This window comes from Embiotoca jacksoni, unplaced genomic scaffold, assembly GCF_022577435.1.
Source record: "Embiotoca jacksoni isolate LCO1_2020_lvr unplaced genomic scaffold, fEmbJac1.0.p SCAF_23, whole genome shotgun sequence".
Classification (NCBI taxonomy): Eukaryota; Metazoa; Chordata; class Actinopteri; family Embiotocidae; genus Embiotoca; species Embiotoca jacksoni.
Window position 1 is genome coordinate 2,893,617 of NW_027185374.1, and position 217,911 is coordinate 3,111,527.

The 217,911-nt window shown below is 41.0% G+C and overlaps 9 protein-coding genes across 19 annotated transcripts; 5 read left to right on the top strand and 4 right to left on the bottom strand.

Annotated features, from left to right (window-relative positions):
- Nucleotides 1-937: 937 nt before the first annotated feature.
- alkal2a (ALK and LTK ligand 2a) lies at nt 938-3,874 on the top strand. The gene is made up of 5 exons (XM_069158717.1): nt 938-1,235; nt 1,709-1,756; nt 1,945-2,025; nt 2,139-2,213; nt 3,501-3,874. The coding sequence occupies exons 1-4, from the start codon at nt 938-940 to the stop codon at nt 2,201-2,203; spliced, it is 492 nt and encodes a 163-aa protein (XP_069014818.1). The 3' UTR covers nt 2,204-2,213; nt 3,501-3,874.
- A 3,807-nt stretch (nt 3,875-7,681) lies between these two features.
- acp1 (acid phosphatase 1) lies at nt 7,682-19,065 on the bottom strand. 3 transcript variants are annotated; one of them, XM_069158241.1, is made up of 7 exons: nt 19,006-19,065; nt 17,961-18,034; nt 17,156-17,269; nt 16,971-17,084; nt 12,456-12,517; nt 11,518-11,623; nt 7,682-8,010 (listed from the first exon to the last, which is right to left on the bottom strand). In XM_069158241.1, the coding sequence occupies exons 1-7, from the start codon at nt 19,046-19,048 to the stop codon at nt 7,933-7,935; spliced, it is 591 nt and encodes a 196-aa protein (XP_069014342.1). In that variant the 5' UTR covers nt 19,049-19,065; the 3' UTR covers nt 7,682-7,932. The 3 variants fall into 3 exon arrangements, with proteins under 3 accessions (XP_069014342.1, XP_069014344.1, XP_069014343.1); XM_069158243.1 differs by lacking the exon at nt 17,156-17,269; XM_069158242.1 differs by lacking the exon at nt 16,971-17,084.
- A 9,135-nt stretch (nt 19,066-28,200) lies between these two features.
- On the top strand, nt 28,201-30,194 carry fam110c (family with sequence similarity 110 member C). Its single transcript, XM_069158718.1, has one exon. It carries the CDS (start codon nt 28,311-28,313, stop codon nt 29,340-29,342), a length of 1,032 nt encoding a protein of 343 aa, XP_069014819.1. The 5' UTR covers nt 28,201-28,310; the 3' UTR covers nt 29,343-30,194.
- Nucleotides 30,195-33,010: 2,816 nt separating this feature from the next.
- On the top strand, nt 33,011-46,105 carry fbxo25 (F-box protein 25). Of its 2 annotated transcripts, XM_069158244.1 has the most exons (11): nt 33,011-33,100; nt 34,471-34,648; nt 40,521-40,624; nt 40,998-41,047; nt 41,161-41,253; nt 41,358-41,451; nt 41,844-42,028; nt 42,386-42,568; nt 43,094-43,237; nt 44,097-44,123; nt 45,178-46,105. In XM_069158244.1, the coding sequence occupies exons 2-11, from the start codon at nt 34,521-34,523 to the stop codon at nt 45,265-45,267; spliced, it is 1,098 nt and encodes a 365-aa protein (XP_069014345.1). In that variant the 5' UTR covers nt 33,011-33,100; nt 34,471-34,520; the 3' UTR covers nt 45,268-46,105. The 2 variants fall into 2 exon arrangements, with proteins under 2 accessions (XP_069014345.1, XP_069014346.1); XM_069158245.1 differs by lacking the exon at nt 44,097-44,123.
- Nucleotides 46,106-46,478: 373 nt separating this feature from the next.
- LOC138203416 (testis development-related protein) lies at nt 46,479-61,342 on the bottom strand. Its single transcript, XM_069158246.1, has 4 exons — nt 61,050-61,342; nt 54,672-54,728; nt 49,536-49,651; nt 46,479-48,639 (listed from the first exon to the last, which is right to left on the bottom strand). Exons 1-4 carry the CDS (start codon nt 61,134-61,136, stop codon nt 48,201-48,203), a joined length of 699 nt encoding a protein of 232 aa, XP_069014347.1. The 5' UTR covers nt 61,137-61,342; the 3' UTR covers nt 46,479-48,200.
- A 13,461-nt stretch (nt 61,343-74,803) lies between these two features.
- On the top strand, nt 74,804-84,708 carry cmtr1 (cap methyltransferase 1). Its single transcript, XM_069158247.1, has 24 exons — nt 74,804-75,245; nt 75,708-75,812; nt 76,096-76,259; nt 76,417-76,575; nt 76,723-76,815; nt 76,921-76,992; nt 77,217-77,311; nt 77,719-77,791; nt 77,917-78,115; nt 78,221-78,339; nt 78,493-78,589; nt 78,786-78,918; nt 79,566-79,745; nt 79,833-79,889; nt 80,013-80,070; nt 80,183-80,251; nt 80,551-80,682; nt 81,434-81,559; nt 81,840-81,931; nt 82,513-82,581; nt 82,761-82,808; nt 82,992-83,104; nt 83,269-83,377; nt 83,548-84,708. Exons 2-24 carry the CDS (start codon nt 75,713-75,715, stop codon nt 83,681-83,683), a joined length of 2,493 nt encoding a protein of 830 aa, XP_069014348.1. The 5' UTR covers nt 74,804-75,245; nt 75,708-75,712; the 3' UTR covers nt 83,684-84,708.
- Nucleotides 84,709-85,880: 1,172 nt separating this feature from the next.
- On the top strand, nt 85,881-90,573 carry hebp2 (heme binding protein 2). Its single transcript, XM_069158248.1, has 5 exons — nt 85,881-86,583; nt 86,680-86,819; nt 87,585-87,723; nt 88,463-88,643; nt 88,806-90,573. Exons 1-5 carry the CDS (start codon nt 86,490-86,492, stop codon nt 88,984-88,986), a joined length of 735 nt encoding a protein of 244 aa, XP_069014349.1. The 5' UTR covers nt 85,881-86,489; the 3' UTR covers nt 88,987-90,573.
- A 1,753-nt stretch (nt 90,574-92,326) lies between these two features.
- nhsl1b (NHS-like 1b) lies at nt 92,327-196,049 on the bottom strand. 7 transcript variants are annotated; one of them, XM_069158249.1, is made up of 8 exons: nt 195,527-196,049; nt 114,410-114,562; nt 109,828-109,955; nt 107,208-107,412; nt 104,963-105,094; nt 99,883-103,206; nt 98,662-98,794; nt 92,327-95,671 (listed from the first exon to the last, which is right to left on the bottom strand). In XM_069158249.1, exons 1-8 carry the CDS (start codon nt 195,843-195,845, stop codon nt 94,999-95,001), a joined length of 5,067 nt encoding a protein of 1,688 aa, XP_069014350.1. In that variant the 5' UTR covers nt 195,846-196,049; the 3' UTR covers nt 92,327-94,998. The 7 variants fall into 7 exon arrangements, with proteins under 7 accessions (XP_069014350.1, XP_069014352.1, XP_069014351.1 ...); XM_069158251.1 differs by lacking the exon at nt 195,527-196,049 and adding an exon at nt 137,029-137,333; XM_069158250.1 differs by lacking the exon at nt 195,527-196,049 and adding an exon at nt 153,555-153,835 and having other exon boundaries at nt 92,328-95,671.
- Nucleotides 196,050-198,129: 2,080 nt separating this feature from the next.
- Nucleotides 198,130-206,904, bottom strand: acbd3 (acyl-Coenzyme A binding domain containing 3). Of its 2 annotated transcripts, none has more exons than XM_069158258.1 (8): nt 206,584-206,904; nt 205,406-205,547; nt 204,867-205,007; nt 204,442-204,600; nt 203,954-204,128; nt 202,553-202,802; nt 201,699-201,983; nt 198,130-200,749 (listed from the first exon to the last, which is right to left on the bottom strand). In XM_069158258.1, exons 1-8 carry the CDS (start codon nt 206,870-206,872, stop codon nt 200,535-200,537), a joined length of 1,656 nt encoding a protein of 551 aa, XP_069014359.1. In that variant the 5' UTR covers nt 206,873-206,904; the 3' UTR covers nt 198,130-200,534. The 2 variants fall into 2 exon arrangements, with proteins under 2 accessions (XP_069014359.1, XP_069014358.1); XM_069158257.1 differs by having other exon boundaries at nt 201,699-201,986.
- Between the last annotated feature and the right edge of the window lie 11,007 nt (nt 206,905-217,911).

Below are 217,911 nucleotides of genomic sequence, written 5' to 3' on the forward strand. Positions count from 1 at the left end.
ACAGGTCACCCCGTCGGCGAAACAGAATAAAGAGCGGGCTTCACTTCGGCGGCGACTGATCTGCTACTTCAGCGAGGACGCACACGGGACTTGGAGCGCCGGATCATTTGAGCTGTTTGTCGACTCTCCCAGCAGTCTGCTGGTATTCAAAGGATGACCACAGATACTCAGCTTTTAGTCTTGACTTCGGAAGCTTAATTTTTTTCACACGTAAGAGCAGACTTTAAGGGGACATAGCCCTCGATATTTCGGACCGGACAGAATCAGGAGCAACAAACTAAAGTTGCGGACAGTTTCATGACTGCTGGACGCGCAGGACCTAATCGCACAGTATAGGCTACTTGAAGACTTTAACAAGGTAAATTTCACTTTTATTTACTATGAAGAGACGAAGCATTTGCTCTTACAGGTGCAAGCTGTTTTTATGAGACTGAGTTGAGAAACTAACCTCAGCTCCATACTAGCAAAGGAGACTTTAATATAAATGAGGAAAAAAAAAAACTCCACTACAGAACCGAAGTTGCAATAGTGTCTTCAAGGTATAACCCGTTGGCCATATTTAAGTGACTAAGATGTAACATTACAATTTGGAAATGTGTTTTACCATGAATAATGTGGGGGTGTTTGACTTGTGAAAGAAAGAACATCTTCAAAGATGTTAGACCAATTGCGCAAATTCCATCAAATGTGACCCCATTTGATGGAAATGCACTTGCCAAATGGTCCGACTGGGTGGGCTTACTGGCCCTCAGTCAATGTCTGATTTTGTTTATTATGGTTTTACTTGCTTCAGCCAACACTTAAGAGTGTTCAAGGAAGGATTCTGGGTCATCTGAAGAAAAACTATGATCAATACTGATTATAAGTCCTTGATCTCTCCTGCAGGTGTCCGGAGAAAGACTTCACTATTTCCCCCCCTCCTCACTCCACGGGAGCTATGAGCGGACTGCGCAATCACCTCATTATGGGACTGGTGCTACTGATGTGGGCGCTGACGGACCACTGCAGCGAGAGCGCGCCCTCCACGGCCCCGGCGGTGGCGGCAGCTGCCGGCGGGGACGCGCAGCAAGACTTGAGGCGGATGGTAGAGATCGTGAAACACGTGGAGGGGAACCGGGGACGCCACGGTCACAGTGCGAAATCTGAAGCCCCTTCAACGTCACGCGCGAGGACCTCTCCGAAGGAGAAGAAGGATTTTCGCAACTTGAAAACAGACAGAGGCAATCAGGTTGTCGGTGAGTGGCGGCGTTCGCTTTGGGCGGAACCCTTCTGTTGGATCTTTAGAAGATGCTGTAAAGGATGTAGCCTGCAGGGACGTATTTGAAATTCACAATGAAAAGTCACGGTAGACTGACGGAAGTTACACAGGACATAAGGATTATTGCACTCAAATTACCCAAACATTTTACTTGAAGTTGCATCTGGCCGTGCAGATGTGTTGAGGCTTAAATCCACAAAAGAATGGGAAGATTTCTCAGCCAATTTCAGTGAACTGACCTTTTAATAATATCTGTCGGGTTTAATTTGTGTTCTTTTGTGGTTGCCACTCACTGAGATGTTAAGATTGATCCTGGTTATAATTTACAAGAACATCCCTGCCCATTGTGTTGTGGTGGACACCCACTGTGAAAATGAAAAAGCAGGCACCTCTGCTGAAAACGTGCAGTTTTATGACTGAAAATGTTTCCCTTCTTCTCTCTCTGTACAGATGTCTTTCCAAGAGATGTAAAGGGGAAATTTTTAATATATTTAACAGGTAAGAAATCATTGCAAATAACATATGTGTTGTGTCAAGTGTGTGAAAGTCAGAGAGGCATTTTATAAAGGGTCTGAATTTTATATAAGTGAATTAAAGCCTTAGATAATGGCTGTAAAACACATGTTAGTGCAGGTGGCTGCAGAGCTGGAAACGTTCCTAAAGCATGCTCTCTTTTCTTCTTTCAGGTCCACTCTACTTCAGCCCCAAGTGCAGGAAGAATGCTTACAGAGTCTATCACCACACTAGAGACTGCACGATACCTGCATGTAAGCTGCAACTGCACTGGCCCTCTTACACCATGAAAAATTACTCTTGTCAGTCTAAAGTCAACAGGAAAAGCAATCACTCATTGTCTTCCTATTTCATGATCTCTTTTCAGATTTCAAAAGATGTGCGCGACTTCTCACACGGCTAGCCGGCAGCCCACAGTGCACAGAGGGATAGCACACACAAGGTACTGAAATGCATTCACCTCTAACTCAAACATAAGTGTTTTATGAAGAAATATGTATATAGGAAAGATCCTCAAGGGGCTTTTCTGTTGTGTTGAACATTGAAAGCACAGTTTAGGCCGGAACACATGCCATTGTGTTTGAGTACTAGTTATTTATGAGACAAGGAGGCTGTAGTTTAAAAGCTCATCACATTAGTTGCTCAAGTAAAATTTTACTTTTGAATTACTGATGCATTAATATGTTGGTAGTATCTTGCTGTTATGGCCGGTGGTTCATTTTAACTACACGAGCAGGTAGTTTAATCCATACAACTGCATCATAGTATCAACATGTGATTTTTTTTTTTGAAGCACGATCTTAATTTGTAAAGTAGTTTGAGTAACAAGCAGGTATAAATACCAAAACATTTCACTCTGAAATGGTGTAGAGTAGAAATTGAAATAAGAAATACTCAAATAAACTAATTCAAATTAGCAGTACAAATTTGAAGTACAAAGCTTGAATAAATGTAGTTACTTCCCACGACTGCAAGTACAGCACAGCTAATTTTTACTACCATATATGATGCATCAGACTGGTGATGTTATATAACATTGACTAACACTGTACTTTGTGTTATTTATAATTTACTTGAGTATTTGTTTTATTTAATGTAATATTTTTGCACTTTTTACCATTATATTTCAATTAATTGAACTGCTATGGTTAGTAGTTACTTTGCAGACAAAGATTTTACATATCAAACGCAGCCATTTCATAAAATATTGTGATTTAGTTCTGCAGTGTACAAATAACTGGTGCAGCTGCAACATTAAGGGAGATCCAAGCATTATTTACACATTATCTATCATAATAATAATGATCGAATTCTAGTAAAATATATGATAGTTTAACACTTGTTTTTTTTTTTAATAATCCATGCTGGAATTCATCTTGAAGCGTAACAGTTTTACATTGTGTCATTGAGTAAAAGATTTTAAAAACATTTCCCACGCCGGCTTCAGCCAACTATAAGGAATGAATGATATTTCAAGATTCAGAAACCTCCTAAAGCAAGGGCTTCAGTTTACTGTGTAAATATCACATTGATGTGGAGACACTGACATTTGTTCTCAGTAGTGATATGCGTGCTGTGTTGATACACACAAGCCCTAGCAGTGGCACAGCGAGAGCAGCAGATCTGCTGCAAAACCAGAGTTTTGATGGATGTTTTGTGATTCTTTCTGGAAAGGAAAGGAGTTGTCAAGTTGGAGACGGTGCTGAATATCACTTCCTATTCATTGCAGGTTGAAGCCAAACATAAGTACTCCGGAAGAAAAAAAGACTTGGGGTAAAAAAAAAAGTGCCTTGGACAGTAAGAGGGAACCCTAAATCTAAATATCAGGCACTGTATTGTCCTTCACTGAGGTCTCTTCTGCTAAGGCGTGGATTGTTGCCACCCACCACCCCGGCTGGGCTTCGATGGTTAGCTGTCACCCCGAGAGAGCAACCAGACAACAATACCAGACCAGAATAAAGACGAAGAAACTGAAGAGTGGAGACGAAAACAAAGGAAGTGGCAGAGAACGAACAAACCCGGGGCCATTTTCCTGCTGGAATCCAAAAAGATGTTGCTAAAACAAAAAAACAAAAAAAAAGGGATTCCATATTTTTATTTTGTTCATTTCTAGAAAGAAAAGAGCAAAATCCAAATATTTTTTTCAAATGACTTGCCTTCTGCGATTATTTTGCTCTGTGTGAGTGTTTCAGGTTGAGCCCATCCCTTCAACTGCACTACCTTTTACGCAGACAAAAAAAAAAGTTCTCAGACCCCCAGCTGGCAGTCACAGCATCGATTCACCCACTTGTGCTCACACTGAGAAATAACTGTGATTAAATTATTAATTGCATGAACATTTCTCTGCATTTTTGTGAAACATGACAAAAAAAACACAAAAAAAACCAAGTGGTGCTTGTAAGTCAAAGCCCTCCTGTGGATCTTGGCAGAGCGTGGTACAGTCTACATGTATGTATTTGAGTTGTTACAAGGTTCCACTGCGCATAATGTAGGCCATGACTATTTAAAGCAGGAGTAACATGTACATACTGTAAAGCAACACATAGCAGAAGCCACTTATCTACCATAAATGAACGTTACTGGCATTTACCAAATGGGTGTTAAATATATATATTTAAAAATGAAATATATTTAAATAAATTATGAGATTGGTACAAATACGAGTTGACTTTGTTGTCTTGTGCAGTGTTTCCCTTTGCATTCCCATCTTGAAATGAGGAATGCTCCCCCGAATGACCACATGACTGCACTGAGTCCTGGGACTACAGATCTGTTGAACTTCCCACTGCTGTTTTAGACAGGCTGTTAAAAAAGGTCAACCTAGAGGGAGTCTAGTGTTTTTTTGTTCGATATGGTTGTTATTGCAAAATCATTTTTATGTGATCATTTTCCAGACTGAGTCAGCATATTTCAGCCCTTTTTTTTTTTTTTTGGATGACACACGCAAATAAAGTTCTTTCTACAGGCCCGAGTGCCTCAGTTTACAAAACAACATTTAGCTGTACTGGTGTCTATCCGTGCAGATGTTTTTTGTTGTATTGGGCAACTAAAATTCAACCTATCTGCACACCTACATATCACAAAGTATTTATTGGGGGGTTAACTGACCCTTTAAATAAGTAAATCAGATAAATCACTCAGACGTCGTGTACGAAACCTGAGCCCTAAATACATGCAGCTGCTATGGCATCAATATTTCTGGAAGAAACTATTTGTTTGAAAATGAATTTCCCAGGCCTGACAGGAAAACATTTATACTATTTGGAGGACTGAACTTCTTTGCGATGTTACAATTGTGCTGTCCTGTTCAAGTGTCAAAGGAGACATAAGTAACAGTATGCAAGATACCAGAAATAATAATTTAATAATAACTTTGATGGAGTATGAATAAGTGGGAGTAACTCATTTACTCTGTATGGTTTGCTGCAACAAATTGGACCACAACATGTCCAAATGACAAAAAAGTATTTCCCAAGAAAAAAAGTCGATCAAAACATCCCAACTACAAACAAGGACAAACTATATTTCTCCATTTGGGTGTTAATATACTTACTTTTAACCACACGTTTGTTTGGCTGTGTCATGGACGTAATTGTTCACACAATTGTACTACGCCCGTTACTGGAGGACTCCACCAGAGTGCACAACATAAGGATGTGATTAGAACTTCTGGATTTGCCATTATCACTATCCCCTCTTAAACTTGTTTCCATACATTTTTGCGGGATTCAAAATGGTACCAATCTCACGGTAGCTATTTTGACTGGCATATTTTTAACCGTAAAGTTGCAATGACACGTTGTACAGATGCGGGTAATTGCGGACCAGGTCTTATTCATTTGTCTTCAAAACTCTTCGCCATCACCGTCGCTGCTTTTGTAGCTCACGTCCTCACATTGTGCCTCTGGTTCATGTGACGCATCTTTTGGAGTTCGTTTCTGAGGACGCGCACAACCAAGAATCCAAACGGACTCAAAGATACACAAGGCAACCGTCATGCCCATGCAAAACGCACAGTTAAAAGCAAGTATAGCTGTGGACTTAACCCTAAATAAATCTAAACACGTAGGTAAAGTAAGTTTTAATTAAATTAAACCCAAATTTTGAGATACCTATCTCATGATTTCTTCTGTAGATGGAATATAGATGCAAAGCTTTTGGTGCGCAACAGTTCCTTTTTACAGAAACTGTAAACATAACATGCTGTCAACACTTTCAGTGGAAAACATTTAAAGAAAATAAACACTTCTTGTGAAACCCAGTGAAAACATTAAGCAGTAAACAGAGAATGATGGCGACACTAGGGCCGAGTTAGAAAATGTGTTTTGTAATCGGACTCTTTACAGCGCCGTGCTTTTCTTTCCTTTTTTTTGTTTTGTTGCCTTTTTGTGATAGTAAAGGCAGACATAACGCAATAAGGAGAAAGAAAAGGGATGACATGCAATAAAAGTCCCTGAGCTGGATCTGAACCGCGAATGGACTGACCACATGGTCGGCATCCCAAACCAACCAGGATGCCGTAATTGCCCCCTTTTTGTCTTGTAAGAGATGATTGCTGTTGAATGTATTATGCCATTGTTGAAGCTGCAAGTGCCACAAATTAAATTCTATCCATCGTTGTTGTATTGAAGGGGTCAGAAATCTCTCCAAATGAATAGTCAGAGAGGTGGTTACTTCCTCAAGAACAACATTTTTCTAGGTTAAGTAACTGCACTGCCCGGAGAACTTTAAAGCAACAGTTTGACATTTTGAGTAGGTTCATGAAAAGATTGATACCAGTGTTTTTTGTATGATAAAAAAAAAAAGAAGCTGGCGGTAGTTAGCATAGCATAGAACAAATAGCCACTTGTAAACAGGGAAAAGGTAGTATGGCTCTGTCCAGAAATAACAAGACCTTTCTACAATTACCGATTTAAAATGTCTGTTTTGTTAAATTGCACAAAAATATGATATGGATTACAAAACCCATACAAATTATTTAGCTTTAAAAGGTGCTTCTAGGCAACTTTGGTCAACTTCAGACAGAAGCAGGCCTGCTGCTTGCCCTGAGTTTTCAGTTGTTAAACTAAGCCAGCTGACCAGCTTGTGAGTGTAGATTTGTTTTTACGTACAGATATCACTGTGGTGTAAATATTCTCATTTACATCCAAGATAGTTACTTTCTTGCCGCCATTTGTTTATGTTCGAGTGGATGACTACAAGTTGTTTGGCTTGAAAACGAATACCTGGCAGTGCTTCTGTTACATTAAAAGACAGATTAGGCCACACTGTCTACAAAGGACTAAAAATAATTTTCTAACTCATTAAGTCATGAAATAGATATATCCCTCATTTTTTTTTTTTTTTTAACTTAACCCAAAGGCTCTCACACCTTCACAAATACAGAAACAACTGCAACCTGCCTAAAAAGAAATTCAACAACTGGAAACTTCCCATTTGGTACATCCTTTGCTGGGCTCCACCCTCGTTTAATGGTTTACAGACGTTTTTCCAACTCGTATCTCCTACTGTGGTGATATCACAACTCGACCATGTGAAGTTGGACTGAACTGAGTGGTCATTTGTATCAGTGGTTAAGAGACCAGTCATATGGGAGTAGCAAGAGTTAAACGGTGTTTGGCAGAGCAGAATAACCTTTGTCTGTAAAACGGTGAGAAATAAGTGAGAACAGATTTCATCTTATTTCCATCTTTCAAAAACATCTGATATACTTAATACAAAATATTTGTAGGAATATATTTGTGACTAGGTCAGATATAAGTGTAAAAATCCAAAAACAGTGACTAGCATTAACTTTGACCCTGAGGTCAGACTTTGACCTTATGCGATCATTCATATCAATACTCAAGCATAATCCCAAAGGCAAATAGGAATGAATTGTGTCACAAAATAAATCTCAAACAGCCATACTCACTTTATATATTTTTAATAATCACCTGAATCTTACAGTCTACAAACTTGCCCACGCAACAATGTCCTAAATGTAAAATGTGCGGTTTGTATAACATTTACAATACGGAAAGTGAAGTATTATGGTGGTCTTTCAGTGACATTAACAAGAGAGTTATACTGATAAGTACTTGTGTGACACAGCCAAAACATGTTTGGTTGATAATTCCCGTTGAACCATCAGAGGAAAGGTGTTTTAAGGTTGGCTGTTGTTAGGAGTTCATCTCCAGAAAAGCTTTGCAGCATCGTAGACACTGTTCATAAACCTTTTCAAAGTCTTCATCGCTTCCCTAAGAGACAAAACGTTGGAAAAAGACACATTTAAGCCAAGCATTTATATAGCTAAATCACAGCTTACATTTGTGGTTGACGGTAAAGGAAGGTATTAAACAGTTGTCTGAATGTCATAAAAGTACAGCCTGATGTGTTTCTTACTCCTTCTCATTCAGAATACCAAATTCTGTCGTCAGATGCCAAATGACTTATTGAGTGCTAAATTCCACACCTTAAATTTGCGTTTGTTTTTTTTTTGTACGGGGGTAAAAAGAACAAAGAGTACTTTTGGCCGTGACCTTGTTAGATTTTTATTGAAAAACATTTTGAAACATTGAAAACCATTATATTAAATTTAATGGTTCAATGAATAAGCAACTGTAGTTATAACGCATCTCAATAAACTGTTTTACAAGCGGTGAGGTCTTTAAGAGACTTATTGAAAGAAATGTTTCCAAGACTTTAATCCCATAGCCACTTAAAAGCACCACAACTATAGCAGCAGGCAGTGATTATTTCCATTTTCCATGAATCTCAATTATTTCTTTCAATGGATCCATAAATGTTAAGCCTATAAAATGTTGGAAAACCTGAAAATTGACTGTAACAGTGAGACAAACAGATGGAGCACGTCATCACATGAGAGCGCTGGGTGCTGGAGATATTGTGGGATTATTGCTTTAAAAAAGTGATTATTGGAAAAGTTGCCAAATAATCTGTTGATCGACTACAAGTTAGCAAAAACAATGCGAACATGCTGATGTTTTGTGTTTACGGTGATGTTTACCTTGTTCACCATCTTTAGCATGTCAGCATGCTAACACAAACTGCCTCTGAGGTTGATGGCAATAAGATGTTTTTTAAGTACTTGGACATAAAGCAAGCGATCGGTCAGTGACATTTGAAGAAAGGTCAGGTCACGTTGACAGAAATGTCATCCTCAAGGGTGCTATGAATGTTTGTACACAATTTCACTGTAATTCACTGCAGTTTTTCGGATGAATCAATGACAACCAAAAGTGTCAACTTCATGGCGGTCACCAGAATCATTAGAATACGATGGATGGGAATCGTGAATGTAAAATCCAAATTTAGTGCCAATCTATCAGGTAAATCTACAAACTTTTTTACTAAATAAACAACGATTTTGAACCCCTAAGACATTGAAATTCACCCACTGGGAATTTTTAATATATGCAGTAAATGATAAGACAATCCATCCAAGAGTTGGACCAAGGTGGCAAGGATGACAACACACCTGATGGTGATATCGATTCAGAGAAAACAGTCGGCACAATCAGAAAGTACATAGTTCATTTAACTAACATCCATAATATGTGATCTTATTGCGAAATTAGTTTTTCTGTTTTATGGGTAATATAAAATTGGTAATCAGTCTGTCAGTTTTGATGATAAAGAAAAATCCCAAGGATAGAAAAAGTGCTTCAAATAGGCCTCATTATTATATCCACGCTAAACAGATAAGACACTTATGTCTCCATTTATCCTGACACACTGACAGTGATTGTCTGGCTGCTCAGTTTCCCGTTATGCCATGTGGTTGCTGGCGAGGGACCACAATCTGTCCATAATGCTTACATGACTCCAAAAGCACACCGACACTGACACTTTCATGCTGATTGCCACACAAAGAAACATTTTGTCCAAAGCCTAGATCTGAGAACCTAATACAAGTGACTGAAGTCACGTCATCTCGAATCATTTTTACCTGTGTTTTATTCGAGATCCAAGTTCCAAGATGCATAGCACAGCAAGTAAGAATGATTTGTCCAACAGCACTCTAGCTGCACATGAAAATGATTCCTTTTTATGAGAAGCTTTACTGTTTATTCAAATCAAATATAAAAAATAAAATATATAAAAAGTTCAAGCTGCCCTAGGATACAATTTCTAAAATGTATATTGACAAGTTATCATCACTACTCCCAACTTTCCCTCAATTTTTCTCCCTACACTTTTCCAACTTTTTTTTTCAAGCATAACCCTCAAGATAAAAGCAGCCAAGAAACCCTATCCAGATCATCTGGCTGGCCTTTCAACAGCAGAATGCGAGCATGTAAAGAACTAAATGAGTGAGTGAGCCATGGAGCATGAAAATCCCAAACAATCTGAAACCAGAAAATATTTCTTAATATCATGTCCAAGTCATTAAATAACAGCTGTTATTCAGACTGTCAAGCTATTTATTGTGGTGTGTGGTGGTCAGGAAAGGGGGGTTCAACCTACAGTGCGTTTTGTTTTGTCGCTGTTTATTGCCCGAAACGTGTCTCGAAATGATCTCAGTTCTGGACTGCATTCTCTCGAGAACTACCACATGTACCTCAAGATTGACGTAGTCTCTTTAAAACCATAAATACACTTGGGAATGACTGCACTGTGGAACTTGTTTTGATCTGTGTCTTGTCAATAAAACTCTTCTCATGACACGTCGTATTTTGAAAGAGGAGAACAGCCATTAAATGAGGTGTTGAGAAAAGTATTTTGATGTTGTTATATTCATATTTCACAATTAAACAGTTTTCAGATTAGCCTTAAAAGACCATGAAAACCATTTTCCTGAGTTTCTTACTAGGAGTAATGGGAGTGAGCATGAACACACTTTTCTGCCTACTTTCCTGTGTAATACTTTGGTTGACTTAGATAAGAGATTTTCTGCATTTTCTTGTATTGTCTGTGCCCTTCTTACTGGTCTGTAAAGAGCAGAACGCACTGAAAACAAGACAAGGTCAAAACCTGGTGGATGGCAGGGCCGTGTGTGAAATGCCAGAGGGCTTTTAATTTGAAACGAGGGCTTTAAATTTGAGAAGCATACAGGAACTTGCGGCATTCGGCCAACTGATTTGATTTAGGAAAATAATTAACAGACAGGTGTGGCAGTGACTGTAATAAAAACTATGGTAACTGACATAAACTGTGGCCACAGCGCTGCGCTGAGAGGTTTTAGGGCTTTTAACACATTCTCTGTAACCCTGTAATAATATATTAGGCATCCAAGCCAAAGTAAAAATAATGCAATGAAAATCATAGTAATTATACTTTATCATTTATATAAATTGATTATGTTTTGCATTCATGATGCATTTAATGTTACACAGAGGTGAAATTGTTGTTTCTGCTATAGTTCGGATAATCTGACGGGCACCAGAATAACAGTTTTACACCTGCAGGCTGAGCACTCATCCTCTTCAAAAGAATACCACTAGGTAATGATATAACACGCTGACTGCTCAATATCTACGCAAAGGACTTGTCTTTTCACCTTCTATCGTGAGTACACATCCTCAAATATTGAATGTTGTAGTTGTTTCATTGACTTCGGAGTGATTGTAGTGATTATAGGGAACACCTTCAGATAGGTTTGTTTACTCTCATTTTGGCCTGTCATGCTGCCACAACAACATTAAATATATCTTCTCAACACGTGGATTATCATGATCAAACAGAAGGAATTATCTTTATTATGCTGGGAAATAGTGAACATAAGAATTGTCCTGAATACTTACATAATACGGGTCTTTGATGATGAGCTGCTTCTGCGGGTCATATGAACCCAGAAGCTCAATCTTTGCTTGGGAGGTTTTCGCCAACTTTGCCCTTCTATTCAACTCACTGTGAAGACAAGAGAAAACAAGTAACTCCAGAAGAGCTGGGCAGGAAACAAGGAGAGCACTTCAGGCTTTTTTCATGTGACTTCTGGATCACAATAAAAACCCTTCTAGACTGAATATAGGTAGTGTTATGGTATGTTTTTGTCTGGTATTTAGGTAAAAGATGGGATATCTATCTTGTCTTATATGCAGAACTGTCATCCCCATATTAATTATATCCATGGAATTAATTTAGTCTCAAATTACAAACAAACTATTCTAGAAAATATATCGGGCAACATTTTAAAACTTTTAAGAAACTGAAAAATATCCCCTGAACCTGTTTACATCCATCTAATTAAGTCCATTTAATTAATAAACTCTTTCAGTCTGGTCAGCTTAACATTTGTAAAGGGGAAAAAAATATGTAGGAGAGAAAGTGGGGGAAAAAACGGCCTAAAGAGCAAAGACTAGGCATCCAAAGAACTCAGTAAGCAGCTTACAGATCAGATCTGCCATAGGCATGTGATCTCAAAATGATCCCTAAACGTTCAAAGTAGCAAAAAATATCCCTCCCCCTGACCTTTGGAAAGAGCTTAAGAAAGGATATTGCTCATTAAAGGGAGGCATTCACCGACAAGGTAGTTATAGCTCAATGTTACCACCGTTTTTACGTCTATGTGAAGGAATAGCGCAGATCGCTGTAAACATAGTTCGCCAGATAACCCAATTTGACACCTTTGGGAGGTAAATCTTTTTGGGACGCTTAACACGTGACACCGGTGTTTTCAGTATCAGTGAGATCCACATACAGGAAAAATAAACACTGCTGCTGTGGGCTGAAATAACTGTACCTCAGATTGCTCTCATCCATGCAAAGAATGTATTCAAAGCTCATGAAGTCTTCCTTGGTCACCTGGAAGTGGGATAGAAACGCAGAACAGAAACAAATATTACTTTTGGCTCTGTGTGGACACACTATACGGCCAGCAGAGCCTCCCTCTGGTCCGTCACAGAGGGTTGAATCTTATGATGTAAAAATCAGTCATTACTTAACGAAGAGTGTCGTTTCACTGAAATACACATATTAAATTCAAATTTTAAAGACAGGAAAAATGAGAAAAAAGGGAGTCCATCAAATTATGCATTTATGGTCAGCATTTTCAGCAACAGCCCCTTAATGTATTTATATTTTCTCTGCACAGAAGTTTCATTGTTAACGTTTCTGTGCTGTTCTCCAAACGCCTTCACATTCATAAGGGATTAACAGAAAATGATGTATGCATGTAATCCAGTGTTACAGCATTTAATTGTATTTCACTGACTCCAGCCCTAAACTGGTATTATACTTTACAGGTCTGAAAGTAAGCACGGCTTAGTGTGGCGTAAAGTTTGTCATCAAAGGGTGTACATGTAGCTTCTGTGCGGACATCTATGTACCTTCAATGTGCAGTGAGGTTTTTTTTCCCCATCCTTCTTCCTTTCCTAAAACTACTTTGCCTCTGATTGGCTCTAACCCTCATATTCTTACCCCAACTTCTCACCCCCCAGCCTAAATCAAAAAACCTATTTCCTAAAGCAAGCAACTACCAGCCAATCAGAGGCAAAGTAGGGTGGGTCTTAAAGGAATATAAGTGGAGAAGAAAATAATGCAGCGTGTACTGCATAATCGCTGCGTATCAGAGCGGTATAAACACGCTCCAAATGCAAAACAGATATTTCCCACTGCTGAGCAGTTAATTGCTTTTAATGTGAAGCAAGCAACAAGCAAACAACAAAGCTGTTTTTATGATGAAGTCGTCACAGGAAGCTCTATGTATTTCTCACTAAAATGACATCAACAAAACAAAGTAAGGAGTCATTTTTCAAATTTTTCCTATTAGCATGTGAATTTAAATTTAAAAAAAGAAGAAGCACTTGTTATATTACAGATTTACAGGCAACAGGCTGTACACCTCCAACTCCTGTTGTGTTGAAAACTATTTGTGTTGCATGGTGTATGAAATTAATTTGCATTTACAACTTATTGGCTGAAGTATAACAATTTGAATGACTCTTGTCATACACAAAAACCGAGTTATGAAAGGGGTCTATGCTGCACATCTGTAAGCATGTGGAGGAGTGAGCAGAGTGCAGTGTGGTCCCTGATTTACTGGAACAAGCAGTAATAAAAACCCAAATAAAAAAATAAAATCAGGCAGCACCCCAAATAGTTTTGAAGTGTTTTGAGAGTCAATTTATAGGACTGCCAAGGAGAAGCGGGGGCAGCGAGAAACAAATGAAGGAACAGCACAACAAATGAAATGCATTAAACTCCTGCATTCCTCCAGATGTTGCCACATGAACACATTCAATCACAGAGACAGCTACAGTCATTCGCATAACAGCAGAGGAGTAAACATATGTTTGGTATCACTGTTTGTTTATATTCCCAGTTACAGGTTGAAGCCACTAGAGTCTGAACACAGTATTTTCCATTTCTCACACCCTCAGATCCGTTCTCTCGTAATAATCTGCAATGATTATAATCACAGTGGCTGTTGATCTCTCTGCTCCTGCCAACCTGTTGCTCTCACAGTCTTTATGAGCGGTAATCCTCGATAAAAAAAAAGAAGCTTTGTGCCAGTCCTCCTCACAAGGCAGACAGAGACCTTGGTGGGGAGAGGTTATTCTTTGTTGTTTTTGTTTTAAATTGCAATTGAGGAATGAGCAGGGAGATACACATAGCAAAGTTCAGATAAAACCCAGAAGATAAAACCCTAAGGAAGCCATAAAGGGATGATACTGTAAGAATGTAAAAATGAAGCAATGGTCCTTTTTACAAGTTTAAATAAAATGTTGCCGTTTCAGTATCAGTCCTGGTTTCGTGCATGCTGGTTTACCGTCACCGTCACACTTGACCAGAAAAAAGCCAAATTGATGTTATAAATGATACCTGTGATTTTCCTACAACGACAATTAAAAATGTCTGCAGTGAAAAAGTCCAATAAGTAAAACAATTTAAAACCTATTGGTCATATAAATATTTGATAACACTATATTTAGCACTTATAAACAGTATATACAAATCTAAAAATATTTAAAATACACTGTAATGTAGCTGTAAAGGGATCTGTGTTCACCAAAGCATTTGTGAACTGTAACTATTTTTGTGGGCACCAATAAGTGGAGGCTTCTGTATAAACATAATGGACGGCAGTGTATATCGTATATGACACATTGATAGAGGGCTGGCAGGGTACACCCCCGCCACATCCTCGGAGAGGCAAAGAATAAGTTGTTATAATACTCGAACGCTTCTTTCCCTTGTAGTCATGCTGTCATTTTAGGGGAGGAGCTCAGCGATCGAGTTGCCTGATTCCTGTCTGGTTCAAAATTGCCCAATGAAATATAGCAGACAAGCAAAGGGGGGGCGATATTTGAGCGAAAGAGGAAGAAACAAACGACAAATTATGAAATTTTTAAAAAAGGCGAATAACTCTGTAAAATGGGAAAGACAAACAATAACACAAAGGAAACTGAAAAAGAAACAAACCACAAAGGCAAAAAAAAAAAAGAAAGAATTTATCTGTCAATATGATCTGTGTTAAGTCAAAACAATGAAACTGACACTTGCAGCAGTTCAGTGGAAACAGATGATTATAAATGCTCGTGTGTTGAACCGAGCGAGAAAGGAAGAAAGAAAAACAAACAAATGAAAGAGTTGTTGCATAATTTCAAAATATGAATTATAAATACATTTTCTGACTTCTATATAGATATACTAACATCCTCCATAAGCATTTTACAGCACCTTTTTTTTTAACCTATTATTATACTACAACTACAACATATACATTTGTCCTCTGTTTATACACCAGCTTCCACTTGTGGGTGCTGGGAGAAGTTATAATTGTTAACGAATTTGTTCATAAATGCTCATACCAAGTGTATGAATAAGGCATGTTTACAGATAATTTACTAAGCAAGAGTAATATGTAACTGATATCTTTATGTGTTGCATTGGTACATCTTTTAGTAATGGTGGTTGTGGGAAAGAACAAAAACTCTGATTGAAAAAGTGATCTGCTCAGCATCATAACTGCAATGATGACAGGTGAAATGAATGTGGTTACAGCAGGATGATGGTATTTTGGCCAAAAGTGATGTTTATCTCTTAAATGTTGATCAGCGATAACATATTGTGTATTAAATCAAACTTTCGGCTTTCCTAAATCAAATCCAGTTGGCCATGTTTTTAAAAGACACCAACTCTACGTTAATTGTTATGGATTGCTTTGGAGCGTGTTGTTTTACTACACAAACACGGTTGTTTGTTTGGAGATACAGAGATTACCAAATGATGTCCCTCTTAGCCAGTCTACTTGGATCCCGCCACTCCAGAAGTTGACCAAAGTGGGAGGGTGGGAGCAAAAGCCAGTGACAGAAATGAGAAAGGTGATAAAGAAAAAGAGGAAAAAGTAAAAGCTTGTCAAAGCTCATTGTGTGGATTTGGCTGGGTTTAAGCCAAGGGTTGAGCCTCCCCATCCGTCTTTGAGAAGATTAGATGAGGGTCTGGCGGAACAGGTTTGCAGTGAGACAAACCAAGGAGACGGCAGATCTCAAGCACGGGGTGAAACCCCAGGCCTTTCTCAAGAGTGTTTTAAGAGCACTGGGGAGTAGGAGGTTCTCTGAGGATAAGCCAGCAAAACATAAGAGCTGAAGGCCATACATGGACAAACATATTGGCGTAATTTCAGGGTTGTTTCAGGATTTGAAACATGTGTGATTTGATGATTTCTGCACTGCTTTCATCAATATTTCATCTGCACTGCCAAGGTACTGTCATTTTGCAGAGCAGTGTAGACACAGGCCTCAACAGCAGGCTCTTTATCACTTCCACAGACAATCAAACACAACTACATATTTATTTTAAGAGAATAAGTTCAGAAAACCTGGTTAAAACCTTATTTCAACTAAAGAATGTTCACAACATGATGAATCACCATGTGGTACACATTTAGAAAAAGGCTCTTGCAAAGGTTAAATATATTTAAAACATAAAAATAGAGGTATAAAAGCATGTTCCAGCAGCTTAGGTAACACAACATAAATTAACATATGATTGCACAGACTGAAACAAAACACAAACAAATAACATGTGAATGTATTGATAGACCAAGGCTCATCAATTTGAGTGATTATTGATGTTGTATATTAATTTCTGTTATATGTATAATCTGATGCCAGGGGCAACTTGTTCTACAAATACATTTATTTTAAAGTGAAATTAATTCATTGATATCATTTTAACATGAAAGTGACTGGGCACCATCACTCTTATACACACATTAGTGAGGCGAGAGGAGCCACGGGACGTCTGATTGTACCTGTCGGGCCCTGTGGCTCGTCTCAATGCCATGATTCCTGAGGCAGGCCAGACCGCGGGCGTCCGGTGAGCTGCCTATATTCCAGTCGGATGTGGCGCCACTGTCTATGACCCACTGCAACAACAGAGAACAAAAAGGCGGGTGCTAGCCACTGCTACGAGAGGTGTGGAGGTGGGTGGTCGTACCTGTCTGGCCACATGCCTCATGGGCACGTCATGCTTCTCCATGCAGGCTTGACCGCGGTGGTCTGGAGGGTTGCCTATCTCATAGGTGGAGGTGGCAGCACTGTCTATCCTCCACTAGGCAGAGCGGAGCACGGGGGAACAACGACACAGCACAAATGGTTCATATTCTCACACGTAAGGAGACTCTAAAGGTGGTTCGGCATTTGCTGCACAATAGTGGACTCTTGAGGTCGGAATTATAGGAGTTAGTCAACAGGTCACATTAAGGGCAAATGTTTAAAAATATATAATCTTGAAAAATAAAATGAAGGTGATTATTGTATATTTCTAGGCCCTTTTTACAATGAACTGTTTCAATCTAGTTATTTTACTCCAGGTCAAGCATCTTTTAATCAATATATTGTTTTGACATTTACCAAGTATAGTGGCAATTAAAATTTCTTTCAAAGGATCATATCACCTCCTGGACGTCCTGCATGAAAGCCAAGTAAATATGATCAATAACCAGGTGTTGAAACAAAATACTGTATGAACACGATTTCTTTGCTCTACCACCAAAAACTGTAATTATAATAAGTGGAAGAAATTTTTTTCAAATGAAATGAAGCATTACTTACTTAATTACAGGCATTTGTAAAACATGTAAATCTGGTTGCGACATCGAGGTGTTTCCATGTGCTCGATACCGTTTCAGCTGCTACTTTAACAGTTCTACCAAATCCCGCAGTTAAAACTGAATAAAAAACACGGTGTGTAAATGACCTGTATTATATGACGCAATAATTAAGTAATATAACGATTTTACCTTGTCAACAACGACAGCATCTGTTGCCATCTTCCTGAAGACCGCTTCAGCGATGGGTGATCTGCAAATGTTCCCTGTTTAAAACACCAAAACAAACATTAACGTGACGTTTCAAAACACACCGCAACCTGTAACACTTCACCCTTTTGGTAAAAGTCATATAACATGGCTTTTTTTTTTTTTTCATTTTCAGTAGTTATAAATACAATGCAAAGACAAACTATGACAACAACATAGCAGGAAAAGATTATCAAAGCAGAAAAGAAAGAAGTTTCACTTTACTTGTGAATGTCCACTGACACCATAATAACGTATTAAAAATGTACTGACTTCGTATTTCCCGAGAGATGTTGAAGCTTTTTAATTTTACCCTTAGTTAAGTGTTGACTGTGTATGTTTTACTGTGCGATATTATCTCATTCACAGCTGGTACTATTAAACTATTTTTTTTATTTTATATTTTCTAAAATGTGCTGTGTCACCGAGCACACCGACATTGTGGGAAGAGGATGTGTATTTTTTTTTGCAAACCTGCTGCAATAAAGTTGAAAAGGATAAAAAAAAAAAAAAAAAAGATTTGGAGATAAATAAAAAAAATAAAAAATATTTAGGGATCCAACTCAAACCCTGTCACGTGGAAAATGCTTTTCATTACCTGCGTTAACCGACGTCATTTCCGGTTAAAAAAAAAAATTTAAAAAAAAAAAAAACAAACTCCCGTCTGGAACCACCCAATAAAACATTATTAATTTCTGTTTTTCGTCCAAACCGGCTGGAGCAATAAGTGGGCGGTAGCGGCACATTAAAAAAGAAAAAGAAAAAAGGGGCTTAAATAAAAAGTTTGCGTGATAATTCATCGCCGCGTTCGTTGAGCTCGCTGTTAACTAGCTCTGACGTCACCCTAACAGCGCCTATAACGATGTGCTCACGTACGCACAAAGTAAAAAAATGATGTCTGTTTTAAACTCCATGTCTGCGGACGAGGCTGATAGCGGGTTGGAAAAAAAACAAACAACAACAACAACAAAAAAAAAACGCATCTTACCCAAACAGACGAACAAAACCGACTTTGGACCAGCAGCCGCCATGATGTTCTGAGAAGGGTCCTGTGTGACGTGATGAAGGGCGGCCAACTAGTGCCTGAACAAAACTCAATCCTAGACAGATGTTATGGTGAAAACATTGCTGGTATGATAATCGTAGTGCAATTTTTTTTTTTTCAGTTCGTAAAAAAGAATGTTGTACGGTTTGAAGGTACTTAACCTATTTTATGCTTTTGCTAAACTTATTTCACAGGTATGGTGAGTAATTGCCTTGTAGCCTAAATGGTAAAAAAATATATAAAACCAATGGTAATTTTTCAATAAAAAAAAATTACCATTGGTAATTGGTAAATAAATAATACATGAATGTATAGCCAGAAAGTAAAAAATGATGACAAGCAGGAACATTCACAAATCTGTCACAATAGCCTTTAACACTCACTGTCAGTTTATTGGTAGGTTGATAGGTTATAAACTCCTGCTTTAAAGCGTTGGTACCAAATGAAGTGAGAAAACTAACCCTCTATCACCTTATAAAATAAGTTCTCATACTACTCCTCATAACCTGGCTTGTTGAGTCAATGAGTCTTGAATCCACTGCCTTGCTTAATGAAATCCACACTTTTTATGATGAAATAGTACAAAATTGGAGTCACAACACATAAGAACACCATTGGCTTACAAAGGCAAACCGTATCCTTGATTCCAGATGTATTCCCAAAGGCTATTCTGAGTAATACTTTACTGAATCATGGTGTGAGGTTCTAGTCAAGAGAAAGTCCAGACCAAAACAGCAATAGACATTTCTAATGGTTGCTGTGCAACATTCTTCACATAATATGACTTGAGCTTTTTTTCTGAAGAGGCTCAGTGATTCTTGTCATGCTTAAGTTTAATGTGCCTACAAAGTCAGGTGTGTCAGTGGATGGGCATGGGGTGGCTGTGGCTCAGTCGGTAGGGTGGGCTGCACACTAATCAGAAGGTTGGTGATTTGATCCCCAGCTCCTCCTGTCCACGTGCCTAAGTGTCCTTGAGCAAGACATTGAACCCTAAATTGCTCCCAATGGTGTACCATCGATGTGTTGTAAGTCGCTTTGGGTAAAAGCGCCAGCTAAATGAAATGTAATAATTGCCACTCTGCTTTAGTGTGCACTACCCTTATGTGCTGTTAACGCTGTCTCACTTTACAAGACTGTTCACTTGAGTGTACCTAGCAGATGATTGCATCAGCACTTAAAGAAGTAGAGATTTCTCTAAGTAACCTAATCAACTTCCATGCAGTAAATGGAACTGCATCATCCATGTATTGCTCATCTCTGAATATGCGGGTCAAGCAACAGACAAAACCTTAAATTAGAAAGGAAGCCAAAATACCGACATTTTGGGAGCAATTTTGTAAGAATTGTATTGGCCAAGAACAAGGTAACGCAGTGAAATACAAAAAGATATCCTTAATTCTGGCCCTAAATCCTTAAACAAAAGCATGCAGTGTTGGCAGAGAGAATGAAGAAAACACACTTTGAAAGCCGACACCAAAGAAAGAAAACTCCTAATTTGAAGAAAAGAAAACATGGCACGAAATCTCAGCAGTGTCATTACCGCATAAGCAGCTGTACCTGTTTCTTAGTCTCGCTGTTGACTTTGTGTAAATAATTACCGAATTATCACTGGTGTATTTAACCTGGGACCTCTGCTTAACCAATGATAAGGACTGCTGCTAATTAAAACCAATAAAGAAAAGATGACACGCAGTCTGGAGTGGACACAAATTGTAAGAAGATGATCAAAAAACAGATATAGTCACAGATGATTTAAGGGTGATGATGCATTTTGTGCACAAAGTGCTCCCTAAGAGCTTAAGAAAATATTAAAGCAGAAAATGTATTTACTATTTGGGCAATCATGTTGCTTTTTAAAATTATCTCCAGCGTTTCATTTAAGGAGGTTTATGCCTCTGTCATGTCTGAGCAATGTCTGAGGATATTTGTTTCTCTGTAATTTCTGCATGACTGGAAAGGACATTAAAATGTTTCACATTCAACAACAAGATGCAGATGCAGAAAAATTAACTGAATCCAGCTCTGGACCTTCCCTAAGGCCTCCACTTCCATGCCAACCTTATTCATGAATGTCAATGAAAATGAGGTTATCATATTTTCATTTTGCTCAGTTTAAACTTGTAGAAACAGTTTCTGGATGAGAAATTCCACCACTTGTATACTCACCAAATATATAAACGCAACCATTTTCTCTTCGTTCCCATTTTTCATACGTTGAAGACTTTTATGCATACAAGGTCAATTTTTTAACAAATACTGTTCACAATTTTTTTACAATCCGTGTTTGTGATAACTTCTCCATAGCCAGGATCATCCATCCACCAGACAGTTGTGACACATCAAGATGCCGATGAAACACCATGATCGTTGCACAGATGTGCCTCGGACCAGTCACATTAAAAGACAAGTCTAAAATGTGTGGTTTTATCTTGAAAAACTGTTTTTACAGTACAAAAAAACTTCCCTCAGTCCAAAGGATCAACTGGTTACAGTCAAGATTACAGTGACCTCATTTCGTCCTGTTCTTGTGAATGGGATCTCCAAATAACACATCGAGGGATTGAATTCAAATTTGGCAAAAACTTGAAGCATTGTCTGCTGTCATACCGACAACGCTGTCTTCTATCAGAATCAGCTTCATTGGCCAAATGTGAACACATTAGAATTCCTTACACATAAGTCGTCACTATATATTTTGAGTCTGGACAAACATAGATGTCAACTTCAGTTTGACTGGTTGGCATATACAAGATGTGTGGATTTTTCATTTGGAGTTTTAGAGGATGAGAGCTTTAAAGAAACTGCAGAAAATCATGCAAGGCTGCAAGTCTGTTTCCTGGTCTAAACTCTGCATTGTCCTGTTTTAGGGTTTCCAATAAACTCAGAAATAATCTAGGTATGAGAGACACACTATCCAAAGGATGCCAACTCTTCCAAACAAACCAGATTTTCCACAGGAAGTTCTCCAATTGTCCACAAAGCCCACATTGTCTGATGGGCGATTGAGATGCACAATGGAACCAGTGTGCCCAAGGAAAAAAGGTATGTAAGCTTTTTGAAAACTACTATGTTATTTAGTTTGATTGCCTATTACATTAAACATGCGTGTCATATCATGAGAAAAATGTAATTAATTATAACTTGTATCATGTTAACGTCTTGAAATAACAATGTTTTTTTTCGTGGTTCAGTCTAAACAAGATTAACCTAAATCCCACTGAACTAGAATATGGCACATTAAGTGTGTAAATACAGCTGGTATTTGTTACCATCACAAAATAAATTTGCCTAATTATCCATTAGAAAGAATGGTTTCAATGTTTTTAACCACTGTCTTCAGTGTTCTAAGAATAATAACTTCATGTTGGAAAATGTTTTCCAAATTAACCAAAGAAAACCAGTAAATGGTGGCTTTTCATAATTGGTCGTAACAGACTTTTATTACTAAGTTCACTGTCTCATAACCTTTTATGCAGCTGGCTCAACAGTTCTTTGTGGGCCAAACTCTGAACTAAACTAAATGGATATCAGTAAACACAATGTTGAGAGACAGCGAGGCAGACCATTATTCTCTCTAACTTTATAGTGGATGTCATGTACACTAAAAAACATCTGCATGCTCTTAACTTTATTCTCATATCCGAGTGAATAAATTAGAATCTGTTTAAATTCATATGTGCAGATGTGAATGAAAGAGAAAGCAGGGAATGAGCAAAAACCCTACTTTTTCTGCAAGGCAATGATAAAAAAAAATTCTATATATACAGTTGGCAGTCATGAAATCCAGGCTGAGGTTTTGTGAAGCTGATATTATTGCTGATTTTAGTTCAAGTTGTTATTAACTTTATGATTTCTAAAGAACTTGTTTTGCTTTTTTTGTGTGCATATGTGTGTGTGTATACTACAATGTCTGATGTTTACATTAAACTTAGCCAAAGTTTCAAATAATATGATAAATCAGCAAATTTGCAAGAGCGAAATCCAGACTTTTGGATTCTAACACTGTTTCTGGAGTTGTTTGACTGCTCTGCTTGGCTTCTGAATGTTGGCAAAGAAAGTGGGCTTTGAGGGAAGTGACATAAAGATTTTTTAGAGGAGTCTTAGAATATCCCCTTTATGAACTAAAGATGCAAGAAAAAAACATTTGTTGCATGTGTGGCAGTCATTACAGTCAAAGTGTGGTTTTACGATCGTTATGTCACTGGTTTATGACCTTTATGTGTTGCATTTTTTTTTCACAGTGAAAGAGTTTAATTACTTCATCATGAATATGGCAAAAAGACAAGGGAATATATTTCCAAGAGAATTTCCACTTATTTTACGATCATTATTGTGCAAAATGGATGTATCAACTGAAGAGGGATTATTGCTTCAAGATATAAAATCTGTCTGGGCCTGTTCTAAGTAGAACAAGATGATCTAGTGCTGACCACACCAGACTGTCTGACTACATTCAAATGCAGTGGATGTCACTTGTCTTGTCTTCATTAGAGACCTTTGATTTGGATATTTTAAAGTTTTTTGCTCGCCATCAATGTTTTTTTTTAACAGTAATTTTAAAGTACTCCTAAGTGTGCCAGTCATGTGGCAACCCGCCGTGACGTCACCAACTAGTTTGTAAACAGCTGTTTTTAAGCTGTGATTCTGGTGTTGGTTGACACCATCTTGGCCAGAATGACCATATTTGAGCTGGGGAGGAGCAACTGACTGAGAAACACAGGACACTATGTCCGCTTACCTACACCAGGAACCTGACTGCACCCCAGACCTGTCAATCAAACCACTACCCCAAACACCCTTCCCTTTGAGGCCTATTATCTAATCAATTATATAACTATTTTCAGAGGGACCAACATAACACTGATCAGAAAGAGTGAGTTTAACGCATGACTCCTTAATATTTTTTTACTTTGTCTTTCAGAGGAAGTTGATGATTTTTGATTTGGAGTCTATAGAGCTAGGGGGTCCTTAGAGTCATCGCCTAGCTGCCCTCAGTGGTATTGCGCTTTAAGGCACTTCCGCATTGACTTGTCAGACCCGGACACTGCATTCATTTTTATATACAGCCTATGGTGCCAGTACACCCTGACATCACTGATTTATGTGTTTATAGGTGCAACAGATCACTCTTCTGATGCCACCCACCAGTCTTTTGCATTTAAGTGCCTTAAAGAAACAGTTAGCTTTTTCCAGTTGATTTTAGCTGTAACCAAACCAATGGTCATGTAGCTACTGTAAATGCATAGTCAGGTTACAAAGCTGCATAGCAAAAGATTGTCGACAGCAACAGCGGAGCAGGTGGATTACGGAAGAAAAATCAGGAGAGATTCAAAATACACCTGTCCAAAGTCCACCTGAAACTGGAACTAACAAAAAAGAATCCTATAAAACTCTAAAAGGGTTTGTTTATTGATAAACTGATATGTATTTAATTACTTTATATTGAAAATTCAGATCCTATAGTGCTGTTAGGGTCAGTCTGCTCAATAAGAGAAAACCCTTTCGTCCATTTGCAGTACTGTTATTATAAAAGCATTGGTTAGAGCAACTTTATTTCAACAACTTTTGATATCTGTTTTTTGTATTTGTGAATAAAAATTATTCTGTCTGTGGAACTGATTTCTGGCTGAAGAAAAACTTTCAAGTATAAATGCACGGAAAAGTTCAAATCTTTAACGGAAATGAAAAATCATCGCATCAATACTCCTCCAAACACAGTTGTTTTCTGAAATACAGTAGGATGAGTCTGTGATAAATAGACGCTGACTAATTGAGTGGGAGATGACCTTATATTGTTGCTAATTAACGCTGCATTCATAATTAACCATTATCACTTACTTTAAATTACACTCAAGCAATAACTGCAAGCAAAAGATATGCAGCAATTATATCTGATAATTTGCAAGCCATTTTTAATTGAGTCAGCTCGTTTCATTCACGTCTCAGGGATGGGTGATAATTACTGTGAATGACTCAAGAAAAACACAATTAGCGGATAATACAGTGTCACATTAAAGTGGAGAATGTTTTTCAACCAGCAGCATAAGTTTAGAATTGAATCACAGTGAAAGAGCTCAGGGGAAAAGTGACTAATGGTGTCAGTGATCATGTTTACTCAGCTTCCTTCCGTTTTCCCAATTAATCCGAAACAGATTTAGATTTCGCCAATCATTCAGACAACATGCTAAGTAATTGTAAACATGGCTGATGCACTTGGTTTCAACTTTAATATTTATTTGAAGAGATGTGACATAGAAGTTGTTGAAGTCACTTGCATCCTTCAGCCAAAATGACAGAAGGGTGTGTGTGTGTGTGTGTGTGTGTGTGTGTGTGTGTGTGTGTGTGTGTGTGCGTGCGTGTGCGTGCGTGCGTGTGTGTGTGTGTGCGTGCGCGCGCAGTTGTACATCTGTCTTTGTGACGCATCTTGGCCTGTACTAACTTTGGGTGCAAAGGACAGTTTTAAGCATTAAGTTTAATGAATTTATGTCTTGCCTTTATTACACAGTAGAGACAGATGACAGGGAATGAGAAATGGAGAATGACATGCAACAAAGGCTCCTGGTTGGCACCTCCAATTTGAAAGCCACCAAGGTGTCCTCAAACTGTTGTTTGAGGTTATGACTTGGTTATAGTGTTAAAATTTGAAGTTGTTTTGTGTTTGTTTAGTTTAGGATATGTTTTTGGTCAGAAATCAAGTAATGCTCGGGGTTAAATCTGCAATTACTGATTTATTTTATCAGTTGAAGGTTTTTAATCTCATAAAACTGCTGGCTTCTATCCAGCAGATACATTTGGAGTCTGGTGTTTTGGCCAATTGATGAATGTAAATCCAATATTTACTCTAAGTTTAGTTCTGTTTTTATCTTTATCAACTTTGGTATGAAATATGTATCTTTTCAAGCATCACTAAAAGTGACCCCTTTCAGATAAAAGTTGTCAAGTGACCAATTGTTGATATAAAAATATATTTATTGAAGCTTTTATATGGTTATCAGCTCAGAAACGCATGTCAATAATGGTGCTGTTATAAAACATAAAGCATACAAAACGAAAGAGCTATTTCCTGAAATGTTATTTGTTGGCACATTTTGAACAGCATGGATGTGAGCCTTATATTCATTTAAATTACAGCCTTTCAACTTTATCATCTATGTGAGGACTTATTAATCATAGTGACACATTCTGCATATTTTTGGACCAGATCAAAATCTGTGAATTTATCTCAGGGAGCTCATGATTAATTTGCGATGGAGGTCAAGAAAGGAAAAAGTATAAGTAAATATCATTGAATTCCCAAGTGAACTGTTGAGTTTGATTTTAGGAATGCCAATAAAAAGGAATCATGCAGCTGAATAAACATAATCAATGTGAGAAACAGATGTGGTATGATGATTATGTGCAAACATTGAACAATATCAGTCGGATCTTTGGTTTATTTCACTTAATCTAATCAGCAGAACGATATCAACTGCTTTTTTTTTTTTATCCTAAAGTATGTAGTAAGAGATGCAGAATGTGGGTTTTTTTCTGTTAAGAGAAAGCAGTGAGGATTTCAATCAGATACAGGCTGTATGAAGTGTGGTTGAGCCAACGACATGGAGGGCTTTATGTTAATGACTTCCACACTATCCATTCCAGTGCTCTGCCTTTTGAACTAGTAAACCTGGTGCTCTGGTATCTCTCTGGCTCAGTTGGTAAACATATGTTTCATATTCTGCTTCAATGAATGTTTCTCATTGTGCAAGGAAGGAAAAAACAGGGAGTCACTTGTTACCCATCCTAATTTATGTAATGGAATTTAGAAGGTTTTTTTCTGTAATTGTCTTCCAATGCATTTGAACCTTGTCCTTGCAGCAACTACAAGCCAAGAGAGTTTCAACACACTTACTGAGACCTGTTGGTTCAATGTTTCACATGGGTTTTGAAGTGAATATAAAAAGAAAACCAACAACAACAAAAACCCAAACGTACCTATACATTTAGCTCAATGCAGTGTGACTTTGGTTCAGTTTGGTTTCAGGAGCAGCATTGTTTGCAACTATGTAGGATTCTTTGCCACAGAAAAACCTCTGGCTGTACTTGTCCAAAAATTGACACATGGAATCAGTCACTCATCAGAAACTCTTGGCGGGAGGCGCAGGAAAATACTGTGTTGAGCAGATCAGTGGAGACGTGAAGCAGTGGGTGTTCACTGCTACTTCAACAAATGTTTCCAGAGTTCTTCCTCAAAGTTCTCTGATTCACTACTGATGAAAAATGTATTTAATTGACAGTGACATTTTTTTTTTATTATTAGTTGTGTTGCATATGCTTGCTCAACAATTTTTTTGTTTTTATTGACATTTCGTGATTTCTTTGGCTCCTTCATCACAGGATGGAAGGGGTTAATAAGTAGGTGGGAATGTTGTAATATGTCAGAGTGTTGAATTATAACTGCTTGCCTTGGTCCCATTTATACTGGCATTGCTTGGTCACCTTAAAAAAGCACATTGACAGAATCACTGTCAATGTTTTAGACAAGATACGGGGACTGATTTAAAATGTATACAATCACCCCATACAGACCTTAAACAAGTTTTCAGGAGTGGTGGTTTCATCCAGACAAAGGAGCAAATAAAAAAATAAAAAAAACCATAAAACGTACCCCCTTTGATAATGGTTTAGTAGATAATCACGATACTCTACCTGCGTTGAGCAATCCCAGTGTGACACATCATACACGCTGTGTATAATTCAAGAATGAGTAATTAGTAAACAGTTATTGCGCAACATTTCCACTATAATGTCCACCCAGCCTTTTTTACAGTATGTGTCAGTTTTTCTGGTAAATTCCTCGGTTAAAGTTAGCAGCAGGTACTTAGTTAAGCTGGAAACCCATTTTCTTAGTAGGAGATAATGTGATTTGTTTCCTGTATTGAGCAACAAGGTTAAAGACCTACATTTCCACCAGAAAAAGAGGGGGGTGGGGGGGGAATGTGATGCAGTGTCAGCTTTCAATGTTCTTACTTGTGATAGGATCAGGTGTACTTTGAACAGGCTTGTGTTTGGTTAAAACTATCCCTGCACAGAATGGGTGGGGTAATGTGATGTGTGTTTGAACAGACAAGGTGTATTCTCCTGTTGTGATACATGCTCAGGCAAAGAACAGGCTTGAATGGAATCTTTTACCTCTAACCCTGGAGAGACCATACACCAAGGGATTACCCACTCTTTGGAAATAACGGATCTGATTGTTCATTAAAACCACCATGGAGACAACTAGTGATACCACAAAAATCCTTGAGAAGGGTCCGGAATACCTTCGAAAGCAAATGGAACTGGAGAGTGAGACAAAAGGAGGCATGAGTGCTGTGGAGAGACTTGCTGCAAGCAAACCGAAATACATCAAAAGCCAACAGGTGGCCAACGCAACGCAGGAGCCGGTGATTAGTCTTGGTTCTGCTTCTGTGATTAGCACTGGGTCGTCTAACCGAAGCTCGAACCGTGGAGGGAGTCTCGTCACAGTGGTTGACCCAACAGATCACACAAGTGCTAAACAGAACTGCTCTCCAGGGCAGGTACGTCGCTCCTGCTTCAAAAAACGGCCAGACTCTCTTCTTTTTTACAGACAGAAATGCGAGTTGCTGAGAGGGTCAGCAAATGACCGCAAACACCATATAAATCGTAAGTTGCTGCTTAACTCTATGAATAAAAATAACCCATTACCTGAGACCGAAGGTAAGGAAAAAATCCCCATACTTGGGGGCACAGCAAAGGAATGCAGCTCACGTGTAGATACCTCTCAATCAGAGACAAGGTGGAATGGGGTGGCAAAACAATGCAGCACCAGAAGTATTGATTCTGGGACAAAGCTTCAGGCTGGTGTTGTGAATGCATCTAGTGGTCTCCTTACAGTTCCTGAGTTTGAAAGAAGGTCTGGCAAAGGGGTCAGTCGTTCTCACTCTGACATCAGCTCCAGGTACTCCAAAAACTTTGCAGACTTTGATGTTTTTTTCAAGTACTGCGGACTCGACGTTGAGGTCATCGACTCCTTGGGGAAGGACAACTTTTCGGCACGCTCTGATGAAATCGCAATAAACATTCAGAGTGCCATCGTGTCCACGTCAGATGATGACTTCTGCAGAAACAGTGGCGACAGCGATGGGCTGCTGGAGGACGAGTTACATGAAAAGACACGTCAGGGCACGTCGGTTATTGAACGCAATGCTCGGATTATCAAATGGCTGTACAGCTGCAAAAATGCTAAAGAGACTGGAAAAAAGTTACGAGACCTTGAGTGACACTTCTTTTTCTACAGATGCTATATGGTTACCCAATACTGCCGGATACAACATACATTTTAAGCAAAACATGGACTTTTGACCACACATCTCTACAGTATTGCGTGTGTTCTATACTGTAACGATCATGTGTGCATTAGAGGCTACATGTGCATGCCTAAATGTTTGATTTGATCTTGTGTGACCATTTCAGCTGACATCTCAGAGTACAAGAAAAAAATGTAGTGTTTTCTTCAGTTCAGACTTAAATAGAACCACCTGTCTCTGTTGTTGAGTTCTCTGTCCCATTACAACCAAATGAAATTCACAAATACATTTTCACAAAACACACACAAACAAACATGTTATTTTCCTAACATTAGTTATCTTGAAAATGGACATATTTGAAGTTTTATTCTATCCTTCAGTTACATCCTACAATATTCAAGCAGGAACGTCAAAATGGAGTCATTTGTTAGATCTGGTCAAATCTGCATACTTGACATTGTGTGTCATGGTGTTAGTAGAAGCTATGAGTAAGAATCAGGTGTTTACCCTTCTCTTTTTGCTAATAATTGCTGTTCACATTTTGTTAATCCATTAATAAATGCTTACATAGGAATAATATGGTGATTTCCGTCAAGAACCTTTGCAAGGTAAATGTAACCTTTTATTTTAAGCCATGCACAAACATTTAAAAAAAAATATTTATAACATGCTATATTGTAGTTGTATACAGTTGTATTTTAAAATATTAATTGATGGCAGGTATTTGGCAACACGACATAATGGTAGACATCTTCTAAAAACAACATTGTAGCTTGTCATGACTTAAATGCTTATATACCGATGATAAATAATGGAGGGACAGTAAAGCACCAGTAAATTGTATAATTTTTGATCAGTGAAAGATTAGTATTTCATTTAGTATCCATTGAAATGCTATTACTTTACACTTTCATATATTTATACAATGTTATGATCAAAAGTGGGACCATTAAGTCTAGATAAAAGGCTTATGATTCTTGGCAGAAATAGTTTAGGGTGTCTCGTGTTCATAAATTCTGCTCCAGAGCCGACCCTTCAGACCACAACAAGCATGAAAGCGCCCTTAAATCACAATTTATGTAACTTGCTTTTTAAGTTTGTATTTCTCTCCAGGTGAAAGCTACACATCACACACACATAAACCACAGTTACCGATAGTCTGCCAGTAAGAGAGATTTGCTCTTTGTGGTCTGCTGAAAGTAATTAAACCAGTAAAGTAATTTTATTTAAATGCAAACTAAAAACCTTGAGGCTTGAGGTTATTTCCCAGCTAAACAGTTGGTCCCTGAGTTGAGTGAGGAATGTGCCTAATAATCTAATAGGCTTATGTGCAGTGACCCATTGTAACTGTATCTCCACTTCCCTCCCAATCTGCGTCTGCTTTGTCTCCTCACCACTTTCTCTGTCGGCCTCCCTGCCAAGTTTCTTTGTTACTTCTTTAAACCTAAGAGGTTGTAACATGAGTGGCGAAACAAGCAGCTGAAAAACCATTGCTGACTTCATTTGTTAAACCGTATTAGCACCAACTTCGCTTCTCTCTCCCAGACGCAAAAACAAACAGTATTTGTGTACAGTATATGTGAGTAGACACAAATTATTCATCTGTTGTGGACCCGCCTTTCACTTCTCCAAATGCCTGACTAACTGCTTAACATCAAGGCAAGTCACGTCTTGCCCTCTCCCCGTTTGTTATCGAAACTCAAAGTTACTTCTGAAAACAAAGTTGATGATTCAGTGGCATTACAATATTTGGTTCAACCTACATAAATTGCGTAAACTGTAGAATATACTGACTGAGAAAATGTACATGCTTGTATTTTATTTTATTTCAGATTTGTTTTTATGTAAAACAGTTACGTTGTACTATGCTCTCAGATAATTTTACCATAAATTGTTCAAACTGGAGTCAATCCAGTTTAGGAGTGGAAAAAAAGTACAGTATACTGCTTGAATTTACCCTACTGAGCCTAAGGGGGGCAGTATCCAACAGAAAGACTGTTTCCAAATAGTGTATCTGTGTTCAGATGTAAGCAGCAGCACTTTTATAGATCAATCGGGCCTGAGAAACTTCTCATAATTCAGTCTGAATGCTCTTTTCAGGTCATTTGAGCGTGACAAAGTAACAGGTCTGTGCTTTTATTTGCTCATAAAAGGAGATATTTAGACCTTGTCCATCCTGTAACTTAGTGATGTACATGAATATAAGAGAATACCAAAATTTACATGGACGTTTTGACAGAAATACCATAATCCACTTACCAGGAGAACAAACATGACAGCAAGAAGATATCATAACAATGGCACAGTCACTTAGATAAAATGGCAATAATTGTCATTTTTAAACCTGAGGTTGTTGCTTCTTGCATTTTGTTTGTGCTTACAAAGCTTGATAATAAGTATGAAAAGCGATTCAGACCTTGTTAGAAGTATGGAGCAAAAAGTGAGACTTGAATGTATGAGTCAGCATACATAATGCTTTGAGGAAAATGTGGTATCTTTTATGTTTTGACCACAAAAATGTCCTAACCGGTACACTAACAGACAGCTGAAAAATTATGTATTCATTCACTTTAAGCCTTTAAACATTTTAGAAATGTTTCACAGACCCTGTTTCCATTTGGCTATTTCAATCCGGACATATGCGATCTGACCACAAGTGGCCAGCAAAAGTACAGGTGGAAACACACCCAAGAAGCATTGAGGTCTGATCTGTTCAGGTCACATAAGGAGGTGGTGGCCTGGCACAAATGTGTCCACATTCGTTTAGTAGTGGAAACACAATGTTATTTCCGACACACATCATCCACAGCAGTGGGAGAGACGCGCTGTGGATCAATAATTCATTAATAATGAATTAATCTAAGGAGCCGAACGTTTCAGGCTGTGAATTAAATTTACAAACTCCAGTGTTCAGACATTTACAAACGTGAAATACGTCAAAGCGTTATATTTGTAACACACGGCGCCTTAATAAGCCTACCTGTAGTTTAAACTCTTCCCATGCACCTGTTTGTCTTGTAGTTTATCTCCTGTAATTTCCGACAAGTCAGACCACAGCTGAGAGGCCCCGCCCACCTTTAATCCACAGCAGCTGAGACACCCTGGAACAATTAATTAATCTGACCCGAATCATTGGGCTTCTGATGTTCAGGTTCCTGTTCTTGTGCTTATTTACTTGTATATTTTCGTGACGTAGCCTGCGTGTTCATTTGTATAAACAGCGGGGGAAGTGAGATCTGACCTCATGTGGTCACCCAGGACGCATGTGGAGACACTCTGCCCAAACTGGCCACATGTGGTCCGATCACGGCCAGGAAGCATATGTCCGCATTGAAATAGCTAAATGGACACAGGGCCTAAGCCACATCAGTCACTCAGCTGTCCTGTGATCCAGCTCCCATCCCTCCTCCTCCTCCTCCTCTCAAAATCAAAACAGAAGTACATGTGCGCAGTCCTCCGTCACGTGTAGAAGAAAGCCCCAACAAAACAGAAGGGATTAAAAAAAAAAATTGTGAACGACAGCCCCGCTCAGCCAATCAGTGACGAGACTCTTGGTAGCAACAAGATAAATACAGCCATTTCGTCCAATCAGAGAGGAGCAGGGGGCGTGGATGAGTTATTGGGTGCACAGTGTATTTACTTCCGTCAATATTTCCAGCACGGCAGGCAGGGGGAACGGGAAGCGGAGGCACAGACAGACGATACAACAAAGGAGTCGCTTGCCTATCAAGGTTTGTTTAACATTTCGTAGTAATGTCCAGCTGGATTATAGCGTTGTTTAGATTCAGCATTTTCTTAATGTCGTGTTTGCATGCGTTGAGCCGACTGACAGCTTTGTATTTTCTTCATTTTTTTTTTTTTTTTTTTAACCGTGGGCAGCATTTGCTAACGCTGTTATTGTCCAAATGCTCAAGGTAGATAAATGCGTCACAGTCGTTGCCAGTTGTGTCATTAGAGCAGTTTGGCTCAGTATGCCATCTTACATCTCTGCGTTCATTCTGTAACAGCTCAACAGCAGCCTTAGTATTGAAAAGGTTTATTAATCTAATGCCCCTCTTGTTTACTTGGTATGCCGTTGAAGTACAGTTGCAGGCTGCAGAGAGAGTCTGAAATCCAAGTAAGGCCATAGTAATTATTTCTCCCTTTAATTACCCCACTACTGAACACCTCCAGGAAAAACGTAAATACCACTGGATTTGTAGTGTGGGTGTGCTTTACTTTGAAAACCCTCTATTTGAAACGATGTCGGCTACTTTGATTTAGGGATACCAGTAAAATGATTATTTTCTCAATTATTTGTTTAGATTTTTGGTCCTTTTAAAATTATATTAAATGCCAACAAGTGGCTTTCAAAGTTAAAGGTGCAGCCTAAAATGTCTTGTCATGTTTTGTCGCGACCAACAGTTAACAATCAAAAGATGTTCAGTTTATTATCACAGAGGACCACAGAAACTAGAACATATTCATATTTAAGAAGCTGGACTTAGAGAAGTTTAGTATTTTTATTATTCTATTAAAATTAAAGTAAAATTTAAATAAAATAATTACTTTATTTATTAAAGCAATTAATCGCTTATTAAAATGGTTGGCCATTAATTTTCTGTCAATCAATTAATTGACTCTTCATTGCAGCTCTACTTTGAAGTCTTTTTCAGAGTCTCTTTCCAGAAGCTCATTTTTAAGTGCTGTCATTTAAAGAACTTGTTCACATGTTCAGAAACAAGTGTCTCTGGTTTCCAGGTTGGATCATCTCTTACTTGGACTAAATGATTGATTGTTTGAATCTTTCATCTTGATTTTGGTGTCCTGTTTTCACTCATCCAGTTTTAAAGACCATTTTGACCTAAATATATTAATTTAAATGCATTTTAACAACTTGGATATATTGTTTAGAATACTGAATTTATACTTCTATTTGAATTTTAAATGCTGAATTAATGGGTCCTTTTAATGGCAATATTTAATAGAGAACAGTTTTCTGTGGCAATACTTAATGTTTAGTACCTAATCTATACGATTAAAATGTTTTTAGCTTTTCTTGGCCTTCATAGAATCCAGAAAATATAAACCTTTTTCTAACAGCAAATGGTTGACACTGCAGGTGTTTGGAGTGGCAGCGGCTCTCTGTGCTCAGTCCCGCCCCCAGCTAAAATGCCTTTCTTGGGCAAGGACTGGAGGTCACCAGGATGGAGCTGGACAAAGACGGAGCACGGCTGGAAGAGGATTGTCTTCTTTGGACATGACTTGGAGGACAACAATAGAGAGATAGACTTGAAAGAGTAAGATCATAACTTCTTCACCTTTGTCACCTGTCTGCCTTTAATGACCCTGTTAAACCAGTGCCGTCTATGTCAATTACATGTTTCATCTGTTAGTGATTTACCAGATCAGATTAAACTTCACTGAAATCATGCAAGATTTTAAAATACATTTGGTTCTTTGCACACAAATGTTACATGCATTTAAGTATAAAACTACTACTTTCCGTTGTCATCAGTCTCCTGCTCTCTCTTTGATGAAGCTCTTAGATTATTTTTTCCATTTAATCTGTCTCTCTGTTTAACAGTGAGGACTGCTTTAACCTTTAGGTTTATTGACTACTTTATGGACCACTGTAAAAAGAACAGAGTAAGCAATAAATCTAAACATGGCAGGTTGCTTTTGTCGCACTTTAAAAAAATGTAAACTACATTTGGCCTTTTTAGACTCATTGCTTTTGATAGTCATAACGACATGTAACATTACAGCAATGTTTTCCTCTCGGGGAATTTGTGCTTATTCTTTGGTAGTATTACAATTTGACAACTACAATATTTAAGTTGATTAAAATAATACTGTTTATTTTGTATTGTTCTGTCTTACTAAACCAATGTAGCCACAAGTAGCTTAGATCTTATTAGCCCTTCAACTCTGTTTAAAAGTGGACTGACTGCGAGGGCTAAATGTTGACTTGAACGTCAGACACTGGCGAGCTTGCGCAAAAAACCCTCAAAAATATTTTAAGAGAATTTTTCCCATTCTTAAACAGAAGACACTGGAGAGTTGGCAGGAAATTATGGGCTAGAGATGGGGTAGGACAAAGTAACAAAGGCATTATGTTTTGATTACACAGTCATTATTTCAAACCCCTGGGCCAACAGTATGCTCCATCTGTTATGTTTTGACTGCAGATCATCTGATATTGCAGGTCATGGATTGCAGTTGTTTACTGTTATTGATGTATTTGTCTGAGCCATAGCATGTGTCAATGACTGGCTGCGAATCAAATGTCCTTCAGGATAATAATGATGATTAACAAATGTAAGTGTTTCCAATGAACTGTGGGGAAAAGAGTCAGTATATGATAACAGTGGTTCTCAGCCAAATTTCAACACGACAATTACAATTACAAAAAGGCCAGCTGTCACTGTCAGAGAAAATCATTGAGCCAACTCTTATCAGGGCCATAGCAGAAAGTCTCCGATGAGGTGATTTGCACAGTTTCAGCCTGTTGTTGCCAGAGGGGAATCATGGCAACAGGCAGAGTTGAGTGCATCGAGGGTTGGGTTGAGACACTTGAGGGTCATTTTACATGAGAACAAAATTGTCTCCTCCGCACCCTGTTAGAGCAAAGATTCAAATGAATTGACATGAGTGGACACGAGTATCTGAGCTATGATTGTTTTTTTGCTTGCGTGAGCATCATATCCCGATTTCAGAAACCCGGATAACCTCTAGATAAGGGTATTTGGGTCGGGTGTTTTTTATATGTTTGATCTGAGTTACATTTGTTCTGAAGCTTTTACCTCAAAGTAATGCACACGTATACAAACTGGTAACTTGGTAAAACTGACTTGACCTGTAAATGCCTGTGTGATGATTGAAAGCTAAGATTCCCAAATATCGGCTGTATGATTCACTGACAAACCCTGTGGTGTTACATTAGAATAGAATGAGTAAAATACTGTGTACAAAGTTAGGTTTTTGTACTAATAAAGCATCAGAAAAAAGGTTAATACTTGATGTCCTTACTAAATACAATTTCCAAAGACGATAGAGGGTACAACCTCGCAATCTACGCATGCTGGGACACTAGAGAGTAAGCCTTTAGATAAGTAAAACTTGCAACAGGGTTAGTGTACAAAGATCAGCACACAGCGTAACTTCATGTATCCGTTTCCTTGAGTTACTTTTGAATATTTCCAAGTGGTGCGACACATTAATTCTATCTCGGAAGTGTTCGCTTTAAGTTGTGTGATGACTATTTTAACATACCAGTTATTCTGACAGAAGTGCTCTAAAAATAACTTCCAAGTTCAAACAATGCCTCGAGGGGTTTTAAAATACAATGCGTCACAAAGGCGTTTAGTGTGTTGAAATGACAACTATTTGTTGTGAGCAGCGGAACCAAAAACAAAAATTGCCAAGCTATTTCAATCTTCCTGGTCTGTATTACATGCTGTGCCTGTGGGCAGACTGTGTTGCCTCCCAGCAGGAGAGTTCGTCTTGTTATCTGCAGGAAGCATGTACTGTTTTGACGCATGCCAACTGGCTGAGTGGTTGCATGAATGGAAAAACAGGAGGGGGGGGTTCTTTTTCTTCATCCATACTTTCTCTTCTATTTGGCTGCTCCTGTTTCAAACACTGTGTTTTGGTGTGTGTGTGTTGCAGTGAGCCTTAGGGTTTGCATCATTTGCACTGTAAAGCGCTTAGCAGTCTTAACTCGGCATGTCTTTTGGCTTTTTGTATTTTTATGACTCTCACTCTCTTTTAAAATTCAAATGCATTGCACATTTTATTTTTCAGAGATTTTTAAAAATGTAGAAATATGTGGTGTGAATAGTTGTATTCAAAATTTACAATTTATTTAGTTTGGGACTACATACATGCAGACTTTAGGTTTGCCAAGAAATGGTCTTTTACAAAAGACATATTATAAGTGGCAAAATTTGATAAATACAACAAACATTTAGTCAAAGAGGCTTTTTAATAAAACATTTTTCTCAAGTCTCTAAAATCAAAATCTAGAATAATTTAAAAAGCATAACCAACAAATATCAAAACTATTCAGTAACAGCCTCTTTCCTCATTAAGGAGAAATAGACACATTATGGCTTATTTGTCTCGTAAGAGCTGTTGATATGCAGGGCATTATTTTTATAAGGAAGCCTCACAGTTTGACTGGTGTCTTGCTGGCACTGACAGGGTTATGGGTGGAACCTCAGCAGCAGTTGGTGACATCTCCCTCAGGTCACAGTGTGGCCTATTCTGTTGATCAGCCCACTAACACTACCTCACAGTACCACATTAGCATGTCAGCAGTGTTTTCAACAAAAAGGCGAAGGACACGGCATCGGACAATAACTAATGACATCACCTCCTCAAATTGGCTGCTCTCCAAATGCAATCTCGATCAGAAAGACCAGTGACTTCATGCAAGAGAGGTATGTTTGCCAGACCAACAGATCTAGGCCAGAAAGAAACTGCTGACATGGTACAAAGTGTTACAGAAGTAATTTAGATCGTGGAAGTCTGGATGTAAACAAACCTCTGTCACTTGTTATCTGCAAACACTCAAGTGTGGGTTGGGAAGTTGCGTGTCAACTAAGTGTTTAACGTCTGTTCTGTGACAGATAATGCAGATTATTCAGTAATCCTGTACTTATTAAAGCTTTTAATGAATGTATCTACCAACTCTGAAAGAAGTAAAACAGCTAAATGTCAGCCTCATTCTGTTGTCTACTCTGTTTTTTCCTCAAAGGTCACCTATTTCAGGATTTCGTTTTAATGTCCACAAATCCTTTTGAACTGTGTCGCTGCTGTGTGATGTCATTTCCTGGCCCTGTGGAGGCTGATGCGCCGCATGCAACCTGTGTGAAAACAGCTACGCTATTGCATTCCTCACTTGTAAATCACTGTGACAGATTACTGTACTTGCATGTGTGGTTGTGTGTATGCCAGTATAAATGGATAGAGACAAGGGTATTACTGTACAGCTCATTCACCCTGGTCAGTTGACTTCACAGTCAAACAAACAAAGACATGTCTTCACTTACGCTGGAGAAAAAGTGAATTAGTTTCTTTGTCCAGTAGCAAACGTGTGAAATTGCACATTGTGACTGATAATTTGGGTGAAGTAAATATCTCCTCCAGCTTCTGAATGTGTATGTTACATTTGAATAAATAGCCTGTTGCATGTACAGTTTGTTGTAGCGCTTAAAAGACAGTTTGCAGTTTTTTTGCTACTGTCGTCTCAGTTATTCTCTGAAACAGCAAAGCCTTAGCGATTCTTCAGCCAATTGAAAGTAGAACTTTGTTATGGTGCAGGTTCCAGATATTCCTTTTCTTTGGAGCAAACTCCTGAAGGTCTCTTAGAACCACTTCTGAAATCAAACTTAGTGCTATAGTCAATCTGAATGGCCTCATGAAGTGAAAAGTCCCCGGTCATACAGAGAGGGATAGTTGTGATATTGTTGACAGACAGGGATAACAGCATAGGATCCAGTCCTTGTTTCTGCACGAGCCTCGTGGTTGGTTGTGACTGCACCTAACAATTATTTATACATCAATGTTTGTCTAGAATAATTGAAAAGAGGGAAATGTACCCACTATCCACTGAGTCTTCTTAGCCCTAGGATGCACACTCAAATTAGTTGTCTGTCCAAACAACACTGAAAACCTAAAGATGTTCCGTTTGTCGCCAAATAGACAAAGAACATAACAAAACCTCCACATCGGAGGAGGTGGACGCAGCTGGTGTTCGATATGTTTCTGGAAAGAAGGAACAGAAAAGTTTTAAACAATACCAAAATGGTTGTTGATTATTTTTTTTGTTGACTAGATGCATTTTCTTAGGGTATATTTGCCAATCAGCGAACCAAAATATTCTCCTAGTTGATAGAGTTGCAGTCAGGTGCTCAGTTTTAGCCTATGGATTATTAATGCATGGAGAATCAATTATTAGCCCAGTTCAGTAGAGAATATGTAATAATAGAGGAATAGATCACAGTTCCAGTTTCATTTCAATTTTCGTCATTTGATTGATTGCCTTTCTGACTGTGCAAGTGGTCTGGAAAAGGACTCAACTTTCCTCGCTCATTAAACACTTTTATTTTCATTTCTGTTTAGGCAGGGTAAATGTAAGGTATCACAAATAAGACAGTTTATTGGCTTTGTAGATGTTACCTCATACAAAGAGAGCAAACAGACTGCTAATATAGTCATTGTTTGCAGGTCACCAACCAATTTAGTTTGTCAGAGGATGTGTTAACTACAATTTAGACATATAAAAGGGGAAATGCAATTATTTTTTAAATTAGAAGTTTTATTTTGTTGGAGTAGATGCAAAGAGTTGAGAATATATATTCTCAACTCTTTGCATCTATCTAAGAACTACACAAAGAAAACAAGTTCTTTTCACAACATTTAATCTGATTTTGAAGGCATTTTTATGCAATATAAATATTAAGAAATGTCCACATATCTTCACAAACACAAACCCATTTGTATTTCTGTTGGAGTTGAGCCTTTTCAAGCAATCACTGCCAGCATATGTCAAGCTGCTGTCAGTGGCCAGAACGTTAAGATCTATGTTATCAGAAATAACAAAACCACAGATCCAAAAATCTGCCAGAAATAACAGAGATTCGATAGACTTCTTAATGTTTTGAGATCTCTATCTGACAACATTTTTCAACTGCTGTCTGAGAAAAGACTGAGGATTCTGTCTCCTGGACTCTTGATATGTGTCTGCCATCTGCAGTGTTTCCTTTACCATGGCAGACAGTATGAATCATTATAATTTCACATCTTGGTTATTCTGGCTCCCTTTACATCTGTTTTAAACTGCATACGTATAATCAGTCAATAATGCCAAAAGTGTTTTGATCACAAGAAAGAAATTTGCATTTACTTTCTATTTAGTTTCTACTCTTTGGTTATATGTTCCACCTAACTCAAATTTACTGTCCATGTTAACCACACAATCATCATGCCATGTAACACGGAGACATACAGGAAAGTAAATAGTCAACAGTAAATAAGTAGTAAACGGTGAGTTTCTTCAGGGCGCCACAGCACAGACTCTTTACGGTGGTTTGTAACTACATGACTGGTCAAAGTTGTATGCAGTGTTATTAGTACATAACAAACATGCTTCCTCTGTCTGAACAGGCTCTGCAGTGACAACAATGCTAATCTGTTTGTTGGAGATGTGTGCGAGCTCGCCACGACAAAGAGGAAAAAGGACTTCTACAACAATAACACCAAATCGCAGTGTGAGTGTCAGCAACACATAATACCTGTTTTGGCTTGTTGAAGACTTTGCAGTATGAAAATTACAAAGATCTGTGAGAGATTATGAGACAGGAGGAAAACTCAGGGTTTTAGGAAAGGTTGTGTTGCAAATGTGGCCTTTAAAATTGATTTAAGTGTTCTGCATCTGCAAAATTTGTCAAGTAAATAAGTTAATTTCCCCCTCTTGTATATTTGTGTAGGATTTGAAGAGATTTACCTCACTTTATCTGAATACTAAGAACACTATAATCCACTGTAAAAATATAACAAACTAAAAACTTAAACATTTACACTTCTAATACACAGCTGTAACAAAATTGAACTTCACAAATGTACATTTTTTCCCTTTTTCAGTTGTTTTCAGGGATAAATGGATTTACGTGCAGAAAGGAAGCACAAAAGAAGTGAGTGCTGAAACTTTTATTATAATTTTAATATTGCTGTTGATGAAAAATAGCAGTGTATTTGTAGCAGTGTATAAACAACTGTTTGTGTGTATTTTCTCGTGTACCTACAGCGACATGGATACTGCACGCTTGGTGAAGCTCTCAACCGTCTAGACTTTTCCAGTGCCATTCAGGACTTGAGAAGATTCAACTATGTTGCAAAGGTGAGCAACGATGATCACACATGATGTTGAAGAGACCTTTTTTTCATATGTACAAGTCCAAGTGACTCTGCTTCTTACTCTCGTACTCGTTCTGTCACCCTCAGCTTTTTCAGCTCATAGCCAGGTCGCAGCTGACGTCTTTGAGTGGAGCTGCCCAGAAAAACTATTTCAACATTCTGGAGAAGATTGTACGAAAGGGTAAGGAGACCGGGCACGCAGACAAAGGACTTGTTAAGTGTTCCCTCATTATAGGGTGTGTTGTAAAGGACACATCCAGATTGAATTTTTTAGTAAAATAGTGCCTTTAAAATAATTTTTTTGTATAATTAGGCCTCCTGTATATCTTACAAACAAATATTGTTTTAATTACCATTAGTTTTCTATATGTATTTTTCATACACATAGTAATAGGTGTTAACGGTGGTTTAATGGAGGAGCTTGATCTAGTGGCAACATGGAAAAAGAGATTTGTTGTTACCTCTAAATAAGACACTGACTTTTTTAAACGTTTGCTGTCCTGTAGCTTCAAATGTTAAGTTATTTATTTTTGTGTTTCCATTTTCTTTATTTCTTTATCATTTGGACTGTAGTACTTGAGGACCACTACAATCCACGCCTTGTCAAGGAGCTTCTGCAGGACTTGAGCTCCACACTGCACAGTCTGACGATCCACGTTGGCAGGTGTGTTCTGGTGGGCAACGTCAACATCTGGTTGTACCGTCTGGAGACCATTGTTAAATGGCAGCAGGAGCTCAACAACCTGCAGATCCCCAAGGTAGAAACCAGATTGGTGTTTTTGGATGTCTATCTCAAAACTTTCTTCAATATTCTTTGAGCCTCCGGGTTCAGTTTGAGCTGCCTGCTTGTCCGTGTGACATTTTAAAAGGCTAAAAAATCGGACAGATTTTATGGTCACAAGTGCAGTTGTTACTGGATGTATCTACTGACTTCTGGAAGGAATATGGAAGGAGAAGTATTAACAAATAATCTGGAACTGCTTATTCAGTGCTCCAGCGAACATGAATTGTAAAGAATAATGTAAAAAAATATATATTTTTTTTGCATTATGTTCCTTTTCCTGCACAGTCCTGCTCTAACAAAAAATTTTTGTGTGTGATTATTGTTTCTTCAGCAAATGTGCACTGGTATGTCATTCAATGAATTGCCACTACACATGCAGAGCAAGATCCTCTATAAGTTATCGGATGCCTGTGACATCATTAACCTGGGACAGGCCACGCCTACATTGTACTGCCTCAGTGAGAACAAGACACTGTGGAAGAAACTCTGCCACTTTCACTTCTCTGACAAACCGGTGAGACAGCAACATATTTCATCTGCAGAGCTGAATCTGTGATTTAAATGATTAGTCATTTTAATTAACAAGAATATATATACTTAAAAATTACAAGTAGTCGATGGTTAAGTGTTCAAACAGATGGCTGCCGAAAAACAAGAAAGATGATCCTCTAATAACCACTAGAGGGCAGCGTTAGCACAGTTTTCTCACAGCTCACTATGATCTACCTCATACTCTCTCTTACACACAAACATACACACACACACACACACACACACACACACACACACACACACACACACACACACACTATCTCCCATATATCATAAAAACACCCACTCTGGATTGGTGTTAACGAGGAATTGTCCTTGATTATAACTAATTACACTTGGTTACAGTTTTAATTATATCCACGTGCCCTGTGTTTTCAATGGTTGTTAAATGTTTCTTCTCATCTGTGTGTGTGTGTGTGTGTGTGTGTGTGTGTGTGTGTGTGTGTGTGTGTGTGTGTGTGTTTCTGTGTCCAATACATATATGCAGTTCTGTAGGAATTTGGTCTTAACCAAGAGTGACAACGTGGACTGGAAGCTGATGTACTTCACGCTGCAGAAACACTACCCCGTAAAGGAGCAGTACGGTGACACGTTACACTTCTGCAGACACTGTAGCATCCTCTTCTGGAAGGTAAACAAGACAATCCAACACACCCACAGCTACGTTTACACATGTCATTTACACAACACCACCTGATGAACGGGTACTGTGAGTCAGACTGCACCTAGATTACCAGTTTGCATACAACAAAATATGTAGCAGTAATTTAAGTAGTTGGTTTAGGTTCTGCTTTTATTTCCTGCCCTGAAAAACTAAAGTCGGCTGCAACTTAGTGTGTGAAGTAAATTAAACCTGTGCTTTTTAAAGATGTTTCTCACAAACCTGATGTCTATTAAAATGTTTACATTTTTTACCACGGAGGGAAGAGAAAAGTCTCAGAGACACTTTGATCCAATTACACAGCCTTTATTAAAAGGACTGTTGGTCTGTGAAGTGTTAAATTGTCATTAAACAGTCATCCTTATATTTCTAATCTTTGGCTTTCCAGAGTAAAACAAAAGCCATGGTGTTCCTTTTCTACTGAAAAATTCACACAGAAGCACACATGAGCACTGCTGGTGATGTTAATCCCTGTGGTGCACCAGTACAATGGATTTTATGAACTCATGACTTGTTTTCATTCAGTCTCTCCTGAGACGTGAACTTTAACCACGTGAAGGACAAAGATCATGCTTTTCAGAGTTTGAGTTCATAACTTCTGGGGTCGACTGTATGCACAGAAACTAACAGTGTTTTGAGTATAAACTGTTTCTGTAGTTCTGTAGTTCCCTCCCTTTGTGCCCTTATTTACTCCCCACAAACTCATTATTATCCTCCTTGCCTGGGTCCCTGTATTGGTTAACCCCTGCCTTCTCTGCATCTCTTTCCCTGCTTGGCTCCCGTCCGTCCTGCCTCTCCTCCTGGTTCCCCTTCTCCCTGATTCCTTAAGGATCGCCATCTGGCTTTGTTATTCAAGGTACTTTCTGGCCCATGATGCCTTTCTTTTTCTTCATTTGCCTGCTTGTATCGTTTCCCTAAATTTATCATCAACTTCCATGAGTTGAGCTTTGTCTTGTGCTGTTTTCTGTTTCATTTGATGTCATGGTGTTTACTAAGCAGTGGCGTTCTTTCTGCTGACTCACAAATATTTTAACAAATGTCTCTCTCTGTATGCCGATGTCCAGGACTGGTTTGAACCAGCTGTTTGTAAACCCCTCACTAAATTTGTGTGAAATCATTAGCTAATTAAAAAAAACAAAAAAAACAAACTTGTACTTAGCTGACGGTTGTTGTTTTTTTACTTTATAAATGTAGTCCAACCTTTTTAGCTTAAATTTCTGCAAGCTGTTATTTTGGTATATCCAGATCAAATCTGTGATGATGTTAGTTGATTCAGGTTAGTTTAGACACTTAATGTCAATGTTTAATAGTGGAGACTTTATGCTTTTACATCATTTGCACCATTACAGTTTACGTCATTTATAATCTATATTTCAACTGTCAGATCAGATATAGTGACTATATTGCGTATTACCTGCTGCACCCACTCTAAACGGGCCGTACATTAATACCAGGTGTAAAAGTTGTGGTTCATCAACTGATGTACATGTTAAAGCAGATAAAACCAATACTGTTTTATTAACAAATTATGACATTGTCTGCAAAAGGTCACAAAACAATTTTCCATCCGACACTGCAGTTCCCCTCAGCTCTCCAAAGGTTGTCTCGCAGTCTCACTGCTCACATGCATGTTGTTCTCAGTCACAGCTGGCAAAGTTGTTTTTTTTAGATAAAGAAAGCTGTAGCTGTATAGAAAGCCATACGAGCCAACCCTATGCAACCGACTGAGGCCCAAAAAGCCCGAGTTAAAGTTAGCAACTAGGTGGTAAACACAGTCATCCCGATGTAATCAGTTTAAATTCAGTAATGTTTAAATGCTTGCATCATAACTACACTAGGTTCTCTTTGCCAAGTCGTAGGTTTCCTGGTCTCCCATCTTTCTAATAACTTGGCTGCTGACTCTCTTCCAGGATTTTGGCCACCCGTGCACTGCCAACGATCCAGACAGCTGCCTGATGCCCATCTCTCCGCAGCACTTTATCGACCTCTTCAAGTTCTAACCCCCCACCGCCCCCCCCACCCCGTCGTTCTTCAACCGACGCGTCTGTTTACCCTCGTTCTCACAACGGGAGCGTGTGCGAGACCTCGATGTCGTTTACCCAAATACAAAGGGCTTCAACTGAAAGAAACGTTTTTTATGTCTTTACTTCCTTGCGCACAAATAATTCCATAAGACATCGGTGAGACGAAGTGTATATGTTTGTTGATTTAAAGAATGTTGGGTGGGTGACAGTAAACGCCTACTCCTGACAGAGGGAACAAAAAATATGATGTAAATCCAATATGAATATTTTGAAAAGACTAATATGTAAAACAAGTTTTAGCATGTTTATGGTTTGTAAGTGATGGTAGGTAATATGTAATGCGTTTTTAAAGAAAATGGTAAAAGGGTGAATATTTACAGCGAGGCGGGAAAAGACGACTTGTGTGAATTATTTATTTAATGGGGTCAAACTGCTTTTTGCTCTGTTTCGTTTTGGTAGCATTTTTCTGCAATAACTGCATGATATGTTTGAGTCTCTGTTTACAATACTGTATGTTGTCCTTTGTGAATTCCTGATGTGCTCTGTGTACATTGGAAGTGTTGACACGAAAAGAAAAAAAAAAATGATGAAAAGCTCCATTAGCTGTACAAGTTTTTTTTACTTTTGTCAGAACTGTCAAGTGACAGAGAGAGGAAATGCAAAACATTATTTATGGGGGAAAAAAAACAACTTTTGTATTCTTCTTCCAACTTTTGTATTTTCCCTTTACCATTCCAATACTCTTGATGGTACTATTATGACTTTTATGGGGCAGGAACTAGCTATACAATGATTAAATATTTCTAAAAACCTGTTTCTATTCATTATTTCTCCCTTTGTTTCCTGTATAAATGCCCTTTTTTTTTTTAGACTTGATCTAAACATAGGTTCAACACCTTGTATTTGATACTAATGTGTTTACACCAAAAACAGCAAGGAAAAGTTGTTTGTCACACACAGGACAAAATTTCATAATCTTTTCTAAAGGATTTGCAATGGGAGCTTAGAGTAACGCAAGGAAATTTCATACAGTAACAAAAAATGGATCATCACAACCTTGTAGAAATGTACTATAGATTAGGATAGAGAGGCAAGCTATTATTTACAGACATATATTTCTGTTGTATTCTATTTTTAAAAAGGTTTGTTTTAGAAGTGGGCTGTCAGTTTCACATGCCTGCTGGTGAAACACTCAAGTCGACCATTTCTGTTCGAGACACTGGTTCAGTGAAATCCTCACGGGTGTTTAAAGCACAGTCAAATTAATCAAGTCGTATATTTACATCAAAGCACAAAGTGTTGAAAGAATTAGAGCCAAACCGTCAGACAAGATATTTATTCTTTTTGAGAAAATGTGACCCAGCCTTTTAGTGAATAAATACAGGATAAAGACATCCGCCACAGACGTGCCTTATCTGTACCCACCTCTGGCTGAAAGGAAGCAAACTTCCGTATCAAATTCAACAGATTAAAAAGAAAGCAAAGAAAAGAGGTTTGAAAATTTAAAAAATGTCTTACTCACTTAAAAGAGAAACAAATAATTGTAGAAAAATATTACTCCACATTGACTCAGTCCTATCATATATAGAGATATGTACACACAGCATTTAACAGTTGACCTGCTTCATATAAAACACTCTTGCTCCTCCTGGTGAAGCCAACGTCATCCTGAGACACTGGTTTGTACCTGGAAACCAGGAAATGTCCTCAGGCTGATGCAGTACAGGTGCATGCTGGGTTGACCGACCTACCTGCACCTACACGAACGTTGTAACGAGCTCAGCAAGTTTGTGCTCAGGATGATTTGATCAAATTAACAGCAACCGATGCAATTTTACGAAAACAAGGCATTTCATAGGTGCATGAATAAGGACACTACTTTTCTACTTTTCATTCAGCATCAGATTTAAACTTACTAATATGTGGGAATTGCATTTGTTATGCCACATTGAAGTCATACGGGATAGAAGATAGAGATGGAAGAAATTCCCATGAAAACGACTTCACAAATATTCACATCATCAAGATGTTAATTTGATTAAAGAGTTGTTCATTTGAGGATTAAAATACTGTGCAATGATAACATATCAATTAAGGTGTTACATTACTTCAAACAACTATCATTCGCTCAATGTGAATCATTCATTGACTTCTGTAGAGTTTTTCAGCAGTTATGATTCGAATGTGGACGTGAATGCTGTTTGCAAGTGGAAATCCTACAAAATAACTGAGCGCACCATCAAAACTCCCAGCAACAGCAAAACTTCAGATCTTTTCTGCAATGCCAGCTCTGATACACCTCAATAGCTACACTTGCATGACCACAAAGTCACTCTCCCTTAACTTTGCACACAGACATTGGTATTCCAGATCCCAAAAGGTAATTCACAAGCTGTTTCATGATTGCACAGCTCCTTATTGATGTATAAGCTAAGGCTCCAGACATTCTGCACTCAGATGATGTAACTGCATAGACAGGAAGGAGGTAAAAACCAACAAAAGCAGTCTTCAGTAGTAGGTTTGCATATTCTTCATCGATTCTCTACAAATGATACCCACAGAATTTATATAAAAATCACTCTTCTCATTTCTTTTTGGCAATATCAAAAATCTAAATGCCAGGCCAGTGGATATCACAGTGAAATGGTACAGTAGATTAAGACTTTCATTCGTTGAGATTTATAGTTTATGTCACTGACAGTCTTGTCAAAAGATTAAAAAAAAAAAAAATCCAAAAAAAAAAAAAAAATCCAAAAACTTCATGTGTTATATTTACTACAGCATATCAACACAGTGTTGACATAAACACTGGTTTCGTCCAGAGCTAGAATTACTACAGTAATTTGGTTCAGATTGTCATCCTCTTCATTTATGTTACGTGCATGAGGAGGGAAGGGAGTCAAATGCAATTACTTAAACCCCTCCCATGCACTCTCTGACACAATCCCTCTGCTCATCCTGCTGATGCCAGCCAGCTTGACTTTGGCACGGGTCGTCCACGTGACAGCAGCTGTTGAATCATTGGAGTTCGACAGGTTAGCGTAGCGGGAGGAGTCCTCCTCCAAACCCCGGCCCCCCCACGAGGCCAGTTCCAACGGGACGCTTAGGGAGTTGGGAAAGGGCCCTGCTAAATCCCCTTTCTGGCTCTTCTCCATTATGGATTCATCAGTCACAGTGTCAGTTAAGTTCTCTAAATGTGGCGGCTCCCAGCCCTCCATCTTCTCCAGTTTTTTGGTAGGGGAGATTTGCCTCATCGTCATGGTAACACTGTCCCAGAAACAGTGGCCCTTCTCCGGTTTGTCCCTCTTCTCTTTTTCCTTGTCATCGTCTTTGATTTTTTTATGAGACCTTTGAAGAAACAAAAAGAGTGAGAGAGAAGTATAAACCAGTTACTACACCGTGACTGCACCAGTCATATATCAGCCAAAAATAGGACCGACTGGGTGGGGAACTATCAGACATCCTAACACCGGAGACTGGAACTTTCCCCAAACAGTGAGCATACAGGAATTACCGGCTGTCTGTTACACTACCGTGGTTAATGACGATTTTCCTCTTCATACATGTTCCACTTCCAAAAGGAGGTCTGACTGCTGGCAAATTAATTTAATGCTTACATACTGCATAAACAAATACAAGTGGTTGGACATGACTGCAATACTTCTAGACAAGAGTGTAAATGTTTTTGCTTCACACACTTGGCTCATAATGAGAACTGAGTGCTTCTCTGTTAACAGAAAAAGAAATGATCTGGGTGCTAAGGGCACCAACATGTCTCGTTAGAGCTGCTGAAAAATAATCAATAACTTAAAACTCATAGTAACCGATTTTAGGCTGCTCATTAAATGGTAATAAAGTACATTTTGATACTAACATAGTTTTCTGCACTGACACCCTGGAAATCAGCGAGGCTGAAGTACTATCTATTAACACAGAGTCCCTCATAACATTGCAGTTAAACTCTGACGTGTCACCCAGTTTGTTACGATATTTAACATCTAAAAATACTGGAGTGTATTTGTGACAAATTACAAATTCCAGGCACCTCAAACTTATGTGATGTTTCTTATGTACTTGAGTAAACCTACTCGGGGATCGTCCACGTTTAGTTGCTATACAATTATCATTTCTTTTTGCAACATGTTTTTTATATTTCTCTTGTTGTTCACTACAGTTAACGCCGAAGTAGATGTGTTTGTAGAAGATGATTTGTGATGATAAAGCTGTTCAGCGTGTCACCTCACCCTCTGCGGTCAGCCAGCTTCACTCCGGTCAACAAGAAGTGTTCATCATCTTTAGAGGAGAACATCTTCCTCTCCCTCCTCTCTTTCTTGGACATGATCTTCTTCACCTTGGCTTCCTGACAGAAACCCAGCAGACAAGCAAGCGTTTGATTTTGGATTGCAGAGCCAAAATGATTAACCTCATCTGTTGCATGTTAGCTTGTTATCTCTGATGCCTATTTGTGAGTGATGTATGCTCCCTGATGGCTTTTTTTCATTAAGTCATCTTAGTAGGATTTTAGAAAAGCAGCCATATGTTCAGACTGATGACTGTGCATTTTTGGAAATTCTGTTAAGGCCTTCATTGCATTGCCTCTGAAGAAATTAAAAACGCTCTCCCTCAAATTTAAGTCATATACCCAACCATATGTATGCATCCATATGCATTTTAAAATGTATTTTTTTCCTAGTTTCATATTTACCATCCAGATAAGACGATGCAACTACAGAACCGAAACAGCTGACACTGTTCAAAAACAGTCCACCCACTAGCCCCATGAAAGCTCCCTTTATTGGCATAATATATCCCAGCTGGGTAATCCCCAATAAAAAACTGCTATGTTATGAAATGGCTTTTTACTTCTTGGCAAGCAGTTATTCTGTTCGTCAAACAGATTCTGTTACCCTTGGATGAAGGTAGACTATTTCCATTTTTTATGCTAAGCTAACAGGCTGCTTGCGATAGCTTCATCTTTACAATGCAGACGTGGTATCGATCTATAACTCCTGGAAAGAAAGCATAGTAGGGCTGCAACTATTATTGTCATTATTGATTGATCTGTTGACTATTTCCTCCAATCAATTAACTTTTTGGTCTTTAAAATGTCAGAAAATGCTGAAAAATGTCAACCAGTGTTTCCCAAAACCCAAGGTGCAGCATAAAATGTCTTGTTTAGCTGCAACCAACAGCCCACAACAAAAAAATGTGACTTTATTAACATGGAGGACTAAAGTAACCGTAATCCAGCTGTAGTTTTTGCTCTGTCTGTGTCATTATGGTTAATTTTCTGTCATCCAACAAACCGATTAATTGACAAATTGTTGCAGCTTTAATGCTCAACTATTCTTTTAAGGTTAATTTAATGCTTCAACTGTCAGTAGATGAGGTAACTGTCCTATCGCTGTTTGACAAAAACCTTGAGTGGCACTGCCTTGACGGCAGTTTGGCACATTTTAGGAGGAGAACCTCCACTCCCCCATCGCAGCAGAATTCCTCCCTGCCCTTGCAGCGTTCCACTGGACACAGATACGGCCTTTCTCAGTGATTATGGAACTAAGTTGTGGCTTCGTTTCTCGCCTGGGAAGAATTCCCAATGTCAACTGCCAAGGTCATAACGTTTACTCCCACTCACATCCGTGCCTGCCTCTACTGCCTTTACTGTACATTTGTAGTATATACAACAGTTGATTAATGGGTTAAACCCCAGCAACCCCTTCAGTCTGCTTCTTTTGTTTCTATATTTTACCTATCGAGGAGGAGCTCAGTTCAAAGGTCTGTGTGCAGTACAGGATGGAGATCCGTCCTCAATGTTCAAAACCAGAGGATGCCACAGCAGCTTCAACAAACAAACAAGGAGCTGCATATGAAAGTAGTGGAACAGGATCACATACAATAAGATCTGTCACCAGATCCAGAATGTCACAGTTTAGAGAAAAGAAACGGGTTTTCCCGCCAGTATACAGGCTATATACGCTCTCCATTTATCTCAAATACATAGTGTGAATACTCATTATCCAACTCATATTCATGCAATAGATTTGTAAAAACCTAAACAGTCTGACTTTGGTATCATAGAAAGAGACTTTGCTGATAAATGAAAAAAACAAGTATCTTCCTCATATTTCATCATGGTGAACATGCCTGCGGGCAAACCTGCTGCCAGTTCCTTGGAAGTTTATTATCATCAAAACAATATTTATAAAATTCAGTCTCAGCTATTTCAACACCCTAACTCTCACTCTCCTCACTTCAGCTCTCGTTTTCTGTGCGCCGTCAAGTGTGAACTGGATCAGATTTGCAGTAGCTTTGCAGAAACCAGCGATGTCAAAACAGATGGAGTCTCTCTTTGTGTGTACGTGTGAGTGTGTGTGTGCATGTAACTAAATTCCAGCTGTGTATGTGCATGCATGCATGCATGCACATACAGAGGCCTCCCTGTTCACCATTCTCCTCAGCATTAACCTGCCGCCCTCTAGATCCAAAGCAGCTCAATGACCAGTAATCTCTCCAGCCAAAAAGATAAACCGAGCAGCTTTATACCTACAGCTCCACGCTTGGCAGAACAATAGAGCTCTTACTGGACTAAATTCTTCTATCTTAAATCTGCCAGACACGCCAGATAGGCTAGCTGTCTGGCAGATAACATGGCTCCGTCTTCTTTCTGACCTTACAGCTTAAACATAACATATTTATAAAAATGTCTGAAAAGTTATTTTGCATTAGTCATCAGAAATGTTTTTCAGTGAATCTGCTGTTTAAATAATTGGCTGATCATATAAGTGACTCTTTGTTTCAGCACTACACAGCAGAAACACCATTAAATTGGTTATTATATGATTTGATTCCAAAAGGAGACATCCACCATTCAACAAATGTCAAAGTAATAAGGCCCTTTAAAACATTTGCCCATGACATATATGACTTTTGAATACTGCATCATTAATTTCTTGCAAGAACTGCTTAATATGTATATAAAAATCAATACACCACACTTTGGAATGAAACTCCTATTCGAGTTACATTTGGCTTTTCCAGCTAAATTCAACTTTGTGTGTCCTAATATGAGCATAAAACAACAGAGGGTGGAAGAAATGTAGCCCTCAACAGTGTCCAAAGCAGTACGAGACTATTTTCAGCCTTGTTTTTCTTCCACCGTGATTGTTCCAATCCAAAAAGCAGCTCCTCGAAAGAATGTTGCGTTTCCTTCCCTTGTCCATCTCACCCCCCACCCCACCCCCCCTCTCCCCTCACCGTGCTCACAAACAGGACAGCCGTGAAATATGTCCTGTGAACGAGGTCGCATACAGTAGCGATACATAAAGCAGGCGACCAGACACAGTTCAAGGACAATAAATCGCCTGTGAGAGCTTTGTACTCAAGCTTTACACACTAAGGAGAGTTCAGACACGGCCACACTTTTGGAGTAAAAACTTGCTGTCAACACAAGATTATGAGATGATAGATATCTCTCGTGAACACAGTGATGAGACAAAATCCTCTGGACAGACAAAGACATGCCCTCAAATTCTTATTAGAAAACTTTTATTTACAGATACAAAGTTTACAGGGATGATGGCAAAGCTGATCTAGTTGATTATCTACTATACGAGTTTCTCCACCAGACTCACTTTGGGCGTATAAGACCTAATTTACTCCTTCAATTCAAAAACTTTTTCAACCACATTTTTACAAAACCTTAAAGATATGAGTTACATTTTGAACTCCTCTGTGTTGAGTTTCAAACCCTCAATCAGCTATGGGTTGGTTGGGGGATTCAGGATTGGGCAGCACCAGATTTCTGATAATCCATCACTATGTTTGGGTGTAAAGTCCTTCCTAAGTTAGCCAAGTTGCTAAATCAGGTTGCACAATTAAAAAAAAAAAAAATCAAAAGTCATGACTTAGCTTGCAAATACTTAAGCAAATTGGCTGTTCTAGCCTAACGTGTAAATAAGAGTTCTGTGCTTGAAGTCCCTGCAGAATCTCAAACTGTTACGTTCAGTAAATGAAAAAGATAAGTTTCTTTGTTTTATTTCTATGTGGATAAATACAGTTGGCTTTGTGTGTGTCTCTGTTAGAATAGTCAGGCAGTTTCGGGTGAGTAAATATCAAGCATGAAGCCAACTGATTTGATTAGGATAATGCTTTGTGATTTCAGGTATACCGTCTTGTTTTAGTGAAATGTAATTCATATACTGTATTTCTGTGTCAGGTCCCGTTAGCTCAGAGCTATTCGAACACCTAATGTGCTATAACCCTTTTTAAAAATGTTTTTACCTTACATCAAGGTTCACTTTGAACTTACGAATAGCTGCTGCAACCAGCTTTAGGGCAGTTTATAACAAAACCAGAAAACCCATACTCTAATTTAAAACATAGATCTTGTTTGTTATAACTTGTGTCTCGGTTCCCTTGTTTTGGCCATAACTTCAAATGGTTATGATTTTTCTGTACTCAGCGAAGTAATTAATGGGATCAGGGGACTTACTGCACATCATTGCTACAAAAAAGTCAAACATGAGCATTCAGACAGGTTGTAAGCAACCCAACAGTTCAGCCAAATTATCTAAAACACTTCAGGTAAAAGCTTTGTATTTAAAATTGTGGTTAATGATCCCTTATTACACAGGAAACCAGCAGACACACAATTACACCAAGGTTAAAATAAACCAGGAAATCTCTGTGCAAACTGTGATGGATGTTTACAACAGTCTGGTAATACTTTTTACTGTTTGCTTTTATTTCTTTTTTTTTTTTCTTCCCAGGATGTTTGACCAACTTGGGGGTTTGTTTAAAATGTGTATGATCATCCAACTGCTTGTAACTTTGAAGACTGAATTTAACAATTTTCATAAGAGACCTAACAAAAGGAAAACTGTGACCAAAACCACAGTAATTATTATTAAAAAGACCAAAGGTCCACCAACCCTAACCCTAAGACTAAAATGACCTCATTCTACAGTTGCGACGTATCTTATGATACGGACAATAGTACAAACACAGACACATGCTCCACAACAACAAACCAGACAGTTTTCCAGTGATAAGTTTAAGGATAAAGCAGGAGATGATAGCTGAGGGCCGGTGCGTTTACATATAAACACTGCAGCCTCAGCAGTCCTCCGACCCTCCTGCTTTGTGAAACTCTTTGTGGTCAAGAAGAAACTGTCTGAGAGAGCACGAGTCTGAGTGTGAATCGGAGGCACTGAGGTCATTTAAGGAAATGTATGTTTCTGGTGACATAAAGCTGAGTTCTTTAAGAGCAATGTTATGAGTGTGTGCACACGTGTGTGAGAGAGGAAAATAAGAGTGTGTTGGTTGAGTGTAACAGTGTGTTTGTGTCTGTGTTATGTCCAAATAGTTGTGAAGTTGTTTACCTTGGATACTGCAGTGACAGCTTCTTCGTCCTCTTCCTCTCCTTCTATGTCTTTGTCCTGAGACACACACACACACACACACACACACACACACACACGCAGTGCGTTAACACAAATAACAACAGAAACGCTCAAACCATCCACACTTTACTGCATAGATGGTGTGTGTGTGTGTGTGTGTGTGTGTGTGTGTGTGTGTGTGTGTGTGTGTGTGTGTGTGTGTGTGTGTGGCTTCTGTTCATGTTTTCCTGTAAAGAGGAGGCAAAGGTTTTAGAGCTGCATAAACACACCGTGTTTGTAGGGCAGGATGGATAGATAGATGGAGGGATGGATGGAGGAAGGACTTGTGAAAACGAGGGGAACCCACTGAGCTGTGAGGGCACAGTTAAACAAAAGAAAGAGCAAACAAACCCTTGACCTACTGCCTTCACAGCATGTGATCTGTTTAACAGAGCTATTTTGGTTCCATTGTGTTTCTGTGGTTAACCTTTTGCGTCAATTTGAACATATCTTTTGTATAATTCGTATGATACTGTTCTTGTTCATTTATTTGAGGTGCTTTAGATGAGTGCTACAGATCTAATAATAAGGATAATGATGAACATGATGAATTTAAAATCTAAAGCTAGCTGTACATCTGAGTCTTTGGACATGTGTCAACTTAAACTGCCATGGGACTTCTAAACAGTGTAAAGAACAGCGCACATTAAAATGACCCTGCCTCTAATAATTTTGCACATTATATAATTCATGGTTGTTTATAATACTTTTTTTTTTCATTTTTTTGAATGATAAATTCCAGAGTCCTTTTTTAATGGTCAGAATTCATACACAAAGGATTTTTTTTTTTTACTTTTCTTTATTCCACAATTACTCTACAAAGAGAGGAGGCATAGTAGCATAGAATGAATATAGACAAAAAACAAAGTGAACATTAACATGTTGGCTAATAATTGGCAAATTCTATGAAATGAAGGAAAATATAAAGAAAAAGGATGAACATCAATTAGTAGCTAAATGTACAAACGACAAAACAATTGCACTCCTGCTAAAAAAAAAAAAAAAAAATTAAAAAGTGCTGAACTGATGTGTGATTATCTGCGACCCGTGTTCTAACCTGCTCACCTTGCAACTTTAGGACTTGTTTGCTTGTTCGAACTGCCTCCTTCCCCCTGTTCCCAAACTGTAAGTCCATTTTTCTCCCTCATTTTCCTTCAAGTCCCCTAACTTGAGTCAGCCTGCCTAAAAAATAAAATCTTTACCAACCTAAAGTGAGAGGTATCATAACTTAATAATTCCAGTCCTGGACATTTTACGTGCATTGCAAATGTTGAATACGTTTGACTGATTTTTACCATTGTCAGTGCCTTGCCGTAGGAAATGTATGACTTGACCTGCCAATGAAGACTTAAAAGCATTGAAACCATAAGAAGAGGGAAGCTAAAAGTCATCAGTCGTGTAGCCGAGCCTAAAACTCCAGGAGTGGAGCCACAAGTCCTGCAAAATCATCAGAGCTGTAAGAACTTCTGACAAATAACAACTCCACGGGAGAGAGGAGGAGAAACTGTGGTTGAACATGCCTGAGCAAAGTCTGCTGGGTGTCTGCCACCTGAGCTGATCAAAGACACTCTCACAGACTGATTGCTGACTACTGTTAGTGTGAAAGCATTAGCAACTTTAGAACAGAGGGAGAGTGAGGGGGGAGGACAGCCCGGGGGAGAGGGAGTAGTGTTTTGGAAAAAAAAAAAAAAAGCCCTCCTAACAACAGAAAACAAGATGTTTTTACTTCACAATCCAATCTTTTTCTGTCTTTCCTTCTTGGTGTTTGCATTTAGGTGTACATTTTAGCACAGTGTTTCAACACCAAACAATAAAGATACTGTGTGAATTCCAATACCAAAGAGCCAGTATTTGCACAAAGCCCTCATATACCAACAATACTCCACATTCTTGAAACACAGGGACAAGATGTTATGGTGTTCACCGTAAAACCACACCACACTAAAATATGTTTCAAGAAAGACATCCAACATTTTGGGAAATTCGCTTAATTGCAAACTCGCCAAGGGTCAGACGATAAAATCGATTCACCTCGTTTCAAAGTGGACATGCGAGACTGCTGTCAGCTATTGGGGATCTGACGGTTACAATCTCCCGTTCTCTTCCTGTGTTGTGCCGTTGAGTAATGGCCATAAACGTGTTCTTGCAGAGCATCATGATGTCACAGTGAAGTTGACCTTTGATCTTTTTGATACAAAATGTCATAACTTCAACTTCATAATTTTATCATTTTAGACAAGTTGTGTGAAATTAAGTAGTAATTTGCATACAATTCTTAAGTTATAGCCACGAACATGTTTAGTGAGGTCACAGTGAACTTTGACCACCAGAATCTAACCATTACATCCCTCGGTCCAAGTGAACGTTTGTGCCAAATATTAAGAACTTCTCTTAAGATATTCTCGAGATAACGCACTCACGAAAATGGGACGGACGGATGGGAGGAACATGAGGTTACAGCGAGTTTGACATTGAGGCTTTGACCCCCAAAATCTGAGTGCCACACTGGGACAACAAGAACGTTTTTGACTAGTTTGAAAAAATTCCCTCAATATGTTCTTGAGATATTGCCTCCATGAGAATGAGATGTACCGACATAAAAACAGTGTAATTAGCTGAATAGTTTGTATTTTTTATTTTACTGTTATTCCTTTTACAGTGATGGCTTTTTGGCCCGTTTTCTAACAGTTTGTTGACACTGTCTCTGTCCACTAAACAAGCAGGTTCTCCCGTTTGCCTGTTTCGACAATGTACCTTCAACACAGCATCTGACCATATCTTGTCATTTCAAAATTACATGTTTTAGTTGCACGGGACAATATATTTTGAAACTTTCTTGGGTCTACTGTAGGGATTTCTGGCAGACTTTAGACTGAGTCCACCTGCTTCCTGCTTTTCAGCTAAGCTAAGCTTTCTGTTCAATTGACAGACATGAGAGTGGCATAACACTCAGCATGAAAAAAAATAAAATAAGCCCCTTTCCCATAACTAAAAAGGACTCAAATCCTTGATTTGACATCATGTCTTGTGGTGATTTGATTTTAACTCGTGAGACAAAGCAAATGTTTGATCTCCACAAACTTAACCCTCTCCCCTTCAACAGAGGATCACAGCCTCTTATCCTCTTCATGACTTGATGATTTAGATGTGAGGCTGTCTGAAGCTATGCTCAGGCCTGATGTTTACTCTCATGATCCCACTTCACAAAGAGGGTGGAATTAGAGCAGTGTTATTAAAGTATTAGGGTGCGTTACTGCTGTAAGCCACAGAAAAACAGCCACGCGCACCTTCAGCGAGCTCACAGCTACTTACAGCCTCTTGAACTTCAATAGAGAGTGAGTGGTGAGAGAGCAAGCAGGCACAGGGTTTATCTTCGCCCCAGAGCGTTGTGGAGGGAGGAAGGGAATCATATTGACTTCAGGTTCTGCATTTTCTCTCCTCTCTTCCCCCTTTGTTCTCCCTCCCTCCTTCCCTCTGTCTGTGGGTGTATTATCCCTTTATACTCATCTGTCTGTACCCGCCTGCCTGCTGATCTCTTATGTACAGTTTAGACTCACAACATTTAAATGATCTGTTTTGCCATTAAACCCAAGGGAGTAAATAAAATGTAAAAGAAAGACATCTTGTTACTGTTACAGAAACAAGGTTAGGTCAGCGGATTGGTTCCTGGACCACCTGAATGAATGTGGGTGGAGAAAGTAAAATAACTGGATTTGAGGTTCCCCCTGAGCAAGAAACTTGACCGCTAACCGCTCCAGTGCAGCTGCACAGTAGTCAACAGATCAGACTGGGTTCGTTTCCAGCAATGTTCTCTCTTACAGGAAAGCCCCTCATACCTCCCTGGATAAATAAAGGTAAAAAAACAACTTTCAACAACACCACAAAGTACAGCAGAGTTGAATCAACAGATCTCTGACACAGTGTCCATGAAATGTTACATTCTCTACAAAGGTAGAAATTTTAATAATTTTATCCAGCATTAAAAAGTCAGGTGTTCCTGCTATTTTGGCCACATTTAGTTCTTATCCTGTATATGTGGTATGTTTTCTCTACTCTTAATACTTTGTCCATATTAATGTACCTAACTTTGACCCTAAGGACACTAATGAAATGATAACGATGGCCATGTTGTAAATGTAAATTATGTAAATCAATTAATCTATAGATATTTTTGATGATTAATTAGTAATTTAAGTTTTTTTTCAAGCAGAAATGATAGAGAAGTAATGGTTCCAGATGCTCAAATGTGAGGATCTGCTGCTTGTCTTTGAGTCTTCTCTTCATGTAGTTTAATAGTTGATTAATCATGGTTGAGTCCGACATGTTTAAACTTTGGAAAATTCATGATCTCCAAAGAAATTTAACCAGAGACTAAACAGGTACTCCTGAAATGTGATCATGATGGAAAAATCCTTTTGCTCCCTTGTCCATTCTCTCTGTGTCAGTCAGTGCAGCTACTGTGCCTCAGTTTGAATAAGGGGAAGGAAAACCCAGCATTTCCAGACATAACTTTTACCCTGGCTTCATCCTGTATCACTGCCGAGTTTTGGCTCTGCTTCTCTGCTGTGTTTATGACATTTTATGATCCAACCCCTGACCCCTGGACGTATTTTGCTGCCATGGTGACTCAAAGAGACCTCCCTGGTGACTTTCCCAGGACATCCGAGGACGAGTTGCTGCTCTGATCTCAGATCTTTTTTCTTCTTATCAACCAAGTAATTCTGGTGACCACTGGAAACAAGAAACACAAACTGAACTTTGAGCAGCCCAGAAGATTCAAGGGCCACATGCGTTGGTTCCCAGGATGAAAGTTAAGTGGGACCAATAAAACCCAGCAAAAGGTCAAAGATCTAAACATTATCACAACAATAGATGAAAAATGTTGGAAAGTGGTATTGGTTGATCTTCTCATTTGATGACTGTATGACATTGCAGCTGCAGGCAGTGAATGAAATCTGGCATGACCCCAGTTTATCACAGTGTTTGAGCTTTTTCTTAGTTTTGCCAATTCTTGTACTGTAACAAAGGTCTATTTAAGTGTTAGATGTTAATGTTAAAAGCTTTAATATGAGTCTTACTCTATCCAAACAGCAAAACTCTTCTAACAAAAGTCTCTCCATGAACTTTGATTAATTTTACGGTTTAAAGAAGCTGATTAGATACCACAAGCATGCCAATAGCACATTGTTTTCACTCCACTCTGACTCCAACCCCCATGAGGAAAAAATACCCTGTAAGTTCTAACGGCTTTAACCATCCCATGATTTGGTAACTGGAGTTGCCCAATGTCTTTTTCTCCTTTTACTAGAATCCGAGTTTCGCAGGTTAAAAAAAAAGCACGAGGAGAGTCTCAGCAGATAAATGTGTCACCTTCCTATTTCTTACTGCTGGATGCCTTTCTTTGAGTGTGAGTGTGTGTGTGTGTGTGTGTGTGTGTGAGGTCTAAAGAGTCTCTTTATCAGCACTTGCAAGCAGCTGGGCTCTTTCATGATGCTGGGGGGAATGGAGGAGGGCACACACACACACACACACACACACACACACACACACACACACACACACACACACACACACACACACTGCTGTTGCTCACCTGAGGAATGGGGTATAAACACAGCAAAGAGAAATGTATGAACTCTACAGTCTTTAGTGCTGTCTGCCAATCAAAACTTTGACCTTTACAGTTTGAAAAATGTAAATTCAAAGTTCACAAATTTGAGTCCAAAACTCCTCCCAAGATGTTCTTGTAAACAATATTTTATTTTTTTAGATGTGTTCTAGCCTACATGTTGTATCCCATGGAGAACTCAGGCAATGGTCTGTTTTTTTCAGTCCTATTTAAATACTAAATGGGTTAAATTGGTATGGTTTCTTTTTTCTTAGCAGACAGTAACTGCCCTTGGACCTCTCAGCATTTGCTGACACTCTCCTCCTCAGCTGATCTGACATGAGTTTACTTGTCCACCTCCTCCATCTGCTTTTTACTGGTCTCAAGCAGACTGTAATGGATCTACTTGTTCATTTTTAACAAAGGACCAATAAGACATTTGTAGCTGAAAATCGTTTTGGTTCATAACTTTGAGTTTGACACTTTTTTTCCCCGATGGATTTATTGTTCATTAGGCTGCTTTATACTCATGCGTTTTTCCACAAAAAATCAAACTCAAACTTTGGCTTGACAAATTGACAGATGCATTTTTAGCAAAGTTACACATCACTAGGCTGTTCTTCCAGCGCGTTTCCAAGCTCTCCACCGAGCATATCAGGCTCTCGTTGTTAACAGTGAATACCGTTGTTTCCTCTCCCGTGTCACATTACCTTGTAAGAGTGATGATAGTGCCATGACATGTCGTCCTCTTCTGACGCATAATCCACCAGCACTTTACTCTTGGTCTTCCTGAACATATCTCCACGTGTTGCTGAAAGAGCCCGTCTCGGTCCTTTGAAAAAGAAAAGTTGTGTAGTTTGTCTAAAAATTCCGGTTTCCGCCGCGACGCACCACCGAAGCACCTTCACCTCTTTTGGTTATTTCTCCAGCAGCAAATCCAAACGGCTTTCTCTGCAAACAGCTCGTTCATAGAGCGGTGCCAGGAGCTGGATGACGCTTACGGTTCGTTTCGTAAGTATCTGGCGTGTGTTTTGGTGCTTTTTAACGCAAGCCGGACCACCTGGACCTCAAACAGTCGCTCCTCCCATATCCCCCTGCTCCGGCTCCTTGAAGTTGCCATGGCAGGAGGAGGAAAGGGGTCATACGTCTCATCTCTGGCCAATGCAAGCATTGAGCTACGCATTCATGCAAAAATAATGGAGCTTATCTTTTTCACATTCAAATGAAGTGTAGCCTGGAAGACGGGTTTTTGAAGGTTGTTGTCTGACACAAACTGGGACACACTATTCGGTTACTAGGAAGTCATTTATAACTACATAAAAATGTGTTTTGTATTTGAAATACATGCCGTCAACAGTGTAAACACATCTGTTTAGTAAAAGAAGTAATCTGATCCTTTACTTACATAAAGGTAGGAATAAAACAATGTGCATTTTTTTGTATATCATTTTGTGTTTGAATAAAGTGGGAGTATAAATATTTTACAACTTCAATATGTAATGGAGAAGAAACAGGTTGAAGTAAAGTAACAGAAAATGGAAATCGTCACAGAATAGATCAGAATTGTACCTCAGCACAATGTTAGAGTTGCTTTCTGCCACTGGATCTACACTGACACATGTTTTATCATATTTTCTAATATAGCGTTATTGATGGCCAATTGTTTTTCCATATAATGGAGGGCAAGAATCCACTACTCTATGGGTCCTTAAAAATCGGACAAAGAAATTAGATATTTGTTGTTGATGTGTTGTTTTGTGTTTTATCACAAGCACAGAAAGGCATCACAAAAAATAAACAATCTCTGTCTAGATTCTGTTTTATTGATTATTTTATTTTGCCATTGTTCACAGTGTGTTTGAGATGAGTGGTTTTGGACAAAGGTTTTTTTTCTTGACTTTTATCTCCCAAGTTTGAAAATAAATAAAATACTCTGATATAGATCCAAGAGGCAAAATCAATTCTTCATTCAGTACTTGTCAAATCTGGGCTTGATCAGAAAGTAATCTTATATTTACTACAGATTGATATTTTTATATGAAGTATAAACAACTGTATTGACGTGTATTCGTCTCTCACTCTCTCTCGCTCTAAGACCTCTGACGCCAGAGGAAACAAATAACACATTATGCTGCTGGGCTGACCTCTTAAAATAGCCACAGTTTAGCTCCAGTTAAGACCACTCACCTGATTCAAAGATCCTTGAATTCCTGTTTCAATGTCCACATTATATTAAGTAGGTTGTTGGACGTGTCAGAATTTACAGGAAAAACAGATGAAACATCAAGAATGTTTTGAGAGTCTTATCTTTTCTGGAAAAGTACATGTTTTTGGACTGAGGTGTTTTTAATCTCACGAGGTGTTATGCAATGTTGCACTCAGTGTGTGTTTAATCTGAGTTTAATGATGTATTAATTGTATTGCTCTAGCTGCAATCACGTCCAAAACAGAAGCAAGTCTGACCAATATTGAAAATGGCTTTATAGGTCAGATATATATCCCAAACTAATCCATTTTAAATTGTTTTTAATCAATCGCTTACATGGAGTTTGGTGTTGGCTGTTTTTTTAGCACCAGCTGACACAGGCCACGACTGGCTGTTAGGATGTGTCATCACCTGTCAACAGGCAGGTCAGTGACCTTTGACACTGATGGCCATCATTGGGTCAACTGTTCATTTGAGACCATTTTTTACATATGCATTCCCACAGTATCTCTACAGAGGCCCCTGTGACCAACAAGTGTGTCCCTAATCAATCCTTATCTTTAGACATACTATCAGCAGTTTTTTCAAAATAGAAATCCTTTCTTATTATTGGAATCTATAGAAGTTGGAGCCCAGGCTGATTTGTTGCTCTTCAAACTGTACAGGGATGATCAATTATCTACTCAGATAGATATCACATCTACAATCCTTTTCAGAAGCACATTTGGGATTTACTAAGATATACATATTTTTGTATTAACTGCAGTTATGAAGACAAAATGCTTTACCCATTAACACTGTAATAAAGAATGAGAAATGCACTTGGAAAAGTATCATAATATTATTTTTTGTACTACAGTTATTCTTGCTCTCAATCATTTAAATATTCATCATCATTTTGACTGATTAAGTGAAGGAAAATGGAATTGTTTCATATTCAGATTTGTTCAGTACTGTAAGCACCATGCACTGCATCACAATATATACTGGATTTATATACATTATTACCTGATCCCATTTTGTATTAGGGCCAAAGTTAAAATGCAGTTATTTTTTCAGTAGTACAGTATATATTATAAACCAGCCTCCACTGATTGGTGACTGTAGGAGACAGTTGATGGTAAATACACTGTTTAATTGAGCTGCACACAATCCATTTATCAAATATCTTTATACTGGTTATAAATGCTAAATAGAAGTGGCCAAAGTAAAGTGTCACTGTTACCACAAACAAATTACTCATCAGTAACTAAAGAGTCAATCGAGGACAACATCTTACTTTTGCCCTGACCCCTCTTAAAGGAAAATCAGATATCCTGATCAATTGCAGCATGTCACTGTGCACTATATGTGTGTCAGCGTGTACTAATTGTGTATTGTTGAGGCAAGTCACTCTGACATCAGTCGTTCTGATCACTGGGACAGGAGGTCAGGTCTAACGGGGTCAAACAGTCATGGCAGAACACAGCTGGGATTATCCAACCTGCTTTTAATGTCTCACACGGACACAGATGTACCGCACATCTTAAACAGCAGATCTGAGGCCTGAAGTATGTCTGGGACACTGTGTGTTTTGCTTGTGAAGTGTGCTTAACTTAACTGTTTAATTGTGCCTCAACAAGACGACAAACAGTTGAAATGTTATTTGTTCTGTAGTTCACAGCTTCATCTTATTATTTTAATCTTTTATAAAAAAAATAATAATAATTTAAACTAGAATGCGCATTTCCTGAAGAAAATGCAGTGTCAATGCTGCAAGAGATAGTCAGGAATGGACAGCATGATATTTTTATATTATTAAAGTTTTGTAACTTGCCACGAGGTGGTGCTGTTGTGTCTATGTGAAGCACCATTGCCCAGCTCTGCCAAGTTTCACGTCTACCAAATCAGAATTCCTTTATTTTCATTGCACATATTACAACGAAATTGAAAAACGATCCAACATGGTGTAACACAAGAAGAATGGAAAGATAAAGTAATAAATATATATAAATGGGATAAAGTTTGTGGTAGTTTAGACAAAAATTTAAGAAATTGGTAAATACCAATGGAAATTTGAATAATTTACAAGCATAAAACAAGTTAAATCTGTTCAAAATTTAAATTAAAAATAAAGCTAATTTTGCTAGAAACCCATCTGTCAAGTATCTAAAAAACAATTCCCTTAATTGGCAGACTTGTACCGCTGACCTTTTGCACCCCAGACAAGAGCCTACTGCACAACAGTGAATGAGTTACAATAAATGAAACCTGTCTGATAAAGCAGAAGAAACAAACTGACTTGATGAAGCTCTGAAGCTGCTGCTCCCTCCTTCAACAGCTGATCCTGGGTCAGTTGCTGTAAAATTGAAGCGTAAATAAGTCTTCAGATCACATCACATCACAATGTTTCTCCATAACTGCTGGATGTGTATGTGTGTCCTCATTGTTAGCAGTTTTTACGTTATATACCAAAACTAAATTATAAATTATATACCAAAAAAAAAAAACAAGTATTCATTAATTTAGGAGTAAAAAAAAATCAAATGTTTTGTCGGGTCACATAATTATGTGTTCTATGCTGGTATTTTACAAACATTCAATCAATATTTTCATTTATTATCAAAAGGGAAGGAAAACAGCTGTTTTTTTTTTTTTGAACATGTAACTACCCAAGATCTTGTCATTTCACACTACATTCATTCCTGTCATGGTCACACAGCAAACAGAAGGAGCCAGCTGAGATTAACTGTGACTCAGCAATTATCTGATGAGATTCACAGGTCAACAGCACATAAGAACTGGTTTGCCAGTTTGAGATTAAAGCTTTAATTATGTTCTCAGGCCAACTCAAAGATGTTCCTCAGGATCTCTGAGCTGTGCTTTTACGAACATTTGGTATCTAAAGGGTGACTTAAAAATGTTACTTTAGGAACATTTGAATGTCAACATTTCATGAAAAACTGTATAATTTTAATTTTAAATTGTCTTAAATTCTAAATCAAGAAAATACACATTAAGATCAGGCCAGAAAGGTCAGAGTAACTAAGACATAATCCAAAAAAGTATAAAGCAAAACATCAGACAAAAAAAGGAGACAGTTTACACAATTACATTTAGCTTTTATATCTTTAAACAGCACTGCATAGTAAATTTAGAGAAATATTAAAGGCTGGGGTACCTAACTGAACAATACAACAATCATTTAATGAGTTCAACAGATACTTCCTGTTCAAAACGATACTTTTAACTTTAACTGATGTAGTTTACTCTCTGTTTTGCTTACTCTGTTCTCTGTTGGAAAGGTGGACAGAAGAGCACCGAATGAGAGACTGAACGTCTTTGCCAGAAAAATGACAAAAGGCCAGAGACACAGAGTGTGGAGGAGAGACAGTGGAGCTGTACAACATGTGTGTGTGTGTGTGTGTGTGTGTGTGTGTGGGGGGGGGGGGGGGGGGGGGGGGGGGGGGGGGGGGTCTTGAAGTTATGGAAAATGTAGTTTTAATTTTGAAGTGCTGAATAATTAGTGCAGCTTCAACACAACAACTTGGAAACTACGTGTTCCTTCACTCATGCAGTTGGACTTTAAAGTAAATATAACTCATTTTTCCATTGGTCACTGAGATAATTGTGCATATTGCTCTGTCCAGTCTGTCTTTTATGCATCTCTCCCAGATGCAGAGGCAGCTTTAGTTTATGTCTGACTGTGGACATTTTACAAAAGCATTATTAAAGAATTGTAATTGGCTGGTTGAACACAATAACAGGCACCATTCACCACAAGATGATTTCCTGTCACACCTCATCAGCTTTGCACAGGCGACCTAAAATAGGCTGGATGTGTCTTGGCATATACACCTCCTCCTTAGTGTTTGGGAACAAGCTGCCAGGTAACATCACGCATCCGCACAGCTACGATTTCCCCTGTCAGTCTATAAATAAGGCCGGGACACAACGGACTAACAGTTACATTCACACATGTGCAAAGGGATTCGATTTCTAGTGCCTTTAAATACAGTCTATTATGTGCTGACATGGGATTACATGTCTTTGCATGGAAGCGCACTGGAAAAGATACTTAACACCTGTTTCACGACAGTGTTTTAATGAGCTCAAGGTAGAGAGCACATTTAAAACAAGGCTAAACTGTTCTAATGTTGATGAAGAGCCATTTACAGGGCGGAAGAATGTGCTGCTTCACTAAGGAGGTATACACGCACATGTACACAAACCAACAGACAAATTCACCGGCCTAAAAAAGTAATTCTGCTTCATTATACCAGAACAAAGCTTTGCAAGTGTGTTTATGTGCATGTTTGCGTTTGTACATGAGAATCAATGTCAATGTTTCCAACTTAAATTTGTTTTCTTGGCAGACTTAAAAATAAAAACCACTTCTTAAAATATGTTAAGTAAAATGTAATGTTCTGCCAAGAAAACCAGATTAATGACAAACCAGGCAGCATAGATACGATCATGTACATAATCAAAACATTTAAGGACACACGAATGAAAGCAATGTTTTATCAACATTTTAACAAGAGTAATGACACAAATTAAGATTACTCAAGTATATTAATCTTAATGTGATTAATCTTAATCTTAATTTGTAAGTTTATTTGTAGTTTCAAAATAACAGTCTTTATGACCTCTATGAACAGTAATTTGTTACATGTGGTCACACACTGAAGCATACTGACTGTTAATATTTAAGTATGAATACAGTGCTGCCCAATTTTTCTTCATTAGAAACTTTTCACACAGATTATTTTGTGAGGTAAATGTGATTCAGGGCAAATTAAAATATTGTGTTTCCGAGATGAATACTGTAGCACATAAGAATTAAATTTGACATGGAATGATTTATGATGATGTCAGGAAATTAATGAAACTTTAGCTGTAAACTTTTAATCGTCAAAAGGGATTGGCCCCCAGGAGAATGTCTCTATCTCTAGAAATGTTCTCTAGGAGGTTAAGGGGCAAGATAGGCAGCAGAAGTGCTGCCCTGGTGCTGATAGAGGTTCAATGTCTTGCTCAGGGACACCTCGCCTTCACTAATAGATGCTCGACAACATTGGAGCTCGAACCTGCAGGACTCTGAAGAGAGTGACACATGAGCCGAATGCTCGTGGTGGCCTGCGGCTGGTCTAAAGTTCTTTGACTTTTTGTCCTATTTATTCTCCAGCTACATATAATGAACCTATTGCCATTTTTTTTTTTCCCTTGTAAAGACTTTAAACAACCTGAGGCTGTCTATTGATGATGATGTAAGGGGCTGAAATGCAAGGCTTCTACTGTTTTGTTTATTCTCTGTCAAATATACATGTTGTTTCACTTGTGGTTTCCTGTCATGTAACTCCTACCATTTTAATTTAATTGTGGCATGATTCATCAGACTTGATTCACCCACGGCAACTGTTAGAGCCCAACACAAGTGCAGCTGTATACCATATACAGTACATATATCAAGCTACTCTCAGTGTTTGCGATCATTTGATACATATATGGATCTGTAATGTAAAATAAAGGTGACATAACGTTGATGGTACTCTCAGGGCACATGTATTGCATGAGAAAACACAAGCATGCACTACACACACACACACACACACACACACACACACACCAGCAGTATCAAGTTAAAAAAATGTTTTGTGGATATGCCTCTCACTTCTTCTCAATCATCTCTGTGGTAGAGAAGACATTCCACTCTTTGTTGTTGGCTGCTGGGGACGTAACAAGAGACTCCTGAGGAGACGGCACTGAAACAGACACACAAAGGACCTCTGTGTGTGTGTGTGTGTGTGTGTGTGTGTGTGTGTGTGTGTGTGTGTGTGTGTGTGTGTGTGTGTGTGTGTGTATTTGTGAACTTTGAGAGAGTGAGACAGAGTAAAAAAAAATGTGTCTACCTGCTCCTCACTACTCTTTTTCCTACTTAGGCTGGGAACCTGATTTTGTTTCTTTAAAAAAAAAAAGCCCAAAGGAACAGGTATGTTTACCTGCACAAAAAGGTCTCTGGCAGCCGCGCTGGTGTAAATATTTGTGTCTGCAGGTATTATAACATTGGTCAAAACCAGTGTTAAGAACGATAGGTGTTGCGAGCTCCCAGTATATTCCCACACATTTTCTCTGTGAAGTTCAACTCTAATCTGTAAGTGTCATAACTGTAACGCCGACTGGCTCCTGCTGGGACAGATTTGGACTTGTTCCCAAAGCAGCTTACATCTCTAACTGGGTCAGAACTGGGTGTCGTAGACTTCAGATGCTAGCAGCTAACTACAAACACTGGAGGTGACTGTCTGATGAGTAGATCAACTTGACTGAGCTCAGCCAGGATGAATCAGCAAGAAACTGTTGTTAGGAAACAATATCTCAGGATTTCCAAGTGGAGAGTGACAAACCACAAGTGAGACACATAAATGAACGGATTTAGAAATCTATTTCTGCTTACCAGAAACCAGATGTGACTTGAGCACCTATTCAGAAGAATATTTGCCCTTTGATTGTAGTTGGGACTGCAGAGGAGATTTATGAAATAACTATTTTTCTTCTTCAAATATTTGTTCTGCTGATAATAATAATATAAGGTATGGGTCATTTCCTTCACCAAACATATTGTCCAGCATGTAAATTTGCATAACCTAATGATTAATGTAAGAGTAAAACTCATTCACTTGTTGTCTCAGTATGAGAAAATGGCTGAAAATCTATGCTGACATCTAGTGCAGGAAGAAAGTATTTCTTTCTTCTCATTTTATTCTTCACAGCATTGTTCAGAAAGTCACAGGAGACACAAACCAAACCTGGTCTGAAGTTTTACTGATTTAATAAGTCATGCAGAGTCATTAAATCATGTAAAATAATGTAGGTTCAAAAGTTATTTGTGGTGCATTTAGACTGCTGCAGTTCACTGAGGCAAACCTAAAAAAATAATATCACCACAACTATAACGCTTACAAACTATACATATATTACAACATAAATTATTTCAACTCTATAAAAGCACCTACATGTCATTTAGATGATGAAACTTATCTGTAAATTAATCACAGAACAAACAAATTCCTGAAAACCTTGCAAGTTGTAAGTTTTTGCATACAATTAGAGTAAATATACACAATTCGCATTACAAACTCAGATGATCTGCAGATATCAAGACATTTTATGTTTTTATTCCACACAGAGTTCAAACTTTAAACAAACATCAATCTGACAAACAAGCTAAGCAACTGCAGCAACAATGAACGATAACAACCACGACAAAATAATTTACAATCATCCTGACATTATCAATATCCTGCATCCATTTGAAATTCCTTGTTTGATGAGAATCCCTGTCACAGGGCTAAATACATAAAGAACCAAGGTTCCTGAACCAAGGTTCCTGATATGCATCCGAAGAGGATCTTTGAGAAATCACTGTATCAGTGTTCCCTCCTTGTCACCTGCCTACATGCTAATATTTCTGATTTAAACTGTTGTCATAACCACCGATTGCTTAAACCAGGAGGTTACGACACCATCATCTTTACAATAACAGTTTAACTGCTCGTTTTCATTCTTTGTCGGTGATACATTCATATGCTGTCAAAGTTACTTCTTTCCATTGAAAAGCATTGTGCACAACACCACAACAGCAACAAAAGTCAGCATATGTTAAGAGACCTTAGTGGTCATTCATCTACATTCATCTTTTCTGACAGTGGGGTGCAACTGGGGGAGATCCAGGTGGATTGACATGTTGGGCCAGGTGGTATCCAGGGTGGCTGTCCTGGTCCCTCTGCCTGACAACAACTCAGAAGTGCTTTGTGTCAATCCAGCTAGATGTCGCCCAGTCCAGCTCACAACACAGGCTAGTAGCGCTCCATGTCATCTTCTACGAATCTCATTCAGCAGCCTAGTAATATATACATGCATCCAAGTAATATGTACATGCATATATACAAGTTATGTACACAAAAAGTGCAAAATTGCTTAGTTCACATGTCAAATGTTACAAATTTCTTATGTTTATGTTTGAAGAATGTTTTTCTTTGTGCATTTCAGAGTAGTTGAGGGCAGCCAAACAGATTGTACTTGATTCTCTGGTATTTCGTAACAACAGAGACAGATGTTAGAAACTCATACTGTCAACTCCAGAATCAAGAGTGAAATCTGACTTTAGTTACATTGATTCTCTGATTGCTTCTGATGTTATCTCTCTCTCTCTCTCTCTCTCTCTCTCTCTCTCTCTCTCTCTCTCTCTCTCTCTCTCTCTCTCTCTGTGTTTTTCTGTCAAAGAAATCCCCCAAAAAGCAAAAAAGTCCAGACACTTCAAAACTGGCTGTCATGGGATCTCTGTTTTACATCACAGAGAGCCAAAATATCAGAGAGGAAGTAAGAATGAGGATTTGGGAGATTTCTTCAGCTGTGTTTAGTGTCTTTAAAGACCATTGATCTATTTGAAGAAAAATATGTTTACTCTGTGAATAAATTTTGAGGGCCAGATCTAACTGAATGCTCCCATGATAAAGCATGGGACACGGGGAGGGACTGTGGTCCCAGTGCAACATCAACCACGTTCAGGAGAAACACCATAAGCTGCCTTTCTGTGTCACTGCACACCAATCACATTTAATACAAAAACCGCACTGTGCTCAGAGGTAGGTTTTAGAAGGGAGGTTTTTTTTATACTCTTTACTGAACTGCTGAAGCCTTAAGGTAACAATCGTGTCAACTCAAACACAACAAAGTCATAATAAATTAAGAACATGGACGAGATTATACTTGAACCACGTGGAGGGGATTATTAGGGATGCACAAAGAAAAACAACTAAACAGAAACATAGAATCTGGTAGCATCACTTCAATCAGTAGTTGTTGTTTATTTCCATGTTGCTGTTCAAAAAGTTGTTTGATGTTTTGGGAAATATTCTTATTTACTTCCTGGTGAAAATTTAGAGGCTGATGCCAATTTAAAATTCAAATAAGGTAAGTTTTCAAAATTGTTAAATCATCAATTTGCAGTTTTGTGATGGAAAATGTCTTAACTTCCATGAGTCTCCACTACTGGAAGCAAAGAAACAGCAGTCAGAATAAGTTGATTTCCCAAAACAACTTTTACTTTGAGTAAAACGGAGTGTTAGTGTCCTCCATCCATCTCATCTAAAGAGGTGACTCGATGGCTTGTAGTTCAGTGTGAGTTGACGGGTGCTGTAGCTGGACATGCTGATACCCATGAGACCCAGCAGGAAGGCCATTCGTGGCATGGCGGGGTTCTCCCGGCTCTGCAGCACAGTCTGGGCTGACTGAGTCTGAAAGAGAGAGCAGGGGTCACCACCAGCCATGCAGCCAATGACAACCACCAGCGGGCACCGCCATCACCAAGAGACGATGATGACCAAGGCACGGGGTCAACAACGTTCCTCCTGGCTCTGGCCGCGGTAGAGTCCGTAAAGATTTTGACCGTGGTCACACAACTGCCTCATCCCCGCAATGGTCTGACCATAGGGGAAGAGACGCACTAGACCCTCCCTTTTTGTCAAGTTTGGATTTATGTTCAACCAACCCACACAGTTACTGCCTGTGTTTCAGTCCTCTGTGGGTTTGAAGTCGTCTCAGACTTTTCAGCCAATCCAAGACATGTCCTAAAGCCAGATATAAATTCAGTTATTTCCTAAGTATATTGCTGTTATGTTAATGATTTTACAGATAAATTAAGGGTTCTCTTAAAAATGCATTTAACAGTTCATTAGATTTTCTGAAAATTAAGCTAAAAATAGGACTATTTTCATTAGCTCATGAAGAGTTGATATTTTGGAGATGCATGTTTCTCACTGGACACACAAATCTTATTGGTCATAAAAATGTATGAAATGTTTGAGTTTTGTTTACAAAAATGACACGACAGTCATTGTGTAATCCTGTTTTATCACTCTTGAACATGAACTAGGACAAGCTGAGACACAGATAATGAGCTTCCCATTTTAAAAACATACTGTAGGTTTCGAAATACAGCAGCAGGTGTCTGAAATACCCACTTCTGTGACTGTGAACATAGATCTCATGCTATTCCCTCGGAGATCCAATTAGAGGGCATTCACCTGACCCTGAGGAGCTAAGGCAATCTGATTCAAATCCATTCAAAGACTGGCTGCTGTAATCCTCTATCCTAAATCCTGCCATGACACACACAGAAACGGCCCTTTGTGCACCGTGATGAGTCAGCGGTATCGTTTAAAATGAGCTCTCAGGCCAGTGAAGTGATACAATTCAACATGAATCTAATGCCATTCATGTTGAATCTTTTAGTTTCACTCAAACAGTTAATCTATTTTATACAAAAACCCAACATCAAAATAAATCTGGAGTTTGTTAAGTTTAAAATCTACATACAAAGGACCTGTTTGCTACAATGCAACCCCTACTTTTTACTATAACAGAGGGAAATGTGCAGGGCCTTGAATCTACAGCTCAGCAGTTGTTTCTTATTAAAGGGTCTAATAGAATTTCCTCCGCTGTTGCGCCACTGCAGATGTCCCTAGATGTCCAAAACTAATAAGCAATATAAAGAACAAAATCACCCTAAAGCATCTTACGCACCTGGAGGTATCTAATATATCCAGGGGTCAGTCGGGGGATGCGAAAAAACATTGTTGTTGTTCTTTCCAGTGCTTCACAGCTGAGACCACAAAACGACTCTGCAACCGTCCCTTTAGGAGTTTCTGCTAGGCAACTTTATCACCAGTATTCCCTTTGCTTCTTTGCCTTGTGGGTCTCTTTGGCCTCGGTCTTCTCCACCAGGGAGAAGGTGGCACCAGCAGCGGCAGCTCTCCCCTGTGTCCAGACACACACACCTACACTGTGATGATCTCTCCTGAGACCGTCCGGTGTCTACAGGTAGCATATAAAGCCTTGGCTTCGTTGCATAAGCTGGTCACATGGGTTTGGACTGTGTTTGTGTGTGTCTTTGTGTGTATGTGCATTTGTGTCAGTGATGGATTAGCAGAGCCACTGGAGCCGTGTGGATTAATGTTGTGAGAGATGTCCTGCGTGCATTGGCAACCAATTATGTAGGGAACAAAGACATAACCCCATCAACAGATAACAAAGCAACGCTGTATTGACGTCTGCAGGGGTCAGTGCGGCGTCGCTCTAACAATTAAGTACGATTAAAAAGTTATCCCCATTGAGAAAATGGCAAAGAGGATCTGGCACCGGTGTCTGGAGCAAAAACAGGCATGTCTATATAATGGACACCTGACTTTTAAAACATCTCAGCCATTATCAAGAAATGTATTGTTTATATTTATTCCTCTTCGGGGTCCTGGGTGACGAGCTGCTGCCTTTCCCAGCCTGCATAATGGTTAAAAATCACAAGCTGTAAGTATATCCTTCAAATCTAGGCAATAAACAGTCTCAGTCATATAAATATTTAAAAATATTAGTTCTTTTAACTCACTTGACCTTGGTGTTTTACTGAATTATTCATTTTTGCACAACCATATGACCTTCACTGAGACATTCATTTTTTTTTTTTTAAAGAAGCCAAAATCAAATTGTGTCTTTTCAGAACACAATTACTGTCAGGAAGTAAGGCCTTGCTGCTTCCTCTGGTCATCTGTTTGGTGTCACGAACACAAGGATTTGACCGTTTCTTCTGAGAAGGATTTCACAGACTCATCAGTGAATGCATGCGATGTACTGACACATTTGGTTCAAGGTGCCTTTTGCAAAAGGAATAACATTTAGTTCAAACATTATAACCGAAAGCCTTTCCTTCTTACAGGAACGAATATGAATATAGCCTATGTTTTTATAAACCATTTCAAAGTACTACTGGAGACAGCCTATAATTGTTTTGACTGATAGATCAGAATCCCTCGACTCATACGCCAGGAACAGATTAGCCCAATCTTACAGACATGCGAGACTGATGAGGAAATTCTAATCACTTAATCACTCAAAGAACAATGCAATTAAAGTTTTATGCAAATTTGGCTCAGCTAATGTTATTCTTAGACACAGGAAAATACATTGAATAAGTACATTGAGTGTAACTTCAAGCTGCCTGTGTTTACACTCATGCCATGCTCATTAGATTTGTTTGAAACTTTAAGTTGAAAAGTTCAGATATCGGCATCCCGTATCCGTATGAAAATGATTCAGTTATAATCCAATAAAAACTGAAAAACGAGTACAACAAATAAATGAAACCTAGGGGAACCATTTTTTAAAAAGGCACTTATCTGGACAGACGCCACGTCAGTTGCGTCACTGCTGCGCGCCGTCAGGTGAAGAAGGACCCCCTGAACGCTCTAAACACAAAACGCGCGCTAACGTAAACTTCACAAACAGTGTATTTACCCCAAAATTTACCTTGAAAATAAAAACATAACTGGACAAATTGGAAACACATGGGGAATTAACGTTCTGTCGATGCTGTGTCACCGCAGAAGAGTGAAGTTGTCCTTCCGAGCTGGTAAAAAAAAAACATAGCTGGCTAACGGAAGCTAACAGCTAACGCCGCTACAGCTGCGCAGTTTCGTTTCACTGAAAACAAAAACACCGACACAGAAGTCCGATGGTCGTTTTTTCTGCAAAACTAAATCTCGGAGACTGACGCGGGCCAGTTTTTCAAGATGTATACAACATAACCATATTTGCGGCAGTTTTTTTTTTCCCCCCAGAATTGGAGATTTATGGTTTTATTTGCAGTTTCTGTCAAGTGTGGACTGAAAAGGTATTTGCCTGCGTGATATTGTTACGTTAAGTAGGCAACAGTTTTACGCCTCTTATGAATGTAATGTTAACGCATTAAAAAAATAAAAATAAAATAAGGATGCCCAAGTAAACCAAATGTTTACACTGTTTGCAGCTTTTCTCTACATCTGATGTCATTTTGCAGAAAGTAACACAGTCACATAAACTCCTTTATAACATCAAATAAACAAGGTTTCACGTTTGTTAAAGCTGTGATTAGTTCCAGTTTGATTTTTTTTTTAGCCCATCTGTGAGTCAGTTTGTTGGTTGATTGTGGTTTTGAGTGTGGAAACATCTGCAAACTTATAACTTATATATATATATATATATTTTTTTTTTAATTGCCTTAAAACATGGTGGATACCTGTCACAGTCCTTGCTTTTCTCTTCTGTCCTCACACTTCATCCCTCTGACAAAATAATTTATTTATTTTGTTTTCAGCCACCATGAAGAGAAGAAGTGACGCAGCTCTGGCACCCCTGCAGGGGGCAAAGAGGCTTCGTGATGACAGCAGCTCAGACGAAGAGTCACGATTATCCAGACAAGGTGGATCAATTCGCATCGCCCCTCTTTAACCCTCCTATAGTTAATGTTGAAAGTTACTCAACAGAGATGTGATTTGCCATTTCACGGAACAATTAAGTAAAATGGGATCCCGGTTTCTCCAAATTTGAGAACTTAGTTCAGTGCAAGATCGTAACGCGGCAAAAAGAGTGATTAGATTAGATTAACGATGATTAAGGTTGTTCAGTCGGATAGTTCGCCTGTCTGTTCGTGTTTCTAAACGGCCTGGTTTGTCCATGTTTGTCTGTGGTTTTGTCCCGTCCAGACTCCAGCCAAAATGACTCCCTCAGTGACCAGGAGGATCACAGACCGGGCTTCTCCATGCCATCCATATCATCATCATCATCCTTTGATGCCCAAGACACTGATGCCTCCACACAGGCCTCCTCTAATTTCTCCATGTACAACAGTGTGTCACAGAAGCTCATGGTAATGTGTTGGATACCTCAATAAGCTTAGATGTTTCACTGTCTTGGAGTCTTTATTGCAGTACTTTAAACTGTAGGCATTATGTGATTTAAAGAGTTTGTTTATTTTTGCAAAGTATTCAGAAGAAATAAACAAGATTGTTCCCTGACAACATCAGGCCAAGATGGGCTTCCGAGAAGGCGAAGGTCTGGGAAAGTTTGGCCAGGGACGCAAGGAGATCATTGAGACTTCTACCCAGCGAGGGAGGAGGGGTCTCGGCCTCACTCTGCAGGGTTTTCAGGGAGAGCTCAATGTTGACTGGCGTGATGAACCGCAGGTAGGCATTGTTGAAAATCACCATTTCTTGTTTTCAGAAGTTTTTCCAGTCCGTTTTCACGTTTAAAATACCACTTTGGAATCAAGCCACTGTCACTTACACATATCACTTCGTTTTATCTTTTTTTTTTTCTGTTTGTCTGCACAGCCCAGCGCTGTGGAGAAAGTCGACTGGTTCCCTGAATCCACTACAGAGACCCCAGATGCAGATGAGCTGAGGGACTGGATGATTCTGGGACGGGTAAATGCAAAAACACAACACAGACTTAGAGATAAGCACCATGTAATATCCAAGCCTCCTCTTTGCTTTATGAATATTTAATTCTTGCTTTTGATTCCATTACAGAGAAAACTTAAGATTGAAGATGAGACAGAGTTTTGCACAGAAGATCTCCTGCACACTCTTCTACGGTGCAAGGTGGGTTGTAACATACAACATCGGTTCACTTCTGTTTCATTTGATTCCTTCGAGGAAGTTAAACTGTGACAGATGCGAAACTGATGATGGACCGTTCACACGTTAGACATAAAGATCGAACCTGTGTCTTACTTAGACTGCATGTTAAACCGTCTCTGTGCATTTAAACGTGTATACCTGTGGTGTCTAATAATAAAAGCTTACTTTGTTTGCATGATGTTTAGACAGTATTTGATAACCTGGAGGGCGAGGAGATGAGGAGAGCACGGACTCGCTCCAACCCTTATGAGACGATAAGAGGAGGTATCTTCCTCAACAGGTCAGTTTTAAGTTAGCGACAGTTTGGATCAGTCATCAGTGTGGATAATATTTAGGTTTTCTACTATTTTGAGAAGTTGAAATTTATTTTTCAGATACAAGAAAAGGCTGCGTTAAAGTGAGATTTTGACATTTTATTTACTGTTTTACATTTGAATGGACATCAAATGTCTTTCTGTCTGTCAAAAGGGCTAAAACTTGTTGCTATTATTAGTCATTTATTTATGATAAATTGCGTGAAAGTAAATTATGTGACAATCGAGTTAATAACTGTTAATAGTATTAATTCCTGAAAGAAGTCCTTTAGTTACTGCGAGATTAATAGTTTACAGCTGTTTTTCTTTTTACGTGGCTTAAAGAGAATTTATTATTACTTGCCAGTGACAAATTGTGTTTTCCTGTATTTAGAGCAGCTATGAAAATAGGCAACATCGACCACTGCTTCGACAATATGTTCACCAACCCAAAGGATTCTCAAGGGGTGAGTGGGTCGGAGTAACTGATGATGAGCGCTGTACTGAACCTTTGTTGGATCACAACACGCAGCCCAACATGAACAGATGGTGTGATTAAAAAAAAACAACCCAAAAAACTCTCATTATGTAGAAATATTTGACGAGAGACCGCGAGGGCGAGCTTCTGTACTTTGGCGACGTTTGTGCCGGACCTGGAGGCTTTTCAGAGTACATCTTGTGGAAGCGACGCTGGCACGCGAAGGGCTTTGGCATGACGCTGAAGGGACCCTGTGACTTCAAACTGGAGGATTTCTACGCAGCGCCGAGTGAGCTGTTCGAGCCTTATTACGGTACGTTAATAAAAATCTGCACATCACATCCCAGGGGAGAAGAGACATGGGTTACGTTTCAGGTGGTGAATGATTCAGTGAAAGCTTGACCTCCATATGTCCCAGGTGAGGGGGGGGTGGATGGGGACGGCGACATTACTCGGCCGGAAAACGTGACTGCCTTCCGAAACTTTGTCATGGAGAGCACAGAGAGAAGAGGGCTGCACACCCTCATGGCAGACGGGGTAAGACTTCTTCTGCAGAGTACATCGGTGGCTGTTGATTCAAATGATCCCCAAAAAATGTACACGTTAGACAGAGAAGGTCTCCGATTCTCACTGTCGGCGGATTGAACTTAATATTAAGATCAGTTTTGGTGTGATCTCTGTCTCTTGTAGGGTTTCTCTGTGGAAGGCCAAGAGAACATCCAGGAGATCCTGAGCAAACAGCTGACGCTCTGTCAGTTCCTCACGGCGCTCTCCACACTCAGGACAGGTATGTGCGAGTCACCTAGTCAGTCTGCATACCTATCAATGGCTCTTCTTTGGCAAAGTGCACACCTCCTAGTGTTTCTGAATTCCGTCTTCAGTCATGCCGACACCCTCCATATTTTTATGAGCCGTACGTTTGCAGTGTGCGGTACGTTTCCATCGCCACACTAAGTTATTGTGTCTTTCTTTGTTGTCTCCAGGTGGCCACTTTGTCTGTAAGACCTTTGACCTCTTCACTCCCTTCAGCGTGGGTTTGGTCTACCTGCTCTACCTCTGCTTCGACAGGATCTCCCTCTTCAAACCTGTCACCAGCCGGCCTGCCAACTCTGAGAGGTAGGCCGGCGCCAGTGTGCCTGAATGTGTGCATATGGTCACTGTGCAAGAGGATGTTTACATTTTGTTATTCTTCATAAACCGATATCAAGACTACAACCCCCATAAATTAATTCATCTTCATCTGAGTATCTGCTGGACCAAAGAGTGTGAAGTAATTAATCAGGGCTGTTGAATGTGATTTGTTGACATTTAAGTAGACAAAAAAGTGGATTGTATACAGCAGAAGACCAAGAACACAACCAGAGTGGTTTTTTTTAATTGGATATTTCAATGCCAAGTGGAAAAAAAAAAAAATGGCAGGAACAAACAGTCGTAGACTTATTTGACTGGTTCATTTAGCCTCAGTGGTCTGTTTCTAACATATAATTTGCCAGTGCCGGTAATAAATGTAACAAATAAAGAAAAAACTGGAAAAATGTCTGAAGGCAGATATTTTTAATTTGGATTTGTCTTTGTTGTTGAATGGACAGTATTTTTACACCAGTAAACACACTCAATATGTGGTGTGTCTCAACAGGAGGGCGTGAAACGGTCTTTTCTGCTACAGATCCAATCAGAGATTTAGATTATGACGAGAGAGTTGTTGAATCAAATTCTCTCCTGAGCGAAATGAAACGACTCTTTTCTGACATCGTCACCCACAGATACATCGTGTGCCGTGGTCTGAAACCTGGTTCAGAAGCCGTCAGGGAATACATGTTCAAAGTCAACCTGAAACTGAACCAACTCAGGAATACGGACACAGATGTTACAGATGTGGTTCCGCTGAGTATCATCAAAGAAGACACGGACTTCTACCAGTTCATGGTCAACTCCAATGAGAGGTACAAACACACAGTGTTAACTAAGGCTGTAATCACTGCAATTTAAACAGATTGATTTACAGAGATTGAATTTATTTGTCCCTGCAGCCTCTGTGTAGTCCAGATCAAGGCGTTAGCTAAGATCCACGCCTTTGTTGTAGACCCGTGAGTAACTACTGTCGTACCCATCTGTTTATGTCCATTTGTCTTCTCTTTGATATAACCATGTATGTGAGATGGTGTTTATGTCTGAAACTGACTCTTGTCACACTGCCGCAAAACCCCTAGGACACTTTCAGAGCCAAGGCAAGCCGACATCAGGAAGGAGTGTCTGAAGCTCTGGGGGGTGAGGAGAGAAACTTATAGGCGTGCTAAACTGAAGGACTGTAATGTAACGAATAGAATTATAGTGCAATGTTGTAGATTCAAGTTATTTAAACATTTATGTCCATTTACAGGTTCCAGACAAGGCCAGAGTCACTCCTGCTCCTTCAGACCCAAAGTCCAAGTTTTACGAACTGGTCAAGGTCAGTTGATAAATTTGGGATTAGAGGAAGTCCTGCAGGGTGTAATTCTCCTGGTGCTGAATCTGTTTTGAGATTGGTGATAAAGAAAGTCAAAATGGAAGCACTTCAGGCAGACTTTTTCTTCAATATACACTTTTTATATTGACTTCAATACCGATAAATATATACTTAAAATATTTTTAGGTCGATTTCTCTGATCAAATCTAATAATAAGAAACAGTGTTGTAGGTTGTCTCATCAAAAATGTTGAATTGATCTGCTCTCCATCCCTAATTCTCCCTCTATTTGTCACACCTCAGAATTCAGAAATGGAGTCGTTCCAGTGTAAACTCACTGCCCTCAACGCCAGCACGCTTGATAAGCTGCGTCACATCCTGGACCACAGGTGCATTGTGGGAGGTGGAGAGCAGATATTTCTTCTAGCACTGGGGGTGAGTATTATGAGACAGTGAAAGTTGTGAACTTTTGTTTTGTGTCACACCAAAAAGAAACATAATGAACACTCAGAGATAGCATATGACATCATTATTAATGTCTGGGACATACTGTACATTAAGTGAGCAGTTGATTCTCATTGTCAACATTTTGGACATGGGATAAATGGGCAGTCTAGTCTTCCCTCAGTATGGCAGTTTAGTCCGATTTTGTGTATTCTTGTAATGGATTGTTTACCTACCAGTCTAAAAGAAACGTCGCATGTTCAGCATCACATTTCATTCATTTACTATCCAAGCTTTGCCACAGGGTGGTGCAATCAACATATTGCACCTTTAAAGGATCTGCCAAATACAACCTTCAGAAGTTTTGTACAGTCGCTGCCTCGGGCAGGTTTGAGCTGTTTGGATGGAAAATAACCAAAAGCATATAAGACGGAGGTGGTCATAATGTTTGGCTCATCGGTGTGTTATTCACAGCTCGCCTTTTTCATGATTTCCTTATTTGGCGTTAGATAGCATCTTTCTGCTTTACTTCTATCAGTACAACAGTACATACAGTAATGGGACAACCAGGCCAGTTCAATGTGTGAGATCGTTTCCATTTCTTCTGTAAAATATTCAAATCCAAAGCTGACAAACCGATCCATTCAATCTTAGAGGCGTTACTGTTTGTATGCAGTGTGACTTGTGATTGAACCTATTTTCATCTCCTTATCTGCTGTTTATTTTCTCCTGGCTTTTACAGAAGTCTCAGATATACACGTGGGACGGGAAGATGCCGGTGCGCTGGAAGAAAATGGAGAATTTCAAGCTGGAGCTGCCAAGAGATACACTTCTAAGTGTGGAAATTGTCCAAGAGCTGAAGGGCGAGGTGAGAGGGAGGACAGTAAAGAACAGAGGGAGTGGGGAAGCCAGTTTTTCAAAATCTTTATGTTTGGCTACATTTTTTATCATCTTTTTAGTTTTTTTGCTGTACGTTATACTGCTTATAGCATTTTAAACTACAGCAGGGTTCAGGCCCTTTGGGGTCCTCCGTATTCTTCACAATTATAATCAAAAAGCGTGACTTGCATTTTGCTTCAGATACACTTGAATGATACAGTTTTTAAGCTCCGGCTTTGTGTTTGTTACACTGTCCGTTTGGTCCTCAGGGCAAAGCTCAACGTAGAATCAACGCAGTTCACGTAATGGACGCACTAATACTGAACGGCACTGATGTAAGAGATCAACACTTCAACCAACGGTAGGACATTGTCACTTTTATCCTCTAAATTCAGGTTTTCATTTCTTTCTTTTTTTGATTGTAAAGCAGGCCAAGGTGCAGTATAAGTATTACATTACATTAAGTAGTGTGAAAGTGTCGCAAGGCTCGGTCCACAGATAAATGCACACAGCACGTGTTCAGCAGCTCTGCTGTTTTGATGAGAAATTTGGACGCCCGCTATGTCGCATGTCCGCCCTCAGCGCTGCCCTCTGTCCAACCTTTTATCTAGAAGAAAAAAACCAAGCAGTCATTCCGTTGCAGAGCTGGACATGCGCCAAGTCAGCCAATAAGAAGAGAGCGCCATTGATATCATTACTCCTTAAAGACGCAGACACAAAACCGCCTGTTCTTGGTAGAGCTCCATAGAGAGGAGATGTAAAACTCTATGGAGATTGTTTTTGGTAGTAAACTATAGGAAACAATTATGGTGTCATAGAGTGCAGCGACTACCGCCTCCAGCATTCAGAGAGAGTCGCTCCTCTAGATAGAGTTGCAGTCTTGATATCCACAAGAGAATATTCTTTGTGGTTATAACTAAATGATGCTTGTTGTATGTCTAGGATCCAGATGGCTGAGAAGTTTGTGAAGGCAGTGGCTAAACCCAGCAGACCTGACATGAACCCGATCAGGTACTAACTTAAATTTGGAATCCAAACAACACATTTTCTGATTATGGAAATCTCACATTAATCAGTTTGGTCAAATCAGAGCAAAAATGTAATGAAACTATTTTTTTTGGAGGTCTTTGGAATTGTAAAGATTTTCCATAATACTGACAGTGAATCCATCATCTGTGTCTCTAAAACAGAGTGAAGGAGGTTTACAGGCTGGAGGAAATGGAGAAAATCTTCGTCAGGTACGACAGGACAGCTTTCCCATTTGTCACCATGTACTGTGAAGTATATAACGTTGCGGTACCTATAATTGTTCTTACGACGAAATGTTTAGGATTCCACTTATAATTCAACATCAAGGGTACTTTTGTTTCTCGTAAGAAAAGATTGTCCAGAAACATCCCGTTTCATCTTTCCCCACGCAGACTGGAGATGAAGGTAACAAAGAGTTCAGGAGGCGCCCCTCGACTCTCCTACACCGGCAGAGACGACCGACACTTCCTTCCCACGGGCCTCTACATCATCAAGACTGCCAATGGTTCGTATGCGTGTGGTGTTTTAACTGTAAGCCTCAACAATCCTGTGAGCAAAATAGTTTGTGAGTGAGTGTGTAAAGATTGAGGGATGTGGGTTATTTTGTATTTTTCTAATGAAAGCGTGCAGAATTTCTGAGACGAATCCTTTCTCTCCTCCACGCTGCAGCGCCGTGGACGATGGCGTACAGTAAAAACTCCAAAATGAAGTTCTTCTTTAATAAACTAACCAATGAGTCCACCTACACAATGCCATCAAATGCCGCTGCTCCCTTCCAGTATGTACTGTCCTTACTCTGTAAATCTCTTTATAAACTATCTCCTTACTTTATCCATAATGTGTCTGAGGTGTCGTTGCAGTGATTTAATATTTGTGACCGGTGGTGATCCGAGTGTGTTGGTTGCTATTATGATATTTGAGTTGCATTTTCTTTGTCTTCTTCGTCAGCGTTTGCCACTCTGAGCGGCTCTTCTGGGCCTGGGTGGAAGGGGTCATAGTTCACGATTCTCAAACCCGGGTGGACCCGGAGAAATTGTCCAAAAACGATGTGCTGTCCTTCATCCACCAGAACTACCAACCCTGAAAGTCCCAGAGCTTCATCAGCTCCAACCTGGACACAGAGTGCACTATGTTACTGAGCATTTGGAGCCTTGAAAAGGGACATAATGCAGTTCATTGATCAATGTCCAATTTGACAGTGAAAGAAATGATTTTTAAAAACACTACAGCTGATTTTTTTTTTTTTATGAATCCACTCTTTTTATTGTCCATTTAGATATCAGTTAATAAACTGCTTTATGGCCCTTATCAAGGTGCTCCATATATCGTTCAGAGAAACTATTATCAGGTTGTAGCTGGAGCTCTGCAGCTGACGAGATAAATCTTTTGCTGCTGTTTCTTGCAGTCACATCCGGACTCCTCGTAAGAAACAGACATTTGACAAACCGGCCTGTCTTTCCGCCTTTTCCACTGCCGTTGGCTCTCTGAATGGTAATGAATAGGACTTGCCTCATCGGACAATATGGAGACAAAAAGGTGCTGCTGGTGTCTCTGCATTGAATTGCATGCCACTATAGATCCAATTTTTCTAGTTCCTCGTCCGTGCTATGCTCGTGTGTGTTTGCATACATCACATTAGCAACGATAGGTAAGGTTACAAATGTTAAACTATGCATCCATATCTCTAAACACAGTCTTGCTTGCGTGCTATACACCTGCTTTAAAGCCTGACTGTTCCTCCTCAGAAGACATGAGGGTCTGGTTGTTCAGAGTGTAATACAACAAACATGTCAGTCATCTTCTGTCTTATCCTCGCCATCAGTTCAACACGCATATCAGTTTCAGATGTAGCAGCTTTCTCTTTTCCGTACCTCATCTTTCACTGTATGTGTGTATGTGAGTTGAACATTTGGAAGGTGTCCTGTTTGTTTTTAGGGTGTTTCTACCCCCAACACCTCTTTATTATTGTACCTCATATTGCCTGACTCTGTTTTTTTTTCCCGTTTTTTTTCTTGAATACTGCAAAAGAATGAATTTTTCTCTTGTAAAGTTAGCTGACGATCCTTCTGATGTAAATATTAATAAAGTAAATAAATAAATGGGATGCTGCTCCCAGAACTCTCTTTGTCTGGTGACATCAGATGTCGACTAGTGACAACCACGGCTGTATTCAGCTGATTGAAGGCCACTGAAGTTCCCACCAGCTCACAGCACGTTATAGATCCATTACACTGGATGGTGTTTGTTTTTTTTGTTTTTTTTACAAATATCTAGAAACCATGGTGTACAGCCTGTCCCCAGCTTTTCAGTTGTCAGCTTGTAGTAATTCAGTAAAAAGTGAGTTTCATAGGTTTGATATAGGCGGACAGAGGAGCTGGATCTTAGGTGCAAAAAGTAGCATTTCCCTAATTGTGCCACTATTCTTTTTATCAGTCACTTTTTAAGTCTGAATTACGTTGCTGAAATATTTTTTGAATTAATTACAAGTAACTCATTATTTTTGCATTGAGATAATCCCTCTTAAATGGATATTAGTTTGGTTTTATTTATGTTGTAGGAGCTGCTATCGGCAAACACACTCAAACTACTTTAAATGGAGGCTGAAGTTGAACTTTTCTCCGGTTTTATTTATTCAGCAGCCGGGACTCTGAGGCTGTTCCCATTTGGCTCCTTCAATCCAGACATGTGGCCGGAAATTACAGGAGATAAACTACAAGACAAACAGGTGCATGAGAAGAGTTTAAACTGCAGGTAGGCTTATTAACGCGCTGCACTGAGCAGAATCACACAGGACATTAAATACAAAGAAAAGATGAGCAGGCACACATCAGATCAGGTGAAAGAGTGAATGGAAGTTAAATTTAAAAAAAAAAAAAAAAAATCCCAAACTAACGAACCTGCTGTAACGTGACGGTACCGTGACGGTACCACCGGGTCAGATACGAACACAGGAAAGTGGAGCTGCCTTTATTTGTATTGATATTCAGAGGATGTCAGCTGAGTAGCGTCCTCGGGATGGACTGTGTTTCCACCTGTACTTTTGGTGGCCACTGTTGGTCACATCACATGTCTGGGTTATGAAATAGCCAAATGGAAACATGGCCATTGGCCTCTCTTATTTTGAAGTGTCACTGACTCAACCAATCAGATTTCAGATTTTTAGACGTCTGTAACAGGAAGCGATGTTACGAAAACAAACGCTCTGCACGCACAGTGATAGGAGGGAGTAAACGCGTGAATTTCCAGGTAACCAGCTCTTTTTTTCCCAATTTTTATTCAGTAATTTAAAATGTTAAAATGTTAAGTTTGTTTTAACAACAAATATCACTTTACCGAAATTGAATAACTGAAGATGATGCGTTGATCATGTCGTGGAAATGATGTATTTCGTTGTGAGAAATGAACAAATAACAACGATGCAACAAATTGTACCACGGTTTGTTGTGTGAGCTTTGTCTTCACTAGAGCAAGCTGCTCATACACTGATAGAAGTGCTTGAAGTCAGCTGGAAAGTTATAGAGAAGTGCTGGAAGAAACGAATAACAATGATCATTGTTATTTGTTCATTTCTCACAAGGAAATGCATCATTTCCACGACATCATCAACGCAGCTGTACAACTCTGCAAAAATATCTTCAGTTTTTAAATTCGGGAAAAGTAACATTCAAAGTTAAGTATCATTAAGAATGATTCTTATGATGATCACCAAGAATTACTAAGTATTAATGAGATTTATCAAAGAGTCACTCTATTTTCAGCTGAAAAGGACAGGCGCATGCACACAGAGCGTGCATGGAGAGTCTGACAAAACTTATAGATACAGTCACACATTTACAGGAAAAGATGTAGTCAAAACATAGCACACGGACATCGTCCACCCTGAGACTGTCATGTGTCCCTCTTCACTAGACAAAGCTAAGCAAGCTCCTCATGCACCGATAGAAGTGCTTGAAGTCAGCTGGAAAGCTACAGAGAATAATAATGGTAGGCAAGTTATTACACATATAAGGTAATGATTCATTTTGCCTATATTATATTGCCTATATTATGTTGCCTACCTCTACACACGATACGTTCCAGTGGTTGGAGAACAAACTATATTTCTCACTTGGAAGAAGCGTGTTGGACCAGCTGCTGCATCAGTCATGTTGAAAGCTGTGGGACAAGCTTTGTTCTCAACCAGCCTGCAGAATCCAAAATTCACAGCAGAGGAGAAAAAGGTAAATGTTTCCTCCCTTGTAAAAAAAAAGAAAGAAGAAACTTTAGACCTTTGACCAGATGTTAACAGCTCTGTCATGGGATTTAAGACCTGAGTGGTGTGAGTCGAGTTAGTTTTTAAATGTTTAGTCGACAGTTTAGAGAAGTCCACCACAGTAACTTTGATAGTCGGTGAGTCATTTGATTAGACTGACCCCAGTTTAAAAAAAAAAAAAAAGAAAATGAAAAGATCTGCTGTGTTTCTCCTTTTTACATAATTGTAAATGTTTCATCTTGTGGTGCTTGGTGGATTTTCTTACCATTTTCTGTAGTGCTGAAACAAATATTAGTCAATTAGTCCATCAACAGGTAGATACTCAACCCTAACCCAAATTTCTCTCATTCTGAAAAAAAATATTAGTTGTTTTGAACAGTAAGAAGCAAAACAATGAAAAAAATACACAAAAAAAACCCCGTTCAAATGCATCAAACATTTGTGTTTGATGCATTCGGGTTTGATTTTTGTACCAAACATCCCTCCTGTGACAAAAGTCGTGACATATCTTAATATAATGAGGTGACAACTTGCGGGAGCAGACATCTAAATGTTTGACTCGCTGTATGTAAAAAAACAATGACAACACGTGGCATAACTATGTACTGTGGAGTCATAATTTCTGTGTGACATGCGAAATAAACATTTGCAGTGTCAGTGTAGGAAAAATGTCCTCAGATCACATGGCCTCAAATATAAAATAGCCTCAGTGAGTGTGTTCGTTTGTGTTTAGGAGGGACAAGACTATGAGGTCCGCACATACCACGCCACTAATTGGGTGAGCACCTCTCTGAGCGGCACGCAGTGGGATGCTGCCTCCAACGCCGGCTTCCGCAAACTCTTCAGCTACATTCAAGGCAACAATCACAACAGTGAGTCTTCGTCAAAGTTAAAACCCGGTGACCTCGACAGCAAAGGGGCGAAATGAAAACATCGCTAACTTCATTCAACATTTGTGCAGCGAACAATATTCTCTATTTTGTTGAGACTGTGCCAGAAAGGTGTACATTTATTTTGGGGGGCTTTTATTTTGTGGTGTTGTGCGCAAACTGGTCCAAATAAAATGTCACTTAACTAGAAGCAGAAATGTTGCTGAATAAATTTACAGATACGTTTAGTTCAAGACAAACGAGTTAATGAATAAATGCAGCAGAAAGTGCACTTTAGTTCCTGCTCAGCAGTTTTGCAGCAGCACCCCTCCGCCTTTGTCTTACTCAGCACTTTCCAGCACCATTATTTACGAGAGTAGATATTGTTTGTGTTGTTGTCTACTGAGGTCTGCAGCGTAAGGACAGTGTGATGTATAAACATGGTGTCTAATCCTCTTCATCTGCCACACATTGTGGTTACCTGCCAAATATCTGTTCAGGTATCATTATGCACCAAAGTTTTGATCCACCAGCCGGCAGCTGATTGTATGTTTAGAAAATTTGATCCGTGTACATCTTACACTCACTGCTCACGTATCAGGCTTGTCAATATCAATATTCTTATATTTCTAACAACAATTAGGATGCATTTATGTTTGATCGCCGCATCTTAGAAAAGGACTGCTGGCGTCTTCCTGTTTTTTTTTTTTTGCTGAGAGTGCTTTTGTTGCTGGTTCCTCAGAGGTCAAAGTGGAGATGACGGCGCCGGTGTCGTGCCGCGTGGAACCTGCAGCCGGCCCTGCATGTGAATCTCAGTTCACCGTGTCCTTTTACATCCCAGAGGAGCATCAGGCTAGTCCCCCGGAGCCGAGCGACCCGCAGGTGTTTCTGGAGCACAGGAAGGAGTTCACAGCGTATGTCAGGTAGAGTACAACCTCGGCACCAGCTTAAACTGTCGCGTGTTAATTCAAGCTGACAGTGTGTGAAAGTGTCCAAAACAAAGCGCATTTATTTATGCTTTTTGCAGACGTCAAAACCAAAAAGTGCACTGACACGCAGAACTTTTATCTGATCCCCTCTTCCAGGACATTCGGCGGTTTCGCCAATGAGAACACGAAGCGCGAAGAGCTCCTGAAACTTCTGGAAAGCCTGAAGCGAGACGGCGTCCCATTCATCGACAAGCCGTTCTACTCAGCCGGGTATGACAGCCCCTTCAAACTGACCAACCGCAGGAACGAGGTCTGGGTTCTCAAGACGGAAGCTTAGCGGCAGAGAGTCGAAAGATCAAATCGTATCCTTCTGACTGCAGCTCAGCAATACTTATTAGAGATGAAGATATAAATGTGATTATTTCACAGTTTGACAGAACTTAGGAATTTATAATAGGGAAAAGAAAATCAGTTGCTACTTTCACTCAAAGTTAATGAATTAGACTCGTTATAATTTTTGATAACAAGAACAAACACACTACAACATTTAACAGATTAACGTGGAGGAAAAAGTAGTCACAATGAGGCAATGTTTCCAGCAGGTGGAGCCAAGCAGTCAGAAAACGTTTCTCTCAATTGCCGCATCTTAAAACCACAAGTGCCTCTCAATTCTTTTTAAATGACTTGCTGAAAATACATCAATTTTAAGATTTTTTTTTTTTTTGTTTTGTTTTTTTTTTGCACACATTGCTAACTGCTATTCATCCATTGATTCTTAATGGTCATTTGAAAAAAATGGGAAAACAATAAATGTTTGTTTACAAACAAATCTTAATAGAAAAAGACTCAGCAGGATGAAGAAAGAAAGGAAAGGTTCACTTTTTTTTTTTTTTTTCTCAAGTCAGTCTTGAAGTCACCACCAGTCTGTCTGTACGTACATTAAAACACGGGTCGCCGCATTTGTTCCATCAGTCCATACTGGCTGTGAACTGATGAAGAGATGGTGGACAAAATCCACTTTTCTTTGTGTGAAATTTGCAGTCTGAAGTTAAGCTGACAATTAGTCTCACACTAAATTCCCTGTTTGCGTTCCCACTGCTCAACAAGGACTCACGGTCCATGAAATTACAACCGAATTTTCCACCAAAAATGTATATTTTGCTTAAATAGACATCGAGCTCAAGCTATGAGTGCAGACGTTTTACATCAGGTGCACTTTGGGATATTGTCCGTGTGAAAGTGTGTCTCCCATCTCTTACAATAAACCATGTTTTAAAGGGATCCCGTTTACATCCGGTACGACCACAAGGATCAATTACAGGGACATTTACTGTACATACGGGCATGCGAGCATTGTTTCAACATTTTAAAGAAAAGTGAACTTATCCTTTTACGTAGATGCAGGTTGTTTTTTTTTTCCCCCTCGTGTCAGTCGGCGTAGGTCTGAGGAAGGTGACTCTCCCACAAACTCTGTGCAGTCTCACAAACGCTGGTAAATCTGTTTATCTGATGTCGGACGCCCTCACTGACTGCCACTGCTATCACATCCATTATGATAAATGACTGAGTCGATCTGCACCAGTCGCATCACTGACGTCTCGTCATCCATCATTTTTGAATGCAACAAATGATGAATTAATGAGTGTGTAGTTACTGTGTGCCGTGGCTCAGATCTACTCACATTTTCAGCGCGCGGTCGGTCTAAGATACCAACTTACAGAAACATTAAGCCTTTTTTGAAAATAATTTATATGTTAAATCGCATTAATTGTGTGTTTTTTTATGAGTACTACATAGTACTTTATAAGGGAATAATGGCACTACACGGATATACGGCTCTTGGAAAATATTACTTACCTCTAAATGATGTTAACGAATGTAAAATTTATTATGCCATTAATAATAAATGGAACTCATCTTCAAATGATAGAATTTTCTGATCATTTACGACCTCCGTCTCCAGTGTGTGATTACGTTTTTGTCATCCCGATTTCATGATGGGATTTCTGAATCCTAAAACCTCATAAAACTTTACCCTTAGTTGATTATCCGATCTGTAGCGGATAAAGGTCCTGTTGACCCCCCCCCCCTCCTCTCGATGGTTATGACTTTTTATCAGCCGGATGAAATCCTTGCCAGTTTTCACTTCGCCCTTTGTCCTTTCTTGCCCTCTTCCTCCTCCTCGTCAGGTTGATGTCTGCTGAGCCATTCATTTTATTTGTGGCAGGATTGTTCCCAATATCATATTCAGATACTCAGCAGAAATTACATCTTTTTATATCCTCTGCACGCACGCACGCGCACACAAACTCTCCATCTTTGTCAGATTGATCTCATTGGCTGTGCTCAGTGAGGCGAAACATTGCTGCGGAGAGTAAATGTATAATGAGGCTCTGTTTTAATCTCAGCAACACGGTTGTGTATTTTAATTTAATCTAACTCTCCTCCAGCCTGATGGAGACTTAAGCTGATATGTAGGTCAGGGTGTGGAAAAATACTTTTCTGGTGACAGAGATGAACTGCAGACAATGATTGTACAGTACGCAGCGGCACATTGTGAAGTTTTTACAGGCCGTGTGACTGATAAGTATTATTTATTTGATTAGTTTACCCACGCGTCACGTCGTAAATAGGCACAACTGGAGACTCTAACTGCCAGAAATGTCGGTGGGTGTCGTGGTCCTCTCTGCATGTGTGTTAAAATGACATTGTTGGCAACTGTTTTTTGTAGAAACTTTTTAGATTCAGTTTGTTCCTCCTAGACTGCTGTTGGTTTCTATTGATTTTGTCTGTATAGCTGGTCAATTGTGCCGTGAAGACGGAGTAAATGTTGGAAATTTCAGATCAAGTGGGAGAAAGAGGTTTCCAAAGCTATCCAACCATCTTCCAAGCATGCGAGTTTATCTACATGGACAAGAAGAACAAAATACATTTTCGACCATTTGAAAACAGCTTTTCTAAAAATGATGTATTTTTGTATTACACGAATCTAATATTTGTTTTAGCTCTGGGATGGACTGTTGACTTCTACCCAGCCTCTCGCCCAGCGTCATCTGGAATAGGCTCCACCCCTTTGTGACCATGTACATGGTAAAGTGGGTGTAGCGAAAGAATGGATGGTCTTTTGTCTTTGTGTTGTAATACTGTAAACAGTTTTATGTTTTAGACTTCTAAAACCAAATGAAAATGGTATTAGAGGGGAAAGTCTCTCAAATGCAACCTGTGATGTGGGGCCAAAAAAATGGTGGAAGTGACACTTTTATCTGATCTTAAAAGTTGGAGCTTTTTTTAAATCCATCAACGAGGCTAAATCTTAAAACCAAAGTGTCATGCAGAGATAACAGTTCAGACAATGTGAAGGTGACTAAATGCTTCTTATAGAATCTGCAATATGTAAACTCTGTGAGCTGATTTTCATTGCAGGCCTACGTTACCCGGAAGAAAATTGATATTTAAGAAATTGGTAAATAACTGTTTAAATAACTGATTATTAGTTAGTGGGTTAAAACATGCAACACCATAGATTCAGTTTGTTTTAAGCAAAAAAACAAAACAAAAAACACTTATTGCATTTACTATTGTGCCATAATCACTTGCAAAAACGTAATAACTGTACTTTATTTTTTTTTAAGTATTTTAAGTAATCGCAGCGGCTACACTTGACCAGGCTAAACACAGGTGGTGACTGTGTTCAGGTCAGTTGTTGATCAGTTATATATGACACATTTTGTAGGGACGCTGAATGGAGGGCTTTTGAATATAGCAGGACAGGGGAAGGCAGTGATGTGTCAATAGTGCGATTATAGCTGGGAGGGAGTTTGTATTGATTCTCGTCTGACTGCCAGATGGACAGTGGTGTCTGTGCAGCGTCAGAAGGTAGGTGACCGCTGAGTTGCAGGTGGGACTTCATTGAAAATACTAAGAAGCGGTCTGTGTTTCTGTTCCCTCGAGAGCACGCGATAGGCCGGTGGTATTTATAGGTCCTTCCCCTCAGGTCGTTGCTGACGTTCTGTGGGGAATGTTGAGAGGTTGCGGTGCCTGAAGACGAGGGCCACGTGCTGCATGTCAGAGTCGGGATGGTTCAGTGCTGTGTGGAAGTCAGTGGAAAGGTCTATTGTGGGCAGAGCCTGTAATTCAGTGTGTGTCCTAATGGGATGTCCAGTAGGAGACATAACTGATGACCCTGGGCGAGGGGAGAGGGAGGTAAAAGGATGGCCTCTGGAGTTTTCCAGATGACGGACGAGTGCGGGTGCCATGGCGACAGCACTAATGAGGCTGTGATTTGGGGTGTTCGGCTGGCAGATGGCCGTGAATCACACGCAGAGAGAAATGACAGAGAGACCCGCTCTTTAAATATCACCTTGTTTTTTTTGTTTTTTTTTTATTACACAGACATACACAAGAGCGTTAACAGCCTGCCTTCAGCTCCACTCCCACTACTTCTTCTGTCCTCCCATCTTTTTCACAAGCTCTCTGGGAATTGAGACGTTTCCTGTCGCGAGACAAGTCTGGATCCAAGTGCTCAGTCGTGGCCAGGCGGAAGCTGGGAGACACACTTTGGCCACAGGTGATTAAACCACGGGGTGTTATGGCTGTTAGGAGGTTATGAAGTCGCACGCCTGTCACCTCAGTTTATGACTCTAAAGAGACCACATTTACTCAGCTTTGAGCACCAGCGTGGGATTTGCATGACTCAAGATTCAGGGCAGTTGAAGGCTTAAGCATAAATATTGACATTATTGCATTTCTGAAGCACCTTTAAAAAGAAAAATGTCCCGGTGAGGTCAGCCTGGTAAATGTGGCCCCTTTGATTTCTCTACTTAACCTCCACCCTCTCTGTCCTGTGCCTCCATCGCCTCGCTGGTTGCCCAGTTTACCATATTGACGCCCTGCTATGTGAAAATAAATAATCTACAAAAAGGAAACCACTCCCTTTCCAGCAAACACAGGGGCTCTAAAAAAAAAATGTACAAAGTTTTGAAAATAAGTCAAATGTTACTTAAAACTCCTTTCTCTATGTATTTACATACAGAACCATATAAAATTGCAAAAGGATAAACTTAGCAGAAAGTCAACAGCATTATAGAAATCATTGAAGCCTTAAAAAGAGTAGATCCTCTCAGCAAACTTAACAAAGGGCGGACTAAATGCATGGGGTGTCAGACAAGCAGTCACACGCTTGGATTGTGTACACGTCCAGATTAACAGCCAGCTCTGTTTAATTTTCAAGCTCTTTGGTAACCCACACGATCACTAATAGACCCAAACAATAAAATAAGCTTTTCATCTAATGTCCTTCCTGGCTTTACATTTATAAGTTCATACCGAACTCCCAAACACAAGTCGTGACTCGTTCGTTGAAAACAATCTATAAAACAAACTTTTTAAGTCACAAACAAAACAAGAACTGTGCACAGTGCAAAATCTACAGCCTAAAAATCAAGTTAATCGAGCTTTAATGGACCTCTTTTTATAGAGTAAATTAGCTGTTTTGATTGAGCCTTTGTATCCCCCCCCAACTATTGTCCACTCCATTCCCATCACTAGGTGGCAGCACCGAGCCCTCCGCACTTCCTATGGCCCACTGAACACACCAGCTCTGCAAACTAAACCACTGACCTAAGAGCAGAAAGCAAAAAACCTGCCGATAACCGCAGCTGAAGAGGCACAGTGGAGCCGTGTCGCTATGCCACGTCCTCGCGATCGTTCCCCAACATAACGTGCTGTTTGAAGCTGCCACTTGCAAACCGTGGGGCTCATCAGCACTTTCCAGAGCCAACAGGCGAAAAGCAGAAACTGAGAAAGAGTCACAGGGCAAGTATCCGGCACACCTTTACATTCCACTCTTTTCCAACTACCTGGCTACGTTGCACCACAGCAGCAAGGATAAACGAACAGTTTGTGACTTTTCAGTTCCTTCAAAATTCACCTTAGTTTGCCATCTTAACTTTGTCCTTCAAAGAAACGAAAGGGCTCCTGCAGGATAGAATTTAAAAAGAAAAACAGCAAACAAATTGGAAACAAACTAAGAACACCAGGCGTAGAAAAAAACACTATTCCTTTAACAATGAGGGTGAATCATCAAACGAGGGAGAGAATGAGAATCATGAGAGTCTTGACAAGCTGGAGCAGTCCTCCACTTCAGACTGTGGTCCGCCCGGTCTGTGAAGGAGCGACCACTGGCCTCTCATCAGTACCCGACATGTCCACTTCCTCAGAGGCAGCGCCAAGGGGGTGGGGCTCAGGAAGGTGTCTCTAGAGGGCCTTCTATTGGCTCCTCTTCCAGCCCCTACCTTGTTACAACGAATAAGATTAGCTCCCCCGAATCTAAGGGGTGGCTCTTGCTCTTTTAACTTCTGCCTTCTTCAGATAAACTGCCATTGAAGTCTTTGAGCACAGGGAGAGTCTGGGCTGACGGTCCAGACAGACTTTCTGCTGTATCTCCGTACTCGCTCTCGGCCAGTTCCCCTTCACGCTCGCAGATTACCGTCATTGGGCTGCTGAGGATTCGGCTACGTGCGTTGTACTTGCTGCTGGCAGCAGAGGGCGGCGTGCGAGATCGCCCGTACTTTAACCCGCTCATTGAAAAGGGCGACGAAGTAGGCGAGGACAGGGCCAAGGCCTCGTAACGGCTCCACTCATCTGTCGCCCTCTTTCCGCGGCCGGGGGAACCGGCGGGGCTGTGTGGTGCCGTCGGCGAGGAGGGCGAAGCATCGGGGTCCAACGCGGACTCAGAATATGTCCTCTGGAAGCGTGGGTCCGTGGAGCGAAGCATCTCAGTGGCAGACATCCTGAAACTGGTCTCGGTGCGGCTTCCCTTTTTCAGGAGAAGGGCCTTGAAGGTGTCGCTGCTGGTGGAGGACTTGCGGAGGTTGCGCTGGATGGAGCTCGTCTGGCGGGGCAATGATGACACCGTCCCCGGAGACATGCCTGTGGGGGTGACGGGCGGAGACTGTGGTTGGCTCCCAGCCCGGGACTTGTCCTCCTCTGACTCCTTGCGACCCAGGACCTTGCGCTTCGACCTGTGGACGGAAAGATGTGGACAATCAGCTTAATCACATGCTTGTAGCACATACGCGGAGTGAGTGAGTAAAGCAGGGTTAATTCGATTAAACTGTAAAAAGTTGAATTATTAACAGCCGTTTGGATGTTGTCGAAGAAAATCAATTTGAAGAAAAGAATGCAACAGTTGGGGGCAGTTTAGTCAGGAAACGAGGACATCCGATTCAATTATTCAACAGAAAATTTGACTGCAGTACATGGGATTGCATACATGTGAACAGGAAGCCCATTCTTGTTCATGTTTGTGTTGCAGCTTAAAAAGATTAAATTTAAAACTCTGTGGCCCACGCGCCTCAAATCTTTGTCCCAAATTTGCCATATGTCAGCACTGCCCCCAGCAATCACGCGTCACAGCACAAATCTTAAGTAAGTCAGACAATAAGTAGCGTTGAGTGGCGCTGATGCTGAAAAAAAAAAAGAAGAAAAAGAAAGACGGGGCAAAGAGATAAAGAGTTACACATTTTGTTTAAAGAAATCCAGTGAGATTTTACAACAGAAGCTGCAGACACTGCAACTCTGCACGAAAGCTCAGACGCGGCACAATGAAATGAATCAGAAACACAAACTGGGAAAAGTGCCCAAAGCAGTTTTAATCACACAGGACAAATCAGCCTCCTCTCAGCGGGGGGTATCGGAGTAGTTGACTGCACCACCCGCCAGCCTGCATTGTCTGTATCTCCTTCACAAAGCATGGCAATAAAGCTGTCAGAATACGTGGCATTAGGGCTGGCAGGGAAACATCTTTAATAATCTGTGATACAGTGGGTTGCACGGAGGGATTACCGCTGCTAGTCCCAAGGTAGCATCACTGTGGTGGCGGAAACAAGGCTTGCTAATTAAAAGTAAATGGGCTACTTGCCACGTCGCACCTCTCTAGAAAAGTTGCACCCACCCTCTGCATTCCCCCTCTGCACAGTGGAGAAGAGAAGTATGATAAAAAAAATTAAAAAAAAAAAAGGCATTCTGTGATAGAGAGAGCAAACGGATGCTGAAGGTAGAGAGATGAGTGAAGGACAAAATCTTTAATCCTCAGATTAGATCCACAGAAAGAAATTCCTCCATAAAGGACAAATAACCTGTAAGATACGCAGCTCGCTGAAGGTCAAAACCAGCGGGAGGACTGAGGGGTGTGAATGTTTAGTGTGAGAATCTAAAGTCCGCACTCTGATTTAGAAACACTGCAAAATATGTCTGTGCCCTAAATTCAACCTCCATCTAGCGTCGTCCCCTGTGAGCTCCCTCGCCACATTAGCATTACATAAGACTTTTTCTCACACACATTTACACGTGCATAAACTCATACACCTCATTCAGTCCACCGCAACGGCTCCATACTGAACCCTCAGTGACAAACACACAGCAGAAATACCAATCTGAGTTATAGAGGTAAACAAAGCCGCAACATAAGACACAGCTCAGAGTGCTCGATCGATTTCTTTCTCTGGGCTGTATTACATTTGGTTTGCAGGATCTCCCGCAAGACAAGTTGTATTTTCTGCTGCAGCTGTGAAGGCATTTCATTTCATTCAAGGTTTTCATCAGTCTCTGTTTTCCCAGAGAGAGAAAGTGTATGGAAGTGAAATGACAAAGTAAAAAAGAAAGAGAAAGGTGTGCAGGTGAGGAAGAGAGAGGACGTGTCAGGGAGGTGACAAATGAGGAGAATACCAAGCAGTAAAGTAGATGGCACCGGTGCTAAAAATGATACTTGAAAATCACTAGAAATGTTATCACTAAATAAAAAGTAGATTTGAATTTAATGATCCAATTTTAGATCCCCATTTTTTGCAGATTAACTCTTAATTTGTTCTTTTTGATTATGCGAGTTAATTCCTTTCTGTCTTTGCGGGTGTAGATTCGTCTCACGTCATCAACATCGCCAGGAATCCGTCATCACTTCCCAAATCTGTGAAATGACTCTACATGTTCTATACTGGCGAGGCGTGAGGGAGGAGGAGCGCAGAAAACAAACACCAATTGAGGATTGTGTAAGCGCGTGTGCGGCGCGCTTACACAATCCTCGCGTCTAATTAAAATAACACAATGAATCGTACTTGTGCACGTGATGCTCGGCACCATAAATACATCGACAATCTGTTCTGAGGGCAGAAATATAATCCCGTGAAATGAAATCCCGTGATGCTCAAGAGAACTCCGACTGCCGCGGCACGTGACCGTGAAACACAAACTGGCGGGCTGCATGAGAAATTTATGTGTGCGCTCGCTTCAAAGCGTGCGAGCACGTATGCAATATGTCAGCGAGCGTAGAGCAGCGTCTGCAGGAGGGACAGAAAGATGGAGAAAGAGGAATCTCTCCAGTGGCCTCTAACCTAGATTAGGACCGGAGGGTGTTGAGTAGTTAAATAATGCATGAAGCAACAGCCTTTTTTTTTTTTTGCCCTCCTGCTGGGAATGAGCAATGCTAATGCGACTACATCAAAACACATTCCTCGATAAAACACTTGACTAGCGACTCATGTTGCGTCCTGAATTGTCACCCGTACAGTACGCCGCACGTCCCTTCACCAAGCAGAGACAGAAAAAAGCTGCTCTGTCCCGGGCCGGGAGACTCCGGCGATCAGCTGCTTGACAGATGTGTTCGCTTCCGTATGGGACAGCAAAGTTATGACTGAGAGGTGGAGGACAGGGAGAGGAGGAAGGGGATGGAGATGGAAAAAGAGAAATCATGGGTCAAAGGGTGACGGGGAGAACGAGCCTGGACTTCAGGGTGACATGTTGTGGTTTATGAGATAAGGGGAATGAGAAAGAGGAGGGGTAGGTGGAGAGAAAACCAAGTAAATAACAAATAAAGAAAACAGAATGACAGAGTGGGACCAGCTCCGAGGGATGAATTATAGATCGGGAGTGGAAGTGGGTGAAGAGAAAAGAAGTTGCTGTAGTACTGAACAAATGAGTGACATGAGGCGTAAGATAGAGGAACGCATCATGGTACCTGTGTATGGCGGCAAAGAGGTCCTCGGTGGTTCGGGGTCGTGTTGGAGTCGGGGTCACCATGTTCTTCCCGGACGCCCCGTTGGCCGACGGGGCCGGAGAAGATTCAGCCGTACTGGATTCGAAAACGTCACCTGAGAGAGATACACCCACAGAGTTAGAAGAGAGTAAAGATAACACACACACACACACACACACACATTAATTTATCCATCCTGTCGCATTAACCTGGCTCCCTATGAAATCTGAAGTGGGACGGAGGAGGTGCCGAACTGTCTTCTTACATTCTCTCTAGATTTCCTCTCCTTTCTTCTCCAGTTTAGCCTCTTTTCTCCTCCTCCTCCTCCTCTTCCTCCTCCTCCTCCTCGCAACCTCCGCGCTCACGTCTGAGCTTCGACTGCCTGAGCCTCTGCATGCAGTCTCACTTTACGACCCTCCCCCTTCTTCCCCCCCCCTCATCCTCTTACCAGAGCCGTTCCCCTCTCGTCCCCTCCCCTCCGATACGACGGAGCCCCTCCCCCCTCTCCCTCAAACCACAAAAAGCATCTCCCCTGGGACTCTTGCCCCCTCCCTTACCTCAGAGAGAGAAGCAGGGATGAAGAGGAAACGGGACAGAAGGAAGGAGAGTGAATAGTAGTGAAAGACCGAGGATGAGAGATAAAAAAAAAAAAAAAAAGAAAGCAAAAATGGATGTATGGAGGGATGGATGGATGGATGGATGGATGGATGGATGGATGGAGGGGAGGAGTAGAATAGATAGTGGAGGCTGAGGTGTGTGGGGAGGCAGAGAAAAAAGAGCAATGCGGGTGGAGAAAAAAACAAAAACAAGGGACAGTCGCCACAAGAGATCTCTGCATAGAAAATATAGAAGGATGAGTAGAAGAGAGAGTACGAGAGGACGACTGTCCCGGTGATAAGCAGTCTCTCCCGCTCTGTTTTCACAGTTTCCAAACCATTAAAAAGCTTGTGGCTTCAAGTTTTGGCTCCTCTGCTTTGGAGGGCAAAATTAATTTCACAGCTGCTCAAGGATCTGGCCGCACAGCTCGCAGGCAGCAGCATCACTACTAACCGTACAGGACTGTGGTAATGGGATTAACTAATGACTAAATGAAGGTTTGACTGGCACCATTTAAAACTCTCTCTTTAAGTCAGCATATTTCTACATCTGAGTTTTGTAAAAAAAAAAAAAAAAAAAGCACAATCAGCTATCAGTAAAACTCACTGTCGTCCTCCTTGGAGCTGATGGACCCGGTGGTGCTGCTCGTTCCATCTCCCTCCTCTTCTTCCTCCTCTTCATTAGCCTCTGCATTGGTACAAAGTTCAAGGTCAAGACTCGTCTCCTGGATCGCAGAGAAAGAGGCACAGGACTCGTCCTGGATTTCCGTGGATGCTTCACTGCTCTCTGCTAATGGCTCGGCGCTCTCTGTAGTATCCTCCTTCTCCTGTTGCTCACTCTTCTCTTTCACCCCTTCCTTTGTCAGTCTTTGCAGTGCATCAACTTGGTCTTCTGTTCGGGACAGGCTGGCTGTATCCTCGTACTGAGGTAGGACCTGTTCATTGATTGGCTGGGGGATAAATGGTGGTAAAAGGGAAAGTTTGGGTTTCTTGGAGACTGCTGGGGGCTTCTGTTTGATAGGAGAGCGCTCGCTGCTCGGCGGAGGACTGGGTAATGCTTGTCCGTTCTCTTTTTCTTTTCCATTCACAAGGAAGCAACTCTCCACTTTTCCATTTATAACAGCACTATCTGGTGTGTCATCTGTGATATTGCAGTCTAGTGACAACTCTTCCAAGAGCTGCGACACAGGCGATGGTGGGGAATGACGGCGGTCCTCTTCTAGAGAGGTGTTCAGCACAGGTAACACAGTGAGATGCTCTTGAGAGTGAGATGTATCCAGGCTCAGGGGCCTTAGACCTTGAAGGAGGTCCATCCCCGTTTCCTGAGCTTTGATGTGGTCCGATTTGCCATTCATCCCCTTCTCTGGCAGCTTGACTGAACGGAGCTGAACACTCTGCAGTGCAAATGGAGTGATCAGGGGCTTAGGTGACTTTGTAGGGCTGTTGGATAGACCTGGTTTAGGAGCATCCTTCACTGCCTTCACAACAGATTGGGAGGACAAAGCTGGGACAAAAGCTGGCAGTGGAGGAGGTGGAGGGGGCCCCATGAAGGGGACGGGAGGGGGTGGTGGAGGGGGAGGACTAAAGCTCCTGTTAAAGGATGAACTGGGGTTGATCAGCATTTCAGGGGATGGAGGAGGAGGGAATTCTGGGGAGGTGGAGTAAGCAGGGAGTGGGCTCAGAGAAGTGCCCTGAGGAGCAGTTGGTAACAGGGGAGCTGGAGGAGGATTGGGGGAAGCTGTGCTAGAAGTTGGTGGTGGAGGAGGAGGGAAGGGTGGAGGTGGGCTGAGAGGGGTGCTGGGAGCAGAGGAGGGGGAGAGCGGTAGAGGTGGTGGGGGAGGACCGGAGCTCTTAAGCGAGTCTGAAGTGTTGGAGGAAAGGGAGGTAGAAGAGGAGGACATGGAAACAGAGGAGATGAGAGATGACTTCCTCTCGGGCACTTTGGGCTTGGGCCGGCTACCAGAGGGAGACATGGACCTGATGAATGCAGGCACTGGGGTTCCAGCTGTGGGGGTGTTGGACTGGCTGGAGTAGCCACTAGACGGGGAAGTGAGTCTGTGCACCCTGTCTGGTGAGGAGGAGGAGGTTTTGGGCTTCACCGACGTTCCTCCCTCCTGGCCTGGAGCCCCTGGAGCCTGACTGTTGTTGTGAATCTCTCCTCCATTCTGCAAGACACACGGGTGAACCCCAGCTGACATGTTATCTGTGGGGTGGGCCGGAGGGGTCTGCACCCTCTGCTCTACGTGGTTACGAGGGTAGTCCATGTAGTAGCCCCAGGAATCAGCGTAGTCAGAACGCAAGCTGCTGGTGTCACTGTGTGCGGGTGTCACGTGGCACAACGAGTACACATTGGACACGCCACCGCAGTTTGTGTTTGCTGCTAGCGATGCTGCAGAGCTACCTGCGCTGATGCTACTCTGACTGCGCGGCCGCAGCACCCAGGGGTCATCGTAGTCGCTGCTCGGGCTGTGAGAGGGTGAAGATGGTGAAGCGCCCTTTCCCTTCCCTCCTCTCAGCCCCATCTGTAGGCTCTGCTGCAAGCTGGCGATTAGAGTTTCATTGAGCCTGGCGCCATTTGGCTCATTAGCACCACTGATGGCGCTGACGCCTCCGAGGGGCTTTTTGGCACCAGGCTTGCGTCTGAGAGAATCTGTGCGAGCTGGGGGCAGCGGAGGCTTCTTAGATTTGCGAAGGGAGATGTTGCGAGACAGAGATCGGTCACTGTACAGGCTTCCAGAGTCTTCCTGACTGGCCATCTCGCGGCACTCGTACATGCTGTGTCTGGTGGCCCGTCCAGCTGCTGCCCCATGCCCGCTGCCATGACTGCGGGAGCGCAGGCCTGAGTCCAGGTGCATGGAGGTGTAGTATCCATCGTTGTCCTGGGAGTGGAGGGAGCTGGAGTCAGTAGTGGTCCTGGAGGAGATGTCCAGGCTGCTATACAGCTGGTTGATCGGAGTGGAGCAGCTGGAGGTCAGAGTGCGGTTTGGAACCATCACATTTTCTGGCATGTCGTAGACCCACTGCTCTTCTGGCAGACAAGACGGTGGAGTGGGGGCCAAGGTGCTGTGGCTGTGGACGCTGCTGTCCGAGTGACCCGACTCACTAGCAGGTGCTGCGACTAAAAGACCACCATCCTGTGGTGTGTGAGTAGGTGTAGAAGTGGCCAAGGCTGGGCAGGTGGAGCTGTGGATAAAGGCCGCTGGACTGGAGATCGGGGAGTCGGTGTGTGTGGAAGAAGCCAGACTGAGTGGTCGAGCTGTGGGGTAACCAGACACTGGAGAGTGGGGGAGCTGACTGGAGGTGTTGAGGGCGATGACCTCAGAGGAACTAGACAGCGTGGCATTGGGGATGAATGAGGTGGAATAGGCGGCATGAGGGGAGACCACACACGCTGGACCACCACCCCACTCGGTGGACTGCGTCTTCCTCACCTCCTGGGACTTGGGCCTGGGCAAGGTGCCTGTCCTCGGGACGTTTCTCATGTGTACCACCGTATCGTCAACCTGAAGCTTTCCAATCTGCCTCTGAGGTTGATCCTCCGACTTGATGGGCGTGCTGCTGTAGATGGGATCCGCACTGAGGGACACCCTGGCGCCCGGTCGGGGCAGACTGTGAAAACGGGTAGGGTCTCCGATAAAGTGATGCGGTAGCATCACTATTCCAGAGCTGTCGCTGCTGGAGATGGATATACTTCCTGTCGAGGAGGAAGCAGAAATGCCAGCCATCTGAGCAGCTATTCCCTGTCCTCTCTGTGCCCGGATTCTTCTCATGGATGGGGGTACGATCTTCACTTCTTCTGTCTGGCAGCTCGAGTCTCTGGTGTCTGAACGTCGGAGTGTTGAGTTGACGATTCCAACTCGGCCTAAAGTGGAGTACTGTCCTGGGATGAACATGGAATGCGGCCGAAGCTCTCCGCCACGTCCTTTCGCTGCTGTTAAAGAAAGAGAGAAAATAAGATGAACATGTGATATTGAAATATCTCCTTTTCTCTTCCTGCCCCACAACCCTTCTTTTTCCTCTCTACAGACACACAGCATTCCCTTATTCCAGCTGGGCTGGCAGATAAACTATGGTCACGGGGAAGCTAATTAATTAGATTTGGTGTAAACCTGTATCGTGGGTTAATAACTTGTTCTTCTTCATTAAGAAGGGAAAGGATATGAGGGGCGACAGAGAGAAGGGAAACGAGACTCCCTACTATGCGTCCCCTCCTACTCTGGCTCTGTCTGATAAAAAAAAATAAAATAGTCTCCTGGGGTGCAGGACAAGCAGCTGCTGAGGCATGAGGCAGCCAAAAAAAACAACACAGGCATTCACAAAGACACATGTGCGTGCATATCACAGTGTTGACATGGCCATGCACGGTCACATAGGACAGAACGTACAATATAATGCAGATACAAGGACACACAGAAATGCAGATGTCACACACACTGAACATACCGGCTAGTAAACAAACAATCTGAAGAATGATAGAGGATGTCTGATGTGTCTCCCATCTGTGGTGGCTCTCCTGTTGATGCCCGTGTTCCTAAACATACACACTCTTGCGTCCCGTCTCCTCTCTCTCGTCCCCCTCGCTATCTCTAAACGACACAGACACACGCTCTCCCTCCTTTGCTAAAAGCTGGACTGACAGCTTGGCTGCTGCTGCCGCTGCGATAGATTAAGCTGCAGGTCTACTTCGCAGGCAGCTCTAGTGCAAGGAGAGGGAGGGATGAGGCACTGGGACAATTACCCCGGCCCAGTAATCATGACATTCAGAGGATGTCGTCAGCTGGGCACTAACCAGACTTTAAATCTCTTTTCCCATCGGCCTTGGTGATCTTATCGCACAGAGAAATGACATTCCCCTGAAATGCTGCAGCCATCCTACAGCTGGGTGACGTGTAAATAAACATTAGCCATGCGGTGCTGTCAGCGGAGCACAGTGTCAGCTTAGAGAGCTTAGTGTTTGCTTAACACCCGCCACAGTTGAGTAACTAAGGTTAGGGGACCTCTGAACCTTCATATTTGTCATGCAGTCCTCATCTGTTCAGACGGTTTGAAGATCATGTGTTTAGAGAAAAAAAAAAAGGCTGCAAAAGAAGATGCTGCCTTTTTAGCTGTCGATGATCAGGAGCCATTGTCTCATGTTCCCTACATATTGACATACATGGATAGGATTATCATTATGGTCCCAGGGATTAAGGCACACATACACACAAATACAAACACAGTTTACAGAAAAAGGACCACAGAAAGTTGACCTCGAAGGATTATGGCACAATTCAAATGGCAAACCCTGCACTTAATTTATCCTACATGACAGGATTTTCCAACTCGCAAAATCGAAAATGAGAAACAAGAGTTTCTCGAGGAGCAAAAAGGGCAGAATTATAACAACAAAAAAAACTACTTGAGAGGATTTCATGACTGGTTCTTGGCTGTGGATACAGTTCAGCGGGGTGGAGAAGAGCGAATGAGGACACATGAAGAACTGAAACAGTAAAAGACTGCTCAGCTGCAGGGCCTCGATCCAACACCTGCATGAGTAAATTCTGTCCCTCTCAATATGACGAAGTTATGGTGGATAAAAGAATAAATCTACAGAGAGCAAGGTTATGAGAAGTAATGAAAAAAGGATGGATATTGGTAGAGGTCTGTGGACAGTAGAGGGCAACATGTAGCCCCACAGAGATCCATACCTAGCTCATGGTTGATGTTGTCAGGCAGCCCTGATATAGTCTTTCTGCGTTTGACCTTCTTGGGCCGGCGGGACACGGTGTCAGTGTTAATGAGGGAGCGCCGGATGCTCGCCTGTCGGTCAAACACTGCCCCTGGTAGCCGGGAGGGCGAGAGCAAGGCAGGCGGACACACAGGCAAACAGCAGTCGGTTAGTCGGAAGGAACAAAGTCAACAACATGCAGAGGGTTTTTAATTTTGAAGTTGAACATGCAGCACGAACAGGGCAGGAAATATTAGGGTCAGTTCAACTAAATTACAAGAAAACATGTTCTCTTCTCCCTGTTGTGGTATCTAACCATGCAGATAGTTTGAGTTTTATTTGTTCAGGTTTTAAGATCTCTTACCATAACACATGATGTAAATCATGATCTCTACTAAAAACTGCTGACAATGAAAAAAAACAAACTTTTGTTCACCTCCAGTTTATAGGAACGGGAGTAGCATTGCTTAATAACTCTATAGGTCAGTGAGAATGTTTTCTGTCATTTGGGTGAACTGAACCTATAACTTTTTCATCCACCAGCCAAAGTGCCTCAAGTTGACAAGAACAAAAGTCACTACATTTTGAGCTGGTGGCTAATGTTAATTTCCAACTTTAAATACAAGTTGCTGAGGTGTAAATATACATGTAATATAATGTGAAATGCGAAGTGCATGCTCTTATCACAAAAACACACATGCACAGGGCAGATATGAGGAAAAATATGCACACACACACGCAAACACACACAGTCTTTCATGCTTCTCATTATCCTTCTCGCTCTCTGTCCAGCTTCCCTGAAGGAGAAGTGATATCTCACTATATAAACTGCTCTTTTCTCTGCTATCTGGCTGGCTGGTGACAGCCTGCAGGCATCAGGGAAATAGAAATTGATATGAGGGCAGATAGTGTCTGTCACGGTCCCCCTCGAAGTGACAGAAAACAGTTCCTGATCTCGCTGTGTGTTTTACTCTCTCTTTTACAGTAATTTGAAGTGACAGCAGATGAAATCAACACTGATTCGTGTGGAGTGGGACCACATTAAGCACTCATTAAATGACAGCAGGATCACCGTTTTATTGGCTATGACTGCAGCAAAATTCTAATGTTTATGCTAAACTGGGATTTTTGGAGTCTTTAAGACAATATAATTTCATGATTGATATGACAAAGCTGACATTTAACATCTTAAACCGGACACCTTGCAGAATGAGATGTTGAGTGTGTGTGTGTGTGTGTGTGTGTGTGTGTGTGTGTGTGTGTGTGTGTGTGTGTGTGTGTGTGTGAGACTCATGACCAGCAGATAGCGCTGAAAAAATGTGGCGCACTAACAGGGGAATTGTGTCGACACGTTTTGCTGTGTATGAGCGTTCATCTGTCAAACGGCTGGCGAGCCGACATGAAGTTGACGAGAAGCTTTGACCCCTTGATAAGCTGTCAAACGATTTTCACACACAAGCGCTCGCTCACACATGCAGAAAGGAAGGTGAAGGCCAGTCTCCAACAGGCATGATGGAAGGGGAGAGGGCTGACATCCATGACTGACACATGCAGTTTTTTTTCCATCTGTGGATGACTGGATACAGTCATTGATTAGTCTACATCCACTCAGCCACAGAGAGTTGATTAAAGGAAAAGTCTGACATTTCATTGGCTCTGCTTATTCCTGTTTACGCTGACTAACAGAGTTAGAGGAGGCTATCAATATAATGAAGACACATGTTCAGATAGAAAGGTTTCAAATCATGTTTTACTTTTGTTGGAACCAACTGTTCCCCACTGTTCCCAGTGTTTTTGTTCAACTGGGCTCAACATGTCATGTCTTGATATTAAAGAAGAGGTTTATCACACACTGACATTTTTATGTGCCTAACAACCTCTCCTTCTTCTCTGTTTGGCTGTTTTCCACTGTTGGGTTCACACATTCTCAACCTTCATTGAACGTTATCATCATATAACTCTTGGTAACCCATCAAATTTTTAAAAAAAAATGTCAGAAACTTCCTTTAAGACAAACAAAACAAAATGTGTGATGGTTGGTGGGAGGTTAATGTAAAAGAGTAGACACCAGGGGTGAATGAGGCAGATCGAACTCCTTCTTCAGCACTACTAAATGGAACTAGAGAACCTGGACATTTGATCTCAGATGCTGATTAGGACTGGTCGCTACTCGCTAGATGGACTGAATGATTGGACGAGTGCAGCTGTCAAGAGGAGTGACATACCTGTGACGTTGATGGCCACTATGTCTGTTGGCACGGCCTGAGCCGCCTGCCTCATCTTCTCCTCCGGGGTGGGGAGGGGCGGGGCCTTGTTCCATATCACCTGCCCATCAACTTCTGACACCACCCCGACTTCATCCACTCCCTGCAGCGTCTGGGACCTCATGGAGAGCTGGGATTTGTCGTCTTCCACCGACGAAGCTGTGGACTAGTTGAGGGAAGGAGAACGGGTTAATGGGGAGTAATACACGAAGAGCAGGAAACGAGAGAAGAAATCTGAATACAGGAGGAGGGGAAAGCAGACAGGGCAGAGAGCAGAGAGAGAGATAATAGAGACAAGGAATGACAACAACAAAAAAAGTGAGAGGCGAATTCAGAGAGGGAAAAAATAGACTCTAGAAGTGAGATAGAGGAATGAGTGTAGAAAAAATTTAAAGATAACATAAGGAAAGATAAGTGGAAATAGAATGTGACACAACCTAATTGTCCAAAGCCGTAACTGACAGGATGTTTAGGTTATACAGGCACAGGCTCCAATATATTACATTGATGTGACCTTTAGAAGCTTGTTGTGCTATAAACATGTTTCACGATCAATCAGATCCAAATGGAAACAGTCAAACACAACACACACACACACACACACACACACACACACACGCACACGCACACGCACACACACTCACACACTACAGTGAACTGACAGAGCAGTCGGAGATGGCCGGATAAAAGCTACAGAGCAACAGCGTGGATAAAAGAAAGAAAGAATCACTCATGCGTTAAACTGAGTTGAGTCCTCCGTGGTGAAGTCGAATTTACTGCAGGCAGCAACAGACAGCAATGTTTTACTGCAGCATCCAGGCTTGAAATTGAGCCATTAGTCAACAGCAAACCAGCGATTTAGAATTTGCTGAATGTTTTGAGTCGATGTTAGTGTCCTTTGTTTTCAATCAGAGTACAACGGTTTTTTTCGAATCCAGAGTGAAGACCAATAATCCTAAATTGTTTTAATTAATGATGAATTCCAGGAGAGAGACCATCTGATCATCCACACTTTTATTGCATCACTCAAACAAACAAAAATTCGACAGGTAGATAAACTGCAAAGGGATTTTGGTTGTGAAAAATATAATTAGTGAAGCAGATTTGTCCAGAATCTCTGAAAAATAACCACAAATCAGTCCTCTAAGCAGTCCCTCAGTCCACTACTGTTTGTCCTGACGATTCCAAACCTCAGAATGACTGAAAAACATGATATCAGGGCTTTCATACAAACTACACATGGATGGATGGATGGATGGGTAAACACAGGGGCAGCAGCAGAGGGAGGATGAAGTGGGGGGGATGCAAACAAAGAATCTCAGCAATAGTTTGGTGGCGAGCACGGCTTGTTATTTAGCATCACTGTGGCTCAACCAGGAGCTCTGTCTCTCCTTTTGAAGCTACTGTCAAGCAAAGTTAGGCTCAATGGCCTCAGGACAACAGGAAGTGACGAGGAAGAGAGGAGATGGGGCACAAACAGAAGACCAGCGGAGGAGCGGGTAAGGAAGGCAGAGCAGAGGGGGAGTTGAAGGGATGGAGGGAGTGTGCAGAAAGTAGAAAGATGAATGACAAGAGACGGAACAACAGTATGTTTTGAAGGTCAGAGGTCAAAGCAGGCATGAAACGAGTGCCTGGCATCGAGGTGCTCCGGGGGGACAAAGGAGACCCTGATAATGACAGTGAGACCCGCTGACCCTCTCAAGACCCCTCACTTCAAGTTTGTGTGAAAAAACAAATGAGAGGAGAGGAGAGGAGAGGAGAGGAGAGGAGACATATCTAGCTGTCAGATTCTTTACACTTGACTTCACACTAATGGTCCGGCAGGTTTTTGTCTCCGATTCTTTATTTGTGCCTCTATTTCCTGCTCCTTCTCTATTTCCCTCCATCTATCACCCTCCAATGAAATTACAACTATGTAACAGCAGACAAACAATTGCCTGCCCCCCATCCCCACCCTCCACCCCCAATTCAAGTGTTTTTCTCCCTCTGAATATTAGGATCTGCCTGAAAAAGGATACCAAGTGAGAGACAGAAACAAAAGTATAAACAATTTTTTTTTTTAAATAAATCATGTTACTGATGAGCACATTACCAATAAGAGTGATAGATGTATTGACAAACTGTGGTTGAATAAACAACAGGTAATTGATTGATCTATTACTACAAATGAGGTGAGTTCCAAAGTATTTTCAAGTATCCGGCTGCATTATTGCATACATTGGAAAGTAAAAATAGAAGATGAAACAGGTAAAACAGAAAAGGAGTTGTGATGAGATAAAGATTCCAGTAAAATGTGCTATTTCCATCTCCAACCACTAGAGGACAGACTGGCACTGTTTAATACACTGCAACTACCATGCTGCTGAATAAGCACTAACTATGCAGCAGCCCTATGCACACATAACACAATTAGTTAATGGCCCAGATGGGGCTGACCTACGTAGCTACTGTATGCACGTATGTTCTGTATGTACTCAAAACATAGAGACTGCTATACCTGCAGTTGTATACATATATTGTGTGTTTGTGTGTATCTATTTCTGTTTATGTTTGTGTTCATACTGCGTGTGTGTATATATACCTTCTTGTCATTTTCATCATCCTCGTCATCGTGCAGGCTGCTGGTGGACTGTGTGGGGTCAGAAAAGATGGGACCCTGAGAGTAGTACTGGGAGCTCCGGAAACCATCTTTCCTCAACTTGTCACATTCTGGGGAACAAAGACAGAGACGTGTCACAAACAGCAGAGAGATTTGGATTTTATCTTCTTCTTGAACAGGATTTCTTTGAGTTTTTTGATGTTAGGAAATCACAAGCTCATCAAAGTCTCTTTTGATGATATTTCATGGAGAGAAAGCAGCTTTGTTTTGTTAATGTTGACAGGACACCTCCTGCAGCTGAAAGACAGTGAAAAGCTTGTCTAATTTCTCACTTAGATATTCTTTTGTTTTTGCTCGTGTAACATGAATGTTATTATGTTTGTTTTTTTGTCTCAGAGGTATTAATTCATCTGCATGATCATTGTGGAGGGTGTAGTTGTACTGTATTGTGTTATACATTGAGGAGTTTCTGTCATTTAGCCAACCATCATTGATATAAAAGGGATGGACAAAATATTAATCGAGCTCACTACAAACTGCTGACTTTATAATGACCGTATCATTGAATTTAAGACCTCAAACAGGTTCGACAAAAACTGAACGAAGGATTGTCCTGTTAGACTGCATTAGTTTAAATAGACTCAATACAAACAGTACAGACTCAGATTGCCAGCCAATTACACTACAGTAAGAGGAATGTATGAAATATTTATAGTGCACAAACACTCACACACATAGCTGTTTATTACTTATCAACTGTGCATAGAAGAATATACAATTGGTTGTGTGGGTGTGTGTTTTCCATCAGTCATGTGAGTGCAGTCCCTGTTGGACGCTGCCAAGTGCTACTCGCACATCTTCTCCTCACCACCTGCTGTGATGAGGCTGTGATGTGTGTGTGTGTGTGTGTGTGTGTGTGTGTGTGTGTGTGTGTGTGTGTGTGTGTGTGTGTGTATGCCAAAGTGCGATAAGAAGATACATTTCTGTGTGTGTGTGTGTGTGTGTGTGTGTGTGTGTGTGTGTGTGTGTATGTGTGTGTGTGTGTGTGTGTGTGTGTGTGTGTGTGTGTGTGTGTGTGTGTGTGTGTGTGTGTGCAGCCAGAAGAGGGGGGTATCAGTTTCAGTCTGTCACACACAGATGGCAGAAGCATCCCTCTCTTCTCTCTCCTCCATCCCCCTCTTTTCTCTCAGGGGGCATTTAGCACATCTTCTCTCAATCTCTCTGCAAATATCGACTCCTGTATCCTTTGTTTTGTCTTTTAAAAAGCAATTATATTCACAAAGTGCTTCTTATACATCCTGAGCTAAAAACGGAGATTAGAGTGTGCTTTTGCTGATTTTGGTACTTAATAGGTTGAAGAAATCTACCAAACTGTGAGAGAGGAAAAAAAAAAAGTTAAAAACTTTCACCCATCTTGCTTAAATTGATGGCACACTGATGGATACACGTCTTTTTATATGCAGCTCTCTGTAGCAGTCCTGATCAATTCAAATGTAAAAGCCCTCTTGGCCACTTTTTTTTAATCTTGCATCTTGGATGTATTCAGTGTGTCACGCAATCAAAATCCCTTTTAGTGATTATACACGTGTACCAACCAGTGCACACGCATGTCGCTATTAGCATGGCACCTCAAAGATGCTGCTTTTTATCCTTTTCATGAGCCATTTATTTCCACAGCTAATTACAGCCCATCTCTAAGGAGAGACACACTGACGCATGTGTAATACTGTGAGTTAATGGATCCTGATGGGGCTGGCGTACGTACCTACTGTAACAACAAGCTGATGTGGTAGCGGTGTGGAAGACAGGCTTTAGAAAGCATGAGGATAATGAGGATGATGACGGCAAGTGGAGCTGTTAAGATGATTGGTGTTGCATGACTGGGGACGGTTGATAAAATAAATAAGCCCTGATGAGAGGAGCGCTGCTTGTTGCCAGGCAAAACTGAAGGGAGTAAATGATATCGTAAAGGACAAGAGGAAGAAATGAGGGACGCTGCGGAAAAACACGAGTGTGTGGATAAATGTATATTTTACAGTATAATGTGAATAATATTTGCAAATACCAATTGATCTTTAGCAGTCTAGTGTCTATTTGGGACTCGAGATAGTCACAGAGGTGGAAGCATGTGGAAAACTACACCTATCTGGACCCAATTAAATCTGTGATACAGAATAAAAACATCAACTTTTCTTTTAGTGTCAAACCAACATAAAAATATTTTCCAACAAAATAACCCCTTTAGTTATCCCTCCATGACTGGACTAATAGATCATTCTTGGGGATATTATTGACAATACGCAAACCCATGTTACGTAACTTCCGTGTTGCATTTCGACCTGTTGGCACATTTGCCGTGACACCCGGGCCGCCTGCAAAGACCTCACCAGTCATCACGAGCGGAAAACCCATGTGAGTGTTTAAAAAGAACAAAGAGAGGACGCACATTGCCACGGCACTGACGATTGTGACTGGTTACGTGTGCATGAAACTGTGGTCGACTGGTTTAACCTGGTGATGTAACCTCCAAACTGCTGTAGCTGTAACCTAACACATAATGTACTTTTGCATTTTTGAGCAAGATGCTGATCTGAGTTCTTTAATATTTCCAAGTCTGATCCGATACTTTAATTTACCTAAATATAATAGAAAAACACACATTACAGACCCTAATTCTTATTTCTGCATGCAAAGATTTAACTAAAATAGGAGCTGCAGTTTCAAAGGAATAACAACAATAATTGTGTAACAGTCACATTATAAACCTGGATGACATCACTGTGCGGAGATATACTGTATGTCCAGGATTAACTTTGTGCAGCAATACTGATGGACTGAGGTGGACAACACAGGAGACTACTGTAGCCCGTACCGATCTAAGAATTACATTTGTCTATCATACATGTGAAGTGTGGAAGTTTAATTGCCACTAAAACAGCTTTAACATTGCACTTGGAGATAACACTAAAAGACTGTCATTGATAATGAAACACGACATCTATTTCTACAAGTATAAGCTGTAGCTGTCTGTGCGACCTCCCCTCTCCCACACTCCCTGGGAGTGGACAAAACACATCAAGGCTCTAACAGACAGGACAGGTGCTCTCACTGGACACCTGTCGTCTTTCAGTTAGGACCCCCGGGTCTGGGTGGTGATGACAGGGTGGTGGCGTGGTGACAGGATGGGGTGGTGGCTGAATTAATCCCACCTCCCAGGTGGTGTTTGTGTTCTTGTGTACCTAGCAACATCAATATTGCAGGAAGTAAGATGCAACAGCAACAGTGCAATGAGAAAGACAAAGGGAGCCTTCGTTGTGTGTGCATACGAGCGCGCGTGCGTGCGTGTGTGTGTGTGTGTGTGTGTGTGTGTGTGTGTGTGTGTGTGTGTGTGTGTGTGTGTGTGTGTGTGTGTGTGTGCGTGCGTGCGTGCGTTAGAGCAGGCGAATCACAAACAAACCGCAAACATCAGGTTACAACCTCCCTCTCCCACTTTATCTCTCGTTCTCCTTTTATCTCAGATTCTTTTTATCTGCTGACACACAAGGCCAGCCTACAGTGTGAACAACACTCTTTTACTGTAGCACTTTAGCCATATATGGACACACACACACACACAGTCCACAGAGAAGTGGGCGGAAATCACACCTTCCCCAGGAAATCTCTGTGAAACCAGTGTCAGCATTTTCTGATATTCCCACGTCCCGTTCTGGGAAAGTTGTATCTTACAAAGTTGTCACTCTGCTGTGACTTGACGACTCGTGTTTGTCTGACAACAAGGCTGTGTCTTTTCTCTAATCGTACCTGACAAACAGGAAGAAGAGGAACTCACACTGTTGTGTTGTGGGCTAAACAAATTACAAGTTTGGACATTTTTACAATGTTGGTAGACAAACACAACATTGAGGGTCCTTCACCTTGATGTTGCGAGATTGCAGCGACAAATGTGACAACATACTGAGATTAGTCAGTATAATGATCAGTAATATAATTGAGTTAACTACATGTATTAATTGTAAACTTTGTTATTTTATTTTATTATTCTGTCTTTAGGTTTTGGACAAACGGTCAGATTAAACAAATATTTGACCTCATCTAGTTATTTTCATAAAGGAATGTTTTGCTTTTTACTTGAATTTTACAGACCAATTTCCCATCAAATCGAGAAAATAATTTGCAGATTCATTGATATAAAAAAAATAAAAAAAATAAAAAATAATAAAAAAATAAAAAAAATAAAAAAGCAGCTGTTAGATGCAGCTCTAATGTATGATTTCAAGGTAACAGATTATCACGAGCAACAATATAATTTAAATATCTGCAACATCAGCTGTTTTATTTGACGGTTGTTTTATAAAAACATATGTGGACTGTGAAACAATCAAAATGTACAGATATCTAGTGAATTCTCAAAGTGTGGATGGATGGAAGTTACAGTAGGTCTTCCTTAATATGTCATTAGTAATAATCCATTTTTTTTTTTTAAATCATTTAAACTTGCAATAAGTGGCCACCTTGAACCCTAATTTTGTCTGTGATCATGTGTTCGGGTTTAAACAATCTTTACCTCGCAGGGCGGTCTTGAGGTTGACTTTGGCCTGGCGGTGGAGGTCTTCTACGCAGGGCGGCCGGCTGCCTGGTAGGAAGACGTTCTCCTGCTGATGCCACGGAGCTGTGTAGTGAACCGTCCACTTGCTCTCCTCATCCAGGTTAGAAACCGCTGCAGAGACACAAAGAGCAGGTTAAGATATTTATTTTATCTTATGATATCTTTCCAGTTTGATCAACCCCAGTGGATCACCTTTTTGCCCCTTCTGTTTTTAATGATTGGAGTAAATGGATAGCACAAACAAATCTGACAGAGGTACAGTCATAAGGCACACAGAAATAGATGAAGGAAAAGACAAAGAACATTTTAAAAACATCCACTAGTACCATAAATTTGTCAAGTAAAACAGTGATATGATATGATGAAGAATCAGAGTTGTTTTGCAAGGTAAGTCATTCATATTACTGAGAGCAGTATTGTAACATATCGGATGTTACGGAGAAAAAAAAAGGGAGTTTCCATAACCTCTTGCATCAGTTTATTAATTCTGAGGTCAACCGCAGGGAAAACAGTACAAATCATGAATTAGAAAAAGTCCTCTAAGTACCAGCCACTCAGAGGCTTAGTTTATATTTTCAAAAGAAGAGGAAGGGGAAGGAGATTGAGGTGTTTTGTATGAAGGTGCTAGTCTCCACACTGTCAACATGACACATATCTAAGACATCACACAGCCAGCAGGCCACACATGTCAGAGGGGGAGGGACAAACTCACTGGGACAAGTTGGACAGAAACGCTGATCAGTCGATACCCAGCCGAAAACAAATTCAAACTGACTACTGCAGATAAGAAAGCTACCTGATCCTCACAAGGAAAAGTCCTACCAGGAAACAATAAAATATGTTTGTCACTTCACAAGTTTACTATTTATATTAAGTTTCTAAATGCTACTCGAAGTCAGGTAACATGACACACAACCGCGGTTGAGTCAATTCAGTTCCCATGAGAAAAAGAAAACAACCCTTCTACCTGACTCTTTATGCCTTTTCATTACCTAGAGCTCTTCTCTCCCTCAGATATGATCAATAAAAGACTAACCTGACATTATTCTGCTGATCTTTGCATCCCTTGTTAATCCCATTTTAGGGTTTGCATCCCATACTAATTCCTACCCAGGAATTAAAGCTCCCGTTGTCACCATAAATCCCTACAAAACTAAGTTTTTCAAAATGTACACACTACACTACGACTAACACACACTACCCGATAGTTAAGCTTACCGATTGAGCGTATCCAAGCACAAGTTGGTGATCGTGGATGCAGAACTAATTCCATTCAAACAGCCAAATGTAAATCAGGACCACTATCTGTGTCCTTTTGCTGACCACCACTACGTGTCCCTCTGACTGGGAGAGAGACTTCTGTGCTAACCAGGAGGAAGGGGGATGGCTCATGATGGTGGCTTGGAGTGAGTGTGTGGAGTGTTTTTGTTTAAGGGTTTTTTCACAGGTGCAAATGAGCCATAGCAGGACGCATGGTGAGTTGGTGAGTGTGTGTGTCGGGGGGGTGGGGGGGTGGGGGGGACAGCCCCCGAGGTGGTGGGTTAAAACTGCAAATGGGTCATCGAAGAAGGTGTGAGACAGAATAGCTGCTTTGATATACAGATAACTGCTAATACGTTTCAATAATCAGCATCACAAAGGCATGTGTGAATAATGTATTTCAAAAGCTGAAATAAAGAAACTCCAGTGAGCCCAAAAAACTTAACATGGCTTTGTTGACTGTGAAGTCCAGCAGCTTGTGACTAATGGCTTCTAAATGTCTATTGATGAAGGGGCAGCTACTGATAGTCCTTAGCTTTTGTTAGTCCGTCCATTTCTGCTGCCCCGTAAACCAACACTTTTGTTGCATGCATGTTGACTCCAACACACAGACAGAAAGCCTGGGTCCAACTGTCCAACATGTCTGATTTTACAAGCTATTGTAATTACATGGGTGAGGTGTAATGACTAATACAATATATGTGACGGAAATAATCCAAAATATCTGACAGTCACGCCACATATCTGAGGGACTCATCGAAAACTTACAAAACTCACTTTTTTTCTGCATGTGATGGATGCAAAATGTGAGGTAGTGTGTAAATGGAAAATTACTGCTGTCAAGCCTGCATGAGTCAGATTTTTCAATCAAAGGCATCATGGGGCGAAACTCTCCCGACCACAGGTCTGGACTGCTGAGATGCTCGAGGCAGACAGATGTACGACAAAAACCTCTCTGCAAAGCAATCGCTGGCAGTGGAATTTGAACAGTGAAGGTCACACCAACAATAATTTGGTTTGGACCTCACAGTGCCATTTTTTTTCAGAGTAACTGTCACAACGTGTCTTTAAGCAACACACTGACACCCCAGCTGTGTGAATAAGAGCTCACCCTTAAACCAGCTTGCCTTGTGAAAAGAGTTTACGTACTCGATTTCTTTCAAACACAATTTTTTGATTTTCTTGCTTTCCCACACAGTCAGCACAGGTAGTCCCTCCCCCACCCTCCTCTCCAACCCCTGGGTTTGAATAGACCTCAGCGAGGCTATAGGAAGACCAAGGACATGGGGACTATGGACACAAAGCCTGTATTGTCCCTCTGCATCAGTCTCCACATCAGGTCTTTCAATGCCACAATACCCTCTAGCTCCTCAACTCACGCACACACACAGACACACAAGGTCTCACACACAGTGGACTCTGGCGCGAAAGTCTTTGAGAAGTCCACTAATCCCTCTGTCCATTGACATCACGGCTCTCTACGCTCTTCAACAAACAGACTGAGAGCAAAACAAACTCCTGAAAACTCTGAACAACAATAACAGGCTGAAAATCAGTGGGAGATACATTAGCATGCACACACACAAACACACACACACAAACACACACACACACACACACACACACACATACACTTACTAGTGCTGTGGTATTAGCTGTTATGATCAATAACAGTGATCAAATTGTATTGACGTCACCTATGTTCATCCTGAGCTGGGTCCCCCAGCAACCAATATTGGGTGTTGACTTTCATTATACAACTTTGTGTGTTTGAAAGGGTCAGCACAGCAACACCGATTCAGGTTCGTTTTTAGGATGTAACAGGAAAACAGGGCAAATGTAGGATGAAAGAAACGATGGTCCACAGTCTCTTTATTAAAATATAAAGGAAGAGGGTTTTGTTTTTTTTTAAAGTTTTTTTAAGTGATCGGTTCCATTTGATCATTTAAATAAAAAAATTAAAAAACGTTTTTGACCTTCTGGCATATTTTCACTAGTTAATGTAATAATGCTCGTGAATGATTATCCTTTAACCTTTGACCAAAATTAATTCTCATTCTCTTATATCTCAATAAAAGTAAATATAATCCCTTCATTTTATCAAAAGCATTTAGTCTCCAGGTTACCTTGATCCCAAAGACCCTCTGGTTTTTTTTTTACACACACATGCAGAATAAAATACTGGACTGCAATGGAGGACCAAGGTGCTCGATGAAGGAGCAAAGTGCAGGTGTGTGTAGGGTGATGGGATAAGATGAGAGACGTACAGAAGTGCTGAGGTAATGATTAACAGTAGCACCTTAGCTTTCACACTCACACTCTCACACACACACACACACACACACACACACACACACACACACACGGAGGCTATAAATAAACCCTCGATAGGAGTCTTCACAAGCACCTTGCCCCGCATCAGCCAGGTCTTTGTTACATCCTCATGTTCTTAATACACAGCCACTGTTAAAATAATAGCCTTGCAACATTACTTAATCATCTTAACCATAAGCTACTGTACATACGTGGTACACCGTTTTAATCCAGTTTCCTTTAATAGTAAGTCAAAACATTTGGATTTTAAAACAAACAATTAACTTCTGAATTGTTCTGAGAAGAAAAAGTGGCCAACTATTTCAAATAAAGCAGCTGTGATTCTCCAGCTGTCACTTTTATAAGTGCTGCAGGTTAATTTAGTGCTAACAGCTCCGGGAAGTGTTGGCCCAGTGGTTACCTGGTAACCAGGTGCAACAGAGGGTTGTATCTGGGCTCAGCAGCGAAGCAGTATCACCACAGGAAACCATTAGTTTTAATAAGATTACACGGAAATCATTAAGGCTGGAATGTGTACACACACATGACACATGAAAGCCAAAATGAAGTGACCTAATTAGTTATTTAAAATCAGTTTAAATACATGGAAAACTCAAGGAAATTCAGACACTCACACACCAATACAATTCCTGTCAAAGACAATACAAATCCTTACTAACTGTTCATCTGTTGTTGTTTTCATACAGAGAATAGATCTAAACTACTTCAATTCGACACTATTGATCAGTGCTAAAGGAAAGCAAAATATCTTACCCTTCCTTTTGAAGTACTTAATCACAGATTTTAACGAGGTCCCAATGAACACCATTATTCCAGTTTAGTGTATACGCCTCCTTCTTCAAAAAAAAAAGTGCCTTAGCGAGGCACAAAAAAGCTGACAAGTCCAGAGAATAACAGAAAGAGAGGACGGGACGACGGAGGCGTGCTGGCGTCGGAGCTCCTCCACTCACATTCTCACTGTACGGCGGCTTGGCTGCGAATGTGTGTGAGTGTCTACTACGCTGACAATAAGTCTCTACCCCTATCTCTCTCTCTAAACACACACACACGGCCCACCACTCCCCCCACCACCACCACCACCACCACTCCTCCCTCAGGCAGTCCAGTCCTCGGAGACACACACACACACACACACACACACACACACACACACACACACACACGCAGCAGGAGGGGTGTAGGACTGGCCCCTCTGTTCCTCTGTGCTTTGGTTACCAAGGAGTTCTGGCTGCCTTTCCCTTTATTTCTCATCATCAGTCATTGTCTCGCGTTGTCTTTAATTCTCTACACTACACTGTTCAGAATGTAACTGAAAATGAAACTTTTTTTTTTTTTTATGAGCGGACGGGCATGGCATTGCTGTTTTGCCGTGAATGTCAATACTCATTTCATTCTATCACCTTCTTCTTTCTTTTGCTATGCTCCTAAAAAAAGAAATCTGTGCGCTGCTTCTCTCACCGCAACGACAGACTCATCTGGGGAATATTTATGCATCTAATTAAACTATGAGCCACCTCTGCAGAAAAACCATGCACATCCTTGGGAAAAAAAAACAAAAACATGTTGAGCTTTTCACAAGGGATTCTCAGGAGGATGCAGCCTCTCAGGAGCATGCAACGTGTAATGCAAACTGGAAACATAATTACATGCAGTGCATCACACTTATGGACTGAAATGTATCTCGTTGTAAAACAACATTTATTTCAGTTTTCAGCTGAGGTGCCTGAAATCAGTCAGTCTCTTAATAACTGAATTTTTTTCCTCTCTTTGGGTGTTTTAATCAGCCCTTCCTCCGCCGTCTGATCAGCCGGCTGTGCCTGCACATGGCCACTGAATCTGTGCCGCATAAATATAGACCAAATACAATCCTCCCATTGTCCAATCCGCTCACAATCTATCACGCACACACTCCAGCACCCACCCATTCAAACACACACACAGACACACACACACCCCCATTAGGGCAGGACAGCCCCTCCTTTTTGCGACCGTATTTCATTTCATCCAAAATGGTTGAGGAATGAGAGGGTGGGGGGCGGGGGGGGGGGGGGGGGGGGGTTGAAGGAGGGAGGGGGGCTGCAACAAGAGGTTGAATGGGACTGCAAATGATCCTTGAATTTGTGGGTAAAAAGGTTTCCCCCTCCCCACTACCTTTCTCCTCCCTTCATCTGAACCTTTCAGTCTGGCTTTGAAGTGCTGTACAAGTGTGCAGTGAGCATTTTGAATTTGTCTTTGGCCATAATTTGTTCATGTCCAGTAACATTCATTGTTTTGGCACATTACAGTGTATGGTGTAAAGCCTCTATTTGCTGTATTTGTCAGTTGCTCTTGTCCTTGAAATATGAAGGTCTGAACGCGTGCAAAACGTCTGTTGACGTTCAACATGTGGTTGACCTGTTCAGAAAATTAGCTTTCACGCCAACATTATACTAAACTTTCAGAAGAGGTCCAATCTGTTATATATGAACTTTTAATAAAGTGACCTCAATCTTATGACACCATAACAACCTCATGTTTACGGTGAAGTTCCAGTATGTTGCACATTTTAGAGGTAAAATATTATAATGATACTTAATTCACAATACAATATTATCATGATACATGAATCGAGACTCAAATATATCACAATATTTAACAATAATTTACAGTGTTCAGTTTTCCAAATGTTAACAACTTCGGCCTTTTTACATGTTTTATATCTTTGTAAAATGGGTCAAAGCTGTTTGGACAGACAGGATAAAAAATATGAAGAAATCCACTTGAGTTCTGGGCAAATGGGACTGGGTCTTTTCACTGGTTTTTTGGACATTCCACAAAACAAACAAGTAATTGACGAATCAAAACGAACTGTCAACAGTTAACCAATAATCAAATAATATTTTACTGCAACTCTACTGTAACCTTAAGTTAAAGAGAATACTGACATGTTCAAATAGGTAGTAAAGCTGAGCATGTCTGCTTGAAAATTTTTAAAGTTGAAAGTCTTTCTCCGAGTGTCAAACTGTCCTCGTGTTTTGTCAGCAGCTTGTTTGGCTTGTATCTCGTCCTGTTCGGCACGCGTACAGCATTAGGATAATTTATACGGACGCCAGCCCAAGCAGCATCTCTCATTAAAAAGCCTATTGTTCTTAGGCCAGTGTCAACACACGGACACACACACGCGCACACGGACACGGACACGGACACACGCGGACACACACGCACAGTATGACAGACAGGTCAACATCTCTATCCGCTGAAGGAGGGCTTCAAATCTAGGCCACCCCTAGGATTATGGATATCCATTCAGCCATACGTCCTTCCGCTCTTCCCCCCTGAAGAATGGAAGCCCCCACTATAGCCAAGCCCAAACAATATCAATCTTTCATCTGTTCATACTCTAACCAGCATATAAGGGTACACACTGAGTACACACTCAGTGGGTGAAGCCTGGACCCAAGAATAAAAGCCTACTTAGAATGGCAAAGATAAGTGATTACCATGATAGTGACTAAAGGGCAATCCCAGCATGAGCCTTTCATTATACAGTGAATGAAGAGTGGTTACCGAAACTGAGGCAATATTGACTTTTTATTTCATCTTTTCAATTTAATAATAGTCATGATATTTAAAGTCCCTTATTTGAAAATATCCCAGAACTGCCATTAGACATTATTTTCATTGTGCACTTTTTGATTAATATTAATCAATTATACATTTAGTAAAAAAAAAAAATGCTAAATGTGAGATGCCTGATACAAGTTCCCAGATTTCCAAGGTGACATCTTCACATGTCTTGTTTTGTCCAATTAACCAACCAAAAAGACATTCACTTCACTATCATAGAAAAATATGTAAATAGGAAAATAGTCCCCCTTCTCAAACGAGTACCAGTATATTCCTGTTTGAAAAATTACTTGTTAATTAATCGATTATTAATACAGTTTTAAATGAACATTTTCCTGTTGAGAAATGTATACTTGGTTGTGTACAAATGATTTACTTTAATCCATAGAAGATGAAACTAAAAGCATTTTCTTAAAGTAATGAAGTGGCTTAGATTGTGTGTTCATTAACCTATTTAATTATTTCACTTGATGCTAAAATTGACGACAGCATCAAGAAATGATTTGCATTCTCGCCCTTGGCAAGACAGCAATCATCTCTTCTTTTCATACAACCAGCCGCATCTTCATGTCAAAAGGTGGTGATAGAAAGAAAAAGGAGAAATTTGGGGGAAAGATGTGAATAGGATGTTATAATTAAGACTCGGTGACAAATGTGGCAGAGTGAACGGAGAGAGATTAATGAGGGACTTCTGCTCTTCCTCCTGTCATTGCACTGCTACTTTCTTTGTCTCCCCGGTCCCGTTTTCACACCCCATTTGGACCTTCCCGTCAACCTGGTGGAGGCAGCTGCACAATCATTGTCACACAGTAAGTTGTTTTCACACATGCACTGCAACCGAGAGCTTATTTAGATGTTCGCGGGAGGAGCTGCATGTGAGAAAGCAAATGTCGGAATCAGCTGCACCGGGCATTTAAACGGACTTTACCCCGCCAGCTCGCCAGTGGAAAGTCTGCGTCATGTCTGATCAAGCCCATGTGTTAATAGAGCAGGTCAATGTCTGGGGAAATTACAGCGGGCGATTGGGGCGTGTTGGTGACGTTTCTATTGTGACTCCTGCACTCCACCCAGATGCCATCAATCGAAGTAGTCTATGAAACATCGGCTCAAATACCCAGAATGCCTTTATCTAGTATTTACACACACACACACACACACACAAACACACACACACACACACACACACACACACACACACACACACACACACACACACACACACACACACACACACACACACACCCTTCATCTGACAGGTCTCAGCTTTTATTTTTCTAATTGGACTTATGAAGAGAGAGCTAAGCTGACCCTCTAAAACCCTTCAACTCTACCTGATCCACTAATGTCAAATCTCTCCCCCTCTTCCCTCCTTCTTCTCCATGTCTCAATCCCCAATTCTCTTCACTCCTCCTCTCTCCTTTGTCTTTTCAACATGAGCGCTTTCATGACTGCTAATGTAGTCAAGCCCTTATTGATTTTACGCTCCTTTCTTCCCCATCTCTTTTCTTTTCTTGTTCTGGCTCCGACCTTGCACACCTTACCTCCGGTGCAAAACCTGGCAGGTGGAGATAAGCAGGAAAGTGTGAGAAGTGAGAAACAAACTCAGTATTTTGTTTGTTTGTTTGACAAATGAGTGCACGCAAACATTTTGCATTGTGTGAGTAGCAGAGCTACTATAAGTGAACATGTGAATGGATTTAAATAGAGATACTGTAGTCACTTGAGGGTCACCGGTTAGAATCCATAAACCTGGGGTAAGTGAACAAAAAGTGCTCATCTTTCCTTTTGCAATTAAGCGCAATATGCCCTTGAGCAAGACACTAAACCCTGATTTCTTCAGTGGAGCAGTGCAACATCGACCTATAGTGTTCTTAAAATTATTAATTTTTTAGGAGCTGAATTTATTTCTTATTAATAAAATACTCATTCACATCAAAATGATTCCAAAAATATAACTATTAATTTGTCTAATGCAAAGAAACATTGAATTTGAAAATGGAAAACAAAGCTTCTACTTAAATTTGTCAACCTGTGAGCAACAAATGTTTTATATTTGTGCTCCATATGAATAAAAAACTATATCGGTTATAAAACATAAATTGTTTTAACATGCGTGACTCAAACAGGAAATGTACCAAAACCCCTGAAACACCAGCATCGCATTATTTTTCATCTTTCATCGTCTCCTTTTCCCATTTTTCTGTGAATGAAAATCTATAATTTATAGCATGTAGAGCAACACACTCGCTCTCATCCCTTCCCCGCTCTTTCATCGTTACATCTCTGTGATTGAAAGCGTAACATCAGGGGTCATTGGGAATCTGATCGCTTTGGTATTATCCGAGATGTAGAGCAAGATATGAATAATCTATCGGCAACCAGCGAGTGGGAGAGAGGCAGCGGAGAGGTAGTGTGGCATGATCATGGTTGAGGGGCTGTAAACCTGTTGTGATCAACGCAGGGGAGATATCTGATCATCATTTATCAGTTGTTATGTCATCTATACATTTTTACTGCAGGTTTCCAAGCGAGAAAGGTGGAAGAGCAATGCCTGGGTTGTTCAGCTGTGGAGACGCTTCTCCACAGAACTCATGAATGAGCGATGAAGCAAAGTTAAACTTCAAACTCTCTCCTGAATAAACACCAACTCTCACTCAAACAGAACACACCGAGACCATGGTGACAGAGAGGCTAGCCTGAGTAAACAAGCTGTGATAACCGTTTTTCTGGCACTAATGATTTTAGCATGGGGTAAAATTCCCGCACATCACACAAACACAAAGTTCAATAAACTCCTGCACTTGCTGAATGACCTTTCTCTGACACTCAGGAAACCAACTCCTGCTGTCTCTCTCTCTCTCTCTTTCTCTCTCTCTCTCTTTCTCTCGCTTTCTCTCTCGCTTTCTTTCTTTTCTGGGTAACTCCGGTGCTCCATCCTCCCCCCACCCTTCTTCTGGTTTTTTCCATCTGACCTACTCCATTGAAGCAGCTGGGATTCCATCACACACACACACACACACACACACACACACACACACACACACACACACACACACACACACACACACACTGCCCTCAAAACACATAACAACTACAGATCACCATGCAACAATCTATTCTCTCTACAGCCCTGTTTGACTGTCATCAGAGTGGACACCTAACTGATCACTATTTTTCAAGAGAAAGTCAATGGCCACATGTTGATGCTCAAAGGGTTTTGGTTGGTTGTCAATGGGCCCATAAGCAGTGTATTTGCATGATTACATGCTGACTATGTCGGATTTATAAGAGTCTGTCAGTACATTTTTGGGACAAATGTACTTTTCAGCTACTGAAGTTTCACAAAACATGTCATTTTAGTGAGCAAATGTGTGAGTGAGTGAGTGAGTGAGTGAGTGAGTGAGTGTGTGTGTGTGTGTGTGTGTGTGTGTGTGTGTGTGTGTGTGTGTGTGTGTGTGTGTGCGTGTGTGTGCGTGTGCATGTGGTGGGAGTTTAGAAAGGTTACAACACTTTGTCGGTCACGTAAGACAAGAAACGTGATTTCAATCCAGCTCAACTTCACTGAGTGTGTCTGTGTGGATATTTTACACCAAACCGAAAACTTCCCCATGCCTCGTACCACATAAATTAGGGATTTTTTTTCTTTATCTGAACTCAATTTCGCAGTGTGTGTCTGTGTGTATGCTAGATTATTCTTTTGAATGAAAGGCAGTGGGGCCTCCCTCTATAGGCTGCTCCTCCTTTGTGATCCATGTGAAAACCCGCCGAAGTCCGGGTGACACCCTGCAAACGGCAGCCTGAGCTCGTACATGTCCTCCCAAACATAATCAGACACTGGTCTTTGTGTCTGTGTGTTTTCTGTTTTACAAGCATATGCATATACCAGCCTTGATGTGGTGTATTTCTGTTTGCCGTTCAAACACCACGTAGCTGTTCTCACACAGTTTGTTGCATGTTAATGTGAATCCACCAGAAAGGTGCCTTTGAAAAAGGGCAGCACAGTACTAAAGTGGGGGAAAATGGAGACGGAATCAAAGGCACAATAACTTTAGACGAGAAAGAGAACAGAAGCAAACTTCCATTCATAAAATGTTGAAGGGTTGTTTGATGTGGTAGAAGCCGAGTCATTTTGCTGAGTAGCGATCCAAGGCAAGATAGACAAGGCAGCATTTAGAGGGACAAAAGAATCAAGGGAGGAGATGATGGCAGCTGAGGGAAAAGTCAGGGGTTGAGGGTATGGGAAGAGACGAAGATAGACGAGAGAGGGGGAATGCAAAAATATCCACATGTAGGCCTCGGTTCTGTAAAAACACAAAGACAGACATACAAACATACAGCAAGACCCAGCAGGCTCGGTCGTCATGCCTAATTTAGTCTCCCCCGGCGTCCGACCCGGGTGCTCCTGACTGACCCCCTTTGAAATACAAGCCAGGATTAAAGAGAAAGGCAGAAAGAACATATCACGGATAAAGTGTATGATAGAAAAAAGTGTATTAGAGACTAAATTCTACAGAGACATTTTGCAAAGTAGCAAAAAAAGATCCTCAAAGAAAACCCCAAAACAAAGATCAGGGTCAGCCAAAAGCAATAACAGCTGGAAACACCCAAAATGACAGGGAGGTGTGCAACCGTTAAATAAGTCCTTCCTATACATTCATTGAACAGGGAAACTTTTATGACCCGATGTTAGCTTCAGCACAATAAAGGCGGGTCACTCTTAAAATGTCCACGCCTGTTAAGCGGGGAGTTAAAACGCTGTCATTTTACGAGCAGGCTGAGCCTTTTGAGGCCTTCAGAGGAGGTGGCGGTTTTGTTGCTAACTTCAGATGTTTTATGCCGCTGTCAGGGTGAATTTGTAGCTAACCGTCTGTTTTCTTCCCTGGCAACAGAGTGTTAAATCTTATGCAATCTGACCCCACAGGCCTGTCAGCCCCCCCATCAAGCTGGCAGGACAATAAACTGAAACTGAAACGGGCCCGTTTGTAGATGCTGTTTTGTTCGTGTTTGGATGGGTTTAAGAATTTTAATCAAATGGCCTGATGCATTTTTACCCACACCTGTAACATGGACCTTACCATGCTGAGTTTGCTTCATCAGTTAAGAGACAATTTCATCAGCCACATAAATGAGTTTTAGTGGCTGAAGAAATTGAGGTTCACGTCCATGTCTACACTCAGATTTGTAGATTTGTAGACTTGAGAGTTTAACTCAAAGTACCACTTTGCTGATGATGACTCTCAGTATGACTTCACTTTCTTCACATGAAACACTGCATGTTTGTGTTTGGTTGTGTGTTTGGTGTTTGGTGGCTGGACTCCAAGCAGGTCACACAGTGCTGACCTTGACTTAAGAATCAATACAATCTCTGTTCAGCAGTTTTCTTACCATTCAATTATTCATCTGAACAACTCCTATTCAGAATTCTGCCTGGCAGGTGTAACACATATCTGACATGCCATAGAAAAGTAATTTCCCTGTGGAAACCTCTGTTAGTGTAACATAAAGACAGACCCCTGGCAGACCCCAGATTACAATTACATCCATTACCATCCAGCCACGCTGTCTCCACTCATATTGACTCCTGGACCTTCTCACCCTCCAGTGGGCCCTCTGAGGATGTGAAACATCGATAACCACAAGGCCTAAGTGTGTTTGTGTCTGAGGCACACATGCTGATCAAATGTCTCACTGGCCTGGGTTGGAGCATGGGTTTGTATGAGTATTATGCATACGTGAATGTGTGCCTGCAGCAGTTTCTACAATCTACTGCATTTAGACAACAGATATTGTCACACATTAAACTCTTCGATGATAAAGGAGGTCGACATCGCTGCAATGCATCTCTACACGCTTGATTTTTTTTTTTGTCTTTCAGCACATGCTCTTGCACTTACAGGTTATTAAGACAATGCATGTGCCTTCACACACAATTCATTGCACGCCCATGCATACACACATACTGCCCATACATCCATGTGGCGATGCCTACACATACAGGACATTATGTTGGCTGCTACACAGGTTTCCTGACCTACATTTCAACACTAGGGCTGTCTGCTATTCTCTCCTAAGGGCCTGTGTGTGTGTGTGTGTGTGTGTGTGTGTGTGTGTTTTCGTGTGTGTGTGTGTGTGTGTGTGTGTGTGTGTGTGTGTGTGTGTGTTTGCTCCCTCCTCCTTCATAGCTACACACAATCATTAATCCAATTTAATAAATGCCATATACCTGACAATAAGCACAAAGCTACAATCCACTGGGGTGTGTGCAGTGCCTGTGGTGATCCACTGTATCCATGTGTGTGTGTGTGTGTGTGTGTGTGTGTGTGTGTGTGTGTGTGTGTGTGTTTCTGCAGAACCAGACTTGTAAATTAACAATTTACTCAATTAAAAGTGTGAGATGAGTGATGGCCGAGCTGGGATAACACACTCTATCGGTCACAGCTGGAAAATTACGTCATTTGCATTAACAGTATGATTCATTAGCTTTAATATTTCACTGTATGTTTTTACACTTCAAGCATTTAGCTGATGCTCTCATTAAAACTGGTTAGCCAAGACGACAGCAATAAAAACCACACCTCGAAAGAGAGCTTGAATTTCTTAAAGAAAAAAAAAAGAGGAAGCACAGATTTCATACTGATTTTAGAGCTGCACACATGAGCTTAGGTATACAGTGACATGTTGCTTTTGCTGTTACCGTGACCCGCTGTGCTGAGCTCATACTGCTGACGCGAGGGTCTTGTCTGATTTCGGCACTGCGGCACAGCGACAGACTGAGCTAATTTAGGTTAAGTGCCTTCAGTAGCTTAAGGGCACAAAACAACAAGCCACCTGGGGGTTAGCCGGTCTCACATCAGGCAGGAAAGCCGAGTGTGTGTGTGTGTGTGTGTGTGTGTGTGTGTGTGTGTGTGTGTGTGTGTGTGTGTGTGTGTATTCATATGTAGCAGGCAAACCCAAAGATGCCAATGGGAAGTGGGTTAAAGCCATATCAGTCACAATGTGTGAATGTGTATTTATCTACAGTTCCGCCACTACTGGAGCAAAATTGTGTTGTTTGACCCATTTCCCACATTACATCTCACTTCCCATCAGTAGGTCATTGAGAGAGGGTTTGGGGGGTACAGCACTAAAGCCAATCAACAATCAGAGACACAATTGACCAATGACCACAAATTAAGGAAGTGAGTAAGACAATCAGCCTCGTGGCAGTGGCACAACTAGTAGGTTGGTCTGGTGGCTGGCATTGATTACTGTGATTAACCAATACATTTATAATGCATGACTGCACTCGGCTCCAATCATCAGGCCTAAAACATCAATCCAATTTGTATCGTGTCTCTTTTAGTTTGTCACAGGATGTTTTACAGACAGCAGATTGCTTTCAGTCATGAAAACTGAGACTACAAAATAAACTGAACTCCACTTTAGGAAATCCAGTGGAATCTTTTGAAATCCTCAACAACACAGGAGTTGGTTTCAAATGTAGAAATGTATTTTCTGTACCGCATTAGTAGGTTGTTGGATTTTGTTTTTTTGGGGGATGTGAATTTGACTTATTTACCAGTTTTGAAATATTCTCACACTCCACAATAACAGCTGCTTCACAATCTTTCTGCAAGTCGCCGTCCGGAGGAACTCCCTTGATTGTATACAATAGTCTCACATCGTCTATCATTTTACAATTTCTCTTGTTCATCATTGTCACATCCCTTCTGACAGCCTTCAAGTCGGGGTTGACCATGTTTTTTTACAAGCATCAACCACAGGGGCTGAAAATGAAGCCAGTACGCAAGTTACAAAAACTGCAGTTCCTCAAATGACCAATTGAGGCTGGCTTCAAAAGTGAGTCAATCCCCAAGTTAAAATGCCCAACGTTACAGCAGAAATAAAACAAATCCCACCCCAGTCGAAAAAAAATGGTTTCGTCTCTATGGCTAATTTCTCCGTTCATGACAACTGTATGGGGGCAAAATTGTATAGAAATTACCTGATTGAATTATATTAAAGTCTGAAATGACACAAAATTTAGGGTGGGGTTTTTGGGGGTGTGCTTGCTGTTCCCTGCAGCTTTCAGCCATTGAATGCAGCCATAAATGGAACGGTTCTCCATGGCGCTGGTTTCAGCAACCAGTCTTCGTTCAGCGCGTCTCAGCTCCACCTACGCTCCACCTCTTTGTCCAGTCAGGCACTGCCAAGATAGCGACAGCCGCAGCCACCTACACTGACGTGCCGTCTCGGAGGCTGCGTCCATTAATTTGCACAATCTATGGTGATTTGGCCATATGCTGCGTGCACAAAAGCAGGATCCTGACACCAAAGCAGTTAAATCAATTTCAGCCATTATTAACTGTATTTTTTTGCGCCTATGCTTCAAGTATTGTAACAAGTCTTCTGAAAAGGGTCCGTTGTGGTGTTACAGCTGCAGCAGCCTTCATGCTACTCACTGCCACAGACCTAGAACTACAGGATGATATTGAACGAATGTTAACAAGACTGATACAAGGCAGATAATCATCGTCATGTGGTATTTTACTGATCCTCTGCAGAAGCTGATGGCAGTCTGAGGTCATGGTCAGCTACACCACTGCCTTGCTCAACAACACCTCAGCAGAGGACTCATTACTGGAACTTAAACCAGCACTATTACTTCACAGGTTGTTTTTTTTCAGTTTTTCCAAATCAGATTTAATCATCGTCCCAGAAGTACTTCTACATAAATGTTGTAATAACGCAGCCCTATCATAGTATTAAGATGAGTGTTTTGTAATCCCAGGGTAAAGACAGAGGGGGTTAATTGTCTCAGGACAGGCTTAATACTGACAGGATGACGTGGATCAGTATCATGTGTAACACACACATGTACGCACACACACTTAGACGCTGTGATTGGTGGTTTCATCTGACTTATCAATCAGATATAGGGATGCATTATGCAGAGGTCTTTATGTGGGTGCAGATGCTTGAATTAAGCCCAGGTTTCTCCATTGATAATCCTATATTTAGACCTTGTCTGGAAAAAAAAGCACGCCCCCAAATCCACTTAACCCCTGCTCACCCCCCCCCTTCCTTCTTTACCCCATGCTTCACCGTCGCTCTCCCTGTCTCTCTCTCCGTCCCTCCCCCTTCTGTCCCATCTGAGCAATAATGGATGGAGGGATGGAGGCTTTAATAGAGAGAGCAGACCTCTTTGGGATGCAGTGATTGCGCCCTCCTAATGGGCCTCGAGGGAAACGCGCCTAGCTCCCTGATCAAATACTCCCAAAATTTAAGACCACCATTATTCCAAATTAAATTCCTTCTGGTACCTCGTATGTCTCTTTTTGGTGTAGATAAATGGGTCCACATTGTCTGATAGGCAATTAATTCAACCCTAATTCTATCTAGTAGTACCATAACGCATCACTACAACAATTTAGTCTCACATAAAGCACGTTTTATGTGCTGCTAAGTCATTTCTGTATTAGTTTAAACTAATGACTCAGATGAACAACTTTGGTTGAACCTGAGGAGCAGAAACGCTGCCCTTTTCATCCTCTGCTTGCTTGTATTATTCTGCCACCTGGTGGTGAATATGAACAACAGCTGAAAACTCCAGCATCATCCTGCATAGGTCTGAAAAGATTAACAGCAATCGAGCAATTTAGTTTCTGCCTCTAAACAAACAAATTAACAGTCATCAAGGAATGCTCCCCTGTGGTTTTACAAGAAGAGAAACTGGCTGTAACTTCCCTTTCTCTACGTTCTGCCTGTTTTCTTGTCTTTAACCCGAATCCATACGCATGTGGTGTGGAAAACCCTGGAAACAGAGACGTTGCCATGGTGAGGACAACTCATTAACAAGACAGATTTAAGGAGGCTCTTAAAATCACTTTCTCTCCTCTCTCGCTCCTTTTATAATCAGTCTCTATGGGGGGACATGAGCTTTTCAGAGGCTTGGCTTTGCTCTTGGAGGCTTAATGGAGCCTCCAGCTGATTGGGGGCATAAATGGGGTCTGGAGCTGAGGAGCTGGGGTACACACTGGAGGAGGGAAGGGTTCATGGCTGAGAGTTAGAGTACAAGATGAGGCAGGTAAGATGATACTGAGCAGAGAAGTCAGAATCCTTTATAATAATTCATATAATCAGTTGCAAAAAATTGGTTTACTTTGTTTTTTTTTAATGTGTTCAAATCCAGTACATCACTGCAGTAGAAGTTTTGAGGCTTTTACTGAACACAACAACAAATTCAACAGCTTAAAAAGTTACGAACCCACGAAGATAAATGAGAGATTATTTTTCTTTGTTGCAGGAGGCTGTGTACTTTCTGTGAACCATGCAGAGAAAGCAAGGAATGTAACTGTGTGCGCGCCGACAGGGAGGGAACAGACTGGTCAGTAGGGAAAACACAGCCAGAAACCTCAGAGGACCAGACTGAAAGCAACATGAGGTGGAAAAAAAACCCTCCCTCTAATAGCAGCACTCATTAAGGAAATGAGCTGTGACTGAGGTCGGTATAGCCGCGGAGTGCTTAAATGCACTTATCTTGCACTACAGCTCAATTTGATTCTTTAAATTACTAACAAGTCCACTGTAGAAGTGCAAGAGCATGAAAAAAAGAGGGCAGAAGCTGTTGCTGAAGCAAATGCAGCCCAGATTAAGACCTGAAATCGCATTTGTTTCCAGGATCTGCTGGCATTATCAGAGCATTAAGAAAAAAATCGCACATTCATTATGTAATTGTTTTTTATGGTTCTTAGTTTATCATGAATTCATGTTTTATGCATAGGATACAGAAATGTGTTTGTCAGCATGTCTGACAGAGAACTTAGAAGACATCACAACTTTACACTAATCAGCACGAATAATAGTCAATGAGCTGAATGGACAGCATGACAAGATAAATGAACCCCTCAAAAAACATATACAGACACACACCTACACAACAAACTTACTCTTTTCTCATCAGTATTAGCTATCTTTTTGTTATGTGTCTCTTATCAGTCTGCAACACATGCCAATGTACAGTTAAACTGCACATGCTGTGAAAAGAAGTATAAAAAAAACAGAAAGACAAGACAATAGAAGAGAGATATTCTTGAGACATAACAAAGCGTTAAAGACCTGCATGTGTCATATTAACAAGAGAAAGTTCCTCCAGTCTGGTGTCACATGCTGCAGTTCACCAACCCGACCAGCAGGAGGCTCCCTCTGTCAACACTGAACAGTGGAAGGTCATTGAAAGAGTGAAAAACACAAAGAAAGGAACAAGAGCTGGAAAGGAAAGGTGCCCCAAAAGGAAATAACTATTCTTCTTCTTATATTATTATTATGATGATGATTATTGGTAACTGTATGTAAGATATACATATTATTAAAACCAACCAATCTTCTGCTGTGTCTGAGCTCCTTCTGTTTCTCTGATCTGACAAGTTCCATCAATGACAGGATAAATGTCCCTTGTCGATTCAACTGATTATCTGCCTGTTATTTCCTGATGTGATAATCAAGCCATGAAGTAAAAGTCAGTTGTACACATATGGGACTGCGAGGCACAGCTGATCCCTTCTTTTATCCACATAGCTCTTCATGACTCAGTCCTTTCCTCTCTCCTCCTCTCTCCTCCTCCTCCTCTCTCCTCTGTTGCTTCCAGGCTCCCAAATGAAAAGCCAGCTGAGCCCAAAGTCACTCTATTAATCTAAACGCATTATCTAACACTCACACTGTGGAAAATCCAAATGCATGCTCGCTTCACACTGTGTGACACCTGATGTGGCGGCTATGTGGTCACCAATTTTGGTCAATTGTATACTTTAATTTGACATTATGAAATTCTATTGGGTAAAAATAAATTTCCAACAAGTAACACAAAATAAAATGCTTCGACTTTACTTTGAGGTCACTTATTTAACTATATTATGTATTTAAGTGCTTATTAACTGCTTGTGTTAGAGTGGAAGCTGTTGTAGAAACAGATAATGGAAGACAAGGTAGTAAAACACAAGTGTAATAGTATAAAATGTCTTTCGGGGAAAGTTAGAATAGTTGCTTACAACTATATTATAAAGAGTTATAAACCACATGAAATATTGATGTACTTATTAATGCTCATTAGGAGGATTAAATTACAATGTTACCAATCAAATAAATTAGATAGCTTGTCACTTAAATTCATCAGTTGTATTCTCGGGATAAATGAATATAAACACAGACATGCACACACAGCCTGAACTCAAACCAACTTGATTACCTCCCAATATGTGTCAGTGATGACTTCATTAGCCCTTGGTCACACGTTATGGAAAGGCTTCTGTTCGACCAATCACTAGCCAGCCATTACCTATTAGTCCTTTAACAAGCTAAAAGGTCTCCGTCTGTTAGATACACTGCTCGCTATTACCCTTTGATTACCTTTCACCTCTTTTATCTCCCACTCACATGAGTGTTTACAGACGTGAACAGGGAATATGTGGACGGGGCTGCTGCAGCTTTTCTATTCAGAAGGGATAAATGGGCAGACATGCACTCATTCACACAAACAGCATTAAAGACTTAATCAGTGAATGAGGGAGATGGAGAAAGATCGAGACAGACAAGGCTGCTTTGAAGAAAAACAGAGCCTTAACCCATTTTACAGTTGAATGACCCCAACCAACCCCTGACCCCCAATTCCCAAAAGTGTGTGTTTATGTGTGTGTCTCTCTCTGTGTGTGTCTGTGAGAGTGTGTGAAATCCCCTTCTTTTCTTCATCTCATTAAGCTTTGAGTCATGCTCTCTGCTCCATTGTTCTGCCACCTCAAACCTGCTATTGGGCGGTTTTCATGCACATTCAGGGTAAGTACGTACTTTACTTTACTCATCTATGGTTGAGTGTGAATGTGTTTAGGCCTTGAGGGCAACGAACGAATGTCATTGTGGAATTTTGAGAATTGTTTTGCCGCAAACCCTGAACCAGAAAAAGACAAGCCACTTCAAATGCACGTATTTACATACAGGGTCAGAAAGATTATGTCTTTTGAATCTATTCAGTCAGTTGATGAGACTGGTTAAAATTGGTGTGTCAAACCAAACTGAAGGATGCTGAGGGTTGGAGTGACTTGACAGGTTTAAGAAAAGAGGAGAAAGAATGAAGAGATGAGAAAAAGGGGAACTCAAACTATTTTTTACTCTCGTAAACAATTTTTTTTTGGGAACTTTTATCAACATTCTACAATTCTAAAGTGGCTCCAAAAGTTCAGCCTGTCAACGGTTGTGCCATCGTGGACTGACAGATTCTTATTGCCTTGAAAAGATGGGAAATGTGGTTATGTTTGCATGAATGAAAGGGGAGACAAGGATGAAGAGCTGAGGATCCAATCTCCCAATTCCCACCGCCAAAATCATATTACTCTAACCTATTTTCAGCTGGGTTTCCCCCCCATAAATGCAGCCAATCCATTTCATTTGGCCTCATCTTGTTACTCTACAAGCCTGGCCTCCCTCAGGTGCCCTTCCCTCGGGAGCCGTTGGCGCCGATTGGTCGATAACTGAACCTTCCTTCTCACCAATGGATTATGGGGGATCCGATTGAACACCTGCTCCACTTATAAAGATATAAGAAAGGACAAAAAAATATGGTTGCCATTTACAATATATTGTAGGAAATATTCATATCTATGTAAAGAATCATGTGAGGGAAAAGCAATGCAGTGAAAACAGATATGATAGAAACAGCACGCATGCAGGGACACACAAGCAGATGCACACAAAGGACATATAGGCCACGTTCCAATGTGAGCGTGTTTGTGTGCACAAGGGTCTTCTGTTCAGCGGTGCATAAATAGAGTGACTGGGAGGTTGATTCAACCTACAGAGCCCAGACAATACTGTACAAATGGGAGCGACATCTTGAGCTGTCACGGCATGTTAGCCAAAGCAGGCGTAAGGACGGGCAACAGTCGTCTAGCAGCATATTGTTACGCTACACGCACAGGAATAAGGGATATGGTTATAGATAAGCATACATGCAGAAAGAAAGTAACTAGATGAGCGGATGGAGAGTCAAAGATGGGACCAAAAAAACAGAAGTTATAAAAGTTGTATTGGTCAGAAGATCCTGCTTGTCTAAAGATCTTTTTTATGTTTATTTAAATACATAGATCTAGGATAATATAAACTGTCACTGGTTGGTAGTTTACATTGTGACTTTGACAATGAGGTGACAGAAGAGTGTGAAAAATAAATCTGGACAAAAGTCGTAGGAACTTCTCCCAGTCTCTCCTTTATCCTTTAGCACTCTCTCTTATCTCCCTGATGGCTCCTTTATGTAGTGGCAGAGGTGAAAGTGGGTCACCGTCATAACCTCGATAGTGTCAGCTCCATCACCCCCATACAATCAGCTCCCTTACACTTCCCTGCAGCCCTGGCCCATCACCTCCAGCTGCTATCTATTATGTTTTGTTCCCAGGGGTGGCCGCGACCCAGTGGAGCCTCCTCAGTCATGTCTGTCCCCAATGAGGGTGAAGCATGATCTGGATGGAAGCATGCACGTGGGCATGGATGATACATGCAAATATTATATGCATGAATGCATGAAAATAGGCTAAAACACATGTTCAGGCACAGCAGGAAAGTCTTAAAATATGTATATAAATAATAAAAGAACAATAAAATATTTCCAGACAATCATCAGGCGACAGATTTCACTGACAATAATTAATGTGCTGTATGACAGATTTTGTTCATAAAAGCAACCTCAGGGTCGTTCAGTTCTCGCCTCAAGAACCCCTGTCATACATCAAGGGTCAAAGGTGTCTGAGGTCACGAACACACACACACACACACACACACACACACACACACACACACACACACACACACACACACACACACACACACAGCCAGCCAGACAGCCAGACGGCACATGTCACTCGGTTACAGGGGGAAGGAAATCACCTAATAAGAAGAGACAAAGCCCGGCTTGGAGGAAAAGCCTCCACCACATGTGTCGTGACTCTCTGGCACTGTGACATTCAGCGTATAATTATTCCCCACAAAAAGTTCAGGTGACTTCGGTCCACTCTGAATCTGGCAGCCTGTTTCACAGCCAAAACAAATACCTCAATGATTACTGTAGAAAAACAGCAATGTGGTGTCGTGTTAAGTCTCCTAAGTCACACTAAGAGGCTAACAGTGAGTGCTACCTGGATAGCTCAGCACAACAGCTGAAGGCAGGAACCCCTAGAGTATTCAGTTTAAAATGTCTATTGTCCTCTAATGAAAGAGGACAGATGCATTGACTAATCCTATTGGTTTTAATACAAAATTGTTATGAGGTTTCAAAACTTTAAATCTCTACAATAAACTAACAGTAGCTTGTTTTTTGTTTTTAAAAACCTCCAATGAAAATGTTCAGTAGTCTGTACCTTTGTCATCCTGGTAGGTTTGTGTTTTCCCTGGTGAGAGTTTAGCCAGAGGTCCAAGCAACGGTTTGGGTGTCCAGAGCGAGTCCTGTTTCTGGTGGACCTTTGACACAGAGAGCAGGCGCTTGCGCAGGCAGCCCTCTGGCCTGGCGGGCCTCGGGCTGGGGACGGCCTGCGGTAGGAGGCTGTTCCCCATCTTGTTGGCGGGCAGGAAGGAGCACAGGGTTCGCTTCTCGCTGGGGGGGACCTCATAGCAGGCCCCGTGCCAGCAGTTGACCACTGGCTCAAAGGAGAGGCAGTGCACATATGTGATCATCCCAGGCTAAGACCTAAACCCCCACCACCTGCCCTCCCCTGCTCTTTCCAGGACCAAAGCCACCCCAACTCCTCCTACTTCTTCTTGGGCGACCCTCCTTCTCTGGACCCTCCACTTGAGGTGATGGGATGGAGGGGTGACTGAAGATTGTGTGTGTGTGTGTGTGTGTGTGTGTGTGTGTGTGTGTGTGTGTGTGTGTGTGTGTGTGTGTGTGTGTGTGTGTGTGTGTGTGTGTGTGTGAGAGAGAGACCTCCCCCCCTTACTCTCAAACCCTCAATAGGCCTCCCCCTCTTTTTCTGCAAAGATAGGATGGAGGTTTGGAGGTTTGGAGGTTTTTGCAACCCACGAGGGACTCAGTCCCCCCTCTGTCTCCTCCTACTGTTTTTGTCTTTCCTCTCCTTCTCTCCAGGGATCCTATTGACTTGAATTGATTTGCCTGACAAAGGAAGGCTGTGCTCAGTGTTCGATTACAAGATTTAACTGCAGAACAAATATTCCACAAAGTATTGCAGCATAAAGCTATTAAAAATCCTGTGATTGTCAGTTTGCTGTCTGCCAGTAACCTTGACAGCTTGCAAAAACAAGAATTCTGAGCCCCAAATGTGACCACAATAAATTTCTTGAAAAGTCCAAAGATGCAAAGCAAAGGTTTAAAACAAGGGGCAGTGCTTTATTGGAAATACCTGTGGTTGAAGCATTTTTTTACTCCTGAATGCTATGCTGTCCTTTGCAGTGACCTAAACGCATCACCACAAAATGTGCAAAAGAAGATCCAGAAAAAGTCAAGAAACCAGTTCATGTCCAAAGATGGTTGGCTTCTTCGTTGGTAAATCGAAAACAAGATTAGAAAAAAAAAAAGTGTACTTCCAATAATGGTCGGACAAGTTTTCAGCATATAAAACCAACCTTCTTCCCCTGTCTCCATCCATTTGAGACGGAGCACCAGCACTGTCCAGTGGCAACAAATGACCATCTCCTCTCGGCTCCTCCTCCTCCTGCTCCCTCTTTCCTCTGCTCCTCACCGCTGCTGTTCTAATCTGTAAACCCAGATTATCCAGCCTCCAGCCGCCTAGCCTGTGATTGTGACGGACACCCGCACAGAACACAGATGGACACCAGGCTGCAGTTAACAAAGTACATCACCTCCACTTCACTAAAGTGTGGAAGTTCAAGAGGACCTGACGTGTTATGCGTCAACTTGTTAACTCGGATGACGCAATGTGTAAAACACATGAATGTGTGCTAAATATCTAACTGCTGCTTCAGATTTACCATCACATAACTGCTGCAAACACAGATCCAGACGAAAAGAAGGTGGCTTTAAAATTAGTGAAGAATTTAAAGGGAGTTAAATCCAATTGGAAGCTACAGCGGGGCACAGAGTCCAGATGGACCGAGATGTAATACCTGACTATCTAATAAAGACAGATGTAAGCGCAGCGGACGCCAGATAAAAAGATAAGAGGCAAACAAAGAGATAGTCACGAATGGCAAAGTTACTAATCTGCCAGGTGAGGGTGTGTGTGTGAGTGTGAGTGTGTGTGTGCATGATCCTTAATCAGCTTGGCTGTGAGAGTAAGCTTCTTGATATGAAATGCTCACATTAATAAGATGGCGAATGAAGGACTGGACTGGGTAATACTCCCATGTTACATTAACTAATGAAAGTTTAAAAAACTCTGAATAGAAACTGAGACATTGAACTGAATAAAAATGAGGCTACAAAGAAAATAAATAAAAGTGGAAAAGGATTACAGGAAAACATTAAAGGCAAATGTCTCCCTCTGGTGGTGGCTAACCCATGTGTCACACAACACAGACAGCATTTTTTTTTAAAACAATATTAACTTCAGTAAAATGAAGTACAATTTGTGCAGCTGAGAATTTGTTGTTTTTTTCTATTTCTATTTCCTTGTAAACTGAATATAGACGATGGTTTGTGGCTGTGGAAGATGTCACCTTCATTCTTAGAAACTGGGACGGACATTTTTCAGTTTTTGTCAAATTATTATTCACAAAAAAAATAGTGTGCAGGTTAATTGATGAAAAACATAGATTGCAGGACTAGTGAATAAACCTGTTCCAACTTTGGGGGAAAAAAGGAGCGTGAGTGTGTGTGTGTGTGTGTGTGTGTGTGTGTGTGTGTGTGTGTGTGTGTGTGTGTGTGTGTGTGTGTGTGTGTGTGTGTGTGTGTCATTCTGCCAAAACCTCAGCAGATAGCTCGAGGCTAAAACACCCATTACCGATAGTTATCATTTCCACAGTATGGTAAGGGACAGCCAAACACACAAGCTGATTACAAAAACCAAAACCACTGTGCACACATACACACACACACACACAGAACATAATGGACAAACCACAGCACACATACATATACACACACACACACACACACTCCTATAAAAGCGTGTGAGGACACGTAGCCCACTGAGCACGCCAAAAGATTCTGGCTGTGGCCTAAATTGCATTTAACACCGTTGTTGCCCTAAATCCATAAATGCATAGACACAGTGGGTCATCCAGTTCACAACACAACAACATCAGGGGGTGTGAAGTCATGCAGACCTGCACACAGAGTCACCTCATCATCACCACAGGGGGTGGGGGTGGGGGGGGGGGGGGTGTTGGTAGTGACACACACAGACGAACATTTTTACAAACAGGTACTATACATGTAGGTTTGTGGTGGTGACAAACACACACACACACACACTCATGAAACACTGTGTCGTGTGTATGTGCAGGTCTTACCGAGGCCCAGCATGCAGGTCAGACTCTCACAGTCCACTGCCTGTGAATGGCAGTTATTACTGGTCAGGAGGTGTGTGTGTGTGTGTGTGTGTGTGTACCTACTTCTTTAACAATGCAAAAGCTAGGATCAAATTCACTGCGTGTTTGTGTGTGTGTGTGTGTGTGTGTCTGTGTGTATTAATATATGTGTGTTTACATTCTCATGTGTACATGAACTTTTATACGTGTCTGTGTGCACTCTCACATGTTTGTTTGTGTGTGTGTTTGCGAGGGGAGGGAAGCCAAAGCGGAAGGCTTTGGTAAAGGGACAATGGTAACCATGGATATACATAGATCTGAATGGAGTGGGAGAAGCACCTGCATGCTGAGTTAGTCTTCTGTCTGGGGAAGTCATCCACTCATCCACAGGGAGTCGGCCATTGTCTTTTCAAACTCGTCCCACAACCAAACTTTTCCAGCACTGTCCCTGGAAACCTCACATTAACGCTCATTATCATTGTCTTAAACTCAAAATACTATAAGACCCCGTTACTGGCTCAAACATTTTTTTCTAAACTTTCCATAAAAGCCATTGTTTAGTAAACTCTTTTCAGAGGACAAAAGGTTCGCTGGAGTCCTGGCAGATCCTATTCACACACCGCTGGAACTTCACCATCTATTGTTTAGCTATCAAGACCTGAAATCTCCTCTCCTGGAGTTTGACTTGTTTACTGAGGTCAACATTTCTACTGAATTTCCTCTCGAAGTCCTGCGCTAATTTACAAGCTTGCATGATTTACTGTGCATGGACAAAGTGGCTCACAATAATTCAATATAAAAAGACTGACAAATGCAGATAGACAAACTTTAAAGCAGCAAACAAGACCAACTACAACTCCAAACTTTGCAAGGAAACAAGTTCTGAAGCCAATTAGTTACTAACTATCTCTGTCTAAATATTTACCGAAGCATAAAATCCACCAATCAGTTAAACTCCAACTTCTAGCATGGAGTGACAACATTTGCTTAAAACGGGGATAAATATTTCTGAAATCAAAGTCCAGATTCCTAGGTTTTATTTTAAATATAAAAGATATACAGTCGTGTGAAGTGCACCTGGTCAGGTAACTAACTGCTAGACTTCCCCTTTGTTTTCTGGTAATGTTTAAAATGTCCATATCTGTATTATCATACTGAATACAGCAGACTTTTCTACTTATGAACAGTAGGCAGGTACAGGTGGATATAATTATATCTCAATGTTTACAGTAGTTATTATCCATATATGACTTATAGCCTTTGGAATGTCCAGCCATGATGTAGTATTTGTAGTATTTAAGCGTAATATGCGCCACCTAGTTTACAAAAATGCAGGGGATCTTCGGCTTCTCACCAGAATTTAAAGTGGTCTTATAAGCCAGCTACCTGAGCATAGCCCCTCTGTCTACATTCCAGCAGCTCCAGTCATCCTCTCTTCCCCTCCACTGGAGATAAGCAGCCTGCCACATCGAGTGTGAGAACATCCTTCAACACTACTACCCACAAGGACAGGGGGGAGGTGGGGGGTCAGCCTCAGGTCAGGAGGTCAGAGTCTCTCTGGACACACAGCACAGGTGCGTTGGTTATTGGAGGACTGTCCTGCTACAAGTTCAAATAGGTTAACAAGGGAGGACATTTAACAGGGTGGCTAAATAAAGGTTACTGACAACTTTCTTAGCATCTTTCATTTGTGTTATGTCCTCCAGCTGAAACATTATTCACTACCAGCAAAGCAAATGTTCATTGTAAATGTAAACTATTATTGCACTACTAGTATAAATAACGCTAAAACTGGAAAGTACTATCATATCTGCTATAATAGAAACATTGAAATTAACTTAATTAACCAGAAATGAAGCAAAACAAGTACAGGTAACACTTCGTCTGATGGGATGTGTAAGTGTAAGTGAAATGCGTGACGGAGGTGAGGTTAAATAAAGGTTTACACGTGTACTATGTGGGTCACTGACCTATAGGCTAAATCTAACATGAATGCCCAAGAGAAAAAAACGAGTTCATGACACCTTCCCAAGAGTGTGAAGCTCATACACACTCACACATTCCTGGAATTCAGTTCACACACATACAAGCTGCACACATGACAGTCGATACAGTATACACAGATGTTCACGTACATCTCAATATGTTCCAGATTTCTTTCAACTAATGATCAAAAATAGACATAAAACAGAAAAAAAAAGTGAAATCATTTTTGCTTGAAAAAAAAGACCTAAACAAGGATCTAAATAGTTGCATATTAATTCTCTGATAATTGACTAATCCATTCCTGACTAAGCATCCCGGCTCTCTTTTTTGTTGAAATATTCAAAAAGACAATTATTTACTGCAATACTTCAAATAATGTACTACAATGTAGTCTGTGATATATTAATACTGCACATCATACAGTACACTACATGACAGAATATACATATTTGATCTATTACTATACTGAGGCATTAAATTAGCCTCACAATGCTTCAAATCATTACTGAATAATAAAACATATTCAAACAGGATGATGGTTCAGGCTACGCTATGTGCACACTTTATCAACTGAGCATCTCTGTATGGCTGGACTGACGCATCTGCACTTCCCCCTCTGCTGCTGCCCACAAAATAAACATCTGAAGTCTCTATAATGCTCACACATTCGAGTGAACTGCAATCATAGTGTCTGAAAAGAAAACCAGAAAACACTGGCCAAAGATATGTTCTTCCAAATTGGACATGGCCTGAGCTGCCCTCAACTGAACTTGCAAAAAGGAAGTCGAATGAAATGTCTGCAATGGTTGTGCTTTACAGAGCTTACATTCACTTACATGGACAGAAATGTTGAACATCTATACCCCTCACGGTGCAGGAAACCTCCAATTTGAGCGAGAGCGACGAGTCCAACTCCAACTAATCCCTACTCATGTCTCATCTAATGTCTACTTCCTGGGATGAATGCTGAACTGGGGCTCAAGTGCTGAAATAACAAACCCAAAGTCATACCAAGTCAGAGAACCTAATTCTAGCCTTGCAAATGGCTTACACTGAAATGCAAGGCTTTACTGGAGGGGATGATGGTGGTCAAAACAGATGAAAATTCACTCTGGCCAGAGCTGGATGTGGAGAAACATGCACTGAATTGTGTCACATCTGATCCACAGTTGGCAACCCTAAAGGAGTGGGCTTGTTTCGATCATAACGTAAGTAGTTATTCCGTAACTGGCAACCAATACAGAGTAATCTACTGGTCGGATCACAGTGGTTAATGTAGTGCAGAGTATTTGGGTCAGTTCATCGTGTCTTTTGAAGCTGGAAACCCAAACTAGGACTGGTACTTTTGTCCTTAACTGCAGCTGATGTTAACCAAAGGAGGGCCAAAATGTCTCTGACCTGATCTGAGTAGGACAAGTTTTAAATATTTAGCGCTCTGTACATTAAGTGTTAATCCTCCTTCTACCATACAGTTGGTTATTCAGTCAAAACCGGCAGTCTCAAAAATAGTGAATTACTTCATCTAACAAAACTGAATTCCTTCTGCAACACAACTCCCACAACATCTGTTTCTCTCCATTTCTCTCCATTCTGACCAGACGCTGTGTAACTGACAACATAAGTTACTGCTTACAGCTGATGAACTGGGACGTTGCCACAAATAGTTAATGTGTTCACTTTAACATACTTCATTCATGGAAGCCATAAATCGACAGACTACAGAGAGAGAAAATACTCTGGTTTTACAAGAAAGATGTTTTCCTCATTTCCGATAAAAGACCAGATTGGAGCAACTTCTAAGATGAAGCTAGGGATTAATTTGCCTTCATTTAAGATCAATTGTGGGTTTGGTTACTTTACATTTGTCATCAGAATACTCCCATTATCATGATATTCACATTCAATGATCGGGAACGATAAAATATGGAAAAACCCCTAATCATATTAAGTTATTTCTTGCAGTTGTTTTTTTTCTCAATATAATTTAGACTGATCATTGCTAAAATACAAAACTTCAAACAACAACAAATGACACTATGAAATGTTATTCTTCACAAAAACTCTCCTCATGTGTTCTCATATTTAACAAGACCTTTGTACAATACACTAACTTTTCAAGGCTGTGGCATTAGCATATTTGTAGCTTCACAGTAACCCTGATAGATAAAAGATAAAGAATAAACACGATGTTCTTACACTGGTGAATCATCGTGCATTTCCCCACCAAAAGCAACCATACGAAACTCTGACCCTCCTCCTGGGCTGCTGGTTTTCCTCTCTATCAGCAACTCTATGTTTTTCTGTTGCAAATTTTTTAGCAGTTTTTGGTGCAGTCGGTGTTTCTTTATGTGTGTAAAACTACAAAGAGAGACGGAGGAGCTTGAGTCCTACAATGAGTCAGCAGTGTAGTTCTGGACAGAGACTGTGAGAACAGACACAAATGTAAAATAAAGCTGCCAGTAAAAAAAAAGAGAGAAACCAGTTTCCCCTGATTTCATTTAACTGGTCAGTCAAGAAATATCCGACACATGGCTCCACTCTGCAGGACAGCAGCCAGGCAACTGCTGCTTCGCCAGCTGTTACTGTGGACAATTCACATACATGCACACAAACACATACGAAAGTAGGCCGTTTTTTCGGTCCTCACATCACTTATCACCACAAAAACAAACTAAAGTGTGAGAGAGCAAATAGCGTACACAGCAGGCTGTGTGTAGAGATGCTTTTCTTTAAATCAAGAATTAGATTAACTGGTAGAAGAGCAGTGAAAAGGGAGTCAGAGGAAAAAAGGAGAGGTAGGAGTAAAGAGAACCTGAATGAATCGCATACAGAGAGGAAGAACAAAGGAAGGAATGATTCAATACAGAAAGGAGAAGTTTCCTTCACTTAAGGAAAACACACGAGGAAGGATATTGTGTGGAGGAAGCTGCTGTGTTTCCACTCAGAGGAGAGAGAGATGGAGTTTAACTTTTCTTTGTCTCACAAAGTCTGAGGGGAAAAGTCCACACACACACACACACACACACACACACACACACACACACACACACACACACACACACACACCGGGCAATGCAAACGCATTCATTCACTTACCTTTCAGACAGAACATGCTTCTTCACTTTTCTCTCGAGTCATCGACAAAGAAACAAAAAGCAGTTTCTTCCTTCTTTTTTCTGTCCCACTATTTCCTGACAATCATCTTTCTTGTCCTCCTCTTCTCTTCCGCTCTTCCTCTTCCTCCACACCGCTCGGTCAAACCGTTCACATGCAGACACAGATCCTGACACATACTCTCCCCTCTCCATCTCCCTCCCTTTCTTTCTCCCCTCTCACACACACACATGCACACGCTCCGAGTGGCAGCAAGCCAACTTCTACACTGCAGGAAACTGCTCTGCGACCCCCCCCCCCATTTCTCTCTCTCTCTCTCTCTCTCTCTCTCTCTCACTGACAACCCCCTTCATCTCACCGCCTCACCGCTTTTAAGAGGTAGAAGCTCAGCCTCTATCTAAAACTCTTAAATCTGCTGTCACCCACAAGCCCTCTGATTGGTCTCCTTCATCCAGCTACAAAAGCACACACATACACAGATATCAACCCGTATTTAGTCGATAAAGTCATCTGAAATAGACTTTGATGGCAGTCAAAAATAAAAACAAAATCACCCAAGCACACGCACAGAGCGTGAGCCTTGTGGAGGATAGTGATTGTAGAGAATCTGGGCAGTCAGCAGTTCATAGTGAGACAGGGGGCCCCAGCTTGAGTCCAATCCATTGTGCGCTGATCAAATATAATCGCTTTAATCCCCCACAATTCAACTGTTTGCTATCAGATGCAGCTACAAGCCTGGTGCATCACAAACCCTCCACGCTGGCCACCCTCAATTACCTGCAACATCACACGGACGGCAGACAGAAATACTGACTCACTTGCTTACTATGGAAACACAATCGAGAACAATATACTGTTTGCCTTTGGATGTTAAACTGCTGCTTGAATCTTGTTCAAGGAGCACAAAAGCAGCAGAGGAGAGTGTAGAGGACCGGACTTGACTGAAATCACAATATTACTATAACAACAACAAAAAACAATGACTTTTTTTTTTTTTTAAAAAGTAGCACTCTAGGATTTTGTTATGGGTTTCAAATCAAGAAAGGACAGGATATAAGTGCCCTCATTCAAAAAAAATGTCCTCCAGTAAATCAATACACCGTTAGCACTGAAGCATAAGTGGCCTTTAATGAGGCTATAAGGTGCCAAAATCCAAACCCTGTGACAACAGAGGATAAATGTGTCAACATGAAGTTTTGGCTTCCTCCAAGATAGCTGCATTCTAAATGGTATTGATTACCAATGATGCTCTGTAATGGCTCTCTTACTCTGCAAAAACACAATTGGTTACAGCTTAAAAGGTTGACTGAAAACTCAAGCCTTTGTACACAAGTTGTACTGAGGATTAGTAAACAGGGTTAGGTATCACAAGGATGCAGATTTCATTCTTCATCACCTCTAATCAGAGGACTCTTAGCTTGGCTTGTCTGCATCACTTTACTTCAGGTAAATCAAGATGATTTACCTGTATTTTGAGGTTCTAGTCCTTACATACTTCCAGCAGTTTTAAGAGCTAAACTTATAAACTATCCTGCCTTCACCCAAAGTGAGCTGGGATAGGCTCCAGCCCCCCCGTAACCCTGTTCAGGATAAAGCGGGTATAAATAATGGATGGATGAACTTCTGAATACTGTGTTCAGACCACGACTTTAATATATTATGTATACAGTATAGTAGAGCTGAAACTATTCACCAATTAATCAATAAGTTAATCGACAGAAGATTAGTGGAAAACTAGTTTGATAAGTAATTAATAATTTTAGTCATAGTTTAAAAAAAAGCTAAACTTCTCAGATTTCATCATTAATCCCACTCCAATGCAGCTCGTGGGCTATAACACTTCTGCCTCAACCAGATGTTACCAATTACAGGCTGATTGTGCATAAGTGTGTAAGTGTGTCTGCATGTGTGACGTGGAGCTCCGCTGCCAGCATGAATGGCCAAAATACGACACAAAAACACAACTCCGGAAATAATCTGCAATTAAAAGCACACGCAGACCTTCAAATAAACCCACCTAACCAGACAGTAAAATCTCACTTCATTAAACCTCCACCTTAATTGGATGTCACTTTGCCCAAAATGTCTTTGCCTTTAACATTCGCAATAAAAGCCTCTTGGCTCCGAGGCAACACTTTGAGGTTCACCTAATCACTGCTCTCACGAAACTGAAGTGGTAAAAGCAGAGGTGGATTTCCTTCACCGTTATAACCCAATCAAGTTAAGATCATTAGGTATCATAAATAATGATATTCAATGAATTAAGAAATTCCTTCTTTGCTTGCATCCTTTCAAATGAATTGTCAGTGTGAGTCACTGACCTGGACTGAAGTATCACTGTCTTCCATATAAAGCTCTTCAGAGCTACTTTTGCTTACTTTGCTGTCCTGCCACTCTAAAACAGACACTTAACTTAATCATAAGAAAGAAAAGAAAAGTATCATTATTACACATTTCAGAGGATATTTACTTTTACTTGACCGTAAAAACAAATGGAGATTAACATCATGTGAATTTAAACTTTTTTCATGTTTATGCAGTATTAGAGTTGTATTTATGATTGTATCTAATTTGGAAATTCAGTATATAATTTATTTTAAAACTTCCTTTCTTTTGTTCAAGCTGTGAAGTTTGATGTTTGATGCCATTAAAGACTTTAAAGACGTCATCTTTGACTTTTCAGCACTGGATCGCGTGGCAACAAAGGTCTTCTGGTCAAGCGTGACTCTCTTTGTGTAACTACAGGACATGAGTACTACATTTAGAGACATTCCACCTGACCGCTGATGTGTCTCCAAAATACAGCCTTCAGATAAAAACTCTATCAGGGCTTGAGCCATGTCAAAGGGCCCACATTAGACACAAAGACTACATCTTATCTCGGTGTAGCTCGGTGTGCTGCGCGTCTTCTGTCACAGCCGCTGCAGCACCAGAACGGCGTGTCGTCATTGTGCGCTGTGTGCCCTGCGTCAGCACGAGATAAGGCTAAATAACACAGGCAGATACAAACTAAGCTTGTTGCAGTGAAGGTAAAGCTTCCGTAACACGAACAGTCAGACACGCAAAGGGAAGGATCCTGAGATTTTAGGAAATATCTGCCAGGCCTCTCATTTAAAACAAGTTTCTTATTAGCAAGACATAAGAGAGACAAAAGTAACAGCATACGAGAAGAAAAATATGAATAGATCTGTGCTAAAAATGACTGAAAAAGATCACTTCTGTTTATCATCACAGCTCCTATACACTTGTAGTGAGACGGATTATAAGGTCTTACCTCTGGACTGTTGTTGGCACAACATCAGTGCATCCTATCAATATAAGCCGCAGACCTCTATCCCCTTACAAGCTAAAGTCATGTTCACAAATATAATCACTTGTTCTTCCCCTTCCCTCCTGCTTTTCATCACTGAGTCAGGGCATTCATAGATTGGATCCCATGATACAGAGATAATAGGATACATACTATACGAGTAAGTTATATCTGGGATCAACTAATGGACATAAAAAGGAGGTCATGAAGGTCAGAGAGAAAGAGATACGACTTACCTGAAGATCAGTACATCATGTTCAGCAGCACATAGAAGGAAAACAAAAAGAGGAGAGATTAGAAACAGTTTAAGACTGTAAGAATTTGTGATACATTCTTTAGGATTAATTACATATTATGTACAGTAGGAGCGTGTGTACGTGCCCTGGGCTGTGGGCCACAACACCAGATTTCCATTTCTGTCTTTTAATGAGGCCTTGCTGGTTTATACATTCCACCCCCCCCCCCCCCCCCCTGCAGCAAATTATCATCTGCTAATCTGGATTTACACATGGACTACACAGAAATGGTGAGTGTGTGTGTGTGTGTGTGTGTGTGTGTGTGTGTGTGTGTGTGTGTGTGTGTGTGTGTGTGTGTGTTGAAATGTGTGCCAAACACCCTTCCCCAAAAGAAGACTGTTACGCAAGAGTTTGGTCTCATCCGAATCCTCTCAAATTTCACTAAGCATCTCACGCAGACGAACACGTCCTGAAAGAGCGTTTCATACAGCCTAAATTCATAAAGACCTCTTTAAAGTAATTTTATGATGTCCCCAATTCTGTTTTTGGCCGCCACGACACTGGTTCACGAGGAATGGTTAATATTTAGGTCAATATGTTGTTGCCCTAAATGTATGAGAATCATTAAAAAAAAAGAACCATGGTGACATACTGTAGATATAAAAAAAAAAAAAAAAACATACAAAATCCTACTAAATATTAATCTGTCATGTTAACATGGTGCATTCACATTTGCCAAAAGGAAACATCTCTACGAATCAGAGTCAGAGTCATCGAGTGCATTTGATCTGGTGACTTCATGTACTGTAAGTACCATAAAAACCCCATAAGAAGCAGTGAAGTAAACAACGAAAACCCAGATTCCCTGCTGCCCTGCAGACCAGACGGGGATTCAGGCCCAGAAAAGCTGAGGGGCCTCAGCAACCTTCGGTCGGTGCCCGACTGTCTGATTTATTGCTCGACATGGCTTTCCAGAGCAGCCATCTGCTGATTGATTCAGACATACAGCCACACAGAGGAGCTCAATAAGGTTGATTGAGTAGATTGATCAGATTTATTTGTGTTAAAGACAGAAAAAGAGATGGAGGAAAGGAGACAAAGCAGACTGAATGTGAATTGTTCAAAAGGTTCCTCATGCTTTTTTTTTTTAATTAAAATTGTTAATTTTTTTTAGCGCTTTGGTAAATTTTGTTTATTATAGATGTCTTCATAAATGACTTCATGACCAAAAAGATATGTGACCCAATTACACACTACAAGGGCTGAAACAATTAGCCAAACAATTAGTCAATGGACAGAAAATGATGCACCAGCTATCTTGGCGATCGATTTATTAATCACATGCCGAACATTTGCTGTATAAATGAGAATTTCCTCTGTTCGGGAATCTCTCAACCTCAAAACAATCAACAAGAAAATGTATATTTAATTAGTTTTGTGCAGTTCTGTTTTATAATTTTTCTGATCTCAGATATAACTTTTGTTCAAGTCAATTAAAGTTCACCAGGTCTTCTACCAGGACAGCCAATAGCAGCTTGTGTACCAGATGGCTCTCTTACACATGATTGGTTCTTAGTTGTCCCAATAGGAAGGTCAAACTGAACCACACCAGGAAACACTCACTCGCACACTCGTTACTTTGGCAACCGAGGCAAACACCCAAACCAGTCAAACTAGGGGCTCTGTCAAAATTGTAGGTTTTGGATCCTCAGGCAGTCATTTTAGGGCTATATTTACACACAGGCATGGTGCGTGGCTGCCCATGTGTCTTGTAATGGGCTCTGGCAGGCGAGTGGAAGCACAATCCAGATGTTATAAATACCCAAGACTTCTTCTTATGAGACGTTTCCTGTGTGTGGTGTGTGCAGTATGCATTCGTACAGTACGTGTATGTGTGTTCTGGATTGAGTAGTTTTATATTGACCTGTCTGTGACACTGTCTCTGGCCTAGGATTAGATATAAAAAGATGCAGACTGTGTGTACGACAGAGAAAAAGACGAGACGAAAAAAGAGGGTGTGTCAGGGGAAAGAAAAGAGTACGCCAGATTATCAGCCTGTGAGAGACAACAGTAAATCGGAGCTTATGTTTGTGTGAAGTTGAGGTGTTAACAAAGTGATGTTATTTGACAGTTTAAAGTAATTTCTTGCTGTCCATCTTCAAGCTTTGTTTCTGGATAATATCACCTGATCAATAAACATTCCTAGCAAGCAGCTGTAACAGAATGGAAATGATAAGTTTGATTTCCTATTATTACAGTAAATAACTCCAATATACCACTGACTAACTCTAGATGGGATCTGTCAAAAAGTCACGTAACAGAAATGAGCTACATGAGGGGCAAATACGGGCGAGATGGGCAGACTGCAAATAAGGTAGGATGATCTTCTTATGTAAAACAGATCAAACAGAGGAATAACATGGAGTATTGTACCTGTAGATTAAGATTTGACTCAGATACAAGAACATTTTCGAGACACACAGTCAGCCACTGACACCACAGATTGACATTTAAATACTAAACAACAGTAATATCACCGTCTTTGAACAGAACATAGTAAATCAAAGAGTACATGCTTGGTTTACACCTTTAAAAATTGCCTGAAACATTTTGCTCCAATTTGATGCTGCAGCAATATTATTATCAGTAATTCCTCCATGAAGTTTAATTGATCAATCTGGATTTTTTTTTTTTAATAAAGTGCAACTGAAATATAAAGATGGACAAAATGTTTACTGTGAGCCTTCTATTTCAGGTTGAATGACATTTTATGCTTCAAAAATGAAACAACTTTTTGTTGTTTTTGAACAATCTCGTCACAAACTGGTGACCATTTTAACTTTTTCTTGGCTGCAGCTTCTCCCCTTTGACTTTGAGAAAAATGTCAGGACCTTAAACCATTCCAGCTATGTGCATCCCTGAGCTGTTTTAGGAAGGGGCAGCTTCAGAGGTGATGGAGTGACTCAGGAACGATTGAGATATGCCATGAATGACAACAACAGCAACAAGCTCCACATTGCTGTGAAGGAACTTACACTTAGGTAACACTACCTGAAGAATGTACTGATTTGTTAGGCCAAAAGCAACAAGAGATCCACGGAAAGTATTTATCAAATAAGCTTTAAATTATTAACAAAAAAAATAGATTAAGACTCAAAATGTTGCACATGATGGGAGTTATTTTTCTCCACAAAGTGCAGTTCACCCTGCTATCAAGATAATCTTACTGCGGTAGCTCTGAGGCAACATTAAGGCAAAGAAGGTCTGCACTGCAGGCAGCAAGTTAGGACAAGTTTATACTAGAAAACAAATAGTCTGTACAACCACCTCCAAAATAAATAGTTAATACAGCAATTGTTCTGAACAGCTACAGTCAAAGGCGGAGCCAGCTGTCACAGAGAGGTGGGAAACGTAAACATTTTCAGACGGTCTCTCCTCACCTGAGCACAGCTGGCCAATCACGGCATGAAGAGGGTGTGAATGTCAGAAAGTTGCAGAAACACAACGTCATTAAGATGTGAGGGGAACGGGAGGGTTTCTGAAGCTATAACGACCATTTATCAAGTATTTCTGACAAAGCATAAAAGCAGCTTTAGAGCCAGATCACTGCTATACATACTGGCAAACACAACAGGAAAGCTTGAAACTGGGAAAAGAGATCATTTTCCTTCAGAGAGGTAGCTAATGGTGCCAAATATGGCTCTAACAAGTGTCAGCACATTCTCAAAAGACTGTGACGTTCAGGCTATATTGCTACATACCATGCATTTAAAAATGCATATAAAATTGGATATGTAAACATGTAGGTAAGTATACACAGTATGAACTGTACCCTTTTATCACACTGTCAGAGCATCAAGATCAATTGTTTGCAAGTAAATGGCGTTCCCTTCCCAGAGTATCTGAATATTGGCAGTAATTTCAACATGAATTATTAGTATGAGTGATAGTTATGAAATTCAAACCACTAATGGCAGTAAGGGTCAAAGTTAATGCAACCAGTCTTGTGACTATAGAGCAGCATCATCTGTGTCTTTTTCCATTCTCAGGTAAAGGTTCGGCTACAGTTACAACCATTGTCCCTGAAGTCTTATTGACACCACTGACTGAGTATACACACAAGCGTGCACCAAGACACACAACTAATGAACTGATCAATAAATAATGAGACTAATCTGGAAACACAACACCCCTGAAGTCCTGAGAGAAGTATAAATAGCACTCTTACCACACGCAAGATGATGATGATGAAGAAAGCGTATTATTCAACAGCATTATCACTTGGTCCCGGTGATGAGCCTCCACACACAAACACACCCTCTCCCTAGCACCATATCCCACACTCACATTGGTACCAACCCGTGACATCACCGTGCCTGTGACATCACCTGCTTCCGGCCTGACGCATCATTGTTTAACCATCGCGCACACAAAGTGCCCTTTGACCACCTCTTCGTCCCACTGAACACACAGACGTCCGACCCACTCCCCATGGCAACCAGGAAGTGCGAGGGTCATGGAGACAGAGAACAAGGGGCAATAAAAACACAGTGACACACTTCTTGCTTTGCTTGTGCATGTAAACAAGTCATTCACTGGCTTCCAAGTTGAAATCGAGAACCAAAATCCCTTCGAATGAGCTCAGAGCATTAGCAAAAGTTGTGAGGTGGCCAAACCAAACATACCATGTGGTTTGGTGGGTGTGCATCTAGTGTAACATATCTAACAAGCAAAATTAACAAGCAGTGACGTTGCATGTTTCTCCATTGCTTTTCCACTCCTTCTCCACTCTCACCTATTTTGTGTTGAGGCTGATACACCCAGTTGTCATCGTCCTCATCTTCATCTCTGTCCACGGTATGAAGATGAGTGTGCGACTGTGAGTGGTGCACGACGTGGAGTTCGTTTTGGCTGTGGAAGACGCGCCTGCTGTGGCGGGAGAGGGTGGACACGCTGAGCCAGCTGAGAGCTCGCGAAAGGCCCGCGGGTTTCTCCCTCCGGAACGAAGCGGATCTCCTGTCTCCTCTCATCCTCGCTCAAAGTGGAAGCAAGGCCCAAGACGGGAGGATGCAAGATCAAACTGGTCTTTGAAACAATGTTTTAATGTGGAAAAATAATCCTCAGATGTAACTCCTTAGGTCGGTGTGTAGAAATACAGATCTAAACACATGCTACAATGCTTAAGCTCTCATGCTGAGCATTAAATTATTCCCAGGAGGAAGGTCAGCCATAGTCCAGTTTTCCTTCCCTTTGCTTGCACACTTCCACATCATGACCCCGGACAGCTACAATTTCCAATCTCTCTCTCTCTTTCAGTTCATCTCTGCATCATGTAAACCAGACTTAAATCAATGCTTTTCCTTTCTTCTTTTCCTTTGTGATTTAAGACTCCAGGCTTGATTCCCAAACCCAAAGGGCCAATTAGGCAATCCAGCAATCGAGAGAATCCCCGCCCCTCTGCAGCACACACGCTCAGACAAACACTCACACTTGTTGTACTGTAATGTTCCTCAGTGGTGCATGACAGGGTGGAGAGAGGTCTCCAAATTACATTAAGATACTTTTCAATCACAGCAAGTCGGCGGTTGTTGTTTACGACCATGCGTGCCCTTGAGCGTCACTGTCTCCAGCTGTTAACGCACACCAGCTGACACGCACCGTCTCAGCACCCGGCCAGATCAGGGGGTGAAGAGGTTTCAGTGTCCACAAGGCTATTCCCAGCCTGATGAAGTTACTCGCAAACTCACACACTGGCATAAACACACTCACACGTGAAGTCCTCCCGCCAAATAGAGATCCTTTATAGGGTGTGTGTGTGTGTGTGTGTGTGTGTGTGTGTGTGTGTGTGCGCGCGTGCGCGTGCGTTTGCAGAGATGATGACGTCTCTTCTGGTTTCCAGAGAATTTTTTTCCAGCTTCTTTTCAACAACTTCTTTTCGTCTGTTCCGATCTCTTTCCCTCCAGTACCGTCGTCACTGGTGGCTGAGGAAAAATCATGTTAACGTCAACGGCATGTTGAGTGTCTGGATCTCCAATCAGCTGATCAACACGAGTGATAAAGCGAGAATCAGGAAGGCAAGCCACACCTGCTGAACACACGCAGCCGGATGCACAGACAAGCTAAAAACAAAGTAGGTGTGCTGGTGAGGATTTCCCAAATTCCGCTCTTGGTGAGTCCTCAAGAGTGCAAGTATGTGACTACAAGAGTTGACTATTTGTGCTACGAGTACAGGGTTAGAATTACACCCAACCCTCGTACACACCGAGCTGAAATACGAGTAAGTCCTTCCCTTCTTCCTTATTCCCTGCCTCTTTTTTGCTGTTGTCTGTGATCCCTGATCTCTGCCCCTCCCCTCCATCCGTTTGCCGGCATGGCAACCACTCGCTCACGCCTGCCTTGCCTTCTTTCGTTCCTCCTTTTACACCTTTTTTGTGCTCCTGTTTAGCTTCCTCGTTATCCCTTTCCTGAGACAAAACAGCATTTACTCCAGTCCCCGTCAGCTACTGGCAGTACTAATCGTGTTTTCATGAAAAGATGAATGGAACAGCCAGAATAATTAAATAAATGACTCGAACAGCTGCAGACCACAAGGTCTCATACTGTAGATGTGCAGCGATGAGCTGATATTTCTCTCGACAAACAACGATCAAGGAAACCACAATGGTTTTAGGGTTTTTACACACTAAGCTGTATGTTTAAAGATATGTTAAGAGCCTTAAAGGGCACAGTCATAGTTCTTACTGTAGCTGACATTTAAAGTAGCTGCCTGAGGTGCAGGGGGCAACTGGATAAGCAGGAAATTTCTAGTACCTGAAGAATTTGCAGGAAAAGCAAAATCAGTCAAACATTTAGCTGACTAAAGTGATCCTTAGTTTTCAATAACAAACAGCATTCTTTTGCAAAATAAAATACACACACTTAGTTTTCCCACATGTAGTTGAGGTAGGTAAAAATAGCACACGTAGACCACCAAGAACAAAACAAAGTCTTTATGGTGCACTACAAACTTGTTAGGAGGTGGAGTTTTCCCACCCAAGTGTAACTGCAGAGGGAGCATGTGACCACCAAGGTGTGACAGTAAACCGACTCTGTGTGCATGTACGTAACAAAGCCACCCCAGAACCCTAATCAATTCTTTTCACCTTTTTGTTTCCACTTGCACAACCTTGATGATTGAAAATTGGAAGAAGTTTCTCCGATCTGGAGCTGTGAGGACTCATTGTGGATCTGCTTGTGGATCCCTTTTTGTGGATTTGTGGCTGTGATGTGGTGTGTAAAACCCCCGTCGCTCTCTCAGGTCCCCCACCTAATTTTCCTTTTTCCGTCAGGGAGGAAATCTACCATCTCAACACAAAAGGACAACTGCCGGATCCCGATACCATAGCTTAACTTACAAATATGAGCAATCAGGAGCACACACTCTCTCTCACAAACACACACAACAATATATTTTTTAAGACCTTTTTCGACACTGGTGACACACAAAGCCATAGTCCTTTAATAATTAACCAGTATTACTCTCTACTGTGCAAGACAGGGCAGTTAGACATATGAATAAAGTATGAAATGAAAGCCAGTGATTAAAACAGCTCAGGGAATGATGCTGATGTTGATGAGGAAAATACTTAACAGACACAAGACAACATGGAAGAGACTCTACATTAAATATAGGACAAAAAATACACAGACAGGGCTGGTTTATTAGATTCCTCTTTTCAGGGAGAAAAGCTGTTTTAGCACCACAACCCCAAGTGAACTGTAAAAGTCAAAAAGTCATCACAGCTTTCTGGTTCAAACCCCCACCTCGTGTCTATTACGCAAAAGCAGCAGCAGTGACAATAATCAATATGTTCAACAGGATATCTGCAGTGTTCGAGTGGACAGTTAACAGCTTCGGGTCAGAGAAGAACATCAGCGCGCACGACAGGTTTCAAGTAGGAGCTTAGCTTTTCATGTCCTCGTTAATTATGTGACCTCCGATGAAAACTTGGTGTCAGCCTGTATTGGTCTTGAAAGGACCAATCAGTAATTTATTGACTTTCTAAATTAGAGAAATAGTAAATTCACTGAGTTATAGTAGCAACTGGCAAAATACCACCACGACAATTTTGGGTCCATGATGTTACACATAATCTGCAATCACAGAATATATATCTGCTTCAAGATGAGTGTACAGTATTTTAAATTTACAGTATATCACCAGATGTACCGTCTCACGCACTGTCCGTTTTTTCCCCCCGTTCAAACAGAAAAGTAATTCACTGCTGGAGAGCCAGTGAGTTTAATTTAATCTGAAACTGCATCATTTCATCACCAAGACAACGCAGGTTTCAAGAAAAACACAGTACTATCAAGGAAGTGCTCATCACATTATCACAGCATGTAAACATGACTATATGATCACAGACAGCAAAACAATGCAGACCCAAAATACGCTGGTGTTTAAAGAGGAAATACGGATCACAAATGTCAGTTTGGGACATTCCTTTCAAACACAGTAAGGACGGAGACAAGATGCAAAGTCAACAAAAGACCAGACAGTGAGGAAGTACCCATGAGCTACCAGGCATTTAAAGCTAAATTACATGAAATCAGATAAGATCCAAGGTTATCAGAGGATTAAACGGATTCACACATCACCAGCATCAAAAAGACACGAGTTAATCCGCAGACACGTTTGACTGGGTGGCATTTCTCAGAATGTAGTAAAAAAGAAACTACAAGTATAAAAGAAACCAACGCGGATGCATCTCAATCCACTGATCCTCGAGTTAACAAAACAGAATCCTGTCATTTCAATGAACGTTAACGGGAAATCGCTAAATTGACGAAATTAGACACCCTGCTAAGGAAACACCACATGAAACATATACATTTCATACACACTTTAAATGCCGTCACCGCTCGCACACACAGGAGACAGTGACATGAGGACGACCTGGTTACCAGGTAACCCAATCCGACATCAGAGGCTGGCAACACCTGATATGGGTGCACTGTGACCAGACACGGTCACACCAAGGGTAAATATAGTAGATGAAACGAGCCTACCTTGAAATCATAAGCACACACAAGTACACACTAAAGTAGCATTTAGCGCATCCACTGGTCCACAATTGTCTTACTCTCATAAAAGCCTGGGCTGAGTGTCTCTGCCAAATTTCAAATCCCACTAAGTACAGTCTCAGAGTGTGTGTCTCTCAGCGGTAACACATCCACAGAGTCAGTTAAACACAGGGGCTCAGCTACACCGCAGAGGAAGGCTTTTATTACCCCAGAGCACCCCACATTTACTGGGACAGTTACATGGCAGTTAGTGCTTGTGTGTATGTGTGTGTGTGTGTTTTTGTCAAAAGACCACATCTGGCAACAAATTCTAGACCAGAGTCTGAGATTCAGAGTCTGACACCGGTTGATTGAACTTGTCTTTTTTTGGAACACGATTATTTCTTTCATTTGGTTTCACTGCCGTCACATTCAGCACATTGTTAAAATAATTCTGTTTAGGAAATCTGGTTTAAATTACATGGAGGTAAAGTAAGTTGAGGAAAGTATGCTTGACCTGAGTGTGTATATATTACACGTTTTATATTCGGTTCCTAGAGGAGGTGTTGGAATCTCCACCAGAGGTTAAGGAGGGACTCTCCTCCTTACATGAACACGTCAGATGTACAAATGATGCAAAAACACATACTGATCAGCAATAATATAAAAACCACTGACAGGTGAAGCATAATACAACCGCTGAGCCATAAAGCATCCCTTCATAAGGATTACAATGATCACATTTTAATAAATCTAATTAAGAAAGGTGTTGACGTACTTGAATGGTCATTGCGGCACAAAATGCCAGATAACAGCAAGAGATCACATCATGAACATCACACTGAAAGAAGGATCATATTTATTCTACGGATGTCCCGTATGTGTTTGAGAACACTTAAAATTAGATATAATTGATCACATATGTAAATCAAAGACAATATTGTATACTGTGTATGAAGGCAACAGAGACATTGAACGTAGTGTCACAACATTAAACCGCCTTTAAACCGCGTTTGTGCACAGAATCCTATTCTTATCTGTCCACAAAGACTAAAGACGGTATCCTCTCCTGTCACCTCCTGACTAGTTTAACCTGTGCTGCTGCGACCTCTGAACCTTGAACTCTTTTTGAACTTCAGAGCTGAGCCTTCATCATATTTCATATTTACACACTGGTATTTATCTTGCTCCTTGTCTTTTTGTTAGGCTTTCCTTTGCACAGAACTTAATGTGTTCTTATCAGTCATGACTATTCACCTACTTTATCTCGTGTTCTTAAATTTGCACGGCAAATCACAATTGACCGTATTTGATGCATTTAATCAAAACTGTTCTCAATGCAGTTGTCATTTAATTACTATACTAACAATTATAGAAATAATAATCAAAAATAAATGAACAAAAACTAACTTCAAACTCGGATGTGCATGTAGCAAAAGTGCAGACAGCCTCTTCCAACTCCAGGCAGGAGGCTTTGTAAAGAGATGATGAGTCATTCACAATGACAGTAATAGACAAGGGACGCTGGGTTTATGTGGTATGTCAAAAAAACAGCATAATTTGTGTGTGTGGGACAGCCTCACTCTATAGAGCTTTCATATGTTATGTGGTGTGTGGTCTGATGTCCTAAAGGGGATCTTTACCACTAGTATTGAACAAAATAACCTTGTTTTCTGCATTAATCGGTCATAAAATGTGATCTGATCTACATCTAAGACACAAGTGTAAAAAAAGCACAATATCTATAATATTTTACGTCTGTCTTGAACACATCAATTAAACATTCGCAGAGTCGGTGGAGAAAGAAAGTCAACCCTTGGATTTAAAAACTGATCAACATGATCTTGGCTGCAATAAATGATATAGGTCTTGCTATTGTAACGATCATGATGCTCCATTCACCTTTGAGTTTATGGCTTCATGTTTATAGCATTGTGGAATGTAATGGTGCTCCAGTGTGGGAAATTATAAAAACATTACAGGGGCAACTTTCCCCCACCGTCAAACTTTTGGGGACCCTTTTTAATGTGAAAAGAGCTTAAATTAAAATGCATACAGACATCGCCAAATCGTGCAAACAGAAGTAAATAATAAGCGTTCCATTGCTGTCGGAGTGAAAAGTGTGCAATCATGCTTATGTGTATAGAAAAGCATCTGTACGTGTGAGAGAAAGCAGGAGACAATTCTAGCCATTTACGCTTTCATTTAGCGCTTAATAGCCGTCTTATATGTGTAATGCAAAAATTAAAACATAAATTGGGAAATTAATCATTTATTAATTAACAATTTATGTGCATGAACATTAACAAACACTGCTGCATTTATTTTAAATAAATAAATACAGCAGTGTTCACTTCCTTTTCTTGCCATTGTAAACTGTGCATATGTGTGTGTGTGTGTGTGTGTGTGTGTGTGTGTGTGTGTGTGTGTATGTGTGTGTGTGTGTGTGTGTGTGTGACTAAGTGTAGGACAACTCACTCAGTTAGCCATCTGAGCCCCGATCGGGTCACTGGAGTCCATTGACTAACCTCATATGATGGAATGATGCACTTAAACTGCCACTAAGAATGATGGGAGGTTGGGAGGGAGGGGTCAGCCTGACCTTAATCATTATTGCTGGCCTTCTCAGTACAAAGGATGCACAACACACACACACACTCATCAGACACATATTTCTCCACGCACACAAGCCATCAGTGCAAATGAAGAAAGCACTTTGTGATGAAACTTTAGCAAAACACAGTGAGGGAGGAGGGGAAATAAAGTGATTAATTCACATGATAATAGACTAGGAGGATGAGGAAAATGTGAGTCACCGTTTCGAATGTCCTTTTATCCGGTTAGCTGCTGAGCAACTTCACACCTCCAGGGGGCGGAAGAGGGCTGTTTCTGGGCTGTTGCTGTGGCAGTGAATGGTGCCACTGGAGGGCCTTTGATGCTCTGGAGCTTTGAAGTGTGTCAGATGTATTTATTTTTTCGTTGTTTTTTGTTTGTTTTAAGTTATGATCTAATGGTAATTTTTTTTTTTTTTAAATAACTTTCAGCACAATATTTCTGTATTACCATGTAAAATCTGCGGTATGTTTTAGCACAGTTGATTCAACAGAAAATTAACAGAGCAAAAATGCCAAACATTTGAGTAAACAATCAACAGATTAAGCAATCTTGTAAATCATCAATAGTTGTGTTCTTATAACATGTTTATGTTTTTCAAAAGTTGTTTCTTCTTTACTCGTCATTGTCACACTTCCTACTGTAACTTTTTCAGCTGTACTCTTGATGGATGTTGGGCGCTCCTGGTTTTAGCTTTGGTTGAAGTCGCTATAATACAAAGTTTGATAAACTATAAGCTATATGTCTTGTATTTGAACTGATTTAAGTACAGGGCGACATGTAAGGGTTATAATTTCATACATGCATCAAAGAAAAGCTGCAACGACTGTCTGACGTATTTAATAATCTTAAAATCATGTTCAATTATGTCATTGAATACTGATTTCTACATATTTGTTGATGTGTAGTTCCTGTTTCCAGCCACACGGAGGCACCTTCAGACTGAAATTACTTTCTTCTCTGAGTATTAGAGTCCCTGTTGATCAGGGTAGCCCAGGCACTTCATGGAAAGGTTAAATGGGCCGGAAAAATTTGTGCCTAAGTGTCATGTTCATTTGTATGGATATGCCGAACACTTTACTATCAGACTACAGTCAATAAACAACACTACCCCACAGCCTGGAGGGAATAAAGTATGTTTGTGTGTTTATGGGTGTGTATGTGCAAAGATAGCAATCATTAGTCAGGGATAACACAGCTATTTCAAACATTCAAGGTCTATATTTGGCCTCTATGGAATAGCCACTTCAAGGACACACACACACACACACACACACACACACACACACACACACACACACACACACACACAAAGTATTGTTGAGTTGGACAGCGACTAAGCTGGTCCAAACCCCCGTAGTCAACTCCTTACTATTCACCCTGGTTAGAAGACAAATCCCTCATTTCTCCAGCCACGTGCTCCTTTATTCCAAAATCTATTATTCCAACTGAAAGCACTCCTGTGTGTGTGTGTGTGTGTGTGTGTGTGTGTGTGTGTGTGTGTGTGTGTGTGTGTGTGTGTGTGTGTGTGTGTGTGTGTGTGTGTGTGTGTGTGCGCGCGCGTTATGTTATGCTACTTAACTCTATTATTCCTTGGTAAAAACTGCTGGCTGAGGTGCCCCTTCCTGTGTGAATACCCCCAAAAATGTGTGTCCATAATGTGTGTGCATGTGTGTATCTAAGAGAAATGTGTGAGCGCGGATTATCCACAGAGACAAAGGGAAAAGCGAGGCAGGTATTGACCTCTGGCCTCTCACCCCTGACCCCAAAGCAGCAGCTGACTCGAGGCTAAAGTGTGGTTATAAGCCGAACTGTGAGGATTTCAACATTTGAGCACCAAACTGGAGAATGATGGATTTTATTTCTTTTCACACACACACACACACACACACACACACACACACACACACACCATAGTAAATACAGTATCATCAAGACAAAGAACAACGAAGCACAGACTGGCTGTGCATCTGAGCCACATCTGTGAAACAGCCGAGTCCAGTATGAAAGGCTGTTCCCTGTATGATCATATGTGCAGTTTGTGTGCAAGACTCCCTGCACTCGTGATGTAGATTCATGAGGTGAGAGGCCTCATTTCTGTTCATCTTTTTTTGACCAAATTCTCTGAAAGGGAGGCAGAAAAAAGACAGAAGGGAGAACAGAAATGCAGAAGAGAGTAGTGAGCTTATACCATAGCATGAAAAGAAGTTTGAAGAAGGAGTGGCACTATAGCTTAGAAGACAAATGAACTCCAGTAATCCGAGCAGGGCATTCACACAAACACACACATACACACACACACACACACACACACACGCCCAGCAGGCCTGCGTCCAGTGGTTGAAGGGGAGAAAGGGTGCGGTCGACTCTATGCATTCCTGATCAGTCATGCTTGAGCGGAGGCGCGAGTCCTGCAGACCTGACGCCAGATGTGGTTTGCATATGTATTGTACTTTTCACACAGGGTATGGTATTTGTAAAATCATCTACAGATGGTATATTTCAAAGGAAGGGAGACAAGGCTTGTGGGTGATGTGTGAACATTTGCAAGTGGGGTGTGAAGATATATATTTCTGGTTACTTACATTAATGCAGCCTTTACTTTCCTCTTACAGCCTCTCTAGCGCTTCACACTGTACAGATATGATTTGAAGGAAATTATTTTCTCAAGCTCACTACGAAATCTGAAACTCGACACGACACAAGTTAAATATTTCACACTGTGTAAACACACAAACTTTTGCATCTCACCATGCAAATGAAACACTGTGTGCTCACAGATGAAGAAAATCCACTGAGCTCAGAATGGAGACATTAGTCAGAGAGCATTAGAAACATTTTAAGGTGTTCCCTGTTGTACTTATGAACAACAGCACGGCGTGTTTGTCATTGATACAGTATTTAAAGTGGGCTGGTTTTATTCTGACATGTGGTTGGACCTGTTTTTAAATCTCGCAGCTATGACTGCATTACGTGGAGAGAGCATATGTGTCTGCACGTGTTGGTTTTTTTTTTTCTTTCTAAAAACCTGAGTGTTGACAGCAGTTTGAAAACAGCTGTTTGAGGGAACAGAAGAATGGTCAGTTATACAGTACATATCTATACATGAATCAAAACTCAAACAATATGGATATACCGGTGTGTGTATGCACAGACACACACACTAACTGTACTTTTAGATGTTTTTTTAGATGACTCTGATTGGATGCAAAGCATAAGAGCTCTACAGATGCTGGCATGTAAGTATGTGTACAAGCACATATGACTGTACATGTGTGTTGCAGGTATGCATTGAAAAGAAACTGGCAATACAATATGTATCATAATACAGCAGTTATGATTCAATAATTGCGATATAATGCAGGGCTACACAACCTGAGACACTGAAGTAAATTTGTCTGGCGCTCCTTAGTAATAACAGACATTTATGAGACCTTTTTAGAGGTATGATGTCCAACTGAACTGGTTACTACAGCTTATTAAACTGTTTATCGTCCAGATTTTCTATGAATTTGACCATATATTTCAAACAAAGCTCTGGGACCAGGGACAAATCAGTGTTTTCATTCAGTCACAACGCCATAAAAGGTTTCATTGGTCCTGAATAAGAAAAAGTGAGTATGACAATGACAGACTATTCAAATATTTCTAATATCTGCACTTTAAGTGGAATCATGTGAAACCATAAAAATCTTAAAGCTAACAAATCATCATCAGAGACCACGGCTTATCACGGTTTCAAAGGAATTTCTTACAAAAACGAAGCTGGACTCCCAGAAGAGCGACCTGCATAATCTAAGGTTGAGGTTGGACAGTTAGACGGGAGGTGAAGACAAAGTTCAGCTCATGTGCTGTCAGCCAATGTGGCAACACGCCCATCAAACCCCACTGGGGCCCTGCTGACTACAGGTGCCGCAGTCCGCTGCTGAAACCTCTTTCTTTGTGAGAGAGTGTGTGTGTGTGTGTGTGTGTGTGTGTGTGTGTGTGTGTGTGTGTGTGTGTGTGTGTGTGTGCGTGTGTGTGAGATAAGGAGTGTGAGGCAGGAACAAAAAAAAAGAACAGGGAATATAAACAAATAAACCATAAAAAAAAAAAAGGAAAATATTTTAAAAAGAAGGATGAAAACAAAGGTGTTTTTTTAGTCAGCCTGTATAGATTTACAGCCCAGAGGTGTGAGTAATATACACCATGTGTTTACATCTATAAAACTTTTTTAACAAGCACACAAGTGGAACACAGTGAGAGGAAAACTCCAATAAAAGCCAGGATGTGTGAAATAACAGTAGCGGCAACCTCGCAGCGCAATCATTTGATCGTGTGTGGCCCTCATCCATAACGTGACCGTGGGTTAATGTGTGTGTGTGTGTGTGTGTGACATAAAAGTAGAAAGTGATAAGAGTGCAGAAGGCAGATGAGGGTCAGACAGAAGTTGAGACAGAGAGAGAGACACACATGAACAAAAATGGAGGAGAGAGAGAAAGTGATTGAGACAGAAGGAAAGACAAAGAGTGAGAGGCAGAATTATGCTGATTAGGCAGAAGGCAGGCCGCGACAATAGGGGCTGACTTTGTGACTGGCGTTCTGCCCTCTACAGCTGTGAGCTGTCTGACACACACTCACAGACTAAATTGTCCGTTATTTAGAGCTCATCCCTCTTTATCCAGCCTCGTAGCAATACGTAAACCCCGCACAAACCTTCCCTAAATGCTGGACTGAGACAAGCTTTAATTTACCAACACACACTCGCGCACTCGCACAGATTCTTGTCTGCAACCCCTTTCCGACCCACTGGCTTACTTTCCTTACTCCTGATCCCAGAGCAGCTCCCAGAGCGAGTCATCCTGTTAGAGAGGGATTTAAGAGCAGAATCCAGATCAACCGTCGCTGGCCAGACCTGCTGGCAGCGCTGCCTTCGAGCCGTTACACGCTGGGGTTTCAAGGCACATTACAGACAAACTATGGGTGTAAATGGGGAGCGCACACACACACACACACACACACACACACACACACACACACACACACACACACACACACACACACACACACACACACACACACACACACACACACACACAATAGCTCAACTCAAAATAGAGTGTCTGAGTTGAACACACCAACACGGAGTTACATAAACAAAGAGTGAGTTTGTATTTGCTGCATTGTGATTAACCATAAAACCCGGCAGGACTGTCAGAGTTCCCCAAAGAAATTCCTCCCACGAGCTGTCAAAAGTTTCAGAGCGGAGTTCCATCTGGCTGCCCTCCATGTCTCTCCCTGCTTCTTTCTCCCCATCTGTCTTGCTCCATCTCTCCACATGTCTTTGTGTCATCTCTGTCTGTCTCCGGCTCATCTTCCCTCCTCACCTTGCTTTTCTTTGTCTGCCCATCTCAAATCTCGCTAAAGCAAATCTTTGTTTCAACATTTCTCTGTCTTTTTCCCCCCTTTCCCTGGACCTCTCTCCTTCTTCTTATCATACCTTCTCCCTTTCCTCAAACAGCCTTTCTTTGTGTCTCTCCGCCGAGGGGGTGGAACACAAACTCTCAGCCCACCGTGGACTCACAGGCAAAGGCCACTGGTCGTGGCCACCCACCCACGGTGCAGCAGTGCAGCCGGGGCTTTCCCTGTGTGTTTGTGCATGTCTGCGTACAGCTGGTCTTCATGTCTGTCTGTATGCATGTGTCTGCGTACAGGTGTGTGTCTATATCTGCGTACAGGCGTCCATGTGTCTGGGTATGCATTTCACTGTGTGATTCCTGCGTATTTGTTTGCACACACTTCTATGTTCAAACTCCACACCCGTCCTAAAAGAACACATACGTGACACTGCTGCTGCTACAGTTGCTGGGCGAAGAAGATTATTGTTTTTGAAAAGAAAGATGAAAACTTGAATTACAGCCCCCTTCTAAGACAGGTATTGTGTATTTTTCATTGTATCTCAGGTTGCACCTGAGCCATCTCCTCCTGCAGGGCTCCTGACTGTTTAGAGATCGGCTTATGTTTCGGACAGTCATGGGAAGAAAACTTCTATTAGAGCTGGGCTCTGTGATTTCATTTGTGCTTTACATTATTTCTCCCCACATCGAGGTCTGCAGCAGATTAGTATTTCAGATAGAAATTTAAAGGATCAGGCCAAATGTTTCTTTTTCTAATGGTGAACAAATTTCATCACACAAAACAATGTATTTAATGAATTTAACCTTCCAACAATTATTTTCTCTGTATCCAAACTCAGATTTAGCTTATTCGTCTGTGTCACAGAGCTCCACTGTTGTCCAAAAATGATCTAAAACACAAGTGTGGCACTGGCTTTTTTTCATAATGACATCTTTATGTTGTTTTGGTCTTTTTGTGGGATTTGTTTACAGCAATCAACTTTTACAACTAAAAGTTGGTGTGCCATTAATCCTGCAAATCATAGCACATTTGTTTACTAAAGGCTGATAGAAGTAAACACTAAACTATAACTTTTCTCATCAAAGGCGTGTGTTTTCAAGTTGAGAGACTCACGAGACTCAGACTTTCTTTAAAAAATGGCAAAAAAGCAAAGCAACAGTGGCCAAGAAATCCTGACTGTACTTAATATGGGTCTCATTCCTCAAATACTGTGTCTTGAGGTTACAATTTGGGCTTCTGAAAGCCGGAGAAAACTCTTTATACTCTTACTATGGCTACATGTGACATGCTGCAGCAGCCAAAAACAGTTTGGATAGAGAGAGATGAATGTGCCCACATGGCGACACATTGAAATGAGACCATCCAAAAACAAATTCCTCAAAGCTGATAACAAAAAACAGGGCAAGAAAGAGACGAGAGTAAAGCAGTGTTTATATCCTTTGGGAAACTTTGAGGATATTCCAGAAGTATTTTTTTCAAAACAAGACTCGTGCATTAGCGGAGTCACACAACTGGTGTTTTTTTTGTTTTTTTACCAGCCCCTGTGTAACACAGCCTGCAGTAGCACCTACAGTCTCCAAAGCCTTCATAAAAGTCCGGTCATAAAGTCAGTAGACCATACTCTAACACCGAGTCACATGGCTAAGTGAAGGCTACAGCCTTGGTTTGGCCAATAGTGTAAATGTCGGTGCCATGCACTCTGCAGCCTTGTTCCTCGGGCTGGTCCCTTTACCTCCCACTCGTCTAGACGACAGTCACTCGTTAAAGCGGCAGTTAATAGATGCCGATTTCCCCAGATGAATGAGTGTTGCCTTATAACTGGCTTTGCTTCAAAATAATTACATTAATTAATGCATTTTTTTCAATCTCACTTTGTCACTGACTTTTTCATCAAACTGAGAATTGGAGAAGTGCTAGGGTTCGGGTATCATGTTCATAAGAATGGGACAACAGTGAGGTCACAGTGACCTTAACCTTTGACCTACAATATATAATCAGTTCATCCTAGAGTACAAGTAAATGTTTGTGTCAAATTTGGATAAACATTCTTCAAGGCGTTCCTGAGATAATACGCTCGCAAGAATGGAACGGAGCGATGGGGAGACGTAATGTCACAGTGACATTGACCTCTGATCTCTAAAATCAAATCAGTTCATCCTTGGGGCCAAGGGAACATGCATGCAATTTGTCTGGGATTTGAACTGTTGACGTAATTAAATAAATACAGATGTCTTTCCCTGACTTTACATTGATTCTTTACTGAGAATTTAAAGCCAGCTTCCAAGACTTTTGGATTTAGTAATTTCCTTTTCGTGATGTGGGATTAACTACCGAAAACACTTTCTGTATTCCAGATTCAAACACTTTTATACTCCTACATCAGAGGAAAGAAAGACGGAGACAGAGAACAGAGTCCATCTACTTCTTGCCTAAAGGCTCATATAATGAGTTGAGTTAATAACCTGTGGAGACACAGATGAGTTTCTTTGCAGCCTGCAGCGCCCACAGTACAAACGAATACACACGTACACACACGTACACACACACACACACACACACACACACACACACACACACACACCTAACCTCATTTCAGAAGAAGCGAGCCCAGGAGACTCTGTGCAGTCCAAAACACACACAGATGCCTGAGCACACACTCAGATATACAGCAGATATAAATCTCAGAGAATCTCAACCCTCTCCACTGAAAACATGTATCACACAGGTGGCATCTGAACAGATAATAAAACTGTTTTTGTTTTTCACTTGTCATTTACAATTACTTCTTACTGATTACCTTTCCATTAGAATGTATTTTTCCCACTGATCAACCGAGCTAAACTGAAAGGAAATGGAGTTTAAATTAGAGCCCAGCTGAACTGTGATGGATCATCAGACACTTGAAACAATATGCAATTTTATCTTCAGTCGACTGAAAACTGATTCAGTCTCAACAAGCTGTCAACGAGATGTTTTAACCACAGACAATTCACAGACAGAATACAGTTCCTACTTTCCATTTGTAAATGCCGCACTTCCAGATTTAAAAGCATTTACACAGATTTTAAAAGACTTTAACGAGAGACAATTAGCAACATGTACATGCAACAATACATAACAATAATTTCTGGATAACCTCATTTGTATTTTTAGGGAGCTTAAATTGTTGTTTTGATGGCTAATTCAAAATCTTCCAGATTTACATCAGTGGGATGAGCGTGCATTATCTCTGGTATAAAGCACATAACCTCAACAAAACTTTCACAACTACAAATTATGTCTAATCACAGGATGAATTCTCTCAACACCTTTCTGACCTTCTGTGCACTTCTCAAACCCTTAAAGTCCCAGAAGTGGAGGTTCCACTTTTTTTTCATGTTGAAATAATAGAAATGCTTGTAAATCTTCAGATCCGAGTGGTTATACTGGTTGGACGAGTCAGCTGCAGCTACAGGCTGCTGGCAGGGCAGAAAGACATCCAGTGTGAGGAGAAGTGATACGGGTCAGAGGGGTGTGAGAGCAGGTCAGAGCACGACAGTGAGACATTTTGTTTTGGCTGAACTGAAAGGAACTGGAGTCTCTGTGGGTTGTTACCAAAGGCGCTCCGAGTGTACACGACTCTGGATTTATGTGTGTGAATTATGCAGCGAGGAAAACAGAATGGCGCCTGTGGGCTCTGCATGGTATAGCATTGACAAAACACTGACGTTAATGATCTCACACGCAACAGGCACTATTTCACTCTCTGTTCCCACGTCATTGAGGACACCCTTTGGGCCATTACCACTACTTGAGAAGTACAAACACATACAAACTTCACCTACTCCAAACACACAACACAGTTCCCCTCATTTAACCGCATTCCTAAAGACACATCCCAAAGCTCCCCCAGCATCGCCATAAAACAAATCTATAAATTACCAGAGCTTGGCATCACTCTGAAATCCTCAAGAAATTAGCTTTAAGTCCTGATTCAGCTGCAACTATGGCAGCATCTGGGAGTTCAAATCATAAGTTGCTCCAAGTAGATAAAGATAAAGGGGGTGACGTTTCCACGATTACAATAACATCTGGACTCATCCAAAAGCATCTTAATCTTGAGAGAAAACTGTGCCGTGTTGTAAATCAGTGAACAGATAGTCACACAGGGCTGCAATGTGTCAAATAAAAACACTTACCTGATGAGTTGTGGAGGAAGGGTCACAGAGAGGTTGAGTGGTGGCCACAGAACCACAAAACCATGTGGAGAGAAGAGAAGAGGAACATAACGTTGCATTAGACTCATTTGGCAGCTGCTTTTATCCAAATAAAAAGCATTCAAACTTAATAAGAACGAAAGTTAGACATCATCAAAGAACTGAAGTGCATCCTCCTTAAACAAAAACATGTGTACTGCTACAGTGCAGGTGGAAAGGATGTTGTTGTTGTTGTTGTTGTTTTACCCACATGTAAGTAAGTGTTAACGTCAAGTTTTAAGATGTAAATTAAAAAGGTTGATTTTTAGCCTGTCGTGGAAGAGAACAATGACTTGACTTCAGTAGGTAGTTCATTCAAGCACTGACAGACCTGAAATGGGAGAAGAGGAGAGAGAATTGGGGTGACGATAATTGCATGACCGTAATAACACAGTCGTGTCATAGGAGAAGTGAATAAGGTGTAAGAAGGCCACGTTACAAGATGTTTGATAAGCGATTGAAATAAATAAGAATATATGGATGATGCAAGGTTATAAACGGGAGTAAAGAAACTGCAAAATAAAGAAGTGACACAACTGACGAGCACTGTGATTAATGTCTGCCAGAGAAAGAGGAAATGTTTGCTTACTGGCAGTGAGAATCAAGATGCTTCTCTGACATTTTATTTGTTCTCTCAAATTAAATTGAGCTCATTGGAATGCATTGGCCAGGTAGAAGCTTGTTGTAAAAAAAAACATTAGACGCTCTGCATCAGTGTACGCGAGTGTGTGTGTGTTTTTTCAAGAAGCAACACAAAAAAAGTGATGAAACTTTAAAAATGAACAAAACAAGGACAAATTCAACAACTTAACTGAAAAGATGACGAGCAAAGAGGAAGAAGAGCGATTGTGTATATTTCAGAAGAAACCTTGTGCTCAGTACCGCAGTGTATGACTCAGTACTTGGCAAGGCCATTAAGACTGACGTGTGGAGGTAGAACAGAGGCAGAGGATGAAGAAGGGCATGAATGTGCAGAGGGAGGGAGGTTAAAGGATTACAGACAAAAGATTACAAAAGAGACAGAAACACATAAAGCACACACAAATGGATTTTTCTTGCGTCAAAACACACTTTGATTCCAGTTCTGTTTAAGAAAAGCAAAGATGCACCTTAGAGTGAACAATATGTACGTTTACTGGTTGTCACAAAGACCCTGCACGGTAAACCTTCTGGATAACATTAATCTTTGTACTGACATGGCTGACATTTTTTTCCAACAAGCTTCTAACTGGCCAATGCATTCCAATGAGCTCAATTTAATTTGAGAGAACAAATAAAATGATTGCCAAGTTAAATTAATAATTTAAGTCACACACCAGTTAGTTAATTGAAGTTCAATTTAGGATAATAACTGGAACTTCTTTTTTTCAAGAGAGAATTGGCTTTGTTAAATAAATGCATCATGTTTTGAGAGTGTGTGCGTGCGTGTGTGTGTGTGTGTGTGTGTGTGTGTGTGTGTGTGTGTGTGTGTGTGTGTGTGAAAGAGAGAGTGTGTGTCAGAGTGTGTGCGTGGGTGTGCAGAAAGGAGAAAGAAAGAAAGCACCAGCTGTGTAACACAGATCAGTAAAAACTCTCCTGCTGCTACTCAAAACATGACCAGGCACTCACTATCCTTACAGGTCAGGTTATCCTTAAAAATTACAGTTACAGATCTGCCTGAGAGCTTCAAATTTGTTTATTTTTTTTCACTTGACCAGATATCTAATATATTATTATGAATATTGCTGCAGTGAAAACTTCAAGGAGATTTTAATGTCCAGTTTTTCTTCAGTATTGATTCAACCTGTATGATTATTTCGGGGAACCTACTTTGTGGTGCTGTTGAACTGTGTTGAACTGAACATGTTATTGAGCCATCCTTTCATAAAAATGGACTAATGTAAATCTTACCTTAATCCAAGATTATTTATAGGATTGTTTTATTAGACTAGCCTGGCTCCGCCCACCTACCTCAGTCCATAGCCTCAGTTTTTGCTGGAAACCTTGTTCATATTACGGTTCTCTCAGCCACTCTAAAGGGTGGACTAATCAGGGACCAGTGGGTGTGGCTAAATGTGATGATGTTTAAGTCAAGTGTTTGTTTTGAAATGTAGTTCCAACGATGTCAATGGTGGTAGACCGAGATGAAACAACATGAACAGCCGTAGCAACGGTAGCAAATAAGGAGGAACTGGAGTCCCAGTCTGCAAAGTCTGCAATGGTCATTTACCAACGTGATGTGGCACACTGGTCACATTGGAGGCGAGCCTATGTTGTTTACAACTTGGTGAGTCTCGGTGCACAACATACGTCACACTGTAGTCAATGCTGATTGGCTAAATGGTGCTCCGATAGTTTCAAAATGAACCTATGGTCTATACCCATTATGGGGGCAACAGCTGGAAACAATCACCGATGGAGCAGGCCAGACCTATAAATTCATGCAGTGAATTTGGGTGTGGTAATACCAGACTGCTATTCGACTGCATTAGTTTTACCTAGGTGTGGCAACTAGGTACATACGTTTCTTCTTTATATTTAACTGCAGAAAGTAGTTGCCAAATTATCTGGCACCGGCAGCAAGTCTGGCTTTAATCAAATCAAATTTGAAAGCTTTGCAATACATTTCCTACAATTACTTTTTCTATTATAGGTTTAAGGAAATCACATTTAGTCGAAGTTTTCATCCTTTAAATTGTTTTTGTTTAAACTCATAAAAAGTTCCACAGAGGTCGTGTGCTTCAGAGTTTGTATGGTTTCTGCGTGAGGCAGGTGTAGTGTGTCATGTGTTTCCAAAAAATTAACCTCCTAATTAATAATACTAGTTAAATTATTTAATGGTGCATGTTACTGTAACACTGTTATCCAGTGATGCTAATATTGTCCAACCTGGTTTAAAGGCTGCAGCGCCTCACCTGCTAAAGCCTGAGACACTGAGAAAATAAAAAAAAAACATGACAGGATGTGTCCCTCAATAATCCTTCCATCTAAAGTCCAGAGTTTATCTGAACATCCAAGCTCAAGATAATCAACAATAAAACAATGGAAACTCTTTCTGAAATCGATACGCTTAAAGACAAACGGCCATCTAGACCAGTTTTTTTATCACTTTGTTGTTAGCAATAAAACGACTGATAAGATCAAAGGGAGAAAACTCATTCTACCCGTTACAACACAATCTGTTTAACTATCACATATCTTGTAAATTAGAGAGCTAACAAAAACAAAAACAAAAAAAACAATTCACCTACACTGATAAGTCTGTCTGTCCATCAGTTTCCATTCACTCCTCTGTCCACCATCCTGCTTCTCTTTACCATGTCGTCCCTGCAACCCAACAGCCTGAACAAAGCAGGCTCCCAACGTGCACTGCACTATTTTCTGATTACCACCAGCTTTGTATCCGTCTCCCCCTCCTTTCTTTTTCCAATTCACACTGTTCACACATTTATTTTTCTACTTCAGCTCCCCGTCTCGCCCTCAGCTGTTTAATCCTCTCTCAGAGTTCACACCGTCTTCTTGCAATTGTTGAAGACAATTTTGTTTTTAACCATTAAACTCTGCTGCTTTAACAGAACTTGTCGATCTGTTTAGGGTGAGGAGTTATGAATGTGTTTGTTCCCACAAATAATCTGCCTAGACACAAGTTCCAACTAAAACCACACACAACAAGGAAACACACGAAACATACCTGCATATGGGTTCCTTCTTTGCTTCCGGGCCAAAATCCTGATCCCTTTAACGGGCATGATGTTATCTGCTAACTACACTGCTACAAACATGGTGCAATGTTTGGCCCTAACGTAGCTCCAGAAGTACGATTTCAATCCTAACATCAATTTAAAGACTACACACACTGACACACGCGCACAAATCAGTCTGCAACCTCTGCACCGCCTCGCTGCACGCGTGAAGAGCCCACACACGCTGGCCAATCAAAAACCTGTCATGAAGAAAAAAAAAGAAAAAAGAAAGGGGGGTAGGGGGGAGGTGTGTATGAGAAGGGGGAGCGGTGCATTCAAGGGAGCCCCTAAACGGTGACCCCCGAAACCTTTGAGGTTGCTACGGTGATGCAGTCGCTATCTGCCAACGGCTGCTGTTGCCAGGGCAATGCAGTGTGGCCTGTACTCCCTTCTAACGAGTCCTCAGGCCGCTTTTGAGTTATCAAGTTGGGGGGACATACACAGCCAAGCGCACACTTCTGAAATAGGTTCTTTGTGGGGCTAAGCTGCTGAGCAATCAAGCCTGAACAAGGGGCAGGTTTCATTTGATGCGAGTCAGTTTGGTGAGGAGGAACCTGGCCTGCATCGGGCTCTTATTTCCACACTAGAACTGAAAAAGTAAGCACACAAATGTTTTATATGTTACACGTCCTCCCAAGTTTCATGTGCATGTTTTCGTGTCTTTTGGTACGTATATTCAGCGGCATTTGAAGCTTTCTCACACTCTGGCTCTGGGTCCCTAACTCAACCTCAAAAGTAACTTTCCTAACTTCTTCCTCAACTGTCACCCTCTGCTTCTCTGCTCCAAGTCTCCCATCATCCTTTCACCATTTTCTCTCTCTGCTTCTTGACCTTATTTAGCCCCCACTTGTTTTCTTCCTTGTCCTCGTCTCCTCTCTGGTACTCAATCAGACTGATGTGATTATAGGGGGCTTTCACAAACACCACTTACACTCATAAAGCTGAAGTCAGTGTTCAAGTGAACCAGTGAGAAACATGTGGTTGACTCTTGCAACTTCACGTTAGTCTTTCCATCTGTCTTGCATACATCATTTTTGGTTAGTCTCTGTATAACATCCACTCTGTCCTATGTTTAAAGGTAATTATGTGTGTGAACAACTTTCAACCACGGTGCTTACATTGTTTGCTTTAATCATAACCTGCAAAGCATGCAGGAGACCTTATGGCTAACCCCTTCCGCAGACAAATTCATCACTGGCTTTTCCAGTCCGGCAGGAAACGACGGTGAGAGACGTGTCACATCCTGCGGCCGGGCGAGGGAGCGATCACAAAGGACAATCAGAGAGAGGCGATTGGATGGGGCAGCAGTCTGATTGAGAGCATTCTTCCTCTGAGGTCTGAGTGCACTGTTAAGGGTCTGAGGTGAAGGGAGGATGGCGACAAGGGACAGGAAATGGAACAGGATGTAGTTGACAGCGTCATCTTCCACAGGATGCTGGGAAATACATGGCTGACAAAGGGTTAGTTAATGGTTAAATGTCTAAAGTGTGGACAGGGAGAACTTAAATACCAAGACAAGGTACTAGTAAGATTTGAAGGAAAAACAACTTTACACTTTATCTGCAAATACATATCAACATATTATTGTTTTACACAGCATTATTATTTTTCTTTCATCTTTTGTCTCTATTAAAATAACTAACAGGGCTTTATTTAGCACAAACACATTTTCCCTTTTTATGCAAAGGCCGTCTTCATAAAAGCCAAAAAAATTCACCCCAGAAAAAAACACTAATAAAATGTGTTTTATTAGCTAAACTTGATATTTCTTCTGCTGTCGTCCTTTCCGTTTATAAATTCCTGATGGACTAAATCTTGATTCTTTTTTCTGTCCGACAGTGTACATGTCAACAATCTGGTATGTGCAAAAAAGGCAGAGCTGTTGCCACAACTGAACAACAGAGAATTCATAACAACACAAAAGCATATATATATATATATATATATATATATATATACACACACACACACACACACACACACACTTCCACAAACTAGTAACAATAACATAACAATGATCACTCAGCGGGAAAAAAAAGGCCAGACAGCAAACATGAAAAATAATAAAGGCAATGAGTAAACAACATAAAAACCTCAAGACCCCCAGAAATGCTGAACAGACCAACTACTGTTATGCTGAAAATGAGCACGCGAACGTACACGCTGAGAGAATCTACGCTGCTGTGGTTGGACGGCTTTGGTCTGAACTGACACGCGGTATTGAAAACACTGCCACATGGACTGCCATGCACTTTAACTCTGACTTCACACTTTATATACGAGTGTGTTTGGGAGACCAGATTTTCTCACACTCCTAAGCATTTGATCCCATATTCATACTAATTAGCAGCATGAGAAAAATCACCAAGGCCTTCAATCAGTCCCACTTAAACACTGTTATGGATATAGGCGTCCAAACAGATCTGCAGAGACAAACACACAAACAGAAAAAAAGCCTTGCTGTTTGGCACCAGAGTTTGGTACAAATATTTGATCATGCTGTATTTAATGGAACAAACAAGCAATGAGAAGAAGTAGCACTTTGTCTAAGGACACTGTCCAGTTATAGTTGCTGCTCCATGAGGCTGCAGTGGATGTCTGGACTGTATCAGCGGAGGGTTACAGCAGAGAGAAGACAGAAACAGAGGGCAATAGCTAAATGTCACCACCACACAGCAGCAGGGCACACTGACCACGCATATGAAGAACTGTGTTTGTGTCCTCTCTCAGCGGTTCAGCTCTTTTTAAATGCAACGGGGAAGTCTTAGAAGTAGTACCAGTGACAGCAATGATTGTGCGTGTGTGTGTGTGTGTTCAGGAGTAAATTAAACATTTGAACTTATAATTGCCAATACTTCCTGCAGAAAGAAGCTGTTAGGCATATCCATTGTAAAGGAAAATTTAGGAACCACACACATTTGGAAACTGAAAATCGAGTTTTTAGGGGTCAGCAATTTCCAAATCTCAATATGGAAGTGAAACCATCAAATTTATTATGATGACTCAAAGTCAGAAGTCTGGTTATAACAGGCAGAGGACAGATAACGCAATGATCAAAAATGATCAATTAAAAACTGCTTCACTTTCAGGTTCCTGACACTGTCATGGTTTACTGAGACAGCTGAATAAAACAGGGCCATCGTTAATGTTATCAGTAACCCCGACGTTGTTCCTGCTATATGTGACAGTTCAAAATGTCAGCTATGAAAAAGGCCTATTATGGGTAAGACTTGGGTTTAAAAACATCAATTATTGTCGAAATATCATCATATCAAAGAATGGCAATCAAATTGTAATAACTACTTGTGAAGAAACTTTAGTGGAGATGACTGACTGCATTAAACCAAGCAGGGCCTGCAGTAAATAAAGGCCATGTTTCTTGTAAGCTGCATCACGTCCTGTTACAAAGAGGGTGACGCTCCCACCGCTCATGATTAGTTCTTCATGGATATGTTTTGCCCTTTTGTTCTCCTCAAGATGACAAAAAGTAATTATTGCATCAGGCGGTAATTTTTTTTGTTCGGCTGTTTGACATTGTTAGCCTTAGAAACAGTGCACTATTCCTGTCTGGTGCCAGAAAGTAATCAATGAATCATGTGGCTGAGACCATAGCCGTGAGTCAAACTAATGTAAAACGCTGCAAGTGTACTCAGTGGTTACTAATCAGCTCTATGTAATGCCTTTACAAAGTTGACACCAGATGCAAACAGTGAAATTGCATAATCACACGGGTGAGTAAAGACAAGAAGACTAATAACTGTGTTTATTAATGTTGACCATGATTTACAGCTCTTTCCTATCATCATCAGAGTTATCTTAATAAAAAACAAATTAAAGAGGAGAGAGGAGGAAAGAATTGCTGAACAGAAAGGAATAGTTTTTCTTGAGAGTGACACAAGACAGAGAGAAAACACACACACACACACACACACACACACACACACACACACACACACACACACACCTGAGGGAAAGGATGGGATCCATGCACAGAAACCAGATATGATAATCCTATAAAGGTATTTAAAGTTTCGAAATACAAACACCACATCCTCTATGGTGACTCTAAAGTCCACACTCGACATTTGTCTATGGAAATGTGACCTGATTCCATTTACAGTGTCCCATTGACCCACAAGGAAAAGGCAGCCACAGAGAACGAAGTGGTACATTTTTGTGTCTGTGTGTGCGTGTGTGCGTGTGTGTGTGTGTGTGTGTGCGTGTGTGTGTGTGTGTGTGTGTGTGTGTGTGTGCGTGCGTGCGTGTGTGTGTGTGTGTGTGTGTGTGTGTGTGTGTGCGTGCGTGTGTGTGTGTGTGACTTGTGGAGTTACTACGTTTCAAGCTGTCTGGGCCACGCTGTGAGTCGCTGGTAGACGTGAGCTCATATACAATGGGCTTCTGTGTGAGACCGGGTGATGAGGGGGAAGAGATTAAATGAGAAGGGTAGAGAGGCTGAACTGGGCGGCACCACATGTAAAACTGGACTTTGTAGATTGGGGTGATTTTGAACTTTTTATTTGTATTCATAAGGTATTTAGAAGTTACATAATTAATTTGAGAACTAGAAAATGCCAATCCACATGTATTACATCAGTGTTTAGAGTCAGTGGGCAAAAAAGCTTTTCACAAAGTATTGGGGTGCGACCTTTAATTGCTAAACCGCACATGTGGCAAAACTTAAGTCAACTACACCCAAAGCGCTCCGCCCAAACTCTGGCAGCAAACGAGGAACTATTGGGGTTTAGTCCAAACCACGAAACCGCTCTGTTGCTTCAAGCCCCTGAAAAATGACGAACCCCAACTTGTGCAAGTCTTGAGCTGAAACAAAGGGATGAGACGAGGAAGAGTGGAGGAGGAGTGCAGCTTAGACCCCGTGTGTCACCTCCCTGCTCCTGAAATTGCCTCCCCTCCCCTCCCATGCCTTCCCCGAACCCGCAACCACATGAAAGGCCTACTGGGTTGGGTTTCCATATGGTGAAGACACAGGGAGTGTGTGCCAGTGTGTGTGTTGAGATGGCTGCGCTGGTTACGGGGGCTCCCTCCGACCCCCCAGCCTTAAGAAGCCACGCAGACAGCTGTTTTTCTGAAGACCCTTACTTTCTCTCCAACACACACACACACACACACACACACACACACACACACACACACACACACACACACACACACACACACACACACACACACACACACACACACACACACACACACACACACACACACACACACACACCCCTGACCAATTAGGACACCCAGTTAGGTTATTAGTGGCTGTTTACCATAAACTCCCCGCACCTTTCTTCCCTCTCTCCCTTCATCGTGCTCCTTCCCTGTCTGACCTCTGACCTTCTATTCATCGACCTCTGAATTTCCTCTCCAATTCTTTTCCTCATCCATAGACTCATTGAAATGTCAAATTTCTAAATAGATTATTTTCTACAAAAAAAAAATAATTCTGGGATTAAAATGGTGCATATGCGGAATAATATTGGGCTTTCTATACTGTTTTTCCAAACATCTTGAATCCCTAAAACTCCAGATAATCTCCAGACCTCACTCATTTAGAGAAACTTTTTAAGTATTGATATAAATTGCATTTATTCATCTTTTGGTAGATGTTAAGTATTGCTTTCCAGCCACTGTGACCTTATTGAGAACAGAACAGTTGAGGCGGGAAAATGGTTTTGGCTGAAGAGCTGAGGAGCTGAGCCGTAAAGCAAAGCTTTACATCCCCACCCTCACCTATGGTCATAAACCTTTGGTAATGACTGAAACAATAAGATGGCGGAGCAGCTGTGGTTCCACCGTGATGAGTCGGAGGAAGTTGCGGGGAACATGAAAGTCTGAGCTTCTCTGTTGCTTTTTTTCATTTCAAACAGATAAACTACGATCACTCACTCACAGAGTCAGTGTGACTGTTGCAGTCCAGCCAAAAATGTTCATCAAACGTTCACAAGGTCCACAGTGATGTCTTAAATAGTCTCATTTTGTCTGACCAACAGTCTAAACTTTAAACATATCCAGTTTAGTTTCACATAAACAAGAAAACCAGACCATATGGACAAGCTGGAACCAGTGAATCTTTCAATTTCTGTTAGTTGATAAATGATAAATATATAAAAGTTTATCATAAAAAAGTTAATTTCAGCCTAACTTCAGTCGTCATCACTAGTTCATCAGTTTCTGACATGAGGGCACTAAAACGTGTAGTTAAACACGTGCTTACAGCTTAAAATCCTTCATTTTTTTTCCCCTGAATTCCTCATCTTTAATGCAGAACTCTCTGACACTTCTATTCTTACATTTCATCCTCCTCTCACCTTCTTAGCTCCTCAAGCTTATCCTCTCATTTCCGCTCACTCCCTGTTGTGGCTCTCTCTCTCTCTCTCTCTCTCTCTGCCTATTGAGCCACTGAGTTGGGACTGCTGCAGAGTGGTCAGCATGCTGGGAGGCCTCAAGACTGGCCAAGAATGTATGTGTGTGTGTGTGTGTGTGTGTGTGTGTGTGTGTGTGTGTGTGTGTGTGTGTGTGTGTGTGTGTGTGTGTGTGTGTGTGTGTGTGTGTATGCAATTTTAAGTGTGTAACTGTGCTGGTCTGCCAGAGGGAATTAGTCTCTATTTTTCTCTGTTGTGTATAGTCCTGTCTGAGTTGTCAGACTCAAGAGCATACAGATCAGTCCAAAAAACGCTTTTTAAAAAAAGAGCACAAAATGCAAGTAGAGGGAAGAGTAAGCGTGAAAGGAGAAGGAAGAGAGAGGAGTGAAAATGTACTAAATACCACAGTTGGACAGACTGGTTTTGAAGTGGAGTCAAAGAAAGTGAACAAAGGGAAAAGAGGCGGACATTCTATTGAACTGTGCCTAAGAGTGAAAACTATGTAGGACTTCTGCTTGTATTGAAATAGGAGCTTTCCTTCTAACTATCAAGAAGTCAGTATCAGATTTTTTTTTTGTGCTTATGTGTGGTGTGTGTCTGTGTACCCACAACCTCGATTACAGTATGTATGCATGTTTGCATCTGCGATCAGTGTTCGTCCTGGAGTATGATCAAGATGAAACCAGTCGCAGTGAAACTTATATGAAAAAGTAGCTAAAAAGAGGGAAAAATAAAGACAAAAAGGTTGAAAAGAGGCGATATCATCACAGACAAAATGGCAATAAGATAGGAGGATTCAGAACAAAGACCAGACATATTCATAAATGATTGATAAAAGAGAAAGATTAATGGATTTCTCTTTTCCTCCCAGCCCTGGGGGATCTGACATTTCAATCCACACCGCTCATCACTATCTCAGTCTCCCCACAACAAAGGCCCTCAGTCTCATCTCCAGACTTGTAGGGGTTCGAGGGCCCAGAGGACTGCTGCTCCCAAAGGCGAGAGTCCTCACCGGGCTGATTGACCTGCCTCTCTACCCCAAATTCATCCAGGATCTTTGAGCCTTTAAACCAAGTTTTTCTAACAGTCCCAAGAGGTTGGGGCTGGAGAGGAGGTGCAGCCCCGACAGCAGGAGCTGATTGGGTTAATTCAGCACAATTCTAGCAGGGAGTAGGGGCTCACTGTTGGGGTTGAGGGTGCTTAACTGAAAAGAGGGGGGGGGGGGGGCGTTTTCTTTTATGTGGTGCTGGCTTGTTAGCTGCTGTGGGCCTCACTGAGGCTAACGGATCAAACGAAGGAGGGATGTGTGTGTGTGTGTGTGTGTGTGTGTGTGTGTGTGTGTGTGTGTGTGTGTACACATGTGCCATATTATATCATTCAAAATAATATTAGTATAATTTCTAGTTTGATAAAAGAAAAAAGAAAAAACATTGATGAAATGACGTCATAACTTTTCTCTTGATATCACGTACATAAATCAATTTACGCACAGCAACAAAGATGGCTGAAAGGTAAACATTTCATTTAGGCCAACTTGACATTAGTGAAATATTTTTCAGTATTTGGCCGGATTATTAAGAATACTGTTATCGCTGAAATACCCTGAAATATCATGATATAGTTTTAGGGCCATATTGCCCACCCACACTGTGGAGGAGACAGACTCAGTGTTTTGAAAGGTTAAAAGTCTTGGTTGGAGATAATTGTGTGTTTCTGGTTTAAATCATCTGACACATTACAAAGTGCAGGCTCCCCACTCTGTGGGATCATCGACTATCTATTTTCTAAAAACCAAAAAATCCATTAAATTACTAATTGTTTCAGCTCAACATAAACAGAAGCACAACTGAACGAAAAACAAAATGCAACCTGCACAGGTACAAAAACAGCACATCTCCAAGGATGCAAACATTAATATCCAGAACACAGGAAGAGTGGCTCTAAAGTAGGAACCAGATCCTTCACAAAAACAGCAGGGAATCCGACACGAGTGAAACTGCCTCTGCCCCGATGACACCTCTGACAGGTGCCCAACAATAGTTACCTGATACACTACAGTACCACGAGACTGCCTCACGTCCGACAGCTGGAACAATACCTTCAGATCCTTTCAGTTCGAAGATCATTGACCTGATTATCACACTGAACAAGTGTTGGACTTTATGTTACAACTAACAGATCATAACATTCATAAGTCTGCATGTTAAGGGGTTTTGTTAGGCACGAAAATAAGTCTTAAAGCCTAAATTTAAGACATAAAACGTCACATATTTATGTGGACTATAATTAAAATTTATATAAATTAAAATTTTCTTGTATTCGACTTTAATCATTAAGAAATGGACCGCTGGATTACCAACCTGATATATAATATCATTTTAATGTTGGAGCTGAAACAATTAGTTGATAATCAGTCAATAGGCAGAAAACTAATAGGCAACTATTATGATTAATCAATTGTTTAATTCATTTTAATAAAGATTCCCAAGTTTCAGCTTTTAAATTATGAGCATGTACTGTTTTACTGAAAATAATCATTGATAGTTGTTGTTAGATTTTCAGTTTCTTTTTTTACAGCTAAATTTGACCACAATCATCTTAATCTTTAGCTTTTCTGTGACATGTACAAAACACGTTTCCAAAGACTTTTGTCCATAGCAGATAACAAAGTTGTTGGGGATTGAGTACCAGTGCCACAAGCTTATCTGGGCAACAATTGGACAAACTGTCGCTATTAAATGGTAATAGGAGTCAATATTCCCCTTCTTCCTGAGAAAATGCAGACATGGGTGAGCAGCACACACATTGGAAGCTTTATTGTACTACATCACTTGGCATCTGTCAACTTTTGTAACAGAAAAAACACCTGAGGCTGTAAGAAACAGACCAAATCTGACAGCTATAATGCTAATAGCCTGCAGCCCTTAATCAAGCACATACACACAGACACAGAAACACACACTCACACGCGCACACACACTCAGCCTCCTTTCACACACAGAAGGAGAAGGTCAAAACCACAGCTGAGTCAATACAGCAGGACATTAGCCGGCAGCAGCCTCTAAAGTACACATGCAGGTCTGTGACCAAAAGGTTTGACGACCATTTGAATCCAAACAACTTCCTTCACCTCATCAGCACCAATTGCTGATACGGTTTTAGGAGCCAAAAAAAAGGAAGTTAAAATTTCTAATGTGACCAGATCTGAATCTGAATCTGCAGATCAGCACAAACATCACTGTGTGGGACAGAGAAAGAGTCAAGCCAACAACAACAGCAGCAGCAAAATGCCAGTGTGGCCATAATACATGAGCAGAACTCACTCGCTGAACTTCAACATCCAGTTTTATATCGAGCTAAAATGCCAACTGTCTAAAGAAATCACTGACAGACATGTCTCCACACCCCTCTTACTTACAAACCAACAGGTAAGACGCAAGTACAGACACACAAAAATGTATTCCTATTGTACATACACTGCTGCCTCCATTACTGGGCAGTAACAGGAATGGGCGTGCAGACTCCAGCAGGGTTTAAAGGAGATTAACCATTCTGCAGTCGCATTAAATAATGTTCCACATAATCCCCATCCGTGACTCCAAAAATCCCCTCTCACTGTGTGGCATAGGACGGCCTCTCTATATGTGCTCTCTTGTTCTTTTGAACGCGCACACGCACGCACACACACACGCGGACGAAACAGCTGGATTTCTAGAAGACCACTCCAGCATACAGATGTGTGGGATTACACATAAATTCTGTGTGTGTGTGTGTGTGTGTGTGTGTGTGTGTAAACTTGTAGGTTTTAACATTTAAGCTATTCAATAGTTGATTTTCACAAATCCAGCACAACTAAATGCATCTGTAAATGTTAATACACTCTCATCCAATATGTCATTACAATGCTGCAGCATATTCTGCTGGAGGACTGAGGCACACTGTCTCTCTTTGGCTTCAAACACTTTCACTTGTGATTAGTGCTCTTTGACATGAGGGTGTGTGTGTCCGACCATGCTGGGATTGTATGCAAGTTTGTGCAGTGTTCTATCACATTTACCGGTTTGTTTTGCGTCATCTACAAGCTCATCAGCTCGTTATCTGTGTCTATCTATCAGACTTGCTCACACAAATAAATCACTGTCAAATCAACTTATCGGATCTCAGCCTTCACCATTAGCAGGTTAAATTACAACAACTCAAAGATCCGATCTGTGATCAGCTGTTGTTGGGCGAGAAGCCAGAATTACAGCTTTTCAGCTGCTAAATTAATCAAAATGAACTTTAATTAAGCTGGTCTAATTAATTTTCACAACCTGTAGCTACAACCTCAAAAACAGAAGAGGAGCAGAATACATGAAATGTTCTGACGCTGAAATAAAAGCTGTAACATGCCGAGTTTTACTTAAGAGAAGATGTTATTCACAACTATGATCTTAATGAGCTCATAATATTGATTTCATATGCATAAGAGGTTTAGCTGAAATAATTAACATCATGCAATCAGTTTGATCATTTCTTTAAAGAAGAGTCTCCTCACTGCTGAACTACAGAAGCACAGTTCGCTTACGGTCCAAGGGACAAAAGTTTCAGTGAAGCTTTACATATTGTCTTTACATTAATGAGCTGTATGTGATGTAATATCCCAGTGGTGACATTTTAACCTGTGACAGCAACAGTCAGTGCTGTCTGTAAATTGAGTCAAACATATGCAGACACGCAACACTACACTTCCCTCAGAAAGAGCCTGTATAAATGGTACATGGGCAGCAGTAGTCCTTATATCATGGCAAATACTGATAAACGGACACTCTAAGTAAGTTAAAGTGAACACATGTACACACACATTCACACAAAAACACACAATGAGGTCTCTGTGGATGAGGCGGATAGCTAAAGCTGCTGCAGAGGAAGATGCAGTAGTCAATGGGGATTCCTGCGTGGAGTATGTCATATTTCACAGGGACCCACACTTTCGCAGACACACACATGCCCACACGCCATGCAGTCTTCTGGAGAGACAGAGTAAGATGGATGACGAGCAAAGAATCTGCTGGCGGCGACAGAGGAGGAGACAAAAACATCACATCATGGCGTATTTGTTTTGAGGGATTAATAGACAATTAGCACTGTAAATAAATTCGGCTGACGCTCTGTGGATGCGTGTGCATGTCTGTTTTTCTTTCTTCCAACTGTGTCAAAGTGTTCAGCTGTAGGCTGACATGTCCGAACCAAACACACCCTTAAAGCTTAAAAAAGGAGAGGGAAGAACAGAGGGAAATTTTACATTTTGGAAATTATTAATCAAGGCAAACACAATGACAGAAAGAGAGCGAGACAGAGAGGAAACGCTCCACTAAAACAACACAGAAGAGAGAGAAGACAATCCATATTTTATTTTAAGTCACATACGGTATGTTTTAGTGACTCAGTAGACACAAAGTCAGACAGAGAGATTTAAGCAGGTCTGATGCCTGTAAAAACTGTCAGGAGGAACTCGGACGTCGAGTGGTTGAAATTATTCCTTCTAACCCAAACAAAGTCTGGATTTTCACGGTTGATCCATCTTAATCGATATTTGATTATTTGAACAGAGAAATTAGAAATATGTCATATGTTGTTCACTAGAAAATTGAAGATGATGCATGTCAGTATGTCTTCACATATTCTACATACTTTCTACTCTCGCAATTTACACTGTACAGTCCAGTTTGACCTCTTTCTCTACTTTTGGGATATTCATTATGATCTGTTATTAAAATAAGTCTGATAGAAACAATCTTGACTCCAAATATAGCGTTGAATTCAGAAATAAACATTAAAGTGGCACAGACCGGCATTGATGTTTACAGTGGTCTGACAAAAGTGCAACAACCAAAGCCACATACTGTAATCACTGATGGGAGTCATACAGTGGGGGGTGGGGTATGTATATAATAACCCAGGTCAGCATCAATGGACCCTTGGACCGTCGGCAGGAATTGAGGACAACAGATTATGTTTCCACTCAAACACAAACACAGAGAGGTCAGGGAGGTGACCAAGACAATAAATAATGCTTTTGGAAAAACAGAATCCAAGTGCCTGGGGAGATTGACTTATTTTATAATTAAAATTAAAAAGTACAAAAAAATTCTTTGAGCAGTAAATCCCTATTTGTAATGTTTGTTATAATATTGGATAACAGTCTTATATGTGACAATTTCACATCACGATGACCACTCTCTCGGTACAGACTCCCAGCAGCTACAGTGAACACAACTCATCACAATAACCTGCCTCTCACCGCCACCATCTCCACTAACACGGTTGATACGTCTGACTCAAATATGGGACTTTTCCATCACAAAATAGTTTTTTCTTCCAAATAAAATGCATCTACTTTTACATTTTCTGCATCTTTTAGACAATCATCCATCTACAGACGGCTAGACTGCATCATTACAAGCAAGAAGATCAAGTGGCGGCGTCACAAGTTGCACAACGCACATGATAGAATGAACAAATTATACAACGTCCCTCAAATATTAAACATCACGTCCACTAGTCTGACAAAATAAACCTTAATCACCCTCTTGTTACGCAGCTTGTTTATTCAGCTGAGGGAATTCAGGTTGACGAATGTCATCGATGTTTACAAGACTAAAATTATGCCTGAAGAGCCAGCCGACAGCTGTTTCTGAGGAATTTTCTGCCAATACAAATATAGCAGAAGCTCCACCGCAACTTCCCCTGAATAGTTTTAACATGCAAATATTCAGCTTTTACCCAAATTCAACTGCTGCATTAAGTCTACGCAGCAGATTCAAGGGAGCTCTTGGCTCTCTGTGGTCTATGTTGTTATTTGTTACACACTAGCCCATTACATTTCATCTCTGTTAATGTGATTCATGAGGATGGCTACAGAACATGTCACATGTCACTCAGTTTGAGTGCAGGGATGTGTGTCTCCATGTGTGTGCTGGTTAAGTGGCACAAGTGACAGATGTGGCAAAAAAAAAAAAAAAAAATCCTTGTTTATTTTTCCTCTGCGTGTGTGTGTGTGTGTGTGTGTGTGTGTGTGTGTGTGTGTGTGTGTTTCCCGGCCTTGAGTGCAGTTGAGTGTAGATGCAGGATAACAATAGGCTTTATGATCCTGTTAGATGAGCTCCCACCTGCTGCAGTGTGTCATCATGTGCTGTATGGATGGATGTGCGTTTGCCTGCCTGTCTAAATCTATCTGCCTCTTCTACACATCACTGATAAACTGATATGACAGAGGACATAGTGCATCCTTTATTTTGCCGCTATCAAAAGTGGAAGTTGTTCATTCCTTTTTTTATTCAGACTTGATAAAACACTTGTGAAATGCTGCAACAGGTTTACTGTCATGAAGTGACAGTTGCCAAGCAATGCAGGTATCTTCCTCCAGCCCATGTCAACAACAGGGCTGCATATCCGCATCAGATAACTGTTCTGAATCGACACAGAACAACTGCAAACATGGGATTTTCCCCAGGATGTTGGTTCATGTGAAGGGGATAAAAAAAAATAAAAAAAAGTGCAGTACACGGTAGCTGCCACAAGAAGTAAGCTTTAACATAAATTCACCAGATAAGAAGGAAAGGACTAAATCCAAAGATGCAGGTTTTCAAGTAAAAAATGATTTTACATTTTAAGTATCAGGCAGTGACTGAGCTGCCACAGTAAAGACCTGAGACCTGACTGACAGAGACACATGCTGGACTTTTGGTAGCAACCATCAACCTTCATCTATTTTCTTTAATTTGGCACTGCATGAATCCATTTCCATGAATTAAAACAGCCTCTTATTACTCATATTTAATTTAATTTCAACTTTATTCATATAAATTTCAGGGCACTTAACACGGTAAAGTTGTTACAACAAAACTCTACCACATTATACAGAGGAACCCAACAATTCCCACTCATTTACAATAGAAAACTGTATTCTCACTCTTTCTAACACTACACTGCTACTGTATATCTCCAAGCAGCTGTCGTCTACAGCTGCTACACGGAGGCCTCCTGGCTTCCCCGCACTTCAGACAGAAACAACCCAAGCCAACAACATCCCAGGAGAGCCTCAACAAACACCAAAACAGATCACACCAGTTCTCAAACCACTGCACTGGTCATCAGTCTGTCAAAATACTGCTTCTTGTCCATAATTCATCGAACGGTTTTGGCCCACAGAACATCTTGGATATGCTGACCCTTTATGAACAGACCTTTTAGGTCGGCTGGTTCTGGTTTCCTACAGTTAAACCTTACCTTAGTGAAGCTGCCTTCAGTTTCTATGCAGGTCGTAGGGGAACAAACCGCCAACAGACAGAAATCTTGAGACAAAGTGACCACATTAAAATCAAAATGAAGGACCAATCTGCTTACTATTACTTTTAATTAAGATTATATAATACCCTTTACATTTTCTTTGTCATTCATATTTCTGATATTTTTACAAATGTTTTTATTTCCTTTGTTGATCATTTATGTGTAAAGCACTTTGAATTTCCTTATAAAAGGTGCAGCACAAATAAACTTGCCTTGCTTAGTTTAATAATCAGATATCTGCAGGCTATAGCACATGTTTTTCCAGACATTAACAAAACTTTACTTTGAAAAACGTTTGAAATATGAGCAACTGTAAATGATGATGTGATTTGGAGTATCAGTCCGTCAGGTTATTCATCAGCTTGTAAAGCTTATATGCTGATGAAGTGAAAATGTTTTTAATACGATCGTCCACCCAACGGTAACAGAAAGGTGGAAAGATGTAAAAGTCCTACATTACAAGCATGAATGTTAAACACATTTGAAAAGAGATGTGTAATTAAAATATGCAAAGATGGAAGAAAAGAAAAAAGCCAGAGACAGAAAAGAGAGATGTATGGAGCGAGACAAAAACTGACTATAAAAGAGACAGAGCTAAGGAAAGATGAAGGGCGAGCAGGGGCCTTGTCTTTGTTGTGGTCAGTGTGGCAGTATGATCGTTGACATCAAAGTGTAGAGGATGGACAGAGATGAGAGAGGAAAGGACTGGAAACCATATGAAACAACAGGAAGAAAGAAAGGGACAGAGATCCAGGGCAAGGAGTAAGAGAGAGAGAGAGAGAGAGGAAGAGACTTTACGACAGAGGAAGGAGGGATGGAAAGCTGAGGCGAAAAAGGAGAGTGGCTGACAATAGAATACGCTGAACTATCAGGTCACATCTGTGCACACACTCATATGCACAGCAACACATAAACAAGCTGTGAACATGTTTTGTCAGACTTGTTATAGTAGTATATAATTGTTCTACAGTTTGCCGGGGCAAAAGTTGTGGAGTGAAGCCAAGAAGAGACTCATCTGTTCTGAAGAGACTCCACCTGAGATCTGCAGTGAGTTTCTCTCTCCAGTGGAAAAACATTTGGACCCGAACATCTGGCTATTTGTGATACTTTCCCTCTAAAACAATAGTTGTGTAAAATCTGGACCATGACCTCGACTTGATCTCTTCAACTGCACTCCAGAATTGTGGCAAAGGGCCAGTAACATATCTGCATATTATTTATACAGTACATTCAGCTTTTCTACAGTTCCACTACCCTGACATGTAGTAAACTTTAAAACACAGCTGAGACGATGAGTTGATTCATTGATTGGGTGAAGAAAGAAAATCAATAAATTGTTTCAATTTCTTCTTTTTTTATGAAAAAACTTTAAACTTCTCTGATTCAGCTTCTTAAATGTGAATATTTCTGGTTCCTTCAGTCCTCCGTGATCATGAACTGAGTATCGATGGGTTGTGGACTGTTGGTCGGGACAAGATATTTTAGGCTGCAGCTTGGGCTTTGGGAAACATTGGTTCACGATTTTCACAATTCTCTGACATTTTTCTGACGGTTCAGGCCCCATAAATGATTTGGGGGATATTTCAGCTTTCTGATGTTAAATTTAACATTTGTAAAAGAGTATACAAACATGCAAAATGAGGTTTGGCTGGTAATTGAACCTATTTTGTCCATATAGTTAATTCATTCTGACACTGACTGCATTTTGTACTTAAAAAGAAAAAAAGAATACACTTTAATGGACATTAACAAATACTGTGCTGGGCCTGTATTGAGATGTGTTATCAGGTGTAAAATGTAATTCTGTAAGTGCATATGCATGTATCCATGCACACAAACGTACACTGTACAATTATACACACATGGGAACATCTAAATAAAAACAAAAGCAATAACCAGTGTGCTCCAGGAACCCTTGGGATGTCCCACTCCATCCTCTCTTGGGCAGAGGTTACTACAGCAGGGATTAAATCTTGCTCATCTCCCTGCTGGATGGTTAAACCCTGGATTACCCCACAGCACCCTCAACTTGCCAATTTGCCAACCTGTAAGTCCTGCATGTGGGTTCTCTGACTGTGGGAAGAGATCCACACGCGTGTGGTGACAGCAATAGCAAAATCTCAGAATAGACTTTATGCTGCGTGCGGCCAGCCATGCCTAAATCATGTACCAGCAAACCAATGATATTTATAGTGGACAAGAAGTTTGGGAAGTGGATTTACAGGTCACGTTCATTATCTGTCTTCTGAACACTAATCCCCTATGATATTTTGTATTACTTCCTATAAGTATATCACAGATCTCTCTGTTTAAATCTAAACAGTCTGACTACAGTCCATTCATACTCATATGAAAAGCCATGAACTGAATCTGAGCATCCTCTAATGCTGGCATGAAAGAAGTGATAAAATACTCTTGTGTATACTGTAGAGTGATCTGGTTAACGCTGCTGCTCAAATCAGGGCTTAAACACACACACACACACACACACACACACACACACACACACACACACACACACACACACACACAACTCTAAATTTAGCCATTTTCTTATTAACTTTACTGTCTCATACCATCAACTGCAAATTGGTCTCTGACAGATTAAGTTTTATTAAGCAGAAAACTGCAGGACGACGCTGAGCAGTAGCATCTGGATTCGGGATGTCACGTGATAATCAACAAGAATCTTCTGCTACACTGGCAGCCTGCTGAGAGAAATGCATGCGTGTATACTTAAGCAAGGACGAACTCACAATACATGTTCAGAAGTGACACTCAAGATGAAGAACTTTAGCTGTTGCTCACTCTTTCACTCATAACACTCCTCTGTGCCCTGGCATGGGGTATGTTTAAATCCTGGGAGGTCTGCACGAAGGCGTGAGAGAGGGCGGCTGCACATACACACACACACACACACACACACACACTCACAGACACAATCCAAGTCAGATGCAGTTCGATGGCAAAATCCCTCCACTTATTAAAATGCTACAGCCCTTTCCCAGTCATTTCCCCTTTCTTTCTCTAACTTTTCCCTCTCTGTCTCTCTTTTTCTCCATCTGTCTCGACCCATCTCTTTTGTCCCTCATGGGAGCAGGTCGACCTCTAGAACCAGGCCAGGCTCCTTTGGCTGGAACGAGCCCTGTGGGAACTGACTTGAGGATTCTGACTGCGTAATGATTCTCTATCAATGAATGGAGGGGACCTCAGTGGGCCTGAGTGAATAGTGACTAGGGGGAATTGAGGTAGGATAAACAAGGGTGTGTATGTGTGTGTGTGTGTGTGTGTGTGTGTGTGTGTGTGTGTGTGTGTGTGTGTGTGTTTTTGAAAAGAAATTAAAAAAGAATAAACAGTAATTAGTTTATCCAGCCATGATTGTGATTTGTTATCCTTTGGACACAACTTGGACTGCATTCATGCAGTATACTTCCAGTCATTATTTGAGTACTGTTTAACGCTCGCAGCCCCAGCCTGAGCCTCAAACGTCCGTCAACACACAAGCCAAGAGTGTATATTCCCACACACACAAAGGTCTTAGAGAAACACTTGAACATAGCAACACACCCTAAACATGATAGCCTGCTCCAGATGAACGATAATCAGGCAAAGACATATGCCTATAAATATCTGAGGGATAGAGGAGGAATGCTCGGGCAGTGTGTGTGTCTGTGTATTTGTGTTTGTGTGTGTAAGAGACAAGATGGACTGTAGACATTAGCAGGTCAGCTGGAAACGTGTTTTTGCTCAGTGTGTGTGTGTGTGTGTGTGTGTGTGTGTGTGTGTTTCTGAGCTCCAACTAGTGGGTATCAAGATATCTGACAGGGAGGCCCTCAGCCTCTAACTCCAATTAACCTTCACTAGTCACCTACTTTCAACATTAAAATAGCGTATTCCCAATTCAAAGGAAGGGCTATATTTGGCAGCAGAGACTTGGCGTTTAAAATATATTGAAAGGCACGTTTCACCTAAAAGTCAGAGTTGTGACATGTTGTTGGGTGATGCAGAGAGGCCCTCTGTCCAGCACAGTACTGAGCTGTAGGTCAGCCATGTTTTGGAAGCACTCAGGGCCCATAAACAATCACTGTTGTTATGCAGGTGAAATGCAGAAGCATAAAAATGTGCTTGGGCTCACGTTTACGACTGAATAAGTGCGAGTAAAACGCGAGCCGTCGGTCCGCCAGTGTAGAAAGCAGCTGCACTGATTGAAATAGGAGGGTGTCGGTTCAGTCAGAAGTGTGTGAAATGGACAATTAAAAAATGTGGCTGAAAGGCGCTCTGTGCAGACACACCCTCTGGGGTCCTACGATAACTGCACTGAAACAATAAGGGCCTTAAGCTGACATCTGCACTACTATCTAGTAAAGAGGAAAAATGTCAAATTTACCCAGTTGTAATATGGTTACATGGTGTGCAATCCTAAATACATTTATAGTTAATCGAATGTATAATTTGTAATTTCTGAGAAAAAAAAAAAACAAGACACAATAACCAGAAAGAGGGAGAAACAGTCATGCAGCTTATTTTAGTCGGGCCCCAAAACCTGGTTAATCCGGCCCTGATGGACACGATGCCAGGGTTATCTAAGAGTACTTGATTAGTTAACTGTTTCTACAAGTTGTGTCCTCACATACATGTAAAGTTGTTATATTGGGAAAACGTCACTTCAAATTTTCATGTTCTTGTTGCAAATGTTCATCAACACCCACAATTTTCTTCACATAGTCATAAACAACATGATGTGGCAATAGATGCACCATAATAAGATAAATGTTTATTTTATATCATGAATACAATGAAAATATTATCACAGTAGAGATCAATAACCCAACCACAGCTAACACGACCCTTGTTGGCCTGCAGCAGAAATCCAAGCCAGCCAAACTAGACTTTGTTTAAACTCTTGACTCTGAGTGTCAGGTGTTACCCGCTGACGCTCAAGTGAACGATCTCTGAACTTTGCCCGGATGCCCGATACTTCAGCAACAAATGGATTAACTCCGGCAGGAGACAGTCCAAACCCACACCAGGAGGAAATCCCATTTGCCTATAATGTCTCCTGCTCACACAGCCCCTGATTACTTTGAGTGTGCATAGGCAGAGAAACAGCAAGACAATCACAGCCATTCACTATATACGCCCTTCTCTCAATGTCGGTCTCCCAGCGTATATAGGGGCCCCTCTTTGCCCCTTTAGCAGTAACATGATCCATCTTGGAGCTGAGGTTAGAGGAGGAATCCTGACCCACAGTAGTAGAAGACAACAGAGTGACCAGCAACACTTACGACATTTATATTCAAACTATGAGCTGATCATGTACTACTTTATATTCCTCAGGGCTCAGTAGCCGAAACTACCCTAAAGGCAACATAGAGTCTCATCAAGGATTTAAAAGCCTCACGAGACGAAGTACTAAAAGTGTGTTGATTTCCCCTTTTAGGAACCAGTGAGTAACAGCATGAGGCTGCGGTTGTAAAATACCAAAGCATGCCCATGGATGCTTTGGTTCATGAAGTCATGTACACTGCACAGTAACGTTCATTCGGATGCCCGTTCAAAAACAACTCCGCCAGCTGTTCTGTATGGCGTATTCAAATCCGGGACTCCCTTCCCGGAGTAATGCCGGAGGGCGCTTCAAAAGGCAGGTGTTGTTATGTGTGGAAAGACTCGCATGTCTGTGTTGTAATGAATCTAAAAGCCGGCGCTTCCGTGCGCCCTGCGCCGGCCTTGGGGCTGTGTGGGAGCTGGCAACTGCAGATCACAACACAACACCCCGCATTCCTGACTGCTCTCTCACACCTTGTCTTCAGCTGCTGGCTCGCACCGACTGACTGGAAGAAACCCGTCCAGGACCGCATCAAAACTTCAACAGGTACAGATAATAGCGGCAGCCGAGTCAGGATGTGTGATGACGGAGGCCGTGTCTGGTGGCAGAGGGTACACCGTAAACACAGCTCGGCAGAGTATCAGTCTGTGTATGTGGTTATCTATTGCTCATCGTACATCACATTCGCCTCTGTCTGGCATCTGTCTGCTCGGCCTATCAAGTAATTTCATTCTATGTATGTATGAGTGAGTGAGAGAGAGAGTGGGTGAGTCACAGTCGGTGTGAACCGATACAGAACAAATGTAGGAAAGAGGAGAGTAAAAAGGAAACAAAAGCCAATGAATCAGAACTGAGATCCTCCTCAAACAAATGTTCTGAGGAATTTGGGCTTGTCTATTGAATCCTTTCTTAGCAAATGCTTCGGAGGCAAATCAGATAAACAAAGAAGCCATTAAGACAATTAACACGAAACAAAGTCCCTTAACACCTAAATTTGAAAACACGGCCACATAACCTGTTTAATAGGAAGCAGCGGTATAGAGAAGCAGATATGTATTCACTCAAAAGGCCTATCTCTCAGTCACTACAGTCTGAGTCAATGTCTTAGTTTGTGAGACTAACTTTACAACAGCAAGCACAATTACTCACGAAGCATCAAAAGTCTGGACATTGATCTTCCATTAATCTCTGTGTTGACCAACTTTTTTTTTACATCAATAAAACAGCAAGAAGAGGAGGCAAAGGTTGTGAGGGCCTTCTGTGATCTCAGTGTCCTTTGAAGACCTGAAGACAGATGGTCAGTAGGTTGGGAGGAAATCCATCATTTCTGACAGGACATAATGGCCCTATTAACATAAGTCTAAATCAAAGACAAACAAAGCCAAGTGACACCAATCCCTCCTCCCTGGTTCTTTCCAACGGACAAAACGTGACAGTCACCTTGGACCTGACCAGCACCTCTCTACACCGATGACTATCTCTGGAAGAAAGTTACACCTGCCTCATTCAAGTCCCAAGTCTCGAATGAAAAACAACGGTCTGTAGTCAGTCTAGATGTATGTAAATATATAAAAACGCATATCACATGTCTGTGGGTCTCAATTAGAGGTTTAGTTTCCCCACTAAACCTCTAATTATCCAACAGAATTGCTGTTATAGAGGCCAAAAGAAGAGTTACAAGTTTCCTGCATAAACATATCAAGTGACCAACAGTGCAGACTTACGGATTTTGACTTTCTTGGGGTCAAGCTTGCAGATTTCACTCTGCAGAAGGTGCAGCCGTCCCTGAATCCTGCAGGATCTTCTGAACACCATCCCTGCCTCCATCTCGATGCCCAGGAAGATGTCGCTGGCATGTCGGGAAAGGTCGGAAAGTTGGTGAATAATGCTGGTCAGTGTGTGACAGCCGACCTCGTCCAAAGACGAGAATAAAACAGGCTTTTTCAGTTTGCGTTTGCCGGTGTCCTCCACCGGTTTCCAGCCATCCCTCGCGGATAACCTACTCACACGCCGCGGCTCAATATTCCTCTGATGAAAGGGCATACTTATTTCATGCCAGTAACTACAGCGGGATCGAAAAGTCTTCACGCAACAAAAAAAAACCTCAGCTTTAAAACAAACCCAAGACGAGCTGCCTTCCTGCGGTTGCTGTAATTTTCGAGGCAGTGTAATCCTTCAATCCCGCCATATTTTTTTGTTTTTCAAAGCATGGGACTTTGTGCTGCGGCACACTGGAGACGTTGCCTCCCAACGTCTATTCAAATTCAACCAAGGCACAGGCGCAAGCTGGAGAGAAGAAAAAAAAACCACACACACAAGGAAAAGTAGGGGGGAAAGTAGAAATAAAAGCCCGGAAAAAAAAACTATAACTACCTGTAGCGACTGGAGCCGGAGCCTGATCCACTGAGGAGAGTTTACCTGCCTCCCATCGAAGTCAGCTGAGCGGTGACACCGAAAACCAGGACCGGATCTCTTCAAAGACTGAACAAGGACTGGGACCACCAGCAGACTGGGAAGAAACACAAAACACAACAGAGGTTTTAAAAAAAAAATAAAAAAAATCATCTTTCACATTAACATCTATTCTTTATTTTATGGCAATCTTACATTTAGGATTGGGGGGGGATAGTCAAATGTTCCCTTGGTTTATTTTTTTTTAACAAAAGAATTACCTTGCCAAATTAAGTACAAAATAATGCATTGCATTTAGTTGTTCATTAGGTCATTTGAGATGAAATAAACCAAACAGACAAACATTGTGTTTGTTTTTAATTAATCCTATTTAAATGGTGGATAAAATGACCTGCTTGTGTAGCGATGTGACTCGTTCAATGTAGTTTACAAAGCTGGCTATATTTACATCCAGGTCTACCATTAAAAAAAAAAAAAGTCCTGATGATGAGGGCTTTATAATCTACTACTATTATTATCTATACAGTCCTTTTCATGGCGGACATTTTGACTTGTCATTGTAGGGAAAGCACAGGTGTATTACTGTTTGCTCAGTTCCATTAAGTGTCCCAATAAACTATGCTTGAATCAACAGGCACGACGAGCAGGACCTTCCTTAAGGGACATACAGCCATTGTTATTGCTGCGCTTTCCCTACAATGACAAGTCAAATTGTCTGCTAAGGTCTGATGAAAACGGGACTATTGAACTGCTGGGGAAATATGTTTTCTGCCATTTTAGCAACACCCCGTGAAATAACAAATAAATAGATAAATATAAAACAAATAGATATTGATAAGTTAGGCAAACACGAGCTAAAACATGCATTAACTGTGGAGCATTAGCCTATACATTGTTGTTTGTGTGATAAAGTTACACCATTGGTCGGCCAAATATGAGCGATAAACTGATAAAGTCACCACTGGTGGGCCAAATGCCACAACTTCCTGTATCCACTTCAAATTAAAAGCCCCCGACCATTTTTTTATACACACTCCTACCATATAATAGGTTTTAATCTAGTATTTTTGTGCATTTTTAAAGAAAGAGTGTTGGCCCAAAGTCACTACAGTTAAAAGGATATGTCACTTGTTTTTTTCATACTGTTTAAAATAACTCCTGGACAACACATTCTACGAACACTTGTCTCTGATTTATCACCCGTGTGTGTGCAATGAATGTTTGTCCAGGTCCTTCTTTCACCATTTGACACTCCCACCACTACTCTTTAAATTTCAAAGAGCAAACCCACCTCAGAGGCACACTGTTCACCCAACTCAGTTTTAAAATATACAGGTCACAAGTTTAATGGGTGCTTTTCAAAGTATGGCAAAATTAGTTTCTGCAGTATTTGAAGGTGCCCCCTGGTGTCTTTAAGTGAACACAGCAAGTCCACGGGTGCCTGTCTGAGATGTAGGCAAGTTTCTCTACTGTCATGTTTAGTTATTACACAATTAACTGGAAATCATCAAATTCCTCCTGACTGGGTGTGTGCTCTGTGGTAATAGTTGAACAAGTTACTCAATATTTGAGGGTAAAATGCTGATACGACTCTGAATATTGTGACACCCCATGTGCATCATTGAAAACTGTGAAGGCAAGGTGGATTGTTCCGTTATATACAAGTAATACCCGCAATTGTCCTTCCCTCAGCACAAAACGTGTTCAACAGGAAAGCGGCATGAGGATGACACATTCACCGCGGGTGGAAAAAGGAACGAGCCTGATAGTGGTCTGTTGTTACAAGGCCATTTTTGGTGTCCTTGCATTCCCAACGAGACCTCCTTTGTTTGCGTAAAATGTTATCTTCTGAAACTGAAATAAGTTTTGCACTATACGCATTAAAGCTTGACCACAAGCAAAAAATAAGCAAAGCTACAGTTTTAGAGATGAAGATAAGTTTAATCAAGATTAAATATATGCCCAAAAAGATCTTGCAACTCAAAGAGATTCAAACAAGTCAAAACAATACAAAAAGATGAGCTTTTCTATCGTTCGTGTCAATAGAGTCTTACAATTCTATACTTCCTACAAGTTTTGGACTTTCATTCGACGTAAAATGTATATCTCATTCACCTTATTTTACAGTGCATTGATTCGCAAAACCATAGCCTTCTTCCACATCTATAAACCCATACATAAACTCATTTATAGAATTATTTACATACAAGGCTTGAACAAGTCAACTCAAACCATTTGGTGAGCCATAAAAACTTAAAAACAAACATCACATATCAAAGAATAAGGGAACGTCCTTGAACTGTACGGCTTGCTTAAGCCATAGGCAGTGACATTTCGTTACACAAATTACTAAATGGATTGGAGACAGAAGTAATTAAATAATATGACAAATTTTAACGGTGAGCAAAGACACTGGAGGATTACTCAACTTGCACAATGTTCTGCCTGTCCTTAAAGTTTGGTCGCTTATGCACAAAAATGCACAGTTAAGTATGATAAAGGGAAACCAAATGTCCTCGACACCCGCTGAACACATTCAACAAGCGTCATTCTGATACAGACAATAGTTCACACAGCACTGCCCACAATGCTTGTAGATGTCCGGTGCATACATATGTAATTGTAGAACTGAACCACAAAATGAATCTAAACCATGGCAACAAAATTGTAAAAAACGCAAAATACATTTAGAACCGAGTTAGTAAGCAACCATGTCATGCAGAAGTCCACAACATGTCAGTTTAGTCACAATACTTGAGATGACAATTTGAGTCAATTCAAACCAGGAAGAAACAAAAACTGCAACACAGCATTTTGTGTAATGGATTTTTGAGTGCTGCACAGATGTAACAGTGTATCATGACCTCCAAAACATAAGTGGTTAGTGGATTTTTCTTTTTATTGTCAAATTCCGTGCCAGAACTCAGTACAGCAAATCTGAAACACATACAGAAAGATGAACACAAAATCCTCCTAGGTAATATTAGCAATACTTTCTCCTTTTTTGTAAATCTTCAATACAGAATTGATGAGCGAAAGATATGGACAGTTGCCGGGGACTGTCAAGAAGCAGCTGCTTGAAAGTGAAACAAACTGAAAACACAAATCACACCAGTAAAAATAAACATTTGTATGAGAAAGGGAGAGATATTTATAAAGTAATTTGTTTTTTGACTTCTTATTCTGTATCACATACCGAGATGCTTGTGTTCAAAAGCCCAGAATGCCCACAACCATACTTTACCATGTGCATTACTATTCTCTCTTCCTTCCCTTAACACCCACGTGGCTAAATCATTTCTTGTGTCCTTCATAAATTATCCCAGTGGACTCATTTAAAGAAACCTACTCCTCAGACTGTATCAAGAAAAAAGGTACAAAACAAAACAAAACAGAAGAATAAGCCAAAAGGACGACTGCTTCCACTAACAATCCCCTCAGATCTTCACGTATACCCGGTGACTGGGGCAGAGAATAACACTACTGTTTTACAACAAAAAGGATAGGTAGCTTTGTGTACACTGGTGTTTTTTTTTATGTGTGAATGAGACTTGGCAAAGACCAGAAGACCTCTGTGTAAAAGGCATAGTGTTATGAAGCACATTTGCAATATCACTGAATTTCTGACATTGTCTGTGTTCTCGTGGGATAAACAACCACTATTTCCACTAAATGGGAAACGCTGGCTCACAGGGTGCTGGACTCGCCAAGTTTCCATTCATGGTTATGAAAGCATCACTCTGGGAAGAAGCAGCCACAAGGCCATGTTGGACAGTGCTGGGCCAGGGCGGTGACATGACAGGAGCCCAGGGAGGGAGCGGGGGAGAGGGGGGGGGGGGGAGTGGTAAAATACAATATGAGAGCATTGTCCTACAGCTTGGTACAGCAAGCACAGGTGCTGAATATACAACAGGGATACACGCTCCTCTTCCAAAGGCTCGATGACACATAGGCGCATATTAGTCCAATCTCCAGACCAGGGCTCTAGATGTCTCTTTGTCACCCTCTGGTGGTTGTATGGATAATGGATCTGGTATCATTTACTCCTTCATACACACACACACACATACATACACACACATACGTACACACACACACACATACATACATACACACACACACACACACACACACACACACACACACACACACACACACACACACACACACACACACACACACACACACACACACACACACACACACACACACACACACACACACACACACACAGGCTGCCTTCACACAAATCTCCACCAAAACACACACATATATATGAACATACACACTGCTTGGCTCCCCCCGTGTCTGTATTCAGGCTTATCTGGTGTAATAGACTCTGTAGTAAACACTCTTGGAGCGCCAGAGTGAATAGGAGTTGTCAAACTTGAGCAGGTAGACCCCGCGGCCGGGGTATTGGTGGCTGCCGGCGTACACCTCCTCGTGACAGTCCCGCCGGTAAACCGGCACAATCTCATCCACCTGGGGTTTCCCTGCCTCCTTCTTCGCCTTCTCCTCCTCGGTGGGAGGATCACCTGTAGGCACAAGAACAACAGATCATGGAGGGGGGGAAAAAAGCTGCCGGGAAACAAGACAATCATCACCGAGTCTCATGTTTTTAAAATGGTACTTTGGCTACACTATGCATTATTTATGTCAGGCCATCATTAATCTTAATGTTCTGAAGTTATATTTGTGCTTCAGTGCTGAGCACAGTGAGAAAGATTTCTTGCAACCACTTACAACAGTTTGAGCAGACTGAAATACAATCTGTGCAAAATTTTTCTGCGAAGATTTCCTGTTACACACCCGGGAAGGAGGCTCAAGTATAACACCATATATTATAGTAAATGATAAATGATCAGAAAGCCCTTCAGGTATCGGACTCTCTTAGTGGTCGGGTCAAATTCTGCATAAAATTTGCATACTTCCTAAAAGATACATGATGTTTATGACTACATGTGGCAAAACCTCCATACAATAATGTAACCCAGCCTACATGGCTGCACAATATGACAAATATCAAATGTATTCCCATCATTCATTCTCATTCACACATATGCTCGGGTTTCCACCGAAGAACATAAGCAGGATTTCAGCTGACCTAGGGAGAGTCGTGGATGTTTAACTATGTACACACATTCTGAACACAAGGTAAGAATAAAATATTCACTGGAAAACTAGTCACCCATCTCTCTGTAGACTGATAAGTGAAGCTAAGGCCAATAAAAGAGACATTCTCATTCAAATCAGGCTTCTGTGGCAACAATAGGAGAGCAGCCAGCATGACTCGCTGCATCCAAGCATCCATAGCAAATGTCTGTGAACCTAATCTCAACAGGGAAATCATGACCAAACTATACTGTTTATATACAACAGTAAAATAAACTACCACCACCTCAGGTTGGTCTGTAAACATTGGAAACATTTGTACAAACAAACCTGCAGGCTTACTCCCGCATAACTCCTGACACAACCTCTTACCTTCTTCATCTTCATCCTCATCACTGGACTCTGACACGTGCACGCTGACTGAAGCAGAGGCAGCATCCGTCCACTCGAAGAAGACCCCGAAGCCGATGTCGTAATAGTCTGTGGCAAACTCCCAGAACAGGTACGAGCCCTCCTCGTGGGTTGGGACACGCACCGTCACCACCTCGCCACGCCCCACCGTGATCACGCTGTCGGCGTCCTGGCGGATTTTCTCCTTGAAGTCCTTGATCTGTGGCCTTGTCCACATGGAAGGAGCAGCTATGACTGGTGGGGAGTCTGCTGTGATCAAAAGACAAAAGGCATTTAACAATCTGTTGTAAAACCTCCAACAACAACAAAACAAATCTGCTGACACAATCTGAAAATGCCAGTTTCCCATTCGAGAAGAAGTTATAAATTGCAAACTCAGCAACCCCCTCCTTTAATCATTCCCCTAAACAATATGTTCACAGTGAGAGCAGTCAGCCATGGTGGATTTATTTGTCTGAGGATATAGAAGCGCTTGTTCAATTCTTGTACAACTTTTTACATTTGTGTAAGCAGAATGTGTGACTGAATGATCCCTCAACCAGCACCTTATCATGTGTCACTTGTTCCAGCTCTTCCCGTCCCTGCCCTCCAGGTCACATCAACAAGGACACAGCAGATAAGTATCAGGTTTCAGTTTTGGTATAAGGCTTTGTTTGTTTGACTGAGCTTCCCCCCCTCTGCCTTGTAGCCATGAGTTACACAACAAGGAAAATGTAGAACTTCCTGCATGAAGTCAAACACCTGTAGTTTATGTTTTGTTTTAGTTTTTTTTTATATATATATAAATGAGATAAACAAAGCTACATCCCACCAACCTAATAAAGGCCCGTTCTCTGAGACCTCCTCTGCCGGCTCTGGCTCTGGCTCGCGGTCCATGCTCTCTGAGTAAGAGTCTGACTGGCCTCCATTGACTGTAGGAGCTTCCTCGCCAGCGAGTGGCAAAGCAGCACACAGCGGTCCTGCTGCTGAGGCGGGGATGGGTTCGCCACTGTTGAAGCTGCTAGATTCGAGGGTGCCCTGGACCAACAAGTCAGCCTGCTGCTGCTGCTGCTTCTGTAAGGCCGCCTGGGACGAGAATGATGATATAAGGTCAACATCATAAACTAAAACTGAGGACATGAAGCAAGAGTGTAGTTTCTACAATGCAGAAGGAGGCAGCATAGACACCTGCTATCTCGAACCAATTGTAGGCAGGGCTACACTTTGAAGGCTAAAACTTTACTTTTAACATTGTTCACTTTTGTAAATGGGACATTTAGCAATTCAATTTCTATCTTTAGACAACTCTTTGAATGTTCTCTTACATTGTTTTTTGACTGAAGCTCTTTCTCTTTGTAAAAGAGTGTGTTTTATTGTGTACCTCATCATAAAATATGAGTGGATTCAGTTCTGGAATTTTTTAAAGGTTGTCCAGAATGACATTTGTTTTTTGAATATGAAGCACATCTTCCAATATAAATCCCGTTAAAGTGTTAAAAATGTTCCGTCCATGGAGAAATCCACACCCGTACTCAGCAACTGTGCCATTTGGACTTCTGAAAGTTTGTGATGTCACTAACTCACGCTTAATGTCATATGTCCGCCCTCAGCACAGCCCACTGCCCAACCTTTCATGTGGGGAAAAAAGTATGTAGCGGTCATTCTGTCGCTGACCTACCAAGTTACAAGAATGAGGAAAAGCTGTGGTTGGCTTGGGCATGTGACACTCAGATAAGAGTCAGCCAGTCACTGAGCATCACTGATATAAATTCGCCTTAAAGACACAGATACAAAACAGCCTGTTCTTGGTGGAGCTCCAGAGAGAAGCGATGCAAATTTATATGCACATGGTTTTTGTTACTTTAAAAAAATGAGATAAAAATATATTTTGATGGATGTCAACACTGCAAATAAAACACTGGGAAATTGTAAAATATGGGACCTTTAACAACTAGTAGAATGGATGTTTTTTTTTGTTTTAGTCCTAATGCTGTCTTCGCCTTAGTTTTACGCCTACCAAGTGTCACCACACCAGAGTGATTATAACAACTGCACACAATTAGGTTTTTCAAACATAAACATCTTGAAACGTTACCAGTAAGTTTCCAGAAGAACCCACTCCGACTTCTTCTCCAAAAAGATTTTCTTACATCCATTTGGATAATTGCCAGTTCTTAAAATGAAATGTTAAAATCTATCAATGAAAGTGTATGCTGCTCTGTGGTCCTGCATCCCACCTGTTGCTGAGCCAACTGGACCTGGTAGAGCTGCTGCATGTACTGCTGGTAGTGCTGCTCCTGGAGCTGACGGATGAGGCCGAGCTGCTGCTCTGGGCTGTTGGGATACTGCTGAGCCGCATACTGCTGGAACTGCACCGCTGTCTGGGCATTCAACGCCGCCATTATCTGTTGTCTGGTGAAAGTATCACCGGGTAAAATTAGTGAGGATGAAAACACAGGAGGCAGGGGAGACAATAAAAACATGCGAGGTTGTTTATTGAAAAAAATAAAAACTTTTAGTGACCGTTTGGTCTTTGAAGCAGGTTTAAGTGCAGCACTGACTCTGCTGGACCTTAAAAGTCACAGCTTCAAAATAGAAAAACATTAGCCTTGTATATATGTACACACCAGGGCAGAGTGATGATCATAAATTTGTCCTGCTGAAATCAAAACCTGAAATTGCAAAACCTAATCGCATTTTACAAACACCACACAGTGAAACGTACTTCTGCTGCTCAATCCGTAGCCTCTCCTCCTCTGCCTGTCTTCTTTCCTCTTCCTCTCTCCTCAGCCTCTCCTCCTCCTCAAGCCTTCGTCTCTCCTCCTCCTGTCTCTGTCGCTCCCTCTCCTCCTCCTCCTGCCTCTGACGCTCCTCCTCTTCTTTCCTGAGGAAAAGCACAGAGAGAATTGAAGAGTCTAAGTAATGCATAGGGACAAGTACAGTACATATATTATGTTAGACTAAAAGACAACATGTGAAATACAGATAAATGTTAAGTTCTCAAGAAAGGCAGACCAGAGATTCTACCATGGGCAGGTATCGCCTATCAACACTAAACTAAATGCTGCTTCCACAGCTTTTCTGGCTGCATGTAGAACAATCTGAAGCTGGATTTAGACATTTAAGAAGGACGGAAGCCGAGCACCTTACCTTTTTCTCTCCTGCTCCTCCCTTTCGATCTTGTGTGAGGTGACATAGGGAGCAAAGAGGTTACAGCACTTGTTGAGTAGCTTGACAAACTCTACCATGGCCTCCTCCTTCTCCATGTTACCCAGGGAGGCCCACTCTTTCCTGCAAATACGGCAAGACGAAGATGAAGATAGACAACACAGGATGCCAAGCAAACTAGGCTCAGCCATTACGGATTTACTGGCTTCTATATTTGATTAAAAACGTTCGGGTTTTTTTTCCCTCCTAAAAACCGTTGTTATAATTTCATTTTGAAAACCAAACTATCAAATTATTAAACTTTGCGTACAGTGAGGCAAAAAGGCTGATTTCCATCCAATTTTTTTTTAACAAAGTTTAAATTCATAAAGAAATGAGAAGCGCACACGAAGTTGTAAATGACCTGCATCAACAGTTGAGTTACCAAAGCACAGCAAAATGACTGTAATGTGTCGCAATGCGTCTTATAATCGAAAAGGTCCCATGCAAAGACACGCATACAGATGCGTGTGCTGCGTTACCTGCGGTCGTTACCCAGCACATCGAAGAAGCCGACCTCCGGCGAAGCATCGGGGTTATAAGGGCCCAGCGACACCTGCTTGTGCAACGCCACCAGTCGAAGCTTCTCCTCGTAGGTTGGGTGGAAGGCCTTTCCATCTTTATCTTGAGGAAGAAAAGCAACGTGGAAACAAATGAGTTTGCATTTATTTTATGCCCCGTTCTTTTTAAAACGTCCACGTGCGGTGAAAAGTGCTCGTAAATACCACAATACACCTTTGCGTACTGTACAATAAGGGAGTCGCATTAAAATCTAGTTCCAACAAGCATTAAAACAACAGATTCTTTTCTTTATTCATTTCAAAACACTGTGCCAGAAATCGGTAGGAATTACGTGCTGAATTCACTCCCACGCTTTATGTAGGATAAGGTGAGGCAAGAAGATTTACATATACAAGTTAAGTGGGTGGACCTAACCTTAAGTGACACGTTGATAAAAAAACAAAAAAACAATACAAACCCCAGATTATTATTCTACCGAGCCCAAACCTGTTTGCGCAGTCACTACAACTCAGCTCAAATAATAATAAAAAAAAAACACACAAATGCCCAATGTTTGCACTTGCGAAAGATGTTTGCACAGTAACCTCTGATTTCACCTAAATCACATATTGTTGTGTTATGCTGTGTTAAATCTTACTTTGTGATGCGGAGAGGACTTAAAGAGAGGTTCAAAACCTGTCTGCAGAGCTTTGAAACGCTGTCACATCCAGCTATTAAAATTAATAAGTGGAGTCGACTTAAAAAAATGAAAACACAGCTGGATAATTAAACTATTCAGGTATACAAATCATAAAAACATAAATGTTTGTTTGCATGTATTTAAAGTTCCCCTTGAGGCCTCCCAGCATGCAGAAGGACCCTGGTGGTCCTGGAAATGTGGCTGCCAGCAGCAAATCAACACGGAAGTGCCGCCGTGCTCGTTTGGCCATTTAAAAAAAAAAAAAATAAAAAAAAAAATAAAAAAAATAAAAAAAAAAGGAGGCAGCCGACAGCTCCTCATGTCATACTGCGGAGTGACAGGTAGCAGCTAACGTTAGCACCACGCTAAGCCCGCAGCAGCCGGAGTCTCTCCGGCGTAACGAGCGACGTTTCTGCGCTGAAGCTGCGCCGGTTTGTCGAGGCGGCTGCGAAGAAATACCTTTGAAAAATTTAAGGGCCATCCCGTAGAGCTCTTGCAGAGGGAAGCCCCATTTCCTTTCTATGGCAGCTCTGGGAGTCTCTCCATCTTCGCTTCCAGCGTCGCCCGGCTCGTCGTCGTCGCCGTCGTCGTCGGTCTTCTCGGGCTCCGCGGGCGTCGGCTCCGGCTCTTCGGCCTGGCTCCGCTCGCCCTCCGGGTCCGGACTGAGGGTGAGGCCGTCGATGGAAACTTCGAGCCGGCTGGAAGTAGCGCTGTCGAGGTCGCCGCTCTGAACCTCTGTCGCCATCATGTAGACTGTCAGCTGAAGCGGCCACGTACCTATTTCCGTTTAGACTTGGCGGAAGTTCCGGTTGTTTTTTTTTTTTTTTTTTTTTTTTTTTTTTTTTTTTTTTTAATATTGACGAATCTTTTAAGGAAATATAAAACATTTACAAACGTTGTTTTTTTTTTTAATGGGAAAATATATAATATTAATAAACGTTGGCATTTTCCATATTTTGCTTTATTTTTAGATCAACATAATTGATGAAAGAAAATATTTTTTAGTTCAGTGTGCCAGTGATGAGCACTCACTTATGAGTCAGCTGGGGTATTTTTGGAAATGTGCGTTTTGAACTCAATATTGGTTTGCCCCTTTCTCCATAACTAACCCGAACCATCTCACTCCTCATATCAAAACCTAACCAAAACTTTGCAGTGTGCAATTCGGGATGGTGCTCAATGTTTGACTTCGGCCACATTGAGCAATGCCCAAATTGCACACTGCAGTGAGGGGTATTTAACCACTGCATGTCACAGAATCTGTTGTATTACCGATCAGCCTCTGATAACTACAAACATATCAAATTTAAAAATGACTACAGATAATGTCCATTTAGATTCAGGTGAACAAGGGGGAGAGACACGTATTTTCAGCCAATAGACCATTACTCTAATGCCATGAATGTAGGAATTAGAGGACACCTTTTTTATAAAATAATTGATAAAGTAGGTGTAGTTAGCAGCTGCATTGACAATCTGAGTATTGACTCAGCGACTTCGTCAGCTAACAATAATGAACACAAATAAGTTAGAAAGTTAGTTAAGTCCGTTGAGGCTTTCAGTCATATAGTTTTCATTTAATATACAAAAAAACTTAAAATATAAAGGGATTTCCTTTCAGGTTTCATGAAATCCCATCCTCCTGCGTGAGGAAATGTTGCAGCTCCAAAGTAATCCACACTGCTCCTGAGTGTCAAATTTTCTTGACGTGATTACATGGCACACAGCAGACATGTTTCATCAATTTGTGTTTAAAATGGCAGGTTTAATGTGGATAATTTGGTGCCAGTGTGTATATCTTGCAATAGTGACCCCAACCTCTAGGGGCGCTGTTTGAAGTTCACACATACACATCCTGGTTTGTCAGGTCAATAGTTGAGGCCATAAAAGTGTGTGGTTTGTTTTGAAGGGAAAGAGCTTTGCTGACTGTAAACGAGGAGTTGTTTTTTTATTGATAAAACAAGTTTTGTTTGAAAAGGTCCCATGATACCTTTAGCAGAGTTTCTACTGGGAACTTTTTTTTGCAGAAAAATTGCAGGAATTTTGCAAAATTTGCTGGCTCCCGCAATTATTGCTGAGATTGGTTGAAATTGGGTTAAGGATTGTCATTGCAAAATCACAACGGGCTGCATAACATTGACAACGGTTACTTTGGATAATTTGACTGATAAAGCCAGCAGACACCAGAACAATCTTAATCATTTTTTTAGTCATCTTTGCATCCACCCAGTGAATAAAATATTCACTCACCTGATTTGATCGACACCAGGTCCTGTTATAAATATCTAACTTGTTAGCTGCTAAATGCATTATGTCCAAAAGCGATTCCCTGATAGTGTACAGAGAGCCCAGTAAAGCTTTTTCACCGGAATCAGCTGCCTGCTGCTGCTGGTGATAAGTGTTGCCACATGTCTTGAGACAAATACAAGACATAAAACTTCCCGCAGGATCTGCCACAACATGATATAAAAGTCAAGAAAAAGTTCAATTTTAGTGTTTATTTAGTGTGTTTGTCATGAATGTACTGGTGTCCATTTTTTTTTTTTTTTTTTTTTTTTAATTTTTTTTTATCTCAGAGCACTAAACGTATTTAGGTCCATACAACAGAACTTTACAACATTAGAGACAGGAATCCAACAAATTCCACATGAGCAAGCATTTAGCGACAGTGGGGAGGAAAAACTCCCTTTGAACAGGAAGAAACCTCCGACAGAACCAGGCTCAGAGGTGGACGGCCATCTGCCTTGACCGGTTGGGGTGAAAGAATCTTCATTCTCTACTTCATCTCTCCCCTGTCTCTTCCAAATCATCCATCCCCGGTTCCCACTTCATTTCCCCCCCTGTGCCCACTTTTTCAGTGCCCTGTGCCCACTTCATCTACCCCTGGTTCCCACTTTAATTCTCCCCCTGTGCCCACTTCATCTACCCCTGGTTCCCACTTTAATTCCCCCCCTGTGCCCACTTCATCAACCCCTGGTTCCAGCTTAATTTCCCCCGTCCCCACTTTTTTTGTCCCTCGTCCACACTTCATCTAGCCCCAATCCCCACCTCATTTACCCACTGTTCCTATTTCCTCTCTCCCCTGTCTCCACTTAATCTCTCCCTTACTGAGATTCTGCCAATACCAAATTCTCCTCAACAGGTATTGAGGTTAGAACAGGACGGAAGTGGAGCATGCAGGACTTACCTGCTTGCTAACTTTGCCAGGAAAGGAAGAGAGCCAAGTATGCAGATCTGGTACCTGCTTGTCAGAGGAATGAGTGGAGGACTCGCTACGAGCGTCTCTTCACTGAGTCCTGGGACTCCTGGGGATTTGTAGAGGAGCAGATCCATCAGCAACATCTTGGGAGCAGCGAAAAACCCTCCCCACTGGCTCTGGATGAACAGGGGGGGATGAGTGGTGTGACGGACACAAGTCGGGGACTGATACCGCCCCCCCACCGGCTGGGTTGTCTGGGTAAAGGTGTCAGATGATGAGACCCGGAACACCAGAGGACCTCGGGTTCATCACCGACATTGTGTCCAGGTTGCACTACGTAGTGTATTTATGAACTGTCTCCACTTCACCTCTCCTCTGTCCCCACTTAATTTCTCCTGTCTCCTTTCCTTTCTCTCTGTGTCCTCCACTTCATCTCTCCCCTGTTTCCCTGTTCTGCCTTTCAGTATATTCCCTCTACCAACCAGACAATCCCAGCATCTCCTCTGTCTCTCTCGGTGCCTGGTCTACTGCCTCCCACGCCTACCTCACACGTTCCCAGTTTCCCAATCTGCCCCCACCTGAAGTCAGTCTGCAACCCCCCAGTCAGTATATACAAGGGTAGATCAATACGTTTCAGGACTGCTGCTCGAGCGCACGCGTTGAGCACATTACCGTGACGTGCACATCGCCAGAACGTGACTGTCCAAAACCGAAAAGGCGCTTCAGGCCTGGTGGGTTTTCTTAGACATTTGTGGGGCTCTGCTTTGTGTGCGCCCACAGGCAGCAGTCTCGAAACTCATTGATCTACCCTCATATAATCCCCTTTTGTCAGTCAAGTTATCGTGTAAAGTCTTTATTTTACGTCTTGTTGCATGGAACATTCACAGTGTTTCAGTTGTCGCCCTCCTCATCCTCATCTCCACAGGTACAGGAACAGCAGCAGGTCTTCTTTAAACAAGAGAACAAGCAACCAATGCAGTTCTTCTTCTTGTTCTTCTTTTTTTCCAGGTCCTTCTCCTCTTCCTCTTTGGTATTTATGTTGTCTGAGAGTCAAATGACAAAAACCTCAACTGTCTTTCAAATATACAATTGAAATTAACAAAATGGGCAAGACAAGTGCATGGTCACTGTTTCTTACCGCTTGTGGTGGAGTTTATAGAAATCCAATCACTGGAGTCACTTTCAGTGACTTTTACTGACGACTCTGAATTGTTGTTTAGCTTGGGGAGCTCAGTTCTAAACACACATACGCATGGTTGGTCATGGCATCTTAAAAGAATCCTGTAAACTTCACACAGAGGTACACAAACTCCCAAACCTGTGCCATTGCAGCCTAACTAAAGAAATTACACAACTGCTTAGTTAGGCTGCAAATGGCGCAGGTCTGTCTGAGAAACGAGAGTCATGTCCGAGAAAGTCATCTTACCTAACTGCGCTCTCCTCATCTTCCTTTTTAAGATAGTTCCGAGGAGCGGCAGGCCGAACCATGTTTACACCTTGTAGGTTTTTGGGAGACAGATTGCGGTATTTTCGGCGGATGTTTGTAGTTCTCTTCTTATCAGTCGCTGTATGCTGCAAACTAAACACACATATAGGTTAAGGATATTATGACTCATCACAACATCTTAAAAGAATACCTTAAACTTTCACAGAGGTTCAAATACCTCCAAAGGCTCCCATTGCAGCCTAACTACACCATTTGTTTTTCGGTCTGAGAAAATCATGACAGATAAAGTCATCTTACCTAACTGCTCTCTCCTCATCTTCCAACTTGAGGATGTTTTTAGAACTAGCAGGCTGGACTCTGATCACACCTCGAGGAATTTTGGGAGATGGACTGCGGTGTTTTCTGTTGATGTTGGTGATGTCATCCTCCTCCTCCTTCTCCTCATCACTGGCTGGAGGTTGCAAACTAAACACACACACAGGTTTTGTGTATTATGACTTGTCACAACATCTTAAAAGAATCCTTTAAACTTCACACAAAGGTACACAAACTCCCAAACATGCTGCCCAAACCATTTGTATTTATGTCTGAGAAAATCATGACCAAGAAAGTCATCTCACCTAACTGCACTCTCCTCATCTTCCCACCTGAGAACGTTTTTAGGAGCAGCGGGCCGAACTAGGATCATACCTGGTGGGTATGTGGACAATGGAATATGGTTTTCTGAGTGGAAATTAGTTGTGTCATTCTCCTCATCAGTGGCTGAAAACAAGAGACTGAACACACACACACACACACACACACACACACACACACACACACACACACACACACACACACACAGAGGTATTATTCCAGTATCTGTCATGACTTTGGAAAGAAATGTCTGTCTTATGCGTGAGAGATGAGTTTCGTGCGCAGACCAAATAATCTCACCCAATGTCACTCTCCACACTGTCTGTATCCAGGCTGCCGATATCTACCATTGACTTATTTAATAGCAGCTCTGTGAAAAGTGAAAAGATGTCTACATTTGTCTTTCTGACTGCTTTCTTATTTACAAATGTCTTGTTCTTCTTTATAACTATTCTCTTTTTCTTTTTCTTCTTCTTCTTCTTCTTCTTCATACTCTTCTTCTTTGTCTTTTCAAACTCGTTGGGTTGAGCGTCTGGCCACTTTGAATTTCTATTGCTACCAAAAGACAAAATCACTGTTACACTAATGGCCAAGAAACATGACAAGCAAGTATAAAAATCATTTGCTTATCAATTTGTAAATTGATCTCGACTGTTGCGCTCAAAGCACTACCACAAGCTCTACCTGACACGGGTGGCACATTTACTCAAGTACTGTACCTGAGTACAGTTTTAAGGTTCATGTGCTGAACTTGAACATTTCAATTTTGTGCAACTGTATATTTCCACCTCACTACATTTCAGCAGGAAATATTGTACTTTCTATTCCACTACATTTATCTGACAGATTGAGTTACTTTTAAGATGAACATTTGACCCAATTAATAATCCAACAAGCTTTTGATATACAACAAATTGTTACAGTTGAAACCAGTGGTTTCCAACACGTTTGGCTTCTGATGTCTTACAAAAATCTTGTGTGTAACGGGGGTCACATTTTAAATGTACATGAATTGTTAACAGCTCCATCAAATAGTGATTTAAAACTGTATAAGGATGCAGAGTAAACATCATATTTACCTATTTATTAAGAGTGTAGAATCATTATCTTTAAATAAACATTTATTTAAAAAAGAACAGAGATTTCCCTCCATGAAATGACTTTGTTGTGAACTTTGTGACATATATCTTTATCAATATCTTTAAAAAGCATATACTAATATTAGTTTGTACCTCAATTAACACGTAAACCCTTAATAAAAGTTAGCAAGAGACATGTTAACTGTTTGTTAATGTTTATTGCTGTATTTACTCATTTTAAGAGCATCTTTAAAAACATTAAATAGTGTATAAAAGAATACCTTAGTCAATACGAAACACAATTTGTTAGTTGTTAACCAATTTTTAGTCAATACTTATTACTCCATTGACTAAGGTTAATTATTGTACCCTGATTGGGAAGTTTTACCGACACTTTTATTTGAATAAAGGATCTGAACACTTCTTCTACCACTACTTACTGAGAGCTGGGCTTGTCCATTGTGATGAATGGATGAGCGAGGACTTCACTGGGACGGATCCTTTCACTCGGATCTAGTTCAAGCATGGCCTTCAGGAGCTCGTAGCATTGCCTTTGTTCTACAGCCTCAAACTTGTTGGCCGTCTCCAGATATATCTAGTTTAGGAAACAATCAAGTCACCATTATGATTCATGAAAAATGTGTTGGAATCGTGACAATGAAAGTTATTACCTCTTTTACACTTACCTTTTTCAGATCATCCAGAGTTTCAAATCCCCTAGTTTGCTGTTCAATGGGAACGTCGAGTCCATACTCCTGAAATGTCTAAAAGAAGGTTTGGTGCAGCTGAAGTACATGTTCCTCTTAACAGATCGAACTTAGAAACTGTTTAATGTTGGGGAGTGTTGCCATAATTACAGAAGAGACTGGTAAAGATGAAATATAAGTAGAAAAGTCAAAAAGGGTTTATTGTGGTACCTTGAGTTTCCATCTGTTGAATTCAGTCCTGATGAAATACATTTCTGTCATCGTCCCATCTTCAAGGAGATGGTCTGCTAGCTCTCCCAGGAGTTTAGTAATCTGATGTAGCTGGAGACAAAAGGGAGCATCAAATCAAGACAGGCAACAGGAACACTTTTTTTTTTTAATCTTTTTGTCCAGCTGCATATGCTAATAATTAATGTTGTAGCAAACAGTTCTTTACACCGCTAAACAACTCATGTGGGGGTTCAGGTAGACAATATGCAGCAGTATTTAATCTTGTACAAACAGAGTGGATAGCAAACAGAGAGCTCAACAGAAGCGAACGACTTACTGCTTCAAATTCATAATCTACATGAATCAGCAGAAAGCCGAGGACCATAGCGGCCATCACACAGCCCAGTGACCATATATCAATGGCCTCAGAAAATTTCAGGCCCAGAATGACCTCTGGAGCCCTGGAAGGGGAAGAAAAGCATCACAGAGTGAGGAACACTTCCATATTTTAAGGACTCATAGTACAATAACAAACTCACGGCAACACAATAATATTCAGTACTTCTGTAAACCTTACCTAAAACAAGCTGTTTGCAAATACATGCCCTTCTTAACTTTAAGTTTGGACAGTGCCAAGCCAAAGTCTATCAGCTTGACCTCAAAGGGTCGTCTGCAGTGATCCACCAGCATTATGTTGTCTAGTTTGATATCTGTATGGATCAGGTTAAGACCGTGCACCGCCTCCAATGCTGTGGACACCTGCAAGTAAATGGTCAGAAATATGAATCGGCGACTGCAGCATAGTTTCAAAGTGTTCAGTGCTTTGCTTCCTGTCTGACAGCGCTGTATTCATACCTGTTGGACAATGGTGCTGATGTCACTCAGATACATAGGGGTAAAGTTGTTCTTGGTAATGAAGTCGTCTATAGTGATATCCAATAACTCCATCACCAGCGCCATCCCAGTTTTGATGGGGTACCATCCAAAAAACTTGATTACATTGTGCTGGTCGAGGTCGTTTAGCATTAACTTTTTCATGACATCAATCTGGAGACATTATTTGTTTTTTTGTTAGTTCACATGGACAGGGTTGGACTTAAAGGCAGACTATCATACAATATGCATCACTAAAGATGAATTATTGTACCAAAAAAAAAAAATCATATTTATTTTTACATTGTAAATAAACTAGAACTTTAAATGCATTATTTAATAGCTCTAACTAAACTCGTATTATTAAATATAGCCGAACTAACAACACTCTGGGCACCTACTGCACCTCTGGCAAAAATTTCTTTCACATCTGTGAACATGAAAATCAACAAAATGTCCCACCTCATGGCTGCTGCTTTTATCATTGCAGAAGGGGATCTTTACAGCTACGGTTTGCTTCGTGACCTTGTCCAAGCATTTCACCACTTTTCCAAAGCCACCATCTCCCAGATGCTGCAGGAATAGATACGGTCCGGGAAGTTCAAAGGGATCATCATCATCTTCATATGATGAGGATGAGAATAAAGATGTGGACGAACTTGATTTGCTGTTTGCTATTTTTGTTTCTGAAGAAGCTGAAAAAGAAAGAAAAGGTTACTTTCTTTCCATTTTACGGACAACAAGAGTGCTTTAAATCCCCAACGAGGAATTGTGTCTGTTAACTTACTTTTTCTGGCATCCATTTTACATTGAACATGTAGTGATGAGCAGATTCTATTCAGGACTGCTGTACAGGAAATATGAGTTCTAAAAGCCTTTATGATGTCACAACACCTGGCACATTCTCTCACCAATGTTATCATTCAAACATATACATTCAAACATAAACACTGACATACATTCAGCAATGACTGCTATAGTAATTGTCAGTGTTGACGGTGGGTCAGTACAGATGCTGGTAATATAATAATAAATATATATATATACAGTGGTGTGAAAAAGTGTTTACCCCCTTCCTGATTTCTTTTTTTGCATGTTTGTCACACTTAAATGTTTCAGATCATCAAACAAATTTAAATATTAGTCAAAGATAACACAAGTAAACACAAAATGCAGTTTTTAAATGAAGGTTTTTATTATTAAGGGAGGAAAACAATCCAAACCCACATGGCCCTGTGTGAAAAAGTGTTTGCCCCCTAAACCTAATAACTGGTTGGGCCACCCTTAGCAGCAACAACTGCAATCAAGCGTTTGCGATAACTTGCAATGAGTCTTTTCCAGCTGTGGAGGAATGTTGGCCGACTCATCTTTGCAGAGTTGTTGTAATTCAGCCACATTGGAGGGTTTTCCAGCACCAACCTCCTTTTTAAGGTCATGCCACAGCATCTCAACAGGATTCAGGTCAGGACTTTGACTAGGCCACTCCAAAGTCTTCATTTTGTTTTTCTTCAGCCATTCAGAGGTGGACTTGCTGGTGTGTTTTGGATCATCGTCCTGCTGCAGAACCCAAGTTGGCTTCAGCTTGAGGTCACGAACAGACGGCCGGACGTTCTCCTTCAGGATGTTTTGGTAGACGGTAGAATTCATGGTTCCATTTATCACAGCAAGTCTTCCAGGTCCTGAAGCAGCAAAACAGCCCCAGACCATCACACTACCACCACCATATTTTACTGTTGGTATGATGTTCTTGTTCTGAAATGCGGTGTTACTTTTACGCCAGATGTAATGGGACACACACCTTCCAAAAAGATCAACTTTTGTCTCGTCAGTCCGCAGAGTATTTTCCCAAAAGTCTCGGGGATCATCAAGATGTTTTCTGGCAAAAATGAGACGAGCCTTAATGTTCTTTTTGCTCAGCGGTGGTTTTGGTCTTTGAACTCTGCCATGCAGCCATTTTTGCTCAGTCTCTTTCTTATGGTGGAGTCATGAACACTGACCTTAACTGAGGCAAGTGAGGCCTGCAGTTCTTTGAATGTTGTTGTGGGGTCTTTTGTGACGTCTCGGATGAGTCGTCGCTGCGCTCTTGGGGTAATTTTGGTCGGCCGGCCACTCCTGGGAAGGTTCACCACTGTTCCATGTTTTCTCCATTTGTGGATAATGGCTCTCACTGTGGTTCGCTGGAGTCCCAAAGCTTTAGAAATGGCTGTATAACCTTTTCCAGACTGATAGATCTCAATTACTTTCTTTCTCATTTGTTCCTGAATTTCTTTGGATCTCGGCATGATGTCTAGCTTTTGAGGATCTTCTGGTCTACTTCACTTTGTCAGGCAGGTCCTATTGAAGTGATTTCTTGATTGAGAACAGGTGTGGCAGTAATCAGGCCTGGGTGTGGCTAGAGAAATTGAACTCCGGTGTGATAAACCACAGTCAAGTTATGTTTTAACAAGAGGGGGCAAACACTTTTCACACAGGGCCATGTGGGTTTGGATTCTTTTTCTCCTTTAATAATAAAAAACCTTCATTTAAAAACTGCATTTTGTGTTTACTTGTGTTATCTTTGACTAATATTTAAATTTGTTTGATGATCTGAAACATTTAAGTGTGACAAACATGCAAAAAAATAAGAAATCAGGAAGGGGGCAAACACTTTTTCACACCACTGTGTGTTGACATTGGGTCAGTACAGATGCCGGTAATATAATAATAATATAAAAAAATATATATATTAAAAAAAAAAAAAAAAAAAAAAAAAAAATATATATATATATATATATAGCCAGAAGTGTGTTAGGTTTATAGTTTATTTGGAGAAACTAAGTATATTGTATGTCTATTAAACTGTAGCTTTAGACTCTCAATCAGTCTGTGAGAAACTGAAGTCTATGTGGTCAGTTGTTCAGTCACATAGTGACCATTTGTTTGTGGTGCCTCAAATACACAAAGACTGCCCTCATAAAGGCCCATATGACAGCTGACATTTTAACATATCTGTGCAAACCTGTGAGGATAATTTGCCTGTCTGTCTGCAGGATAAATTTAGAGTGGCCACTGCAAACTGTAGTACACAGTCTTTAAAGATGTGAACGTGCCTTTGTTTCTGGCCACAGAGGTAGCCGCGGCCTGTAGTCCACGAAGTGTTTATACTGTTTGAAGTCTGTTCACTAAACTATATCAGTATTAATCAAGTTAGGACTGTTTTTCATTTTAATTACTACTGTAGGCTGCCAGGTTTAAACTAGGCTGTGAGGAAAAAAAGGCAAAACAGCTGTTTTTAATATTAACCACACCTGCTATCAAATGTGCCTGTCAGTTCATTTCTGCAAATCTAAAGTTCAAATACATGGAACTGAATTAGTCTGTCTGACCTGATCCCCCCTCCCAATCAGATAGAGGTGACACACGCAATAACAAAAGTGCCCACTCCTCAGTACTTTTGAACTGAGGTTTGTGTATTGAGATTGGCTTTGTTGCCACTGAAAGGGGGGGCAGGAAGTGTAAAAAAAAAACCAACTTTGGGCCAGTGGTAGGAAGCAAATATTTGGAGACCTGAAGATGTTTTTCAAGCCCGTTCTACAGCCTTTTTTTTTTTTACAGATCCTAACAGTTAACTATTTAGATAATTAACACATTGTTTAA

Bases quoted from the DNA above. Each gene is read 5' to 3' on its own strand.
- LOC138203416 (XM_069158246.1), bottom strand. From the start codon at position 61,136: ATGTTCAGGAAGACCAAGAGTAAAGTGCTGGTGGATTATGCGTCAGAA. The intron at 54,729-61,049 runs GTAATGTGACAC...TGTGTGTCTCAG, and splicing joins ACTATCATCACTCTTACAAG to GACAAAGACATAGAAGGAGA. The intron at 48,640-49,535 runs GTGAGGTGACAC...GTTTCTTCAAAG, and splicing joins AAGCTGGCTGACCGCAGAGG to GTCTCATAAAAAAATCAAAG.
- alkal2a (XM_069158717.1), top strand. From the start codon at position 938: ATGAGCGGACTGCGCAATCACCTCATTATGGGACTGGTGCTACTGATG. The intron at 1,236-1,708 runs GTGAGTGGCGGC...CTCTCTGTACAG, and splicing joins CAGAGGCAATCAGGTTGTCG to ATGTCTTTCCAAGAGATGTA. The intron at 2,026-2,138 runs GTAAGCTGCAAC...ATCTCTTTTCAG, and splicing joins AGACTGCACGATACCTGCAT to ATTTCAAAAGATGTGCGCGA.
- acbd3 (XM_069158257.1), bottom strand. From the start codon at position 206,872: ATGATGGCGACAGAGGTTCAGAGCGGCGACCTCGACAGCGCTACTTCC. The intron at 204,601-204,866 runs GTAAGGTGCTCG...GCTTTTCCTCAG, and splicing joins GAGGAGCAGGAGAGAAAAAG to GAAAGAAGAGGAGGAGCGTC. The intron at 204,129-204,441 runs GTACGTTTCACT...TACTTTCACCAG, and splicing joins CTACGGATTGAGCAGCAGAA to ACAACAGATAATGGCGGCGT.
- fbxo25 (XM_069158244.1), top strand. From the start codon at position 34,521: ATGCCTTTCTTGGGCAAGGACTGGAGGTCACCAGGATGGAGCTGGACA. The intron at 34,649-40,520 runs GTAAGATCATAA...CTGTCTGAACAG, and splicing joins AGAGAGATAGACTTGAAAGA to GCTCTGCAGTGACAACAATG. The intron at 40,625-40,997 runs GTGAGTGTCAGC...TCCCTTTTTCAG, and splicing joins CAATAACACCAAATCGCAGT to TTGTTTTCAGGGATAAATGG.
- acp1 (XM_069158241.1), bottom strand. From the start codon at position 19,048: ATGGCGGCTGCTGGTCCAAAGTCGGTTTTGTTCGTCTGTTTGG. The intron at 11,624-12,455 runs GTACAGTTATTT...TTGTCTTCACAG, and splicing joins ATGGATGAGAGCAATCTGAG to TGAGTTGAATAGAAGGGCAA. The intron at 8,011-11,517 runs GTAAGTATTCAG...TTTGTCTCTTAG, and splicing joins TCATCAAAGACCCGTATTAT to GGAAGCGATGAAGACTTTGA.
- cmtr1 (XM_069158247.1), top strand. From the start codon at position 75,713: ATGAAGAGAAGAAGTGACGCAGCTCTGGCACCCCTGCAGGGGGCAAAG. The intron at 77,792-77,916 runs GTGAGTGGGTCG...CTCATTATGTAG, and splicing joins ACCCAAAGGATTCTCAAGGG to AAATATTTGACGAGAGACCG. The intron at 79,890-80,012 runs GTGAGTAACTAC...CAAAACCCCTAG, and splicing joins CACGCCTTTGTTGTAGACCC to GACACTTTCAGAGCCAAGGC.
- fam110c (XM_069158718.1), top strand. From the start codon at position 28,311: ATGGAGACAACTAGTGATACCACAAAAATCCTTGAGAAGGGTCCGGAA.
- hebp2 (XM_069158248.1), top strand. From the start codon at position 86,490: ATGTGTCCCTCTTCACTAGACAAAGCTAAGCAAGCTCCTCATGCACCG. The intron at 86,584-86,679 runs GTAGGCAAGTTA...GATACGTTCCAG, and splicing joins AGCTACAGAGAATAATAATG to TGGTTGGAGAACAAACTATA. The intron at 88,644-88,805 runs GTAGAGTACAAC...CCCCTCTTCCAG, and splicing joins GAGTTCACAGCGTATGTCAG to GACATTCGGCGGTTTCGCCA.
- nhsl1b (XM_069158249.1), bottom strand. From the start codon at position 195,845: ATGCCCTTTCATCAGAGGAATATTGAGCCGCGGCGTGTGAGTAGGTTA. The intron at 98,795-99,882 runs GTGAGTTTTACT...TATCTCTCTCAG, and splicing joins CAGCTCCAAGGAGGACGACA to GTGACGTTTTCGAATCCAGT. The intron at 95,672-98,661 runs GTACCATGATGC...TTCCGTCCACAG, and splicing joins CTCTTTGCCGCCATACACAG to GTCGAAGCGCAAGGTCCTGG.